At 40.5% G+C, this 288,358-nt stretch overlaps 2 protein-coding genes across 5 annotated transcripts; one reads left to right on the top strand and one right to left on the bottom strand.

Annotated features, from left to right (window-relative positions):
• The first annotated feature begins 18,493 nt into the window (after nt 1-18,493).
• Nucleotides 18,494-208,092, top strand: LOC126355420 (WD repeat-containing protein 35). 3 transcript variants are annotated; one of them, XM_050005727.1, is made up of 23 exons: nt 18,494-18,683; nt 18,841-18,952; nt 79,113-79,279; nt 87,424-87,526; nt 106,250-106,410; nt 109,114-109,279; nt 109,672-109,817; nt 119,156-119,374; nt 119,837-119,978; nt 126,110-126,238; nt 126,321-126,412; nt 129,691-129,872; nt 132,458-132,731; nt 143,663-143,841; nt 152,232-152,435; nt 154,000-154,143; nt 154,248-154,443; nt 154,529-154,741; nt 172,426-172,549; nt 179,522-179,659; nt 186,649-186,809; nt 203,936-204,060; nt 207,362-208,092. In XM_050005727.1, exons 1-23 carry the CDS (start codon nt 18,660-18,662, stop codon nt 207,534-207,536), a joined length of 3,576 nt encoding a protein of 1,191 aa, XP_049861684.1. In that variant the 5' UTR covers nt 18,494-18,659; the 3' UTR covers nt 207,537-208,092. The 3 variants fall into 3 exon arrangements, with proteins under 3 accessions (XP_049861684.1, XP_049861693.1, XP_049861699.1); XM_050005736.1 differs by having other exon boundaries at nt 18,647-18,735; XM_050005742.1 differs by lacking the exons at nt 18,494-18,683; nt 18,841-18,952; nt 106,250-106,410 and having other exon boundaries at nt 79,190-79,279.
• Nucleotides 208,093-215,279: 7,187 nt separating this feature from the next.
• Nucleotides 215,280-263,759, bottom strand: LOC126355441 (U7 snRNA-associated Sm-like protein LSm10). Of its 2 annotated transcripts, none has more exons than XM_050005753.1 (3): nt 263,479-263,759; nt 245,145-245,262; nt 215,280-215,569 (listed from the first exon to the last, which is right to left on the bottom strand). In XM_050005753.1, the coding sequence occupies exons 1-3, from the start codon at nt 263,616-263,618 to the stop codon at nt 215,483-215,485; spliced, it is 345 nt and encodes a 114-aa protein (XP_049861710.1). In that variant the 5' UTR covers nt 263,619-263,759; the 3' UTR covers nt 215,280-215,482. The 2 variants fall into 2 exon arrangements, with proteins under 2 accessions (XP_049861710.1, XP_049861719.1); XM_050005762.1 differs by lacking the exon at nt 263,479-263,759 and adding an exon at nt 259,343-259,645.
• Nucleotides 263,760-288,358: the final 24,599 nt, after the last annotated feature.

Raw genomic sequence — 288,358 nt, forward strand, 5'->3', positions numbered from 1 at the left:
TTTGAAGTGTTAAAATCTGCCTTGTGAGTGATTGTTTCAAATTTTTTTAAACTACTAGATAAATTTTTTAGGTAGGGGGACCTGTTGTCTGGATTTATTCTAAAAAATACCTGCTTTTCCTACCTATGACAGCAGGTACTTGACCACGTGTTGCCCAAGATCCTCCCTCTATACTTTCATGAAATAGCTGTACCAGCTTTCCCCTCCCAGTCCTGTTTAGCTGATGATAACGAAGTTCCCCTTCACCAACATCGACGTCAAAACTTTCTTACCGAGAAAACTTGGCTGTGACGACCTGTTGCGTTATGTCCAATTCCGTGCCGTTTACGACGTGTGTAAATGTTGCCATTTGAAATTGTGGAACGTTTTGGAGTCATGTTATGTTCCCTGAAGTTTGAATTTCATTTTCAACATTGCCTGAGACAAATGGTCGCGACTCAATATCCCACACCCCAAGCGGCACTTCTGAATACATAAGATGAAAGGGAATACTAACGTTTATAATAAGTTGTAACATAGTTTTTAGAGTAGGAAGTGAGTGTAGTGCCACAAAAATCGACAGGGAAAAAATGACACCACTCTTATCATTACTTAGTTTCTAAGATTTCTGGGACGCATGGAACTGTACTTCAAATACGATTCTCTTGAAAAGTGGAGTCGTTGTATGAACAATGTCGTTTTCCTTTAATAACAAAAAGCTGCTAGCAAATACCAGACGACCTGACCTTCTGCAGAAAGACGTCGTATATCTACCCGACAATGCAGAATTTGGTTCGCTAAACCTTCAGTCAAATTATTGAATGTAGAAATCGGATGGCAAATAATACCTACATTATTTAACATATGAAACAAGCCACCACAACTATAGCATAAGGAAAAAACGCACAGACGTGATAATAAATCATCAAAAGCAAAAAACTATTTCCCAACACAGAAGAAACCATTTCCACATTATTGCTGCTAAATCTGAGCCGAAACAGATCGCTTTTGAAGCAAAAGTAATTACATTTACAAAAAATATTTTCTATTAGAAAATATCATGAAGTGTAAAGGTCCCTGTAGCCAATGAAACATTTTGTCAAACTTAACTATGCTTACCAAATATCTGACAGTTTGCGAGTAGTTTGATGTGTTTGCCAGAAATTTTGATTGATGGGAAGCTTGATAAGTTGGTGGGCGTTATTTGTGACGATTTTTCACCGAATGTGTTTGGTAAAAATTGATTAATTACAATTTATCTCACTATATCGTGAGTTTCAACAGCCATCGTAACTGCAGTCGAATACAGAAACAAAATATTACTGACAATTACCAAAATGGTAGAGCTACAGCACGTTTCCCGGCGATATATTACACAAGAGATTATGAATGAAATGAAATTAAAGAAATCGAAGTTCTCCGGTTCTTCCACGGACGATGTGGACTATATGTTCCTATGCTGAGGTTCCTTAATAAACTGTCGTTAGAGGTATAAGAGAATAAATTTTTCTCATACTTGTCTCTTCTTTTTAAATATGAGGGCGAAGCAATGCTAAGCAAGTTATTGAACGTTTCACTGTCCATCCACAGAAAGTTGATGTAAATATCTGGTTCTGAAGTAACATTTCCATTAACAGGATTTCAGATGTATATTTCTTTCTCATTTTAAACAGTTCCCTGGGCCAGCATCTTGTTTTCTTCTTTATCACAGTGCCAGCGTCAGTGTCGTTGTTTCTGTGGTCTTCAGTTCGAATAATGGTTTGATGCAGTTCTCCATTCTACTACAAATGCTTAATCTACATTTTTATCCATTTTCTCTCGTGCCAAAATACAGCACACACGAAAAGCTTCTGCATCAAAAGTAACGTTTAATTGATGAATTTACTTGGTACATGTACAGGTTTGTTTGACACATCCATTGCTAGGTAAGAGTGAACTCAACAGATAACTTTTCTCCTTAACAAGTTTTAAAAACATGTCATTATCCATTCAAAGAAAGTTCTGTAATCATCAGGTTTCAGAGAATAATATTTCATTTTACAGATATTCGTGCGCAAATCTCTCGTTTTAAGTCATTCCCTGGACCAGAGACTTGTTTTGTTCTTCTTCTTCTTTAAACACACTGCGGCAAAATCAATGCCAGGATTGGTTTCTTTGCAGTTATGACTGTTCTCACTATTGTCAAAATACTTCCAAAAATGAACAGTGTCTGCTTGAAAATGAGGTTCAACTCATAAACTGACACATTTGTTTCAACATGTATGGGCTTGCTTGGCAAATCAGTGGCTATATAAGAGTGATTTTGATCGTTTATGGGAACCTTAAGGGGACTGGTCCGTGAATACCTGGGGAAACCTTGAAAAAATTGTCAGTTTTCTAAAGAGTGTAACTAAAAGAATAAGATTTATAAGCCCATATAATGCTTACCACCTTTTAGGACATCTTTTGGGTGCATTTTTATGCATGAACCACAGATTTTAGCACTCACACTTTTTAAAATTGTATTTCTTTGTTGCAAGAGAAATAAACCATGCTAATTCTTCATGTACATCGCAGATTACACATTACCCAAAATACAGACGAAGTAGAAGGTTTATTTTTTTCCTGTAAGTTTATTACACTATTATCTTTAAAGCAGACTACTGGAAAGATGGTACAGTTATTAATGTAGGTACAAAAAATTGTAACTATGATTATCAAAAATTTTGGAAATCAATTCAGGGTTTTTCTTAAAAAAAGCCTTTTATTTTCAAACTTAAGTCACAAGATTAGTCTTCTTTTTAGTTAAGCATGTTTTAAGACAGTATACAATATTTCAGCTCTCTACCTTTAATAGTTTTTAGCTACACAGTAAGAGAATATGAAATAAATCAACTTTCAGGAAATTTAAGTTAAAGTTAAAATTTGCTTTTTCTATTAAACTTGCATGTCGCTAATGCATCCCAGGTCCATATTAATTTTGTTTCCTGTATTGTTCTTCCTCCCCTCTCTTTTTCACACATCTTCTTCTTTGTATTCTTGTTGCTTTTGTGGCTTCCAATACTGATTTTTCTCCATCAGGTTACATTGCATTTAGAAAGCAGTTGCACTCAGCGACTGTTATATTCACTTGTAAATTATAGATTGAAGCAATCAGTTGTCTTTTTTAAATTTTATTGTGTAGATCTAGATTTCGGCTAGAAGCTAGCTATTCTCAATGTACTATTATTTTTGCTCAAAGCATCTGAGTTTTTGTTGATCAGGCTCCACCCACAGTTGAACTGTGAAGCCCAGTCAACAAGGACTTACATGCTTTGAGCGAAAATATTAGTGCATTGAAGATAATAGTGCAGCTTCTATCTGAAATCTAGATCTGCATAATAAAATTTAAAAAAGGACGACTGATTGCTGCAATCTATAATTTACAAAACTGATTTTTCTGATTTGAAGAGTCTTCTTCAGTCAGTGGCTATATGCATGTTTAGTCCACCAGGCACTCCCAACAAGTTCATAACATTATGCCTTGACACTGCACCATCATTGAAACATAGAAGAGCAACTAGCACACCTGTCTTCAAAGTAATTAGTCCTACTTATACAGCAACACTTTTTGGAGTCCATTCCCAAATACAGTTGTTGAAACTGTAATTAGGCTGTTTAGGTTTTCTTATTGGTAACACCACATAGTGCTCTGTATGAAAATCACTGGCTATGCTGTGTGCAGTCTGTGGCTAGTTTGCATTGTTGTCTGCCATTGTAGTGTTGGGCAGTTGGTTGTTAACAGCGCATAGCGTTGCGCATTTGGAGGTGAGCCGCCAGCAGTGGTGGATGTGGGGAGAGAGATGGCGGAGTTGTGAGAGCGGATGATCTGGACAGAGGCAGTAAAATTGTAAGACTGGATGTCATGAACTGATATATATAATATGACATTTGAACAATATTAAGGTAAATACATTGTTTGTTCTCTATCAAAATCTTTCATTTGCTAACTATGCCAATCAGTAGTTAGTGCATTCAGTAGTTTTAATCTTTTATTTAGCTAGCAGTATTGGTGCTCACTGTTTTGCAGTAGTTCGAGTAACGAAGATTTTTGTGAGGTAAGTGATTTGTGAAACGTATAGGTTAATTTAGTCAGGGCCATTCTCTTGTAGGGATTATTGAAAGTCAGATTCCGTTGCACTAAAAAATATTGTGTGTCAGTTTAAGCACAGTCATGTATAATTTATCTAAGGGCACGTTTCATATGGCGACCCTTAGCCGAGGATACCTCACTGGAATCTTCTGATTTTTTCTTGTAGTTTGTGTATTTATTGTAGCTTTTGTTTATTGCTAGCGTGTAATTGTAGAGAGAATCTCCTTTGTAGTTGCAGTCTTTCATTATTGTATAGTAAAACAGTTGTGGTATGCATGAAGATTTGCACCAAGTATTTCGCAGCTGCGTTTTCAATTAACTAGATATTATTTTCAGTGCTATGTTAATGTGTTCTCTTATTTTTGCTCTTCAAATTGTGCTTTTCTGTGTTATTGTGTGCAATATTGTGACAATAATGGCGTGTGAAAAACGTAACACTAGGCTCCAAAGTAAACTGAGAAATAATAGTGACGACAGGCGTAGCTTACCAGCACCACTGTGTAATGAATTAACAGACATTTAAAGTAGTAAATTGGTAACTGTGCAAGGGAAATGGAGTGGGCGGTAAATAATGGCGTAGACAGTGAAACAGGTAGTGAACAGGGAAGCATTATCGATCGATCAGTTGGCAAGAGCTCGCCTCAAGAATCGGTAATGACAGAACACAATATTGCAAATGCTGTAGACTCAGTTTTTGGGTTCTCACCATTTTCTCAAATGAGTCAAAACTCATTTTCAGCTTGTCATAATGTGAATGTTGCCGGTGAAAATGCACTGCCAAAAAGCATAGAGAATCAGATTCTAGACACTAATACATTATTATTGCGATTAATGCAACAAATGGAACAAAATCAGAGACAAACACAGTTAGAGCTTCGAAAGTTAGACACAATGGAACAAAATCAGAGACAAACACAGCAGAAGCTTCAAAAGTTAGACACAATCGAACAAAATCAGAAACAAACACAGCAAAAGCTTCAAAAGTTAGACACAATGTAATAAAATCAGAGACAAACACAGTAAAAGGTTCAAAAGTTAGACAGAAAGGAACAAAATCTTTTAAAGTTAGACACCACGCTTGAACAAACACGTGAAGATTTAACTACTGAGTTACATAACATTGAATCGAAATGTCAAAAAGTCTGTAATGATGCAAAAACGCAAATTTGTGAGCACTTTCAAACTATTTTTTCGCGGCATGAAAATGCATTACAGGATCACGAAGCAGCCATAAAAGAACTGCAAACTATTGTTCATGAAATTCAGGAGACATTGCAAGCTAAAACTGACTCAGTTTCATCTACCGATTCGGTTATGCAACTTGCTAAAATTCAGGAAAACTTAAAAGACACAGTAGATACTCTGAAATTTGGTTCAGAAAGACACATGGAGGAAATTAGTTCATCATCAGAGAAAGTAGCTGAACTTACGGATCAGCTAAATAATGTATCTACGAAGGTAGATGATAATCTGAATGATACAAAACCGGTAGTCTTTAATGTCACAGAAGAGTGTGAACAAATTAGGAAATTCAAACAAAATCAGAATCAAATTAATACGCAACACCAAAGAGAAATCCGGGAAGTACAAGATCAGCTGACACAGGTAATACAAGAATTACGTATTTTGGAGGACACTCGCGCTCCAATACGGGAAGAGGGACATAGAAATACGGAACAGCCACAAAATAATAACACGGGGTACTTCGGAAATTATGAAAGAAATTGGCAAGGTACACCGAATTTTGAGAAGGAACCGCCGAAACGAAGTAACAATGACCGATATGCGACTCGCCGACATGATGATTTTGACTATAAGCTGTTTATTACTACACGTATATTCAAAACATTAAGAATTCCGGCAACGACATCCATCCACAAGCGTAGCTTCATCAATTCGCTCATTGTTTTCCTCCCAACTGGTCATTAGAGCACAGATTCGAATCTATGTGTGGCTATTTAGAGAATGAACCAGCTGTAAGAATGTGATCGGTCATTCACGATTGCCACAGTGAAGGAGAATTTTATCATGCCTTCCTCTCAGCATATTGATCTCAAGCTACATAAGACCGAGTAAAACATAGCATCATAATGATGAAACATTTCGAACAATCTGAATTCTCCAGTCTTCTGAAATATTTTGAAGACATGTTGCACAAGAATCAGTACCTGCCAAACCCATACATCCCATCAGAACTCATCCGCATTTGCTTAATCAAATTACCTGAACATGACAAGGATATTCTCACAACACAAATCGTGACCAAAACAGACACCACTCGAATGACAACCGTTGGCAGAGTAGTAATAATTACAGGGAAAGATCACCTCTCCGCGGTAGTGACTATCACAGAGACAATCAGAGAAACAGACAATATGGGAACCAAAATAATTATTATCAAGGGAGACAGAATAACTTTAGTTGCAACGGTCCAGCGCGCAGTTACGGTTCAGGGAGAAATTCTCCACCACGTGACCGACAAGAAAGAAACTATGGAATCTACCGACATGACGACAGACGATATGATCGTAAGGACAGATCTGAACTGCATCAGAACTGGCGGGATTCAAACAGGGCAGGGCCCTCTCGACAAGGTGAATTTGTAGAAGTTAGGTCTCCAAAACCCAATAACGACGTGCGCCAACAAAGACACAATAGGCTCATACCGCTGGCAGCCACAAAACGTACTTATGAAACTGACGACGCAGCTGCCGTAGCTAGTAATTACGTAAAAATGGAAGACATTAGGGACATCTTACTCCAGGAACACGACGTACAACATAACAACGTTGCATATCCTGTAATTCACATTGCAGTAAATGACGTAAAATTTACGGCAGTACTTGATTCTGGCAGTCCCATTTCAGTAATTAGTGAAACAGCCGCACATTTTGGTCCACGAAAATGTTATCATATTCTTCGACAACTTGTTATTTTAACAACATGAAAAAGAGAATTCGAAGAGTCTTGTCTATTTGTAAACTTTGTCAAAGGGCGAAACCATCTACTATCTCACATCGTGCACCGGTGTTTCCTATCATTCCTTCTAAATTAAAAGCATTTGCTGCTGTCGATCTCTTGGGACCCCTTGTCAGAACTTCGAATGGATTTTCGTACGTTCTAGTCGCTGTTGAACTTACTTCAAAATTTGTTTCTTTCACTCCGTTACGTAAAGCCACTGGACGGTCTGTATCCAACGCCTTTGTTAAAAATTTCTTACGTGAAGCTGGCCACGTTGCTAAAGTCATTTCAGATAACGGACCGCAATTCAGATCTGCTGTTTGGTTACGTATGCTTCGGAATCATAAAATCAAACCTATTTTTATTTCATTGTACTCAACACATTGTAACCCATCTGAACGGATCATGAAAGAAATCAGTAAGCTTTGCAGACTTTATTGTCACAGAAAGCATCAGCATTGGGACAGATGTTTACACTTATTTCAAAATGTACTGAATGAAATGCCTCATGACTCCACTGCTTTACCATCTACTCTTGTACTGAAGAATGAAGAACCGCCGAACAGAATCAGAGAGCTTGTACCTTTCCCGAATACAGTGTTGGGCAGTTGTCTGTTAACAGCATGTAGCGTTGCGCAGTTGGAGGTGAGCCACCAGCAGTGGTGGATGTGGGGAGAGAGATGGCGGCGTTGTGAGAGCGGATGATCTGGACAGACAGTAAAGTTGTAAGACTGGATGTCATGAACTGATATATATAATATGACATTTGAACAATATTAAGGTAAATACATTGTTTGTTCTCTATCAAATTCTTTCATTTGCTAACTATGCCTATCAGTAGTTAGTGCGTTCAGTAGTTTGAATCTTTTATTTAGCTAGCAGTATTGGCGCTCTCTTTATTGCAGTAGTTTGAGTAACGAAGATTTTTGTGAGGTAAGTGATTTGTGAAACGTATAGGTTAATTTAGTCAGGGCCATTCTCTTGTAGAGATTATTGAAAGTCAGATTCCGTTGAGCTAAAAAATATTGTGTGTCAGTTTAAGCACAGTCATGTATAATTTTTCTGAGGGGACGTTTCAAAACTTTCATTTGACTTTTGGGTCCTACCATGTAAGCATTTCTCTAATGATCTTTTGTCACTTAGATCCCAATATATATAACTCTTATAACTTCCATTATAAGAAATGGCAATGATTTTTTATGGTTGTAGGTCTCATCTTGAGTAACAGCCCTCTGGTAGCTACACCATGAAACACTGCCATGTGGGCAGAGTGCATGATATGGGTTGTCATCTGTAGAAGATTTATGAAAGAATGTAGCCCATATTGTCTTTTTCATTCCCTCAAGGTAACTGCAACTGCAACATGTCTAATTTCTTGGCCTGTAATCTGACTATGTTCACTTTATGCACTTACCATCAGCTACTTTCTTTCCCTTCAAATTCCTCAATCTTGTGCCTAACCTTTACTGGACATGTACAACACATTCCATTTTTCAGTTCTTGTATCACCATAAAGTTTGGATTCACAAACTTTTTGGTGCCCTTTTGAGTTTCCATTTCCTAGGTAAGATGTATGCATCACACCACATTTCTCCACTGACATATCCTGTGAAATATCTTCACAACACCTTCAGATTCCATTTCTCCACTATAACCACTAAAATTAATCAAACATTTACGATTTTCCATTCCACTAGTACAGCCATAACAGAGCTTGTTAATACATTCCACATCAATGACTTTACCATTGTCCAAGAAAGCAGCTGTCACTACACCATTTAGGGAACTATGGCCTCTTTGTCTCCAGGATGCATTCAGGGCTGCAGACATACATGTATTGTTGTCTATATTTTCCTGAACAGCATTTTTATACTATCATTTGCTACTTCTTCTAATATTTGTAGAATAATTGTATTGTACCTACCAAAGCTTGTAGGGGGAGATAAGTCCACAAGAGCACAAAATTTGTGCACTACTGTACCCTTTGCCTATACACTGCATAGCATAGGCAAGTTTAATACTTGTATTATACACTCTCTGTTTTGTTATGCCACAAGTACAATCACATTTGCTTGAACCACAAAAAATACAAACAATTCTTAATTTCGATACACAACCTCTTCTAACATGTACCTCCTCAACTACCTCCATACAGCTATTGCCACATTCCTGCAAACTTTATTTACTAATTCAGATAGAGCAGACAGTTCAACAATAACATAACTTCAATCAATAGTTGGCGTCTCTGTATTATCAGCATTAATACTCTCAAGCCAATTGTGCAAATATTTCAGCTTTAGTTTCAAAGCACTTAGACTAGTTGAAGCTGATTCAAGTGTTGTATTTCAGTGTTAGCAGAATTAATTGTTTGGTGAACCGGTTTTCGTAAAATTTACATTGTTTAACACCAAACTTCTTAATTCTTCCAATTGCTTTCAAGTGGCATAAGAAACTAATGCACACAATTATTGGCTATAAGCAAAATATTCGAGCCAACAACAGCAAACAATGACTAAACTCTGAGTATAAACGAAAGATAAGCAACTGAAAAGCTTTTGCAGGTTAACCAAATTAAGAGACTACAAAGTCAAAAAGACGAAACAAATGAGAACAAAAACTTCATTTTTAACAGAGCTGAGTGTGTTCCATTAAGATGTCATGGCGTGTGAAGACAGTTTTAAACTCCTCTAATTTTGATACTTTCTGTGGCCCATTTTCCTGGGAGTAAACTCTTTCTTATTCAGAAAACTACAGATAATTTTTTAAGAGGAAAATTTAAAAGTCGATTTTTGGCAGTTAATCACGTACAAGTCTCCTTAAGGGGCCCATAAATGATCAAACATTATATCAAATTTAACCATACTTGCCAAATATTTAACTGTGTGTGTTGCAGTTTGAAGCATTTGTCAAGCAGATATCGTGTTTGTGGGAAATTTTGACTGACTGAAAGTTTAACAAAATAGTGAACGTTGTGTGAGTCGACGTTTCGCCGCATATGTTAAGTGAAATTTTTTATATTACTATTTATCTCACTCTATTGTGAATTTCCACTACTACGAAAAATACGATCAAGTATAAAAACAAAACAGTGCTGATAACTACCAAAATTGTACAGGTACCACATCTGTCCCAGCCATATATTAAGCATGAGGAAGCTATGGACAAAATCAACTATCTAACGAGTGTGTGCAAAAACTCACCCCTCTTGAAACCTGCAACTCACTTCCTCAGAAAGTCAATACTAAATGTGACAAACTGTGTATTTTCCATCAAAATATAAGGAGGCTAAGAGGTAAACTAGAACTGTTGACAATGAATATTAGTGACAGAAATACTATTGATAATCCCGATATCCTTTTTCTACCGAACACCATGTAAAGGAGGGTATCAATATACTGAATCTAGATGGCTATCATATTGCCTCTCAGTTTTGTGGACACAGTGTGCAGAAGGGTGATGTAATAATATGTGTAAAAAAGAATATATTGTATACAACTCTAGAGCTCACAAAATACTGTTTTGATCAGCATTTTGAATCTTGTTTCATGGAAATTAGCACCAAGACCCAGTCACTCATTGTAGTAACAGTGTATAGAGACCCATCAGGGAAGCAATGTATGTTCTTTAAGCAACTTGAATCTCTTCTATCTCGTATATATTCAAAAAATAAAAATACTGTAGTCTTAGGAGACTTTAACATTAACTTTCTAGATTATGATAGTAGTAAAGCTGACCTGCTACATATAATGAACACATATAACCTCACACCCATGATAGATTTCCCCACGAGGGTTACGAACTACTGTTCAAGTCTTATAGATAATATTTTCATTGATGAGAATAGAAAGACCAACGCAACAGTAAAACAAGTCCTAAATGGTCTTTCAGGCAATGATGGCCAATTTCTAACTATCAATGATATATGCCCACACAAGAAGGACAAAATAAAGAAAATAAGTAGCAGCAGGAAAAAGCAGTTTGATTTGCAAAACAAGTATTTAAGAAGGACAGCGACTGTAAAAGGTCATTTAGGGTAATTAATAATGAAAATCTCATGATCTTCAACAGTTATCTTTATCTCATTGACTGGAGTCCAATTTATAGAGCATTGAAAGTCAATGACAAATTCAACCTGTTTATAAATGAATTTATGGGCCACTTTGACGCTGCCTTCCCTCTAAGAACTGCAAAGAACAAGTACCAGAGCCATACCAGCAAACAGTGACTTACAAAAGGAATAGAAACATCATGTAGGATTAAAAGACTGCTTTATATTTCTCTCAGAAATACAAATGATCCCGAAATAAGAGCTCATTGAAAAAAAGGTACTGCTAGATGTTAAATGACGTTCTGATAAATGCAAAAAGTATCTTCATCAAATCACAAATAGATAATTCTGGCAACAAAATAAAAACCATCTGGGGTATTATTAAAAGAGAAACTGGTAGTTACTCAAACGATGCAGAAAATATTGAAGTTAGACATAATGGGAATATCACTGATAAAGGTGAAAATGTTGCAAAAATTTTCAACAAGCATTTTTTGACTGCAGCGGATAAAAGAGGGTGTAATGGTTCTATAAATGAGGCTCTGGATCTTTTACAAAGAAGTGGACTTAGTGCAACACCCCAGATTAGCATGCCTCCTGTCACTGTTGACGAAATTAAGAAGATATTAAAAGACCATGAAAAAAAAAACTCAGCTGGTATTCATGGTATTTCCATCAAAGTGTTGAAACACACACATATTTTCATTTTTGAAGTCCTGTGCTACATCTTTAATGAATCTACTTGTTAATAGCAATCTAAATTGCTCCTTACACATTCCTTACCTATATAAAAAAACTAAACTCAACAATTTACGCTATTCATGCAATTGCTTCCTTCAGTGACTTAAATACTTTGAAAGCTGCCTATTTTGGTTATTTTCATGGCCTATGGTATTATATTCTGGGGAAGCCAGCTAAAGGCAAACAAATCCTCATAGCCCAGAAAAGAATCATTAGGATTCTGTGTGGTGTCAATTACAGACATTCTTGCAGGAAACTCTTCCAAGAGCTGAGAATACTCACAACAGTATTTCAGTACATTTTCGCTCTCATGTGTTTCTTGTGTAAAAACCATTCCCTTTTTTAAATGAACACCTTGTATCATAACTATGACACTATGGTAGAAAATGGTTTACATCTTGAACAAAAGAATCTAAGTATGCTACAAAAATGAGTACACTACACTTGCATAAAAATATTTAATGTTCTCCCTCCGGCAGTAAAAATGTCAGTTACTGATCCACCTACTTTTAAAGATCAACTTAAACAATATCATCTAAGTAAAACAATTTACTCACTGGACGAATTTATGTATGAGAATATGAGAATTGATTTTGATCTATTGTAAGTCTGTTCAATGTTTACAAAAAACAATTCTTGTAAACATTTATTCTATGTAATACATTCTTCATTGTACAACCTATTATTATAAACAAATGTCTCAAATATATGTAAATGACATTTTATACACCCAAGCGATTTATCGCTAATGGTTCTACAGAACATGAATGTAGTAAATAAATAAATAAAATCAATATCTTATGCATACATTGACATACAAGCGGAGTGGAAATAAATAAAAGAAATCGAAGTTCTCTGCTTCTTCGACAAACGATATTTCCATGTTGCAGTATTGCCTGTCAATAGAGCACCCAGTAGAAGAAAATGAATTTTCGGATACCTGTCTTTTCTTATTCAGTGTGAGGGTTTTTGCAGATTTCAGTACTGTAATGGTGGTACTGTTATCTATGTTTCAAATGAAATAGAGTGTAGAGCACTAGATCTTAGTAGGACATGTGTAGAGAAACGATTTGAAATTACTGGGATCAAATGTGATATAATGAAACTTATCATAGTACGTATCTACCATTCCCCTGACTCAGACTTAACAACAGTCTAACATGGAAGTCTCACGTTGATCTCATAGTGGTTAGGTTGTCAAGAGTTATATATTTGTTGAAGAAACTGATGTGCTGTGTGATATTTGAGTATGTAAGGACTGTGTACTTTGCCTTTTTTAATCTGTTTTAAGGTATAGGTTAATGCTCTGGGGAACAGCAGAGAAATAAATGTAATTATGGTGATCCAGATGAAAGCAATCAGAGTAATGGCTAAGGTAGATAAAGGGACACATTGTAAACCATTGTTCATTAAGTATAGAATATAAACTGTTATTAATTTATATATTTGTGACAGCATTAATTACATACTTGCTGAACTACCTAATTTAAGAGTAACAAATCAAAGGCATGACTACCATACAGGAACCTGTACTTCTATGCTGTTGCCATTTAATAGATTAGATGAAACTAACAATACAAATGATTATGTATAACACATTGTCTAAGAATGTGTCAATCAAACCTGACAAATTATTTAAAGAAAATGTACATTACTTCTTGTTAACTAATCCATTCTAGTCACTAGAAGAATTTTTAGAAATGCCCAATATAAACTTAAATATGTAAAAATTTATTTTGTAAAATTAATAGGTTAAGTGAACTGACAAAGTCAATTGCATGTAATAATGCTGAATGACCATTAAAGAATCTGAATCTGAAGAATAATGCTAAACAAGTTATTAAATGATTCACTATGCATCCGCAAAAAAAATTGATGTAATCATCAGGTTCCGAGTGTAACTTTTTCATTAACAGGTTTCCAGTTCCCAGAATGAGATTTTCACTCTGCAGCGGAGTGTGCGCTGATATGAAACTTCCTGGCAGATTAAAACTGTGTGCCCGACCGAGACTCGAACTCGGGACCTTTGCCTTTCACGGGCAAGTGCTCTACCAACTGAGCTACCGGTTGCTCAGATGGTAGAGTACTTGCCCGCGAAAGGCATAGGTCCCGAGTTCGAGTCTCGGTCTGGCACACAGTTTTAATCTGCCAGGAAGTTTCATATCACCGCACACTCCACTGCAGAGTGAAAATCTCATTCTGGAAACATCCCCCAGGCCGTGGCTAAGCCATGTCTCCGCAATATCCTTTCTTTCAGGAGTGCTAGTTCTGCATGTCTCGCAGGAGAGCTTCTGTAAAGTTTGGAAGGTAGGAGACGAGGTACTGGCAGAAGTAAAGCTGTGAGTACCGGGCGTTAGTCGTGCTTGGGTAGCTCAGTTGGTAGAGCACTTGCCCGCGAAAGGCAAAGGTCCCGAGTTCGAGTCTCGGTCGGGCACACAGCTTTAATCTGCCAGGAAGTTTCATAGGTTTCCAGTTGTTTATTTCTCATTTTAAAGCATTCCCAGTTCCAGTGCTATGTTTTCTTCTTCTGTGAACACATTGCCACAGACAGCATTAGGAATGCTCCATCTGCATGAGTAGACATTTCCACTAGAGCCAAAATACAGCATACAAGAAAAGTGTCTGTTTCAAAAGTAAGGTTAAATTGACAAGCTTTCTTACAAGGGAATGCTCCAATAAGACATGTGAAAACCTACCCTGAAATTTTTTACACAGGAAGAAGACAACAAAAAAATGCACTGCCAAAATTTTAGCTGCTAATAGGCACTGCAAGTACTTTGTAAAAACTGTTGAAGTTAGACATTTTTGCCGCCATAAGAACGGCTTATAACAGCGTTTTGTACAACCCTGCCCTCCTAGCGCGCGACTAAGCGAATCACTTACGCAGCACCAATTTTAATGACTTAAAGCCTGGTTTACAATGGAGGGAATGGAAGCGATCACTTGTGAATGAGCATTAGCAGACAGCTTAGTACCATTCATTTGATATGTGTGGGATCGTTTATACTAGAGAAAACGGAAGAGAACGCGAAGTAGCGAACATTGCTGTGGACTCTGTATTATTATTAGTTTTTAGTTTTTGGAGCTAATATTTAGCATGCAGGATACAACTAAACCTTGTTACAGCCAAAATGAAAAACTTTGCTATTCAGAGGGAATTATTTTACATGGCGAGAGCACTGTTCTTGATGGAGTATGCAAAATGGCTCAGGCAAGGAAGAATTTAAGAGTCTCAATTTATATGGAAGTATGACATGTGTGGAGGCCATGCAGTTTACATGGAATTGCATCACTATCACTCCTTGCCACTGGTCCAACATTTTCCTTGTATGACAGCTGCCATTTTTCCCTGTCTTCTCACTACCATTGAGAAGAAATTTACAAACAGAACCCTAATTACCGACGTCGAGCATCATCTTAAGAGGTGACACAGCTTGTGTTTCCACTATGCGTGTTAGGTCTGATGGTCATATTCTTTTTTTTTCTAAAACAAAAATGGCCTAGTGGCAAAGCATGCGAATCGAGATCTAGACAGTGTGGGATCAAATCCCATTCAGAACACAACTTTTTCTCTATGATTTTTAACCGAGTATTCACTTCTCATAGCTGTTAGAGTGGCCATGAAAGAAGAATTCTCTTTTGCTCGTGTTTGGTAGGTTGTTCGCTCATGTGATAACCTGCCATAAATATACAAACTTTTTTTGAATATCTTCATATCGACTGTCCACACATGTTATTCTGATAAAAGTGGCTAGCAGAGAAAATAAAACCACAGCAGTGTTTGATGTCACAGGTGACTTCTGTCGATGAGGACTTGTAATTTGTTGAGAGATGATGTGTTTTCCAGTACTACATTTTATTACAATTCCTGTAGGCCATTCCTTATAATAATTTTTGAATGTTGTACATTTGACTATCAGTGAAACAGTTCTTGTTTATTCCCTGTGTTCGTCACAAAAATATGATGTCTATTGAAGGACAAGAACAAACATTTTTCTTGCACCGTGCACACCGGACAAAGGAAAAATTGATGCAGTCAAGGCACTTCGCAGTAACCACTATTTTTATTTAGACAGAGCTGGGATGGAGTCAGGAATGGTCATGGACGTTCTGCATACTATGCTGCATACCAGGCAAACTTGATCAAATTCGTAAAGCATGGTGAAGAATATTGGCAAGGCACAAATGACTGGAATTTAAGAACACTGTTCCACTGATAAACCTGACATGAGAGAGTGAGTGGTATTGGAAATTATGTTGTCCGATAATTTCCTGAAAAATGCTTTCCGCTGTCGAAAAAATTGTTTATCGAGAGGTTGAATGGCACTAGTAATTTCAGGAGAAATCCACGTTGCTTCTACATATTTTTCGCTGTAATACACAAAAGCAGAGGCGTCGTTATGCCCAGACAATGAATCCAACAATAGCAATGAATTAGTTTCTGCAACTGGTAGGAATACATTCTGAACTAAATGCTGAAAATTAGTATTTCCCATTTTTCCAGATTTTTGCAATTTAAAAGTCCATTTTTAAATTTTTTGTCCTAATTGTTCTTGCGGTTCTTGAAGACAGATGTACAGCTGCGGAAACAGTAAACCATTCATTCGTATCACTGTTATTATCGTATATGAATGTGTCATTGCAGTCATTGACTGGACAGCCGAGTCCGTCTTTTTCTTCACCCCAAAATGATAAAGTGCGGTGTGCACGCAGTTCTTTCACGAAACCTGACTGATCAGCGTTATAAACAGCAAGTTTCATCTTTACGTCACATATGAATTTTTCTATAGATTGTCTATCACTGGCAGTTGCACTAAACGTTTACGTCGCGTAAATGTGGTAATTTTGCGACTTCCCGTTGTGTGCTATTCCTTGAACCTGCGTAGCCAGGTCGACGAAGCCTTGAAATCAGTAATGTTCATGTCAGGTGCAATTCATAGTCCCAGCGTCGTAGATCTCCATCGGTAACGTTGCATAGCCTCTCACGAGCAGTTCTAAATCTTTTGAACACTTTTTTATTCAGATGGTTTCGGATTTCCGTTTGGCGCATATTTCTTACTTCATGTAATACATTCTTCCATTCGTACAGTTCATGCTCCTATTTTACGAAACGAAAACGCCTTTGCATACTACGTAACTCCAAGAGTTTTTTCCATCCTTCGTTTAACCAATATTTTACGCCTTTTCTTTGTTGCTGAAAGCTGTTGCGGTACGTGTTTTTTCTAGGCTTGGAAGGTATACTTCTTCAGAACTGTTACTTGCGCAACTGACCTCACCCAAACCACAATTCACGGGATCGTAACAGTTATTTCCTATTTCATCTAACGTATCCACAAATTCAAACGAAATATCGGTAACATTGGAATGAATTTAAGGAAATCAACCAACAAGTGGCACATATGTACGTCCTCAGCGGAAGCAGATGATTTTGGCTGGAAACCATGTTCTTCATATTTCATCACTGCTAAATTGAGAACGTTAATTGGATTCTACATTACTGTGAAACTGGAAGAAAAAGAAAGGTACTATTAGCAGGCTTGCCTTACGAAAGCACAATAAATATTAATGGACTTTATCTGTATTGTCAGTACTTATCAATACTGCAAATAGCAGTGGATAATTTATAGTAGATGTTACTTGAGTGACTAATTCGAGAGTACTGTAACGTCAGAGAAACTATCAAAGAACGGTAACCTGAAACGCCCTTTACAAATTATGATCGGGTAGTGTCGTGTTTTCTATTTACAAATGTACCGCCGACCTCGGCTGTGTGTGTGTGTGTGTGTGTGTGTGTGTGTCCAGTTACTACAGGACCCTTAGGGGAGTTCATTCCTACCGCCGGGCGTGCTATGAATTTGCAGTGCGTGTTAACCTCTAAAATCTTGACAGTGCATTTCTTGCGTGTCTTCTTCCCGTGTAAAAAAAAAAAAAAAATTCAGGGTAGATTTCGACATGTCTTATTGGACCATTCCCTTGTTAGTACGTGTACAGGCTTGTTTTACATATCTGTGCCTAGATATGAGCCAACTTGTCAGGCAAGACATTATTAAGTTTTACAAAGTTTCTTTGTCTGTTTGAAGAAAGTTGATGTAATCATCGGGTTCTGAGTGTAATACTTCCTTTATAGTATTTACATGCGTAACTCTCTCATTTTAAGCTATTTCCTGAGCCACATTGTATCTTTCTTCTTCTTCTTTAAACAAAGTGCCAAAATCAATTCTAGGATTGGCTTGTCTGCATTTGTGGCCTTTCTCATTGCTCTCAAAATACACACAAATACGAATAGCGTGTGATTCGGAGTGAGGTTAAACTGACAAACGCTGTCTGAATGTGGATACATAAAAGCCTTTTTTCCTCAAAGCTGTTTGCTCATTAAAGGGGGCCTTCAGAATGGGCGAATTATTAGACTCCATGAAAATATACATACATTTGTAAGTATTTCATCATGAATAACTTGCAGCTATGTCTTTGAATCAATGTGATTCGGCTGTTTATAAATGTATTTCACGATAATTCATGTGTCTTAGTAATTTACTAACGCATGGAAGGCAAAAATATAACAAATATTTCGTTAATTGACTAGAAAATAATTAAAAACAAACATTATCTTTCCGACACCTGTGGCTGTATGCTTCCTTACCGCTCCTGCTGTCAAACTGTAACAACTTCCGCACCAATGTATGTCATTTCTGGTCGTTCCTATATGTATGGCTAGACGATTGTCAGAATGTTATATCTTCCTCGTTTGTACTTTGCGTGGCGTCAGTTACTTTGTTTATTTTGAATCTGTTTGTCATCTGAAAGAAAATAATAATAAAAATGTTTATTTATTTAAGCAAAAAGGTCATTCCCCTGCTGCAATCTTTTAATATCTCACCCATGATTTCGTACCTTTGTAAATGTTATTTTTAGTCAAATATTACGTATTTCCACAACGTATTACCTTTTATTGTTCTCATATTTTACGCGTATGATTAACTTCAGATCTAATATCTTTCAGATTGCGATTCCCAACAATACTAAATTAAAATGTCTGGCTTGGAATAAAGAGCAAGGCTACATCGCTTGTGGGGGAGAAGATGGTTTGCTGAAAGTTTTAAAGCTGGAATCAGGTACTTACGCCTCTTTCTGCTTTGAGATGCCGCTTGTTCCGTTTGATTAACTAAGTAATCATTTCTTTAAGTTGTTATAAGCGTTTTTGACGTCGTCCTGTTATAGCGCTTCTCGCGACGTAGCCGTTTTTGGTGTGACATAGGTAACTAAAGCTGCCCGCAACCCGAGGGTAGTTTTGAACGTTACACTATGAGTATGACATTTCGTAATGATGTTGTGGGGGTATGTGGTGTTTTTTTTTCACACCTAATAATTCGTCCCTTGAGTGGAAGTAGTTGTCTTTCAGAAATTCCTTTCATTTGTTTTTAAATGTTAGTTGGCTGTCAGACTTTTAATGTTAGTTGAAAAATAACGAAAGATATCTGTTGAACAAAATAAATTGCGTGGATGTCGTCAAATGTTTGTACAATATTTCTTATTAAAATAAGCATACCCCGTACAATAGTTTACTTACTTATACTTTTCTAATCATGTCATAAAAAAATTTTACACAGTGCAATGTATGTCAACAAGAAGTTAAAATGAAGTTATTTTAAATATTCATTTACAGTGTAGTGGCTGTTATTAAGTAAATATTTTTTTAGGATTTGGCTAAAAGTGTGGGGATCATTTGCATCTTTTGTTTATTGTGGCTGTCTATTGTAAAATTATATTCCATAGTATAGTACACTATTTTGAGTTTTTGACTTGTTTCTTCTGTTTAGATGTGAGCACTGTCTGGATTTGGTTCCATGGTCATGTATTGTGCTATTTGTGGTGTATATATTAATATTTTTTCTTATATGCATGATGTTTTGGTAGATGTACTGACATGGAACTGTCACAGTTTTAAGCTTTTTGAATAAATCTTTACAGGGTATGGTTACAGCTCTTTGTTACTGTCATGCAGCTCTTCTCTGTATCTTGAAAATAGTTTATACATTCACAGCATTTATTCCATAACTGAGGATTGACTACAAAGTATTTTGAGGAATGAAATGCTCCAAATAGGTGCAAGAATTTGCAGGGCATAACATGCTGAGGATAGCTTCTTTGGCAAATTCTCACATGTTCTGTCCATTTCAACTGACAGACTACATTCATCCCCAAGAATGTGGTATAAGTTACACAATGTAGTACATCATTAGTATCATTGGTTTTTTTATTTAGTCCGTTTGTCTTTTTCACATTTAAAGTTACTTTATTTCTTAATGGCCAGTTGTGGATGCCTCTGAGTGTTTCATTGGATTTTTCTGCTAAATGTGTTGAATTTTTGTCTGTAATCCTCCCGGTACTGTCATCATCAAGTAATATTTTTCTCCATACCTGATATTCTGTGGGAAATCAGTTATATATATATATATATATATATATAAGAGAATTTGGCCCAATACATTTCTCTGGGGAACACCTGTATTAATATATTTTGGATGTGATAAGTGTTTTACTACTAGTCTTTTAGGAATATGTGGGATTTGAACGGTTTTCACCCGTCTCTCCAAATATGACTTAAACCAAATCAGTGCCATACCCCTTATTCCTAACATTTATAATTTGTGAAGCAAAATTCTGTGGGTCAGCTGTGTCAAATGCCTTTGATAGATCCAAAAAATGCATGTTGCATTCTTGCCTTCATCTAGTGCTTCTAGTACAATTTTAGTACGGTCAACAGAGGCATCTGATCCCACCTGTCGGCTTTGACCTGTGACGTAAGGGTGTTGTGGTGTGTAATGCCATGATGGCGCAGAGCTTAGTTTATCAGTTGGTTGTGTTTGTAGATGTCGCTTGTAACGGTTGGTGGTGTCCTTTTTTGGTGAGTTTTTGGTCTGAGTGTTATGTGGTGTATTGGGTTCATTTGAGCATTATTGGTTGCAGTGTGAATTAATTTGTATTGCCTGTGACTGAAGAACAGAAATTGCTTTCAGTGAGTTACCAATTAATTTTTTTTTGTGTGATTGCTTTGTCGATTGGTGTTATTGGTTTGCTGTTTGTCATGTGGTAAGGCATTACATTTATTTTGTGGATATGACAGTGAAATTTAACAGTTTGTGGTCGCATGCTAAGAGGGGTGAGGACATGATGTACCTCACAACATTTTTGCAGATATTTGTACTGCTGGCCGAAATAGTCAAGTGCAGTGTCTGTAAAGAGAATATGTGGTTGGTGAGAATTCTGGCGTCTTGGACCAGGGACTGTCACATGTGGCGGTGCCGAAGGGATGAAAGGATAACCCTAGGTACTGCATTAGATGCAGTACCTTGTTAAAGAAGTCTAGGTTGGCCATGAGAGAGGTTGTTTCAATTACTTATTATTTTTATTATAGATCTTCCATCAGTTTTTGTTCATACGAGACTGGTGTGAGTGAGAGGATGGTTTTAGATTGGTTTTAATTTTGTAAAGAAGTGTGTTCAGAATATGTGAAGTATAGGGGTAAGTTGGGTGGGCCGGGGATGGTGGTCAACATAGATGAGTTGCTGTTTGGGAAGAGAGAATATGGGAGGGGTACGTCTGCAGTTGGTTTATGGGTGTGGAGGGCCGTTTTTTCGGGGTTTGGATATGCAGATTGTGTTTCAGGATTTTAAAGGGGCATACGAAGAGGGAATTGGTGGTGTTAATTGAAGAGTATATAGAGGATGGGAGTATGGTAGTATCAGATGGTTTTTCATCTGATAGGAGGTTGAGGAAGAGTTCAAGAATCACAAAAGGGGTGTGTGTACTAATACAATAGAGGGGTTTTGGGAGGCAGTTAAATCAATCATGGGATGGGGGGTTGTTTATGATTATGTTGTGGAGGATCTGTTTTGATGCAGTTGTTTTTGTTTATTTCTGATTTTTATTAGTTGGCGGATTTTTTTTTTTTTTTTTTTTTTTTTTTTTTTTTTTTTTTTTTTTTGGGGGGGGGGGGATTTGGTTTGGTAGGCTGTGGTTGGGTTTGGAGGTTTTTTTCTGTTGTGTATGTGTGTGTGTGTGTGTGTGTCTTTGTTTCTCTGTTGGGGGGGGGGGGCGGTGTTTGGCTTTGTTTAATTGGGGTGGCTGTCTTAGTGTGTAGCACTGGAATTTTTTCATGGCAAGTTGTCATTTTTTTGGGTCTATTATTTGCGAGTTGTGATCTTTCGTGGTGTTTTTCATGTGTTGTTGGTTCGGTGCTATTTATTGCAGGTGTAGGTGTTTGATATTTTGGTATCATCACTTGTGGTGATGGTAACTAAAGAGAAGTATTGAATTCCAATTTTTTAGTTGTAGGTTCATTTTGGTATCGTGAGCTGTTGTTGACCTATATAGGTCAAGGGAAGTGTCTGATTCCAATGTGTTGTTGTTTGTGTGTTTTGGTATCATCAGTCGTAGTTGACCTATCTGGGTCAATTGTGATTCAGCTATGTAGGTGAAGGGAAGTGACCGATTCCTGTGGATATTGTGAGTGTAACGGAATGTGGGAATTTCATGTTGTTTTTATGTCATTGTGTCGTGTGGTTTGGGGCTGTGGTGTGTGTCTTTGTGTTTATATTTAGCTTGTCCCCACCCAAAAACCCCCAATTTCCTCTGCTGATCCCATTGATTTGATTATATTTTTGGAGGGAGATGTGTTTGTTGTCTTTATATGTATTTTCGTGCTTATTGTTGTGTTTGTGTAATGACATCATAGGCACCATATTGGAGACGTTGAGAATTGTCGCTTTTGCCATATTGGTGATGTCATGGGTCAAAGCAGACAGGTGGAATTGGACGCTCCTGGAATCCCCTTTTGTAACTAGCTGATTGTGTACTTTTTGTGGGTCTGAAACCAAATTGTTAACTGCATAGAGGGTTGTATTTGCTTAAGGTCTTTGTTAGTCTGTTTTTCATTATGGTTTCTATTGTTTTGGAAATACAAGATGATAAAGAAATTGGTCTGTGGTTGTCTACATTTTCTGGATCACCGTTTTTTAGTATTGGTATGACTTTTGCTTGTTTCAGGTATTCAGGAAAGCAGCCAATCTGAAAGATTTATTAATTATTGTTGTTAAGGGTTTTTTATGTTGTTTACTTGTTTCTTAAGGACACTGACTGGGATCTCATCTTACCCTGTGCACTTTTTATTGTCTAATTTGTGTGTTACCAGTGCCACCTCTTTCTCTGTTGTTGAAAAGAGCACCATTGATTGTGGTGGCTGGTCCTGGTAGTAGTGTTGTAATTTTTGGACTGAAGTGGGTTGTTAATAACAAATTTCACGAGTGAATATATGTATTGTGAAGATACTGTGAATATCCTTAAATAAATGTCTTCAAGGTGATCTTTTGTGGACTCCAGCAATTATTCTGGTTACATGCTTTTGTGCAATGAATACTTTTTCTCTTAATGATGAATTGAAAGCAGTGAATGAAAATAGGCATAGTAGGCTAATTTACTGAAATGTTTATCACTAAATTAGCCTACTATGCCTGTTTTCAGTCACAGCTTTCATATGGCATCATATTTTTGAGTAATTTACTATGCATGGTACAATCCCTGACGTACCCACCAGCTGTATAAAGAAGTAGAGCCTACAGTTAAACGTGGATCCCGAGCCACCATGAACTTTCCATTTTTCACATGCACAAATAATTGCCACATGTGAAATAAATGATAAGTCTCAGCAAAAATCTTGGTTACTTTGAGGACTGAACATTTAATTATCATAATTGCGGTTTTATTTTTAGCTATTTAGCCACATGTAAAACAAACATGCAATATATACTGTGAATATAAATAATGTGTGGAAAAAAGATAAACAGTTAAATTTTACACCAACACTTGTAACAGTGAACAATACATGATCAGGATTGTATGAGCACAAATTGTGACCTCAGAATCAACACATTTCTTAGTAATTAGATTTTAATCAGTAACCTAGAAATTCGTTTTAAGTGTAAGTCAACTGTTTTGTCACTCATTGCCAGATGATGGGACTGGCATTCGTCAAAACCTTGTTCCCCTTGTTGAGCTCATCTGGCTTTAAAAACTTTATTTTACTGGGAAAGTCAGTCAGAGCATATAAACAATTCCCCAACTTGCATACTTCCCACATCCTTATTGACATAAGAAGCAAAAAAATAAACTGTCATTTATAGAAGATAACAACCATTAGGATATAAAGTATTGTGTTCAAATTAATGATCTCCTGATGATTCATCAATTTTTATGGAGACACCAGTCTCTCTTAAAACGTAATGTAAAAATAAAAAAATCAAACGCGTAATGTTTCTCATGTATGTATATAAGGCAAAACCTAATTCCCCAGACTAATTTAGGACAGGAAATTTCATAGAAATAGTTATTTTTTCCAATGTGATCCTGACCAAATATTTAAATATTTATTTCAAAGCCAGTAATCACTCTTTACCCTAATTGTGACAAGAAACTGTTCACAGAGTGGTTTAGGATGGAATCTAGTGGAAATATAAATAATATTCAGGTGACGGATTAATCTGCTTCAGAATCAGTTACAAGAGATACACTGAACTGTAGCAACTTTGAATAATTTTAGTCTCTATGTTTTTTCTCCTCACATGTACAAACATGAGCAATAGCAATGGATTACTATCAACGAAGTAAACAAGTTGCCACAGAATTGAGGTGCAATAACAAATACTAGATAGAAACACTTTGACAAGTGTATGACTCTTCTCAGTTAGAAAATGGAACCCCAAAGAGTTGCATTATATGATAACCACACTGATGTAAATAATTTGAGAAACTTCGTGCAACTCAAACTATTTGATGATGGCAGTAGTAGTTTCAGAACCATGGTTGTTCACATTAGGGAAAATCCGCAGGTCAACCCCGAAAATTCATACTAGATGTAGAGTGCCTTCAGTTCAGTTTTACACTTAGTCCATGGAAGTCTAATCATACCAGCTAAGCACCATTTCTGATTTGCCTTTTGTGTGATGTGTGTTGCAGTGACATTTGTGTTTCAAACTGAACAGGATTCTTCTGCTATTAGACCTTCATGTTTTCAGCAAACAACAATGGGTAGAGTTTTGTACTCCAAAGTTGTACATACACGAATGCTTATAAAATCAGATGCTTCTTTTGCAAATAAAAACTCTGTCACCAGATGTGCAAGTTAAAATTAACCTATCGTTTCACGTGGGAGACATACTGTTGTGAAAGAAGATGATTTTTTTCAAAACACTCTATACATCTTTGGAAATGCCAGAGAAGTTGGGAGAGCAACGATCATTTGACAGTAATAACTAGACTCAGAAATGATGTATACATCCAGACTGTGTATATCTGTTTATATCCAGACTGAAGAGAAGAATAAAAATTTGTACCAAGGCCAGGATTTGAATCGGGGTATCCAGCTCACTAGGCAGATACACTAACCACTATGCCATCCTGCATGGTGTCTTGCACAACTGCATTGGCTACCCTAGCAAGCCTCCCTCTTCAGTCCAAATTTTCTTCATGCCGCTGCCCACTTGGTATTCCCCTTTAACTCGAAAAGCATTGCAATAGGTATCCAGTTGTGTTGGAGTAGCACACCAGCAGTGAACAAGAAGGGCTCTCCTGCCTGAAACCCAGGTGTAGGTCCTTTAATTAATTGAAATTATGTGGTTACAGAGACTTTTTCAAGTCTCAAACATCTGTGATGTGTTTACACAGACTGAAGCAACGAGTGAAAATTAGTATCAAAGCTGTTACTGGAACCCAGATTTCCTGCTTGCTGGGCATTCTAGGATAGTTGTGCAAAGCCACTGTTCCAGGAGGACATAGTGCTTAGCACATCTGCCTAGCGAGCAGTAGATCTGGCTTTGAATCCTGGCCTTGGTATAAATTTTCATTCGTTATTTCAATCTATGTACATACATCATAGATGTTTGAGACTTTAAAAGGTTTCTGGCACTTTATAGTTTCACTTGAGTAGTCTCAGAAAACTGCAGCAAAATCCAAAGTCCCCAATAATTATTAGAATTACATTACGTCGCAAAATATATTCCACAATACCCATAAATTTACAATATAATTACTTGCAACACAGTGCTACTCTTGTTTTAAATGAATATGTATACACAAGAATGATCTCATTGGTGAGAGAGCTAAAGGGGAAGACTTTTCCAATCACAGAATTTACCTCATACGCAAGTGAAACGTTTTGGCAATGCTTTGGGGTAACTCTCCATATTAATCTGACATTCTGCTCTCCCTACCTCACAGACAATGTTCAGTGTGGAACTGATGATCTCCTTATAAGAGATGAAGTTTTTGTCTGGGCCAGTCTAGTAGGCAGAGCTGTCCTTACAAAGAAGCCACCAAAATGGATGTGTTCAGCAGGGCTAACTGTACACCTACTGCAACTCACTATGTATTTTTTCCAGATCTGGAGCTTTGGTACAATTTCAGTTTGAGCCTTTTCACTTTCTTCATCTGAGTAGGAGATGTGTAAACTTCAGATTATTGGAATGAGGCTGACCGCCTAGTCTGTTGTCTTTGTCACATTCTTTTCTACTACAGTGTATTTTCAACTCATTTAGGTATAACCTACAAATTCCTACATAGACCAGAATAGGAATCTTTTGGAGTGGAGAAAATTTTTCTCTGTGAACATAAAGACTGGGAAGTTGCACATGTCACACCAACACACAAAAAAGGAAGTAAAAGTAAGCTGCTGAATTACAAAGTGATATCACTGTTGTCGATTTGCCATAAGGTTTTGGAATGAATACTGTGTTCAAACATTATGAATAACCTCAACAAAAATGATCCATTGGCACACCATCAGCATGGATTCAGAAAATATTGTTCTTGTGAATCACAGCTAGCTCTTTATTCATGTGACATAAAAGTGCTACTGACAGGGGATTTCAAATAATTTTCACATTTATAGATTTCCAGAAAGCTTTTGATACCATTCTTCACAAGCTGTGTCTAATCAGATTGCTTGACTGTGAACTATCGTCTCAGTTGTGTGACTGTCAGAAAGGTCATAATTCGTGGGAATTGATGGAAAGTCATTGAATAAAACAGAAATGATATCTGGCATTCTCCAAGAAAGTATTACGGACCCTCCAATGTTCCTAATTTATATAAACAATTTAGGAGAAAGTCTGAGCAGCCCTCTTAGATTCTTTTAAGAAGGTGGTGTCATTTATCATATAGTAAAGTCATCAGAAGATCAAAACCAATTGGAAAATGATTTAGACAAGATATATGTATGATGTGAAAAATGGCAGTTGATTCTAACAATAAACAATGTGTGATCATCAATATAAGTACTAAACGCAATCTACTAAATTTCATTTACACAATAATTCACACAAATCTAAAGGCTTTTAATTCAACTAAAACCTAGAGAATACAAGTATGAATAACTTAAATAGGAATGACTACATAGTAAATGTTGTGGGGAAGCCGAAGACTGTGTTTTACTGCTAGAACACTTAGAAAATGCAACAGGTGTATTAAAGAGAATGCTCACAATGCTTGTCCATCCTCTTTTTAGAGTACTGCCATGTGATATGAGATCTGTACCAGGTAGGATTGATGAAGGGCATTGAGAAAGTTCAAAGAAGGGCAGCTTGCTTTGCATTATTGGAAAATAGGGGAGAGTGTGTTAGGGAGATGATATGTGACCTGGGCGGCAATTTGATTTTTTGATGAGGCAAGATTTTTCACAAAATTTCAATCACAAACTTCCTTCTCTGAATGCAAAAATATTTTGTTGACACACATACGGAGGACTGACTGATCATCATCGTAAAATAAGAATTATTGGAGCTCGCACAGAAAAATTCAACTGTTTGTTTTTACTCTGTGCTGTTCAAGAATAGAATGGTAGAGAAATAGTTTGAAGGTGGTTTGATGAACCCAGTACTATGAATGTAAGTGTGAACTGCAGAGTAGACATGCATTTGTAGAGATAGATGAAATGTTCTGAGTGATATGGAAAGGCTTCTTGCCGTTGATGGTCACTTAATTTAAATTGACAACCACACAGTTTGGTTAAGTGTAGAGATAAGTAGAATGTGACCAAGAAGCAGAAGAGCAAATTAATGATTATTAATTGTGAAATGTATGGTTTTAGTGAAGAAGAAAAATATTGTACATATTGCTTCTGTGAACAGTGTGATTCAGTGTTTTGATACATAAACCCTGGATTGGTATTAGATGATAATAGCACCTCTCAAGAAAACCCTCTTGCTTATTTCATCATAATACAATGCAAACTCATCACTATACTGTACAAACACCCATTTTAGTCCCCTATGCTTCAGATACAGCTCTCATGCTTCGGTAAGGGACAGCAGCATCCTTAATTTACGCAAAATAAAATTAAGCAGCTTAATTAATGATACTGTTTTTATACGAGGAAATTTAACATAACCTGTGAATTTTTGAAGCATCTTCTGTGGTTGTTTTGGAATTGGATACATATGTCTGTACATTTTTTATTGTATTTGTGTTTTCTTTATAAAGTCCGCCTGCAATTTACTTATGGTGTTTCTTTACATATTCTGCTTCCTCTCTCCTTGCTAGCAGCGGTTGACATCGAAAGGCTTCATTTCCAATTTGCATTTGGCAGCTTTTGCCATTCTGTGGTATTTCCTGGACTGTATTATTCGTGCTTCACTTTCTTAAACTGTTTCTCATTCCACACCACCACATTGTTTATCTATTCATTTGTTTTTGTTCACATTGTGAGTGCTATAGGAGACAGAATCTGGGAGGGGAGCCTGTGGTTATATGTGTACGTTTAATGTTATATTAAGTGGTCAATCAGTTTGAACAGTGTGTGGTTTGCCAAGCTGGTCTGATCATTTGTGAGTTGTTTCTTTTCTGTTATGGTTTTTTGGACGTGGCAGTTTTCTTTTAAGGTGAGGATGTGCTTTTTGTTGTTGTTTATCCTTATGATTTCCATGTCTGTGTCTCTGGCTGTAATGTTATATTGGGGTTGGTATAAGTGTTTTGCAAAAGTTGAATGATTTGTCCTATACTTTCATGCTCTACATGTTTTTTGTATCTGGTGTCAAATGTCCTCCTGGTTTGACCTATGTCCCTTCCAACACAATTACTTGGTACATTCCTGATTTCTGATAAAGATCAGTTTTTCCTATTGTTTTTGGAAAGTATTTCTGAATTGAGTTGTTGGTTTGGTGAGAGAGCTAAAGGCACAAGATGTCATTCATATACCTAATCTAGTGCTGGATGTTGTACCTATTTGGCACAATTTTGTTAAATATAATCTGTTCTATATGGTTCATAAATATGTTTGCTATGGTTCCGTACACTGGGGATCCCATTGGCAATTCTTCACTTTGTAAATATAATTCATTATTGAACTGAAAATAGTTATGGTCTGTTATTAGGTCTAGGAGCCTGACTGTTTCTTTGATTATTCATGTGGAAGTGTACTGTGTGTGCCGGTTGGGATGGCCAAGTGATTCTAGGTGCTGCAGTCTGGAACCGCGCGACCGCTACGGTCGCAGGTTCGAATCCTGCCTCAGGCATGCATGTTTGTGGCGTCCTTAGGTTAGTTAGGTTTAAGTAGTTCTAAGTTCTAGGGGACTGATGACCTCAGAAGTTAAGTCCCATAGTGCTCAGAACCATTTGAGCCATTTGTACTGTGTGTTTTAAGATTTTGTTCTATAATGTTTATTGTTTCAGTTATTGGTATACTGAAATACATATTCTCTACATCAATTGACAGGAGGGTGGCTGTATCTGGAACTTGTGTGTCTTTTATGCACTGAATCAATTGTGTGGTGTTTCTGATAGTCGTGTCCTCTTTGTAATTTGTAGTTTTCCGATAAGATTTTCAACACATATCTTGCAAGTGGGAGAGATTTTTCTTGTGCAGCTTTGGTTGGCATCGGAGGGAATGTACACTGGGATATGTTTGTAGCAGGTTCCTTGATTCGTTGTTTTGTAGTGTGTGTTCAATGTCTTTCAGAGTGTTTCTCAACTTCATTTCAAATTTGTTAGTTGGATCTGATTTTAGTTTTATAATTTTATTTTTGTGATGAACTCTTGTGTCTTACTGATACACTGCTCTTTATCCATGAGCAGGGCAGGTAAAGGAAACACAGTGGTTCTCCTCCCATATTCTGTCGTATATTGCCGTACTGGCCCATCCCTACCGCCCTTGCTGCAAAAATAAGTCAGTCTACCCCCACTCGTCTCATGTCTCTACCTGCATCCAAGTCAATTTTACAAATTTTAGTAAAAAAACACACACAAATAATACAATAGTTTCACAGGTTGGCAACACTCACAACTTGAATGAAAGGAAGTGAACAGACATAAACACTGTGGCAGTGGGGAATGAGCAACGGTTTAAGAAAGTGAAGTGAAAATAATGTAGTGCAAGAAATACTGCAGAATGCAAAAACTGCCAAGTGCAAATGTGAATTAAGCCTTTAGACAACAACCACTGCTAGCAAGGAGGGAAGGAGCAGAATATGTAAAGAAACACCATAAGTAACTTTCAGACAAACTTTATAAAGAAAATGCTGTTTTTAACCTAAAACAATCAAGAATGTACAAACGTATGTATCTAATTTGCAGAATAACCATGGGAGATGCATTATAAATAAAAGCGAAATGCATCTGGTGTAATTATTTTTAACTAAATTGCTCTCTCTCAAGATCGATAAGCTATAGTAGCAGATTTTAACAGCTGCTGCGGAAGATGGCCATGCAAACAAACATGTTATTTTAACTTTTTAGAGTATATTGTTGCATTGATGCTAGATAACTACTCATCCAGTAGTGGTGGCCCTTGTCAGCAGACATCCATTAAGAAAAAGATTATACCTTGTTTCTTTAGAATATGTACTAAGCGCACATTAAGCATTTTAATTAGAGGAGGTTGACATGTCACATGTCAAGGATTTCATGTTATAAGTGAACAGCCATAACATCCAGAACTATTTCCTCATATGAGAAGTCACTACCCCACAATTTTTTTTTCTATTCAGCGCACATCGTGTGGCAGGAAAATTAGCATTTGCCTAAGAACACCACTGTTGCTCACTCAAATAATGGAAAATAGTTTACCTGAAATGATGGATCCTAGTTCACATTGGTACATGCAGGTTACAGGCAAGAATTACGTTGAAAACAATGTGAGGCTATGTAACTGGCTTGTCAACAGGACATCATGCAGGCAGATGATGGAACTATTCTCTTAATGGGTGATATTTACGTAAGATGATAAGAGCCCCTTATAAAGTTGCCATTGTCTCTCATTGATGAATGATGCAGGAACCTACTGTCCAGTCAAGTGGATCTATTTGTTTGCCTTTAGGATGCAACTTCTGACATGTCTGTACAACAACCCCTACCTCCCAAATTATTTCACAGTGGTTTAAGGAGCACTCCACAGGCATAATGGAAGCATGTGTTTGTATGACCTCCTTGGTCACCTAATCTCAACGCTATTGAGCATGTCTGGAACACCATCAAACAAGATAGCTCATTTTGGACCTAGCTATGTGCTATGTTCATGAACTGTGAGCGGTAATTGAATGATCATGCTTGCCAGCAGGTTTGATGTCTGTTGGGATCCATGCTTTAATGTGTTACAGCCATCAGCAGAGTAAAACATGTGCTACACACTACTAGTTAGGTTTTGTAATTCTGTTGCTCATGGTGTCTGTCCATCTTGAAGTGTTTCCAATGTAATGAGTATTCCACGATATTTTGGAATTATGCGGACTATGTGTCTTAATATTCCAGCTTACAACCAGGCAGCTACCTTTAGGTGAATTTTATAGCTGGAGACTTACTGGCCCAGGTCACTAAGTTTATATCAAAAATTGAATGGTGCTGCAAGGGCATAGAGCTTGGCTTCATGACTGCAAATTGTACTGTATTTGTGCTGCACTGTCAAATTGTGCTGTATCAGAGGTGTGCAGCTGGGTGCATAATGGTGTTATTGTGCGCATTGATAGTATTAATTGTTCCTGAGCATGGAACTAGGAATAGAATTTTGTCTTCAAGGGGGAAAAAAAAACTATGCCCCATGCCTCATGATTTGAAAGCCACTATGCATATTAGTGTCTTCCATCAAACGCATTTCCACAGATTCCTAAAAGGATTACATTGTAGCTAAGATTTTCATGACACAATAAACCATGGAATATCCAGTGAAGGTACAGTGTTCAGTTGCAACTCTGCCAAAATAGCAATACAAAAAGGCGGCATCATCTGGCTGTAATAGTGAAATCTTATGGAATGTCTAGTTTTTGTTTGTTAGCAGAATCGTACAAATTAAGAGTTTCACTACAGTGTAAATAATTCTGGAACTTTTTGTAACAGTGCCATAACACACTGCCCAACACTGCTTCAGCATGTTCTTTTTATTAAGTTCTGTAGCAGTCACCTAAAAAAAATATTACATAAAAATAAATGTTTCAGTCATTACATATGTGCCCTCACTGTAAGAAAAGTGCCCTATAAATTTTAGTATTATACATCAGTGGTCAGAGTCACAACTGAATTATAGAACCTAACAAGTAGTGTGTAGCACATGTTTTAACCCTGATAATGGCTGAAAACTTTATGGCGTGGAACCTAACAGACACTGAACCTACTGGCAAGCACGATCATGATCATTCAGGTGCTGCTCATTGTTCATAAAGATAACATCTTGTTTGTTGATGGTGTTCCAGACATGCTTAATGTTCAAGTGTTTCTTCCTACAACCGTGAAATCATCAACAATGCACCTCTTATTTATACAATATTTTCTTTTTAATGTATGTCTGGTTGGAACTTAACAGAAGGGAAATACAGTACTAATGTAATTTACCACCATGTGATTTATTTTATTTTATTTGTATTTTCTGCATCTACACCTACACTCTGCACACCACCATGAGGTGCCTGGCGGAGGGTACGTCCTATTGTACCAGTTATAAGAGTTTGTTCCTGTTCCATTCACTTATGTAGCACTGGAAGAATGAATGTCTGAATGCTTCTGTGTGTTAATCTTTTCCTAATCTTATTCTCATGATTCATACATGAGGGGATTGTAGTATATTCCTAGAGTAATCATTTGAAGCTGGTTTTTGAAACTTTGTTAATAGAATTTCTCAGGATAGTGTCTGTCTATCTTCAAGAGTTTTCTAGTTCCGTTCCTTCAGTATCTCTGTAACACTCTCCCACGGATTAAACAGGCCTGTGAACATTTGTGCTACCTTCCTATGTATATGTTCAATATTCCCTGTTAATCCTATTTGGTACAGATCCCACAAACTAGAGTAATATTTTAGAACAAGTGATTTGTTAGCAATCTCCTTTGTAGACTGATTGCACATCCACTGTATTCTATCTATAAATTAAAGTCTACCACCTGCTTTACCCACAAATGAACCTATGTGATCATCCCATTTCATATCCCTACAACATTTTACACCTAGGTATTTGTCTGTGTTGGCCAATTCCAACAGTGACTCATTGATATTGTAGACATAGGATACTATGTTTTTTTCTTTTTGTGAAGTGCAAAAATTTACATTTCTGAACTTTTAGAGTAAGTTGCCAATCTCTGAACCATGCTGAAAATTTATCAAGATCTGACAGAATATTTATGAAGCTTCTTTCAGGTAGTACTTCATTATAGATAACTGCATCATCTGCAAAAATCCTTATTTTACTATTAATATTTTCTGTTAATATACAGTATGAACATTAAGGGGCCCAACACACTTCCCCGGCAGAACATCTCCAGCCAAGATAACATGCTGTGTCGTCCCTATCAAAAAGTCCTCACTCCAGTCACAAATTTCACTTGATACTCCCTTATGATCGTACTTTTGACAATAAGCATAGGTGTAGTACTGAGACAAATGCTTTTTGGAAATCAAGAAATGCTGAATCTATGTGGTTGCCTTTATATGAAACTTTCAGTATGTCATGTGAGAACAGTGTGAGTTGTGTATCGCATGATGGATGTTTTCGAAATCCATGCTGGTTGGCATTGAGAAGGTTATTTTGTTGAAGATACGTCATTATGTTTGAGCTCAGAATATGTTCTAAGATTCTATGACAAATTGATGTCAAGGGTATTTGACAGTAGTTTTGTGAATCTCTTCTACCACCCTTGTTGTAGACAGGTGTGACCTCTGTCTTTTTCCAAGAACTGGACATGGATTTTTGTTCGAGAGATCTGTGATGGATTGTAGTTAGAAGAAGAGCTAACTCAGCTGCAAATTCAGTATAGAATTTGACAGTGATTCCTTCGGGCCTTGGAGCTTTGTTCAATTTTAACAATTTCTGCCATTTCTCTACACTGCTGACGCTAATACTTATTTCATTCATCTTTTCAGTGGTATGAGGTTTAAATTGGGGCAATACTCCTGTGTTTTCCTTTGTAAAGGAACATTTGAAAACAGAGTTAAGCATTTCAGCCTTTGCCATGCTACCATCAATTTCAGCTCCTTTCTCATTCACTAGAGACAGCGTTTACATATGACCAGTATTTCTTTGGGTTCTGTGAAAGGTCAGTTGACAATATTCTGCTACAGTAGTCATTGAAGCCTTCTCGCATTGCTCTCTTGATAGCCAATCGTGTTTCATTCAGCATCTCTCTATCTATAGCCTTACGCTTTTTTTTAAAAACAATTTATGCATCTGTTATGCAGTAATCTGTGTTTCTTTAGAAGTTTCTTTACAGTGACTGTTTATGATCAAGGTTCCCTACCATTATGAACTGTTCTAATGAGTATGTATCTATCTGGTGCACGGTCAACTATTCTTTTAAATATAAGAGCCATAGTTCCGCTACATGCTCCTGCCCTGTGCTGAAAATTTTAAGTTCCTCATTGAGATATGACACAACCAATTTTTTATCTAGTTTACTGAACATATATATGTGTGCTGGTTTTAGTTATCCCTTGTACTTTGGTAATCATTGTTGCCACAACCGTGTCATGGTTACTGATACCAGTTTCGATGTGGACACCCTCAAAGAGATCAGGTCTGTTTGTTGCCATTACATCCAATGCGTTTCCATTGTGAGTGGGGATCCTAACTGTCTGTTCTAGGTAGTTTTCAGAGAGGGTATTTAGTAAAGTTTCACAGAATGTCTTATCACACCCACCACTAACAAAACTGCAATTTTCCCAATTAATTGTCGGATAAGGCTCCATCAGTGACTTATTTTGTACACATTCATATCTAAATTTTTTGTGTGGGATAACTTTCATATGACTATAATATTCTTTGGGAAATTATTATGATTGTAATGCTTTAAAAATTTTAAAAATACGATTTTTGTATGTTTAAGAATATGTCAGAGCTAGTTGCTACCAAGTCCCCCATTCCTATGTACACTTGCACAAATAATTATTTCAATGCGTTACTTTCTATTGTACAGTCAGATGTGCATGAAGATTTATACCAAAAATGTAATGTATTTCTCTGAATTTAATGCATTCAACTAATCTAGTATAGTGTGCAGTACAACACTAGCAAATGTGTTAAATATTATTACAAAATTGAAAAATAATGTTGCCCTGTCAATGTAAAGATAATATTCAACACATTCACAGGTTTTTGCTTGTGCTATCTCAACAATACCAAAAGGTTGTGATAGTGATTATCGTGTTCCACTCACATCACTCAGTAAACAGAAGAGAGAACTGTTCATTTACTACTATTTTATAGGTTTCTTTTATAAGTTCCGGTTGACTTTATCATTGTTATAAGTTCTACCGACTGTTATTGTTCCTACAATACAATTTGTAGTCTTATTTTATCTATATTGTAATATTTTTTCTTTGTTGCTTTTCTTACAGTCTGGGAAACAGTTTACCCTAACACTTATCAAGATCATGATGAAGATTGACCAGTCATTAAAGATGATATATCTTACAATATAACGATTGTGCTTGGGTATTTGAATTTGACACATTAATTTTGTAATTTATATCACACAAAAATAAAAGTATGAAGCAGTAATGTAGCATCTGAGATTTGACATGTGCTTTTGGCTTTATAAAACCAATTTTTGTTCTTGATTGTGTTCATGGTACCTTATTTACTGCAGCAAGAGCTACTTGACTAGTAATTATTTTAGAAAGAGAATCATGGACACTTTCATGATTACAAAATGACAATATCCAAATAATAATTTTTCAATGAGCATATTTTTTGCTCATGATACAGCTCGGTGTGTCACATTTCAAGCATCATTCGATCAAACTGAATTAAATAACTATGAACTGCTGTATTAATTTGTAAACAGTTTAGACACAGTTTATCGAATGCAAATGTAAAATACATTACAACAGAGATGCGTGATATGACAAGCTCTTCACTTAACAGTATTATGAAAAGGATAAATTTGCTACTCACCATAAAGATGACATGCAGAGCTGCAGGGAGACACAATGAAAAGACTGTTACAAGTAAGCTTTCGGCCAAAGCCTTCTTCAGAAAAGAGAAACACACACACATATTCACACAAGTAAGCACATTTCACACACACCTGACCACTACCTCCAACCACTCTGGCCAGACTGCAATAGAAACATGTTGAACGGGAACAACAATCCGGAATGGGTCAGAGGAGGGGGAGGATAGCAGGAATCGGTGCTGTGTGGTAGAGTGTGCAGGGACAAGAGGTGCCAAGGCAAGGATGACAGCCACAGCATCAGGTGGCTGGGGGGGAGTGGAACATAGAGCAGCAGAGAAGGAGAAAAGACCAGTGAATACACTGGCAGAGAGCAGTGCACAGTGAAGGGGAGGGGAGGCAAATTGTGAGGAGGTGACAGGATTGGGGGGGTGGGGGTGGAAACAGTTGGATAGAGGGTATGAGAACAGTAGATCACTGTAGATTGCGGCCAGGATAATTTTGAGAGCAGAGACTTTATTGCAAGGATAACTCCCATCTGTGTTGTGTTGTGGTCTTCAGTCCTGAGACTGGTTTGATGCAGCTCTCCATGCTACTCTATCCTGTGCAAGCTTCTTCATCTCCCAGTACCCACTGCAACCTATATCCTTCTGAACCTGCTTAGTGTATTCATCTCTTGGTCTCCCTCTACGATTTTTACCCTCCACGCTGCCCTCCAATGCTAAATTTGTGATCCCTTGATGCCTCAGAACATGTCCTACCAACCGATCCCTTCTTCTGGTCAAGTTGTGCCACTAACTTCTCTTCTCCCCAGTCCTATTCAATACTTCCTCATTAGTTATGTGATCTACCCATCTAATCTTCATCATTCTTCTGTAGCACCACATTTTGAAAGCTTCTATTCTCTTCTTGTCCAAACTATTTATCGTCCATGTTTCACATCCATACATGGCTACACTCCATACAAATACTTTCAGAAATGACTTCCTGACACTTAAATCTGTACTTGATGTTAACAAATTTCTCTTCTTCAGAAACACTTTCCTTGCCATTGCCAGTCTACATTTTATATCCTCTCTACTTCGACCATCATCAGTTATTGTGCTCCCCAAATAGCAAAACTCCTTTATTACTTGAAGTGTCTCATTTCCTAATCTAATTCCCTCAGCATCACCCGACTTAATTCGACTACATTCCATTATCCTCATTTTCCTTTTGTTGATGTTCATTTTATATCCTCCTTTCAAGACACTGCCCATTCCATTCAACTGCTCTTCCAAGTCCTTTGCTGTCTCTGACAGAATTACAATGTCATTGGCGAACCTCAAAGTTTTTATTTCTTCTCCATTTTAATACCTACTCCAAATTTTTCTTTTGTTTCCTTTACTGCTTGCTCAATATACAGATTGAATAACATTGGGAAGAGGCTATAACCCTGTCTTACTCCCTTCCCAACCACTGCTTCCCTTTCATGTCCCTCGACTCTTATAACTGCCATCTTGTTTCTGTATAAATTGTAAATATTCTTTCACTCCCTTTATTTTACCCCTGCCACCTTCAGAATTTGAAAGAGAGTATTCAAGTCAACATTGTCAAAAACTTTCTCTAAGTCTACAAATGCTAGAAACGTAGGTTTGCCTTTCCTTAATCTAGCTTCTAAGATAAGTCGTAGGGTGAGTATTGCCTCACGTGTTCCAATGTTTCTATGGAACCCAAATTGATCTTCGCCGAGGTCCCTTTCTACCAATTTTTCCATTCATCTGTAAAGAATTCGCGTTAATATTTTGCATCCGTGACTTATTAAACTGATAGTTCGGTAATTTTCACATCTGTCAGCACCTGCTTTCTTTGGGATTGGAATTATTACATTCTTCTTGAAGTCTGAGGGTATTTCGTCTGTCTCATACATCTTGCTCACCAGATGGTAGAGTTTTGTCAGGACTGGTTCTCCCAAGGCCGTCAGTAGTTCCAATGGAACTACTCTGGGGGCCTTGTTTTGACTCAGGTCTTTCAGTGCTCTGTCAAACTCTTCACGCAGTATTGTGTCTCCCATTTCATCTTCATCTACATCCTCTTCCATTTCCATAATATTGTCCTCAAGTACATCACCCTTGTATAGACCCTCTATATACACCTTCCACCTTTCTGCTTTCCCTTCTTTGCTCAGAACTGGGTTTCCATCTGAGCTCTTAATATTCATACAAGTGGTTCTATCTCCAAAGGTCTCTTTAATTTTCCTGTAGGCAGTATCTATCTAACCCCTAGTGAGATAAGCCTCTAAATCCTTACATTTGTCCTCTAGCCATCCCTGCTTAGCCATTTTGCACTTCCTGTCAATCTTATTTTTGAGACGTTTGTATTCCTTTTTGCCTGCTTCATTTACTGCATTTTTATATTTTCTCCTTTCATCAATTAAATTCAATATTTCTTCTGTTACCCAAGGATTTCTACTAGCCCTCATCTTTTTACCTACTTGATCCTCTGCTGCCTTCATTACTTCATCCCTCAAAGCTACCCATTCCTCTTCTACTGTATTTCTTTCCCCCATTCCTGTCAATTGTGGCCTTATGCTCTCCCTGAAACTCTGTACAACCTCTGGTTCTTTCAGTTTATCCAGGTCCCATCTCCTTAAATTTCCACCTTTTTGCAGTTTCTTCAGTTTTAATCTACAGGTCATAATAGATTGTGGTCAGAGTCCACATCTGCCCCTTCTTTCATGATTCTTAAACCAAGTGTTAGCTATGATTAAGTTGTGCTCTGTGCAAATTTCTACCAGGCGGCTTCCTCTTTCATTTCTTAGCCCCAATCCATATTCACCTACTACGTTTCCTCCTCTCCCTTTTCCTACACTGAAATTCCAGTCACCCATGACTATTAAATTTTCGTCTCTCTTCACTATCTGAATAATTTCTTTTATTTCATCATACATTTCTTCAATTTCTTCGTCATCTGCAGAACTAGTTGGCATATAAACTTGTACTACTGTAGTAGATTCCTATTTTCCTATTCATTATTAAACCTACTCCTGCATTACCCCTATTTGATTTTGTGTTTATAACCCTGTAGTCACCTGACCAGAAGTCTTGTTCCTCCTGTCACTGAACTTCACCAATTCCCACTATATCTAACTTTAACATATCAATTTCCATTTTTAAATTTTCTAACCTACCCGTCCAATTATGGGATCTGACATTCCACGTTCCGATCCGTAGAACACCAGTTTTCTTTCTCCTGATAACGACATCCTCTTGAGTAGTCCCCGCCCGGAGATCCGAATGGGGGACTATTTTACCTCTGGAATATTTTACCCAAGAGGATGCCATCATCATTTAATCATACAGTAAAGCTGCATGCCATCGGGAAAAATTACGGCCGTAGTTTCCCCTTGCTTTCAGCTGTTCGCAGTACCAGCACAGCAAGGCCGTTTTGGTTATTGTTACAAGGCCAGATCAGTCAATAATCCAGACTGTTGCCCTTGCAACTACTGAAAAGGCTGCTGCCCCTCTTCAGGAACCACACGTTTGTATCGTTCAGAAAAGCTGGTGGTGGTGGGGGGAAGGATCCAGATGGCCCAGGTTGTGAAGGAGCCAGTGTAATAAAGTACCTTCTACACAGCTGAATGTTATGTCACAGGGTGGCCCACTTTGCCCTTTGCTCTAATTTGGTGGTGGCCATTCATCCAGGTAGACAATCCGATATAAAAACGCTGAACAATGATTGCAGCAGTGCTGGTGTATAACATGACTGCTTTCACCAGTGGCTTCTGATGGTGAAGGATAAGCCTGTGACAGGACTGGAATATTATATGCTGGTTGGGTGGATTGTGCAGGTCTTGTGCCTAAGTCTTCCACAGCAACATGTTCCCTGTGGGAATGGATTGGTATTGGAGGTGGGATAGGGATGGACTGGATTGGGGGTGGCTGGGATGGACTAGGATGTTAAGGAGATAGAATGGGCAACAGAACACCACTTTAGGAGGGGTGGGAAGGATTTTATGTAGGATGTCCCTCATATCAGGACACAGTTATAGATAATGAAATCCCTGATGAAGGAAGTTATTAAATTGTTCTAGTCTGGGGTGGCATTGTGTGATGAAGGTCCCTCTTTTTTGTAGCTTGTTTTTGGGGATTGGAGGTGTATGAGGAAATGGTACAAGAAACCTGTTTGTGGAGTAGGTCTGGGGGATAGTGTCTGTGAAGGCCTTTGTGAGAGCTTCATCGTACTGAACAAAGGAACTCCCATCACTGCAGATACGCCATCCCTGGTGAACAGACTGTATGGGAGGGACGTTTTGGTGTGGAAGGGATGACAGTTGTCAAAATGCAACTGCTGTTGGTGGTTGGCTGGTTTAATGGGGAGAGAGAGAGAGAGAGAGAGAGAGAGAGAGAGAGAGAGAGAGAGAGAGAGAGAGAGAGAGAGAGAGAGGGGGGGGGGGGGGGGGCGAGGAGGAGGAGGATGTCAATATCCAGGAAGGTGGCCTGCTGGGTTGAGGTGGACCAAGTGAAGTGAGTTGAGGCTGTGAGAGAATGAGGATAGGATGTCCTGGCCCTGCATCCATATCAAGAAGATATCGTCAATGACTCTGAACCAGACCAGGGGTTTGGGGTTCGGGAGGTTAAGGTTTCCTCTAGGTGGCCCATGGCTGTGATGTGGATTTATTACCCTATGAAGGAGAAGTAGTTGTGTGTTAGTGTATAGTTGGTAAGGTGTGTGAGGAATGATGTGGGTTTGGAGTCTGAAGGACATTGAGAGAGTTTATGTTCAGTAGTGACAAGACCTACTTCACAATAATTACATCACTTTTTGAAAGGAGAAATTTCATTTCTATTATTTTAACTCCTGGGGAACTGTATCTATCCTAATAGTCATAATATTGCCTTTACTGCTTCCAGAGAAGCACCATGGGCATATTATGAACTGCTGCCTATTTTGGGTTTTATAATCCAGCATTACACTTAGCGTCTCTTAGTTTGGGTTTCATTCATTCGTAGAATTATCTGACATGAGCATCACTTGAAAGGCCCTTAGAAAAAGACCTGCACTATAAATCTGTGAAATAATTTCCTTAGGCTACTCTTAAAATTTGATTTAATTGATGGAAGTCTTATAATTTTATACATTTCTTCTTTTCCCATACTTTTTTTGTAGCTATGAGGTCAGAAATAATGCAATCTGATCAGTTTGAAAAAGAAATACCATCCCACAGAATCAAGACTTAAGAGTGCATGTGCTTACTGTAACCATCTGTGATGCAACATCCATTGTGAGGAATTCTGCAAAGCTCTTTACTCATAGTTGACTACTCAGTACTGCTGGTTGTCTCCTTTCATCTCATTAGCTGCAAGTGAGAATTATGTGGAGCAGCAGAAAGGACAGTGGGGGCTGAAGAAGCAGAGAATATTGACTTTAAATCTTTGCCAGGCAGATTTCTCTTTGATTTTAGCTGAGAATGTTCAAACCTACCTGAACTGTGACTATGATTTTCTGTTAACTTGCTTCTTAAGTAATATTTCTGGGCCAAAAAACAATAGGCTCTCACACCAAAGGTAATGCAAGAATGCCTACATTACTTATTAGCTGCAAGCATCCTAGCAAAACTGTTTACATAGCAGATATAACATGTCATTTGGAATGCAGCATTTTCCGGGCGCCATCTTGTTTGTGAATCTTTTGTATTTGGCTCAAAATGATCCTTGTATCTGCTCACCATGATGGAATTATGTTACATATATTGTTGTTGTTGTGTTCTGCAGTATGAACACTGCTTTGGATGCAGCTCTCCATGCTAGTCTGTTCTCAACAAGCCTCTTAATCTCTGAAGAACTACTACAGTGTACACCCTTTTGAACCTGCTAACAGTATTTATCTCTTGGTCTCCCTTTACAATTTTTACCTCCAACACTTCTCCCCAATACTAAATTGGTGATCCCTTGATGTCTCGGAATGCATCCTGACAAATGGTTCTTTCTTTTAGTCAAGTTGTGCCACAAATTTCTTTTCTCCCCAATTCTGTTCAGTACCTTCTCATTAGTTACATCTTCTATCCATCTAATCTTTAGAATTCTTCTGTAACACCACATTTTGAACTCTTCTTTTCTTGTCTGAACTGTTTATCATTCACGTACCACTCCTGCACAAGATTACATTCCAGACGAATACCTTCAGAAAAGGCTTCCTAACACTTAATTCTTTATTTGCTGTTAACACATTTCACTTCTTTAGAAATGCTTTTCATGCCATTGAAAGTCCACATTTTACATTCTGTCTGCTTTGACCATCACCCGTTATTTTGCTGCCCAAACAGCAAAACTCATCCACTACTTTCAGTGTCTCATTTCCTAATCTACTTCTCCCAGCATCACCTGATTTAATTCAGTTACATTTCATTACCTGTATTTTACTTTTATTGGTGTGAATCCTTTGTCTTCCTTTCAGGTTACTATCCATTCTTTGTAACTGCTCTTCCAAATCCTTTGCTATCTCTGACAGAATTACAGTGCCATTGGTGCATTTCAGAGTTTTTCATTAACCCATCTTCTGAGATTAATTGTAGGGTCAATATTGTGCCACATGTTCCAAAATTTCTATGAAACCAAAACTGTTCTTCCTAGCACTTGGCTTCTCCCAGCTTTTCCATTCTTTTGAAAATAATTAATGTTAGTATTTTGCAGCCACAACTTACATAATTGATAGTTCAGTAATATTCACACCTGTCAGTACTTGCTCTCTTTGGAGTCAGAATTATAACATTCTTCTTGATGACTGATGATATTTCACATGTCTCATACATCTTGCACATCACACGGAATAATTTGTTATGCCTAGCTCTCCCAAGAATATAAGTAGCTCTGACAGACTTTAGTCACACCAGGGACCATGTTTTGACTTAGATCTATTAGTACTCTGTCAAATTCTTGCAGTATCATATCTCTCATATAATCTTCATATATGTCCTCTTTCCTTTCTGTAATATTGCCTTCATGTTCATTTCCCTTGTGTAGCCCTTCTATATACTCCTTCCACTTTTCACCTTTCCTTTCGTTGCTTAGTACTGGTTTTCCATTTGAGCTCTTGATATTCGTGCATCTGCTTCTCTTTTCCCCAAACATTTCTTTAATTTTGCTGTATCTTTCCTTTAGTTGTATATCCTTCTTTATCTTTACATTTGTCCTTCAGCCATTGGCACTTAGCCATTTTACACTTCCTGTAATATCTTTTTTTAGACATTTGTATTACCTTTCATCTGCTTCATGTACCACATTTTTATATCTTCTCCTTTCATCAGTTAAATTCAGTATCTCTTTTGATATCGAAGGATTACTACAAAGCCTTGTCTTTTTACCTATTTGATCCTGCACTGCCTTCACTATTTTGTCTCGCAAAGCTACCCATTCATCTTCTATTCTATTCCTTAGTACAACATTGCCTAATGCCTCTTCTGAAACTCTCAACAACCTCTGATTCCTTTAGTTTACCCAGGTGATCTCTATCTAATATCCTACTGTTTTGCAGTTTCTTCAGTTTTAGTCTGTAGTTCACAGCCATTAAATTATGGTGAAAGTCCAAATTTGCCCCTGGAAATGTCTTACAGTTTAAAATCTGGTCCTGAGATCTCTGTCTTACAGTTATATAATCAATCTAAAACCTTCCAGTGTCTCCAGGACACTTCCACATATATGGTTGTGTGCCATGATTCTTAAACCAAGAATCAGCAGTGATTAAATTATGTGCTGTGAAAAATTCTGTCGTGTGGCTTCCTCTTTCCTTCCTTCAGTCCATATTCACCTACTATTTTTCCTTCTCTTCCTATTGCTTCTATTGAATTCCAGTCCTCCATTACAATTAAATTTTCCTCTCCCTTAAGTATCTGAATAATTTCTTTTATCTCATCATACATTCATTCAATCTCTACATCATTTGTGATCCTAGTTGGCATATAAACTTGTATGGCTGTGGCAGGTGTAGGCTTCATGTCTGTCTAGGCTATAATGATGCATTCACTGTGCTGTTCTTAGTAGCTTACCTGCATTCCCAGTTTCTTATTCATTATTAGACATACTCCTGCATTCCCCCTATCTAACTTGGATTTTTTAACCCTGTACTCACCTAACCAGAAGTTCTGTGCCTTTTGTCACCAGACGTCACTAATTCACACTGTATCTAATGGCACCCTATTCATTTTCTTATTTAAATTTTGTAACTTACCTGCCTGATTAGAACATCTAATATTCCGCACTCTGACTCGTGGAATGCCAGTTCAGTTTTTTTTTTTATGATGATGACATCATCCTGTGTAGTTCCTATTATATTCAGCCTTGTCATCAAGTATGGGGTGTTTCAGAAGCCTGCGTATAACATTCAAACAAATTGTACTAATGAGTTTTATTACAAAATGAAAAGAGACAGTACTTAACTTTGACAATTACACATATGTGTCACAAGCAAAGGGCGACATATGAAATAATGAATCTTCTTCAGTACAAACAATCACAAGTCTGAGTTATATAGAATGTACAAGCAAAGTAACTAGTGTTGACACTTCTATACAAGAGCGTAGCCTTGAGGTTACTACCGAACTGGGCTTATGTCCTCTTCAAATAGTGGCTGCTGCTGGAGAGGGATCGGTCAGCGTGTGATTGGCTGATGTCTTCTCACAGCCATCTCTGCTCTATCATTCCTGACTGGCATGATGCCACTTGACTTTACGCCGTAACAGTTCTCACTTGGATATCCAAATGGGGGATTATTTTACCTCAGAAATATTGTACCTAAGAGGATGCTATCATTATTTAACCATACAGCAAAGTGGCATGCTCATGGGAAAAGTAACGGATGTAGTTCCCCCTTGCTTTCTGCCATTCATAGTACTGAGGCCATGTTGTTTAGGCCACATCAATCAATCCTCCAGACTGTTGCTTCTGCAACTACTGAAAAAGCTGCTGCCCCTCTTCAGGAATTATATATTTGTCTGGTCTCTCAACTGATTGCACCTACAATACAGCTACCTGTATTGTTGAGGCATGCAAGCCATCTCACCGAGGCAAGGTCGCCATGGTTCAAGGAAAGGGGGGGGGGGGGGGAGGTGCTACTTGCTGTCTGTGTAATGACAGCTCCTTCATATGTGACATGTATGGTTTCTGCAACCATAATCATTATTTGCTGGTGCAGCAATTGGTGTCATTGCAGCAGAATGTATGTCAGGCTTGGAGAAAATCATCTTGTAAAGAGTCTAGTTTCTTTTTGAGCCAAAAGACTGCAAGAAAGCCTGTAATATAGAACATGTTTTTAAAATATCTTTCTTACAGATTATTAATGGTACATATCATCATCATTCAACATTCGTATCCATTGATTAGTCTGAATAGAGGCTCTTCCTCAGTCACTGATAGTTTTTCCAGGTTTAGGGACACACAAGTTGCGGAAGTGGCATCCAGTTGAAAGACTTGAACCAGGCCTTTGAGCCAAACAAAATTATTATTATTATTATTATTATTATTGATATTATTATTATTATTATTATTATTATTATTATTATTATTATTATTATTATGTGATCTTAGATACCCTAGAGCTGGTTAGTATTATCGTCCCCTCTGCCTCTCCGATTACCTTAGTATCTAATGAACAAATATTCCTAATAGTGAAAATGTTTCAAATTGTCATCCTCTTACTGCAAAGGAGTTTGTTAACAACCTCAGTTTGCTGGGTACTATAGTCAGGAGACAGTGTAAGGAGTTCCCAGAGAGCTTGCAGTGCTGTTGCCAGCTTTCAGCTGCTAAGTACTAATGGCTGTAGGTGAAAATTGTAGCTGTCTGCAGATCTGTGACAACACTGAGGACACGTTTACAAAACCATGTTACATTGTTGGTTGAGGTAGGCTTATACAAATCCTCTGTTCAGCCCACTGCAACTGTAATGGATCAACTTAAGCAACCGCAACTCTAGAGTGTCTAGAATTCCAGGAATGACTTTCAGTAATGATTAAAAATAAAAATTATGAATTGTAATCCCATGGAGATAAAAGACTGTAGTGAATGGCCAAAACCGAGCAGGATTTGGTGCTTTCTAAATGAAAACACTGCGTGAATACTGACACATAATGTAAAATTTTTAGCTGTAGTCCACAAGAAACACCGGGTTAATAATATATGTTAGAAGTACAAATCATAATCATATCAGGTAGGAGATTTCATTTACAAAGTCTTAATGCTAGCCTTGCTGTATTATGCAGTTGGAAGAAATTAAGATATTGATTTAACAAAGACACCAGTTTCACTTATTAAAAATCTAGAACATATCACATGTGCTTGTAATTTTGTTTACGGTACATGAAAGGAGTGTTCACAACTGCAGAAGTTTGAAGGAAGGAAGTCAGATCTAGTTGCAACTTTCTTCCTTCACATACGTGGTGTTTCACAATCAGATAACTCTAGAAATTATGCTAGAATTGATCATCAGAATATAACTATTTTTTGAATAAGAATTACTTTCCTGTATTTTTCTCATTAAAAAAATCATGAGTTGTATCAGATGTTCTTATAACAGTTATCTAATATTTAATAAGAATTAATTGATCACATAATTGAATAAATGAGTCAGCCACAAAAGCTTTGTGTGTTTCACAGAAATGATGTTTGGTAAATGGGAGGTTTCATTTCAATGTAGTAAACATTCCAGACCATAATAAAATTTGATTCTCTCGCACAAAATCATTTGTTGAATTGAAGTCTTGTACTCTGGATTACAAGGAAATGTATTGTATTTCGGGGAAAATATATAAATTTGATTACATTGAATTGATATGCACATAGAAAATAGAGAACTTGCCGGTTTTGACTTCCAAAGCTACTACATGTATCAGAATGACCACCAACTCGGTCCTCACTGTCTCTTTTGCAAGCTGCTGCTTTTTGGGAGACATATGTATTTCAGTAGCTGCACAAGCCACCTTAGTTCCTGTCCAAAGTTCTGCCTATGTAGATTGTTTTCTGCACTACACGTCACTCTTTAGTATTGCTTACAGATGGAGCTGTGGTCTAGGGATAGTGTCTTTGAAAAGTAATCAGAATCCTGGGTCCTGGGTTCAAACCCAGCCACTGTTTAAATCTTGAATAAAAATCATCAGCTATGGCGACTGAGGAGTTCCAATATAAAGTTGCCCTCTTTTTGCCAACAGCCTTGTCAAAGAGGGCAAAAGAGCAGACACTGTTTCAGGGCAACCTCTTGTGCTTGGGTTGGGAAACTACCCCTAAAAGTTGGAAGAGTTAGCAATGATCAGCAGCATGACTGTACAGAAGCCAATAGTCTCATTTACATCAAGGTAACATCTGGCAACATGTGGTATGCAACAGTGCACTGGCTCCAGCGACACAAGTTGTCATATTATTCATGTAACAAAAGCAGCACAGTGTGTCATGGCACAAGCTGTTGCAGTGTGTCATGACTAGCTAGCACCTGAGCTCAGTGGATTCTTGCATGGCATTTTCTGTGTAGCAGCACTAAATTTTGAAAGATGGAGTGATTTCATGGAAAAGTATGCAGAATTTATTGAGGACAATAGACAACTCAAAGTGCTGTGGAATGCACAAGGAACACACTACAAAAATAACCATATAAAAAGAGATGTTATACAGAATCTTGGAATAAAATATGAAATTGATGCGAGCACTGTAAAGAAGAAGAGTGTTTCTTTTTTCATAAAGAACACTCCCATGTGACCAATAACAGAAGGTGGCTCAGTGCCTGATATGATTAACAGAAAATAGTTGACATATGAATAATTAAAATTCATTTCAATGTGATGGAACAACATTTAGAAATGGCCAGCTGAATTGTTAAGTTTCTTAATATTTCACTAAAACTAAATATTTTATAAATTTAGGGTACATGTGTAGTGGTCATAAAATTATAAATCAGTATATTTGTTAACATCAAACATTAATTTAAGTTTCAGGGAGTCTTTTCTCAAAGTATTTGTATGGAGTGTAGCCATGTATGGACATGAAATGTGGGTGATAAATAGTGTAGAAAAGAAGAGAATAGAAGCTTTCAAAATGTGCTGCAACAGAAGAATGTTGAAGATTAGATGGGTAGATCATGTAACTAATGAGGAGGTACTGGATAGAATTGTGGAGAAGAGGAATTTGTGGCACAACTTGTCTAGAAGAAGGGATCAGTTGGTAGGACATGTTCTGAGGGATCAAGGGATCACCAATTTAGTATTGGAGAGCAGCGTGGAGGATAAAAAATGTAGAGGGAGACCAAGAGATGAATACTCTTAGCAGATTCAGAAGGATATAGGGTGCAGTAGTTACTTGGAAATGAAGATGCTTGCACAAGATAGAGTAGCGTGGAGAGCTGCATCAAACCAATCTCTGGACTGAAGACCACAACAACAACACATATTTGTAAATTAGAAAGTTGTATTGTGATCATTGAACATAATTTGTTTTCATCAATAGGCTACACGTAGGACCTTCTACCAAATTCATTTGAATAAATACATTATTGGTAGGTGTAAAAAAATATAGTAGTTTCAAAATTTGTTCTGTTACAGTAGATTATACAAAAAAAACTTGTTGGAAGAAAGTACTAGATATTAAAAAGTTTGAGTTCATTTGTACAATTGCATTTTACATAAACTGATGTACATTATTATGATACTATGGTCGTAGGTCCTGCCATCAACCTTGTTTGTAATATCATGAAATATTCCTTGAACTCTTTTTCTGCTGGTGGTACACCACTGGAAGGTCTTCGAGGTACCTTTGCTAAATTGCTTAAAGCTCTATGACCGTGAGTAGTTTCTCTCCAATCTCCAAGAACAGTTGCACCATTGTCTGAGTAACTCATTAGAGGTGAATAAATTGTCCTGGAAGTTATACTCTGCTTTAGGAAGTCATGAAGAAATGTACAAGCTTTTGTCACTGTCTCAACATCCTCTATTTTAAGCAAAATAGGGTTCCTAAAAACTCTTAAAAACAGAGGACATTATCACAAAAAATCCATCTTCGACACTATGTCTTGCTCAGAAAAGTTGGTAATTCAGTATATTTTTTTGTAACTTTAGTAATTCCCCAGCATATGGTTTTGTGATATTAGTGGTCAATGGGACTGCATCATCAGCTACTAAAATATATAGGCTGAGTTTGCTCTTTCGGAAAGAGATACTGAGGGAAGAATTTTTAATTTATTTTCTGTTAATGCTTTCTGAAGAGAGGTGGTTTTGAAAACTCCTCCATCAGATATATGACCCTGGCATTCAAGATGTACATAATTTTTGAAAATAATATTTTGTATCTATAGTTGACATAAGCAAGATGCTAAATGTTTTTTGTAATTAACATTCACTGAAAGAAAAAAATCACACCAAAAAATAAGTAATGTAGAGTAATGAAATTTCGGGAATACATTTGTGTAGGTAACACATTTATGTGATTAACATTGCAAGATCAAAGGTTAATGTAATGTGCAAGATAAGCCTTTGCAAATTTGAAATGCTGATGCATTAATAACCAGTGTAACTGCCAGAATGTTGAATGAAAGCATGCTAGCATTGTGTTGTACAAGTGCTGGATGTCAGTTTGTTAGCTGGAGTTCCATGCCTGTCGCACTCAGTCAGTCAGTACAGGGATGGTTAATGCTGTTTGTGAATGACACTCTAGTTGTCATCTGATGGTGTCCTATATATGTTTGATTGGAGACAGCTCTGGTGATCGAGCAGGCCAAGACATGTCAACACTCTGTAGATCATGTTGGGTTACAACATTGGTATTTGGGCAAGCGTTATCCTGTTTGAAAGCACCTGCTGGGATGCTGTTCATGAATGGCAGCACAGCAGGATGAATCAGCAGTCCGACATACAAATTCGTAGTCAGGGCGCATAGGATAACCATGAGAGTGCCCCTTCTGTTATAAAAAATCCCCACCCCACTCCAAGTGTAGGTCCATTGCACCTAGCAGACAGACAGGTTGGTTGCAGGTCCTCAACTGGCCTCCCCCTAACTAAAACACAGCCATCACTGCACCGAGGCAAAACCAGATTTCATCAGAGAACTCAACAGACGAGCACCTTGCCCTGCAACAAGCTCTTGCTTGAAACCATGGAAGTCACAAATGGTAGTAATTTGAGGTCCGTGGAATGCACGCTACAGAGCATCTGGCTCAGAGCAGTCCTTGAAGTAACCAACTTGTAACAGTTCATTGTGTCACTGTAGTGCCAACTACAGCTGAGATTGCTGCTGCTGATGCAGTACGATATGCCAGAGTGATACGCTGAACATAACAGTCTTCCCACTTGGTAATGCCACATGGCCATACTGAACCTGGTCATCTTGCTACTGTACATTCTAGTGACCATTGCTGCCAGCTATCAAGTGTAGTGGCTACATTCCTGCCATGTCTTTCTGCAATATTGCGGAAAGAACATCCAGATTGTTGGAGCCCTATTACATGACCTGGTTCAAACCCAGTGAGGTGTTGAAAATTGCATCTTCGTCACCTTAGAGGCATTTTTGACTAACATCAACTCACCATATCTAATCTCAAAGGTAACTAACACTCCTGACTGTTACAACATGTTTTTAAAGATAATCTCATTTGCATCCTTGTGGTTGTTCTACTAGTGCCACTCTTACACGACTGGTGAAAAATTTTAATATAGACTTCATCTTTCAGGTGTAGTAACACGCCTGCCAACTTTCGTTTATGTCACCCAACTCCTTCTCGGTGTTTGCAAGTTTTTTTTCTGTCCTTCTATTCACTTTTAGTCTTGGCAGAACACACATTTTGTTTGATATCTATTGCTTCTATACAGAAAGGGAAGTTCTATTTCACTTCAGTATTTTTGGCAACAGTCTTCCATTCCTCAGTATCCTTTGGAATCTGAAAAGTAAAACATAACCATTAGTTTCCCTGTTCCCCCCTCCCCCCCCCCCCCCCCCCAGAATGAACGATCACACAGAATACATAGAACTGAATGATGATGACACAAGTCAGTGTATGGAAGAAAGCATGCGTCTAACCCCAAGTACATATACATGACTACTCTGCAATTCACATTTAAGTGCTTGGCAGACGGTTCATCGAACCACAATCATACTATCTCTCTACTATTCCACTCCCGAACAGCGAGCGGGAAAAACGAACACCTAAACCTTTCTGTTCGAGCTCTGATTTCTCTTATTTTATTTTGATGATCATTCCTACCTATGTAGGTTGGGCTCAACAAAATATTTTCGCATTCGGAAGAGAAAGTAGGTGACTGAAATTTCGTAAAAAGGTCTCGCCGCGACGAAAAACGTCTAGGCTATAATGACTTCCATCCCAACTCGTGTATCATATCTGCCACACTCTCTCCCCTATAACGCGATAATACAAAACGAGCTGCCCTTCTTTGCACCCTCTCGATGTCCTCCGTCAATCCCACCTGGTAAGGATCCCACACCGCGCAGCAATATTCTAACAGAGGACGAACAAGTGTAGTGTAAGCTGTCTCTTTAGTGGACTTGTTGCATCTTCTAAGTGTCCTGCCAATGAAATGCAACCTTTGGCTCGCCTTCCCGACAATATTATCTATGTGGTCCTTCCAACTGAAGTTGTTCGTAATTTTAACACCCAGGTACTTAGTTGAATTGACAGCCTTGAGAATTGTACTATTTATCGAGTAATCGAATTCCAACGGATTTCTTTTGGAACTCATGCGGATCATCTCACACTTTTCGTTATTTAGCGTCAACTGCCACCTGACACACCATAGAGCAATCTTTTCTAAATCGCTTTGCAGCTGATACTGGTCTTCGGATGACCTTACTAGATGGTAAATTACAGCATCATCTGCGAACAGTTTAAGAGAACTGCTCAGATTGTCACCCAGGTCATTTATATAGATCAGGAACAGTAGAGCTCCCAGGACGCTTCCCTGGGGAACACCTGATATCACTTCAGTTTTACTCGATGATTTGCCGTCTATTACTACGAACTGCGACCTTCCTGACAGGAAATCACGAATCCAGTCGCACAACTGAGACGATACCCCATAGCTCCGCAGCTTGATTAGAAGTCGCTTGTGAGGAACGGTGTCAAAAGCTTTCCAGAAATCTAGAAATACGGAATCAACTTGAGATCCCCTGTCGATAGCGGCCATTACTTCGTGCGAATAAAGAGCTAGCTGCGTTACACAAGAGCGATGTTTTCTGAAGCCATGCTGATTACGTGTCAATAGATCGTTCCCTTCGAGGTGATTCATAATGTTTGAATACAGTATATGCTCCAAAACCCTACTGCAAACCGACGTCAATGATATAGGTCTGTAGTTAAATGGATTACTCCTACTACCCTTCTTGAACACTGGTGCGACCTGCGCAATTTTCCAATCTGTAGGTACAGATCTATCGGTGAGCGAGCGGTTGTATATGAGTGCTAAGTAGGGAGCTATAGTATCAGCGTAATCTGAAAGGAACCTAATCGGTATACAATCTGGACCTGAAGACTTGCCCGTATCAAGCAATTTGAGTTGCTTCGCAACCCCTAAGGTATCTACTTCTAAGAAACTCATGCTAGCAGATGTTCGTGTTTCAAATTCTTGAATATTCCATTCGTCTTCCCTGGTGAAGGAATTTCGGAAAACTGCGTTCAATAACTCCGCTTTAGCGGCACAGTCGTCGATAACAGTACCATCGGCACTGCGCAGTGAAGGTATTGACTGCGTCTTGCCGCTTGTGTACTTTACATACGACCAGAATTTCTTTGGATTTTCTACCAAATTTCGAGACAATGTTTCGTTGTGGAACCTATTAAAGGCATCACGCATCGAAGTACGTGCCAAATTTCGCGCGTCTGTAAATTTTAGCCCATTTTCAGGATTTCGCGTTCTTCTGAACTTCGCATGCTTTTTCCGTTGCCTCTGCAACAGCGTTCGGATCTTTTTTGTGTACCACAGGGGATCCGTTCCATCTCTTACCAATTTATGAGGTATGAATATCTCAATTGCTGTTGCTACTATATCTTTGAATTTGAGCCACATCTCGTCTACATTCGCATAGTCAGTTCGGAAGGAATGGAAATTGTCTTTTAGGAAGGCTTCTAGTGGCACTTTATCCGCTTTTTTAAATAAAATTATTTTGCGTTTGTTTCTGATGGATTTGGAAGAAATGGTATTGAGCCTAGCTACAATGACGTTGTGATCACTAATCCCTGTATCAGTCATGATGCTCTCTATCAGCTCTGGATTGTTTGTGGCCAAGAGGTCAAGTGTGTTTTCGCAACCATTTACAATTCGCGTGGGTTCGTGGACTAACTGCTCGAAATAATTTTCGGAGAATGCATTTAGGACAATCTCGGAAGACGTTTTCTGTTTGAACAAGTATTTTTGCCAACATACCGAGGGTAGGTTGAAGTCCCCACCAACTATAACCGTATGAGTGGGGTATTTATTTGTTTCGAGACTCAAACTTTCTCTGAACTGTTCCGCAACTGTATCATCGGAGTCTGGGGGTCGGTAGAAGGAGCCAATTATTAACTTAATTCAGCTGTTAAGTATAACCTCCACCCACACCAATTCGCACGGAGTATCTACTTCGACTTCACTACAAGATAAACCACTACTGACAGACACAAACACTCCACCACCAATTCTGCCTAATCTATCTTTCCTGAACACCGTACGAGACTTCGTAAAAATTTCTGCAGAACTTATTTCAGGCTTTAGCCAGCTTTCTGTACCTATAACGATATCAGCTTCTGTGCTTTCTATTAGCGCTTGAAGCTCAGGGACTTTTCCCATGAAAAGACACTGTGGAACAAAATTAACAAAAATATTAAAAAAAATACAGAGCAAATGTAGAATGATGCTAGAGCTGAAAAAATGGAGGAGTTATTGAGAACTGCTACCACCAGAGACAAATGAGGTGTCTATGGCGAGTACATTGGGAATGAAATGAGGAAATTTCCCCTAACAATTTAAACATGTGTAAAGCACGTATTTGTGAATGGGCTGCTCAAAGCTGTGTTGTGGGAGTACAAAAAACAGATTCATAGCAACATGACCCTACTACTCGTATCAGAATCCAGTGATGAAATAAGCTGTCTTTCTGAAGGTAATTGTGAAATTGCTTATGTGGGTAATTAGACAGATGAATTCATTGAAATTCCAGCTACCACAGAAGAGCTCCAGCAATATTTGTAATTCAAACAATAATTTTTACACAGATAAATGGAACATTGTGCAGCAAGTATTTTTAATTTGGCTAATAAGTTTTATCATAAACATATCAAATTTAATAAAGGATATAACACTGATGAAAAGCTTTACATACTTCTAGCTTTATGGGGAAAATAGCAGAATGTGATAAATTGAATAAGTACATTAGTGACATTTATAAATCCCCCATGACTAGAAATCGTAATATGATAATGAGTCAAATTCTTGGTGAAATAATGTCTTTGTTGTTGGTACCTTTCTTTAGAACAATAGATGTAATTAACTGCAGTAAATAATTAAACCCTTTTTGGAAACTCCTGTAAAACGACTAAATAAGGCACAATTATCTTTCACTAGATCTCCTAGTATACTAGCCCGTGTGCCTTCTTTAAATATTCTTCTCTTTCACCATCATTCTCCCCTCCCCTAATTGATTTTTGCAGCATGATACAAGACGATACACATTTACGTACTATACCACAGTGTTTCCCTGGTATAAATGATGCATAAAACGCTGCATTAGAGATACATAATGTATATCCAAAGGACGTGTAATTGGAAAAGTGTCATGGTGATCACCCTATTGGCAAAAGATTCCAAATTAGCCCCCAGTCAGCACTCATAGAGACAACTGCCAATGGGCAGTAAGATCGAGCATGGAATATCAGAAGTTAAAATGTAGCAGGAATGCTAGAAAATCTGATGCGGGAAATACAAAGCATAGTCTGAATATTGTAGGTGTCAGTGAAGTGAAATGTAAAGAAGGCATGGATTTCTGGGCAAACAGATGGAGGGTAATTTCAACAGCAGCAAGAAATGCTATATCTGGAATATGATTCGTTATGAATAAGAAGATAGAGCAGAGAGTGAATTACAGTGAACAGTTCAATTATAAGGTTGTTCTCATCAGAATCGACAGTAAACCAATGCCATTAACAATAGGCAAGGTATAAATGCCCATTACAAGCAGAATGCGAAGAGATAGAGAAAGTATTTGAGGACTTTGAACAGGTAACTCAGGATGTAAAGGGAAATGATAATCTAATAATCATGGGGGTTGGAACATGTTACAATGGGAAGGAATAGAAGAAAGAGTTATAGGAGAATGAGAGAAAAGAAAGAGTAATTGAAGTCTGTAATAAATTTCAGCTAGATATACCAAATACACTATTCGGAAGTCACAAGAGAAGGATGTATACTTGGAAAAGACACAGATACATGAGAAGGCCAGCTGGAGTACACCATGATCAGACAGAGATTTAGAAATCAGATTCTGGACTGTAAGACAATCCAAGAGCATATACAGACTCGGATCACAATTTAGTACTGCTGCAAAGTAGATTGAAGTTTTCAGAGGATCATGTGAATGAATTAGTCTGAAAAGATTTGGGATACTGAAGTACTAACAAATGATGAGGTGTTTGAATTTCTCTAAGGCTTTAGAACAGCACTAATGAATATCACAGTAGGCAATACAGTTGAATAGGAATGGACATCTTTAAAAAGGGCAATCACAGAAGTTGAGTAGGCAAACACAGATACATGGAAGAAAAGGAGAAATGCACAGAAGGTGTAAAAGAAATTATCCTTGGAAGGACTGATTCAACATGTAGAGAAGTCAAAAAACTTCAGTGAAATTGAAAGCATGTCTGACAAAGCAAGAAGGATATAAAAGGCAGAATAGCACAGCCCAAGAGGGCATTCCTTGTCTTAATTTGAGGAAGACATTTCTGAGAATGTATGTTTGGAGCATAGCATTGTACATGGTGAGTAATACTCTATGGGAAAACTGGAAAAGAAGGAAATCAAAGTGTTCGATGTTTGGTGCTCTAGAAGGATGTTGAAATCGGGTGGCCTGTGGACTGGTAAGATTAGGAATGAGCAGGTTCACATTCTAGCAGATGAAACTGTGGGGGAAGACAGAAATGGGAATTCATCCAACAAACAATTAAGGGTGTTGGACACATAGATTCAAGTGCTACTTGAGGGTTGAAGAGACTGGAGGTCGGCACAAGAGGAAAATGAGAAGGGGAGGGGTGGATAGAGAGAGAGTGAGATAGAACTTGCTTAGCAGAGTTAAATGTGGAAAATGTGAAGTAATCTCAGTCATACTTGTTTTGTTACCCACCACCCTAAAAGACTATCATTGAGGTAAGTTCATATATATTATGCTGTGTGGTGATAGGTAATTGCATTGGAAGTAGAATTCCTCCATCCATTATAGTCTGTGAACAGTAAGGAAGACTAATGGATCAGTATTTTCAGACACACTTGACATACAGTAGCTCCAAAACAAAGTGATCCAGTGAGACACCTAGATTATAGTACACAACAGACTTCAGTTTCTGCTAAACTGATTTCTTCTTTCTTGAAACCATTGGAGTTGTCCATGTGCCTTTATGAATGATTACACCAGTTAATTGCTCCATTAGCTTTAATTGTTGCTCATTTGGTCAATCCAGTTTCTGCATCAAATCCTCACCATCTTGCATGATGTTCCAAAAACTACCCACATCAAGATTGTCTACATGTAATGCATCTAAAGGTCTTGTGATGTGCACACTGAACAAGTCATGCAATCCTTAAGATATGAGACTCATATTTTAGAAGAACAAGTTGAGCCACTGTGTTGTAGGTCTTCTTTACTTTCCTAAATAATTTGCGGTGAATGACAGGATTCATTTTTTTTTTTTTTTTCCAATTATGTCTCACTCAGTTTTCTGTCCCTTCTGTCCCCACCAAAGTTAGTAATCCATCTGTAATTGAAGAAATGAAATATGAACCTAACATTTTCCCCTCTTGTGAAGTACATCTTAAATTGTATTAAGAAAACTCTGGTAGAGTAAAGAAGACCACTCATGGAAAGTCAGAAATGTTGAGTCATTGAGAGGGACATACAGCAAGTGTGTGTGTGTGTGTCTGTTGATAAGACTTAATGCTTCTGGTTTTTGGAGACTGGTCTCCTTTACTCCTAAAATATTTACATCTTTAATTCTTTTTTAAAAATGTGATACACAGGCTCAGCTAATCTTGCACTGATTGTGTAAAAGTTTCAGCACCGTATCTGAGTAAGAAGGGCCTTTTGCTAAGCAAAGTCTTGCAGATTCTTCCACACAATACAAATAGTTTTAATCATATGCCAAGCATGAAATTGTTAGTTGGTGTCTCAGTTAAGCATTCAGATCTGAACTATCAATAAAGTTCAACAAGAATAAAATCTTCTCGCTTTTGAAAACTGGGAAGATTTTATTCAGACACGCCACTGTGAAAGACTCTGAGGACACAGTGTTCTACAAGTTTTCAAGTACCATTTTAAAATTGTTTTTCATTGTTTGAATGACAGTTACAGAGCCATGTCTATTGCTTATCTATCTGTCACTTGACAATGTTGCCTAGTAGTATTTAAATAAGTTTGAGAAGGGAAGATTATACTACAAAAATTTCCAAAGATATTTTATAGGTGTTGTTGATGTCATCTGTGCTCCAAATACTGGTCTGATGCAAATCTCACTACTAGTCTATACTGTGGAAGTATATTTGTATATTTACTGAAACTACATCTATTCGAACTTAGCTACTTTATTCACGTGTTTGTACTGCCCCCCCCCCCCCCCCCCCCCAATCTTAACACATCACACATCCCTTGGCTAGTAAGTAAACTATTCCTTGGTGCCTCAAGATACTATCTGTCAATCTATCCCATCTTTTCATCAAGTTATGCCATAAAACTCTCTTTCTCCCCCAACTCAGTGCAGTAACTTTTCATTAATTACCTGATCTATACATACAGTCATCATTAACAACATTTTTCAGAATCTTCTATATTCTTCTTTGCCATACTGTTTATTGTACTTGTTTCTCTTTTGTATAATGATACACTCCATAATAATATCCACTAAATTTGTCAATCTGTACATAGAGCAAACAGAAAAAGCAATGTAAAGATAAATTTAGAAAAAAAATGAAAGTTCAATGAGGAGGAATAAAAACTGTAAGGTTTTCTGGTGACACTGTCAGATATGTCAAGGATTTGGAAGTTAAACATTATTATTATTATCTGGAAAAGATATCCTACAATGAACAACAATAAAAATAAAACATGAACATCTCTAATGGAGTTAATCCGAATCATCCAGGTGAAGCTTAGGTAATTGGATAAGGAAATGGGACTCTGAAAGTGTTACACTAGTTTTGCTATTCGAGCAGCAAAATAAGATGACATTGACATCTATACTCTGCAAACTGTGTCGAGTGTATGACAGAGGATGCATCCCATTTGTACTACTTACCAATCTTTTCCCATGCTATTTGTGTATAGTGTACAGGAGGAATGATTGTGAACATGTGAGCTGTAATTAGTCTAATCTTGTCTTTGTGTCCCCTATGGGAGCGACACACAAGTGATTGTACTTATATTTCTCATGTAAAGCTGTTTCTTGAAACTTTGGAAGTAGGCATTCACGGGATAGTTTCTAGCTTCAGGCACCTTGAATTTTGTTCAGCATTTCCATGATGCTCTCTCTCCTATTGGGGCAGTTACCACACACTGGAGCACCATTCTAGGATGGGACATGCTAGTATTTTGTAAGCAACCACCTTTGTAAACTCATTGCATTTCTGTAATGTTCTGCCTGTGAACTTGTCCCTTGCTTTACCGCTGACTGAGGCTACATGTCCGTTCCATTTCATAAAGAATTTATGAAATGTAGACTGTCTATAAGAAGAAAAGCTTTTCTAAAAGTATGTGAATATCAACTATAAATTTAAGTGTTGTCTTCCTGGAAGTATTTTATAGGTATTTCACATTGAAGTTTTGTGTTACTTGTCATTCCAGTTTAATGGTCTCTTATTTGTGACCTAGTTTCACTGGACCTTCAAGCAGAACTTTTTGTTGGGATAATGAGGAAGATCATGAAGATAACATTAACTTTTGTTACTGAGAAAATCTTTCTTTGTGTACATACAGTGTACCCACCTATCAAGTTTAGAAGCTTACTTTTTTCAGTTGATGTACGTTTTCTTTCACTATACATTTTTTGTGTAAAAATACTTTATACTTTTTTAAAATCACTGTGACATAGTAAGAGAAAGACATTACTCAATATTAAATAGGACATAGTGAAATAAAACAGAAAAGGAGACCTCTTGACTTAGTATTCAACCACACAAATTTTTCTCACAGCTCTTTGCCGTTGGACCAGTAGTCTATTTCATTTATCTTGATTTGTAACCTGCCACATTTATTTTCCATAATTTACATATTTTGAGGAAACTAGTGGATGATACATAGTCTTTAGTTTCAAATGTCTTTATAGTATGTTGCTAATATACCTACTGCAAAAATGCCCATGGGTAGGAGCTGAGGATTCTCTCTCTACCAGTTGCGAACAACAACAGTTGGTGCAGAGAGGCTCAGGGCTAGGGATACAGCACAGAGGGATGGGGGAACTGGTCTTTCAAACCACAAAAGCTTTTAATGTGTGATTTGCTGTGTCGTACAAATATTAACTGTCTGTCTGGGTTTTGGTATCCAAGAGCCAATGTAAATTTTACTGTACATGGGCAGGGTCACTTCTAGACAGAAACTGGACATCAGGTGCCAGCCAATTACTATCAATGGGGCTAGTTCAAGATACATAGAGGTCAGGTTAAAATAGGCAGAGTTGCCCTTGTAGTATGGGGGTATGTCACTGTACTGGATAATCAGATCCTGTGAGAGCTTTGAGAAAGGAATCATGACATCATGTTTGTACAAACCACCCAGCATTACCCTCTAAATGCATAGCAAAAGTGATTGTATCTTCAATACTTCCCAAAGGTATTTTATTTTGTGTTGACAACACACAGGAGTACACTAATACAGTTGGCAAACAAGATATAAACAATTATAAAACATACAGTTGACAAGGACACTAAATCAAATACATGTAATCTGCAAAATTCTGGGTGGATCACTGAAGGAAAAATCATTGACTGCAGGCAAAATGATTTTATTAATCCCCAATATTATGAATTTTGACCATTTGCCATCATCAGATATCTGTTAAATAAAGTAAATCACATTACTGCATATGAAATAAAACTGGGTGCTTCGTAACTTTATATCATGGCTACATCATTTTATCACATGCTGGGCTATTCAGGAGGCCAAACTGCTTTACATTTTTAAAAGGAAATTAATGACTAATCAAATGAAAATTCTTTTCAGCAAGAAGTGTTTGAGTGATGTGATTCATAAATATGCTAGGTTCAAGGTTTGAATGCATGATTATCTAAGAAAACTATGAACGTTGCTATTGTTTGGTCTTTGGTCCAGAGACTGGTTTGATGCAGCTCTCCATGCTACTCTATCCTGTGCAAGCCTCTTCATCTCTGGATAACTACTTCAACCTACATCCTTCTGAATCTGCTTAGTGTCTCTTGGTCTCCCTCTACGATTTTTACCCTCCATGCTTCTCTCCAGTAAATAAACTGGTATCCCTTGATGCCCCAAAACATGCTCTACCAACTGATCCCTTCTTCTAGTCAAGTTGTGCCACAAATTCCTCTTCCTCCCCCTCCCCCCAAATATATTCAATACCTTCTCGTTAGTTACGTGATCTACCCATCTGATCTTCAGCATTCTTCTGCAGCACCACATTTTGAAAGGTTCTATTCTCTCCTTGGCTATCCTGTTTATCATCCATGTTTCACTACTATACATGTTTACACTTCATACTTTCAGAAAAGACTTACTGACACTTAATTCTACACTCAGTGTTAACTAATTTCTCTTCCTCACAAACACTTCCTTTGCCACACTCAGTCTACATTTTATATCCTCTCTACTCCGACTCTCTTTAATTTTCCTGTAAGCAGTATCTATCCTACCCCTAGCAATACATGCTTCTAGATCCTTACATTTGTCCTGTAGTCATCCCTGCATAGCCATTTTGCATTTCCTGTCGATCTCATTTTTGAGACGTTTGTATTCCTTTTAACCTGCTTCATTTACTGCTTATATTTTCTCCTTTCATCAATTAAATTCATTAACTCCTCTGTTACCCAAAGATTTCTACTGGCCCTCATCTTTTTACCTACTTGATCCTTTGCTGCCTTCACTATTTCATCTCTCAAGGCTACTCATTCTTCTGTCCGCCCCCGGTAGCTGAGTGGTCAGCGTGACAGACTGTCAGTCTTAAGAGCCCGGGTTTGATTCCCGACTGGATCGGAGATTTTCTCCACTCAGGGACTGAGTGTTGTGTTGTCCTAATCATCATCATTTCATCCCAATCGACGTGGAAGTTCCTGAAGTGGCGTCAAATCGAAAGACTTGCACCAGGCGAGCAGTCTAGCCGACGGGAGGCCCTCATCACATGCCATTATTATTATTATTATTATTATTATTATTATTATTATTATTATTACTCATTTTTCTTCTTCTTCTTCTGTATTTATTTCCCCTGTGCTTGTCAACTGTTCCCTAATACTCTGTCTGAAACACTCTACAACCTCTGGTTCTTTCAGTTTATCTAGGTCCCATCTCCTTAAATTCCAACCTTTTTGCAGTTTCTTCAATTTTAATCTACAGTTCATTACCAATTAATTGTGGTCAGAGTAGATTAGATCAGTACTTGTTCCATAGATCATGAATACGACACTTCGTAATGATGTGGAACGTGTCAGGTTAATAAAAGATGTCCGTACAAGATATTACATTACACAAAATATTACATGACACCTGATATTTTTTAATTATTTTATTTTACTTTATTTTTTTGGTGGGGGGGATTACCCACTACTATATCCAAAAAAAATCATCTAATGAGTAGAAGGAGTTGCCATTCAGAAATTCTTTTAATTTCCTTTTAAATGGTATATGGCTATCTGTCAGACTTTTGATGCTATTAGGTAAGTGACCAAAGACTTTTGTGGCAGCATAATTTACCCCCTTCTGAGCAAAGTTAGATTTAGCCTTGAGTAGTGAAGATTTTCCTTTCTGCTTGTGTTGTAGCCATGTACACTGCTATTACTTTTGAATTTGTTCGGCTTGTTAATAACAAATTTCATAAGTGAATATACATATTGTGAGGCTACAGTGAAGATCTGTAGCTCTTTAAATAAGTGTCTGCAGGGTGATCTTGGATGAGCTCCAGCAACTATTCTGATTACACACTTTTGTGCAATGAACACTCTTTTACTCAATTATGAGTTACCCCTGAATATGATGCCATACGAGAGCAGTGAATGAAAATAGGCATGGTAAGCTAATTCACTGAGATGTATATTGCCAAAATTTGCAATGACTCTAATAGTATAAGTTGCCGAACTCAAATGTTTCTGCAGATCTTCAGTGTGTTTTTTCCAGTTCAACCCCTCATCATTCTAAACACCTAGAAATTTTGATTATCCTACCTTAGCTACTGATTTCTAATTGAAGTCTATATTTATTAATGGTGTCATTCCATTTACTGTGTGGAACTGTATATACTGTGTTTTGTCAAAGTTTAATAAGAGCCCATTTGCAGAGAGCCACTTAATGATTTTCTGAAAAATATCATTTACAATTTCATCAGTTACTTCTTGTCTGTTGGGTGTGATAGCTATACTTGTATCATTGGCAAAAAGTACCAGCTTTGCATCTTCGTATGGCAAGTCATTAATATACCGCGTGATCAAAAAGTAAGTATAAATTTGAAAACTTAATAAACCACGGAATAATGTAGATAGAGAGGTAAAAATTGACACACATGCTTGGAATGACATGGGGTTTTATTAGAACAAAAAAAAAATTCGCAAAATATCTGACAGATGGCGCTGGAGAGCAAAAAGTCAGTGACTGCACATGACAATCGTGTATAAAAGGAGCTGTAACGAGAGAGAGAATCAGATGTGCTAGAAGTCGGAGCATGTTGACGTTATCTGAAAAGGCGCTTTTAGTGAAGCTGTATTATCAGAATGGGGAATGTGCTAGTTCAGCATTACGATACTATCACCGTAGGAAGGGGATTTGAATGTGTAAAGATCCATTGACAAATGCAGCTGTGGCAAGAATGATTTTGAAGTTCAAAGGCACGGGTTGTTTAGAAGATAGACCCTGTAGTGGCCGACCAAGCACAAGATGTAATGCTGCTGAGACAGTTCAGTAAGAAAAGGAGACTGTAGTGGGTTCGTCTATGCATGGGGAGGTTAGCGCTCATGCAGTCGCATGTCGCACCAGCATTCCATACATTACTGTTTGATTGGCGCTTAGGAGTACCCTCCGATGCTACCCGTACAAAATCCATTGGCGTCATGAACTGTAACCTGGCGATTTAGTGAAGCGGAGGGCATTTGCGGTGTGGGCGTTTCAAAAGATGGCGGAAGATGCCGATTGATTGAGTAACGTGTTGTGGATCGACGAAGCTCATTTCACGTTCCGAGCATCTGTCAATGCCCACAACTGCAGATTTTGGGCTACTGAAAATCGTAGAACTGTCGTGGAAACTCCATTGCATGACGAGAAAGTCACGGTATGGGTTGGATTTACCACATCTACCGTTATCGGGCCTTTTTTCTTCGAGGAAATGTGTGTTTCTGGTTTTGTAACTGCTAACGTGACGGGTGACAGGTACGCCGATATGTTACAGAATCGCATCGTCCCCAGCCTGGCTGATAAACACCTGCTGGAACGTACGATGTTTATGCAAGATGGCACTCCACCCCATATTGCTAGACACGTGAAAGATCTCTTGCGCGCGTCGTTTGGTGATGATTGTGTGCTCAGCCACTACTTTCGTCATGCTTGGCTTACCAGGTCCCCAGACCTCAGTCCTTGCGATTATTGGCTTTTGGGTTACCTGAAGTCGCAAGTGTATTGTGATCAACCGACATCTCTAGGGACACTGAAAGACAATATCCGATGACAATGCCTCACCATAACTCCGGACATGCTTTACAGTGCTGTTCACAACATTGTCCCTCGACTACAGCTATTGTGGAGGAATGATGGTGGACATATTGAGCATTTCCTGTAAAGAACATCATCTTTTCTTTGTCCTACTTTGTGATGCTAATTATTGCTATTCTGACCAGAGGAAGCACCATCTGTTGGACATTTTTTGAACTTTTGTATTTTTTTTGGCTCTAATAAAACCCTATGTCATTCCAAGCATATGTCAATTTGTACGTCTCTATCTATATTATTCCTTGATTTATTAAGTTTTCAAATTTATACTGACTTTTTGATCATCCGGAATATTAAGAACAGCAGAGGACCCAAGATCAAACCCTGCGGCACCCAATTCTTGATTGTTTCCCAGTTTGAGAAATCACCAGTTTTTTGCACATTATGTGAACTGTTTATTTAAACTTTCTGCACTCTTCCAGTTAGGTATGATTTAAACCATTTGAGCACTGTCCCATTCATACCACAGTACTTGAGTTTATCTAGAAGTATTCCATGATTTTCACAATGAAAAGCCTTTGAGAGATCACAAATATATATATAATGTAAGTATTAGCAGGTGCACTTAAATTTGTGGTATAATGCTAAATATGCATGTTAAAAAAATTAGGCCTAAACAGCCGAATGAAACCAATACAAACTTTTTGCGATTACCGGAAGAATACACAAATAAAAGAAAAACTTCTAATGGCAAGCTTGAAGAGCACACTAATGAACGTATTTAATCAGTTAATCTATAGCAAATGCACTTAAGATTGCAGTATAATGCTAAGTATGCACACTCGGAAAGTAAGGCATAGCCGCCAAATGTAAACAAAATGAACTTTTTGCGATTACTGGAACAATACGCAAATAAAAGAAAAACCTTTAATGGTGTGCTTGAAATGCACCCTAATGAACGTATTTAATCAATTAAACTATAGCAAATGCACTTACAGTTGTGGTATAATGCTAAACAAGCACACTTGAAAAATTAGACCTAAGTAGCAGTAAGTAAACAAATGAACTTTTTGCGATTACTGGAACACTATGCAAATAAAAGAAAAACTTTTAATGGTGAGCTTGAAGAGTACACTAAAGAATGTGTTTAATTAGTTAAAAGTGTTCAACTACAATCAATTACAACCTAAATTACTTATCTTTCACGAGAGCTCTGTCTCCATACATGCCGTCTTGTGCAGGGCTGCCAACACCTATGTGAGCCCACATCTGCCCCTGGATATGTCTTACAAATTAAAAACTGGTTCCTAAATCTCTGTCTTACATTATATAATCAATCTGAATTCTTCCAATGTCTCCCGATCTCTTCCACTTATACAACCTTTTTTCATGATTCTTAAACCAAGTGTCACTTATGATTAAGTTATATTCTATGTAAAATTCTACCAGTCAGCTTCCTCTTTCATTCCTTTCCCCCAGTCCACATTTTTTTTAATAATATCAAATCCATTACTGATAACATTCTTAACCATCGCAGATACGTTGATGATGTACTTGTCCTATTTCATGGTGATGACATGGTGTAATGAACTCAGCCAGTTGCTTGCAAATATACAATTTACTGAGGAAGCAGATAGTAATGGATGGTACAACTATCTTGACCTGAAGGTTAAAAGGGAAGGTACAGGTTTTGGTGTAGATATATTTAGTATCATACCAATACAAATATAATTATTGGTTCTGATTCATGCCACCCCTGCTCTCACAAATGAGCATTTTTTTCATGTAATGTTTTATAGGCTTGCAAAACTGAACATTGATAGGGATACTGATGTTATTGTGCAAATAGATATGACAGTTGGTATACAGAAGAGTTTATTTGTAACATAGGCAAAGCTGCTTTTGTTAAGCAGGCTTACAGTCTTGTTTCAGTTGATGACCACAATAAGTGTGCTTGCATTTCACATTCAGGTTAGTTTTGTAAATGAATCACTAACGCTTTTAGAAGAGCTATAGCACAGTTTGTCTTGTACACAGAATAAACTCAGTTCCGGCTTGTGCGCTTTATAGAGCTAACTGTAGATAAATTTTCAAACTCAGGCATTTACAAAATTACATGATGACCATGTTATTGTATATATGTGGTCATGGCTTTAAGACTAGATTTAGATAGCATAATTATAAAAATTCTGTCGGCCTTGGAAGTCATTTAGCTAGCAAGGATCATTCCCTAGGACCAACTGAAAGTGTGATGCTCACCTTGCTCTTTGAGTGAAAAGGGATAGGTTTAAATATACTTGAAGAACTTTAAATTACACACATTCCATGAACAATTCTCACAATGTCCTGAATGAGCAGATCAATTTGAATCATAAATGGTTCTTTGATGGTTAGTTGATTTTTGGATTTTTAGCCCAGACTTGCTCATCTTTTTATCAACATCTCGCTTCTCTCCTGTGTGTGCTTGTCAAAGTCTTTTTAACGAAACCATCCTTCAATTCCTCCCCCCCCCCCCCCCCAACCCCCCCCCCCCCCCCGCCCCACCCCTCGCTTCTCTTTTTGTTATGTTCCTTACCTTTACATGTGTACTTATAGCAGTTTGTTATATTTATGGCTTTCATTATTGGCCTCGACCAGTGCCCTCTGGTCATTTAAACATTGTTTTGCCTGTTATGAATTAAATGTTACACATAGTCTGCACTTATTATAATGCTGAATAGCACCATGGTGCTTATTCATTTCAACTATACATATTTCTATAAATGTTTTTGTTTGATTTTGTTATGCTGTGCTAGTATGTTAATTATGTTAACTATTCATGCAATGTAGTGCATGTAGCTGTATTACTGCTTACGTATGCTACTTTTCATTCAGCACAGGTTGAGATCTGTACTGAGTAGGTTAATTTTGCTTTTATCACCTGTAAGCCACACTTATTTTTTATGGTGTTTGCTGTTATTTTATTCATATATTATTTTTATATATACCAATGATTAAGACTACACTGATCAGCCAAAACATTATGAAGACTGCCCACTGTGATGATGGTGCCATCTGGTGGCTTTGCAGGCACATGACATGGTAACAAAACTTTGTAAGTGGAATGGATGGGGGATCACCCGAGCCAAGATATGAATCAAAAATGGGGAAATCTATTGAGATAAGTGTGCCTGACAAAGGGGAGATTATTATTACACTCCTGGAAATTGAAATAAGAACACCGTGAATTCATTGTCCCAGGAAGGAGAAACTTTATTGACACATTCCTGGGGTCAGATACATCACATGATCACACTGACAGAACCACAGGCACATAGACACAGGCAACAGAGCATGCACAATGTCGGCACTAGTACAGTGTATATCCACCTTTCGCAGCAATTCAGGCTGCTATTCTCCCATGGAGACGATCGTAGAGATGCTGGATGTAGTCCTGTGGAACGGTTTGCCATGCCATTTCCACCTGGCACCTCAGTTGGACCAGCGCTCGTGCTGGACGTGCAGACCGCGTGAGACGACGCTTCATCCAGTCCCAAACATGCTCAATGGGGGACAGATCCGGAGATCTTGCTGGCCAGGGTAGTTGACTTACACCTTCTAGAGCACGTTGGGTGGCACGGGATACATGCGGACGTGCATTTTCCTGTTGGATTAGCAAGTTCCCTTGCCGGTCTAGGAATGGTAGAACGATGGGTTCGATGACGGTTTGGATGTACCATGCACTATTCAGTGTCCCCTCGACGATCACCAGAGGTGTACGGCCAGTGTAGGAGATCGTTCCCTACACCATGATTCCGGGTGTTGGCCCTGTGTGCCTTAGTCGTATGCAGTCCTGATTGTGGCGCTCACCTGCACGGCGCAAAACACGCATACGACAATCATTGGCACCAAGGCAGAAGCGACACTCATCGCTGAAGACAACACGTCTCCATTCGTCCCTCCATTCACTCCTGTCGCGACACCACTGGAGGCGGGCTGCACGATGTTGGGGCGTGAGCGGAAGACGGCCTAACGGTGTGCGGGACCGTAGCCCAGCTTCATGGAGACGGTTGCGAATGGTCCTCGCCGATACCACAGGAGCAACAGTGTCCCTAATTTGCTGGGAAGTGGCGGTGCGGTCCCCTACGGCACTACGTAGGATCCTACGGTCTTGGCGTGCATCCGTGCGTCGCTGCGGTCCGGTCCCAGGTTGACGGGCACGTGCACCTTCCGCCGACCACTGGCGACAACATCGATGTACTGTGGAGACCTCACGCCCCACGTGTTGAGCAATTCGGCGGTACGTCCACCCGGCCTCCTGCATGCCCACTAAATGCCGTCGCTCAAAGTCCGTCAACTGCACATACGGTTCACGTCCACGCTGTCACGGCATGCTACCAGTGTTAAAGACTGCGATGGAGCTCCGTATGCCACGGCAAACTGGCTGACACTGACGGCGGCGGTGCACAAATGCTGCGCAGCTAGCGCCATTCGACGTCAACACCGCGGTTCCTGGTGTGTCCGCTGTGCCGTGCGTGTGATCATTGCTAGTGCAGCCCTCTCGCAGTGTCCGGAGCAAGTATGGTGGGTCTGACACACCGGTGTCAATGTGTTCTTTTTTCCATTTCCAGGAGTGTATGCAGAGACCATGAATGAGTATCACAAAAACATTGAAGCTAATCAAATGTTCATGTGCTACTGTTTTGAACATCTACAGAAAGAGGTAGAAGGACAGTGAAACTATCTGGATGTCCATGACTCTTCACAGAATGTGGGGTTCGGAGGCTTGTGCACTGTGTAAAGTAGGATCAGTGGTGATCCGTGGCATCTCTGCTGAAAGAGCACAGTGCTGGTGCATGCACAAGTGTTTTGAAACATTTCATACATCGTACATTGTTCAGCACAGATCTCCCCAGCAGACCACACCTTCGTGTTCACATGATGACACAGCCACATCATCAGTTACAATTGCAGTGGGCATTGTACCGTTGGGATTCAACATCAGTCAATGGAAACATGTTGGCTCATTGAGTGTATCACATTTTTTCTACATTAGGTTGCTGGTCGTCTCCCCGAATGCAACCTTCGAGCTGAACGACGAATTGAAACGTGCAGCACACCATGGATACAGACTGCCGGGAGCAGCGTTGTCTTAGGGGAGACATTTTCCTTCACATGCATGAGACCTGTGGTAGTAATTGAAGACATGATGACAGCTGCAAACTACCTGACTCCCTTTAGGATTGATGTCTTCCCCCTACAGCTATGTCATTTTTCACCATTGTAACTGGTAATGTCTCAGAGCCAGAAGCATGCTACAGTGGTCTGAGGAACTTTATAGTGAACTCACATTGATGTCTTGGTGACTACATTCACCTAATTTAAATCCTATGGAATCCATCTAGCTCTCTATTGGGTACCATTACCCCCCCCCCCCCCCCTACACACACACACACACACACACAAATGAATGACCTGTTATTTACATGCGTAACATGACCTGTGCGTAGACATCTAATGCCATATACCGCTACAAATGTACCAACAAACTGTCGGACCCCTGATTGCAGCATCAGTGATGTATTTCATTCCAAAGATGGACATCAAGCTGTTAAGTGGGTTGATATAATGTTTAGGCTCATCAGTGTGTTTCTATGCAGCATCACGTTTGTATGTGCCATTCCATCTGGCATTGAACACATGTATCCTTGTGAATAGTCACACTGAGAATGTTGTGAGTACTGTGAAAATAGTTTTAAATTATGTGTATCTTCTGTAAACTTTTCTCACTTTTATTGTAAATTGCTTTGTTTGTCTTCAGTTAATGCTGTTTGTAAGTCATACATAATCTGTATGATGACACTGCAGAGCATCATGCCCACTTTTGCTATGCCATCTGGTGCTCACAATTTGTGTGCTTGTAAAATGGTCAGTAATCTTTATCAATCTGCTCTTGTTTGTTACCATTAAAACATGGAACTATTATGTCCACTGGTTACTTGAAGTTCCAGCGTATGTTTCTTCTTATGACTGTATTGGTTTTATTTGTATGTCAACGTTGGTTTTGTAACCCATTTTTATTTCATATGTAGTTATATGATTTATTTTAAATGTTGATGGCAAGCACCGAAATGCATAATATTGGAAATAAATTCCATTTGCATTCAGTTAATGACTTTTGCGTCAGCGTCCCATCCAGCATTTTGCAGCTCGGCCATATATCTCCTTCATTATTTTGACATGGATCTGTTACTAAAACAAAAGTCTAAGACACAGAAAATTAAACAGTGTAAGCCCAGTATCAGGCCACATTATGCATATTTGCATTTCCAGCTATTAGGTCATTAGTTGAGCTCATAGTTTGAATTTGGCTTCAGTCACACACTTAGTAGTTGTCAGCTGGAAGGAATCCCTACTTTAATAATTGCGTTTGATTCTCCCCACTCTCACTTTGATTCAGTTGATAAATTTCCATGCTTACCTTCTCCACCCATCCTGGGAGCCTTTCTTGAGGTGGGATGTATCCCTGGGTGTTTTCCAAGTGTACAGCTCATTTTTACTCCCTTGCTGTTTTGAGGATGGTGGTGATTTCACTGGTGGTACTTGTAAAGCTCTTTTTTAGTTTTGAGTATTGCAGTTTGTTTCCTGTAGAGAAAATTATGTGAGAAGGTGCATGCTTCGTGTATTCCACATCTGCTGTGACCTCTCTACAGATATCTGTTGGTGTTATTTTGGCTGATATATATAAGCTATTTATGGGGTGGGTCATAGGCAGCCTCTTACATTATAGCAGCTGCAGTTCAAGCCCATGTCTACCTCCAGACCAGGATGCATATTCTGCCACTTAGTTGCTTAATAACAGACTAATAATGCCTACCATGTAAGGGTGTGTTTCTCATGTTCTGCTTTCCAGTATTTTTCAGAGGTTGTTACGTGTGACAACTTTTTCTTCTGTTCTGACAGTGTGATCTGCGAAATAGGAGTTGTCAATGATGACTCCATACTGCGAGGATTGTTGCATGGCTCCAGGCCTATTCCATTATGGTTGACCTTAAACTTTTGATATCCTTCTGTGTTTTAAGATGAAATACTCATGTTTGAGGTGTGGCTGGATTTGGTAGTATGAGTTGTTACATAATTAATTTTTTGTTTGTTTGCAAGGGCATACTTGCAATCCCAGTACACACTGAATTCCTCATGCCACAGTACCATAATAGACCATGAGAGAATCCAGAACAGAATGGCAGTGGCCAGTGATAAGGTGGAGATGGGCTGTGTCACTTTGGCATGTTAATAGTCATCCAAACAAACATTATTATTATTATTATTATTATTTATTTTTTGTTTGCCCTAATAACAACAATTTCAGTATGAAATTATGGGTTTCAGCTGTCAGTGACCGTTTTTAGATCATAAGACAGATGCCATGGTTCTCTCCCATCACTGAAGAAACCTTAATGCAGACAACCAGTGATATATGAAGCCAGTAATTTTGTGATTGTGCCACAGAATTAATTATTTTAAAAAATCAATCATTTTTTTCACGTTTTATTGAGGTGATACATTAAACGCTATTACTACTCCCCATAATTGTTTAGACTCACAGTATGTATCCAAAGTATTGAGAGCAGTGGCGACATTACTTTCATCCTCTTCATAAGATATTTCGACAACAATCACTATGGTGTTTGCATAAATGAAAGGCTGAATTGTAGTTTCAATGGAAAAATTATCATTGTGTATATCAAATAAAAGAAATGCTAATGCACTGTCCTGAGGAATACCATCCCACTATAGTATCCATCTATTGTTTCTTCACTGAAATTGGTGCACCGTTTCACATGGTGGCATAACAGCCATTCTGTCATGGGGCTTGTCAGTTCACTGAGGTGGCACAAATGAAGTGTGTTTGCTGTCCATCATCTACATCAGTGTGTCACCAACATCTGTGTCTGCGTCTAGTGTGCAATTCATGAATAAGTGCCTGGAAGAGGGTTCATCGAACCATCTTCAAGCTGTTTTTCTACAGTTCCACTCTCGAACAGTGTGCAGGAAAAACAAACGTTAAAATCTCTCCGTGTGAGCTCTGATTTGTCTTATTTTATAATGATGATTGTTCCTCCCTATGTAGTTGGGCACCAACAAAATATTTTCACACACTCAAGAGATAGTTGGTGATTGAAATTTCATGAGAAAATCCTGCCACAATGAAAAATGCCTTTTTTAAAAAGATTGTTACCCAGATTCGCATATCATAGCCATGGCACCCCCACCCCTATTTTTGTGATAGTACAAAATGAGCACCCAATTTATTCAATGTCTGTGTTATCCTGTAACCAAAATTTAACTGATTCCGTTTGGTACTCATGTGGATGACTTTTAATAATTTAGGACCTGTTGCCAATTTTTGCATCACACAGATATCTTGTCTAAATCATTTTTCAATTTTTTTTGATCATCTGATGACTAAATGACAGCATAATCTGCAAACAATATTAAGAGGGCCTCAGATTGTCTGCAAAATTGTTTATGTAGATCAGGAACAGCAGAGGGCCTATAACACTTCCGTGGAGAATGCCAGATATCATTTCTGTTTTACTCAACGGTTTTCTGTCAGTTACCTTTCTGACAGGATGTCACGAGTCCAGTTGTACAACTGAGATGATAGTCCATAGGCAAGTAGGTTGATTAGAAATTTCTTATGGAGAACAGTGTCAAAGGCCTTCCGGGAATCTAGAAATATGGAATTAATTTGACAGACCCTGTTGGTAGTACTCATTACTTCGTGACAATAAAGAGCTAGTTGTGTTTCACAAGAACAACATTTTTGAATCCATAGTGGTTGTTTGTCAATAAATTGATTTCTTTGTGGTAACTCATAATGTTGGAACACAATATATGTTTCAAAATTGTTCTAAAAATTGGTGTTAGCAATATGGGTCTGTAATTAAGCAGATTACTGCTATTTCCTTTCTTGGGTATTGGTGTGACTTGAGCAAATTTCCAGTCTTTAGGTATGGACCTTTCTATGAGTGAGAGATTGTACGTGATTGCTAAGTATGGAGCTATTGTATCAGCATACTCAGAAAGGAACCTGGCTGGCGTACAGTCTGGATCAGAGGTATTGCCTTTTTTAATTGATTTAAGCTTCTTTGCTACACTGAGGAAATCTAATTCTAAGTTATTTGTGTTGGCAATCCTTTTGGATCTGAATTCTGAAATAATTACTTCATCTTCTTTGTTGAAGGAATTTAGGAAAACTCTGTTTGATAACTCGGCGTTAGTGGCACTGTCATCCATGTCATCACCATTGTTATTGTACAGTGAAAATATTGATTGTGTCTTTCTGCTAGTGTAGTTTACATTTTTGGACTTTCTGCTAGATTGCAAGATAGAGTTTCATTATGGACACTAATAAAAGTATCTCACATTGAAGTTCTTACTAAATTTTGAATGCCTGTAAAACTTAACAAATCTCAGGGTTTTGTGTTCTTTGAAATTTGGCATCCTTTTTTCATTGCTTTTGCAACAGTGTTCTGACATGTTTTGAGTACCATGGGGGATCAGTACCCTCTCTTATTAGATTATCAATTGTCCTCAATACTATTTCTTTGAATTTAAACCACATCTGGTCTACACTTACACAGTCACAACCAGCTCAAGTTGCAGTTCTGCAAAATGACCAGCTTTGTTCCTGCAAGCATATTTGTCCATATTTAAAAGTACCTACTTTTACAATAGATATTTGCAGTTATGCTCCTGTCATTGTAGGCTATTCCTATGACCCTATTGTGAGGGAAATAAATGTGTAATGACACACTATCTGTTATCAGGCAACCTTAAATAAAATATTCAATCACATGTTGCCATATCACTGACACGTCGCAGGTGTGCTATCTCTCTACACCATTACGTTCTGCAAGCTCATTCTTTGTACAGTAATCAAGACATTTCTACATCTACACCTAGACTCTGTTTTCTGTCCTGTAGGTAGAACACAGTTTAGGATAACTTCCACTGGTGGTGGTGTAGAGACAAGCTGAATGAAACATTGTGAAAGTTCTGTGACAAGCTAGGCTGTGACTTCCTGGACTTGTGCCATAGGGTTGTGAAATGTAGGTTCCCCCTAAATGGGTCAGGAGTGCACTACACATCAGAGGCTGCTAATCAGATAATTGACTATGTGGGGTACCCACAAAGGTTATTTTAGATTGGGCGACTCTCCATCTAATCCAGATAACAAGAGCTGCAGGAAATCCAGAACTATCAGTATAAGATCAAAAGAAATGCCTCCCACATGTGAGAGTATTAAAATCCTAGTGGTAAATTGCCGAATCATTTGCAACAAAGTGCCAGAGTTTGAAGCATTCATGAAAAGCAGTGGAGCTCGCATAATACTAGGCGCAGAAAGCTGGTTGGAATCTGAAATTGATAGCAGTGAGATTTTTATGGAAAATTTAAGTGTATAGTGAAAGGATAGGCAAATAGGAAATGGAGGTTTTGTATTTGTTGCAGTAGACAAGTAACTCAAATTTACTGAAGTAGAAATTGAAGCAGCTTGTGAGATTGTTTGGGCAAGACTCAGTATCAGGGGTAGGCATAAAATGATAATTGGCTCCTATTGGCACCTTCTATCACCCACCAGACTCATCTCCTGATGCAATTGAAAACTTCAGAGAAAACCTCAGTTCAAATGTACATAAGCTCCCCAGTCATACTGCAACATTGGTGGAGACTTCAATCATCCAACAATTAATTGGGAAAATTACAGTTTTTTTAGCAGTGGGCATGATAAGACATCCTGTGAACCTTTACTAAATACCTTCTCTGAAAACTATCTAGAACAGATAGTTAGGAATCCCCCTCATGATGGAAATATATTGGCTCTAGTGGCAACAAATAGACCTGACGTCCTTGAGGATATCCACATTAAAACTGGTATCAGTGACCATGATGCCGTTGTGGCAACAGTGATTACTAAAGTACAAAGGGCAACTAAAACAATCAGAAAGATATATATGTACAATAAACTAGGTAAAAACGCAGTATGGACATATATCAATGAGAAACTTGAAACTTACAGCACAGGGCAGGAGCATGTAGCGGAACTGTGGCTCTTATGTTTAAAAGAATAGTTGACCATGCACCGGATAGATACATACTATGTAGAACAGTTCATAATGGTAGGGAACTTTAATTATATACAGTCACTGTAAAGAAACTGCCAGCCGCAGTGGTCTCACGGTTAAGGCGCTCAGTCCGGAACCGCGCGGCTGCTATGGTCGCAGGTTCGAATCCTGCCTCAGGCTTGGATTTGTGTGCTGTCCTTAGGTTAGTTAGGTTTAAGTAGTTCTAAGTTCTAGGGGACTGATGACCACAGATGTTAAGTCCCATAGTGCTCAGAGCCATTTTTTTTTGTAAAGAAACTTCTAAAGAAACAGAGATTACTGCATAATAGGTGTGAATCAAAGCATAGGGCTACAGATAGAGAGATGCTGAATGTAACACATTTGGCTGTCAAGCGAGCAATGTGAGAAGCTTTCAATGACTAGCATAGCAGAATATTATCAAGTGACCTTTCACAGAATCCAAAGATATTCTGGTCCTATGTAAAGGCTGTTAGTGTCACCAAAGTCAGTTTCCAGTTCCTAGCAAATGAGACAGGAACTAAAATTCAGGGTAGTAAGACAAAAGCTGAAATGCTGAACTCTGTTTTCCAGTGTTCCTTTGCAAAGGAAAACCCAGGAGATAGCCCCAATTTAATCTTTGTACCACTGAAAAGATAAATGAAATAAGTATTAGTGTCAGTGGTGTAGAAAAAGCTCCAGGGCCGGAAGGTATCTCTGTCAGATTCTATTCTGAATTTGCAGCTGAGTTACCCCTTCTTCTAACTACAATCCTTCACAGATCCCTCAAGCAAAATACCACACCCAGTTCTTGCAAAAAGACACAGGTCACAACTGTCTACAATAACAGTAGTAAAAGTGATCCACAAAATTACCATCCTATCTCCTTGACATAGATTTGTTGTAGAATCTGAGAACATATTCTGAGCTCAAACATAATGAAGTATCTCAAATAGAATAACCGCCTTAATGCCAGCCAGCATGTATTTCAAAAACATTGGTCATGTGATAGCCAATTCACAGTTTTCTCACATGACGTGCTGAAAACTTTGGATCAAGGCAGCCAGGTAGATGCAATGGTGTTTTTTTCCCCCCCCCTCCAAAAACGCATTTTACACTGTACCGCCCATACAATTATTGTCAAAAGTACATTCGTATGCAGTATCAAGTCAAATTTATGACTGGACTGAGGACTTTCTGATAGGGAGGATGCATCATGTTATCTGGAATGAAAAGTCATCAACAGATGTATAAGTAACTTTGGGTGTGCCCCAGAGAAGTGTGTTGGGACCTGTGCAGTTGTTAGTGTATATAAATGACCTTGCAGAGAATATTAATAGGAAAATCAGCCTTTTAGCTGATGATACAGTTATCTATGATGAAGTATTATCTGAAAGAAGCTGCATAAATATTCTGTCAGATCTTGATAAGATTTCAAACTGATGTAGAGATTGGCAACTTGCTTTAAATGTTCAGACATTTAAAATTTTGCGCTTCACAAAATGAAAAAAAGCATAATATTGTATGACTATAACATCAATGAGTGACTGTTGGAATCGGCCAACACATTTTAATACCTGGGTGTAACACTTTGTAGGGATAAGAAATGGAATGATCACATAGGTTCTGTCATGGGTAAAGCAGGTTCATTGGTAGAATACTTGGGAAGTGCAATTAATTTACAGAGGAGATTGCTTACAACAGAGACTGAAGGAACTGAACTGGAGGACTCTTGAAGGTAGACGTAAACTATTCCAAGAAAGTCTATTAACAAAGTTTCAAGAACTGACTTTAAATGATTACTCCAGGAATATACAACTCCATACCTATCGCTGACACAGGGATCGTGAAGATAAGATTGGAATAATTACTGCATACACAGAGGCATTCAAATTATCATTCTTCCCATGTTCCATTTGTGAATGGAACAGGAAGAAACTCTTAGTAACTGATGCTGTGGGGCATACCCTCTGCCATGCATCTCATGATGGTTTGCAGAGTTTAGTTGTAGATGCAGATGTAGAACGTGCAGTTCCAGAAGTAAATGTGAATGGATAACCAGATCCAGTCCAGAGTGTAGCAAAGTCATGTTAAGTGTATACAACAATCCAGGGACTAATCCAAGTCACAAACATAAACCAGGCAGTCAAGACTCTGCTGTTCAATGACGTATAACTAAAGGCTGCAGAGACTAGTGAGAGAATGACTATCTAGAAGCAAGCCATAGTTTTTCTTGGTAAGTGCTCATCATGGCCACACCAACTGGTGTGCTTACTATGGCTGTAACCTAGAGCCTGAGTATGTCTGATGTATTCCCCCTACCAGCTGTGTTGGATACTAAACTCTGCAAGCCATCGTATGATGTGTGTGGAGGGTACTATTAGTGTGTGGCAGAAGACACTTCTGGTACCACTATAATTTCCCTCTTTTCTTTGTTCCAATCATACATAGTGTTTTTAAGCTTTCATATGAGCTCCAATTTTTCCAGTTTTTCTTGTCATGCTCATTTTGTGAGGTGGCTGTGGGAGAAAGTAACTTATCTACTTCTTGTTGAAATGCACACTCTTTGAATTTTAAAATGCCTCTTTTTGCCCTTACTAAAGAAACCAGTGATGAAATATGCCACCCCACTTTGGATCTTGTCTCTCCCTCCTTTTAGTCCTAGCTGGTAACACCATCAGACTGATGAGCAGTACTCAAGACTCAGTTGAAGAAGTGTTTTGTAACCTACTTCTTTTATGGTTGAATCACATTTCCTTATATGATTCTTCCATTGAGTTTCAGCCAAGCAACTGATTTCCTACAACTACTTTTGTGTGGTCATTCCACTTTAGATCACACAGGACTATTACTCTTAAGTACTTTGCAGTTGCTACTGCCTTCAGTGATTTATCACCAATAGTGTGATTAAATAGCAATGGCTCTCTCTACCTTTTTATATTCAGTAAGGGGCATTTATTTCTATTCAGAGTTTACTGGCAGTCCCTACAGGTTGTTCTATATTTTACTACAGTATTCTCATTTTGAAACCTTGCTGTGATAATAGACTTGTCCATGAACAGTGTATGTAATATTTGTACAAAAATAAACAAACATTTGTGGAGCCGATAGTTTCCTAGTAACCAAGAAATAAAGGATCGACTGGTGATTTAACGAGTGCTACTTTTGATCACTGTAGTATAACAAAATTTTCATATATTTTGGGATGTATTTTAATTTACTTTGGCCCTTATTGTAAAAAAGACCCATGTTACTGAAATGAAATAAAAGTTTTAGTTTTTATCATGATCCTTGTTTACACATTTTAAAAGGAGAAGTACATCTACCTCTGTGTGTGTGTTGCTCTCTTTATTCACAAACTTTAGTACATTACATTGTAACATTTTTCCAATAATAGTTTGAGGCATATGGAGTAAATAATAATTTACATCACTGACATGCAGATTTTCACCAGTGATGAAAATGAATTTGTAGTCTTGTTTATGGTTTAAATCTGGTTATTTTTCTAAGAGAAATTACAGAATCCTACTCAAAACCAGTTTCATCCATTCTCCAGGTAATCATCTTACTTAGTTACACAGAGGTAAATAGTAGTTTTTGAGAAATGTATCAAACCTCAGTTTTTTTCTTGTGACACAAGAGGCTTTTTATGAGTATCATTTTATTTGAGAATTCATTTATAATGTTTTTAGGGAAGGATGGAAAACTGAAAGGGCTAGCAGCACCTTCAAACTTGTCTATGAATCAAACTCTGGAAGGCCATAGTGGACAAATACAAGTTATTACATGGAATGAGATTCATCAGAAGCTAACAACAAGTGATCAATATGGACTCATCATTGTGTGGACACTATACAAAGTAAGTTGTGTATGACACATCATCAATATGTGAACACTCTTCTAAATTTCACTACAAAATAGAGGTTGTATTTAATTGTAATATTTTGCTTTGTGAGAAACAGTTTTTATTCTCTGTCTTACTTAAGGGAAGATGTTCATTTTGCCTTTTACAATCATGAATACATTTTGTAATGAGGGTGAGGATGAGGATGATTCATTTTCTCTTCTGAAGATCATATACAGAAATGAGATAATGATTTGTGTGGGTTACAAGTAATGTGGGATAGGCAGTTCAAAAATTTAATATGCATTAGAACAATGTTAAAATGACTAATAATAGATAATTATTCAAGTTTGAGAAACTGGCTTGATTTTCAAACCAGTGTACAGCTTTTAAATTTTGATTCTGTGAGCAGAATCCACCATGGAAGCTAAAAGAATGCTGTACTTGGCACATGATAAAGACGCCTTTCCACTATCAACAAAGTTTCATTTGCTTCACAGACTGTGCTTTGACTTTTAAAAAATTGACCAGTTGCAAGCAGCAAGCAGAACTTGTACGCTGAGGGTTCCATACAAACTTAATTATGTATATAGATAGTTTATCTATCCCATTTATCTAGAATTTGGACCATTTTTGCCTGTTATTGACATTGATACTGGCAAGACATTGGTCCCAGGAGTCCCAAGACTTTTGAGAATGTTTTAATTTTTAAGGTGGATAACAAATTACAAAAGAAATTTTTTCATGTGGTACAATTGCAAATTAACAGTTTTCTGCTTTTTTTTCCCTTTACTTGTACTGCAAATCCATGCTTCTTGCCAAATTTCATTACTCTAGATCAACAGGAAGTACCCTACAGGTTGTAATTCCTGAGAAAATGGGTTTTTAACAGCTGGACAGACAGACAGACAGACTGACTGACTGACAGACAGATAGACAGAAAAAAGGACAGAAGGACAACAAAGTGATCCTGTAAGGGTTCCATTTTCACTGATTGAGTTATGGAATCCTAAAAATATATGTTTTGGTGCTCAGGCCACCACTAAATAAAACCTTGGTCAACATGTCTGTCACTACTGTGGGGGAAGATAGTACTGTGATACCAACATTATTCTGGGATATTTTAAGTGTGCTCAAGGCATGGATTGTTGCATGACCTTCAGCTGATCCACAGCAGCAAACTACCATTTCCTTTCAAAATTGTCAATTGGAAAAGAGGATAAAATACTGACAACAGCTTTATCTTCTCTTGGACCATAGCCAATTGTGAGAAACACACAGTCAAGCCAATTAGTCTCTAACAACAAATACAGACCAATCATAAAATGACAACATTGTGATGAAGCCAGAGTACATACCGTTTGAAATGAGCTTCAAAAAAGTGAATAAGAAACACTTCAGTGAGTACCTGCTAATAGAGATACCGAGGATACCAATAAATCACAAGGAATATAAAACTTAACTTACCTAATCAAGTGAGTTTTGAGGAAATAGATACCATGAGAGTGTAGGACAGAACGTATTAGAGGACTGGTTGAGACAACTGAACTACATTGTGGGTGAATCGGGGCAGTGAGGAGGTGTTGTATCCTATGTGACGAGCAAATTTTTGAGAACCTGATGGAGTGGAATTGGTGATTGTTGTCAGTAACTATGATTCAGGGCCAGGCCATCAATTGCAAAAATCTGTGATAGTGCACAGGTTGTAGAGTATGCTGTTGCTGACGTCACTGTACTGATAAACAAGAATTTTGAGAAAGCCTGCATTACTACGAGCCAAACAGAATTACTGTAGAGGCCAAAATTGATTTGTAACCACTCGATAGTTTGGTTGTTTTTGGCCAGGTAGAGAATATCTGCTTTTTGTCCGAACACCATTGGCACCCCTTGATGACATGCTCATTGCCCTTGTCAATAGCTGGCTCATACACATGATACTGTGTTACCACTTTTGTTCACCATATTCCCCAGGGTCCACTATGCAGAGCCCGGGGGAATGACCACATGGTGAGTGTCCTGTATTGCCTTGGACCAAGGTCCACAAACAAAAACATGGTAAGGTAATGATGCCCAAGCCATGTTTTAAAAGAAGCTATGTAATCCTGAAATTGAACAGGAACGAGATCAACCTCATGACTGGACTGATTACCATCCATGGGGACTTCAAAAAACACCTGCACACAATGGGTATAATGGAAGAGGACCCTAAATGTAGGATCTTTGATGGGGGTGAAGAAACTGCATCACACCTAATCTTCAAATGCATGACATTGGAGAGTAAAAGATACAGAATCTTCGGGACAACTAGACCTGAAGAAATCGTGTCTAACAGAAAACTAGTAGAGGGACTCCTTGTACTATTTAAGGGCACTGGTTGGCTTTACTAGATATACAATGAGCGATACCGCACAATAAACCTAGTTTCGATGCGGCCAGTGGTGGGTCAGACCTAAGCTGTTTTAGCTGTCCTGTTAAAATCAATCAATCAATCAAATCCTGTATTGCCAGGAGGATGGTGACAGATAATCTGTGCTTCAACAAAAAGTGACCCTTTACTGCCATTGTCATAGGAAAAGACACACACTGAGGGTAACCACATTGCACCCCTGTCTTGAGGCGTTGGACCAGATGCTGTTTCTGGCATCACTGCTGCTACGGAGAGTGGAAGATCTGTGAGGTCATGGCACACAGCCTGGTATAACTGAAAACACACATCATCTTCTTTATTGAAATCTTGGACACATGGGGGGGGATTCAATAGTGAGTGTGTGTTTAGATGTTTACTCATGGGCTTATGTAAAAAATGAGTATGAACTAAAGAGCAGTGTGCAGTGTTGAGGCTTTTTCATTGTTTGGTTTGACAGGGCTGATCTAAGTCCGAACAGTGCAAGTAATGGCTTATGATCTGGTACTAGATGAAATTTTGTTCCATACAAGTACCTTTGGTATAAGTAATCACTACTGCCTGCTTTTCAATTTGGTTATGGTTGATTTGGGCAGTCTTGTAAATGTATCTGATTGGTTGTTCTGAACCACCGTTATCTTTTATTTATATAAGAAAACTGCTCCCATACCATGCTGAGTTGCATCACAGTGCTAGAACTGGAAGTTTCCCCGAAGAGTAAGGAATGAGAAATGGTGCATAGTTGAGCTTCATTTTAAGCCATGGGAAAGTCCCCTCACATTGTGGGGACCACATAAAAGCTACCACTTTCTTCCACAAATGTTCAGTGGCTTGGCAATCTGAGGCACATTCTAGAGGAACTACTTACAATAATCAACTTTCCCAAGAATAGCATGCACTTCTTTTTGATTTTTGAGTCATGGCATCTCCTCATTGTCACTTGCATATGTCTCTTGCTGGGGTGGATTCCATGCTTTTCCATTATAAATCCGTAGTACTGAATGAATTTTTGGGAAAATTTACACTTTTTAAAATTCATGTCCAATCCAGTCTACTGCAATATCTGAAATATCTGCATTAAGTTGTCCATGCATTGTCACATATTTTCTCCTGCAGTGTCATATGCATGGTGATACACTGCTAATCAGCTGCTCTAGCAAACTCTGAGAAACTGATGGTGTGCAGACAGTGCCAAAAGACAGACGTAGGTATATATGTAGGCCAAATGGCATATTCAAGACCAGATATTCCTGAGAATCCTCATCTAGTGGCTACTGGAGGTACACATCAGCAAGGTCAGTTTTGGAGAAACATGTACTTTCGTTAAGACAGGAAAATAAATATTTCAGACGTGGTATAGGGAATACATCCGCAACAATTTGGGAATTATTAGCTTTCAAAAACCGACACAACTGGAACGAACAATTTGGTTTCTTAACTATGGTCCATACACTAGCCGAGATGGGAATGATGACATTTTGATCCTATCAGTCTTGATGGAATCACATAACATGTATGGAATCAGGCAAGCATTCGTGAGATGTGGTGCCATCTATGATGGCATGTTAATATGTTCTTCTTTGTTCATTGCACACCCTGATCCCGGGGAGAACACATCTGCAGAATGAGCACTGAGGTTTGCCAGGTCCTGATGACACATGTTTCGTGCAAATACACCCACGTTTTCCGGTGTAGAAAAACCTGAATTCTTTGAATTGATGGATTCTGAAAATGTTTTATACTTCAACATCCTTTATAACCAAGACAGATGTATCTGTGACAACCCCACTATAAGATGCTTGCATTCAAAACAGGCCTACAACCAGGATGCTGTGGCTGCCAAAGATGTTGCAGTTCTAGGATTTATTTCTAATGGAGGAGATCTGAGCAACCAATTGTACCAATTGATGATCAGTGACACTGAGACACATGTGTCCACATGGAATGTGACTTTGCTCTGACCTTTTGACAGCTCACTCATTAATTTGAGCAGATTACCCTAGCCTGATGACACTGTATTGCAAACTAGTAGACCTAGACATTCTCTCTCTCTCTCTCGTTTTCTTCGTCTTCTTTGCTGTTCAGACACTTCTAATATGACCTGATATGCCACCCTGAAAACACACAGCATTTAGAATTGCGCACTGCTGTTGCAGATGTTTAATAAAACACAGGGGGCATGACATATGGTAACCCTGCCACTTCCAGTGTGCAGGAGATGATGCTGAGGAGGAAGAAAAGAACTTGTAGGAAACTGAGACCACGCTGCCTTGTGTACTGTACTTTCTGCTTGTCATGAAAAACTTGTGATCAGAGAGGTTCTTTGATGAATGAGTCACTGCAGTCCTACACAACATCTCTGCGTCTACCAGTGTTGACTGGTGATATGCCTACTGTGATGCAACACTCGAGGCAGAACTTCATAGTCCTATAGAAAAAGCTTTTCTATAGCGTGCACATCTTCAAACTTAAGTGCTATTTAAAGGATGGTGTTGAGGAGGTGTCATTCATCCATAGTGTTGGTGTTTGCACCTTTTTATCTGTTGCTAATCTGATTGTTCCACCACATAACATAGAATCAGTGTAGATTTGTTTGCAGCTTGTTGTCATTGTGAATTTGCAACCATGGCTTATACCCTGCAATTCTGCCTCCCACTCCTTGTACAACTGATTGGATTCCTTGTGGCACTGCTTAAAAGCTAGTGTCGCCGGAACTACATGGATTTTCTAGATATGATATTCCATCAATACTTCACAGGTGCAATAAAATTGCAATTCTCAAGTTTCTTTAAGGGACATGACTTTTGAAGGAATTGAACCACCCCCCCCTTCAAAGCATTGAAATGTTGGTGCAATTGCTGAAGATACAAATTCCTCACTAAATGAAGGAAATGTCAGAATCACTGGCAAGGCATCTTTCAGAGCAGCCAGTTATTGTTGCAGGGCATCCAACTAGTCCCTTCTTTGCTGATGGAGTTCGAGGAGCTGATGCTCCAAGGTAGCTGCACTCAGGTTTGAAATTCTCATCAGCAATTGTTATGAACTGCGAAGTCCTCAGGAATAAATTAATTTACACTGAGCATACAAGCACAGGTACACAGAGCAGTTCATACCATATTCTTCCAAGCTGTCATACAATGCCAAACACAAGTTGTCATACGAAATCACAAGATACTGGTGGCCTTAAACTGAGAAGAGCTTCCATTGACACAGGAAATCTGAGGGGTGTATTTAAGGCCATAGCTCAGACAGTGATTGTCATTGAGATCTTGCAGACAAATGGGGTGATAGACATGCTGCTGGTGTTGAGGCAGCAAGTTTTCCTTCTTATCATTATGTCTTGTGGCTGCCTGCTCATGTTGTATCTTTGGCAAGTTCCACATTGGAACTAGAGTGGGACACAGTATTGAGCATGCTAGTCTGCCTCTCCATATCAGCATCATTGTCAGATATAGGAGCTATACAGCCATGCTTCACAACTTTGCTTAAGATTCAACCTCTGTTACTTATTAGCTCTTTTCCATACTTAACGGAGGCCTTATTGTGTATCATATTGGATTGTCAGCTACAGGAAAAAGAATACAGTCATGAAGGGATAAAGTTGTGGTTTGAGTTCTGCTCCAGCATGCAAGTTTGTTTTCTCAAGAAGTTTCAGTATTAGTACATTTTACTCAAAAAGCATATTAAATGTACACTTTATCCTATATATCCTACAAACGATCCACTGTGCAACTGTGATGACCAGACATTATTCTCTAATCAGTCAGAGAGCAGCATCAAAAGATGAGTACACCAAGTCTTTAAATATAGCAGTCACATGTGCCAAATTTATTTGCTCATTATAAGTACATACCAAGTTATGTAAACTGTGACATTAAGAAGAATTTACATTCATATGTTCTTAAATGCCAGGATCTAATATTAGTTATAATATTGCTGATTTCTGCATTGTGTTTATATGCATTTTTTTAAAATATGTTTTCCTGTGGACAAATAAGTCATCACTTAAAAGGGTTCTGTTTTTATAATTACTGTCTTCCATACCTACTGTAGTGAACTTCTAAATAGGCATGTTAGGGTAAGCAAATGACTGCAGTAAATAGAAAATTAAATCTTTTTTATCACTTATGTAGAATTATCCTGATGTGTGGGTTATACCAGAGATGAAGAATCATATGCTTATTACTACATTATGGAATGTGTTCTAGAGCTAAGCATTTCAGTTGTATAGATCATATTTACAACTAAATCTGCATATTGTCATCTGATTCATAGATTGGGATTTTCAAGTATGAGTTAAGTCCAGCTGATCAAACAAAACTGCTTACTAGTCATTTGGTTAACATGAGGATGAGAATTCAGAGATGGAGTACACTAAGCTTTATCTTTGTCTCTCTGATCACTAGTAGTGCAAACATATTGCTGTGTTTCCAAATGTTTCACCATTCTTGTTGTTCACTAATAAGGAATTACCTTTCTTTTCAGCCTGAGAGTCTGTATTATCTATTAACAAATCAATGATATCTACCCCATTTTGTCTCACTGTTGTTTTATGTTTATGCTTTATGTAACATTAATATGCAGACATTTACAGATGCAACTTTAAAAGTTAAATTTCTAGGAGAAGTTCCTGAACCTCTCAAAATTAACACACAAGCCCAGCAAGACAATGGTCAGTCACCAATTCTCTTCAGTCTGGTCTTAGACAAGGTCATGAGAAAGTGGGTTAAATGTAAAAAGGATCCATCTAGCACAAGGAAGAGGAAAATTCAAGGTGAAATGTCTCACTTTTGGTGACAATATTGTAATAATTTTGAAGGAAAAAAGGGATGCAAAGATAATGAAGGAAACACTTTGCAAAAATGCAGCTAAAACCGAATTACAAATATCATGTTAAGAAGTCAAAAGATTTGACGAGTTTAAGTATTTGGGAAGTTGGATACGATCAGATGGGTTAAATAACCCCGCAAGTAAAGAAAGATAAAAGAAAATGGAATTAGCATACAAACTCACCCAAAATCAATGTAATGAAAGATCAGAATTGTTCCAGGTGAAAAATAAACATATGAAACAGTAATTAAATCACAGGTGCTATACAGATCTGAATGCCTAACACTGAATGAAAGAGGTGAATAAGAACTGGAAAGCAAGAAAGAAAATACTCAGAAATATTTTAGGACCACAAAAGAACAAAGATAACAACTGGACGAGGAGAAGTGAAGATTGATAAAGAAACACAGACACTATAAGGAAGAGGAGGTTAAAGTTTTATGGTCATATTTATAGAATGAATGATAGTAGGCTAGTGAAGAAAATTTTTAATTTCATTTCCAGATTAAAAACAGCACAGGCTTGCTGTAAGAGACAAGAAGGGATTTGAGAAAATTTAACATTACAGAAGACACCATGCAGGACAGGGAAAATTTCAGGCTACTAATACATACTGCATAATTTTCAATCCAACAATAAAACCAACAACCTAGGAGTGTGATGGCAAATGAACAGAGGCAGGCCATCGGTCAATGCATGAAGAAGTTCTGGGAAGATAAAAAGAGAAAGATTGGACCATAGTCTTAGGTTCTAAGTGGTCTAGAATCAGCCAAATAAGTAATAGTAATAGTAATAATAATAATAATAATAATAATAATAATAATAATAAATGTAGCAAGTTAGAATTACAGACTTAAAACTTTTCTTGTACGAGTTCATTTTAATCAACTGTTTCCTAAATGCTTCACTGACTGTTTACTTCCAGGGTGCCTGGTATGAGGAAATGATAAACAATAGGAATAAGTCAGTTGTTAAAGGAATGGCATGGAATTCTGATGGTCAGAAGATCTGTATTGTGTATGAAGATGGTAAGATTTTTGCTTCTTCCTCCCGCCATAATTTACACTGTATTGTAATAAGAACAGAAAGAAGACAACAGTCAATCTTGTAACCATTATAAATTGTTATTTTCAAAAACTGCCAGTTTTGAAGTTGGTGTTGACCAAGGTAAAAGGTAAAACTTAGCAGATGAACTTAACTGTTAATTAGTATTGTTGTTCTGGTCTGTCTGCTCCGACACAGTTCTGCATGCTACTCTATCCTGTGCAAGACTCTTCATCTCTGAGTAACTACAGTAACCTACATCCTTCTGAACCTGCTTACTGTATACATCTCTTGGCATCTTTTTACAATTTTTGCCCCCCCCCCCCCCCCCCTCCACACACACACACACACACACACACACACACACACACACACACACACACACACACACACACACACACTCCTCTCCAGTATTAAATTGGTGATCCCTTGATGTCTCAGAATGTGCCCTTCCAGCTAATCTCTTATTCTAGTGAGGTTGTGCCAGAAATTTCTTTTCTCCCCATTTCCATTCACAACCTCCTTGTTAGTTACATGATGTACCCATCTAATCTTCAGAATTCTTCTGCAGTACCACATTCCAAAAGCTTCTATTCACTTCATGTTTAAACTATTTATCATCCACCTTTCACTTCCATGCGTGGCTACACTCCATACAAATACTTTCAGAAAAGTCTTCCTGATACTTAAATCTATACCTGATGTTAACAAATTTCTCTTCTTCAGAAACACTTTTCTTGCCATTGCCAGTCTACCTTTTATATCCTCTCTACTTGAGTTATCATCAGTTATTCTGCTACCAAATAGCAAAATTCGTACTATTTTAAGTGTCTCATTTCCTAATCTAATTCTCTCCGCATCACCTAATTTAATTTGACTATAGTCCATTATCCTCATTTTGCTTTTGTTGACGTTCATCTTGTATCCTCCTTTCTTATATCCATCTGTTCAATTGCTCTTCCAACTCCTTTGCTGTCTCTGACAGAATTACAATGTCATCGGCAAACCTGAAAGATTTTATTTGTTCTCTCTGGAATTTTAATTCCTACTCCAAATTTTTCTTTTGTTTCCTTTACTGCTTGCTTAAAATACAGATTGAGTAACATCAGGGATAGGTACAGTCCTGTCTCACTCCCTTCTCAACTGTTGCTTCCCTTTCATATGCCCCTCGACTCCTATAACTGCCATGTGGTATCTATACAAAACGTAAATAACCTTTTGCTCTCTATATTTTTACCCCTTCCACTTTTAGAATTTGAAAGAAAATATTTCAGTCAACACTGTCAATAGCTTTCTCTTAAGTCTACAAATGCTATAAACATAGGTTTGCCTTTCCTTAACCTATCTTTTATGAGAAGTCATAGAGTCAGTATTGCCTTGCTTGTTCCTATATTTCTCTGGAATCCAAAATGATCTTCCCCAAGGTTGGAGTTCACCAGTCCTTCCATTCTTCTGTAAAGAATTTGTGTTAACGTTTTGCAACAATGACTTATTAAACTGATTGCTAATTTTCACATCTGTCAGCAAGTGCTTTCTTTGGAACTGGAATTATTATGTTCTTCTTGAAGTCTGAGGGTATTTTGCCTGTCTCATACATCTTGTTTGCCAGATGGAAGAGTTTTGTCATGGCTGGTACTCCAAAGGCTATTAGTAATTCTAACAGAATATTGTGTACTCCTGGGGCCTTGTTTTGACTTAGGGCATTCTATATACTCCATCCACCTTTCTGCTTTCCCTTCTTTGCTTAGAACTTGTTTTCCAAGAGAGCTCTTGATATCTATACAGGTGGTTCACTTTTCTCCAAAGGTCTCTTTCAGTTTTCCTGTAGGTGGCATCTATCTTTCCCCTAGTGATATTTGCTTCTGACTCCTTATATTTGTTCTCTAGCCATTCCTGCTTAGCCATTTTGCACTTCCTGTCAGTCTCATTTTTTAGACATTTCTATTCCCTTTAACCTGATTTATTTACTGCATTTTTTTTATATTTTCTCCTTTCATCAATTAAATTCAGTGTCTCTTGTGTTGGCCAAAGATTTTTATTAGCCCCTGTCTTTTTACCTACTTGATCCTCTGCTGCCTTCACTATTTCATCTCTCAAAGCTATTATTATTATTATTATTATTATTATTATTATTATTATTATTGTTGAAACTTCCTGGCAGATTAAAACTGTGTGCCCGACCGAGACTCGAACTCGGGACCTTTGCCTTTCGCGGGCAAGTGCTCTACCAACTGAGCTACCGAAGCACGACTCACGTCCGGTACTCACAGCTTTACTTCTGCCAGTATCCGTCTCCTACCTTCCAAACTTTACAGAAGCTCTTCTGCGAACCTTGCAGAACTAGCACTCCTGAAAGAAAGGATATTGCGGAGACATGGCTTAGCCACAGCCTGGGGGATGTTTCCAGAATGAGATTTTCACTCTGCAGCGGAGTGTGCGCTGATATGAAACTTCCTGGCAGATTAAAACTGTGTGCCCGACCGAGACTCGAACTCGGGACCTTTGCCTTTCGCGGGCAAGTGCTCTACCAACTGAGCTACCGAAGCACGACTCACGTCCGGTACTCACAGCTTTACTTCTGCCAGTATCCGTCTCCTACCTTCCAAACTTTACAGAAGCTCTTCTGCGAACCTTGCAGAACTAGCACTCCTGAAAGAAAGGATATTGCGGAGACATGGCTTAGCCACAGCCTGGGGGATGTTTCCAGAATGAGATTTTCACTCTGCAGCGGAGTGTGCGCTGATATGAAACTTCCTGGCAGATTAAAACTGTGTGCCCGACCGAGACTCGAACTCGGGACCTTTGCCTTTCGCGGGCAAGTGCTCTACCAACTGAGCTACCGAAGCACGACTCACGTCCGGTACTCACAGCTTTACTTCTGCCAGTATCCGTCTCCTACCTTCCAAACTTTACAGAAGCTCTTCTGCGAACCTTGCAGAACTAGCACTCCTGAAAGAAAGGATATTGCGGAGACATGGCTTAGCCACAGCCTGGGGGATGTTTCCAGAATGAGATTTTCACTCTGCAGCGGAGTGTGCGCTGATATGAAACTTCCTGGCAGATTAAAACTGTGTGCCCGACCGAGACTCGAACTCGGGACCTTTGCCTTTCGCGGGCAAGTGCTCTACCAACTGAGCTACCGAAGCACGACTCACGTCCGGTACTCACAGCTTTACTTCTGCCAGTATCCGTCTCCTACCTTCCAAACTTTACAGAAGCTCTTCTGCGAACCTTGCAGAACTAGCACTCCTGAAAGAAAGGATATTGCGGAGACATGGCTTAGCCACAGCCTGGGGGATGTTTCCAGAATGAGATTTTCACTCTGCAGCGGAGTGTGCGCTGATATGAAACTTCCTGGCAGATTAAAACTGTGTGCCCGACCGAGACTCGAACTCGGGACCTTTGCCTTTCGCGGGCAAGTGCTCTACCAACTGAGCTACCGAAGCACGACTCACGTCCGGTACTCACAGCTTTACTTCTGCCAGTATCCGTCTCCTACCTTCCAAACTTTACAGAAGCTCTTCTGCGAACCTTGCAGAACTAGCACTCCTGAAAGAAAGGATATTGCGGAGACATGGCTTAGCCACAGCCTGGGGGATGTTTCCAGAGTTCGAGTTCGAGTCTCGGTCGGGCACACAGTTTTAATCTGCCAGGAAGTTTCATATCAGCGCACACTCCGCTGCAGAGTGAAAATCTCATTCTGGATTATTATTGTTGTTGTGAAATTGGTAATATATTAAGAATCACAATAAAGCCAAATGGAAATTGTTGAGTGTGGTCAGTACATTGTCGTAGGCCACAATCCTTCCTCTAATGTTACTGCTAACAACATTTTATTAAACCCTAACAAAAAAAAAAAAGAAAAGTGATTGTAAAATATGGGGAAGGAAAAAGATTACAAAAGCATAATGTTGTACTACATCTGGTTTGAAATATTGTGTGCTAATTTTTTGGCTGTAAAAATTAATAACGCTTCTCCTAATCTTTTATGCAGTTGTCCTTCTAATCTTTTATGCAGTTGTCCTTGAAAAACAATGAAGGTTATCATTTGACTGCCTCACATTTTTAAATTTGCAGGTAGCAGTTTGTATTTTGCAGACCCAGTGACAGGCCACATATTTGTTCCATACATTACTGCACTCCCCCCCTTTCTCCCCAACTCATACATGGCAAATGTTCATTTGCATAATGCATAGTTTCAGTAAGGAAAAATTTATGTTCCCTGACTATTTGCACTCAGTTAAGATTTCTGTGGTTTTCTTAAATCATTTCAGCAGCATTTCATGATCGTTGTTACAGTAATATCATGTCTGATTCTTCATCCCATTCTTATTCATTGCGGCAGAGTACATCTCTGTTGACCGAAATCCTGATGCAACATCAAATCCACATTCTCCTCCTCTCCATAATGCAGAGTAGATTTTGAAACACCTATATAGAGTATGAGTCATTATACAATAGTGGATGAAATTATACCATGTACTATTTTCGTGCAGTCCATACTGTTTACTTACGAACATTTTGCTCTCCTTCCTACCTAATATCCCTGAAGTTATACACACATAATACCTTTTGTTTTCTATTTAGTATAACCTGATTAAAATTACTTGTTAATTGACACTTCACTCCTTTGAATTGAGGTCATCCAATCACAGCCCACAGTGTCACACAAGACTCTAAAAGTTGTCATTTTTTATGTAAATGAGTGGGTCAGTTTAGAGACGTACCATGCCATGAGAACTAAAATTTAGTAGGTTTTTGTGCTATTTAGGAAAAGTGTGCAAAACAACAACTGCAGGATTGTTTTTTGGAATATTCCAGTCCCAGGTAACACCATAATTGGTGTCATTCAGGTGACTTCCCTAGATGCTTAGAACAAATATTTAATTCCTTGAAAATTATTAAGAAGCTTTTGATAGAGAGCAGGCTATTGTAACACGTTAGTTTAAATGCATTACCACAAACTCATAGTAAACACCTACAGTCATCATTTTTAATAATTACACCCTTCAATTTGACTCCATTTCTGAGTAGCACATTACTTAAAATTGGAAATAATGCAGTGAAATAAACACGCTTTCTATCACAATTCATGTAGTTCACAAATAATTCTCAACCATGGAAGAAAGGAACGCACCTTATTCCAGTGGCATAGAGAGATTAAGTACTTCTTATTTTTTTAGACATTCATCATAAAAGGAAAATAATTCTGAATTATTACTCATTTAATGTGCTTGATACAGAACAAGGCATATATGGGGTTGGAGCACCTCCACACCCACACCAGTATGATGGCCAACACAAAAGGTCTACTGCCATCTCTGCAGATTTATTAGTTTTCATTAAGTGAGTTCTTGCAGGATGTGGATACTGTGATGTTTGTGTACATCTGGTTATGATTGGCCATTAATACGCACTCACCTGGAGGTAGATAGATAGAGAATAGTTCACATGTGGGGAGATGACGTCAATTGCCACCTGTGTAATAGTTGATGTATTCATAATGGTTTCAGCCTCGCCCCCAACAGATAGCATAGTGGCATAGCTACCAGAGTGCCATCTGTGTCCACCCTTTAATAGGGAATGCTAACAGCTGGAAGCCACAGTGTGGTGCAAATGTATGAAGCAAGTGGGCAACCATGCCATGAGGGACACACTCGTGCTTCCTACAAGCAAGTGAGTAAGTTTGACAAGGGTCAAATTGTGGACTTCCCAGTGGTGTGATGGTCCTTTGGAAGAATTGCCATACTAGTTGGATGTGCTGTGTCAGTTGTGTAATAATGCTTGTATTAGTGGCCACATGAACATCCTCACACCCATAGATGAGATCCTGGGTGTCCATGTAGCACAGACATCCACCAGGATTGTCGTATTATAAGAGCAGCAGTGGCAGATCTTACAGCTACCACATCACAGATAAGAAGGCTTGTGAGCACAGTTGTGTCATCAGTAAGTGTAGCAAGCCAGCTATTAGCAGTGAGGTTACAGGCATGCACAGCTCTAGCCCATCTTCCACTTATGCCACAGCATTTATGTACATGGCTTGATTGGTGCCATCAGAGTATCACTTGGAAGATGAAATGGTGCACTATGGTCTTCAGCAATGAAAGCAGATTATGTGTGCACACAAGTGATTTTTGTTTGCACATTCAACATAGTCCTGGTGAGAGCTGTCTTGTAGAGTGCATTTGCCCAAGACCCACAGGCCACATCCCATGTTTTATGGTCTGGTTTGATAAGCTATAACTCCTTCACCTTTGACGTTCCTCTAGGGGATGCTACCCAGCACTGAGAGCATGCAAAATGTTGTTAGGCTTTTCCTTTTGCTGTTCTTGCAGTAGGAAGGTGATGGGATGTTCCAAATGGATAATGCTCATCCACAGACTGCCCGTGAAAGTCACTGTGCTCTGCAAGACATGCACCAACTTCCCTGTTCAGCATAATCTCTGGACTTATTTCTAATTGAGCATGTTTGGGATATGATAGGACAAGAAATGACTTGTGGGACTCATCAACAAACAACTCTTATGCAACTACATGAACAGGTCAACCAAGCATGGTATTTGCCATCTGTACAATTGACGTGATGCCGTAGTCAGCACCTGCATTGCCACCCATGGAGGCTACACTGTGTACTAAAGTGGGTGTTTCAGCACTCAGAGCAGAATGTTGTTAGACCTGTCCTTTTGCCGTGCTTGCAACAGGAAGGTGATGTGTTGTTCCACCTGGTACCACAAAACTGGTTGTACTGTTGCTCTGTAAATTAATCATGCACTCCATATGCATTGTTGCAACAATAAAACTTGAGAGAATTGCAAATATCTAAAAAGTTGTACCTATTTTTTTCCAGCAATGTATGAATATTCATATTATTTATTTTTACATACATGATTGTTTCAAGGACAGTTAATTTCTTTAGCCCTCTGAAAGATTTTTTGCAGGAGTGTCATGGTGGAAAATTACCTATGCACCTAATGATATATTCTTTAGTTTCGCCAGTTGTGATATCTGTATATAATGAGTGTAGCTCCATATTAAGATTCAATATGAAGATGAGGCCGTAATTGCATGATGATATCCAATATTAGCAAGACATGTATTCACAAAACTTACACATGCCTCAAGAGTTGCTCATTACTTTTCCAACAAACTTTGTATCAGAAATTCAGAGCAGTGGGTCTGCATGTCTGGCATTCAGTAGTGTGTGTCTTACTTATTAGAGTGCAGAGAGGAGGCCATTTATAATAGTAAGAAGCATAAAAATTGGACCATGAAAGAATGGAGAAATATACTCTTCACAGATAAATCTTGCATCAATTTACACAATGTATCTTACCACATATCCATTTGGAGAAAAGTGAATGACAGTACAGTTTGAGGAACATTATTCAAACACACAGTAGGGTTGAATCAAATTCTCCTTCCATCACATTTGTCCAGAATGCATTTAAAACTCTGTGAATTTGTCTTCTAGTGCTTTTTACAGTTCTCACATTAGTTTTCCATCATTTTTGTGCATATATATAATAGAGGGAAACATTCCACGTGGGAAAAATATATCTAAAAACAAAGATGATGTAACTTAACAAACGAAAGTGTTGGTATGTTGATAGAGACACTAACACACACACACAAAATTCAAGCCTTCGCAACCCACGGTTGCTTCATCAAGAAAGAGGGAAAGAGAGGGAAAGACAAAAGGATGTGGGTTAGAAAGAAACTTCCACAAGGGAAAAATATATTAAAAACAAAGATTCCAAGACTTACCAAGTGGGAAAGCGCTGGTAGATAGGCACAAAGAATAAAACACACAAACACACACACAGGATTTCTAGCTTTCGCAACCTATGGTTGCTTCTTCAGGAAAGAGGGAAGGAGAGGGAAAGACGAAAGGATGTGGGTTTTAAGGGAGAGGGTAAGGAGTCATTCCAATCCCGGGAGTGGAAAGACTGCTTGTGTCTGTGCATGTGCGGATGGATATGTGTGTGTGTGCGAGTGTACACCTGTCCTTTTTTCCCCCTAAGGGCAGTCTTTCCACTCCCGGGATTGGAATGACTCCTTACCCTCTCCCTTAAAACCCACATCCTTTCGTCTTTCCCTCTCCTTCCCTCTTTCCTGAAGAAGCAACCATCGGTTGCGAAAGCTAGAAATCCATATCTTACCAAACAAAAGAATCTTTGTTTTTAGATATATTTTTTCCCACGTTGAATGTTTCCCTAAAGTGACCCTTGTGCAACAGGTACAACTTGAACATAGAGATTCCTTTTTTTCTTTTTGACGACAGTATGTTTTAATTCTGCTTCTGGTGCATGAATTTCTCACAAGGACATTGAGGTCTTCAGAGCCTGATAATTTAGAGCAAGTGTGAGATGCTTAGGGGAGATGGACTGCAGTCTGCTGTCAGATACTGCTAAAATCCTTCCTTGCAGACCTCGACCCAGCTCTTTTTTACGAATGTAGTCAACTGTGCAACTCTTCAACCAAGATACGACAGATGGTTGCTAAACATGTCTTGCACACACACCCACGCGCACACATCTGTGCAGTTACATTGTGCCAGGACTGCAGTTTGATGAGTGTTCATCCAAAAGCTAGTGAAGTTTATCAAAAGTATTCTAATTACATGTTTTGAACACTGTTCCATGATAAATGTCTTATGAGTAAACTTTTTCTATTTTCTTCTGACACCCTGTTTGAAAAAAGTGTTCTCATTTGCTGATTATTCTTAAATTTTGAATGCTAGTTTAAATCCTAGTATGAGCGATATACTTTAGGAGGTGGCATATGAAAACCAAAAGACAAATAAGATATTTGAATTAAGAATTCAAAAAGCAAATAACATTTAGTTTTCAAATGTGTACTGCAAAAGGTATGCTTGCATAGAACATAATAAATATTTCAGCTTTGCTCAAGAGACACTTTGGTAATGATCAAAGGTATGTAACAACAGCTAAGTGCTGTTAATATTTCAGAATTGAAGACTCTGATTTTTTTGTTCTTTGGGAAACTTTAAAATGGTATTGAGCTCATTGGATTTTGAGCAGCAACTCAGTGGTATTTGTGTTGAAGACTCTGATATCATGATCAATTTTTATCATCACTCAACTGTCAATAAAGATACACTCTAATGTACAGGTGATAGATTTGATTCCAAAATGATGAGTCTCTTTGAATTGTGTCACATCCTGCTCCAACTTCAACATTCCTGTCATGTAATTTACAGATTTATGAGTAGCCTTCTGTTGCTAGTGGTAGCAAAGTTTGTAAGTGGAACATTGTGCAGAAATGGCAGTGAAGTTGGCTTCATGGAAACTTAGCTGATTCTGTCAGAGATTTTTGATGTTGTCTCATGCTATAGAGACATTGAATGTGTTTGTAGACAACCTTAACTTACTCTGTCCAAACATAAAATTCACTATGAGATTTTGACGGGAGGACCAGCTACCATTTTCAAATGTCCCAGACAAGTTGGAACCAGATGGTTCCCTTGAACATGGCATCTGCTGATAGCCTACTCCTGCTAACCACTGTCTGTAAGCTTCAAGCTGCCATAACACAGCCAGATGGGTAGTGCAAGAAAACCAGTTGACACACACACTATCAGGCCAAGACACTGACTGTACAGAGTTGAGTCACCTCAGGAAAAGTTTAAGGAGTAATAGATAGACCACTTAATACCCCTAGAACCTTTCTGAAGTGACCCAACTCTGCACTTTCGAAGTATCTTGGCCTGATAGAGTGTGTGCCAACTGGCCTAGGGTAATAGGTAGACCAACTCCCTGCACCCATAGTCTAGGGTAGCGTCGTTGATCAGTAATCAAAAGTCATCATTTCTGGGTTCAAAACCCAGCACAACTTAAATTTTGGCTAAGAACCAGCATTGACAGCTGAAGACTTCTGGCATAAGAAGCCACCCTCATTGTACCAATGACCTTGTCAAAGAGAGCGGACGAGCAAACAGAGGTTCAGGGCACTCTCCATTCCTTGGGGTGATCAATGGCATGAGGATGCAGAAGGCAGTGGAAACCACTGCATTAAAGAGACATAATATGGATCCACAGGACATGTGACCTGTAATTAAAAAAGTGTCATGATGATCTTTACATTGGCAAAAGATCCTGAAATAGTCCCCTGTTCAGATGTCTGGAAGGGGACTGTCAAAGAGGACATGACCATGAGAAAAAGATTCAATAATCAATGAAAGGATAACATTTTACAAGCTGGGGCGTGGAATATCAGAAGCTTGAACGTGATAGTGAAGCTAGAAAATCCTAAAAGGGAAATGCAAAGGCTCAATATAGATATAGTAGAGGTCAGCAAAGTGACATGAAAAGAAGATGAGGGTTTCTGGTTGGATGGGTATAGGGTGGTATCAACATCAGCAGAAAATGGTATAACGGGAGTAGGATTCGTTATCCATAGGAAGGTAGGGAAGAGAATGAGGTACTGTGAACAGTTTGGTGATAGGGTTGTTCTGATCAGAATCGACAGCAAATCAACACTGACAATGATTGTACAGGTATACATGCTGATGTTGCAAACTGAAGATAGGGAGATAGAGAAAGTACAGTACATAAAAGGAAATGAAAATCTAATAGTCTTTTGGGACTGGAAAGCAGTTGTAGGGCAAGGAGTAGAAGAAAAGGTTTACAGGAGAATATGGGCTTGAGATAAGGAATGAGAGAGGAGAAAGATTAATTGAGTTCTGTAATAAATTTCAGCTAGTAATAGCGAATACTCTGTTCAAGAATCACAATACTTGGAAAAGGCTGGGTGATACGGAAAGATTTCAGGCAGATTACATCATGGTCAGGCAGAGATTCCGAAATCTGATACTGTATTTTGAGGCATACCCAGGAACAGTTATAGACTTGGATCACAATTTAGTAGTCATGAACAGTAGATTGAAGTTTAAGAGGTTAGTCAGGAAGAGTCAATTTGCATAGAAGTGGGGTACAGAAGTACTATGGAATGACAGGACATGCTTGAAGCTCTCTAAGGCTATAGGTACAGTAATGAGGAACAGCTCAGTAAGCAGTACAGTGGAGTGGACATCTCTACAATGGGCAGTGGAGGAGTGGACATCTCTACAATTGGCAATCACAGAAATTGGAAAGAAAAATATAGGTACAAAGAAGGTAACTGTGAAGAAACCATGGGTAACAAGAAATACTTCAGTTGATCAATGAAAGAAGGAAGTACAAAAACGTTGGGGAAATTCAGGAATACAGAAATACAAGTCGCTGAAAAACAAAGTAAATGAGAAGTGCAGGAAAAACTAAGACAAAATGGCTGCATGAAAAATGTGAAGAAATCAAAAAAGAAATGATTATCGTAAGTACTGACTCAGCTTATAGGAAAGACAAAATGACCTTCAGTTAAATTAAAAGCAAATGTGGTAACATTAAGAGTGCAATAGGAATTCCACCATTAAATGCAGAGGAGAGAGTGGATAGATGGGAAGAGTATATTGAAGGCATCTATGAGAGGGGAAGATTTGTCTGATGTGATGGAAGAAGAAACAGGAGTCTGTTTAGAAGAGACAGGGGATACAGTATAAGAATCAGAATTTAAGAGAGCTTTGGAGGACTTAAAATCAAATAAGGCAAAAAGCATAGATAACACTCTCAGAATTTCTAAAATCATTGGGGGATTGGCAACTAAACGACTATTTATGTTGGTGTGTAGAATGTGTGAGTCTGGTGACATACCATCTGACGTTCAGAAAAATATCATCCACACAATACCAAAGACTGCAAGAGCTGACAAATGCGAGAATTATCGCACAATCAGCATAACAGCTCATACATCCAAGTTGCTGACAAGAATAATATACATAAGACTGGAAAAGAAAATTGAGGATGCACTACATGACGACCAGCTGGGATTTAGAAAAGGTAAAGGTGTCAGAAAGGCAATTCTGACATTGTGGTTGATAACGGAAGCAAGACTAAAGAAAAATCAAGACACGTTCATAAGATTTGGCTACCTGGAAAAAGTGTTCAACAATGTAAAATAGTGCAAGGTGTTTGAAATCCTAAGAAAAATAGGAGTAAGCTGTAGAGAGAGACGAATAATATACCAGGTGTACTGGTATGACATGAGCATTTTTTTTTTTTTTTTGTGGAAATGAAACACTAATTTTGAATTGAAAAGTAAAAACATTTTATTCAAAGTACTGACCATTGCTTTCTATACATTTTAACCGCCTTTCTGGCAATTTGTGGACACCACGCCAATAGAAAAGTTCGTCTTTTGAAGCAAACCAATCAGACACCCAATTTTCGACTTCTTCGTAGGAATCGAAGTGTTCCTCAGCCAATGCGTGTCCCATTGCTGAAAACAAATGGTAGTTGGAAGGGGCCAAGTCTGGTGAATATGGCAGGTGGGATAGCAGCTCCCAGCCAAGTGTTTTGATTGTATCCTGAACCAGTTTTGCTTTGTGTGCAGGTGTATTGTCATGTAAAAAAATTACTTTGCCATGTCTTATGGCCCATTCTGGTCTTTTTTCGATCAATGCATGGTTCAAATGGATCATTTGTTTTGATTTGTGCGATTAGTATTCACAGCTTCACTGGTTTTAGAAGCTCATGATACACCACACCTTTCTGATCCCACCAAACACAGAGCATTGTCTTCTTGCTGAATCGATCTGGTTTTACAGTCGATATGATAGTTGTCATGGATTAACCCCTGATTTTTCCCATTTAGGATTCTTAAAATAAATCCATTTTCCATCACCAATAACAATTCGATGAGAAACTGATTTTCTTTCATGTCTTTGAAGCAAAATTTGACAAATGGTTTTTCGGTTTTCCATCTGTCTTTCATTCAATTCATGTGGCACCCATTTTCCACACTTTTGGATCTTTCCCATAGCTTTCAAATGGTCAGAAACTGTCTGTTGTGCAACATTTAGCATTGCTGCCATTTGCTTCTGACTCAAAGTATCATCATCATCCAATATTGCTTGCAATTCGGCATCTTCGAACTTTTTTGGTGATCTTCCACATTCTTCATTTCTTACATCAAAATCATTATTTCTGAACCGTTGAAACCATCTTTTACGTGTTGCCTCTCATAGAGCATGATCACCGTATGCCTCAACAAGCATTCGATGCGACTCTGCAGCAATTTTTTTTCAAATGAAAACAAAAAATTAATGCTTTCTGCAAATCATCATTTTCTGGTACAAAATTCGACATTGTTAACACGATGAAAACATATGATGTTGTTTGTTCCATGACTTGATGTATACTAAATATCTTTGACAGATGTCATACAAACCCAACAAAAAAAAAATTAAGGCTCATTCACAACAAACGTTCCCTATCGACACATTTGTATCTTAACACTCATTTTATACCGGTATACCTGGTACAATATGTACAAGAGCCAAGAAGGAATAGTAAGAGTGGGTGAGAATGAAGTGCTCGAATTAAAAAGGATGTAAGACAGGGATGTAGTCTTTTGCCCCTATTGTTCATTCTGTACATCGAAGAAGCAGTGATGGAAATAAAAGAAAGGTTCAGGAGTGGAATTAAAATTCAATGTGAAAGGATATCAATGATACGATTTGCTGATGATGTTGCTGTCTTGAGTGAAAGTGAAGAAGAATTACATGATCTGCTGAATGCAACGAACGGTCATTGAGTACAGAGTAGGGATTGGGAGTAAACCGAAGATAGATGATGGTAATGAGAAGTAGTAGAAATGAGAACAGCAAGAAACTGAACATCAGGATTGGTGGTCACGAAGTAGATGAAGTTGAGGAATTCTGCTACCTAGGCAGCAAAATAACCAATGACGGACAGAGTAAAGAGGACATCAAAAGCCAACTAGCACTGGTAAAAATGGCATTCCTGGCCAAGAGAAGTTTACTAGTAATCGAAGCATTTGAGATGCGGTGCTACAATGAATGTTGAAATTTAAGTAGACTGATAAAGTAAGGAACGAAGAGTTTCTGCACAGAATTGGAGAAGAGAGGAATATTTGGAAAACACTGACAAGGAGAAGTAACAGGATGATAGAACATCTGTTAAGACATCAGGGAATGACTTCAATGGTACTAGAGAGAGCTGTAGAGGACAAAAATGGTAGAGGAAGCCAAAAAGGGAAATACATACAGCAAATAATTGAGGATGTAGGTTGCAAGTGCCACTCTGAGGTGAAGAGGTTAGTGCAGGAGAGGACTTCATGGCGGGTTTCACCAAAGCTGTCAGAAGACTGATGACTCAAAAAAACGGGTAGACCAACAATTAGATGCAATGTGCAGTTTACCGAGCCATGTCATAATGAACAAAGGAAGCAAGAGCACTGGAACCCAAAGCCATTGCATATTTGCCTAATGATGTTGCAGTGTCTACCGCCATCTACATGATATCGGAAGAAAAACGGGGTGAAATGTGTTTTGAGCCAACATACGAAGACTGTTCACTGCCCAGTGCAATATCATGGATGGCTTGTAATTATTAAATATATTGCATTATGTGTGAATATAATAAGGCAGACAACAAACAAGCACTACTGAGATGCTATATACTGAGCATATACATGAGGCTAATACAGCTGTGGGAGAACTCTACCTTCAGATGCGACATGAGTTTGAGGTATGATGAGATTTAACTTGTGATATGGACTACATATTTTTGGGTATGAGTAATAAACGAGTGCATATAAATTAAATTGTCAGGAAATGTCATTTACAGAAAGGCAAAATATGAACTCAGAAATGCTTGGGAGCTTACACAGTGACTAATGAAGGTTGAGACCAGGAGGGTTACGGTAAAGTAGGACGTATTGCAGAGTTCCCACACGCGCCATTCAGAAAAGCTGGTGTTGGTGGGAAGGATCCATATGGCACAGGCTGTGAAGCAGAAATTGACATGATGTCATCTTCGGCAGCGTGTTGAGCAACAAGGTGGTCCACTTGTTTCTAGGCCACAGTTTGTCGGTATCCATTCATGCGGACAGACAGCATGTTGGTTGTCATGCCCACATAGAATGCAGCACAGTGGTTGCAACTTAGCTTGTAGATTGCATGAGTGGTTTCAAAGGTAGCCCTGCCTTTCATGGGATACGTGATGTTTGTGACTGGACTGGAGTAGTTGGTGGGAGCAATGTGAGGATGGACGAGTATATTGTGTAGGTTCAGTGGACAGCGGAATACCACTTTGGGAGCTGTGGGAAGGATAGTGGGCAGGACATTTCTCATTTCAGGACATAACAAAAAGTAGTTGAAACCCTGCCAGAGAATGTAATTCAATTGCTCCAGTCCTGGGTGGTACTGAGTTATGAGGGGAGTGCTCTTTTGTGGCCAGACAGTGGGACTTTGTGAGGTGGTGGGAGACTAGAAAGATGAGGCACGGGAGATTTGTTTTTTTTTGCAATGTTGGGAGGATAATGATGGTCTGTGAAGGCTTCAGTGAGAACTTTGGTATATTTCAAGACAAACTGCTCCTTACTGCAGACGCAACAACTGCAGGTGGCTGGGCTGTATAGAAAGGCCATTTTGGTATGTAATAGGTGGCAGCAGTTGAAGTGGAGGTTTTGCTGATGGTTAGTAGGTTTGATGTGGACAGAGTTACTGATGTAGCCATCTTTGAGGTAAAGGTCAACATCTAGGAAGGTGGCTTGGTGGGTTGATTAGGACAATCTCCAAACATGCCTCACACCCCCTCACAACTGACAAACCCTGTCTCACAGACCTACTACACTTTTCCCCCACCAAACAGACTCGTAATGAAGTCATGAACCTTTCCTTGGCACCACAGAAGTATCAGTCCATTCCAAAGGCCTCACCTTTTGCCCCTCTCCCAAATTCAATCATGCAGGACTTGTTAAAGATCCTCTCTCCTTTTCCCGATCCCTACAGTGGAAACGCTTTTAGGTCACTATCCCTACTAATCAGACTCAACCAAAGACCAGTATTGTACCCTGCCTAACTCAGTTCACTCCTCCATCCAACCATGATCCACCCCCACTGCCCCTCAATCACCCTACGTTAACTTTCCAGAATTTATCAACATCAAACCTTGCCTCATCATCATTTCCCAAATCCCTCAACATGCAAATAATCCCTACATCCAAAGAAAGCGCCACAGTTCAGCGTCTAAAAGCTGATCCCGACCTTATAATTCTGCCTGTGGAGAAAGGCTCCGCCATTGTTGTTTTGAACCACAAGGATTATGTGGCAGAAGGACTCCACAGGCTGTCAGATACTTCTACCTACAAACCTTGCCACAGTGACCCCATTCCAGAAATCCAGCAGGATCTCCAGTTGCTTAGGCCCATCCCAGAATCTCTCCCTGGAGTACATCTCTCTGCTCACACCTATCACTCCCTGTACTCCTACCTTCTACATGCTTCCTAAAGTCCATAAACATAACAACCCAGGATGCCCCATTGTGGCTGGGTACTGTGCCCCCGCTGAGAGAATCTCTGCTCTCATAGACAAACACCTTCAACATATCACCTGGAACCTACCCTCCTATATGAAAGATACCAACTATTTCCTCCATCGAGTCTCCACAGTTTCTGTCCCTTTACTACTTGGTGCCCTGCTCATTACTATTGATGCCACCTCCATTTACACTAACATTACTAATGCCCATGGTCTTACTGTTATTGAATACTACCTTTCCCAACACCTGATGGATTCCAATCCAACAACCTCCTTCCTAGTCACCTCAACCAACTATATACTCACACACAATTACTTCTTCTTTGAAAGCATTCCTACAAACAAATCTGAGGTACAGCTATGGGCACCATTCTATGCCAACCTGTTCATGGGTGATCTAGAGGAATACTTCCAAACAACTCAGTATCGTAAACCCCTCACCTGGTTCTGATTCATTGATGACTTCTTTGTGAACTGGATTGATGGAGAGGACACCCTATCCACATTCCTCTAGAACCTCAACAACTTCTCCCTCATTTGTTTCACCTGGTCCTACTCAATGGAAGAAGTCACCTTCCTAGATGTTGACCTCCACCTCAAAGATGGCTACATCAGTATATCTGTCCATATCAAACCTACTAACCACCAGCAATACCTCCACTTCAACAAGTGCCACCCGTTCCATACCAACAAGTCCCTTCTATACAGACTAGCCAGCTCGTCACATCTGCAGCCACGAATGGTCCCTCTTGAAATATGCTGAAGATCTCACTCAAGCCTTCACAGACCACAATTGTCCTCCCAACCTTGTAAAAAAACAAAACTCCCATGCCTTATCTTTCCAGTCTCCCACCACCTCCCAAAGTCCCTCTGTCTGGCCACAAAGGAGCTTTCCTGTCATAGCTTAGTACCACCCAGGACTGGAGCAACTAACTTGCATTCTCTGCCAGGGTTTCATTGTGCCCTGAAATGAGAAATGTCCTGCCGAGTATCCTTCCCACTCCTCCCACAGTGGTATTCCACTGTCCACCGAACCTACACAATATACTCGTCCATCCTTACACAACCCCTGCTCCCAACCCTTATTCATGGCTTATACCCCTGTAATAGACCTAGATGAAAGACTTGTCCTATAGATCCTCCCATCACCACCTACTGTAGTCCCAGTCACAAACATCACCTATCCCATCAAAGGCAGGACTACCTGTGAAATCAGTCATGTGATCTACAAGCTAAGCTGCGACCACTGTGCTGCATTCAATGTGGGCATGACAACCAACAAGCTGGCTGCCTGCATGAATGGCCACCTACAAACTGTGGCCAAGAAACAAGTGGACCACCCTGTTGCTGAACACGCTGCCAAACAGGACATTCTTCATTTCAATGGCTGCTTCACAGCCTGTGCCATATGGATCCTTCCCACCAACACCAGCTTTTTTGAACTGCGCAGGTGGGAACTCCCCCTGCAATACATCTTATGTTCCCATAACCCTCGTGGCCTCAACCTTTGTTAGTCGCTGTCCTCACCCATCCAGCCCCTTCCCTGTTCCCATTCCAGCACAACACAGCTGTCATTCCATCACCACACTCAGTGTTTTTACGTCTCTCCTTATCCCCTTCTGCCTCCTGTGCCCTCTATCTAACCTGCAGCACTTCACTGTCCGCCACCCCCACTGTACTATCCCTCCCCCTCCCCGCCCAGCCTCCTCGTTACCCCCACCTAGTTGCCACTCAGTCATACAGTGGTGCTGCTGCTGCTTGCAGTGTGGTTTCATTTGGCTGAGACTTCGGTCATGTGTGTGAGTTGCATTTGTGTGTGTTTACATCTATTGTTGATGAAGGCCTTAATGGCCAAAAGCTTTATTTATTTGTGACAGTCTTTTGTTTGCGCCTATCTGTGACTCAGCATCTTTGCTATGTGGTGAGTAGCAAATTTTCTTTTCAGAGTATTTTCTTAATATTTTTGAAGCACAGTGGCACCTGATAATGGTGACAAGTTATATTACCAGAATAAGCAGCTATAAAGGCAACTAAATACCCTAGAACTGGTTTTACAACAAGAATGGTAGGAAAACCTGAGAGTTTTGTGAAGAGTTCTCTCTTCACATTTTAATTCACTATGATGTAAATTTATATTGTGTATATTTAATTCCTGGAAAGGGAAATAAAATTAGCTGTTTTTGTCATAAAGTAACAGAGGTATAATGAGAAAATTAATTATTCAGTTGTAGTTTTCTTTTCTGTATTGGTTTTAAAATTATATGGCTGACATTGTGATTGACGGCTCATTTTTCCAAAATGACAGGAGCTGTAATTGTTGGATCTGTTGATGGCAATCGTATCTGGGGGAAAGAACTGAAGGGAATTGCACTCACTGGTGTCGAGTGGTCTCCTGATGGAAAGATGTTGCTATTTAGCCTCAGAAATGGCGAGATACATGTTTATGACAATCAAGGAAGCTTTACGGTATGAAATCTTCGAAACAACTTAAATAGAAAATTCTCGAGATAAAATATTGTTCATTCTTAACAGAATACACTTAGTAAATTATGGCAGTAATTCTGATTTTGATAAGTAAATGAGTACAGTGTGGAGGTGGATCAGTGAGATTGTAAATTCTGGTTTGAAATAACTTCCAGTTTTATGTCACTACATTGATCTCTGTTCATTTTTCTTCCAAATGGATGGATTTGTGAAGATTCTAGGCATCCAGATGCATAATAAACTTAGGCGGCACCAGTGTGTTGAAGAGTGAACCGAGAAGTTAGTTCTCTTTGTTTTGCACATAGAAGTCTCTTTCAGTGATACTTTCACTCATTTCTGTCCTGTGGAATAATATTTTTGGACATTGCAATTAATTTGGAAAAAGTATTTGTGCTACATTAACTTTCAGGAAGAATATTGTGGGAAACTGGTAACTGAACATCTTGCTGAAGCCTCTTCAGTGCTGTAGGGATTCTTACATTGACATTCCAGTATATGTACTTCCTACTGGTATTTTAGGTTAATAAAGAGAGTGAACTGAGTATGGACTAAGAAATTCACAGCCACAGTACTGGAAACAAAAATATGAGGGCTGTTCAATAAAGAATGATGATAAGTTTTTGCTGTCATATTTTCTCATGTTAGAATTTAATATTATGATATTCTGTTAGTTTAATGTCTAACAAATGTGTTTTACTAGTTTCATTGTTGGCACTTCTGATTCCCATCTGTGAAAGACAGGCAGGCTGTGACATGTTCAGTGTTACCTACTGTAATAATGGAGGTGTTGCGCAACAAACAATATGCGACTTTGGAAGTCTGCTTCCTTTTCAACAAATCTTCAGCTGAGGCCTATGCATTGTTACAGGAGGCCTGTTTTTTCCTGAGGCACAGCTTGAAGATGGTTTAAAGAGTGGAGACAATCAGTTTCAAAGAAAGGTGGACTTGTTACTGCTCTTACCAAAGATAACATTATCACTGCTGCTGTTATTGTGAGAGAAGCTCAATGAATAACCATATGAACACTTTCTAAAACACTTAAAATTTCACTGGGTACCACCAAAAGTTGGTGACAGAAAATTTGCACACCAGGAGTGTTTGGGCCTGGTGGGTTCCAATAGTACTGATTCCCATACAAAAGAACATTGCATATAGATCTGCATGCAGTAGAACTTGATGTAAGTGAAAATATGGAGTTTCAGCAAAGGTAGTTACTGTTGATAAAACTTGGCTGTATCATTTTGATCCTGAAAGCAAACAGCAAAGCTCAGTGAGGAAATCTCCTTCATCATTCCCCCCACCCACCCACCCACCAAAGAAGCAGAACGGGTTGCTTCTCTGCCGAGAATGTTACGGTCACTCCAATTTTTGATATTCATGGAATGGTTTAGCAGCGTATTGTATCTGCGCATGCATCAATAACTGGACAATACTGTAGGCATGTCCTGGAAACTTTGCAAATCCATATCAGGCAAAAAACACCACATACCTGCAAAACAGGCTGGATGCTGCACTACAGTAATGCAAAGCCTCATATTGCAAGTGCTGCTACTGAATATGTTGCAAAAATCAAAGTGAAGTGCATCCTTCCCCCCATAATCCATCCGGATTTTCTATTCTGAAGAAATATCTTCGAGGGAGGCATTTCCATCACTGGTGAAAGGTGCAAGGCAGTTCCGAAAGAGTTCTGAAAAGTCTTTCAGAAAATTGTTTCCAGCATGTCTTTGCAGAATGACGTAAATGCTGGAACAATTGCATCAAATCCAAATGAGACAATTTTGAAAAGTATCATCAAAATTATCTGGATGAATAATGGTGTTTTTTTTCAAAAACAAGTATAATCATTCTGTACTGAACAGGCCTCATGCTTTCCATATAGACTATCAATTGCTGCATAATGTTCTGAATGGTGTTTTACATTCTGGAGGAGAAGTGTATAACAGGTTGCCAGCGAACCTCAGTCTGGATAATAAACATCCCTAAGTATTTGAAAACCAAATGAAAGAAATACCTAATTAGCCACTCCTTCAATAATGTGTTAGAATACTTGGACTCAAGACCCTAACTTCACTGTAATTCTATTTGTGTTAGATAGATCCTGACTTTTCCATTATGTAGACTGCTGAAGTTATGTAAATGCTTTATTTGAAGTATTGGACAATGACATTAGCTGATTAGTACAGGAGGAGGAGGAGTAAATTCTCTCTTTTTTTTAAGTAGCCGTTTTTCTCCTATTTTACATGTCTAAAGTAATCTAGAAATAATTACCATACTTATCAGTTTGGGCAGATTTGCACTAGTCATAATTTCTTCTTAGTGTGCTTTACAGAAAAGTAGCCAGCACTCTTCATCATGGGGTTTGTGGAACATGGTGTGTGAATGAATGAGTTTTGTGTTTCAGTATTGAGGATGAGTGGGTCTTGCAGTGTTCTTAATGTGCCACATACACAGTATGATTGTGACAGAATGATTTGACTTTTCTGACCCCCCCCTCCCCATTTTTCTCACTCTCTGTTCTTTCAAGGACATCAAAGTTCTGATATTTTAACAGAAAATAACAGTTGGTTTGATAAAAATGTAGAGTTAGCAACATGAGTTCTTTTGCTTTAAAGATTTCATTAATTTGTTGAGATTCATTCCTGAAGTCACCCAGACAGTGAACAATTTCTGGTTTTAATTTCATAGATGAAACTAACAGTCCACTGCCTTCCAGCAATACCAGGACCTTTGCAGGTTGTGGGCATGGATTGGTATGATGGTCGTTATGGCTATGTTGATCAAGATTGCCCTGTTCTGGCTATTTGTTATCAGAATGGCTGCATGCAAATCATGAGAGGAGAAAACGATGACAGTAAGTTAAAGCTCTTATTTTGTTTCCCTTTGTTTTTCATGTGAAATTGTCATTATCAACTGTTGTTGTTTTTAACGTATTCTGGGAAGTCAGTGAAGAGTTGGTCAAAGCATTATAAACAACACCATTAGTGCTGAAGCAGTCATGACTGAAGCAAAAAATTGTATTATTGATAAAATTTGTAAGACAATTGTAGATGTCATCCAAATATGTGTAACATTGAAACATTTAACTTGATCATTTCTCATCATTTGTTATGACGTTTCTGAATAAAATGAACAGCATAAAGCGATACAACAGATTATGTGAATATTTATTTATTGAATTGATAATACAGTCAATGAGAGCAGAATCAAATATCTCCTCTGTATTTTCTTTTTTAATTTCTATAGTGCCTGTGCTTATTGACACTGGTATGGCAGCTGTGTGTTGTCGCTGGAATCACAATGGCAGCATTATTGCAGTTACAGGAATCATGCAACTGCAGAATGAACCAAAAGACTGCAATGTAATTCAGTTTTTTACTCCATTTGGAGAGGTGAGCATGAATTATTTTTACAGTTCCTTGTTATTGTATTACTGAAAGCAATGTCTGTGTTTTCTGTTCTAATGTCTGTTTATTTTTATTTTAAAAACATTTATAACTTTCTGAAGCTTTTGTAACTTCAACAGTATTCATAACAATGGGAAATCTTGAGCAGATTAACTGTGAATCAGGAAGGAATATATCACCATTCATCTTATAGAGAAATTTAGATTCACAAATAGGACACAGAGAGCAGAGTTCAAGATTGTAAACATCCGTCACCACTATCAAATGCATGTTAGTCCACCTAGTTCACCTCCATCAATCACCCTTTACCCATCTCTAACCCTTTGCCCTGTCTCACATTTTAAAAAAATGCGAATGTACAGCCACATATAGGAGTAATGGACTTAGTAAACACAAGCATGTGTTTGACTGTTACATATTGTGCCACTATAAATTACAATGAATAATCAAACATCAAGAATAAAGAAAGAACACATAGGTAAGGCTGACAGTTTTCCATCCTATTGATGGTTCTATATTTATTAGGCTTACCATATTTTTTTGGGTGCACCCTAGATCATACTTTTGAAATTACTTTGAGGTCATAATAGTTTACTGACAGTAAACTTTATTTATTCAGTTGTATGTTTCAACAGACAACTTTTTTTCAGAAATGGTTTGTTTGTTTTAGTTACATCATGAAATTGCCAACACAATAGTCATCTCAGTATTGGTTGTAACAGATGAAAATTTGAGGGCATAGCTTTTTAACCAGTTTAGATGTGAAGTCTGATGTTTTGGAACTGAGTTTGTGTCAAGCAGTGCAGTATGAAAAACTAGACTCTTTAGCAGCACTGTTATTTCCATCTTTGGCTTTAAAAAAACTATTATGTTTGTTGAAACAGCAGGATTAATAGCATTTCTATGTTTAACTGTTTTCAGATGGCCATTAATAACACACTTTCATGTGTGTGCAAGAGAAGAATTCTCTAGTGCATAGCGCACAACAAACATGTTCATTGTTACTCTCCTTACACAGTTAAAAATATTTGTATTCCTGTTGCAAATTGACATTAAGCACTTATTTGCTTTTGTACATTTCTAAATGATGAGACAAAAAATGACTAGAGATAAAATGATCAAAAACTTATAGATGAGGTATGTCGTATACAAAAACAACATAGAAACATTGTTCCTCTTTTGTGTCCAAATGACTAAGTGAAAAACTGTGGTTTAAAAATGCAATGTTGAACATATAGGTCAAAATTTTTTTAAAAATTCTCACCAAACATAAAATCCTTAAACCTTGGACATTTTTGCAACCCAAAACATTATCCTACAGAGTCCTAAAATACCAAGACTGTCTGGGATAACCCCATATGTATGGTAGGCTTAGCCGTTATCATCTACATCAATGGTTCTCAAACTTTTTCAGACTGCTGCTCACTTAGCTAAATGCACTCATCATCGTGCCCCACTTAATCATCCTAGATCATCAGTGCCACCCTAAATTATCAATTACTAATTTTTAAAATCTAAATACAAAAAAATGGCTCATGTTACTTTAAAACAAATGTTGACATTTATTTTAAATTAAGTAATGAGATTAGCTTTATAACTGAACAATAACTTTGCATTGAAATGTTCTGAACTGACTTTCATAAAAAGCATAATGGGATGGATGGACTTGATGAAGAGATATCGGTTAATAAGAGCCTCAGATCTGCCCATTGAGTTATCTGAACGCTATTTCTTTGCATTGAAAATAGTCACACCACCACACTAAAACCATGTTCTATCTGATATGATGAGGGAATGAATGAAGGAGGTTCTTAATCTTTCTCCATACTGTAGGATACTTACAAGGGATGGGTTTCTTCAACCAAAAATCCTGATAAGACTTCTGAAATTTTAGTTTTAAGTTAATATCAGTTTCTAACTCCATTATTTCTTTCCTCCAAAACTCCCACTTTTCTAATATCTGAAAATGGATTTATCACCCAGACTGGAATTTCCATCAAAATCAGATAATTAAATTGTTCTGTGATCCAGAACTTTCATATAATACAGTAAACATGCAGATCATTTGCATGAATTCTAGTCTTTTCGCCTAAGCCTTAGAAGCTTGGAAATCAGTATAACTCTCCACAGCCTAGGTTCCTCTTGAACAAACCAGCTCTGAAACAAATGTTGAACTCACAGATTTGGCTTTGATAAAGTTACCTTGCAAACGGACATTAATTTCATCAAGTTTTGGAAACAGATCTGACAGGTAAGCAACATCATGTCCGATCATTTTTAGTTCTTCACTGTGCAAAAAACACAATCTTTCAGAAAAGCTCCACAGCAATATCAAAGAGGTCATGAAACCTTTTAACACAGCTGCCTTTTGACAGCCATTAAACTTGCGTATGAAAAGCTTACATTCAAAATTTTCCTCATCCATGGAACATCTGAAAAGGTCCATTATTGACAGCTAGGGATTTAATTTTACCATCGCAGTGATGACAGTTGGAAGCAAGTTGTGTAAACAGCCCCTTAGATTTTTTCTAGTTGATGAATGACACAGTAAATTGTAAACATACCTCTGACATCTTTCATCAAGTAGGCAATAAACTCATTGTAGAGACCTACCAATGATGATGCATTGTCGGATACACAAGAAAGTATATTCCTATGTGGGATTTACTTCTTTCTGAAGGGTTGTTCAACAACACCATTTATTGATTCTCTCTTAGTAGGTGTGTTTAGTAGCCGTGCAAATAATACCTCTGAACCAATCTTTCATCTTTATGAAGCATATGTAAAACTAACAGTAAAGATTCACTCTCTGGTACAATTGACTCATCAAGTTGTTATGCAAAATCTATCATTCTAAGGACAGAGCATATTGTGTCTTCCACATTGTCACCCACTTCATCTATTTGCTTTTGCATAGAACTGTTACTCAGCGGAATAGTCTCACTTATGCCGTGTGGTGAGTTATGTAAAACAGTTCGCAGAACCTAACTAACAGCTGGTAGGATCAGTCCCTCACCTGTTGTATGTTTTTGTCCATATTTAGCTAGCAACAATGAAATGTTGTATAGTGCAAGAGAGTGCCAGTACTTTGTTGTGGGCCATTGCGAAACTTGTTTGCTTCTCAAATTTATTTTGCAGGGACTAAAAAGCTTAAATCCTTGTTCACCTTGCTAGGATCTGCCTTTCACAGATGTTCAGCTATTCTGCAAGTCCTCATGGCCTGATTAGAGAAGACTCTTTCACCTATTAGGCACATTCATAGCTGCTGGTTTGCAGGCATTGGTATACACCCATATTTCAGGTACTAGACATTACATTGTCTACATTTTTTCTTTGGACCTGCCATTTCTTTTCTGAAATATTTTGAAATAAGTGTCATTAAGAAATAAACTCCATCAAATATCTATCTCTATAGTCCTACAATTATGACTTATGATTATTAACATTTGTCAGCATTTACATTTGACTCCCACTTCTTAATAACTTTAAAAATATATCCTGCACACTCAGCAGGCTACAAGAAGCTGCATGTTAAATGAGATTGATAGAAAAGTTAATGAAACATTATTTTTCTGCAATTTGACTTCAGTATAAAATTTAGGCTAAATATACTACCAATTCAACTGAGTCTGCATAAGCAACATAATTTTCTTTTAAGATCCAAATAGTGTATCAAGTCAACAGTGGATGCTATTCATTCTTTTGACAATACACAGTGGATTTCAGCACCAACCAGTGGCACAAACTTGAAGCAATGCAGATTTTTGGGTCATCTCCATAGGACTTGGTCAGACAGAGCTATGTCTCTCACAGTAGCTCAAAATACTGAGACCACCCATTGGATCCCGCTTACTACCCGGAGAGCAGTACCGACTACTTTGAGAACCACTGATCTACATCTACATACATATTCTGCAAGCCACTATATTGTACATGTTGAAGGTTATTTTGTAAATTGGTAGTCATTCCCTTTCCTGTTCCAATCACAAGTGCAGCAAATGAAACCTGATTTTCTATATCCATCTGAATGATCCCTGATTTCTCTTATCTTGTCTTCAAGTTCTTTTTGTGAGATGTCTGTTGGTGGTGGTAGAATAACACTGCAAAAGGCAATTCTCAAAACTTTCTTAATTGTGTTTTGCAAAAGAAATGTCATCTTTTCTTCAGGAATTTTCATTTGAGTTCGTGAAGCATTTCTGTAATACTCACTTGTTGATCAATCCTATCAGTAATAGTCTACCAGAATTCCTATGAATTTCTTTGATGTCTTCCTTGATTTTCACCTGGTGGAATCCCAAATACTCATGAAATATCCAAGAATAGACTGCACAATTTTTCTTAGGGTCCTGAGGTCTCTGTCACCCCTATGATCTTACAGCATCTTGTATGTTCCATACTTGTAGAGTTCCAGGGCGTCACCATCTTCTAAACTGATGGTTATAAGATGATAGATAAGGCAGGCTATGCTTTCACATCTCCTGCTGGCTTATAACACCATTTATTGCCAGGGTCATATAGTGTGTCCATTGCAGAGCTGCTAGCCATTGACAGGGGCCTCCTTTTTGTTACTCAGGCCTCCCTCCACAGTGTTTTAATACATACCAACTCATGAGTAGCCTGCAAGCTATCGACTGATGCTACTCTTGTCACCCTTTGGTCTCTGCTATCCATGATCTTCTCTCCGCCCTTGGCTGCCCTCTGGGTGCCAAGTCACGTGGGCAACCCAGGGAATGAACTGCCTAGAGCAACAGATACTTACCCCCCCCCCCCCCCTCCTCCAATTCCCTTTCATGGTTTCAGCTGTGGATATGCAAATCTATGTCAAATCTCTCTTTGCCCAAAAGTGGAATGAAATCTGATGTGCTACTGCTCTCAGTAATAAACTACGCACAATCAAGGATACTTCTGCAATTTGGCGCTCTCCCTTCTTCTCATCTCAGAAGGAGTCCACTGCCTTATGCTGTCTACACATTGGTCATACCAGACTCACTCAGTGCTTTGCCTTGTGCACCAAACCACACCCACAATGTATTTGTGGAGCCAGACTGATGGTATCCCATATATTGGTGGAATGTTTCCTTCTTTTGGCTCCTCTTACTATGTATAGTTTTCTAGATTCCTTAATTTTAATACTAGCAGATGATTCATGGACAGTTGAACTGGTCCTAATTTCCTCCGTGGAAGTGGTTTTTATTTTCAGATATAAGGTTTTGCTTTACTCTTGGAGCAAGGGCAGGGTGGTTCTGATTGGAGCCCCCTCTTCATGTTTTCTTGGTCTGAGACCCACAATCACTCCCCCTTGCAAATACCTCTCTTTTATCCTTTGTTTTCCCAGTTTTTAGTTTTGGGTTACCCTTTTATGCCTTATGCTGGTGTATTTTAACTTCCTTGTTTTATAATTTGACTCCTCTGGCTGGATCCGTCCACTTTTAGTGAACCCTCTCTGTCTTCTGCAAATAACTTTGGAATCGTGGGACTGATAACGTCACCGTTTAGCCCCATAACCCTTCTTAATTATTGAATCAATCACAATTTTTCTCTTTGTCATCTCCTTAATAAATCAGCTACATATTACTAGAATTCTCCCACCAAATTGAAGTTGACGATTCGCCTTCCCCATAAATGACCTTCTGTGCTTGCTCCGTTTTATGTCATTTTGAAATATTGTGCCTAGATATTTAATTGACTTGACTGTTCCAAGCAGCACACCTCTAGTACTGTATTTGAACATTACAGGATTGTTTTTCCTACTCATCTGCATTAACTTATATTCATCCACAGTTAGAGCAAAGTGTCAGTCATTACACCAAAAAGAAACTTTGTCCAAGTCATATGGTATTCTCCTACAGTCACCACATTAGTTGTATAAAGAAGATTTTGGATGGCCTCAGCACGCTTCAGCATACGTCAGATATCTGCAGCACTAAAAATTGTGCCTAAGTATTCCACTGGTAGGGAAAAAAATTTCCCTTGGTAAACTTTAACTTAGTCCTTTCAAGGACCTGAAAGAGCTTCTCCAAACTGTACAACAGATCTGTTTGGACTGTCTGCATCGTAATAATTCATCCAGATAATTAGCCATTCCTGGGATGCTGTTTGTCAATTGCTCCAATTAGTGTTGGAAGGTGCCCAGGGCACTAGAAATCCTGAAGGACAAATGATGTTCTAAACTAAGCCAAAGGGTGTATTAATCATTGGGATGTGTTTTGCCAGTCATCAAAGGGTAACTGAAGATAAGCTGCCCAAACATCTATCTTTGCAGAAATCTTGCCCCAGCCAGCTTTGCCATGACATCCTCCACCCTGGATATCAGGTATTGATCTGCAACTGTTTGGGCATTTATCATGGGTTTAAGATCACTGCCAATGCAAAGGAGCTGCCCAGTTTTCTGACCTGCACAATGGATGTGGCCAACAAACAGTTGGTGATTGGTGTGAGGGCAATTTCATCCTGAAACTTTTGTAGTTTCAAATATAATTTGTCCCTCAAGGCAAAAGGGAACAAAATTTTGGAACATAATATGGGCTTCATAGTCTTGGACATAAGTTGTCTGCCCATCAAAGATGGTGATGTACTTCCGTACAGGACCCGAAAAGTGCATGTGTTGTAGGGGGCACATACCTGGATGGTCAAATCGTATGCCTCCAAACCTAACTTGGAGAAGAGTTCAAGAGCCAAAACATCATACCTGTGACTGGACCACCAGCAACTGTACCATGAGAATAGGATTCTTATGCCAGGTGGTTGGAAAGAATTATTGGCCACAGACTGTAATTTCATCTTTACTATACAGGATAAAAAGTATTTAAACCGACAAACTATGGGAGGTTGTAGGGGACATCAAAACAGATACTTTTCCCTAATGTCATTTTTTCCTATGAGGATTATTTAAACCAGTGGAGGCCATATTATGCTCTTCAGTTGTTAGAGGCTGTATTACGATATTCAGTTGGTAGAGGGCGTATTACGCTCTTCAGTTGTAGAGAACTGCTGTCCACCAGTGTAGTAGTGCATTGTCTCTGTTTACTAATGGATCGATACTCCTGGAGTTAGTACACTGATATGGTTGGTGCATACTACGTAGCACACCACAATGGACGAGCTGCACAGTGGGTTTATCAACAACAATATCCTAATCACCATATCCCGCATCATACGACCTTTTCTGTTGTGTACCAACCTCTGCTTGAGACCGGGTCATTTAGCAGATTACCTTTACAGGGACGCTGTTGCATGGTAAGAACACTGCAATTGAGGAAGCTGTCTTGCAGCATGTGGAGTGGGATCCTTCAATCAGCACTTGTACAATTGTACGTAACATGGGGACGAATCAGACGAATGTAATAATAGTCCTTCGAGAGCAATTGTTACGTCCATTTCACTTACAGCATGTCCACAACCTGGAACCAGTTGATTATCCACCCAGAGCACAGTTTTCACAGTATTACCTGGAACTGTGTGAAATGCATCCTACGTTTCCATCCCTTGTGTTGTTTACTGATGAAGCAATGTTCGGGTATGATTGAGACTTCAACATGCACAATTAGCGTGTTTGGAGTGAGGATAACCCAAGTGCCGCAGTTACTAGTGCTCATCAAGTGCGGTTCTTCGTTAATGTGTGGGTCAGTGTTATTGGGGACTATTCAATTGGGCAGTACCTGCTACCTAGGCCATTAAATGGCAGCCACTGTTACAATTTTCTCGCCAGAACATTGCCAGAATTGCTGGAAGACGTCCCACTCCCTACAAGACAACACATATTGTTCCAACATGATGGGGTGCCGGCACATTTCAGTCGTCATGTGCGTCAATTCCTGGACCGACGGTTCCCAGAAACGTGGATTGGCAGAGGTGGTCCAGTACCATGGCCTGCTCAATTCTCAGATATGTCCCCTCTGGACTTTTTTGTGTGGGGAGAGATGCGCAACCTTGTTTACGCAACTACTGCTGCATCAGGAGAGGATCTGGTAGCCCGGATAGTAGCAGCAGCAGGAACAATTCAGGATACTCCTGGGGTTTTTGCAAGTGTCAGACAGAACATGATCCGACGGTGTAGCCTTTGTTTACATGTCAATGGAGGCATTTTTGAAAATCTATTGTAATTGAAATTGGGTTGTGTTAATGTGTTGTGCCTTGGTCATAAAAAAATGGAAAAGTGTTTGTTGGTTTAATTGATTTGCCGCCAGATGAATCTTCCTCTACCAGTTTACATATTCCTCATAGGAAAAAATGAGATTAGGGAAAAATATTTGTTTTGATGCCCCCTACAACCTCCCAGAGTTTGTTGGTTTAAATACTTTTCACCCTGTAGATGTTCAGTGTTTTATGAAGTGGTCATAGTTGCGGTGACCCTTACCACTTGTATGTTTGCAGACTGAAAAAAGATCCAAAGTCTATCTGGATGGTGACTGGAGTGCCGTTCACAGATACTGCCAATTTAAGGAGGGTATAGTGCATGGAAGAAATGCATTTACCTGAGGCACGTCGGGACCCAAACCCATCACTTCGAGCTCACTGGCAGAACCTTTATCAGGAAGGACATGACATCTATTTTCATCTACTGGGCAGAGTTACAAACTTCCACCTTCTGGACTGACTTGCAGCCACTTGGATTTAGATCAGAGAATAACCAAACTGAGAAATAAGACTGGATGTAGAAGGGGAGAAGAAGATGCCATATGGGAAGAAAAATAGAATGAAATGTGTAGAGTAGAAAGGAAACAGTAACTACAAAATAAAAATTTTGAGAAACCCCAGTGGAGGAACGAAAACAGATGAAGAGATAGGCTAGCTTATGCTGAGTTGAAGATGGTGATAGAATTAGAGGTTCTGTTGGGCAGTAAGTTTGCAGCTGCAGATTTGTGGAACTTGGAAACTGGGTGGATTCCAGATGTCTCATTCTGGGAATTATGCTGTTGAACTTTTACTATAACTGGTTGTGGACAACCCTAATGGGATATTTGTCTTCTGCACCACTCAGGTATTCTACTTGTTTGTTGGTTCTCATCTCTATGTGCGAAGGCGCACAGTAAACACACATCTGTAACACACATCTGTGTGCCATACATTGCACAAGAATGTGTCAGCATGCACCACAACCTGCATTTCAAGCTAGAAATTATTTGGTTCATATGGTTTTCAGTGACATTAGTGCACATTTCCATGAATTTTATAATTATCTTATTTTTAGAAAACAGTGCTAGTCCTTTTTAAAATTCTGTAGTACACTTTATGCAAAAACATTTAACTGTAGTATTTATATATACTTTTCTATGCTAATTATTGACTGCCATTCAATTAAACTATCTTTTCCCCATTTCTAGCTTCTTCGTACGCTTAAAATTCCTGGCCATGAGGTGAATAGTTGTGTATGGGAAGGTGGCTCTCTCAGAGTTGCCTTAGCTGTTGACTCCTTCATATATTTTGCTAACATACGACCTGACTATAAGTGGACATACTTCCAGAATACAGTTGTTTATTGCTACAATCGACCTGATCGACCTGGAACCATTGTAACATTTTGGGATACAAAGAACAATGAGGTAAACTGTCACATTTTTTATATATGTCTCAGAAGCATACAGAATTAAATACTCTAATTCTTTTAAAGTCAGACATTTATTTATGCAGTAAATGGTATTATATTTCTGATAAAAAGTGTATGTATTGCTTTTAAGTTTCCTACAAAGATGAATTATATTGTGGGAAATGAAATACATATTGACTGTCATAAGAGTATTTATCTAATATCTGCAACCAAAATTATGATAGATTACTGCAGCATACAAAAAGGGGGAAGATAGAAGTGCAACCTACACAAAAGTTCTGAAGCTGATAGCTTTTGAACAGTTATTTGAAAGATATTTACACGGGATCATGTACGAAGCTATCTTTTTTAATTATAATTATGTCATAGTAGTTTATAAAACCAATGTATAGGTTTTTTCTGTTTATTTCAACCTTTATGGCAGTTTTAATTATTTACATGGTGTCTGTGTTCACAGTGCTATAACAAAAATGTGCGGCTGCTCCTCGGAGTGGCTTCCTCAGGTGAACATTGTGTGCTTGCTACAAGAGCTGATGACATAGACAATGGAGGACAATACGGGCTTATTTTATGCAATGCTATAAGTACACCTGTTGACAGTAAGTGATTCAGTTGCTGAACAAACTGAATAAAAACTAGGCAGGTCACATAAACAATTAAAATTGTTTCAATGTAATTTCTCAATTGTAACAGAGAGATGATAAAATTAAAAAATATCAATCAGTGGAAAATCGAGGATGGAATGTATCAACATTATGAAAATGATAGTTGCTACTCACTTATGGCAGAGATGCTGAGTTGAAGATAGGTACAACAAAAAGACTGTCACAAAATAAGCTTTTGGCCAACAAGGCATTTGTCAAAAATAGATCACTATGAGCAGCAGCAGCAGCAGCAGCAGCAGCGGTGCATGATGGCAGAGGCAACTGGGTACAGGTAAGGAGAAGGTTGGAGCAGGGAGGGGGAGGGATAGCAGGGTGGGAGTGGAGGAGGAGGATTGTGAAGTGCTGCTGGGGAGCGTGCAGGGACGACGTGAAGAGAGGGAAGGGCAGCTAGGCCTATGTGCTATTGGGAGGTTAGACAGAGGGGAGTGGAGAGATTTGGGGGGGGGGGGGGGGGGTAGTGGAACAGGAGGGAAATTAAAAGACTGAATGCATTGGTGGAATAGAGGTTTGTGTAGTACTGGAGTGGGAACAGGGAAGGAGCTAAATGGGTGAGGACAATGACTAACGGACGGTGAAGCCAGGAGAGTTACAGGGACGTAGGATATATTGCAGGGAGGGTCCCCACCTGCACAGTTCAGAAAAGCTAGTGTTGGTGGGAAGGATCCATATGGTACAGGCTGTAAAGCAGTCATTGAAGTGAAGAATGTCATGTTGGGCAATGTGCTCAGCAACAGGGTGGTCTAGTTGTTTCTTGACCACTGTTTGTCAGTGGCCATTCATGCAGACAAACAGCTTGTTGGTTCCAGAATGAAATTTTCACTCAGCAACTGAGTGTGTGCTGATATGAAACTTCCTGGCAGATTAAAACTGTGTGCCAGACGGAGACTGTTGACTTTCGCAGGCAAGTGCTTCAGTAGCTCAGTCGGTACAGCACTTGCCCCCAAAAGGTGAAGGTCCCAAGTTTGGGTCTCAATCCGGCACACAGTTTTAATCTGCCAGGAAGTTTCAGCTTGCTGGTTGTCATGCCCACATAGAATGTACCACAGTGGTTGCAGCTTAATTTGTAGACCACATGACTAGTTTCACAGGTAGCCCTGCCTGTGATGGGATAGGTGATGTTTGTGATTGAGTGGAAGAGGTGGTGGTGGGAGGATGTATGACAGGTCTTGCATCTAGGTCTATTACTAGGTCTATGCAGTGACGAGCAGTCCCTCTCGAAACACACTGAGAGTCTCTCTGGGGCCTTTATATTATACTCCCAACCTTGTGCAAAAACGAATCGTCCATTCCTTCTCTTTCCAGTCACCCACCACCTCCCAAAGGCTCACTGTTTAGACACAGAGGTACCTCTGTCCACGTCAAACCTACTAACCGCCAGCAATACCTCCACTTCGATGGCTGCCACTTGTTCCATACCAAGAAGTCCCTTCCATACAGCCTAGCCACTCATGATCATCACATCTGCAATGAAAAGTGTTCCATCTCAAAATATAGTAAGGGTTTCACTGAGGCCTTTACAGATCTTTATTATCATAACAACCTTGTACAAAAACAAATCTCACGTGTCTTATCATTCCAGTCACCCACCATCTCCCAAAGTCTCACTGCCTCAACACAGAGGAGCATTCCCCTCATAACTCTGTACCATCCAGGACTGGAGCAACTGAATTACATTCTCTGCCAGGGTTTCGACTGCCTTTCGTCATGTCCTGAAATGAGAAATGTTCTGCCCACTATCCTTCCAACCCTCCCGCAGCGGTATTCCACAATCCACCAAACCTACACAATATACTAGTCCATCCCTACACAACGCCTGTTTCCAGCCTCTTACCTTGTGGCTCATATCCCTGTAATAGACTTAGATGCAAGATCTGTTCATACATCCTCCCACCACTACCTACTCCAGTCCGGTCAGAAACATGACGTATCCCATCAAAGGCAGGCCTACCTGTGAAACCAATCGTGTGATCTAGAAGCTAAGCTGCAACCAATGTGCTTCATTCTATGTGGGCATGACAACCAACAAGCTGGTCGGTCCGCATGAATGGCCACTGACAAACTGTGGACAAGAAACTACTAGATCACTCTGTTGCTGAGCATGCTGCTCAACATGACATTTTTCATTTCAATGAGTGCTTCACAGCCTGTGCCATATTGCCATATGAATCCTTTCCTCCCATACCAACTTCTGTGAACTGCGCAGGTGGGAACCCTCCCTGTGATATATACTACGTTCTCATAACCCCCTAGCCTGAACCTTTGTTAGCCATTGTCCTCACTCATCTAGCTCCTTCCCTGTTCCCACTCCAGCACTACACAGCCCTCTATTGCACCAACGCATCCAGTCTTTTTAATTCTCTCCTTTCACACACACCCTCCCCCACTCTCCAAAAAATAAATAAATAAATAAATAATAATTCTCTCCCACCCTCCGTCTAACCCCCCAACTGCACTGAGACCTAGATGCCCTTCCCTCTCTCCACCTTGGCCCTGCAGGCTCCTCAGCAGCACTTCACCATCCCCCACACCTATCCTGCAATCCCTCCCCCTTCCTGTCCCAACCTCCTCCTTACCCCTACCCCTACCCAGTTGCTTATCCCATCATGCTCTGCTGCCGCTTTTAGTGTGGCCTCATCCTCTAGAGACTGTGTGTGTGTGTGTGTGTGTGTGTGTGTGTGTGTGTGTGTGTGTGGGTGGGTGGGTGGGTGGGTGGGTAGGCACGCGTGTGTATGGGCACATCTGTTGTCTATTTTTGGCAAAGGCCTTTTTTGCCAAACGCTTATTTTGTGACAGTCTTTTTGTTGTGCCTATCTCTGATTGAGCATCTCCGCTATATGGGGAGTAGCAGTTATCCTTTTCATAAAATTAAAAATATGATACAGAACAGCTGGGCATTATGTGTGTGCCTTCTGTAGGTGAAATTTCAGTACTGCCAACTGACACGTACAACAGTACATTCACTTGTTAGCTTTTGGAACTAATAGTTCCATCTTCAAGGAGGAGAGAGGGATAGGTTGGGGAAGGCTAAAAAGAAAAGGTGGCGCATCACTTGAACCCCAGGATGGAAGTGACCCACTTTGCTGTGAGCAACAGAGGAAATCACAATTCTTGACACTGAAATCCCTGCTAATTCCTGTCCTCAGCTGCACTCTTACCCCTCTCTTGCACTCACCCTACATTCTCCTATCATTTTCTGCCCAGTTCTTTCGCTATCGCTTTTGTTTTGGCAATGACACGAACTTTATTTCACAGTTATATGAGGACTTCTGTTAGGATATGAAAAAAAAGACTGGAATTGTCAAAGCAAATTTATTGGAAAAATCTTAAACTGCATTTCATATTACTTTTCTGCATGATCACCATTCAGATTTAAGTATTTATGTTGTGTCTTAATGAGGTGATAAGTTTCCTCTTTATAAATTCTGCCACCTGAGATTGCAGCCAGCCAGTGACAGTATCCTGAAGATCTTTGTTGGAGGCAGAAGACTAGGCATTGAGCCACTTTTTCATGTGCTTGAAGAGTTATCTAGGGCTAAGTCTAAGCTGTTGGAAGATTGTTCAAAAATTTTCCTTTTGAGCAGACACATCAATTCTTGTGTTTGCTATGTATCAAAGACACAGTACCAGCAGTCAGAGGAGTTCATGTCACTTGTTTTGATTGGCTTTTCTCAATTTTCTTGATATCCCATCGTGGAATTCAGAATTGACAGTCCTTTCACATTCCATAAAATCAGTAAACAAGATTTATTTAACATACTAAAAGTTACTAGATGTAGGCATCCAGCTGTCTGTGTTCTTTGTTATAGAATGGATTTCTCGTTTGATGAAACCGTCAAGCACAACATGTATTTTGAATGGCTCCTGTGGGCAACATAAAAGGAATGTGGTTTTCTTGCTATACCTTCTCTAAGCACTGTGACCGCCGACCTACTGCATGAGACAGTGTGACGATTGCCTCCCTCCCCAACCCCTCCCCTGTCTTTTCTCCTTCTCTTGCAACATGAAAATGGAGGTTGTTTTCTGGATAGCACTCATGTAGGCACCAGATCAGGTGGCTGCCATATAACACTTGTGCCTTCCAACCATATGGGCTTTGCATCCATTTTGATAGTTGGGGATGATATTAAAACCTTGAAACCTAAGTATTTTACTTCCTGTTCACCCCACCCACCCCACCTACTCTCTCTCTCTCTCTCTCTCTCTCTCTCTCTCTCTCTCTCTCTCTTTCTGTTTTTCATGTTCCACTTACTGAGTTTTGTGATTTTTTCCCCCTCATTTTTTCACTACCTGACAGAGCCACCTTTCACTCTTTATGTCACACATCACTTACCTGCTCCCTCTTTGCCACCCATATCTCTCCCTGCCCCTCCCAGCTGCCTCTGCCCTTTCTTCTCTCACACCTCAGCCATCTCCACTGGCAGTCTCTCATGAGCAGTCAGTCTCACTGTTGCTTTGGAATTATGAATTTGTGAGGGAAACGTTCCAAGAGGGAAAAGTATATCTAAAAACAAAAATGACGTGACTTACAAAACGAAAGCGCTGGCATGTTGATAGACACACAAACAAAACACAAACATACACACAAAAAGGACAGGTATACACTCGCACACACATACATATCCATCCGCACGTACACAGACACAAGCAGACATTTGTAATGGCCTTTACAAATGTCTGCTTGTGTCTGTGTATGTGCGGATGGATATGTGTGTGTGTGCAAGTGTATACCTGTCCTTTTTTCCCCCTAAGGCAAGTCTTTCCACTCCTGGGATTAGAATGACTCCTTACCCTCTCCCTTAAAACCCACATCCTTTCGTCTTTCCCTCTCCTTCCCTCTTTCCTGACGAAGCAGCTGCCGGTTGCGAAAGCTCGAAATTCTTTGTGTGTGTTTGTGTGTTTTATTCATTGTGCCTATCTACCAGCACTTTCCCGCTTGGTAAGTCTTGGAATCTTTGTTTTATACGTATTACTGTTGGAAAAAGCTTGTGAAAGATTTCATAGTTAGTCTCATGAAAACACATTAATTCCCTTTTTTATTATGTATGAAATTCAAAATCATATCTATTTGTGTTACACAAAAAATCAGGTTTTCAGGCAGACATGAAATATGGCCTTATGACAAATGGTCTAGTTCTAAAAGATTGGCATAATTTTCAGCATTTTTCAATATCAAGTTAGGAAACTATACATGGTGTGGACAATCATCCTACTGAAGGATATGCACCAGTTTCAATTTGTAACTGTGTAGGTGTTAGTTTTTATGTATGACATCAAGCACTATGGCTTTCAGCATGTGCAGTTGTTGTCCCAGGGCATGAATTGATATCCTCAGACTTCTCACAAATGACCCCAGTTCATGTTCAGTGGTCATCTGAGTAATCCATGATATCACAGATTTTCCCTGTAGTGAATCAATATTTCCTGTCTGTCAGAATTGCTGGTCCCAGTGCAGGATACTGTTTTGAGGGGTGAGGGGTTGGCGACACTCGCCCACACTCTGCCTGAAGTACTGTAGCTGGCATTTTGATTTTGGCCAGCCACAAGACAGACTGCCTTCTCTTGCACAAAAAACATCCTCTTACCCTGGCAGTTGCAATTCAACTGTTGTTCACAGCTACATTTGTTCCATCTTTTTCGTGAGTGCATCTGAGTTATTTGACTTCTTGTGCTGATATTTTGACTGAAAACCTTTCAGCAATTCTCAAGACTAATAATATTTTGGATGCACTCTGAAAAAATGATGAAATATTCAATCCATCAGGCAAACTTCAAGAAACACAGTTACAATTGCATTTGGTATGTACATTTGCACAAGCACATTACATATGGCCCACCACCTCACAAAACTTTTGGTGTTCCTTCATGTCCTTATGTTACCCTTGTGCTGTCCAAGCCACTAGTGTCCATGATATATGGCATTTCTTTTTCTAGGGTTCATCCCTGGAACCCAGTAAAGTAGACGGGATTCAGTTTTTAAATTGAGAAAAAACCTTTATGGTCTGAACGTAGTTATTTCTAGAAGTCTGACTGGCTTCTTCACACTAATCATTACTTTGTGGTTTCAGCAAAATACACAGATATTGAACCTCTTTGGACGGCTATGAACTCATCCCATGTGTTTGCAGCATCACACAGCAACTTTTTACTTTGGCATTATCGAACACCTAAATCTCGTTCAACATTTGCAGCACTAAGTAAGTCACAGAATCACCATTTTACATTATGTATAATTGGCTGAAAATATACTGTAGACTGACAATGAAAAAAACTGTTTAGGTTCCCGACAGCGCAAGGAGAGATTGTACCATATTGATGACACTCCATCTGGTGTTGCCGAAGTTATTCAAGATCTCGATAGGTCTTATGAGGTAGTATTTCATAATCAACTTGTACAAGCAAAACTTGAACATGAATAATTATATTATAAAATTTTACATCATTCAGTAACAGTATATTCCATCATCAAGTACATGTTATCTACATCTGGGATAGGCAATCTTATGGCAGGACACACTGGTTCCCGTTCCTTGATGATTCCAGTGAAAAAAAAAAAAGAAAGGAAAGATAGGGTTGTATGACATTGTTGACTGGAAAACCCTGGAGGATTGTTCACATGCCTAATCACACAGTGCAATGGCCCATATATGTATGGTGTGTTAAGAGTTACGTCTTAAGTATATTTGTTGACTGCAAGTTACTGTAAGTAAGTGTGTTGTGTTGTCATGTTTGTGTTGTCTGATGATGAGAGAAGGGAGAAAGTGAAACCCAATACTGACATGTAGCCTACTTCTCTGGAGTAGCATGAAGGGTCAGGCTGGGCTTGATATCCCTGTACAATGGTCGGATCACCATCAACAGTATCAGTTTCACTTAATGAGACACTGGAGAGATTTGGAATTTAATCCAGACAGTGGTGTTATGTCAGGTGACCAGGAACTTTATGTCACTGTCTCTCCTCCCTTACCAGCTAAATTTCTTCCGCCATCTGTTCACTAAGCTGTGGATACTAGCATGTCCAGTCAATAATGATGTAATAACATTACCCTGACGAATACCTATCCAGATGTAAAAATATGGGCCAAAGACATGTTAAGCCTCAAAACACAAAGTACAATATTAATAAATAATGACTATGGTGTTCAAGCTGTTGTTTTTAAAACTGTTGTTCCATACATTCATAGCAGGTCTACTGCTTTCAAAGTTTGATAATATATCTACTAGTCTGTTGTTTAAATGACAGTTATTGCTGTTTCATGTGGAAATTATAATTCAGTTAGTTGCTGTTCCAGTTTCAATAAGAACACTTCATATATAATCTCTTACATAATATTCAGTGCTTTCATTAAACTTTATACATCATTCAGAAAAAATAGCTGCATCACAGTTAAATTTTTATAAAGCATCAGTTATGGTAACTGAAAATATTCATCTGATATTTATTTTACCCCTGGGTTTAGGATTGAAAATATTCAAATGTGGGAGAAACTAATCCTAAAGTGTGTAGTAGAACCCATGAGCAATAGATTGAAACACTAAATAGTATTTACAATGGTGAGTCAGTAAATAAGATGTAAACACCATATTACATTTTGTAACCAAAATTCTTAGGGTCACAGCATATGTCAGGTGTAAGATAGTCGATATATTATGATATTCCACAGTAGGTGATTAGGGAACAGTTGCCAGCGAGGTTACAAGTACTGTACAGAGCAATGTGTGACTAGAACAGCGCATTTGGAACATTTTTGGGCCATGGGACTTGTGGAGGAAGAACATCATGATATATGTCCTCTGTCTGGTGAGGACTGTATTTTGCAGAAAACTGTTCTCAGTTAGATACAGGTATTCATCAAACTATGAATTACCACAAGCAAGAAGCATCCTAGTCCCCTCTGGAATTTTTCAATGACACCAAATTGCAGTGTGTGGAATAAATGATTTGCAAGGATCTTGCTGCATATCCAGGTTTATTTCAAGACCTGTGTACAATATTATGTGTTAGCAGTTGAATTTTGGTAAAGTTTGTGTACATTAGACATTCTGCTGGTTCACCTCAGAAAAAAAATGGAGCAATGGCACCTCATGTGTTACAGTTAAGAAGGAGATAGCTTCTTAATACAGATCATTATAGGGGACTAGTCATAGGCTCACTACTGGAAACCTGGGTAAAAGTGATCATCCATGGAATGGAAACGTCCCTTCTCCCCATCTAAAAAAAAGGGTTCAAGGCAATTCCATTGGCAGGTAAGGTTACTTGAGACATGCAGTAGGTCATATTGCTGAAATTCCAGCCTCATGGTGATACTCTTAATTCTGGATCCTACTCTACCAATCTGCGGAAATTATTTCAAGCTACACACCACTGGTAACCCAGACTCTTGACAGTGGGTATGATTCCATAAGACGACAATATGTGCCCTCACACAGCAAGACTAACATTGGAGTGATTTCAAATGTCCCATTTGGGATACATGGAACATTCTCTGTACAACTGCTATGTAGCTCCCATTGGCTTTGTTTGGGTCTCTCAAAAATCATTTGGTGGTGCAGCACTTAGAAGACACTGAGGCCATGAACTGAGAGGTTACTCATTGGGTACAACAGCTACCACATGAATTCTTTGCTGCAGTCTTTCACGATCTTGTCAAGTGAGGGGATAAGTGTTTAAATTTACAGATGGAATATGTTGAAAAGTACTGCTGTCACTTCCTTATGTTGTGACTTACTTACCGACTCACTGTTGTATTCATCTTCTGAATTCTGAGAAAGAACAAGAATGGCTGAATAATGTTATCTTCACCATATATTTATTGATCACTTAATATAGTATAAGAGACTCTTTCTTTCTTAAAGGTGCTTGTTTTCTCTGTGAAAGAAAAACTCGCAATAATAGTTCAAAATCTAGTTAATCTTGTGCCTTGTGCACCTCTTTTAATCTCTCATTCTGTCTTGATCTATTTGAATAATATATCACATAACTTTAAGTGGAGTGTTCTTAAAGCATCTGTAAATATTTAAGTTTTCTGCAATGCACCAGAAAGATTTGACCATCGTGGCAGGATGCAGCCAACATAAACTAACAACATGCTGTCAACAACTAAATTTAAAGACAGTATATAAAACACATACTGGCATCTGAAGAGCAACCTTTCAGGTTCAGAACCATTAATTACTCTGTTTTAAATAAATATAATTGTTAGTAGCTGGCAGCTTTTTCCAATAAGAAATTACCTGAATTTTATAAGACATGTAAGTCTCATATTTTCACTTTTTGACGCAATTGTAAATGCAAGTTTTCAGACCTATCGGGAGGCTTCTGAAACCATCCTAGATTACTTAGATTAACACAGAGTACAGTTTTCTACATCTGTGTTAAAGTATTACTTTTCTCACATTTTTAATCATTATAAACCATATTTTATTTAATTTTCTTCATTTTATTTTTCTAACTTAACTCTAATGTCTCCCAAACACATAACATTTTAAGATCAGTGTCAAAAGTTATTTTTCTCTTAAAGTTTTGCACACCTCTTATCTCATTTACCTTTACTTCCTGTGCTTCTGAAGAAAGAAGAAACTTTACTAAAAGTTGCTGTCATCAGATTTAGTATAACATATTTTTAATCCTTTAATATTTTTGTTCCAGCCTACCACAAACATGCAAGAAACAGGTGATCCAATTTGTTGTATGTGTGCCACTGACAAAATGCTTGTGATTGGTAGAGAGTCAGGCATGTTGCAGCGCTATTCACTACCACAAGTAGCACTTACCAACCGGTATTCGCTGAGTACCAGACCATACAAATTGTCTATCAACTGCAATTCAACGTAAGATGCTTTTATGTTTATATTTAATGAATAGTTTGTAGCTATATCTTAACTTATTTTGTAAGCCATCCCTCATTGTAACAAGGACACCTCCACCCTTCTTCATTTTATAGAATTTGGTCATTATTTCATTTGTTAATTTTTTTTAGTAGAAAGAATATGTCTTTTCTAATGTAAATGCTCAATACATACTGGTCAAGTTTGCCAGTTACTCTCGATAGAACAAGTTCCTAATGGAAAGCAGGTCTGTCTCTCATTTGGTGCCTTGCTGATCATGCTCTTCAGATCTCTTATCTCATAATGAAGGAGAATATTCAGGAATGGGGTGCAAGTCAAGGTATTGTGTAAAGATACACATTTGATTAACCCAGTTTCTATTTTAGACCAAATATCAGTTCTCTGTGTGATATCACTGCCTTCCTCATTGAGTTGCACCATTGTAATGTTCTTATGTGTCCAGCTGTGTGAATTTTTCAAAATGGTGTGACATTTTGATAAGTGTCACTCCCATCATCTTCTTGTGAGTCCCTTATTAGAAGGTGATAAGAATGACATTGATCAAAATGGTGTGTCATTTTGAGAAACTCATCTGACTGTAAACTCAACAAATTGATATTAATATATTCTCTACATTGGCAAATCACTGAACATGAGGCAGAAGCCAATATGTCTTATTTATATATAAAGTTGACATTAAGGCTACATACCTTCATTATATATCCTTCAGATTAATTTGTGTTTAGGATATTTATTCTTGTGCTCCAACTTTTACTAAATGTTATTGTATGCAATTTCCATTTGTTTATATATATTTTATTCTTTTTTACTGAAAAAGTAAATTAATGAGCAACAGTGTGCATCTTAAAGAGACTTGTTAACAGACTGTTGCTGTTAAAATTTGTTATGGAGGAAACATTGTAAGACTACGCTTGTAACAATCTCTGCTTATTTCATGGCATAATCTTTAATTAAAATGGTAGCACTTACTATAGTTAACAAAGCAGCATGCTTCTACTTTTAGTTCTTATTTCAGCGATTTGTACAAAAGTATATTTCCTTGTACTTATATTTTCTTTTGAAGATGCTGCAACTACACTCCTGGAAATTGAAATAAGAACACCGTGAATTCATTGTCCCAGGAAGGGGAAACTTTATTGACACATTCCTGGGGTCAGATACATCACATGATCACACTGACAGAACCACAGGCACATAGACACAGGCAACAGAGCATGCAAAATGTCGGCACTAGTACAGTGTATATCCACCTTTCGCAGCAATGCAGGCTGCTATTCTCCCATGGAGACGATCGTAGAGATGCTGGATGTAGTCCTGTGGAACGGCTTGCCATGCCATTTCCACCTGGCACCTCAGTTGGACCAGCGTTCGTGCTGGACGTGCAGACCGCGTGAGACGATGCTTCATCCAGTCCCAAACATGCTCAATGGGGGACAGATCCGGAGATCTTGCTGGCCAGGGTAGTTGACTTACACCTTCTAGAGCACGTTGGGTGGCACGGGATACATGCGGACGTGCATTGTCCTGTTGGAACAGCAAGTTCCCTTGCCGGTCTAGGAATGGTAGAATGATAGGTTCGATGACGGTTTGGATGTACCGTGCACTATTCAGTGTCCCCTCGACGATCACCAGAGGTGTACGGCCAGTGTAGGAGATCACTCCCCACACCATGATGCCGGGTGTGGCCCTGTGTGCCTCGGTCGTATGCAGTCCTGATTGTGGCGCTCACCTGCACGGCGCCAAACACGCATACGACCATCATTGGCACCAAGGCAGAAGCGACTCTCATCGCTGAAGACGACACGTCTCCATTCGTCCCTCCATTCACGCCTGTCGCGACACCACTGGAGGCGGGCTGCACGAAGTTGGGGCGTGAGCGGAAGACGGCCTAACGGTGTGTGGGACCGTAGCCCAGCTTCATGGAGACGGTTGCGAATGGTCCTCGCCGATACCCCAGGAGCAACAGTGTCCCTAATTTGCTGGGAAGTGGCGGTGCGGTCCCCTACGGCACTGCGTAGGATCCTACGGTCTTCACGTGCATCCGTGCGTCGCTGTGGTCCGGTCCCAGGTCGACGGGCACGTGCACCTTCCGCCAACCACTGGCGACAACATCGATGTACTGTGGAGACCTCACGCCCCACGTGTTGAGCAATTCAGCGGTACGTCCACCCGGCCTCCCGCATGCCCACTAAACGCCGTCGCTCAAAGTCCGTCAACTGCACATACGGTTCACGTCCACGCTGTCGCGGCATGCTACCAGTGTTAAAGACTGTGATGGAGCTCCGTATGCCACGGCAAACTGGCTGACACTGACGGCGGCAGTGCACAAATGCTGCGCAGCTAGCACCATTCGACGGCCAACACCGCGGTTCGTGGTGTGTCCGCTGTGCCGTGCGTGTGATCATTGCTTGTACAGCCCTCTCGCAGTGTCCGGATCAAGTATGGTGGGTCTGACACACCGGTGTTAATGTGTTCTTTTTTCCATTTCCAGGAGTGTATTAAAACTTATTTCTTTTACACACCTACCTTTTTATCTTATAATTTTAATACATCTTTCTGTTGTGCAGGAGACTAGCAGTAATTGATGTAACTGGTGTTCTCACATTTTTGGACTTGGAATCATATCCAATTTTTGGTAGCCCGAGAGATTCAGTGAATAATTCAGGCAGCCCAGGTTACAAGGAGCTTAGTAAATTTGAGAGAAAAGATGTGTGGGCTGTGCAGTGGGCCAGTGACAATCCGGAATTATTGGCTATAATGGAGAAGACACGTATGTATGTGTTACGTGGACTTGAACCAGAAGAACCTATACTCAGCTCTGGATATATTTGTTCATTTCAGGTGATGATTTTTTCCTTATATTGTGTCAAAATATAAAAATCCAGCAATGGAAACTCTAGGATAGAAAAACAACCACGTGGAAAGGATATATTTCTACTCACCATATGGAGCAGGCATTGAGTCATAGACAGGCACTATGAAAAAGGTTGCTGAAATATTAAAGCTTTTAGACAAAGTCATTCTTCCACAGTAAAACACACACACACACACACACACACACATATATATATATATATATATATATATATATATATATATTATTCACTACAGCGCAACTCACACACATGGCCACTGTCTTGTGGCACTAGTGTCTGGCTGTAGTGCCCTGAGACAGTGACCATTTGTACTTGTGTGAATGTGTGTGTGTGTGTGTGTGTGTGTGTGTGTGTGTGTGTGTGTGTGTGTGTGTGTGTGTGTGTGTGTGTGTGTGTGTGTGTGTGTTACTGCATTTTATCTGAAAGCTTTAATATTTTAGCACTCCTTTTCATTGAGCCTGTCTGCTAGTTATCTCGTCTTCTTCGTATGGCAAGTAGCAGTCTATCATTTCCTTATTGTTATTATAAAAATCCTGATGTATATAAATGCAGTTATTATAGTTTAACAATTTAAATGCTCAGTTGAAGTTTAATTTTGGTTTATTTTTATTATTTATATCCTAAATTACAGGCAAGTGAAATTTAAAATAAAATAAATCTCTAAATATTGGGGGACTAAAGGTCACCACTCACCATATTGTTGACACACTGAGTGATTGATAGGCTCATAGTGAGACTGAAATTGTTGTTGAGCTTTCAGAGAATGGACTTTAGAGCCAACTAATACCACACACACACACACACACACACACACACACACACACACACACACACACACACACAGAGACAGAGAGAGAGAGAGAGAGAGAGAGAGAGAGAGAGAGAGAGAGGAGAGAGAGAGAGAGAGAGATTGTGTTGGGTGGAGTGAACAAGAAGATAAAGGAGCCCTGAGCATGACTTCAACATCTATTACCATGCTCGAAAACGAAAAAGAAGATACTACCTACAATCCTACCCACCCTCTCCCAAAGGGCTGTTCCACCATCCACCCAATTTGTGAATTATTCTGGTCCACCCTTAAGTCACACCTCCTCCTAACCTCCTGCCACATTGGTGATATCTCTGTAGAAAACTCGGATTCAATACCTGTACTAAAACCCAACCAGCTCATTCTGTTCCAGGAATGTCATAATGTCCTGCCTTATTAGGATCTAGGCCACCTGTGAAAGTAGTTATGTGAGATACCTCCTGTGCTGTAACTTTTGCATTGTCATTAATATGGGCATGACCACCCAGTGGCAAAACATGCTGCTGAGCAAAACATACTTTACTTCAGTGGCTACTTCACAGCTGTGCCTGCTTCCAGGTTCTCCGAATTGCATATACATGGGGATTGTCCTTACAACAGGTCCTTCCTGGTGTTCTTCGTAGCTTCAGTCTCTAGTAGCCCATGTTTCATTCTTATCTTCACCCACTTGTCTCAGCCTCTTACTTCACTTCATCAACCAACACTCACACTTTCCTTTTGCTAATGTCCCTCTTCCTCTGTTCTGCCCCCCCCCCCCCTCTTTCCCTCTCCCTACCCATTCCTTCAATTCGTTATATGCCACATAACTCCTCCTGTGTGCCCAGAGTGAGTTCCTCAGTACCAAATTTCTTTATTGTGTTCTTAGTGCCTCTCCCTCCCAGACATTAGCCACCCTTCCCTTCATCCCTCATTCCTCCCCCTTACCTCTTTTCTCACTCAGCCATGCCATCAGACACAATCATTCATCCCTACTGGGTTGTAGTCCCAGGAGAATTTAACCAACAAGGACAATGTAGCCAGGAGTGAGTTTGTTTGTTTAGCTAGCTCTGAAGGAGAATGTTCCATGAAAGCTCAAGAATGTTTTCAATATTATTCATCTGTCTGCCAACCCTCAGCACCACAACTATACAGTATTCCACCAAAGACTTCAGTAATATAAAATTTTTACTCATTGTCATTATTCCGCATGAAGAATTTCTTACTGTCAATTATGAAAAGAAGCAAGAAATGTCATCAGTGCAGTTGTTGATTTTTTGCCTCACACATCATACCTTGCCACTGACTATCATATGTGTCTGCTGGGTTACTGTGCATGGGCTGCCAGTGACAACATGCCCTTCAGTATCAATAGTCCTTACATTAAGCTAGCAGCCACTTCACAATGGTGAGGGCGTCTTCTCAACGAACCTACACAGGCTGGATTTGATACATACACATACTGTTGACACTGCTGTTTCAACCACATAAGACAGTAAACTGAATTTTAACCCTGAAAACTTGCCAAATGCCATTAAATTTGTGCCAAGGTAGACACTTTTGTCTGCAGCTGCTTTGATTTTTATGTTATTGGTTGTTGGACAAACAATAACATTTTTCTTGAATAAGTCAGGAATCATGGTCTCGAGGTAAAACATATCCCAGTACAAAATTTATAATTGCATTACATTTCCTACAGAATAGGTTCTGGTCATTTTTTCTGTAGTAAACATAGTTTGCATGTAGCAAATGAGAGAATATGAAAATGTCGCTTGTGGTTTATGAAGGCCAGTTATAACACTGCAATATGCATAAAACAACAGCAGTCAGAGCAGCTGAATCCTCCTGTACATGCTACATGTTTTCATGGCTGTACTTCATAGTACAATCGTGTCAAATACATTGAGTCAGAAAATTTGCTTGTGTGCAGCAAGAGAGGTGTGCACATAGACAGTATGACAAAGTCTGGAGCATTACAGACTGCCACCATGGTGACCATTATTGCAGTTTCCCTTCACATGACAATAGGTGGGTACTGGACACAGGAGCGAGAACACATTATCTTTTCCGACTAGTTCCAGTTCTACTTAAAGCATCACAAGTGACTATTCATGTTCAGAGGCTTTAAGGAGAAGGAATGTTTCCATGTTACATTTGCCATCATCACAAAGGGTCAGCACCTAATGTAATGCTATGGGGTGCGCGCAGAGTGGCCACATTGCGTGGCCACTCCCGCCGGAGGTTCGAGTCCTCCCTCAGGCATGGGTGTATGTGTTGTTCTTAGTATAAGTTAAATAGTGCTTAAGTCTAGGGACCAATGACCTCAGCAGTTTGGTCCCTTAGGAATTCACACACATTTTAAACCTTTGCTATGGGGTGCCATTGGATACACAACATGATCGCCACTAGTTTGTGTAGTCAACAATATGGATAGGAATCAATACATTTATGACGTGTTAAGGCCTGTGATTGTGCCCTATCTTCAAGGTCTCAATAACATTAACTTTTCACCAGATAATGCATATTGTCTGTGCATCCATGACCTACTTTAGTACAGAGGGTGTTCGACTATTACCCTTGCTAGAGTGTTCTCCAGATCTTTCACCCACTAACATCTGTTCAAGTGTTACCAATACAGATCTTTCACCCATTGATATCTGTTCATGTGTTACCAAGATACTGGCACGCCACCACTTGCCATCCACTGCAATGATGTTCTTGTATATGTCATTCAAGCTCAGTTTAACTCACTGCCCAGCCAGTTAGAGCCATTGTTGCTGTCAGAGATACAACTTTGTACTAAATTTCACTCCTTTTATCTCCCCAAAACACCTACAAAATTAATCATGTGTTCTTTCTACTACATTGTATACAAAATGAGTAAAGCATGGGCATGTGACAGTTATGTACAACTTTGCATCAAGAAGGAGTTCTGCTGTACTGTTCCAAAATTACCCTTCTGACAGATGAATGTCTTTAGTTTTCTTCCATGTGCTGCTAGTCTCTTACATGAAATATAAGTGGCAGTCTAATGTTTATGAAGCGAATGAAGAAAAGTGACTTAACTGTTTATTATTTCAAAAGCAATTGTCATAACTGTATATCTATCCCACTGTGAGACAAGCCAGTCAATGCCTTCATGGAAATATGTTCGAAGGTTGCCTACAGAACAGTTATCGTACCTAGGTGTGTTCCTCTTCATCTGAAATAAACTGATGGCCACAACTGTCTTTCTTCAGGACTCCAGAAACATGGAAATTGAGGGGAGAGATCAGAACAAGGTTGTTTTAACTACACTGCAGAAGTTTTGCTGGGAATCCCTTACACATCCTTGATACAGTCGTGATCTCTTCCCATTCGATTTCCATATTTTTGGAGCCCCTAAGAAAAACATTCATATCTGTCAATTTGCTTCTGACAAAGAGGTGTACGCTTGGGTACAATCAGGGTTGCATAGGCAACCGTAAACACTTCTCCATGAAGGCATTGCTAAATGTACTAACAGTTACAATTATTACTTTTGAAATAATAAACAGTTTACTTACTTTTTTTTCCAAATGTCTCATATTTATTTGCCAGTCCCTTATGTAATCTCAAGTCGCTGCACATTGTAAAATCCTCCAAATAGTGAAAGCGCTGTGAGCATGGCGCTGTTAACTTTGCAAGTGATCACATGCACGAGCATGTGAACACGAACGCACGCACACACACACACACACACACACACACACACATATTTTTGCAGCTAGATTGTGCCAGGCAAACACACAGTGCCAGGATGGTGACTTGGCAGGTGACTAAGCTTAGGAATTGTGTCAGATGGGGTGGGTAGAGAGAGAGGGAGGGAGAGAGAGAGAGAGAGAGAGAGAGAGAGAGAGAGAGAGAGAGAGAGAGAGAGAGAGGCAGAAAGTGGGAGCAGGGGCTGAGGAGGGTAGTTGATGGCTTGGAGGGAGGCAACAACTGCGCGGGATAGGAATGTGGGAAGGAGAGGCGGAAGGTGCATGGGATAGGAATGTGAAACATGGCCCCCAGAGCCAGTGTGTTCTTGCGCACAAGATGGGAGTGGATTGGGAGAGCTTGACATGACCGAGGAAGCGGGTAACTTTAGGGTAGAGGGTGGAGATTGGTGGAGATTGAGGCCAGGAGGATTACAGGAGCAGAGGATGTGTGAAGTTTTGGAAAAAGCCATCACTGACAGGCACCATCCCCCAGACCTATTTTTCAACCAGATATCCCACACCATATCCTCGCACATCTCTAGTCCTCCCACCAACCCCAAGAACCAATTACAAAGGAGCATCCTACTCATCACGAATCATCATCCCAGACTGGAGCAACTCAACCATGTCCTTCACCAAGGCTTCAGTTGTCTACCATCAAGCTTGGAAATGGGGGACATCCTATCCAAGATCCTTCCCATCCCTCTAAAAGTGGTATTCTGATGGCCACATAGTCCATCCATATGCTACTCCCACTCCAAATCTCCCACAGGGGTCATATCGCTTTGGAAGACCGAAATGGCACAGTGTAAAGTAATTTAGGAGTACCTCCATGGTTCACCCATCCAGTACATATTACTCTAGTCGCGTCACAGTCTTTCCCTATCCCATTGGAGGCAGGGCACTTGTTGTGAAAGGAGCCACATCATACACAGCTCTGCTGAAATTTCTGCAGAATATTTTATGTTGGCATGACCACCAACCAGCTCTCCATCAGAATGAATGGCCACCGCCAAACTGTGACAAAGAGCAGAGTTGACCAGCCAGGGGTGGAACATGATTCTGAGCACAACATACTCAAGTTTAATAGCTGCTTCACAACCATTATCATTCTTGTACCAGCTTTTCTGAACCACGCAGATGGGTGTTATCCTTACAACACATCCTCTGCTACCATACTCCTCCTGGCCTCACTGTCCACTGACCCACTACACCCGCACGCTCTACGCAACAGTCTTCCCTTCCTCTGTTCATGTCATCCTCTCCAAATCTACTGCTCCACAACATTGTCATCGGTCGCTGCACAAACTCACTAGCTCTGTTGCCCCATTCCTATCCTGTACATCTGCTTGTATTCTTATCATGCATATCTGCTGCCTCTCTCCAAGCCATCAGCTACGCTTCACCAGCCCTTCCTTTGACTTCTGTCTCTTTTTCCTTCTACCCACTCCACCTGACACAACCTACAACCCCAGTCTAGCTGCCAAACTGCAATACTGGCCTTGTTTGTTCAACCAGCACAATGTAGCTGCAAAGAGGTGTGTGTGAGTGTGTGTGTGTGTGTGTGTGCATGTGTGTGACTTGTGAAGGAAAATAAATGACAGAAGTTAGATAACCATAATATTTAATAGTCACTTCTTTGAAGTAGTGCAAAAGTTTAGCATGTGCAATTCAAGGGTTAAAACAGTAGAATATATGCAAGGAGCAATGCCACATGCATACAGGCAATTTGCAGTTACTCCATGCTCTGCAAAAGAAATAAGAATGTAATTAATCTCTCAAAAGCAAAAACTCTCACAGAGTTGATAGTTTTTCAAGTAAAGTACTAAAATTGTGTTCTTCATAGATATGCGATGTGTTCAGTAATATATGCAATAGATCATCATCACAAAATATGTTTCATTGCAGACAGAAATATGCTGTTGTCAGACCCCTTTACAAGAAAGTTAGCAAGACAGATGTCAATAATTACCAACTAATCTTACTACTTACATATGTTTCAGATGCACTGGTGAAGAATTATATCCATGCAAGAACTATAACACATGTCTCTCAAATTAACGATGTTAGGAAAAGGGTAAATTCTGATCACCGTAAAGGTGACTCAGTGAGTTGTTGACAGGCCAACTAAAAGATTATTACACATTAGAGCTTTTGGCCAAAGCCTTCTATAGCAAAGAAAACATGCACACATTCACACAAGCAGACACACCTCATGCACACTTGACCACTACCACCAGCAGCTCTGATCAGATACTTAGTCAGTATCAGTTTTGATTTTAAAAGATCTCCCCACCGAACGTGTTCGTCTTTTTTTCACTAATCAGGTTATACAATATTTAAATGACTAAATATTACTAACTGGTATTTTTTACCAAATTTCATCTGACTGAACAGTTCACAGTATTCAACTCAAGAATTTACAGTATTTCATTATCGGATATCTTTCTGTAACTGGTTTTCATCCTATCCAACCAAAAATCATTAAACCCCAATCTTTCTTCCTTCATTTCAACTAAAAGGTGGCAGAATATTGCATAAAGAAACCCTGGAAGTGAAAACAAATGTAACAGTGTCTTCAGAATGGGGAACATTTATTACAAGTCTACTACAGGGAAGAATATTGGGTCCACTCTTGTTCTTGTTGCTATGTAATATCATATATCCAAGAAGTTCTCTTTGCTGTATAGTTCTCTTTGCTGATGATACAGCTACTATAATGATGCCTAATGGCTGAACTTCAACTCTTGAAAATGTAAATTAATTTTCTTGAAAGCTAATAACTGATTCTTTGTGAAAATGGACTGTTATTGAACTTAGATAAAACACAATACACACAATTGTGTACTGCAAAAGGCCTAACCACACTCAGTCCTCATGATTCCCTTCTGCAAAATAATAATAAAAACACCCTTTTCATGTTAGTCTGACTCAACCCTTAGCGTTTTGGTATTTGGGTAAATAGGTAATATTTTTGATGTACCAAGTGGTCTGCATCATGAATGGGAATTTGAATTGAGAAGTGAGTCATTCTAGGGTAGTCCATCCAATTGTGCAAAGCCACTGTGCGAGGGTGGTAGTGGTTAGCACATCTGCCTAGTGAGCAGGAGACTCAGGTTTGAATCTGAACCTTGGTACAAATTTTCACTCATCGGCTCAGTCTGGATTGATGTTTGAAACTTTAAGAGGTCTCTGGAACCACATAGTTTCATAGGTAATATTCTAATGGATATACGCTTTTATGAGAATCTGTCTTCTATGCAAACTCACAAACATCACATACAGAGAAAGGTGAGACAACAATATCTTCATTCTGGTGCCCTGGATTTAAAGTATACAACATTTGTTTAGCCCACATTAACTCTGAAATTAATTAATTTAAGGAATAAGGTCCACAACTTCTTTAGAGCTAGAGCACCCCTCCCCCCCCCCCCCCCTCTCTCTCTCTCTCTCTCTCTCTCTCTCTCTCTCTCTCTCTCTCTCTCTCACTCACTCACACACACACACACACACACACACACACACAAACCTGTGTGCCTGTGCATTACCCCTGCTGTTATTGTGCTCACTGGAGTGAGCAGTTGCATTAGCTGGAGTGGGTGAGGAGGAGAGGATGTGCAGAGTGCAGGAATGCTGGCATCCTGTATAAGCCAAGGCTAGTGCACAGGTGTGTGTGTGTGTGTGTGTGTGTGTGTGTGTGTGTGTGTGTGTGTGTGTGTGTACTCTAGCTCTGAAAAAGCATTTATCTGAAAGCTCATGAAGTTCTCAGTCTTATGTACATCTACATAACTATAGTGACTTCATACTTAAGTGACTGGCAGAGGGTTGATTGAACCACCTTTAGACTCTCTCTCCACCATTCCACTCTCGAATAGTGCACAGGAAAAGTAAACACTTAACTCTTTCCATGTGAGCTCTGAACTTTCTCCCTTTGTAGCTGGGCATCAGCAAATTATTTTTGCATCCAGAGGAGAAAATTAGTGATTGAAATTTGCAAAAAGGTCTCACCACAACAAAAAATGATATTGTTTTAATGATTGCCACCACAACTCATATATCGAATCAATGACACTGTCTCCTCTATTTTGCTACAATACAAAATGAGCTGCCTTTCTTTGAACTTTTTCTATGTCTTCCGTAAATCCTTTCTAGTAATGGTCCCAAACATGCAGCAGTACTGCAGAAGAGGATCGACAATCGTAGTTTACGCAATCTCTCAAGTAGAACTGTTGCATCTTGTAAGTGTTCTGCCAGTAAAACTCGGGCTTTGGCTCACCTTACCCACAACATTTTGTACTTGACAACTCAAATTTCAGTTGCTTGTAATTGTAATCCATGGGTACTTAGCTGAATTGCCAATCTTTAAATTTGTGTTATTTATCATCTAACTGAAATTTAATGGATTCTGTTTAGTAATCATATACTTACACTTTTTATAGTTCAGGGTCAATTACCACTTTTCACAGCATATGGATGGCTTGTCTAAATCATTTTATAATTTGTATTGATCTTCTGATGATTTTGCTAGAGGGCAAATGATAGCATCATCTGCAGTCAACGAAAAAGAGCTGGTCACATTGCCTCCCGAATCGTTTATGCAGATTAAAAACAGCAGAGAGCCTATAACACTTCCTGTGGAAAACCAATTATCACTTCTGTTTTACTCAATGACTTTCCATCAGTTACTATGAACTGTGACCTTTCTGACAGAAAATCAGAAATCCAGTAGCACCACCATTAAGATGATACTATGTAGGCACGCAGTTTGATTAGAGGTCTCTTATAAGGTGCAGTATCAAAAACGTAGAAATCAAGAAATATGAAATCAATTTGAGATCCCTTGTTGATAGCACTCATCACTTCATGAGAATAAAGAGGTAATTTGTAATGTTTGAACACAGTTCCAAAATACTGGTGTAAATCAACATCATGTTGTAATTCAGTGGACTACTCTTATTTCCCTTCTAACATTTACATGCCTATCAGTCGCTCGCTCAGAATCTCAACTATTTGGTTACTTGTTACATTTACTCCTTGTATTAGAGAACCTTCCACTGTGATATTTAACTGTTTTATGGCCTTCTCAAAATAAGTTCTTACAATTGCTATAAAGTTCTGCAACTATCAAGATAGAGTACCTGTAGTATCTGCCCAGCAGATGCCAGATGTAACATCAACATAAATTGTAATGGTGGGATTATTGTTGAGTGTAACTGGGAAATCATCAACATAACATATAAGTAGGAATGGACCAAGGTGGACTGCAGAGTTAGAATTTTCCTTCATAGTAGAAACAGTTAAGTGAACAAAATTCATCCCAGAGTGTGGAGTCATAGTGGACATTATTATTCTTTGTCAGTGGAAGAAGTTAATCTACGGAATGTCTTGGTGAATAAAAGAAGCACTTAGTACAATTTTTTCAGCAGAAAAGTATGTATTTAACTTGACTGGACCATATTCATATTTGCTCCATCACCCATCAATCAATAAATTCTAATATGTCTTTCTTATTTGTATCCCTTCTTGAATGTGCTGAAGCAGTTGCAGCTTGAATTACTTAACCATATATGGAAAATGATTATATTGGATAGTTTAGTAATGTAGTCACATTTTTAAACTTACTATATCATTAACAAAAACAGTGCAAAGATATGAGCATATCTTCTTCTTGCACCCACTCGACTCCACGACTACCAGTTGCCTCTCTTTACTTACTTATTTTGCAACAGAGGTGTCACTGCAGAGATGAAAATTGCTTGAGTGAGCGCCTATCAATGATAAAAAAATACTTTACTAGTAAAAAATAGAGACTAAAACAATACCTAACATCACAAAGCTAACCAGAAAGAGTTATGTTGCAACGAAGGGAGCTTTTCATCTTATGATGCCACAAGCCACAAAAAGAAAGCACCCTCTACTCGTAGAGATGCAATGCTCTTTAAAAAATTTTATGTCTTTTAGTAAAAACTTGGTGATAATGTTCTTGCTCACTCATTGTGTTGCTGATGACAGTTGTGCTCCACTGTAAAATGTCTAGCAAAGTACCCTATCACCAGTATTCATTCACCAAGTGTGTGTTAGTCAAGAATTCCATTTTATGTTCATCTTATCCTCATGCTGTGGAAAGTGCAGCAGAAACAGGAAAGACTTTAATAATCAACATATCTCGTGTGAAATGATTATGTGCATTACATAGTTGTAAGTTACGAATATGAGTCATCAGTGCATGTTCAGTTGAAACTAAATTGCTGGATGCTCTGTCGGTCTTATGGTTGCAATTAACAAATAATGCCTCTTTTGTAATCCATGAAATTTCCAGTTTGTGTGAGTAATTGCCCAGAACAGAAGATGTTTGTGTGTTTTAATTATTCTCAATGAATTATTTGATTCCAGGAGTTAGAGATTCGAGCAGTGTTGTTAGATGAAATCATGCAGAATCCTGAAAGGCCAACTTCAGAAAACATTCTTGACATGGAAGTGAAATCGCTTCGCGATACCAGAGACCTTTTGGATAAGGTTGGAATAGCAGAAGCAACAACATTCATTGAAGAGAATCCACATCCTCGTTTGTGGTAACAATATTTTGTAGAATTATCACAGATTTCTTTATTCCTTTCAACACTTTGCATTGGTTATGAAGCTATCTGAAGGAAGTGGAAGAAACCATGGTGTGCAAATTAGCAGTTTGTTAGGAGTTCACATGCACTATATGCACTACTGTCAGCATTCTCAAAAATAATTGAACCTATCCTGAAAGACAGTTACATGAATAATTGAATGGGTGAGTTGAAAAAGGTAGACATTCCAAAACGTAAACTTTCAGCAAACAAAAAAAAAAGAACTGTTTTGTGAGAAAACTGGTTGTTATACAGAAAAATTTACTATTGTGAATGTGTGCAATTAAGTGTAGAAAACACATTGTACGTGGTACCTATGTATAAATATTTGTTATATACCATATAACTGCGTAAATATGTTCAGACATATGTACCTTTTTCAGCTCAAAGTTTTTAAATGCACAAACTTTATCCGAATTTGTGGATTATGCTAAAAAGGTTTCAGAAATAAGCAAGTAAAATTATTCAATATTTGTAAAAAGGCAAAAAAATATATTTCAAAACTGTTGGCTACGTATATTTATAAAAAAATAATGTTTTCTGATTAAACATTTTTCATTGTTGGACTTTTCATAGTAGACAGTCATCAGTCTTCTTATTCTAGTCAATCAGCAGCTGAAAAAAAGCCTTGTTTGAAAAACATTAAAAAAGAACATTTTTTATATTTTTACTATCATTATTACTTTTAGTTTTATTTAGTAGTATGTGATACATAGCCCATAAATGTTACTTTAAAATATGTTTTTATTACTCTTACCTTGTAAGTGGATCAGTTAGTCTTCAACATCATCTTCATTAACATCTCTTGTATCGAAGAGACTCTTTCACCAAAAAAAGATCGATGCTCATCTGGGATGTAGTGTTTAACTTTCTGGAGATCCTGTAGTTTCTCTTTCTTTATGGGAATCTTTCCCATTGGATATGCCTTGCTGTCAGGAATTTCAACAGTGTTTGTTTTCTTCAGCTTGAAGGTCCATTTTACGGGGTTGTCAGTATTAGGCGGGCATTTCAACAAACCCTTTTGCATCACTTTTGAAGATGAAGTGTCTGTATGTGCTTATTTTGAGAGAAACTGCTCTGCTTTCTACACTTCTAGGCTGTTTCACAAAGTACTGTGGCCACCAGTTCTTGAATTCCAAAAATAAATCACATTGCTTAGTAGTCACTTCGAAAGTAGGCTGTGTGTTCTTCGCACTACCAATCATTTAGTTGCACTGTTCAGGTGAGTAGACACGATCATGTCACCGGACTTCACACTTCACTGTGTCAAACATTCAATCACATAGCATAAAGCTATGCCCTCTAATGGGGTAATACTGATGTATAGCCTTGAACCTACTGTTCATGGTCAAGGAGCACAAAGGTTGCACAGAGCATGATTTCTGTTTTGGCCTCCACATGCATGGAGGTACTGCTCTTCTTCGGTAATGTGATGTGTGATAAAATCCAAAACCATTGAAAATACATCATTTGGCCCTTTGTTTCCCTCACCTTCTGGGTAGGTATAAAAATGGGCCTTGCCATTTTTTATGTCATAAACATTGAAGACATAGAACCATAGTTTTCTAAGGTAAAATACTTCTTATACAGACAGCAGTGGTAGTGGCAGGTTTTGCATGTAATCGAAAGAAATTCCCATGACATCAGGCCTGGATTTTGATAGTTCTTTTATTTCCTGTATCTTTTTATAAAATTGCTTAGCATGTCTGTTATGCACCATTAATTCAGCAGATGCTACACATTTTGCATATCAATTAAGAGTGTTTGACTTAATTTTGATCTTCAGGTCTTCACGAGTACTGCAGACATCGACCTGAGGTCTGCCAAATTGGCAACTAAAGTTTTTCTTGAAATAATCTAAGTAAAACTCATACTTAATTACATTCTTCATGTCAGTAAATTTGTATATGAAAAGTTCATGCATTTTTGCCACATTAAGTTGAGCATCGAGATGTGACTGGTGTAGACACATAGTGAGCAACATATTTTGGAAATGAATCAGTATGTTCAAGTACTTTAGATGTGTGGCTGGAACAGCATTAGAACGGTTTTCTATTTACCTCTTATGTCAATAGGGGATTTCCCAGAGGCCAAAATATGTGTCAACCTAATGATAACTTTGTGTGATACCGCATGTAGGCTTATGTAAGCATTATGACGTACTTCAACTCTGCTTGACCCTTTCATGGCAAAGTACTTGATAGAGGACTCATGTGGTTTGGAGTTTTCATTTGATGGCCTGTGCCTTGCATCCTAATACCTCTCAATTAGGTTCATTAACAATGTATCCTGCTCATTCTTAGGTCTGCCACTATATAGAGTTTTAATAATGTTCTTTTCCTCAATGCAGAAACTATCCATGCATTCCTTCCTACACTTACAGTTAGGGCCAGTTGTTTTGGCTGGAACATTAATGCTTGCTGAAGTTACAAACTCCTTACCACGGTGCCTTGCTAACTTTTCCATCTCCCGTACATGTTTTTCTTTGTAATGTCTTCCCTTTTAACATCTTGGTTCACCACTGTCACTGTCTGTTGCTGACATTGTTACTTGGTTAAAGTAAACCAAAAACTAATAAACTTCACTATCTGATTTTATCACTTTTCACTGTAAACATAACCAACATAACCTTAAACAGCTCGCTCATCTGCTACATTACACGCCAAACACATGACTGAGCAGCGAGCACTAGTGCTGTGGTGGGTGTCTACAACACTAGTGCAGCTTTGAGTTGAAGAAGGAACATATTCCAGGAATATGTCCCTTCTTAAACTCACTCATATCTAACTATTGTTGGCAAGCGCATTTGAAGTAGAGGAAGATGTTCTTTTTTATGCTCAATGGATGTCGATACGGCCAAAGAAGAAAATGGCTATCTTAGTTTAATTTGTGAAATTTGTGGAATGTGCACCTTTTTCAACTCCCCCATTCAATTAAAACCTTTTCAATGAAGCATAGTTTCGTTTCTGAAATGGAAAAAAGTGCAATGTCAGCCATTACAGAGTTCACAAAAAAGAAACTTGGAGCTCTTGACAAGGATGACAGTCTGTTGACCATAAAATACTACTAAACAAACTAGAAGAAATAGGTGTAAGAGGAATAGAAAACAAGTGGTTCCAGTCTTATTTGGAAAATACAGAGTGTAAGGTAGTACACATATCTAATGATGATATATTGTTAGTAAAACTATTGTCATACAAGAAACACATAGATATAGGTGTACCTCAGGATAGTTCATTGGGTTCAGTTCTGTTCTTGATATATATCAGTGACTATCCACCCAGCATAAGACATGAAGAAAAAGTTATTTTTGCCGATGATGGCAACATCAAAGTCATTTATGAAATACCAGAACTCCTAATAGAGAAAGCAAATAAAACCCTTAAGGATGGTTACAATTTGGAAGTATGTAATAAATTAACTTAGAACATAAAGAAAACAAACAGCATACACTTCAGCATAAAGAGAGAAAACAAAAGAATGTGTTGTGTATCAGCCAATGTCTTATGATGACACGCTATTCCTGTGTACATGTAATTCATAGCTATGGGGTTCTTTCCTGGAGATCAGAGGCACAAAACATAGACACTATTTTCAAACTGTAGAAAAGGGTCTTGGATTTTATTGTATTGTATTTATTGCTCTTAATGTCTACTAAAGCATCTTTTGCATAAGACATTGGACAAATCAGGTTATAATTACACTTCTGAAAGTGTACTAAAAGTTGTATTTAGACTCATTGTAAAGAACTATTTAAAAACTGTCTATCCTTGCTGCACCAAGTGAATACATTTACCAATCTGTTGTGCATGTCAGGAAATATATTAATAAGTATTTCACAAATATTTACGTACATAATCATGGAACAAGAACCAGTTTGGACTTAACATTTATCAAGGAAAAACAAATAAAAAACTCAGAACCGCATTTTTTATCAGGGAATAAAGTGGTGTAATAAATTACCCAAGGAGATGAAAAAGGTCAATAAAATATATTTATTTAAAGAAACAGCAGGGATGTGACTATTCTCTGGCCTCCCAGAAGTCGTGATTGTAACGCTTTGTTCTTCTTTTTCTGGAGCTATGTCAAAAACATTGTCTAAGCAGAAGAAATTCTATATTTGAGGCATCTGAAAGAGCAAATTTTGACAGCCTTCATGAATGTAACACCAGAGATGCTACGTGGCATGAAATAGAGTATCATTTTTACGTCTACGGAGTGACAAATGGAGCTAACATCAAAACTTAAGGTTTTTTACTCTCAATTTGGCATTAAATCCTTTCATTATCTTGAACAGTTTTTTTCTGTAGCACTTATTCAAAATCCTGGCACTTTTTTTGGAACACCCTGTACATAATCACAGTGTATTGTGTTTACAATAAAGTCATGGGCCAAGATCTATAGTGCATGATTGCATTATTTCATCATCCTCCTGAGCTCAACATCTCACTACTCACTCTCGTCACTGATTCAGTCTTTCAGACGGACTGAAGGGAGAATTTGGAGATGTGCTTTGGGCGTAGTAGCTTGGGTAGCTCAGTTGGTCGAGCGCTTGCTGCAAAAGGCAAAGGTCTCGAGTTTGAGTCTCAGTCCGGCACACAGTTTTAATCTACCAGAAGTTTCATATCAGCACACAGTCCACTGCAGAGTGAAAATTTCATTCTGAAAATATCCCCAAGGCAATAGCTAAGTCATGTCTGCACAATATCCTTTCTTCCGGAGTGTTAGTGCCACAAGTTTCTCAGGAGAACTTCTGTGAAGTTTGGAAAGGGGGTACAAGGTACAGCTGGAAGTAGAGCTGTGAGGATGGATCATGAGTCATGCTTGGGTAGCTCAGTTCGTAAAGCACTTGCCTGGGAAGAGCAAAGGTCCTGAGTTCGAGTCTTGGTCTGGCACACACTTTTAATCTTCCAGGAAGTCTCACTGACCTCATATTTGAGAGGATGGTGCTCTATTTGGTAATCCTGATTTAGGCTTTCTGTGGTTTTTCCGAACAATTTCAGGTAAATGCTGGTATGGTTCCTTCAGCAAGGCCAAGGCCAACCACCTACAAGTACATAAATACTCCCCAGGAGGGTACATCATACTGATTATTATCAGTTTTCTTCCATATTTCATTTATGTTTTGAGCAAGGGGAAAAGACTATCCATAAGCCTCTGTACATGCCCTGCTCTCTCTTACATAATTCTCATTATTCCTGGATGGAGTGTAACAATATTATGCAAAGGAAAGTTGCTACTCATCATATAGCAGAGCTGCTAAGTCGCAGATAGGCACAAGAAGAAGACTGTCACAAATAAAGCTTTCGGCCATTAAGGCCATTGTCAACAATAGACACACACACACACACACACACACACACACACACACACACACAAGTTGTGTGTGTGTGTGTGTGTGTGTGTGTGTGTGTGTGTGTGTGTGTGTGTGTGCGCGCGTGTGTGTGTGTACGTCTATTGTTGATGAAGGCCTTAATGACCAAAAGCTTTATTTGTGACATTCTTTTTGTTGTGCCTATCTGCAACTCAGCAGCATCTCTGCTATATGGTGAATAGCAACTTTCCTTTTCATAATATTGTCTCATTATTCCTACATGAGATATGTGATGATGGCAGCAGAATAGTCTACATTCTTTTCCAAATACATGTTCCCTAAATTCACCCACAAAGTTTCACAAGAACTATGTTGCCTTTCTCCCAGGGATTACATTTAAGTTCCCCAAGTACTTCTGTTAAACTTTTTTATGTGTTATATTGACCTGTTTTGATCCTGGTAATCCATCTCTGAATTCATTGTCAACAGGATATTTATATAATATGACATGCTCAAATGTTCACCAATAATCTTGTAATCTGATACTATATGTTTCATTCTCTTTGCTAAAGATGTTACCTGACACTTAACTTCAAGTGTATTCTCTTGGAATTTGAAGATTAAACCTTGACAAAATTAGTATAACTTCTACCAAGGACATTGTGCAGCATTTCCCTGACACTATCATGCCTACTAAACAAATCTTTGAAGAACCAAACACTGAGTTTTTCATCTGCCCTCCTTCCAATGAGATTTGTACTGAATGAGGAGGTGATATGACTAAGGCACTGGAATCACTTTCAGTAGGATTGGCATTCAAATACTCTTCTGGCTGTCAGGAGTTAGACTTTCCATGTTTTTCACCAAATTACTTAAAGCAAATGAAGGGATGGCTCCTTTGAAAAGACATGGGCAATTTCTTTCCTCATCCCTGTACATCATTAGTATCCCATCTCTAGTGAGCTTGTAGTAAATGACACTTTACACACTAATCTTCATACCTTTCTTCTGCACTGCAAGTCTTGCCATCATGAGTGAATACATTTCATCAGGACTCCACCAACAGACTGAAGGCCACCTACCTCCTCACACATAAAGCTGTACAGACATAAAAACACATATCTGTATATTCTATGCATATGGGTGTTTGATTGCATTATGTTGACAAACCATGTATCATTGTGAGACTATCTGTGGATGAATAAATAAATTTAAAAGTGTCTCTGGAAGCATTGATCACATAATATTGTGGAACTATTGAATTGAATAGTTAGTGATTACTCAGAAAATTTTTACAAGAGAACAAATACTGACTTGTAGATGAACTAACAAAAGATAGTTTGCATAGAAGCTACCAGTATTCTGTTTGATACTGCCATTATTAAGTTGCAGCGTGTACATGTATTGGGATAAAATGAAAATTTTATTCGGTATCTTGTGCAGCTGAAGATGTTACTTCTGGAAAGAACATTGCATTTCTCTTTCTGGAAAACATTAGCATATTGTGGACCACTTTATGAACATCACTTTATTTTTCAAAGGTGAATGCTGTGAGAGACATATTTATATGATATATATTAAAACAAAGATTCCAAGACTTACCAAGCGGGAAAGCGCCGGTAGACAGGCACAATAAAATAACACACAAACACACATGCAAAATTTCTAGCTTTTGCAACCAACGGTTGCTTCTTCAGGAAAGAGGGAAGGAGAGGGAAAGACGAAAGGATGTGGGTTTTAAGGGAGAGTGTAAGAAGTCATTCCAATCCAGGGAGCGGAAAGACTTACCTTAGGGGAAAAAAAGGATAGGTATATACTCGCACGCGCGCGCCCACACACACACACACACACACACACACACACACACACACACATATCCATCCATACATATACAGACACAAGCATGTGTGTGCATGCCAGGTAAGTCTTTTCGCTCCCGGGATTGGAATGACTCCTTACCCTCTCCCTTAAAACCCACATCCTTTTGTCTTTCCCTCTCCTTCCCTCTTTCCTGAAGAAGCAACCGTTGGTTGCAAAAGCTAGAAATTTTGTGTGTGTGTTTGTGTGTTATTTTATTGTGCCTGTCTACCGGCGCTTTCCCGCTTGGTAAGTCTTGGAATCTTTGTTTTAATATATTTTTCCCATGTGGAAGTTTCTTTCTATTTTATTTATATGATATATTATAGATGAGAGTGATCTGAAGGAAGAAGAAACCTAATATTTGATTAACTTCAGTGCAGAATATTAGAATTTCAAATGTTCCATAGACACTGAAATATCTGAAGACAAGTGCAGATACACTGAATTGAGACTTAGTAGATATTTAGTGATGCAAAACAAAGAGAGAACAAAAGAATATAACAAATGATTTTTAATGAAAACCATGTCAGTGCTGCAGTTGAATTGGTTTTCACAACTGAAAAGACGTCAGTGCCAACTCCTGTTTTGTGGATTTACACGACACATCACAAGCCAATGACTGTGAATTAAAGAGAAGCTGCAAGACAAATGAGTGATCAAATCTATAGGTGAGGGTAAAAATCTGTTAGTGTTAAGAGACTAAATGATATGGGAGGGGAAGGAAAGAAAAGCAGAACTGCTAGACAAAGTGGGGTGTGGGAAATAAGTGAGAGAGTAGTAGGGCTTTGAGAGTTCTGCAGTGTTTCAAATGAATGCTCTTTCTCAAATTTACAAGCGAAGACTTGCATAAGGTGTAAGAGAGCAATCCCCCCCCCCCCCTCTCTCTCTCTCTCTCTCTCTCTCTCTCTCTCTCTCTCTCTCTCTCTCTCTCTCTCCCTCTCTCTCTCTCTCTCCCTCTCCCACCCCTCTCTCACCTCTTTCATGCACTTTCCATTTCTCTTGTCTTGTGACAAAGGAAACATTACAAATATACCATTTACATCACTCATCTGTGCTTGTTTTACTGTGAGGAGGGTATATGTAGTAGGAAGCAGATACCTTTTTATTTATTTTATGGTTTTTATTATTACTGTTATTTGTATACTACACTGAAATATGATTTTACTTTCAGGCGGCTTCTAGCAGAGGCTGCTGTCCAACAGCTTGACTTGTCCACTGCAGAAGCTGCATTTGTTCGGTGCAGTGATTACCCTGGAATTCAGTTTGTTAAAAGACTGCAGAATATACAAAATGATACGTTAAAGAAAGCTGAAGTCGCAGCATATTTCCAGAATTTTAATGATGCTGAGAAGTATTATCTTGAAGTGGATCGTAGGTATTATAATCTTTGAATAGTTCTCACTCTTTAAACACACTTTTTTTTTATCTGTTCTCAAAACAAAACAAAATCATGTGCTAGCAGTTTGAAATTTGTAGAAAACTTAAGTTAAAGTAATACATGTTTGTGCTGAAAGCTATGTAACAATGCCTACAGCTTTTAAATAGTCACCAAAACAAGTAATGGTTTGATCTGTTTTTCCTTTGTACCAACTTATGTTCATGACTAATTGATAAATTTCTTTGTTTATGTAGTATGTATTATGTAATTATATTGATATCTGGAATATTTTATATACTAAAGGAATGAGCAGTAGTGAACACTTCTGAATCTAAATTTCCTTTGGAAACTTAAGGAAATATGATACATTAGTATCTTTGTGGAGGTAATAATAATAATAATGTCGTGTGAGGAGGGCCTCCCGTCGGGTAGACCGCTCGCCTGGTGCAAGTCTTTCGAATTGACGCCACTTCGGCGACTTGAGCATCGATGGGGATGAAATGATGATGATTAGTACAACACAACACCCAGTCCCTGAGCAGATAAAATCTCCGACCCAGCCAGGAATCGAACCTGGGCCCATAGGATTGACAGTCTGTCATGCTGACCACTCAGCTACCGGGGGCGGACTTTGTGGAGGTTGGCAGGTGAGAGACTAAGTAAAAAGAAAGTCACAAATGATAATATACAAAGAGGAAGCAACACCCTGATTATTAATGAATATTTATAGAGAAGGTAATCACTGGGACAGGTTGCAAATATCACCACAAATGAGGAAACCGTACACATGCACATATGATTAATCAAAGGCCATGATTGGCTTCTCTCTCTCTCTCTCTTTCTCTCTCTCTCTCTCTCTCTCTCTCTCACTCTCGTGGGGGGGGGGGGGGGGGGCGATGTGGGCACACACTCATGCGTTACGGGGAAGGGGTGGGGGGGGGGGGGGGTGGAGGTCGTATACGTGTGGCATGTGATCACTAACATATGCAGAAGGGTGCCTCAGTGTGTGTATGTGAAGCTAGTTAAATCTCTGTGCTGATACATGTTTATCTACCCTGATCAGTCAGCTATAGATAAGTGGTTGCCATTCTTGATCCTTATCTACTGACTCAGCAGAGGGTTACAATATAATATTTTTGCCACTGTGGAATCCTCCTCCTGAAATGGTATAATGAAGTCACATTGTTGCCATATAAATTTGTGTAAACACACTAAAAATAAATTACATTCACACAAAGTTTTTTATGTTTGTGAGGTAGATTAGGATAGGCTCATAATCATTTCAATGTAGGATGGCGTAGTCGATGCATGAAGTAAATGATAGTCTTTTAACATAAATACACAAGAGTATGTGTATTCTCTGCAATGATTTGATTATTCTGGCATAGAAGTCCTGCAATTGATCCATAAGTTAAGGCTGTATAGAACTGTTTTATAAATAAATTCTGTAGTAATGCTATAATATTTAACTGTACACATATTTAGAATATTTAGAATTTCTTGCTGGTACACGCAACAATATATTTCTGTCTGTAAAGTAATTTTGTATAATTTATTTTAGAGATCTAGCGATATCCCTTCGTGAGAAACTTGGTGACTGGTTTAGAGTAGTGCAGCTAATGAAAATGGGTGCTGGTGGCTCAGATGTTCAGATGGAACAGGCATGGAATTCAATTGGCAACTACTTTGCAGATAGACAGAATTGGTATGTTATTACACACTAAACAAAATGACAATATGTGTTTGCTGTTTCAGTTCATTGTATTACCTTTTTATTTATTTTAATGGTTGGTCTGATATAATTTGAAGGGAAGGTGCCAGGGAATACTATGAAAAAGGTCGCAATCAAGAACGTTTGGTCCACTGTTATTACATGCTAGAAGATTACGCTGCTCTAGAATCGTGTGTTGCAAATCTCCCTGACAAACATTCACTCCTGCCTGTTATCGGTGAAATGTTTGCATCAGTAGGGATGTGTGCACAAGCTGTCATGGCATACACTAAGGTAGCAAAATTTACTATTAGTTCATTCAAAATATTATTTGACAGTTATTTACCTACTCATTAAATGTTGTTTTTGTTTGTTGCAGTATGGTCAAATAAAACCAGCAGTTGATGCATGTGTTGGTTTAAATCAGTGGGACCAAGCAGTTGAATTAGCCAAACAGTACAAACTCCCAGAGATAAATGATTTACTTTCCAAATACGCTAGCCATTTGCTGGCTAAGAATAAACTACTCGAAGCTGTAGAACTCTATCGCAAGGCAAACCACTTCTTGGACGCAGCAAAACTGCTTTTCCAGGTGTGCATTCTTACTAAATAATAAACAAATTTCTTATGTTACAGTGCAACAATGCCATTATTTACAAGTATGAATATACCATTAGAAAGTTCTAGAGAGCTTGATTGTAGTGACATGTAGGCTTGAGTTTAATCATTATTAAAAAGAAAGGGATGCATCGTATGTAATGTGGATCACAAATCAGCAACTTCTTTAATAAGAATGCAATGAAACCAGAGTTAAGGCTTTCATAATGTCAGAGCTTGCAGTTAGTGAAGTATTGGAAATTTTTCAAGCATTTTAAGGAACATTGTAAATACAGGAAGCCTTTGATGACAAAGTGAAAGTAGCAAACATTTTTGCTAATCAGTGTTGTTATCAGCATTCATTGATTGACAGTATTTTGTCATCATTTTCCTCCAACTCACTGTTGCATTACAGTAAAGTGATATGGCAGAGTAAAGAAAAAAGAAAAGTAGCTAGCAGACGCACCTCTGTAATATCTTTAAAAACTCCAGAAAATGAATATGTAATGTAACATTGGCTCTGGTGGCATATGTGAAAGCAGAGAAATACCACTTCAACACAGCATTTTTGCAAATAATGCCCATAGTTGTAAGTCTCATAAATCTTGCTGTACTTGCTGTAACAGACATATTAAGTACTGTTGCCCTCATAAAGCACAATATGTTATGCCTGCAAGAATAAAGAATACCTGGTACAGTGTGAATAATGGGAAGCACATGACTTCACTGTGAAATACTATATTGCTTCACAGCATAGAGCTGGGGTCCATAGTAATAACCGAATTTCCAAAAAGAAAGTTAATTATCATACTGTTGGCCAGCACCATTGAGTTAAAGCTCCAGGTTGACAAAGAGCCTTAACTTGTCGTGGCAACATTGGTTCACTGCCACTTCACAGGATAGAGTGGCAAGTGGTTAATTAAGGTAAAAAAGGAAATACACTGAGAGGCTAGATGACAGAACAAGTTGCATGTCAAATGTACTTATAAAAGTATAATTTTTAATAGTGAACTGATTGGTAGCTTCTAAAATATTCAGTCTTGATGCATTTTCCTTATTTGGGTTTCTCATACCTAATAAGTGAACCTAATATTTCAAAAAACTCATTTATAGATTTATATAAGCTGCACAAGGAATACCATGTTTGGTAACCCATGCATCGCTTAAGGTGAGGGGACAACCATCTTTGTTAATCGTGCTCTGCTCCATTTGTAATGCACCACCTAGTTAAAACAACCAGACAGGTGCGAAGACTCCTGGTCTGAGGGTTCTGTACAAACTTAATTTTATACATATATACAGTTCATCATCCTGGGAGTCAATAATTTTGACAGTTGTTGCCTATTATCAATATCAATACTGGCAAGACATCAGTTCTTGGAATTCCAAGACTTTTGAGACTTTTGAGACTTTTTAAGTTTTAAGTCAGATAACAGATGACCTTTTGTGTGTGTGTATGTGTGGGTGTGTGTGTGAACACTTTATGGTACTTTTTCTTTTACTTGTATGTGAAACCTTCCTTATTGCTAAATTTCAAGGTTCTAGGCCAATTGGGAAGTATGCTACAGATTTTCATGAGTGATTGACTTTTCTCATTTTGAGATTCTACATTTACATGGATATTGTGCAAATCACATTTAAGTGCCTGGCAGAGGGATTACTGAAGGTGTGATCTGTTTCACTTCCTAAAAGATATTCTACAGCCTAGATCACATAAAATATTTCTTTATTTAAGACAACCGGTTTCAGCAGACTTTGTTGTCATTTCCTTAGAATGTGCCCATCTCATGTAAACATCCACTTGACACCTTGGCGTAGAGTCCAACACAAAATGAATACATTTTACAATAACAAAAAATTTATGATGTGAAGGTGACAGCACAGTCTGTCAGAACCAATCGTCTTAAATAAAGAAATATTTTATGTGATCTGGGCTGTTGAATGTATTTTCATGAGTTTCCAAGTATTGATATAAATGACAGTATCTTTTGATTGAATTCACTTAGAAGCTTACATTTGTTACAAGCCAAGGAACTGTAGCCCTTAGTATGTGACATAAATTTCAACTTTAATTGTATATCCGTTCCTGAGAAAAATGGTCGTATCAGATGAATCGACAGACAAACAGTTGGATAACAAATAACAATTTTTTTTTTCATGTGATATAATTACAAATTCACAATAGTCAGATTGTTCCCTTTTACTTTTACTGTGAAATCTTACTTCTTGCCAAATTTCGTGATTCCAGGCCAATGGGAAGCTTTGATGAGCGAGTTTTTTAGTATCAAAATATGTGACATAAATGGCCGTATCTTTTGACTGCAGTGAGTTAGAAGCTTACACATGTCAATCTATTCCTGAGGAAAAGAGGTTTCATGCGATATAACTACAAACTCACAATGTACCAAATTTTCTTTTTGTTGTACTGTGAATTTCATGGTTCTAGGCAAACAGAAAGTGCCCTATAGGTTTCGATGAGTGTGTTTTCTAGTACCAAAATCTGTGATGTTAATGGCCATATCTTTTGATTGCATTGACTTAGGCACTTAAGTTTTTTACACCGGCAAGGGACAAAGACCTTAGAGTGCGACATAAATTTCAACTTGAAGCAAATACCCATTCCTGAGAAAAAGGGTTGTTAACAATCGCACTGACAGACAGACAACAAAGTGATCCTATAAGGTTCCCCTTATTACTGACTGTAGCACAGAATCCAAAAAGGATATAGAATCTTCAAGAGGCCTTTGAGTGATCTCTCCTATATTGCTTGTAGTTTCTGGCTACCCCAGGTAGTTGTCATAAAAAAGCCAAACAGTTTGGTGGGCCTTTGCAGAAACTTCAACCCACATCAAGTCCCTAGTCATTTCTCAGTAATATATAGACATATGAGGTGCTATCCTAAATTTTCGGGACTGGTGCTGCCATCTGTTGGAAACTGTATCTATGGACTAATGGTCTCCATCATCCTCTAAGTAGTTCCCATCCGCACGTACACACCTGTCAAACTTTTTCCGGAAGTCCTGTTCTTTGAGGGTGATTATCACTGCCAGCGATGCTTCTTGAATCCTCTTTTCAACTTGAGTTTCAGTTTTGGGAATGGCATGAAGTTGCAAGTGCCAAATCTGGCAAGTACGGTGGGTGGGGGACAACCGCCATGTTGTTTTTTGCCAAAACGTTCCTGGTGAGCGAGGACGTGTGATAGGGCACATTGTCATGATGCAGCAGCCAGTATCCTTGACACCAAAGTTTGGGTCGTTGTCGCCGCCTCATGTTTTCACGAATCCGCCGCAAAACGTCACAGTAGTATGCGGAATTCATCGTTTTGTTGGATGGGACAAATTCTTTGTGCACAATTCCCTTGGTACCAAAGAAAACGATGATCATGCTCTTCACTTTGCCCCTCACCTGTCTCACATTTTTGGGTCTTGGAGAGCCCTGGCTCTTCCAGTGGGACAATTGTTGCTTTTTCTCTGGGTCATGCTCTGTCCCCTAAACACTTGTTGAATCATTGCAAGGGTCTCCATAGCACTTTTCCCAAGATTCACACAGAATTTGATACACAAGCACTGTTCTGTTCGCGGATCCATCGTAAAATTGCCACACACCAAACACAGAATATTACGGAAATCACTGTGGACATGCAACACGTCCTCCCAGCTGAAAGTCACTCTGCACTCTGACTGATCAGATATGCAGCTCTCACCACCTAGCGGTGCAAAGATCTACTACTCCTACTTTCCAGATAGCAGCACCAGTCCCGAAAATTTTGGATTCCACCTTGGTATTCTTTGTTTGGAATAACTGTTAACAAATTTAGCCAGAGATCAGATCTTTTCAGAAGTATACCTAGTGCATGCATATTTACAATTGCCTGTGTATGTGGAAAAACAGCACATCTTAGTGTTAGACATTCCATTTGACGTGTAAATATTGAGTACAGAAAATTTAGAAAACATGGCAGAACATGCAATTGCAAAAAAGCCGATTACAATCCAAAAGAACCTCAAGGAACTGAAGTAATTCAAGTATAAAATAGATTATATGCTCACTTTATGCCTAAGGTGGCTTGAATTTCATATCATTTGGACCAGTTACATATGAATGGTGTCAGGTTTATACATTTAGAGGCATGTGAGAAGAAGTTTACACAATTAAAGAAGTATGTCGGATCTCTGCCCTGCCTTGCAAAATTTTTGCCTGGCAAATACCTTGTATTAAATGGCAGAGGGAGCATCACTATAAAGTGTAAGTTCAGCTTTTTCCCATGAAAATGCAAATGTCAGTGGATAGCCTATTACTTTTATGTCTAAAGATTATCAGCACCTCAGTTTAATTACTCTTGTGTGAACAAAGAGATCCTAGTATAGTGAGTGATTGAGAAATCAAGAAGTTTCATATCTTTCAATACAGCATGCAATTTCATCTAATAATAGACTATAAACTGCTGATAATGTGTTCAATCCCTGGTGACAGGTATCTGACAAAACTGCACTGTGACTGCAGTGTGCTGCTTATTCCTGAGTAGCTACAATTACAATTAAATTTGCTTAAAACGGAACCACATGGGACTAAAATATTTTTCCAAATTGGACAAGTTAACAGATAACATAAAACACACTAGGCTTCATAAAATTTGTCAAGTACCGTGCACAAAAGTATAAATTTGTAATTAGGCACTTATTTACCAACCTTTAATTCTGTACAGTAGATGTTCACTTAAAGTATAACGTACAATAAAATGCTAAACTATTTCACTAATTGATACATAATATATCATGCCTGACTTTTTACTCTAACTTTGAATTAGTGTATTGTTGTACATATATATATTTTTGTCACATATGAAAGAGGGAAATGTGTCTGAATTTCCTGTACAAAATTATTTTTTCTACACAATTTTTTGCATTATGCAATAATTTCAACAGCTTGGGAGAATTTGAGCATGCTGCAAATTGGATAACATTGTTTATGTGTGCAGTACCTTCTTTTTATAGCTGAGAAGTTGAGTTGCAGATAGGCACAACAATAAGACTGGCAGAAAGTGAACTTTCGGCCAGCAAAGCCTTCATCAGTAATAGACAACATACACACATAAACTAAACAATGGAAAATCCAGGATGGAATTTAACAATATTAGAGAAGGAAAGTTGCTACTCACCAGATAGCGGAGCGGAGATGCTGAATCGTGATAGGCACAACAAAAAGATTCACACAATTATCGCTTTTGGCCATTAAGGCCTTTTTCAGCAACAGACACATATACACATACACACACACACACACACACACACAAATATGCCAGTTTATACTAGTAACTTCTTCGTTCACAAATGGCCAATTTGGAAGGTCATGTCCAAATGGGACATCACATAAAACCATTTTGACACAATGCAAGTTAGTTTGTTTCTTGATGTGTTTATTAGATCTTAGCTATTTTTCTAGGCCATATCTTTGCCCCTGTTGCAATTACCACAACATTAGAAGTGCATGTCAGCTGTGTTAGCTGTTGCACATAATAGGCTGCAATTACATTTGCAGAGCTCCAATCACTACAGTTTCATACAGCATCCTCAAATGACAATAACCATCTAATTTGCAAGTATCAGAAGTTGAAGATTAAGTTGTCATGACCCAAAGTAGGTAGTCCAAAACACAATCAATGAAACACCAAGGGCTGTATTTTCAGTACTGATGTGGAGCAAGGTGTGAAGCTTTATACAGTAATTGGTAAACTATTGAGTTTACTAATTAATGTATGTCAGTCACTCTCCATGATCTTTTTCTCTGTCTTCAGCAGAAAAGAGAAACACAGTATCCAGTCACATTAATGTGACCACGTGTCCAAAGCCTGAATACCCATCTTTTATAACATCTGCAGTGTCAGTGAGGTTCTGAACAGTATTGACAGGGATATGGAGCTGTGCCAACTCCAGTGCTGTGGCCAGTTGTAGTAGATCTCTCGGTTTAGGATCCATTGCGTGAACAGCCCATTTGAGGTGGTCTCACAGATTCGACTGGGTTAAACCCAATCCTGGGAATTTAGTGGTCAGGGGAATATACTAAACTCATCATGGTGCTCTTCGAACCACACATGTACATTGCAAGCTGTGTGCCACTTTTATTGTCTTGCTGGTAAATGTCATCATGTCAAGGAAAAACAAACTGCATGTAGGGACACGGTCCCTAGGGGCAGATGCAGACTTGTGTTGATCCATTGTGCCTTCAGAAATGATGAGGTCACACAGGGAATGCCATGGAAACATTTCCCAGACCATAATGCTCCCTTGTCTGACGATTGGTGCAGGATGTTTGCTTTCAGATGCTTCATGTTGTACATGCCAATGGCCACTGTCCAATGGAGCCTAAAACATGATTTATCTAAACAGGGCACCTGTCATCATTCAGTGAACGCCCAGTTTGTGATATTGGTATGCAAATTTCAGCCTTCGTTACCAATGAACAGCAGTGAGCTTGAGTGCGTGAACCAGGCGGTTGCTGTGGAGGCCCATAAGCAGCAACACTCGCCGAACAGTTGTTGAGGAGTCACTGTTGGTAGCCTCTTCGCTTGTGTGGGTGATCAGTTGCTCAACATTTGCATGTCTATTTGCCCCTACACATCTGCGCAGCTGTCTTTCACACCTGTCATATATGGCCCATGGTGCACCACTATTGCCTCGGGGCTGATTTTTTATATTGCATATACTTTAACCATGATGGCACACGAACAGTTTACAAACTTAGCCATTTTGGTAATGCTTCCAGCCTTGACCCGAAAGCTAATAATCATGGCCTTTTTTGGTGTCAGATAAATTACTCTGTTGCCACACTTCGACAATTAGTGCGCTGTTTTCTGTATCCCCTCAGAAATTCGTTTGTTGCCTCCACTGCTAGTGCTGAAAGCTGCTGTCTATGAGTGTTTATTGTACATTGGCACTGGGCATAGGTGGTGGTCATATTAGTATGAGTGGACCATGTATGTAGCCATGATGTTAAGAAACTCAAGTAACACTGTCATAGCTGTTTGGAAAGTTGTAAGTAGCTTTGTAGATTGTAAGAACAAATCAGCTAGTAATCTTACCATCAACTATAAAGGCAGTTCCATCAGTTACCACTATCTGATACCAGAAGCTTGTGACAAGTACTTTTCTTCTGTTGGAAAATGCCAGAGTCACATCTTCAGCCATCACCAGTGTAGATATAAGAAAATTCTGGTTTTAAAAAAAGCATATACTTGGCCACAACTAACAGTTAGGAGATAAAATAGTCAGTTTAATTGAGAACTATCATTGAAGTAATGCGTGCACACTTGAAAGCCGCTCACATTAGCAGTGTGTTGTCATCTGTGAGAGTTCAGTACTGTAAACTTCCGATACACCCCGCCACCGACAAATGCCTATTTAAACCTTGCAGCACTACACTCGCAGTCGTTTATCATGTTATTTCTGCTTGCATACATTTAGCTTATCTTATTGTGTTTGGTATATGTTATGGTGATTGGTGTACATGCCAAGTCTAAGAAAGGTGTACTAATATTGTTAACTGTGCTGTATGTCCAAGTTACAACACAAATGACGAGTGTGGGATTGTTCTCCATGTGGTTTTCAGTCTCTGGTTGGTCTTCTGATGTGTCTACAATCTCTGATGGTGCTACTAATGAGTTTTTATGCCAGCTGGTTGATCAGCAAGGGGTTCTTACTGCAGCATTGCAGCATCTCAGTCAACAGCAGGAAGTGTTTGCCACCAGGTATTGCAAACACTTGCCTCTCTTTAGGCCAGTTTGGATCCATTTCAATCTACATTGCCTGCTGTGTTGCCCCTTGCACATCCTACCCCAATCATTTATTCTCCACCATTTGCAGCTTACGATGAGTCTGTTGAAGAATGGGAAGCCTATGAAAAATGGTTGTGGCAGCATTTTCGTGCATTTGGGTTTACGATGTTACTTTATGCCGGGCTTTCTTTCTGCCTTGGTTATCGCCTCACATGTATCAAATCCTTTGCCAGCTGGCCCCCTGCAGGATCCATCTTCATTCTATTTTGATAACATGTGTGAACTTGCTTTGAAATACTACTGTAAACAGACACATCTTTGCCGCTTGGGTTGAATTCTATCAGTGTCGCAAGAAACTGAAACAATCCTCTAAGACTTTGGCAGCTGAACTTCATGGTTTAAGCCGCCATTGTCACTTTGTCACTGATGTAGATAAAGATTAATATGCCGACCAAATGGTTCATGATGCAATCACTCGGTTGGCCCCTGATCTTGAGGTTCATGAGCTGGCCATTCAATGTGAAAACCCCTCCCTCTCCAACATTCTGTCTTGAGCACAATCATTTGAGTTTTGAGGGCTGCGGGTACCCAAACTGAATCATGTTGTGATGTTGCAGGTGTTCAACCCACTTTCGACCACCGTTTTTTAGACAGTTCACAGGAGAATGATATCTGGCAGTGGTTCGCGCACAATAAAAAGATCATGGTGGCCGGCACAACTCACTGCAGAAGCCATGGCCGCAGCAGCACAGCAAGCCAAGAAAACAGGCCACATTGCTCCTGTTTGTAATGCAAAATTCCAACAGCCTATTGCAGATGCTTACATTTACGTCAGTTGTGTATCGGCAATCCCCATTGCACCGAATAAGCTTCTTATCAACATCAAGATTTATCAGAAGGTTTTTCAGACAGTTCATAGGGGAATGATATGGTGGCAGCAATCTGCAAGCAAGCAAAACACCACAGCAGCTGGCAAAACTTTTTGCATCAGCTACAGCCACAGCAGCAGCACAGCAAGCCAAGAAAATGGGCCACATTGCTCCTGTTTGTAACGCAAAATTCCAACAACCTATTGCAGATGCTGGCATGGATATCAGTAGTGTATTGGCAATCTCTGTTGCTCCCAATAAACTTCTTATTGATGTCAAGGTTTATCAGAAGGTTTTGCCCCTGAATGTTGCCACTGTTGCTGCCGTGTCATTACTCAGTTTGCAAACATAAGTTGACTTGGGTTCTCCCCCTCTAGTGCCAGTGTCACCTACATTAGCCACCTACAATAAACAGGGCCTTCCGATATTGGGTATTTTCTTGACCTTAGTCACATATAAATCTGTGGTTCATCTACTGCCTTTTGTGGTGGTGAACTATACATGCACCGAAAATTTGTTTGGTATGAATGCCTTTAACCTTTCCAGGTTTACTAACTCTGATGAAGTTAATCTCATTCTGATCAAGTGCTTTACATTCAACTCGACTCTCTACACTCTGAATTTTCTGCCCTGTTTTCTGTGGGCTTGGGTTGTGCCAATAATTTCAAAGCCCACATCACCAAAAACCTTCTGCTAGACCTGTTCCTTCTGAGCTCACCCAGTGCCAATGGTACTCCATGACCAAGTCAAGGCGGGACTCAACCAGCTCACGGCCTCTGGGGTTGTCCAACCAATCGCATCCAGGAAATGGGCTACCCCCTTAGTCATTGTCAAGAAGCCATCGGGATGGTTATGCCTTTGCGGCAATTTCAGAGTTTGTGGCAATACACAGTCTATCATTAACACGTATCCCTTGCTGTATACTGACAAAATTTTTGCTAAGCTTATTGGTGGTCAGTATTTTCCAAGATCGACCCATCCAATTCACATTTGCAGCTTCCCGTTCAGGCTGCCTCTCAATGGCTCGTGATCGTTAACACGCCTTTTGGCTTATATCAATACTTGCGGTTACCATTTGGTGTGGCCAGCACCCTGGCGATTTTTCTGTGGTTTCATGAACAACTCATGAGGTCTGTGCGTGGCTGTGGCAGCTATCTTGATATTGTGGTCTCTTCTCCACTGCTGAACATCTCCTAAATTTACATACACTCTTCTCAGTGTCACAGGTTCAAGTGCAATTTGGAAAAGTGGTGCCACTTCTTTCAGTGTTCTATTGTTTATCTTGTGTTCAGTGTGTCTAGTGCTGGTATCAGACCCCTTTGTCAGAATGTCTCTGTCATTGTGGTTCCTCTGCATCATGTGTAGTTCAAGGAACTCCATGTTTTTTTTAGGCAAGATTGCTTATGTCATCAGTTTTTGCCTGGGGCTGTGTCAGTTGCACAACCGTTATATGCCTTCCTGCATAAGGGGATGTCTTTCCATTGGTTGCCAGCATGTGAAATGCCATTTTTCAAACTGAAGTCCATGTTGGTACAATCTGTACCTTGCCTTGTAACCTACCAACCGGGTCAACATGTAGTGTTAGCAACAGATGCTTTCCAGCCTGGGCTGGGGGCAGCGTTAGCACATAAATATTCTGATTGCTCTGAATGGCCTATTGCATACACATCGAAGATGCTTAATTTGTCTCATACTAGATATTCACAAATAGAGAAACAAGCCCTCGCCATTGTTTATGCCTTACAGAAGTTTCATGGTTTCCTGTACAGTGAAACAGACCCTTTTTCTTTCGGGCTTGCTCGGTGCTGATGGTACTCCGTGACCAAGTCAGGGAGGAGCTCGACCAGGTTCTTCCAACCAATCGCATCCAGCAAATGGGCTACCCCCTAAGTCATTGTCATGAAGCCATCGGGATGGTTACACCTTTGCGGCAATTTAGTTTTGCTGCCTAACCTAGTTAGGACATTCAAAATGCAAATGAAAAAGTACATGACTTGGTACCATCTGACGTGGTGTTGGATCAATTTCTGTCTCCCTATTGGTTCATGCCGTTCAGCTGTTCAATAGGCATCAACCCTAGACGGTCCTGCACCTCCTGTGGACCAACAACGGACACCTACCTGAGCAAACATCATCCCGTTTCTGGCCCAGGGTGACTATCCAAGCACGGGGTTTGGTTATTGCCTGAAATGGATTCCTACCATTGTCTCCCAAAGCTGCGGCCACTGTCTCCACAATGTCTGTATGGAAGAGGGCCTCTGTGCGCGGAGTCATTTCAACCGGTTATGCCTGTCCAGGACACCAATGTTGCCACACCAGTCTGCATTGACTGATGGATCACCTGATGTGTCTGGGTCTCTGCCACGGCATACAAGAGATCCCCCATCTCTGGTGTATGAACCTGGTGCAGCTCCTCCAATACCGCTACCTGTACCGATGCAGGCATCCTCAACTGTGCAGTATCGTTTTCTACACTGACAATGATAATGGACTTGTTTGCTTGGTTGCACCTCATATCCAGCACGGTAGCCAGTCCGTTGTGGTAGGACTGCCATGTACCCTGTTGGTTGTAGCCCCCTGACCACACAGGGATCACTCTGCTGGTGCCTGCACCATTAACTACCCACGTATGCTGAGAGGTAGATGCCCATCCCCCTGGGGCATCGGGACTCCTGGCATTGGCCATCCTGCCAGGTGGCCTTTACTGCAGCTGAGTGGTGCCTGTGGGGAAGGCCCGCTGCTGGTGGCCAAACACCAGCAGCCTCTAAGCGATCCAAGGCACAATTCAGTGTACACAAGTATGACCCAAAATTGTTCCCCACCTTGGCCACACCATGGGAGGAACGTCAGGCAAAGGATGGCAGCAGATCTTATTTGTTCCGGTATCGTATATGTTCGGGAGCTGATGGGGAATCTTTCATGATGATAAAGCCTCAGTTTTTAGTCGAGCATTTAGAGGGCAAGCTCGAGGAGGTGGAGGGATTGTCCAAAATGAGATCTGGGTCAGTCTTGATCAAAACAGCATCCTCTGACCAGTCACAAGAGTTACTCGCTTGTGACATGATGGGGGATGTTTCTGTAACCATCACATTCCATAAGAGCTTAAGTATGGTTAAGGTATCATACTTCACAGGCACTTTCTTTTGCAGTCTGACAATGAGCTGTGTGCCAATTTATAGTGTCGAGGTGTAAATTTTGTCCAGCATGTCCACCGGGATCCAAGCGATAATCAGGTTACCACCACTACCTTCATCTTGGCCTTCAAGGGTGATACATTGCCCGAGAAGGTCAAGATGATGGTCTACTGCTGTGATGGCAAGCCATATACCCCCCCCCCCCCCCCACCCCCACCACCCTGATGCGGTGCTTTAAGTGCTGGAAGTTCTCCCATATGTCTTCCAGCTGTACCTCCAGCATCACGTGTTGAGATTGTGGACACCCGTCACATCCCAATTCTCCATGTGCCCCGCCTCCCATCTGTGTCAACTGTGAAGAGCACCATTCACATTGCTTGCCAGACTGCAGGATTCTCCAGAAAGAAAGGAAAATCATGGAGTACAAGACCCTGGGTCGACTGACCTCCACTGAGGCTAAGAGGAAACTTGAACACCTACATCCTGTACCCATGACATCATCTTACACCGCCACTACAACAGTTCTAGCCCTATCAGCTCCACCAACCCCAGTCACCTCTCAGAGCCAGAAGACTACACCTGTCCCCTTGATGGTGAGGGGTACTTCCCTCCCTGTTGCTCCTGCACCACCTACTTCTGGAGCTATGGCTGTGGCTGTGGCACATGAAGACCTGTGTGGTAGTAACCGCTTCCCCATCTCCCTGTCACTGCCCCAGCATCAATCCCATGGACACCTGCCCAGTTGGGCTTTAAACAAGGTGGACTGGGAAACTTTCACCTAAACTGTCACCATTTAATCGCCTCCGCACGGGAATATCGATGTGATGGTTGAGGAGGTGACTACAGCAATCATTTATGTGGCAGAAAACATGATCCCTCGCTCTTTAGGGTGCCCCCGGCAAAAGGCAGTCCCTTGGTGGTTGCCGGAAGTCACTGAAGCAATTAAGGAGCGCCCACGAGCTCTACAGCGGCATAAGCGGCACCCTTCCCTGGAGCACCAAATAGCTTTTAAATGGCTCCGTGCTCACATTTGCTAGCTAATCAAATGACAGAAGCAGGAGTGTTGAGAGAGATATGTCTTAACCATTGGGTGCCATACGTCACCTTCCCAGGTCTGGGCAAAGATCAAACATGTTTTTGGGTACCGGACCCCAATGGCTGTTCCCACTGTTAACACAAATGGCGTGTTATCTACTGATGCAAACACAATTGCCAAGCACTTTGCTGAGCACTATGCTTGAGCCTCCACATTGGAGAACTACCCCCCAGCCTTTCACTCTTTCAGACGGTGGCAGGAAGGGGAAGTCCCCTTGTTTACTACACGCCACAGTGAATCCTATAACGCCCCATTTACAGAGTAGGAGCTCCTCAGTTCCCTTGCACATTGCCCCGACACAGCTCCTGGACCAGATCAGATCCACAGTCCTCTTTATGTGTATGTTCTCCTGCTGCCACTTGGTGAGTAGATTTTTTATCTCTCCTTTTACATTACATTGTTAGAGTGGCCAGCATGAAAGTAGAGTCCTTTAGGTCCTGGCCACTGCCTGCTGCCAGCAGGGACTGCGGGCTGTGATTCGTCCGCCGCTCGGCTTTGTTGCCATGTCGGTGCCATTAGCGGTGCCATAGATCAGAGCAGCAGGAAGCTCACGTTTGATCTCAGTATCTTTCTGTCTTTGGAAAGGTGCTTTGACGTGTGTTCGGTGGTGAACAACAATGTAGGAGCAACGGCCTCCTTGTAGTACTACTCCGGTCAGTGTGCTTAAAGGGTGTAAAGACATTCATAAACAATCAAAAATTATCATATCCATTGTACTCAAGTTTTTTACTGATCTGGCTGACAATGAAGAAGTGAGGAATAACTTAAATTTTGCACGAATTCATAAACTTAATGCTAAAGCATGTTGTGTCTCGAAGTCAACTGTAGGCCGTATTTGCAAACTTGTGTCATTGGCAGAATCTCCAGACATGTATGAGTTTCAATTCTCCAAGAAAGAGATACGAACATGAATGGAAATCAACTGACTTTGGCGATTTTAAGAAAGAACTCGTGCATAGAACTGTACTTGGATATTATGTCAGAGGAGAGTATCCAATGGCTAAAAAAATACAGGCTGACCTCCATTAAAAAAATTAATTACTCAGGCTCAGAGACCCCTGTTCTTTGATTTCTCTCCTCTCTTGGTTTCCGATTCAAGAAGTTAATGACAGACAGAAATTTGTAATGTATCAGAGATATTGCAGCAGCAAGAGGAAGTTTTTGCGTACAATGCACTTCTTGCATGCTGAAGGCAGCAGGCCTGTAGTTTACTTGGATTTCACAGAACCACACCAATAAGTATACATGGCATGACTCCAAAGGAAACAGCAGTTTGAAAGTACCTACTGGTAAGGTGGCTGATTAATCATCTCCTAATCTGGTTCGTTAACCACAGGCTTCATACCAGAGGCCAAACTTGTTTTTCGCAGTGGGAAAAGTTTTTGCCAATCTGATTACCATTCAGAAATGAATGGAGAAATTTTTAAGAATTGGTTTATTCGACTGTTGTCTGCGCTGGAAGAAGGGTCAATTATCGTGATGGATAACGCCAGCTACCACTCCATTCGGATAGAAAAGCTGCCATGTTCCAATTGGCACAAGGCAGATATTATAGAGTGGTTAAAGAGAAAGAATGTTTCATTTTCTGTCAATGAAGCGAACGCTGAACTCCTCTCTAAGGAAAAAATCGTAGGTGCCAAAAAGACTTATGAATTAGATCAACTGGCAAACAAAATGGGACACCAAGTTGTACGCCTACCACCATATCACTGCCAGTACAATCCCATTGAATTGATATGGGCCCAAGTAAAGCGAGAAGTAGTTAAAAGAAGAACAACATTCAAACTTGCTGATGTCGAGAAGCTAACACACAAAGCTCTTGACAGTGTTACTCAGCAGGACTGATAGAGGTGCGTAAAACACTCAAAAATGTTGCAAGAAACTGATTTCTTGAACCAGAGTTTAAGAGACACCATAGCGAAATCTGTGATGATACATCTGGCTGAAACAAGCGACAGTGAATCTGAAGGCACGGAGCTAGAAGATCCTTCGGTTTACATAAGTGCTGTCTATGTAAAAAGCTGACTTGATTTAAATGTTTGTCTATTCATTTCAGTTATAGAGGTCATAATGCGAATGTTTTTCCCTTACAGAAGACATCTGATAAATTTATCACAAGTGGTGGCAATTAGTTTACTCAACAGTGACTGTTAATTAAAATAGGATTGTCAATTCTGCATTAATTAACAACAGTTTTCCCTAAAAACCTGTATCAAATGTCTTTTCATTCAGATATAATCTTACTGCATTCATTTTACTTCTACATTCGAAATTTAACTCCTTTTTTTTCATAGAACGATTTACTGGTTGTTTTGTAGTAAGGGTAATGTAGTTCATAAAATGACAAAACGTTGTGGTGCTTCTGTATTGACTGCATATATAAACAGTGCAGTTGCATCAGAACAGTCCCAGCACCTATTCTGAATCTCCGAGAATTGCATAGAAATCTATGATATTTGATGACTTTTACAAAAAGCTAGAATGTAGAATTCTATTACTTCAGTATGTCAGAGGATAGTATCTTATGGCTAGAGAAATACAGGGCAATGTCTGTGATAAAATTGATTACTCCGGCCAGTCACTTCAATGCACTATCATCTCCACCCACTTGGTTTTTAATTCAGAAACTATAATGATGGATGAAATTTGTAACAGAAGACAGGGACATTGCAGTAGTAAGAACAAGGTTTTTGTGTACTATGCACTTGTTGCCTGCTGAGAATAACAGGCTTACAGCAAATTTAGATAAAACTTGGGTTTCACAAAACCTTTTGAACTAATACTTTGCTCAACTTCAGTTGAAATATTGGCTTCAAAATAATTACAATTACTTTTGGGTAGTGTATATTGATGGTTTGAGTGATGGATGCAACGACGAAGGATATGTATTAGCAGCCAGTAAAATATTTTCGGGAAGTAGGGAATATTCTCGGTCATATTAAAGCCAGCCGTTCGAACAAAACTCTTGGCGACGGCCTACAATGACCCACGGGCTGCTGCGCACGGAATATCGCGGAAGTAATTTTCCTCTGTACGTGATACGATATGATAATGATGTCTGAAATGCTACCAAAAATAATTTTGTAGTTTTCTTAACAACTTTCTCATGGGAAGTTTCTTCGCAGTCCTACAGAACGAAAATTCATCAGCGACAACATTTTTCATTATGCAGTCGGCGCAATTGCATTCCTCCTATAAGATTTTATTTTTTTATCTCAGAATACTTTTATGTTTCCAAAATAAAAGACGCATCATGTGCATCTGTAAACTTTGAGAATGTTATTTTTTTTTTTTTTTTTTCAGTCCAATTACATTAGTGACTCTGTTACTACCACAGGTTGAAGTAAAAAATTATTTTCCTCCAAAATTTCTTGTAACATTAGTTTTCATTTTTTCCCCTAGCAGCTAGTGAGAATTTTCTTTTGGAATGTATTCCATCATATTCTAGACTAAAAATAGAGTTGTTCAATATTTCTTTTTGAATTTTTATGAACCTTTGAAATTATCACTATAAACAAAAAAAAGCTGGCAATGCTGTAAGAAGATGAGAAGACTTTGAAGCCCTATTTTTGTGCCAGCCACTACAGTAATTTATTATTTTCGGTGTTAATATTTCCTCCAAATGGGATGCAAGAAACATCAAATAATATGTCAACAGAATTTTGTATTTCATAATTGGGAGACTGAAAGTAAGATATGTCATCCCCAGCAACGTGCCTGACAAGGAAATATCACCAACTTGATCTCATATTTTAAGTAAGAAAAAAGCACACTTACAAGATATCAGCATTATGAGTCAATCCCATCTAATCAGTTCCATAATTCTTATAGCACACAATTATGATGATCTGAATGTACAGCATTTAAAATTCACTCGCACCAGTTGGCACTTGCTCTTTGTCACAACAGCCACCTGTTGTCTGAGTTTGAAGTACTGTACAAGAGGGTGAGTAAGAGCTTTGTCTGCATAATGTCAGTGAACCAACAAGTGCTAGTGCTTTGCTCAGTGTGTGAAAGTATGTGATTTCTACCCTGTAGGTGCTACCAGAAATCTCTTTGTTTGAATATTTTAATGTTTTGTGTTGGAATCCACAAATGTAGTGTAAATTAATGATTTGTCATTAAAAGAATAGTGTAGTGCATTTTAATTATAACTTCATTCTTGTGTATTATTTTCTTTGGATTGAAAAAGTGACACTGTTGAAGTGAAGTACATTTGCAGGCATTGTGCTGTTCTTTGAGATGATTGGCATGAGTGAAATGTAAATCATATATCATTAACTCAATTTCATATTAATTCTTCAATTGATTATGCTTATTCATTTTAATTTCGAGGTGTAATATTGAACATAGTCTATATATGTGTGAGGTTGACATATTAGGTACTCTTTTCGTGTAAAAAGTGTTCTTGTACAAGATTTCAAAATATGTGCAGCAGACATGATCCCCTCCCCTCTGATTTTCCCTCTCTTTAGACATCCTATCAATAGGAGGATGCTGCTTGTCACTCCACTGTACATTATCTTTGTACTTAGGCACTAGGCAGCTGCAGTAGGGTGGAGCGAATAAAAACTGTGTATTCAGAAAGTCATACTTGTATACTATCAAAATTTTGGCTCATATGTCTGGGATTGATTGCTGGGGCTGACCTTCAGCCAGTGTACCTCTTTCTCCTAAAAATTTGAGGTTAAGTTGGTAATGTTCCCTTGTGAGTCCAACACTTAATGAGGCAGGATTAATAATTATTTCAGCTTTGATGCAACAAAATATGTATTTTAAATATAATTTATTTTGTTTTTCTGCTTGCAGATGGCTGAGAAAGAGGGGAGGAAACACTCACAGCCACAGCGAATAAAAAAGTTGTATGTTCTGGCTGCCTTGTTAGTTGAAGAACATCAGCAGTTATTAAAGCAAAAAGCTATTGGATCCACAGGTACATTTCCTGGTTTTTAGAAGCCCTTTAAAATATGATGTGCAGTTTTTTGTAAGTTTTTCTTTATTGTATTTCAGTGTGAGAAAGTTTGATTATTTACATATTAGTTTTAATTTTTTATTATTGGGATCAGTCCCTAGCAATGGAACCATGTCGGTTGGACATAACTAGCAAATGATACTAGTGAAAAAAGTTGGAATGCTACCTTGCTTGACACAAATAAAATGTTCCATAGTGTAGGCGTATGGACAGGACTGGAATGATTTTTTATCTAATGGGTGTACTGTCCATCACTTTGGCAAATTAGAACTGAAGATCTCCAAGATCAGAGAAAAATTGTGCAAAATGGGGAAATTAAGATGAAAAAATTATTTTTTAAAAGAAAAGTTAGCCATTTGGCTTAACTGTTCATCCATTTTGCGCAATCATGGTTTCGGCTCTAAACACATTCTCAGGAGTGTGTTGAACTCAAAATTAATAAAGTATACATAACATGCTGGTCATAGGAACAAGCAGTTATGTACACTCCTGGAAATTGAAATAAGAACACCGTGAATTCATTGTCCCAGGAAGGGGAAACTTTATTGACACATTCCTGGGGTCAGATAAATCACATGATCACACTGACAGAACCACAGGCACATAGACACAGGCAACAGAGCATGCACAATGTCGGCACTAGTACAGTGTATATCCACCTTTCTCAGCAATGCAGGCTGCTATTCTCCCATGGAGACGATCGTAGAGATGCTGGATGTAGTCCTATGGAACGGCTTGCCATGCCATTTCCACCTGGCGCCTCAGTTGGACCAGCGTTCGTGCTTGACGTGCAGACCGCGTGAGACGACGCTTCATCCAGTCCCAAACATGCTCAATGGGGGACAGATCCGGAGATCTTGCTGGCCAGGGTAGTTGACTTACACCTTCTAGAGCACGTTGGGTGGCACGGGATACATGCGGATGTGCATTGTCCTGTTGGAACAGCAAGTTCCCTTGCCGGTCTAGGAATGGTAGAACGATGGGTTCGATGACTGTTTGGATGTACCGTGCACTATTCAGTGTCCCCTCAACGATCACCAGAGGTGTACGGCCAGTGTAGGAGATCGCTCCCCACACCATGATGCCGGGTGTTGGCCCTGTGTGCCTCGGTCGTATGCAGTCCTGATTGTGGCGCTCACCTGCACTGTGCCAAACACGAATACGACCATCATTGGCACCAAGGCAGAAGCGACTCTCATCGCTGAAGACGACACGTCTCCATTCGTCCCTCCATTCTCGCCTGTCGCGACACCACTGGAGGCGGGCTGCACGATGTTGGGGCATGAGCGGAAGACGGCCTAACGGTGTGCGGGACCGTAGCCCAGCTTCATGGAGACGGTTGCGAATGGTCCTCGCCGATACCCCAGGAGCAACAGTGTCCCTAATTTGCTGGGAAGTGGCAGTGCGGTCCCCTACGGCACTGCGTAGGATCCTACGGTCTTGGCGTGCATCCGTGCATTGCTGCGGTCCGGTCCCAGGTCGGCGGGCACGTGCACCTTCCGCCGACCACTGGCGACAACATCGATGTACTGTGGAGACCTCACGCCCCACGTGTTGAGCAATCCGGTGGTACGTCCACCCGGCCTCCCGCATGCCCACTATACGCCCTCGGTCAAAGTCACATAGGGTTCACATCCACGCTGTCGCGGCATGCTACCAGTGTTAAAGACTGCGATGGAGCTCCGTATGCCACGGCAAACTGGCTGACACTGATGGCGGCGGTGCACAAATGCTGCGCAGCTAGCGCCATTTGACGGCCAACACCGCGGTTCCTGGTGTGTCCGCTGTGCCGTGCGTGTGATCATTGCTTGTACAGCCCTCTCGCAGTGTCCGGAGCAAGTATGGTGGGTCTGACACACCGGTGTCAATGTGTTCTTTTTTCCATTTCCAGGAGTGTATTTGAAAACATTACTTATGTGTCTGATCTGTGTGTGAGATGCTGTCATTGAAACAACATATATTTCTGTTTTTATAGACCAGTTGTTATATTACAGGATATGACCACATATTGAAGATACATAATATAGCTGACATTTTGCACAGTGAAAAACCATTAACACACACTATGGCATATTTAATAGCCGCTGTAGTCCTATGACCTGCATTAGTCACTACTGTTCTTCAGCTGACGTTAACATACCTGTAAGTCACTTCAGTGGCAGAGATCATAACAAAGTGGCACAACTGTGTGAGCCACATGATCTTCGCTTAAGCAGAGATATTACTAGGAAAGAGAAAGTGGATATATATATTTAGATAATGCTTAACATGTCCTTGTAACACACACTTATAACAGCTTCTTGCTGGTGTACATTGTAATATTCTAAACTCAGAGTGTAAATATAATTATTTTAGATGCACGGTAAAATTTTCATCTTCAACCATTGCATGGTTGCAATATTATAAAATTGTAATTCACTGATTTATGGAGACTTACATAATAGATGATGTACCTGTGCAACAACTTCCATGATCCATGTGAAGTGTTGGGTCTGCCACAGAACTCAGAAACTGAAAGATCCTGAGTCAGAACTATTCACGGACATTCTCTACACATTACTGAAGTATGGAAGTCCCCACTACAATATATGATTATTCAGTAGAGTGAGAACAAAGGTAGCTGGGGGTGGCAAGGGGAGGGACAGGTAATAGAGTGTGGAGAGAGCGGAGAAGAGGACAGGTGAAGGTAAGTGGGACATGTTGGGGTGGCTGAGAGATGGAATAGATTTGGGGGTGTACATAGGGGAGTTAGGGTGCGGGGTAAGCAGAGCATGGTACGTCTGTGAGCTATATTATGTACCTTACCATACACTTCAGTATCACATGAATGTCCATTAACTTCATATTGATGTACTTCCGTTACTTATAGCATGTAAAGTCCTGAACCAAATGTAATAGGTTCTGTATACATTTCTAACGTAGTACATCAATATGCTATATTATGAACCCAGACCATACACTGCAATATTACATGAATATTATTAAGTACATATTTATGTAGCCATACTACTTAAAGCATGTGAATATCTCAACCAAACATAATGGGTTCTATACACTTTTTTCAAGGTGACATACCTATACATTCCTTTTACAGATAATAATCAAAAATTATTGGGAGTTGTTAAAATTCTAAAATTACCATCTGTTGTTGAAAAGTCATGTAAGACATAGGTGGTGGAAGTAGTGCATGAAGACTAACTTAAGCTACAGTGCAAAACTAAAAGAAAATCACAATTCAGTGATGTCACTATAAGGTAATATGGTCCTGGAATTACATCTATATGGGGTACGTAAGCCAGCAGCCTAAGAAAGTACTTTGGGGTTTAGAGAAGGGGGAGGGGTAATTGGAGTTGGAGGAGAGGACAGGGTGGGTAGAGGAGGGGGGGATCGTACATTAGCATACTACCCCACGTACTTGAGCATCGCTAGATAAGTACCCACTGCCCCCTTCCTCCTAATACCTTTGATAAAGCAAAGATCATTTGGCTCACACAGTGGTGCTACTTTGTTATTATCTCTGCCGCTGTATCGACAGATGTTTACGTCAGTTGGTGAACAGAAGTGACTAATCCAGGTCGCAGGAATATATATTGCCTGTGAAATACACCATACTTTGTGTTAAATGTTTTGACTGTGCACAATATCAGCCATATTATGTGCCTACGGTATGTACACATATCCTGTAATACAGTAAGACAACTGGTGTGTAAATCTAGAAACATATTCTTTTGGTGATGCCATGTCAAAAACAGGTCATACAAATTTTAATATGTAAGGAATGTTTTTAAATATGTAATAAACACTTGTTCCTATGCCCAGCAGTGTATGATATGTACACATTAATATTTTCAGTTTATTGTGTACTTGAGGGTGGCTATAAAGCCAAAATCATGATTGTGTTAAGTAAATGAACAATTGACAGTCAAATCACAGAAATTTCTTTTAAAAAATTCTGTATGACTGTGGTGCTCTATTAAGTAAAGGTCATTAGTTGAAAAAAATTAATTTAGTATGCAGATGTCCACATTGATATATTATCTTTCATTGAAAGATAAAACACGTTTTAGCAAGAAAGAAAAATCTTAAAGAAAAAGAGTGTTGATTGGGTAAACAGAGAGGAAAGAAAGGGAATGTGTGTTGTTCCAGCTTAATACTTTAATTTTCCAGGCTTGTTACTAAAGTCAGAAAGAAGCTTTTGGTTGTATAAAATGAGTGTGGGAATTACTCAATGACAAAAATGTGCCATGGTCATACTGATGCCTACTTTGTCTTTTACTGTTTTCTCTATAAATTATGTCTTTATGTCCTACAAATGATTCTTCATTTTATAAAACAGATCAGAATTTTGTGAAATATATGTGTGCACACTTCGTGTATCTTTTGGGACAGGGTGGGTGTATCTGTAATAATAAATGTGCCCTATCACAGTGCAGTGTTTGCATATAGACTGAGCCCAGATGCTTTATCCACAGGAAAAAAATTGAACATACACTGACTGTTTATACGAGGGTCAGTCAAAAAGTAATGCCTCCTATTTTTTTTTTTTCTACGTTTAATTGTCAGGAAATTTAAATGCAATTACATAGGTTGAAAACCACAACATTGAGGATCATTTTGTCATTTTTCAATGTAATCTCCGCCCATCTCTACAGTTTTGGTCCATCTTTGAACAAGGGCATGTATCCCAGCACGGTAAAAATCACAGCTCTGCTTCCTAAGCCATTGACGCACGGATGTTTTGACAGCCTCCTCATCTTCGAAATGAATCCCACAATGAGCTTCTTTTAGTGGCCCGAACAGATGGAAGTCTGATGGTGCCAGGTCAGGGCTGTATGGGGGATGAGGCAAAACTTCCCATCCAATTTTGACAATCTCGTCAGAGGTGTGACGACTGGTGTGTGGTCTTGCATTGTCATGCAAAAGAAGAACATCTGCCATTGATTTTGTTGGGCGAACTCGCTGAAGACGTGCTTTAAGTTTTTTGAGGGTTGTGACGTATTGAACAGAATTTATTGTGCATCCCTGCTCCAAAAAATCAACCAGAATCACACCCTCTGTATCCCAGAAAACTGTTGCCATAACTTTCCCTGCCGATCGCACAGTTTTGAATTTTTTCTTCCTCGGCGAGCTTGTGTGACGCCACTCCATTGACTGCCTCTTTGATTCGGGTTCAAAAAAATGCACCCATGTTTCGTCCCCGGTCACAATTTTTTTCAGAAACTCATCTCCCTCCAAACGGAAGCGCTGCAAGTGTTGGGAGGCTATTGTTTTCCTTGCCTCTTTATTCTGATCGGTTAACATTCTTGGAACCCACCGTGCACAAACTTTTGAGTACCCCAATTGTTTAATAATCGTGATCACACTGCCTTTACTAAGAGAAATAATGCGACACACTTCATCTGCAGTCACCCGACGGTCACCACGAATGATGTCATCAACTTGCTGAATGTTGTGTGGAGTCACTGCACTCACCGGCCTGCCGCTCCGCTTTTCGTCAGTCAACGGTGTTTGCCCTTCAGCTTCCTTACAACGACGAACCCATCGTCTAACAGTGCTGACATCCACTGTCACAACACCATACACCTTCTTCAGTCTTTCATGAATGCTTATGGGCGTTTCACCTTCTCCATTCAAGAATTCAATCACAGAACGCTGTCTCAAACGAACATCGATGTCGGCCATCTTACAAACTTCTGCTGTGCTGCCACCTGTTGACACAGAAAGTTACTACTGCAGTGGATTGCAGAAGGTGGTTTGAGGAATGGCGCCAAATTCAAATTTTTCACTTAACTTAATTTTTTTAAGTAGAAAAAAAAAATGGGAGGCATTACTTTTTGACCGACCCTCGTATGTGTGTATAGGAGAGAAGAAAGTAAAATGGCAGTTTGGTAGGGGTAAGGATGTAGGGCGATGGAATAAGAGGATAAAATGAAGCAGAATTGTGCAAGACTGATTAATCTCAGTGGTAGTAGCAAATTGTAGACTGGGAATGGTGACACTCAAAAACCAAAACAGAGCAAGGAGGGCAGCAATCACAGCATTTCAGAGTATGCACATCATATCATCAGTATCACATATGTATATCATTAGTAGCAGATGATTTAACAATTTTCACATGAATAGCATAGTTTAAAACAGACTTGTACTTCATCAATTTGCAGACACAATTTACCCAATGTTACCCAGATAGTCAGGTGGGCAATGGGAACATGAGGCAGTCACTGCAACTCTGAGACAGCTCCTCCCTCCACTTCACAGAACACGTATGTGGCTACTGCACATGCTGATATCATGGGTCACACTACATCTCACAGACTATAAATAATAATAAATCACCATTATGCAGCTGCATCTTTTCTCATAATATGAACTTGATTTATTTGATTTGTTCATGCATCATGTCTTTGAAATTGATTGTTTCTGAGACTTGTGTTAACATAACCTGTAACCTGTATGAGAACATCATTGAGGAAGGTTGATGTTTGCATAAACTTTGTTTGCAATGTTGTTTTTTTTTCTTCTAAAATTTTTTTTGTGTGTTCTGTACTTGAGGTAGGAAGAGAACGACTGCTAGTGACCAGTTAAATCAGTGGTGCCTGTCAAAAAGTTCCATGCAGAGTGACTGATGTTCCAAACTGCCTGCTGATTTGATTACAGCCCACATTGATTCAACTTACAATTGCTTGAAATACAATGTTTGAACTTTTCAGGGAAATATTTTTATTTTGTGTCTGTTACTGAAATGATTTTGTTATTTTTAAATAGTAACTTACAGACTGAACAAGATGTGAAAGACAGTGACAGCTGAGATTACCAGGAAACCACCTATGTATAGTTAATGTTCATTGCCTTGCTGTTGCAACTATTCCTACAGTGTACAATATGTAAATTAAATTATAAATTAGATACTGATATTTTCTTATCACCGTTTAGGTGGCCGAAGCACAGCATTGATGGGCTTGCTCAATAGTGATACAGATTCTGATCTAGATACCAAACATGTTGACAATGCATGGAAAGGTGCAGAAGCTTATCACTTTTTTATGCTTGCTCAGAAACAGTTGTATGAAGGTAAGAAACTTTCTACAGTGAAGGATTTGAAATTTAATATGAATATGAGAATTTTATTTATTATAAGCTAATGATGAAATCTAATTATTTGATATTTTACTGTATTTCCATAATCTTAAAACATTAATCAGAAGTAGATTTGTGTGTTAACTCAGTTAGAACTAGTAATTACAACTTCTTCTCTTTCTTCCTCCTCCTCCTTGAACATTTACATTACAGAGGGTCAACTTTCCTAATTTTCAAGGCCTTTTTAGTCCATCAGTATGCACCTTGTTTTATCAGACATGTATTATTAATGTCATTTCCTCTCTTACCTGTGATGATGGAAAGACTTTTCTTCACAACATATACATCAGGTCTGAGTAAGATGTGGTCATTCCATCGTGGTGATCTTATCTGTATTATATGCTACTTTCATTTCCATTACAAACCTTACCCTTAAGAGTGACTTCAACAAGACCACTGCAACCCTAGAAAATGGCAAGCCAAACTCTGTCAGTCAGAAATGAAATTGCTACAAAAAATTTATGGAATGTTGAAGGAGTCTTGTTTGTGAATTTAGTGAAATATGGAATGATAATTGGTTGTGAATCATACTATGAGGCATTAACAGTTCTAAACAAATGATGTGCTGTCATTTTTTGTCTCACAATCTTTGGCCCCAATCTGCTTAACAAACACAAGAATTGTGGCATCAGTAAAAATTGGATGTTTTGAACAATCACCTTGCAGCCAAAACTTTGCTCCAAATGATTTTCACCTCTTCAAACTCAAAGAAAGGGGCTTGGCTCCTATCACTTGACTCTGATGAAGAATTTCAAGATACCATTTTAAGGAGGTCATTGCAATCTCTGGTGGCAGAATTTTATGTAGAGAAGACTTTGTCACAACTTTTTCATTTATTACATTGTATTTGTTTCATACAGAAATGTACATAATATTTGCTGTTGCATTGTCTTGTATAATCTTCCATTGTGCATACTACTGGCTACTGATACACGAGATAAACACTTATATGCTGTTTAAAATATTTTTCATAAATAAAGCAGCTGGTAGCAATTAGATGGCATGACTTGTTTCATGTCTACATTGCGGCAGCTTCAGCATGGGAGCCTCTTAGTCTGATATCACCTCCAGTGACTGTTTCCTACAGCAGCCCTTAGCAATGTGTACTGTGCTACATGATGTAGCTATAATTTTACTGGCACTTAGCAGCTTATGTCAGTTCCAGTGACTTTAATTTTATGTGATTTTAAAATTAACTTCTTAAGAAGTATTGTTATGTGACAAGTATTATTGCTTTTAAATTTGTCTGTTAGGTGCAACAGTGAGTACAACTTTCTTATAAATCTGTTCAGAATAAAAACTGTTCATTCCTATTTTTATGTATATTGCTATTTATTTATGATCTTTCTAGGTAATTATGGATGAAGTCACCAATAGTCAGTATCGAAACATGGTAAAAGTAAAATCTCATTACAAACAGTCAACTGTTTTATATTTATCATATCCTTACAAGATGATAATCTTCTGACAAATTTGCTTTGACTGTTCCAGTATTATTTTCCAGATGGCCTTTGTTTGTTACAATTGTAGGTGTGTTTTTACCATTATGTCATGGAAGGTTCAGCTCAGTGGGTATGAACAGAGCTACTATTTCAAATGTAATTTCAATCACAGGCAACTTCACATCACTCATGACATTTGGAATGCGGATTTACTGCAAACTTTGTACACTCGTAGTACTCCGTGAGGACAACAAAATGTGTAAGGAGTAGCGCATACTTCTCAAGCGTTATTGAGAAAATTGCAAGATAATATCAGTCATCAAATATGAACCTGTGCGTGGCCTTTATTATCATAAAGCGGTGGCAGCTGAGTGGTTAGTGTCCAAGCCCCGTAATCCTAGGTAATTGGATCGAGTCCCATTCGTCACTTCTTCTTCTTCTCCTCCTCCTCCTCCTCCTCTCTCTCTCTCTTTCTTTTTACAGTCATATTCTTTAGTATTTATATTATAATGGGAAAAATACATGTAATCAGATGAACTTTTATTAAATTTACAATGTTATTTGGCAGTCTACAAATTTTTGTTATCAAAAATAATATAATATTCATAACTAGCAACTAGTAAACGACCAGACGCATAAGTAGTAGTAGTAGTAGTAGTATGGTATTCTGCCTTACTGTGGGTCTTGTCATGAGTTAAGCCTCTTCCCCTTTCCCCGCCACCATTCCTTCTATTCCTTCCTTCAATAAACAGTCCCTCCTCAAACAATGTCCAATCCAGTTCTGTTTTCTCTTTCTGATGACTTTCAGCATGTTTCTTTCTCCTCCAACCTTTCTTAATACTTCTTCATTCCTTACTCAGTCTTCCCATTTCACTTTTTCCAGTCTTCTCCATATCCACATCTCTAGTGCCTCCAATCTTCTTTCATCTTCCTTCCTCAGTGTCCAGGTCTCCACACCATATAAACCATATAAACGCATAAAGTGATATTGAAAATGTTTGCTTATCCATGATTTGAGAAATCCCTTATACCTGGAAGGAGCCCAAAACTACTTGTTACCTGCAAGTTTTGACTGCCACAGACAGCTTTCAAAAGATGTACAACTAATGGTCGCTTTCAACATTACGAGTACAAGTTTCAGGATGGTATTTCTCGTAAAAACATAGAAAACATTAAGTTAAACGGCACCAGCTGCATGGAATAAATACTATGTTTCCACACAAGGTCTTTTGAGGTTTTCCATGGAAAAACAAACCTCACAAACATTTTTAAAAACCTCTCTTTCATCTGATAATTTGGGAGCAAACCTTGTATAACACAGCATTTCCTTGAATATCGGAACTGATAATAATTGGTCATGCAGTATCGAAGTATTTTAATAGTGTCTACATGAGAAGCAATTTCTCGTTCTCTTTCGATTAAATAAGAAGAATTTTGAAGATGTATAATGAAATATTTACCTTGCCTGTAGAAATAAACATTACACGGTTGGCAAATTGGCACGTATTTCGGAGGTATGACTAACCGTACATGTTCCAAGTCCTTCGTCATCGGTGAAAATTTCGTTGTACAAACCCCAAGAATCTATTATTAATAAGAAATTTTTTTTCTTGACGTAGGGAAGCATGATACTAGATAAAAATTAACAATATAATTGCATGGTAAGTTTCCCAGATTCTGAACTCTTTTATGAAAACATTTGGAAGACCTTTCATTAATTTGTCAATGGTGGTCTGAACCTTTGGTTGAAAGTTCCCTGTGGCTTCTAGCAAACAAAGAAACATGTGGCAATAATTCGCCACACAATTTTATCACATATTTTGCCTTGTACGAATGCGTCACCTTATTCTATCGCGCCTTCTGACAAACACGGTCTTCGAATTTCTTTCGGTGAGAGTTCTTATGTATATGAACTGGTACTGACAACCTGTCTGGTCTGTATTGATAACAATCTGCCCTCGTCTGCAATTGAAACTTTCTCACAGCTTCAAGTATTTCTTCCGCAGATACACATTCCCTCAAACTCACATAGTGCATGATCTTCCTCTGCCGAATTCTGTGCTGTAGTTTGAATTTTTTTATCCATGAAATCGATGCTTTGAAGAAGTAGTCCTCTGATTGGAATTGGCCTGCAGCAGCCACAGCCCACTGCTGTAGGTTTCTGGTTGTTACCTTAAAAGTAAAATCAAAGTTTCATTTTATTAATATAATTATTTCTTAGAATGAGGTTGTTGAAGATATAGAAAATTAGATGTAGAGTGATGAAAATGAGCACTTATTTGCTGATAATTTTGGCGAGACTCCACGAAACGGTCATAGGTCCACAAATCAATTACCGAATATTTATCGATCGTTGATCATCCAGGTTTCACATTTTCTTCCCATCTCTTCAAATCATCTTTTCTTGTCAAACTTCTAGACCGCAGATATCTGGAGAGTTCGAAGACTCCATCGGGGGTGTTCTTTTGCCAGTTTAACAACTTTTATTTTGGTCTCCAACAGAACATAATCACCCTTTGATGCCTTTTCTGCGGGCTCATAATCTTCATCGTCGGACGAATTTTCTTCAACTTCACGGAATTGATCATCTTTGTCTACTTCATCAAAATGACTAAGGTCCTCATCAGTGATGAGTATTTTTTTCTCCTAACATTTCCATGGTAGCCCGATACAGTTGTTCTCCAATCAATCACCGTTGCATCGGCAGAAATCGTTGATGATGCTTCTGTATCAATGACGTCCGCTTCTTGAAGAAGACTCTCACAATATACAAACGCATCTTCCAAACAACGTTTCACATTTACACTATGGATTGAATATTCATGACATTCCTCACCACAGTTCTCGAAGAACTGGGTGTCACTTCCATTTTTCTAGTCACGATGTAAGGTTTTATACTTCACAAACAATTCGCATGTAAGGTATTTCTTCGTGCTACATAAGCAAGACCTCACTGCTATGCGAGTTAACCATTGAATGATCCCCATTCTACCCCATTTTGAGCCTGGTCCTCCCCTCATTGATCGGTTACTAGTCTGTAGTTATGAATATTATATTATTTGTGATAATAAAAATTTGTAGACTGCCAAATAACATTGTAAATATAATAAAAGTTCATCTGATTACACGTATTTTTTCCATTATATTAATTGTAACATAAATGCTAAAGAATATGACTGAGTTGGGAGGGGGAGTGATGAACAGGACTCGATCTAGTGACCAACGACCTTCGATTACAGGGCTTGGTTGCTAACCACTCAGATGCCGCTGCTTCGTGATAACAACGGCCACGCACATGTACATATTTGATGACTGAAATTATCTTGTGATTTTCTCAATAATGCTTGAGAAGTACGTGCTACTGCTTACACATTTTGTTGTCCTCATGGAGTACTACAAGTGTACGAAGTTTGCAGTAAATCTGCGTTCCAAACGTCATGGCCTCCCCTTGTCAGATACAAAAATCATTGTGAAAGTGTGTGATAGATAATCAATGTCTATCGATTTGTCTTGTCAAAGGTCTCAGATACTAATAGAGTATGTATCACCTTTTTGTGATTACCAGTTTCCAGTGCATATTACCAAACACTTTCCACAAATCTCATTGATATTTTTTTTTTTTTTGTAGCAGTTTCCTCTGTATACTTACATATATTGTAACCTGTATTATGGCACCCATGCCTGTATGTATGTTTTACCTATTTGTTTCTTGCGTATAAGAGGTGGACATTAGGAACCAGCCTGATACTTGCCATGACTGTGTCGGTACATTAAAATGATCCGCAAAATTAATGAGACATGTTAAATTATCATCCAATTAATTGCCTCCACAGTGTAATTAATTAATCACTATTATTATTGACCCCAAAAAGATGTGAATTTAAGTTTGAGTAGTGGAACTAAAGCTGTACTTGGACAGATTCACACTTACCACCAATCTTCAAACATCTCCCACTTGCTAGATGCAAGACAGTGCCACATTTGCTATCCAGTAGCATCCAGGGCTACAAAAATTTAACCACGTCTTTTGCCAAAGCTTCTGCAACTATCATCATGCCCAGAAATGAGGAAGATCTTAACCACAATTCTTGTCACTTCTCTCAGTGGTATTCTGCTATAAAAACAATATCCTTATGCCACATATGTCACATGGATCACATGAAAGACCCAGGTGCTAGAGCTACCTAGTGCTCCCACCCAGCTCATCTTACTCCATTCCAGTCACAGGCATATCTTTCAATATTAGAGGCAGGGCCGTAGGTGGAAACAGTCATTTCATATACCAGTTTCACTTTAACTTTTGCCCAACCTTAATGTGGGTATGAGCACAAACCAAGGGTTCACCAAAATGAAAGACCACTGCCAAAAACCATGGTCAAGAACACCGTTGCCCACCTGGTGGCAGAACAGGGTGCTGAGCAAAACTGCTTGACATTAATGGGTGCTTTGCTGCTTTGTAACCCGAGTCCTATAGACCCTTCTCCTGGGACCAGCTCCTAGCTTCTCCGAATTACGTAAACAGGAATTATCCTTACACCATATCTCTTGATCCCACAGTCCTCATGACCTCAGTCTCTTCTAGCACTTGTCCCATACCCAACTCCACATTATTCATCGCACACACACATCATCTCTGCAGTTCTCTTCTTCTTCTATTCCAGCTCACCCTCCCAATCTACTCTCTACTGCATGCCACACACAACTCCTCATCTCTTCTTCAGGGTGAGCTAATGAGTGCTGCATTCATTTCCCATTCCCTTGCTGGCTCTCCCTCCCAGTTCTTAGCCAGCATACCTTCCATCCTTACCTTCTCCCCTCTACCCCTCCTGTCCCCTCGCAGTGAATTCACCCCAGACAAGGTAAGCTGCTACACCAGTATGATGTAGTCAGGTTGGGCAGATTGTGTTCAGTTGCACTATAGGGTGAAAAAAGGCTTTATTAGTAACCAATACCCTGTAAACAAAAACTGCACAAGGAAAAAGAGAGACTGCAGTATTTTAATTACCACAACAGCTATCATTTATTTACATAATGGGCACAGCTCACCTCCTCAACAGTTCTTTGGTTTAGGTGAAATTTTGCATTCTGCCTCTGGTAGATGGTAGATGTTGCCTTGTGATATAAGAATAAGGGAAACATTTACAATATTTCACAGTAATTTCATACACAAAAGAATATCATGTATGAAATTACTGCGAAATCTTGCAAATGGCTTTCTTATTCTAGTACAAAATAATGTCATTACTTGAATATTATGGAGTATCAAATGATGTTCCGAATACTTTTGCAGTATAGCTTTTACTAGTTTATGTTTCAGTTATATTTAATCTTGTAGTTGTTGTGTGATAAATAATGTAATAAATCAATGTTATTTAGATCTCACTATGCAGTAGATGTATGAGGTAATTTCTATGCCATATTTCTGCTTGAGAATCCAAATATTTTGGGAGCTATTAAGATTTGATACCTCTAATTTTACAGGCAATTTTGAAGCTGCAATGAAAACTGCCCTCCATCTACGTGAATATGAAGATATACTTGAATCTGAGGATGTATATTGCATACTTGCATTAGCCAGCAGTGCAAATAAGGCATTTGGAGTTTGTTCTAAAGCATTTATCAAACTTGAATCTCTTGAAACGGTAAGCTTCCAGTACTCAGCAGTTGTATTGTTAAACTGTTTTACGGAGAGTATCAGCTGAGTTGTATACAGAGAGAATTCACAAAGTTATTCACTTAGCTGCAGCTACCTCACTTATTAGTCATCCACAAAAGCACCATATTCCCAGTTGTATTGGAGCCTGTAAACACCATCTCCATAAGTGTGACAGAGTAGTTGCAAGAGTACTGCAGATGTACCATTGTTATTCATTAGACACATACCCTGAAAAGAAAGTATTTGTAGGTCTTTCAAAAGCAGTGTTGATGTGTCTGTAATAATTAATTATGAGTGTGGCTCCAGTTGCCAGAGACTGCTGTTGTGTGTTTGTGTGGTTGGGCAGTTGGGGCCTTGCTGGCTGAAAGGTTATTAGTGACAGTAGCAACTGTATTTAGAATTTTTAAAAAAAATTTGCCTCACTTACTCAGTTTTTACCCTGATTGAATCCAGCTTGACTTGTGTGTTAGCTTTCTACCCAACCATTGAACTTTGATTCAGCACTCTTTATAGTTCACAAGAAAAATATGGAACCTGTTGATCAATTCTAAAACACTCCAAGTGATTCTGTTGGACCTAGTGATCTCTGAAGAGAAACCAAGAGGGTAGCCGGTAAGTTGAACTAAAGTAACAAGACATGCCCACTGTGTTAAAAGATTTTTGTATCTAATAAAACAGGTAACTCAAGAGCTTTTCTTCAGGTCAGTAATCTTCTTAAAAGTAATGCTCTTAGAAAACATTTGATAATAACTCATGTGATAGGGTGTGTAGCTGAAGCCATGAAAACTTCTGAACTCCTAAAGAAGTCAAAATGAGGTATACAAAGGGTGTTCAAAAAGTTTTGCACAGTCATCTCTAATTTTTTTATTTATTTATTTTTTTTTCTTTTGCAGGAGGAGAATGAAATTTTTTGTGATCATACTTATAGCTAAATGTTCCAAGTTGGTATATAAAAGTATTCTCTTTTATTTACAAGTGAGCCATAATGGACCGTGAAGTAGATGTCAGATTGCGACAACGGGTGGTGAGGAAGTTCCTCTTCAAGACTGGCGATGACTCTGCTCTTTGATTCACAGGAAGTTGCTCCCTGTTTGTGGAGAGGACACAGTGAATCACAGCAGCATCCAATGGTGGTTGCAGAGGTTTAAAGAAGGTGATTTCTCTCTACTGGACAATCCACGATACGATAGACCATCAATGGCAGTGGGTGATGTGAATAAGGAGACCATTGATCAAATCATACAAAATGACGTGTGATGACACAACAGCTTGCTGAAATGAATCATTTGTCACTGGGTAGTGTGGTATCACTGGTACAGTCACTAGGGTACAGAAAAATCTGTTCAGATTGGGTGCCTAGATTATTGACAAGAGAAATGAAAATGATGAGGAAGAATGTGTGCGAGGGTCTCATGAAGACCTTTAATGAAGACTGGAAACAGTGTTTTCACGGTGTCATTATCCAGGATGAAACATGGTTGTTTTTGTCCAAACTGAGAGCAAAACCCAATACATGGACTGGCCCTTGGAAGAAGAAACTGAGACTTTCACGAACAGCAGACCGAAAGATGGTGGCCTCTTTCTTCTGGGAGCAGTGTAGTTTCATTTTCATTGACTTTTTGGAACCTGACTCCACGATTAACCAGCACCATTACTGTTTGTCATTGGACAAGCTGTGATGCGTCATCAAGACCCACAGACCACAGCTTCAGGGTCAGCTTGTCAGATTACACCATGACAATGCCAAACCCTATACTGCCCATATGACGCAAGAGAAAATCAGGAAAATGGGTTGGAAAATTGTTCCTCATCCTCCCTACAGTCCGGACTTGACTTGACTTCGTCTGATTTTTACCTCTTTGGTCGTCTGAAGGCCCACCTACACGATAAAACATTTCATTGTGAAAAAGACCTTATTTTCTGTGTCAAGTGATGGTGTAAAAGTCAATCCCTAGAATTTTACCAAAGTGGATTTACATCATGGAAAGAACATTGGTCCAGCTGATGGAGGCTACATTGAGTAGGCTCAATGTATAGCTAAATGTTACAAGTATATTCACAAAAAATTTCATTCTCCTCCTGCAAAAAATAAAAAAATTATATACGACTGTGCAAAAGTTTTTGAACGCCCTTTATATTTATCGATGAGAAAGACAAACGGTAAACTGAAAAAGACATTACTTTTGCTTTTGATTTCTTGTGTTACCTGAATATATGAAATTATGTTTTCTGTGCCTCAAGATACACCCATACATTATAAATACCAAGAAATGTAACAAGTTCCAGCAGTTTGGGCACACTCCTTTTGTATTATGTGGGCAGAGCGACTTGCATGAAGTGTGGCATGGCTTTCATGGGCATGGTACCACTTTTATGTACCTGATAAATGTGTCAGCATAATCATCCATATTAGAGCAGGCAATTACTCAATATTTGCTAAAGAAGAAAAAGTTCAAGGAATCTAGGAGGAACAAAGTTAGAACAGGTGGACGGTTTCAAGTACTTAGAATGCATATTCTCACAGGATGGCAACATAGTGAAAGAACTGGAAGCAAGGTGTAGCAAAGCCAATGCAGTGAGCGCTCAGCTACGATCTACTCTCTTCTGCAAGAAGGAAGTCAGTACCAAGACTAAGTTATCTGTGCACCGTTCAATCTTTCGACCAACTTTGTTGTATGGGAGCGAAAGCTGGGTGGATTCAGGTTACCTTATCAACAAGGTTGAGGTTATGGATATGAAAGTATCTAGGATGATTGCAGGTACTAGTAGATGGGAACAATGGCAAGAGGGTGTCCACAATGAGGAAATTAAAGAAAAACTGGGAATGAACTATATAGATGTAGCAGTCAGGGCGAACAGGCTTAGATGGTGAGGTCATGTTACACGCATGGGAGAAGCAAGGTTACCCAAGAGACGCATGGGTTCAGAGCAGTAGAGGGTAGGAGGATTCAGATACCAAGGAGAAGGTACCTGGATTCGGTTAAGTGATTTTGAAGTAATAGGTTTAACATCAGAAGAGGCACCAATGTTAGCACTGAATAGGGGAACATGGAGGAATTTTATAAGGGGTCTATGCTCCAGACTGAACACTGAAAGGCATAATCAGTCTTAAATGATGATGATGATGATGATCTAGGTGATGAAATACACACCCTACCTTGGGGCAGTGGAGCAGCTGATGGCGATACGAGCTACATCATTGAAAACATCCTAACAGTTATCTTAAATTTTAGAATTTTCAATGATGTAGAAAAGAATGTTTCAAATAATGTAGCTTGTAGGAAATAGGTCCCACTTGTACCTGAGTATGTATTTGTAAAACCTGTACAGGACAGCCACTGAATCTGCGATCATGGCCAAGGTAAAACCTGAAGATGCAGACGAGGTGAGCGTGCAATACAACACAAAATCTATAACAGCAGTGTCTGCAGTGAGATTCAGTATATAATTTCCTCCAAAACAAAGAAAACAGAAACAGAACACCACTAACCCTTTTGCACCAGTGAACTTCTGTAGAAATCAGGAGAGACTGTGCTAATCGGCCGGTGAACTGCTGCAGAACTCGAGAGGGATCTGTGCCACTCAGCTGTAGCAGTTCTCTCTCTCCTGGTATTTATGTGCTTCACTAACTCTACTTCTGTGGACATTTTGACCTATCCAACATCTAGCAGCTGTGTTGGAGGACTGTAGAGTTAGCAGTAGACTCACTAGATAACAATTGCAATCAGTTTTAAAGTGTAGTTTCAGCTTCTGTTGCACTACTGATTTCCTGCCTTGTTTCAGTTCTTTACTGATGTGGTGAGCTCCTCACTTAGATGTTTTGTAAGGAATGCAATACAACACTGTGCGTCTCTCCGTGCTTCACAATTTATCATAAACTGAAGAATTTTTTTAATGTAACACTCTGTGAGATGAAATTGACATAATATAATGTAAACCAAATGTAAATGAACATTAATGTATATGTGTAAACAAAAATAACTTTAAACAATGGAAATCCAGGATGGAAGAATGGCAATATTATGTAAAGGATAGTTGCTACTCACCATATAATGGAGATGCAAGCCTGGCCTTGGCAGCCACAGACAGTGGTCATGTGTGAGAGTTGTATTTGTGCACATGTGTGTGTGTACTTATGTGTGTTGTCTAATTCTGATGAAGGGCTGTTTAGCTAAAAGCTTTGTTGTGCCTATGTGCAACTCAGCATCTCTGCTATATGGTGAGTAGCGACTACCTTTGTCATAATAGTGTCAGAAATAATGTTACACATGTTTCAAATAATGAATCATCCACCCCACCATTGCTGTGTCCAAAACTGTGAATCTAATAGAAGATCCAAAAAAATTACACGAATTGTCTAAAAGATCCAGAACAACCTTTTTATTCAAAATGAAGATTGAAACATTTGAATATATAGAAATATTTTCCCAAATAAGCATTTAAAATAATGTCTTACTATTGTAATTAAACTGTGAGTGTGAAAGCAGGGACAGAGAAAGCCCATGGCAGGGGATAGGGGGGAGTTTACTGTACAGTGTGCATGTGCGCGACTCGACTATCAGAATGCCAGAGTGAAAGGGTTAATGGAAGAATCAAGCTCTTTGTTCTTCATTACATCATTACACTTCCTGTCGTAACTCATCTTGTCACATTAGTACCCAATGCTGAAGTCATTGGCTTCCAGCATCGATTCTTCTTTTCCTGTTGACATGGAATGTTAAAAGAATGAAAAACATACAGTGAAGTATAAATTACTTCAGAATTTACATGAAAGAACTGAAGCTCCTATTGCAGGTGAAGAGACTGATTTTAAACCAATCTAAAAACTCCACTCCAAGGTTACAGTCTTCACTTAAAAAACTAACCTAGTATTGTTGTCAACGAGATTGTAAGTGGAGTACAAGGTAAGATTGGGTAGGAATGTCAAAGAAAATCATCCTTGTTCATTTAAAAGGGACTGTCCTGTCTTTCACCTAAATTAGTTTAATAAAATATAAATTTGGATGGCCAGATGAAGATTTTAACCCCATGACTCCTGGAATGGTAGTCTTGTCCCTTAGCTGTTCTATCACGCTGCTCAGCCCCCGTGGAAAAAGCACAAAAAAACTAAGTTACACTTTTAGTCAGCAGCTTGTAGTACTGCTCATCAGCAGTCCCATTAACCACATATGTCCAAGCTGTTATGCTGCCATACATGCATCACTGCTACTACTGCTGTTATGCCCCAGCTCAGTGTACTTGGCACTGCAAGAATGCTTCAGTAGAAAGGCTCTGAGAGAGCATGTTATTCATCTTCCCTCTTAATGTCTGGTACTGGTGTTGATACTAAAACATCAGAAACATTCACGAGGTTTGGGGATGATCACTCACCAGGGGGATGTTGCATTGCAGACATGTGACCACAGCAGCATAAGCCTTGCACTGTGTGGTGGGTATGTCCAATTGCAGTGTGCTGCAAAGTATAGAAACACTTTGCCAAACTGTTTGTCACTAGTATTAACTTTAACTATGTGCTTCCTGGATGTCACCTATGGATCTTCATCATCTTTTTTTTTCCTTTAATGACTGCTGTTAACGACTTTTGTCTGAGAATTTGTTTCCTCACATAATGGAGACTCTGCAAGTGATATTCTTTCTACTGTTTCCCAACTTTTGATTTGTGTTCCTTGTGTATTCACTTATTTTATGAATATAAAGCTTAATGTCAATACTTAATGCTTGATGATGTCATCACCTTCTACAGTGGATATCTTTTTGTAGGGAGGGATCAGGCTTTTGGGGTACAAGACACCAATAGATGCTGCAGAAGACCTGGTTTTCTGTTTTGGCTGAAGCTTAAGCCATTATTTGTGAAATATCTTGCTGTTTTGAGCTTGTTAGATAATCATTAGCATGCAGATGCCAGTTGTGCATATACGCAAATGAACGGCATTTTCAGCGACATATCTAAAACAATATTAATCACACAACACTGTGAACACCATCTCTGATCGCCACTAATATCAAAACCTTGATGTACTCACTAACAGGGGAATATTCCACCTGTGACACTTTTCCGGTTCCATACCTCAATCGGTAAAAACAGAACTCTTATAGGACCACTTTGTTGTCTGTTTGCCTGTCTCTCCAACTGTAAAAACCCCTTTTTCTTAGTAATGGGTAGATGTATCAAGTTGAAATTTATGCCACATAGTAAGGTCTATGGTCCCTTGGCAATGCAATCAAAAGATATGGCTATTTATGTTGCATATTTTGACGCTTGAAAATTTGCTCATTAAAACTATAGAGTACTTCTCCAATTTGGCAGCAAGCAAGATTTCACAGTACAACAAAAAGGCAACATCAGAAAATTGTTAATTTGTAATTATATCACATAAAGTAATTTTATTTGTTATCAAACTGAATGTCTGTCCATTTGCCTGTTAAGACACAGGTAGAGTTATTGGGTTGAAATTTATGTCACATGCTAAGGTCTATGGTCCCTTGGTGGTGCAAAAACTTGATGCTTCTAAGTCAATGCAATTCAAAGATATGGCCATTTGTATCACATATTTTGATGCTTGATACCTGTAGGGTACATAAGTTGACATAGAATCATGAAATTTCTCTGGAATCATGGTTCACAGTACAATTAAAGGGAAAAAAATTGAAGAATTGGTAATTTGTAGTTGTATTACACAAAAAATATTTATTTTGCCATTTGTTACCGACATAGAATCCTGGGGCCGATATCTTGCCAGTAAGAGTGTCAATAACAGGCAAAAGTTGGAAAGAATCTCAATTCCCGGGATGGACGAACTGTCTATTTACACATTTTACTTTGTATGGAATACTTAAGAGTGTGAGTCCTACTCATAACTGGTCAGTTTTTTTTATCTCCTCCAAACACACTAAAATTTTGTCATGTTCACCACCCAAATTTCATACTCAACTGACCAACTAATAACTTGGCAAAGAAAAAAGAAATCGGTCCACCTTTCATACAGAGTGATTTAAGGTGGAATTATCACATAACACTAGTTGCTGGAAATGCAAGTGCCAGACTAAAGTTCATTGGAATAATTCTAAGGAAACTTAATTCACCCATGAAGAAAGTATTTTACAGAATCTCTGTTCATGTGATTCTCGAGCATTGCTCATCAGTCTTAGAGGGTAGGATTAAAAGAGTGGATAGAAAGGATTCTAAAAGACTTGTGTATTTTGTCACCAATTTGTTTAGTTAGCACAGGAGAATTGTGGAGTTGCTCAGTAACTCCAGCGGTGGATGTTAGAAGAGAAGTTTTGGTCATTGTGTAGAGTTTTACTGTTAAGAGTATAAAATTCCAAGAAGATTATAGGAATAAAATAAATTTGACCCACGTATGTCTCACATAATAGCCATGATGATAAAGATCAAATAAATTGGAGCATTTTACAGCTTACCAGCAGCCATTCTTATTCACTGCTATAATAGAAACACAACGTACATCTGCCACACACTGCAAGATGACTTGGAAAACGTATATGTAGATGTATATAATTTTAAATGTTGAGCAAGTAAGAACCTCGAGGTTCATTGATATGATCGAATACGGCACTTGATGACAGAAGATGATGGGTACAAAACATTGTGACAATGCCACCACTTGGCTGATGAATTCATCTCAGGTTATCATTGAAAAAACATATCTCATGCTACATATCTACTGTCTCCTGGCTCCTTTCTTCACTGAAATTTGTATTTTATCGGCATTTGATTTTTATTTTTTTTTGGGGGGGGGGGGGGGATCTAAAGTTTAAAAAAACCTCTCTCACACCGGCCTGATTTAGCTTCACTGATCAGGATAGTAAAAACATGTGTATATTAAGGGAATTTTCATTCACAAAGTAGGCTTATCACATTCACACAGTTCAATACTGTTCTATCCTGATTAAATTGAGCTTAACTTAAATTCCATAAGGCAGCGAAGCAATTTCGAAGTCTCAGTGCGACAAAAATTGTCAGGCGATCTCCTGAAAACATTTGTAATAATTATTAACTTTTGGTGATCACATGGGGAAGACCAGAGATCTGCTGGTAAGACCATGTTAGCCTATTTATTTATACTGGATATCTTGAGCATGCAAAACGGCAGGTTCGTCCAGTGTAAATCAGATGTTCCCCACTGATCCCGTACAACACAGCATAGTAAGCAGACACTGTCAATAATAATCAGTTAAATAATACGCGAACACACTTACTTTAGTTTAGTTCATGTATTAAATTCCTTCTCATACAGAATCTCATCAAGATGGCAACTAGCTCAACAATACATACATATACATCCTCCTCCTTTCATGGGTAATCGGCAAGAATTCCTTCATTCTTTTCATAAGAGAAAACATGGATAGCAGAGAAGCTATTACATGGAGTAAATGGACGCTCCAAGGAATAATAGGGCTTGAAACCACTTTGCATTGATAATCATCATATATTAAAGTTTAGGAATCAGTACTATAAGAAGAGATATTTCGAGATATGTACCGAGTTATAGAATTTATAAAATTTCTGAAAAAATCTGGAGAGACCGTTGCAAGAGACATTACATCGCCCCTCGCAGCGAGCAAAGTTGATATGTATCCACTTTGCGAGCTAACTATTGGCTTAGCTAACTCGTTAGAATTTGTGGAACATACGTTCCTATAAATTTTAAGAAGTTAGTAAGACTTTTTGATTACAAGAACTGAAAGAGATTTGGTATAGGTAACACCGATCTTCGTTACCTAGATACCTAGTTGTTGCTTTCACGTGTACTGGGGCATACCCACATCCCACGTACACAACCAGGGAAGATGGACTTATATAGTTGTTAATCAGGTCTACCTATTCAGGAACTGGCCTTCACAGGGAAACCCCGGAAAACTTGGAGGCTTAGACCCCAACTAGGTATCATAGATGATAGGAGAGACAGAATAATTTAGAAATTTGAGAGATATTGTAGAATTCATAGGAAAGAAAAAATCTGCCTCGTAGCCAAAAAAAATCTTTACACATGCAAATTTTTACAATCTTCTGAAAAATTTTCTTCATCAATGTCTTGCTGAACTGCGGTGAAACTGTTCGAACAGGAACATGAGACACGGCTTAGAGGACAGGCATCTCATTGGTGTACCGGACAGGAATCGAAACGGATTTGAGAGATCAGAAGGAACCTCAGAAACAGGTACTCAGGATTGTGGCATGAAACAATCAAAATTCGTCTAAGGAATGCTCAATTATTAAAGATTCCTGGAAGAGAAGGGTTAGTCAAATTTCTCCAGATTCATTTTGAACTCAAATATGGACTTGATCCATCCAATCTTCCATCTGAGGAATGGGAAAGTCCATTCGTCTTATACTTTCCACACCTAGGTGTCTTAATCGATACTGTAGTTGCATAATATCACAACTCCAGATCGGAAAACAAATTTTGAAAACATGGATAATTTCATCCATCTTCTCGAGTAAGCCGAAAGGTTCTAATCCCGGTTTTAATTTTTTTTTTTTTTTTCCCAGGTGGAAGTAGATCTGAATCTTTCCTAATTTGGTTTCTAGTACGAATGTGGATAGCATGTCAGAATATTAAAAACTTTATTATTTGAGACAATTTCAAAAAAAATATATCTTATTCATACATGATACAATGAAACTTTGATGAAAGAGAACGTTTAATTAAGAAGCGTGACCTCTCCAGCTGAAATTAATCTTTGTTAGTAGTGACTAACGATCAAATTTTTCTCTTTTATACTCTGATTGCCGCATTTTCTCATGAACATATATGAATGCAATATAACAACAAACAAATCCAATTGGAAAATGGCACATTATTATAAATTCAATGAAGAACTTTCTTATTAACTCTAATTTTATAAACACACACTAAGCTAGTTAATTAAATTCTCTTGAATAGAATTTAGCTCGCGCGAAGAAAACCAGCGAGTCTTTATGTCTGTGGACAGTTGCAATCGATTCTAATTTCTTAACGCGGTTCATTTGTTCTCCTGTGAGCTGTCAGTTTACAAACACTAACTTCACCCGCAAGCACCGTATTCGATCATATAGTTTCAGTAAACTTACTATCACTGGAGATTAACACTCCCTGAATGTGTATTATTTCACATGCACAAGCTGCTTTGGTGATCATCGTGTAGATAGATAGCCCGTAAGTCTTTACAGCAGCAACATCTACAGTTCCACTTACTTTTCTAAATATTCCTATACTGTCACAGAAGCAATCACTTACTGTTCATTAAACTATCACAGATGCTTGGCATGCTGTCATTTAGCCTATCACAGTAGCTGAGGCATACTGCCCTTCGCACTTCAAATTTTTTTTTTTTTTTCAACACCCAAATACTTCATACAGACTTTTCATTTAATTTGAAACACATTCCTTAAAAGTACCCCTTTAGGTCTACATGGGGAAATAATCCTTTTATTTTTCCAGAATCCGGATATGTTAATAAATACGCACCAGGATTCGGTATATCAACTATTATATATGGACCTGTATAAATTAGATTCCATTTATTTGATGGTCTTCTTCAACCTTGATGAGTCTTCTTAAAAGAATTTTCTGTCCGATATTGAAAGTCTGAACCCGTTTGATGTTTCTATCATGGATCTCCTTTTGCTGTCTTGCTTTCTCCGTAATATTGATGAGAGCATTGCGAATTTTTTCTTCCCATGACATTTTTGTGTCCTCGAGTTTAGGCAAGTTATCTACCCAAAAGTTTCTTTTGTTATCTCTGAACATCAGTTCATTCGGGGTAAAGTTTTTAGAACTATGTGGTAAATTATTATAAATCTGCTCAAACTTGGTCACATAGTTTATCCAGGTAGTTTGTTTATCATGACAGTACGTTCTCATGAATCTGTTTAGTTCTCGAAAACCTGTTCAATTAAATTCCCTTATGGATGGTAGCAAGATGTAAATATCTGTTTTACTCCTAGTTGTGATACTAATTTTCTCCATAAATATCCAGTAAATATCTTCGTATTGTGAGAGATTATAGATTTTGGAATCCCTGCATGAGGAATGTAGTCATTTACAAATTTTACTACGGCAGCTCTTGCAGTTGCTGATTTTATGGGATATAGTTTAACATATTTTGTAAACACATCACAGAATCCAATAATGTACTTAACACCACCATCTCTGGCTCTAGGAATTGGTCCTCAAATATCACATGATATAAGTGATCTTGGTGCTTCAGGTATTATTGAGTAAAGCGCAACTTTATTTTCCTTGTTATCCGGCTTAGCCTTTTGACAGAGAACACATTTCTGTATGACTTTGTGCACTTATCGCCTTATATTTGGGAAGTAACAATAATATCTAATCTTATTAGCACACTTTACAACACCAGCATGACCCCAGGTCAAATGTGTAAACCAAATTAATCGTTCTTCATATTCTTATGGTATGCAGACACACCACTTTGGATTCTCAGTCTTCCCAGATTTAAAAAATAAAATATTATTCACAAGCCGGTTGTATCCCAAATTGACCGTAGGATTTAGTTGATTGAATTGTCGTATTATAGCGTTCCATCGCCGATCCTCCTCCTGAAGCTGAGCCATTGTCATACATAAATGAATATAATATAACTTGTAATTATTTTCTTGAAGAAGCAGCACTGGAAATTCTGCCTTATTATTTACATCCATTTCAGGTGTTATTCCTTCTGGAGATCTTGACAATGCGTTAGCTATAATATTTTCTTTTCCGGCTACAAGAATAATTTGAAACTGATATTCTTGCAGCGCCAGCGTCTACCTTGACAAGCGAGGATGCAGCAACTTACAAGTTTGTAAAAAGGCTAGTGATTGGTGGTCACAATAAACGGTTATCGTTGAGCCATATACATAATAATTAAACCTTTTCAAAGACCAAATAACTGCTAAAGCTTCCAATTCCATAGTGGTATATGCTCTTTCACAGGTGGATAAAACTCTGCTAACAAATGCAACTGGACAAAAGGTTTTTACACCATCGATGTACCTAATTTGAAATAAACAAGATCCTAATCCCACATCTGATGAATCAGTGGCTAAACAGAATCCGACATTCATATCAGGGTGGTATAATAACTGAGCATTTATCAGTTGATCCTTAATTTCACAAAAAGCCTTTTCACAATCATTAGACCATTGCCATGGTACATCTTTCCTCAGGAGCCGGTTTGTGCTTCAGAGTTCATTGCTTGAGTTTTAATAAATCGATGAAAAACTGAAACCAAGCCTATAAAGCCTTTCAGTTGTCTTCTGTTTCTTGGAGTTGGAAAATTTTTTATCGCGCTAATCTTTGCTTCTGTTGGAAGAATGCCTTTTGCATTAATCATATGTCCTAAGAATTTAATTCTCTGTAGAGAAAATTGGGATTTTTTTTTTAGATTTGCAGTTATACCAGTTTGTTTGAACACAGCAAAAATCCTCATAATAAGTTGTACATGTTCCTCCCAAGTTTTAGAGGCAATTAATAGATCATCCACAAAAATTGTTATTTGACTATGTAGTTCTTGTCCAAGGGCATAGTCCAACGCAGAAATAAAAACTCCAGAGCTGATATTGAGACCAAACGGAACGACCTTGAACTGATAGCTTCTCCCTCCATATATAAAAGCAGTATATTTTCTAGAGTCCTTGTCTAACTGGACTTGCCAGAACGAACTTCTCAAATCAATACTGGTTAAATAGGATACGTCTTGAAATTTCTGTATTAATTCATAGATCTTCTCCGGATGTGTGCGCACAGGTACTATAATTTTGTTAATTTCCCTTGCATCTAATACCAATCGAACGTTTCCTCCTGGCTTTGGTACAACAAGCAACGGAGAACAATACGGGCTGTTCGACGGTTCAATAGGATTCCAGTTTAACATTTTTTGTATCGCTTCCTGAACTGGATGTCTTAATCGCCAGGGAATAGTGTGTGCAGCAAAATGTCTTATGGGGCTTAATCTGTAATGTACAAACATATCCTCTAATAATTCTGGGCTTTTCATCGAAAACTGACTCATATTCTGTTAATATATTGAATAATTGTTCCCTCTGACTATCTGTTAGGCAATCTGACTCAGCAATCTTCTGTTTGACTGTTTGTCTGAAATCCTCTACTTGAATTGACTTGATCAGTAGTCGGTACATATTATTATTTTTAGCACAAATCAACTGCATTAGCAGCACCACGGAAATATCGCTCGTACACTGTCCCCTTTCTCAGTAAGATCAGTGTAACAAATTGATCTTCGATTTTAAAATGCACCTTTCCTTCTACCAAGTCCAACTTGCAATTGCAGGCTTGCAAAGTTCCAATGCCAAGAATACAATCTACTAACAACTTTTCCACGACAAAGAATGTGCATTGTTTAGCTACATTTCCTAATTTTATCTCTATAAGCGTTTGTATCTTGACGTTCCGGGATTTTGCTCCCACTGCACCTATAACTTAGAAATTTTGTACTGGTAGGACAGGGATTTTCTTAATTTTACTAATTCTGCAAAACAAAGTTCCGTATGCTACGTCTGTAGATGAAGCTGTGTCCAATAGAACATTGGTTAAAATTCCTCCCACTTCTGTGATGATCTCAAACACAGGAACCCTTTTATGTTTGAATACACAGGCCTCTAAGTCTCTCATCAATTCATCTGTCATTAATTCGCCCTCATTATATCTCAACATTGCCATGGAATTAATTTTGTTTAAAACAGGTTTGCCTCTTTTGTATTCCCTGGCCGACTTTACGGAGCATAAAGCAGCCCCCTTCAGTTTAAATGTCGATTATTATTTCCTTTTGAATCATCTACTACTTCTGTTATGATTGGTGGTTGTTGATGACTGGTTGTGTTATTTGCTTCAAATCGAGGGTCAGAATTTCTGTACGCATTATTATTGTTTGAAAACTGCTGGTTCTGATAATCTCTTGCATTTCCAAACATTGGGTTGTATCTGCGACCTGTTTGATTGTCTCTGAATCTGCCCCTCGCAGCACTGTTATTGAAATTTCCATTTCCGTTGCAATTGTTTCCATTGAATCTCTGACTATTCCTAGTATAATAATTATTAAATCCGTTTCCGTTCCGTTTTGCGTTTGGCACCTCAATTGCTCTCCTCTGCGTAACTGGTTGTCTTGGCCGATGTTCATCTTCCTCGATCATATCTATAGTGTCAAGCATAGTCATGAAAGAGTCAAGGTCATGCTCATTAATATACAGCATTCTATTTCTAATGCTGGCTGGAAGTCGAGATTTTAATATGCCAATCACGTCTTGTAGAGGCATAGGCTTATCTCAATACCGTGATTTGTTTATATATTTCTCAAAGTATTTATTTAAAGACCCATGTAAAAAGGAAAAAGGTTCCAGGAATAATACCTCCTGCCTTAAACGTTTTTGTACTCCTTCGGACCAGTATTTGGATAAAAATGCTTGTTCAAAATCTTCATGTGTGTCCCAAGTTGATATCATATCAGATGCCCATATAGCTCCTGACCCCTGAATATAACCGGTCACAAAACTAACCTTTTGCCATTCACTCCAATTTTTTGGCAATACTCCCCTAAAACTTCTTATAAACACTACGGGATGAACATTTTTCTTGTCTGGGCTGTAGACCTGGAAACGACGTTGTTTCAGCATTTTCTCCTCAGTATTTCTTTTACAATTACAGTCATTTTGACTACCCTCATAGTGTTGTGAGTGATGTCCCTTTCTGTACTTGATCGGTTAAATAATGTAGCTTCATTGATAGATCTTCTTATGGGTTCATTTCCTTGTGTAAAACGCAAATCTTCTCGAGATAGGTTTAAAGATCTCTCAGTGTTTTCTTTCCATTGTTTAAGTTCTCGCCTAGTTGTTCTCTGGCTTCTCGCAAACCTTTATTAAATAAATTTTGTTCAGAACTCTCGGTCATAGATTGTATAGCTGCTCTGACCGTTTGTTCAATATTGTCCGAAGAAATGCTTTCCCTTTCCAAACTTAACTGCGAGAATTTTCCCGCGAGAATGTTTACATTATGATCAACCACATCTTGTCTTTCCTTATTGTTCTTTATGAATTTATCCAAATTTTGGATGTCCTTCGGAATCTTGTCTTGTGATTGTATCAAATCCTGCATATCTGCTGACATCTCATTTAATGTTGCTTTAATTCATCTTGAACTTCAACTAATACCGGAATTAACGCCATAGAACACTGCATCTGTTCTTGTGCTTCAACTATCTGTGGGATTGACTCAACCTGCTCTTTAATAGTATCAAGCTTAGTAGCAACATACTCTGTTAGCTCTAGGCGTAGCTTCTTCGCATTTTCATTACACTGCTGAGTGACTTGCTCAATTTGAGCAGCTAATTTTAATTCTGTCTTTTCATTATGAATTTTCAATTCTTCCACAGTTTTATTTAATTTATCATCAAGTTTCTGAAAACTCTCTACTAATTTATTATTTAATTCCACTTGATTAGCTTCTAATTGCTCATTCAACTTTGTTTGATTAGCTAGTAAGTGCTCCTGGACTTTCACTTGATTGGCTGCTAATTGTTCCACTTTCACTTGATTGGTTGCTAATTGTTCATTCATTTCCCTTTTAGTCTCTATTTGCGCTTTAGTTAAGTTTGTTACATTTTTGGCTACTAGTGTTAACTGCTGTATGATTACAGTCAATGGGTTTATTTCATGCTGCTCAGATGACATCAAAACACTTTGCTTTGTTGTGGGGCCTGATTAATGCTGCCGCTAGGCACTACTTCAGTTAAGCTAGTGTCTAATGTTTCACTAACCTCAGAAACAGCTGACGCCTGGTGTGATTCGCTCTGCTGTTGCATTGCCATTTTATAAGCCGCCCTAGTAAGAACCATTAATACACAGAACAACAAATATATAAAGTCATTCGCATCTGAGTTAATAATGTCACTGACCTAAACTTTGCATAATACTCACTTATAATAAACACTTCCTATCTAAAGTTCAACCCAACAGTCACTCAATCAATCTGATTCAAACTAATAGACATTTAAAAAGTTCCTCTAAATTTCTATCTACAAAAATTTAATTGTATATTGTCTGGCCTGAACGACATTCTCGTAAGTTGTGGCGAAATTGTGACTTTTGGAACAGGCCTCGTCTTCTTTTCTCTCGTGCACATGCAACATAAAATTCACACAATGTTTAAGTAATGCTCAAACATGTTGTCCTGTCACAGTGAAGCCAAATTTAATATTTTTTTGTGGGATCTAAAATTTAAAAACCTCACTCACACCGGCCTGATTTAGCTTCACTGATCAGGATAGTAAAAACATACATATATTAAGGGAATTTTCATTCACAAAGCAGGCTTATCACATTCACACAGTTCTATCCTGATTAAATTGAGCTTAACTTAAATTCCATAAGGCAGTGAAGCAATTTCAAAGTCTCAGTGCGACAAAAATTGTCAGTCGATCTCCTGAAAACATTTGTAATAATTATTAACAGACGGAGATCTGCTGATAAGACCATGTTAGCCTATTTATTTATACTGGATACCTTGAGCATACAAAACGGCAGGTTTGTCCAGTGTAAATCAGACGTTTCCCACTGATCCGGTGCAACACAGCATAGTAAGCAGACACTGTCAATAATAATCAGTTAAATAATACGCGAACACACTTACTTTAGTTTAGTTCATGTATTAAATTCCTTCTCATACAGAATCTCATCAAGATGGCGACTAGCTCAACAATACATACATACATATACATCCTCCTCCTTTCATGGGTAATTGGCAAGAATTCCTTCATTCTTTTCATAAGAGAAAACATAGATAGCAGAGAAGCTATTCCATGGAGTAAATGGACGCTCCAAGGAATAATAGGGCTTGAAACTATTTTGCATTGATAATCATTGTATATTAAAGTTTAGGAATCAGTAAGATAAGAAGAGATATTTCGAGATATGTACTGAGTTATATAATTTATAAAATTTCTGAAAATATCACGGAGAGACCACTGCAAGAGACATTACAGGCAGAACCGCTGTCATACCAGATTAAATTAAATTGTTTCCTACTTGATGTCTGCTTGTATATCACAAGAAGCATTTGAAATAATTTAGATTTTTTTATCATTGAATTTCAGATTTCTGAAGCAAAGAGACAAGAATATGAAGACCTAGCAATGGATATTTTCACCAAATATACACCAAAAGACTCCCGACTCAACCGATCAGAATGTACTGCCTGTGAGACTATGGTGCCAGATGAGTGAGTAAAATATTTACGTTATCGTATGTCTCCTTCCATGTACATTCTGATTGCAAAGATATGGACCCAGTATGTATGTTTCTAATAAATTAGTGATACCATGGTTTCTGTAATTTTTGCAATAGAAAGATAAGAAGGTCAAAACAATCAAAAAGAGGAAACTTAGTTGAGAGAGAGAGAGAGAGAGAGAGAGAGAGAGAGAGAGAGAGAGAGAGAGAGAGAGAGGGGGGGGGGGTGACATAGTTAACTGTATGTAGAAATATCGAGATTATGAGGTGTGGTTAGTTTAGCAGTTGATAGTGTTGCAGAAAACCCTGCAAACATTGCCTGTCTCTAATGACCCTAATCTAACTTCCTGTAGTAATGTGGACACATCTGTCCATGAGGTACATGTACAAAATAATGATTTTTAAAGTGCATCCCACAATGAAAAATTCTCACTGTCATACACTCATGTTTCATAGAGGTGTTACACAGAACTCTACATTAAGTATATCATGTCATTCTAAAATTAATACAAATGTTGCTTAGGATTTGACTAATAATGTGGCTGGATCATACTGCTATTTATTTTACATGGTGTGGGTCAAAGTCACAGAATGAACCATTTTTGGATAAGAGAGAGATTTCTGTACAGTATTTGAATGTCATACAAAATTCAGTTTTTGTATTGTTTTGTCAACAGTGAGGTCATTTGCAGCTTATCCAATATACCAATATAACTTATTTCACAGTACATTTTTAAGGGTATTTGAAAATTGTTTTCCCAAGAAAATAGTTAAACATAATTCCAAGAAAACATATAAAAAACCTTGGCTAACTAAAGGAATAAGAATATCTTGCGACCGTAAAAGAGAACTGTATCTAACAGCAAGAGGGAGTACTGACCCTGAAATTGTTCAATATTATAAAAACTATTGTGCGGTACTAAGAAAAGTTATTAAAAAGTCCAGAAGCATGTGTATCATGTCTGAGATCAGTAACTCTGATAATAAAATTAAAGCAATTTGGAATATTATTGAAAGGGAAACAGGGCAACCAAGAGCACAGGAAGACTTTAGTGCAATAAAACTGAATGACAAGTGCACTAACAAACAATCAGAAATTGAAAATATTTTGAATAATCATTTTTTAAATGTTGTGGAGAAAATAGGATCTAGATCTTCACTAGAAGAGGCAAGGCTATTACTAGAAGAGGCCATACCTGCGCAGTTTGAAACAACTGTAATTCCACCAACCTCTCCCTCTGAAATCAGTAAAATAATAAACTCACTGAAAAGTAAAAGCTCTTATGGAATTGATGGCATTTCCAGCAAAGTACTTAAAGCTTGTTCCCCACAGATAAGTAGGATTCTCAGCCACGTATGTAATAGCTCTTTGGAGCAGGGTGTTTTCCCTGATAGACTGAAATATGCCATTGTAAAACCATTGCATAAAAAGGGGGATACGTCAGATGTCAACAACTACCGCCCAATCTCTCTTCTGACAGCTCTATCAAAAATTTTTGAGAAAGTAATGTATTCAAGAGTAGCCTCCCATATTTGTAAAAAATAAAGTACTAACAAAATGTCAGTTTGGTTTTCAGAAAGGCTTTTCAACAGAAAATGCAATATATGCTTTCACTGATCAAATATTAAATGCTCTGAATAACCGGACATCACCCATTGGTATTTTTTGTGATCTCTCAAAGGCCTTTGATTGTGTAAATCATGGAATTCTTTTAGATAAGCTAAATCATTATGGTTTGAGTGGGGCAGTGCACAAATGGTTTAATTCATATTTAACTGGAAGAATGCAGAAAGTTGAAATAAGTGGTTCGTGTAATGTTAAAACAACAGCTGATTCCTCAAACTGGGGTGCTATCAAGCACGGGGTCCCACAGGGTTCGGTCTTAGGTCCTTTACTGTTCTTGATATACATTAATGACTTACCATTCCACATTGATGAAGATGCAAAGTTAGTTCTTTTTGCTGATGATACAAGTATAGTAATAACATCCAAAAACGAAGAACTAAGTGATGTAATTGTAAATGATGTTTTTCACAAAATTATTAAGTGGTTCTCAGCAAACGGACTCTCTTTAAATTTTGATAAAACACAGTATATACAGTTCCGTACAGTAAATGGCACAACTCCAGTAATAAATATAGAATTTGAACAGAAGTCTGTAGCTAAGGTAGAATTTTCAAAATTTTTAGGTGTGTCCATTGATGAGAGGTTAAACTGGAAGCAACACATTGATGGTCTGCTGAAACGTCTGAGTTCAGCTACGTATGCTATTAGGGTTATTGCAAATTTTGGTGATAAGAATCTCAGTAAATTAGCTTACTATGCCTACTTTCATTCACTGCTTTCGTATGGCATCATATTCTGGGGTAATTCATCGTTGAGTAGAAAAGTATTCATTGCACAAAAACGTGTAATCAGAATAATTGCTGGAGCCCACCCACGGTCATCCTGCAGTCATCTATTTAAGGATCTAGGGATCCTCACAGTAACCTCACAGTATATATATTCCCTTATGAAATTTGTTGATAATAATCCAACACAATTCAAAAGTAATAGCAGTGTGCATACCTATAACACCAGGAGAAAGGATGATCTTCACTATGCAGGGTTAAATCTGACTTTGGCACAAAAAGGGGTAAATTATGCTGCCACAAAAGTCTTTGGGCACCTACCAAACAGCATCAAAAGCCTGACAGATAGCCAACTAACATTTAAAAATAAATTAAAAGAATTTCTAGATGACAACTCCTTCTACTCATTGGCTGAATTTTTAGATATAAACTAAGTAAAAAAAAAAAAAAAAACTTAATCATTAGTGTCATGCAATATTTTGTGTAATGTCATTTCTTGTACAGACATCTTTTATTAACCTGACACGTTCCACATCATTACGAAGTGTCGTATTCATGATCTATGGAACAAGTATTAATCTAATCTAATCTAATCTAATCTAATCCAGCACTTTTGCTTAAAAATAGTTGAAGGCTGCAAATAACAGACACTGTCTGCTGGGATGGAACAGCAGTGCTAGTTATCTCACAACATTCACCTTTATCATTGATTATTTACAATCTGAGGACTGATTAGTATGGCAGTCACTTACTAATGAGTGTTCTAATAAATACATTTTCTACTGATCTGTAGTCTGCCATAGACTAGACTCTCTTGTCTAGCATGAACAAATATCTCAAGTGTAAAAATTCCTTTATACTGTTATTATTATTATTATTATTATTATTATTACTAGTATTATTATTCAGTAACACAGTTAAAGTAAATTTTTCTATTACAGGTTTAGAATGTGCCCAAGTTGTGGGACAAAGTTTCCTAGTTGTATTGCTACTGGGAGACCACTTTTGGACATGTCTTCAGTATGGACCTGTGGTGTATGCAAACATTGTGCTTCAGAACAAGATATGATTGTGCGACAGAGCTGCCCTTTGTGTCATGCATCTGTACAGCTGTAATGCAGATGCAACCAGAATAATTTTTCTGTTTCAAACTTAATCCGTCCAACACATCAACACATTCCTCAGAGGGTGGGTTGGGGGAGGAGGGGAGGGGGTATGCAAGTTGTTGTTATTTGAGAATGTGTATACTTGACTTACATGAATTCATGTGTTTAGCAGAGAACATGCTATATTGTGAAGCTTATTTTGTCTGCATATTTATGTTGCCATCATATGGTATTTAAAACTTTTATTGTGATATTATGAATTCCGTCCTTAAATTTTAGTTGGTGAGAAAACAACTTTTACAGTTGCTCTCTGGATATATGTACATTATAATGTAATTTATTAATTGCTAAGGCCTTTGTGTTGTCATTAGTGTCATGCAATATTGTTCAAAGAGTACAAAAGATGAGCTAAAACTAATTCCGTCCATAAACACAAATAAACAAGAAACATCAGTATGAAAAATCATTAATATAGTTAAAAGTACATTTTAGGGAAATAATTGCACTTTAGTCTTGTAATCTTATTTTTATTGGCATTACTAATAATAAACCAACTTTTTTTGTAACACTATTTATTTACTTCCAGCATCAAACATAAATGCTTGTCTGAAAAGTATAATAGGGTGTTAAACAGGTGTATCTGTATGAGGATACATCAGATAAAACAAGGCATTGAGTAGCAAATGTAGGAAGTGGTATGACTAATTGAGACCCAGGACAAAGTTCTCCTCTGGAATGTGCACACTTCTGCTCATCGTGGGGCCTGAGTGAATTGCCCCCTATTTCCAGCCTTTCCCAAAATATCCCTCTTTTTCTTTCTAAGAAAGGAACTAACATATCTGAAAACTAGATATAGTTTTGTCTACTATTAAATGTGTTTATTGGCAAAACTTGGGATTTTTTAGAGCTTTCCTGAGTCAATTTTCCTTTTGTGGATAATACACTAATTTTTGTGGAACCTGCAAGACATAAAAGGTACCTGTCTGAAATCAACATTATATCATAGGCTAGATACATGATAATAGACTAATGATAAAAGAGTACAAAACTGCAACTGCTCTGAGAATACAATATGATGTGAAATCCACACATGCTACTATCAGAGCCTCTAAACCATGTAGCATAGTCTAAAACAAGAACAGGTGGGTATTTTCCTATCGAATGTGCATCCACGGAGTTGTAACACAGAGGGGGTAAATAATGGACTACAATGAACAGTTACAAACCCATAACACCCCAAACACGTCTGATGTGTGACATGTCAGAACATAAGACTGGAAAGCAATGCTACAGGCAATTCTCTGAAGCAGGCTCTCACATTCCTCACCATATGTGACCTGGTTTAAGGGCAGCTGACCTTGCACATGTAGCTGTCTGATGAAGGTACAGTACCTCAAGCTCTGAAAGGCATTCCCATATTGATACATTCCTCTGCTGGAGCAACAACATAGTGACTAACTGAAGTCATGCAGCACCGGTAATCCAATCCTCTGCAATTGTTACTTCAATGTACATTATCTCATGGATGTAGCTCATGTTACATACATCAAAACTTGCCTTCAGTTCTCACATATCAGTAATTTCTTGCTTAACTTCTGGTTTATATGGTCAACTAAACTGTTGCTGATGTAATTCTCCAAAAGGTGAGTAGCTGTGAACAAAAATCATGGCAAGGTTTGACATCAGATTACAGACGTCTTGTTGCGAGGGAATAGTAACTCACCTACGTCATTTTATTAAAATTTGTAGTAAGGTTCTTACTATAATTTTTGAATTTTGTACACTTTACTTGCAATGAAACAGTTCCTTCTTCATAACTTATAATCAACACAAAAATGCATGGTGTCTATTGAGTAACAAAAACATTTTCCTTATACCATGTTAAACCCTACACCTAATGAAAGGAAAGATAATGCACTTGGACACATCACAGTAATTACTAGCTTTACTTAGACAAAATTTGTATTTTTTTCTGCACATTGAGCTGCCTACCAGGCATACTTGATCAAGTTCACAAAACTTGGTGGCAAACTGGTAAAATACAAATGGCTTCTGTTTTGGAATGCCTGAAATGGCATTGAGCAATCAGAAATTGTGCTGTCTAATTATGTTAGTTGTACTGAAAACTGAAGTGTCTGTTAGCTGAAGTGGTTAATGCAACTGCTAACAATGATTGGGAAATCTGGTGCCACCCCTCCTTCCACAATGATCTCCACCTGTTCAGATTCCGCCCATCCTTAGCCCTCGCAAACATAGTCCTGCAAAACCATATCAACCAAGCCCAATAATCCTTGCAGTACCTTCTCTTCATCCGCAAAATTCTCCTGCTATGCAATCCCAAATTCCTGCAACCCATAACACACATTGAAACCCTTCCCTGCAGGAACTTGAGCAACATGCACAACGTCACCTCAAAAAGCTCTCCATCCTACTCCCACCTCGGAGCTACTTACTTCCTACTCCCGCCTCAGAGTACCACTGCCCACCCCTTCTACAATCACCTCCAAACCTCCCCCATGCCTCCTCATTTAAGCTGACAAACCCTGTCTTGCAGACCTACTACATTTACCCCACCCTCAAAAACTCCCACCCACCACTACACAGAACCCAGAACCTAAACAGAGCCGCAACACAGTTATGAATCTTTCCTCGAGAAGCCTTAGTCCCACATAAATATTAGTCCTTTCCAAAGGCCTCACCTTGTGCCCCACTCCCAAATTCAACCATGCTGGATTAGTTAAAGACCTTCTCTCCTTCTCCCGGTCCTTACAGCAGAAACACTTTTTCGCTACCAACCCAACCAATCAGTCTCAACCAAAGACCAATATTGAACCTTGCCTAACTCAGTTCACTCCTTCATCTAACCGGATCCACCCCCACTGCCTCCAAACCACCCCCATTAACTTTCCAGAATTTCTTAACCTCGAACCTTGCCTCAACGTCATTCCACAAATCCCTCAACATGCAAACTAACCTTACATACGCAGAAAGAACCGCAGTCCACCATCTAAAAACTGATCCCGACCTTATTAGCCTACCTGCTGACAAAGGCTCCACCATCTTTGTTTTGAACCGCAAGGATTTCATGGCAGAAGGACTCTGTCAGCTATCAGATTCTTCCACCTACAAACCATGCCACAGTGATCCCATTACAGTAATCCAGCAGGATCTCCAGTCACTATTCAAATCCTTAGGCCCATCTCAGAACCTCTCCACAGAGTCCATCTCTCTACTTACCCCTACCACTCCCCACACTCCCACCTTCTACATGCTTCCTAAAGTCCATAAATCCAACCACCCAGAACACCCTATTGTGGCCGGATTCTGTGCCCCCACTGAGAGAATCTCTGCTCTCTTAGACCAACACCTTCAACCTATTACCCGGAACTTATCCTCCTATATAAAAGATATCAACCATTTCTTCGACCAACTCTACACTGTTCCTTTACCACAAGGCGCCCTGCTCCTCACTATTGATGCCACCTCCCTGTACACCAACATTCCTAATGCCCATGGCCTTACTACTGTCGAACACTACCTTTACAGATGCCCTATTGATTCCAAACCAACAACATCCTTCCTAGTCTCCATGACCAACTATATCCTCACCCACAATTACCTCTCCTTTGAAGGCATTACCTACAAATAAATCCGCAGTATGGCTATGGGCATCCGCATGGCACCATCCTATTCTAACCTATTCATGGGCCATCTAGAGGAGTCCTTCTGAAATACCCAGAATCCTAAACCCCTCACCTGGTTCAGATTCACTGGTGACATCTTTGCTATCTGGATTGAAGGTGAGACTCCATAATCTCAACTACTTCTCCCCCATTTGCTTCACCTGGTCCTACTTAACCCAACAAGCCACCTTCCTAGATGTTGACCTGCACCTCAGAGATGGCTACATCAATACCTACTAACCATCAGCAATACCTCCACTTCGACAGCTGCCACCCATTCCATACAAAGAAGTCCCTTCTGTACAGCCTAGCCACCCATGGTCATCGCATCTGCAGTGACGAGCAGTCCCTCTCAAAATATACCGAGGGTCTCACTGAAGCCTTCACTGACCGTAATTATCCTCCCATCCTTGTACAAAAACAAATCTCCCATGTCGTTATCTTTCCAGTCTCCCACCACCTCCCCAAGTCCCACTGAGGAGCATTCCCCAAAACTCAGTACCATCCGGGACTGGAGCAACTGAATTACATTCTCTGCTAGGGTTTCGATTACCTCTCGTCATGCCCTGAGATGAGAAATGTCCTGCCCACTATCCTTCCCATCCTTCCTACCATGGTATTCCACCCTCCACCGAACCTACACAATATACTCGTCCATCCTTACACAACCCCTGCTCCCAATCCCTTGCCTCATAGCTCATACCCCTGTAATAGACCTAGATGCAAGACCTGTCCCATGCATCCTCCTACCACCACCACCACCATCCGGTCACTAACATCACCTATCCCATCAAAAGCAGGGCTACCTGTGAAACCAGTCATGTGGTTTACAAGCTAAGCTGCAACCTCTGTGCTGCATTCTATGAAGGCATGACAACCAACAAGCTGTCTGTCCACATGAATGGCCACCAACAAACTGTGGCCAAGAAACAAGTGGACCACCCTATTGCTGATCACGCTGCCAAGCATGATATCCGTCATCTTAATGACTGTTTCACAGCCTGTGCCATATGGTTCCTTCCCACCAACACCAGCTTTTCTGAATTGGTGGGAACTTTCCCTGCAATACATCCTATGTTCCCGTAACCCTCCTGGCTTCAACCTTCATTAGTCACTGTGCTCACCCATCTGCCCCCCCCCCCTTCCCCTTTCTCATTCCAGCACTACACAGCTGTCATTTCACCGCCATACCCAGTCTTTTAATTTCTTATATTTCTCTCATTTCCGCTACTTACCCCCCCTCCCCCGTCCGTACCTTCTCTCCTGCCCTCCGTTTAATCTGCAACACTTGACTGTCTGCCACTCCCACCATACTATCCCTCACCCTCCCTGCCCCAGGCTGCTCCTTACCCCCACCCAGTTGCTACTCCCATCGTGCACTGGTGCTGCTGATCGCAGTGTCGTCTCAGCTCTCTGAGACTACATATATGTGTGTGCAAGTTGTGTTTATATGTGTGTGTATGTGTGTCTACTGCTGACAAGGGCCTTAATGACTGAAAGCTTTAATTGTGTGAATCTTTTTATTGTGACTATCCTGACTCAGCATCTCTGCTATATGGTGAGTAGCAACTTTCCTTCTCTGGTATTTAGAACAAACAGGTAGGGAAAAGCAATAATAAAGAGAGATGAAACTAAATAAGAGATCGATGTTGCAAAAGATAAAAATGTTTGGGTGCAACACAAGTGTAAAAGTGGCGCAATATTTCAATGTCAAACTGAGATGCAATTCATTTAGTGATATAAGTGCTCCATTACTTTATGGTTAATACACAGGGTGTATGAAAAAGAATCTTCTGATTTGGCACGTCTATATTTCTGAAACTAATAAACATATACAATGAATTTTGTTTTTTGGCAAATGGGAAACTCAAAAAGTTTTTTTTTTTTTTTTTTTTTTTTTTTTTTTCTACATCTTGTCATAGGGGTTCAGTATGCCTCCCTTGAGATTCACTGAAGCGCAGTGGCTAGCACAGTGGACTCACATTCAGGAGGATAACTGTTCAATCCCACGTCCGGCCACCCTGATTTAGGATTTTCCGTGATTTCCTTAAATTTCTCCAGGCAGATGCCAGGATGATTCCTTCGAAAGGGCATGGCAGACTTCCTTCCCTGTCCTTCCCTAACCCAGTGAAACCGATGACCTAGCTGTCTGGTCTCCTCTCCCAAAACAACCCAACCCAACCATTGAGATTCATGGCATATGTCAAGGCGATATTCAAATTGTTCCCACACTGCTGCGAGCATCTTTTGAGTTACAGCTTCCACAGCTGCTGTTATGTACATGCACAACTTCATATGGTTGTTACATACCACAGATCCTCAATTACAATGGTTCACCTTCCCATTTAAATGGAATGTTTCCTCATCACTAATCACTAAGTGTGGAAGAAAACTGTCATCCTCCAGCTTGCCAAGAACAAAATTACAGAACTCCATACGTTGTTGTTTGTCACCTTCACTAAGAGCTTGCAGTAGCTGAATTTTGTGTAGTTTCCTGTGTAAACATCGACGCAACATATGTCAGATGTACATAGGGGATATGTTGAGCTGTCAAGCTGCACAACAAATGGGTTTCTGCAGACCCCTTGTGAAACTGTGGCAGATGTGTTCAACATCTGTGTCAGACACTCGGGTGGCCCAGTGATTTGCCTTTACACAAATGACTTGTTTCTCAGAATTTTTCATGCCATCATGTAGCACTCTGTAGTGTAGGAGGATCCACACCATACCTAGTACAAAAGTCACACTGAACAGTTATTACTGAACTGCAATGTGCAAAACATAGAACACAAAATGCTTTATGTTGTCCTGGCACCATTTTTACTACAACTAAAGTGGGCACACGCTGTTGCTATCTAGCAGCAACCATGTAAGACTTGAGTGTTTGCTCTTTCCAACAGTTCGTTGTTCACGCACATCTCAAATAATATAAGTTATGATTTTTTTTAAATCGAATGATTCTTTTTGATAGTTTTAACAGCCTCCATTCCAAACCTTGGCATAAACATCCCACAATAAAGACCAACTCCAGAACCATCACTGGTAAGACACACTTCATAAGTAAGACAAGGTATTATTTACGATCTGATATGCAGTCACAGTTCAGCTTTGCATGACAGTGCCAATGACAGTAGCAATAAATGAATTGTACTACACATTTATAGTGATAATTTACAACGGATCTTTTGACACTGTTGTTCAAAGCTTTGCAAGTGAGAATTTACTCTAAAAGTATGCAGAAGTCATGCGGAAGGGGGTAGTTGGGGAGAGGATGGAAAAAAAAATATTACAAGAGAGTCATTAGCTAGTTGACTGGATATGAAATAATGGAAAATTTACAGAGAACAATTAAATTCCAAATTAAATCAAATTATTACAAATACTTTGCATTAGTTTATTCTTAAAATTGAAGATTAATCTTCTTGACAGATAAAAACCTTTGTGCTTTAATGATTTGGGTTGTGTATGTTCAGGTAGCACAATTCACAGTGATACAGATTTAGGCACTTTGTGAGCACAGATTCTTAACTTCCAAGGTTTTTCAAAGCCGTGACAATTTAGTTTTACAAAAAGTCTATTAACGTAGTTTTGGGTATTTCTTGAACTTACAGTTTTGTCCAGAATGTTGTGAAATTACCAGAAACTTCAAAGAATCATCCCCTTCTATAAAACTATTCTCCAATGTGTCTGTGGACTCCACTAAGTATTGAATGGCAATTAGGAAGGAATTCGACAATGAACAATGTCAATGAATGAGTTTGTATTCATATATTATTGGCATGGATAGAAAAAAAAACATTATTTTACAAGAAATGAGTAATCTTGTGGCTCTTCTTCATATTCCTTTTCACATATTTTTTCAAAAATCATTCATCTGAGAATAGACTCATCTGAAATGTAAAATACTGAGAACATGGGCTTCCAAAAATATATGTTGTTATTTGGGAAAACAGGAATGAAATCACAATGTGTGCTGTACATTTTTTTTTAATTGTTGTTCTTCCAAATCATTCAATACTCATATTCATCACAAATATATACAACACATAATGGTAACCAAGACAAAACAGATATTCATATATCAGTTTCTATATGCAAAGGCACAGTAAAATGAAGAACCAGTGAAAAAAATATCTGCACCAATATATTGTTGATTTCACACAATGCTTTCATTGTACTATTATACATGCACATGAGGTGGTGAAATGTCAATCATATTAATGGAAAGTTTATAATGAACAGGATACACATGTTTAAATGACTTATGTCTCTGTTATTTCTTCCGCTGAACTCTGCGATATGTATCATCCTTTTTGCCAAGCTTTTCTATTTGCTTCTTAATAGCTGGAATGATATCCATCTGTAAACAAAAAACAATATTACTTAACATAACAGCAAATATTCTTGTTACTTTATACAGTAATCAACAGAGTCACAATTATTGAATTATATGAAATAAAACTGTCATAACTTCTGAACGGTTGGCATTAGGACATTCAAACAGCACAATTGTCTGCAGGGCGTGATGGGACTTAGTACGCGCATGATGGTTTGGTTTAGCAACGAAGCCCAGTTTCATTTGGTTGGATTCATCAATAAAAAATTGGCGCATTTCGAAACTTAGAATCTGCATTTCGTGTTCGAGAAGTCTTTTCACTCTCAACCAGAATAATCGGTGTGATATTCGTTGACATCACAGTGACTACCGAACAATACATGAAGGTTTTGGATGATAATGGAGATGAAATTATCTAAAGTGGATGCAAGACAAAACTCGACCTCATCGAAGCAGAACTGCTTTCTGGTTCTGGGGTACCCAGAGGCCACTGATATGGGCCTCAATTGGCCGCCATTTTCTCCAGATCTGAACACATGCGACTCCTTTTTGGGGGGCTTTATTATAGACAAGGTGAACAGCAATAACCCCCAAAACCATTGCTGAGCTGTAAACAGCCATTCAGGAGGTCATCACAGCATCAATGTTCCAACACTTCAAAGGATCATGCAGAATTTTACCCTTCATCTGCACCTCATCATCACATCGAACATGTCATAACCAAAATCCAAATATCTATAATGATATTTAAATGTTGAATAAAGTGTGTACACACCATAGTTTGTAAGTAATTTAGGTTTGCTTTTTTCATGTGGTTTAATAATTGTCACCCTGTAAAAGGTGTGACAGAGATGAAATAATAATGTTGATTTTGGGACACTCAATATCATGGTTATAAGCAAATGAATGTAAGAATTCAATAAAACAAACAAAATCACTATTCGCAAGCAATTTTACAGTGATGATTTTCTATGGACATGATAGCATCTTTTTAGAGAACAATTGGCTGTATCAATACTTAAACATTTAGGAAAGCAAGGAAGTCTGCCCTCAGAGGAAGATCTGTGGGTACAACCACTCCCAGCCCCCATCAATGGCAACACTGCCTGTTCTAATCATATCACAAGTTGGCATCACTCAAATGTTCAGACCTTTTAGTTAGCCTTGCAGAAAGGAGGGAGGGGGACAGTACCTGCTCCAACCTCTATTCACAAACTCAATGTTCCAGCAAAAGGCATTTTCGTACTTAGATCCTCAATGGTTTTTCTGTTTGTTTCCCATTTAAAACAGCCACTAAAAAGAAGGATTAGCGACTTTACTTCTGGTACTGGCAGGACCTTCGGAGCAACTCTCAGCAAGAGAGAACACCATATTATTAAAATAGGTGGCTTGCCAGGCTCACTACCAGTTGCATAACTTAGGTAACAGGTGGCCTAAGCATACTTCAACTTTGCTATCATATCGCCACTCCCATTCCCTCCCAGCTTGTTGGTTGTCATGCCCACAGGGAAAGCAGCACAGTAAATGCAGCTTAGTTTGTAGATTACATGACTGCTTCCACAGGTATCCGTGCCATTGTAGAATAAGAGATAGCTGTGACAGGACTGGAGTAGGAAGTGGAGGTGGTGCTGATGGGGTGGAAGGATGTATGGGGCAGTTCTTGCATCTAGGTCTATTTCAGAGACATGAGGCAAGAAGCTGGAAGCAGGGATGGACAAGAATATTGCACAGGTTCGTGGGTGATGGAATACCACTGCGGGAGATGTGGGAAGGATAGTGGGTATGATATTGCTCATTTCACAGTACGAATAGAGGTAGTGAAAACCCTTGTGGAGATTGTGATTTAATTGCTCTGGTCCTGGGTGGTACTGAGTCAAGAGGGGATTGTTCCTTCATGGCCTGATGCGGGTATGTGGGAGGTGGGTCTGTGAAGGCCTCAGTGGTTGATTGACTGATTGATTAACTGAGAGGGGTTCAGGACCAAACAGCAAGGTCATCAGTCCTGCGATTCTGAAGCGAGTCAAAGAAGTAAGAGTGTCTGCAAAAAGTGGACGGATGCAGTCATGGAAGTCAAATTATAAAATACTGAACATTAAACACACACAGTAAAGGCATAAAAGGGGAGACCAATTCCAAAAACTGGAAAAAGGTGGGGTCACAGACTGAGAAGGCTGTAAAAGAAGTCCCAACCACTACCAATCTGCCCCTGCTCCAAGATTAAAGTAGAACCTTACATCTGGCAATAAAAACCACTTTCATGGATGAAACTGAGGACCAGTTCAACCATCCGTGGATCGTCTGCTAATATTAAATTTAAGGAATCGGGAAGACTATACTTAACAATAAGGCCGAAAGAAGGGGACATTTCACCAATATGTGAGGTATCGTCAGTCTGGCTCCACAACCACACTGTGAGGTTGGGTCGTTACATAGGAGGAAACAATGAAAGATGGGTATGACCAAAGCATAAATGGCATAAAACAGTGGATTCCTTCTGAGAGGAGCAGAAGGAAGAGTGCCAAACTGCAGTAGACTCCTTGATTGTGCGGAAATTATTACTATGAGCTGTAGCACTCCAGATGGCATTCCACTTTTGGACAAAGAGAGATCTGATGTAGATCTGCATATCTGCAGCTGGAATCATGAAAGGAAATGGAGGGGAGGGGGGGGGGGGGGTAGTAAGTATCTGCTTCTCTAGCCAAACTGTCAGCCAGTTCATTACCTGGGATGCCCTCATGACTTGGAACCCAGAGAAAGATGACTGAACAGGTGGAACGCTCAAGGGCAGAGAGGTAGTCATGGACAGCAGAGACCAAAGGGTGACGAGAGTAGCATCAGTCGATAGCTTGCACCCTGCTCATGGAGTCTGAACAAATTGAAACACTTTAGAGGGAGACCTGAGAAACAAAAAGGAGAACTCTATGAATGGCTAGAAGCTCTTCTGTGAAGACGCTACATGATCCTGGCAATAAAAGGTGTTCGAAGCCAGTAGGAAACATAAAAGCGTATCCCACCTGCTCGATTGTCTTAGAACCATCAGTGTAAAAGATGGTGGCACCCTGGAACTCTGCAAGGATGGCACAAACAGTATTGTAACGTGCTTAGAAACAATGTTAGGAATGCAAAGAGTATGTGGTAATGCAAATAGAATAGCAAATTTACAGAATAAAATTAAAACCATATGGTCAATTGTGAAGGAAGTGTCTGGTCAGCAGCAAAAGGTCGACGATATAAACTCAGTTCGTAGTAAAAATATGTCTGTTACTGATAAATCAGATATATGTACAGCATGTAACAATCATTTTCTGAACAATGCTGGTGAATTAAATAAAAATTTAGTTTCTACAAGGAATCATAACTTTCTTGGCAAATGCCTTTCCGAAATTGATGTCTGAAATATTCCTCTGTGATACACACAAGGGGGAGATTGAGTCAATAATTAAATCACTGAAGACTAAGGACTCTCATGGTTATGATGGAGTGCCTAGCAGAATGTTAAAGTATTCTGCTGCACATGTTAGACCTGTATTTAGCCATATTTGTAATTTTTCCTTTAGGAATTGTCAGTTTCCTGAACTATTAAAGTGCTCAGTAGTACAGCCACTTTATAAAGGGGAGAAAGGGATAATGTAGACAATTTTAGACCAATTTCTATGCCATCAGTATTTGCTATAGTTATTGAACAGGCTTTGTTTGTAAGGATAATTGATCATTTTATATCATACAATTTGCTATCAAATGTACAGTTTGGGTTTAGTAGTCATTTAACAACGGAAAATGCTATATTCTCTTTTTTCTGTGAGGAGTTGGATGGGTTAAACAAAAGGTTTCGAATGCTAGGTGTATTTTTTGATTTAACTAAGGTGTTTGTTTGTGTTGTTCACAAAATATTGCTCCAGAAGTTGGACTATTAGGAATACGAGTAGCACTTCACAATTGGTTCACCTCTTACTTTAGCAACAGACAGCAAAAGGCCATTATTCACAATGGGAATTTTCATGCTATTGATTGCATATGAAATAATAGGCAGAGTCCATTTAAAAATACACAAGTTTTTGTTGAAAATAGTATTTGCTTATGTTTTAAAATTTCGCATAGTATTTGGTTTCCTAAGCCCCTGCCGTATGCTCATGCTGGTGAAAACCGTTTTTGAATATCTATTGTTGTTCCAAAGATATTTGAGGTGGCAGAGTTAGACACACTGTTAAATGATATGCCCTCTAGTATTATGGGTAACTATAAAATATTTCTGTTTGCTGATGACACTAGCTTGGTAGTAAAGGATGTTATGTGCAACATTGGCTCGGTTTCAAATAGTGCAGTTCATGACCTAAGTTCATGGCTGGTAGAAAATAAACTAACACTAAATCACAGTAAGGCTCAGTTTTTACAGTTTATAACACATAATTCAACAAAACCAGACTTTTAATTTCACAGAATGGGCATACGATCAGTGAAACTGAACAGTTCAAATTTCTAAGTGTTCAGATAGTAAACTGTCATGGAAACCCCGCATTCAGGATCTTGTTCAAAGACTTATATGCTGCCATTTTTAACATTCGAGCAGTACCTGAAGTGTATGATAGTTCAATATGAGAATTAGTCTACTTTGCTTATTTTCATTCGCTTATGTTGTATGGTATTACATTTTGGGGTAGCTCTTCCCATTCTAAAATGATATTTTTGGTTTAGAAACAGGAGGTTTGGGCAATGAGTGGTGTAAGTTGACGAATCTCTTGTCGACCTCTGTTCATGAGTCTGGTGTTTTGACATTGGCCTCTCAATATGTACATTCCTAACTGTTATTTCTTGTTAACAATATTAACTTATTCCCAAGAATAAGCAACTTTCACTCAGTTAATACTCAGCAGAAATCAAACCTGCATTTGGATCAGACTTCCCTAACTCCTGTGCAGATAGGTGTGCGGTATACTGCTGTATCAAGTTTCAATAAGCTACCATTCAAATTCAAAAATCTTAGCAGTAATCCACATGCTTTCAAATTGAAAATAAAGAGTTTCCTCATGGGTCACTCCTATTCCGTCGAGGAGTTCCTCGAAAAATTAAGCTGATTCTTGTTGTATTGTTGATTGCATTTACTTAAACTTATGGACTGACCTTTTTCGGGTTCATAAACATTTTATTTTTATATAATATTACTTTTATGTTGTAATTTCATGTGCTGACATGTTCCATGACCTTGGAGACTTGCTTCTCAATTGAGTCCTACGGAACTTTAAGTGTAAATACATAAAAATAAAGATACCTGAAAACCATTGGAGCAACAGAGACCTTAGGACCCTGCAATAGATTGGTACTAATCCGTGATCTAGGCACCATCCAATTGGGGGAGGGAGGGGGGGTATGGGAGGAAAGACACAGGGTGCAGTCCAGAGAGTGGAGATGGAGATCCTGAAAGAGGGAAGTGAGACACATGCCAACCGACAATCCCATGCGTTGGCAGGTGTTAGGAGCGATACATCCCTCATTGGCGAGGAGCACAGGGTACATAGGATGATCAGGGTATCAGCAAATGGTGATTGCGTAAGAAACAAGGAGCTGGCTCCATCGGATGTATAGAGGGGGAATCCCCACTTCCGTGAGGAGACTATCAACAAGACTAGTGCAGAACCAATAGCCAGATGCACCACACAATGTTGGACAGGGTCAAGGAGTTTCAAAGTTGCAGGACAAGATAGTAAAGATGGAGATGAGTGGAATGGTCTGCACCCCAAGATGTGTAGGCCAGAAGGCAGATAGCATTAAGCTTCCGCACGCATGTAGTCTTTAGGTGGCGAATGTGGGGAAGCCATGTCAGCTTGTTATCAAAAATAAGGCCCAAGAAATGGCACTGTGCTACAACACAGAAGAGCTGGTTGCCTAAATAAAGTTCTGGAGCTGGGGTGTACTGTGGGTCGACGACAAAAATGCATAACCCGCATTTTGGAGGGAGAAAACGAAGCCATGAGGGATGGCGCATGCAGAGGCCCACTGGATGTAACCTTGGAGCTGGCATTCAGTAGATGCTACAGAGTGGGAGCTGCACCAGATGCAAAAATCATCGACATACAATGCTGGGGTAACCAGAGGCCCAACAGAGGTCACAAGCCCATTGACGGCAATGAGGAAGAGTGTGACACTTACCACAGAACCCTGTGGGATACCATTCTCCTGAATTTGAAGGGTGCTGAGTGAAGTGCCAAGTCAAACCTGGAAGAGCTGGTGAGATAAAAACTTGTGGATAAAAATCAGAAAGGGGGCCACAGAAGCCCCAGTCATGGAGGGTAACTAAAATTTGATTGTGTCAAGCCATGTCATATGCCTTATAAGAACGTGAAAAGGTGCCGGTGGTGAGTGAAACCCTGTCGGAAGGCCGATTTCGACTGGAGTAAATGGTCATTTGGAGATCGCCCTGCCCGGAAGCCACTCTGATATGGGGACGAAAGGCCTCGAGATTCGAGTACCCAACATAATCTGAAGCTGACTATCCTTTTGAGCAGTTTACAAATAAATTCATCAGGCTAATAGGGCAGTAGCTGTCTAGAGACATTGGGTTTTTCCTGAGCTTAAGGACGGGGTAACAATACTGTCATCATTGTAATGGAAAAGCATCTGTGAGCGAAATGTGGTTGGAGACCCTGAGGAGCTGTTGCCTCTGGGGAACATCCAAGTGTTGGATGGAATTCAGACCTGAGGCTGTGTCTTGTGGTGAGCTACGAGCCTGCACCAATTCCCATTCAAAGAAGATTGCATTATAGGGCTCAACATGGTGCAGGATGAAACGGAGGGAGGTCTGTTCAACTCTGCGTCTCTGCCACAGAAAGGCAGTAGGGTAGGAAGAGGATGACTATGCCATCGCAAAGTGTGTCGCGAGGTGTTACTCAAGGACAAATGGATCAGTGCACAGAGCATCTTGGAGGTTCAGACCCTGGACAGTTGATTGTCACTGGCGGCTCAGAAGGCTATGGAGCTTGGACCAAACCTGCAATGAAGAGGCATACGTCTGCAGGGAGGAAGCATAGCACTCCCAGCATTCATTTTTACTCCGCTTAATAAGGTAATGAGCCTTAGCATGGAGACGCTTAAAAGAGAGGAGGTTGGACTGTGAAGGGTGTCGATTAAATTGCTGCAACGCCCGTCAGTAGTCCTGGACAGTGACTGCAACATCCTTGGTCCACCACAGTACTGGTCGACGATGAGGGGTACCTGTATATAGGGGAACAGCAGTGCCAGGAGCATTCAGAATAGTGGCAAAGATGCCTTGCACGACTACATCAATGGAATTCAAGAGGGAGGTGTCAAAGTTCACAAAAGATGTGTTTAAGGGCCAATTGGCCCTGCAGAATGCCCAATGTGAGGGCCCATCTGCCTGGTGGCAGCAGGAGAATGATAGAATCACCAGAAAGTGGTCACTGTCACAAAGATCATCATAGGATGACCAATGTAGGGAAGCCACAAGGGCAGGGGAAGAGATCGTGAGATTGATAGCAGAGAAGGTGCCATGAGCAGCACTGAAGTGGGTAGGAGAACCACTATTGAGGTGGCACAAATCGAGGTCCGTGATAAGTTGGTCAATTAGGATACCCCTACCCGTTGAAGTGACACTCCCCCATTGTGGATGGTGGGCACGGAAGTCCCCAAGGAGGAGAAACGGGAGTGGAAGTTGCTGGATTAAGGTAGACAGTGCAACGTAAGGAAGTCTCCTACCTGGAGGGAGGTAGACATTGCAAATTGTGATTGCCGGAGTCATTTGCACTCAAACCTTTATTGCTCCCACATTGGTATGCAGGGGGATCCAATCACTAATGACATTGGAGCGAACCAGAGTGCAGACCCCACCAGATGCTACCCTGGAGCCAGCATGATTACAACAGAATGCCCGATAACCACAAAATGTTGGAGAGTGGAGAATCTTGAAGAACAAGACAGAACGCAGAATAGGACTAGACAAGATGTTGCATTTCTGGCACGTGACTATAGTATCCACTGCAATTCTCCTGGATGATCGTGTGGCAAGACTCCAAGATAGACATAAAGAAGCTGAGTTGGTCAGGTCAATCGGTCTGTAGTCATCACTGACAAGTATGTGGTGCCATCCAAAAATAAGATGTCAGACTCACGTAGCGAGGGGGAAGATGGCACCTCCAGGGGCACTGGGGGCACATTGTCTTGCGATTTAAGTTTCTTCTTCTCTTTCTGAGGTGGAGGAGGGCAGGGCAAGGGGGGCGTACAGGCTTCTACAAGATCAGGAACTGAAAGAGAGGGAGTGACCTTGGGGCGCATAGATGGTGCGCCTTGTAGCCGAGTGGTGATAAGAGTCTTTTGGCCTGAGAGACGCCAGGGAGAGAGGTCCCAGGAGTGAGGAACTTCTTCAACCAGGGAGGGTGAGTGGCTCTATGATGGGAGCTCATGGGAACTGCAGAGAAGGGGAAGGGGGGAGAGGGATAGTACCGGGGTAAGGCTGAGGAGAAGGAGGAGGAAATGAAGTAACAGAGGTGAAAGTTGATAGTGACACTGGATAGAGTCTCTAATTCTTTTGGCGGGCGTCAGAGTAAGATAGGTTATCCAGGGACTTGTAGTCTTGGATCTTCTTTTCTCTATTGTGCACCAGGCAATCCAGCGAGCAAGGGGAGTGGTGGTCAGCGCAAATGACACACAGGTGGTGGAACACAGGGCTCACCTCATGGAGTGGATGGCCACAATCACCACACAAGGTGTCTGCTGTACAGCAGGAGGACATATGCCCAAAACACAAGCACCAAAAGCACCGCATAGGTGGAGGGATGTACGGCTTCATGTCACATCTGTAGCGCGTAACCTTGACCTTCTCTGGGAGGGTATCCCCTTCAAAATGCAGAATGAAGGCACCAGTATCAGTGCAATTGTCTTTTCGACCCTTCTGCTCAATGAAGTGAGTGCCATGCCACTCCAGATTAGCCTGGAGGTCATCATCAGTTTGCAGGATAAGGTCCCTATGAAAAATTATTCAGAGATTGGTGAGGAGCGATAGATGTTGTTGTTGTTGTTGGGATGTTTAAGGGGGGCTAAACAGCTAAGGTCATCAGTCCCCCATTCCAAAAAAAACCAGCGAAACAAAATTTACGGAACAGGTAAAACCCCAAGGGGGGAGGAGACGCCCCTCCCCCCAGTCACTGAAAGAACACCAGTGTGTCAGCGAACACTAGAGACAAGAAGAGTACAGACGAACACTGGACAGAAAGAAACGGAAGAAAATAAGAGGGTCGGAGACTGGTTGACTGACCATGGGTACAAAAATTGGGAAAGAGTCAACCATCCGAATACACACATTAAAATCTGGAACCAATGAGACACTCGAGGACAAGATACACAGAAAGGGAAAGGGACAGGTCCCCCCTAAATGGAACCATAAAAAGGACTACCACGGATAAAATTTAAAACGTCGTCAGCCATGGAGGCATCGTCGCATAAAACCAAAGGCAACGTGCCCGGGAGATTAAAAGTCTGCCGGAGGATGCGCAGGCGGGGACACTCCAACAAAATGTGGGCGACCGTCAACCGGGACCCACACTGACACAGGGGGGGATCCTCCTGACGCAAAAGATGTCCGTGCGTCAGGTAGGTATGGCCGATGCGGAGCCGACACAGGATGACAGAGTCCCTGCGAGAAGCCCGCAGGGAGGACTGCCACACATCGGTCGTCTCCTTGACAGCCCGCAGTTTATTCGGAGAAGTCAGGCTACGCCACTCGTCACGCCACATCTGAAGCACCTTACGGCGCAACGCCAGCTGCAAATCACGAGCCGGGAGGCCGATCGCCAAAGTGGGGGCGTCGACCGCCCCTTTGGCCAGCCTGTCGACACGTTCATTCCCCGGGATGCCAACGTGACCTGGCGTCCAAACAAAGACCACCGAACGACCAGAGCGGGTAATGGCAAAAACAGACTCCTGAATAAAGGATACCAGAGGACAAGAGGTATAGCAGCGGTCGATAGCCTGGAGGCTGCTCAGGGAGTCACTGCAGATGACGATGGACGTACCTGAGCAGGAATGCATATGCTCAAGAGTGCGCAATATGGCCACCAGCTCTGCTCACAGCCTGAAAACGAGGCGACGAGCGCAAGAAAACGGTGACAGAGGGCCACATGCGGAACCGAGTCCTTGGGTTCCCGTGCCAAGTCCAGGCGGACGGACGGACGGGTCATACACCAGGGAGGCGTGGGTGCACAGGCCCGGAAGGGCGGCAGAAGAGGGAACAACCCCAGTTCCGACAGCAGGGACTGGACACGGACAGCAATGGAAAGCCCAGACCTAGGTCGCCGGTCGGGCAGAGGGAGGACCCTGGCAGGGAAAAGCAGGCGATGATTGGGATGGCCCGGTGAGCAATGCACATGGACAGCATAGTCGGCGAGCAGTCGGTGGCGGCGAATCCGCAGCAGGGGAACCCCGGCCTCCACCAGCAGACTATCCACGGGGCTCGTACGGAAAGCACCAGTTGCAAGCCGAACCCCACAGTGGTGTATGGGGTCCAACAACGTCAACACTGAGGGCGATGCAGACCCATAGGCCAGGCTCCCATAATCAAGCCTGGACTGCACAAGGGCTCTGTATAATCGCAACAGCGTGCTACGATCTGCACCCCAAGACGCATGGCTCAGGCAGCGGAGGGCGTTGAGGTGCTGCCAGCACTTTTGCTTCAGCTGAGTAATATGAGGAACCCATGTGAGCCGGGCATCAAAGACGAGTCCTAAGAAGCGGCTAGTGTCCACCACTTCAAGTAGGTGACCGTCGAGGTAAAGTTCCGGATGAGGGTGGACCGTCCGACGCCTGCAGAAGTGCATAACTCGAGTCTTGGCCGCAGAGAACTGAAATCCATGAGTCAGAGCCCATGATGCCGCCTTGCGAACGGCTGCTTGCAGCCTGCGTTCGGCGACTCCCGTAGTCGTTGAGCTAAATGAGATGCAGAAGTCGTCGGCATACAAAGAAGGAGACACCGACGACCCCACAGCTGCAGCCAGACCATTAATGGCCACTAGAAATAAGGAAACGCTCAACACCGAGCCCTGCGGGACCCCATTTTCCTGTATATAAGATGAACTAGAGGCGGCACCGACTTGCACCCGGAAAGAGCGGCGCAATAAAAAGTTTTGAAGAAAAGCTGGAAGCTGACCACGAAGACCCCACTCGCGCAACGTAGCAAGGATGTGATGCCTCCATGTTGTGTCATATGCCTTCCGCAGATCAAAAAATACAGCAACGAGATGCTGACGGCGGGAAAAGGCCGTACGGATAGCAGATTCCAGCCGCACCAAATTGTCCGCAGCAGACCGGCCCTGACGGAAGCCACCCTGGGATGGAGCGAGGAGACCGCGCGACTCAAGGACCCAACACAAACGCCGCCCCACCATACGTTCGAGCAATTTGCACAAAACGTTGGTTAGTGTAATGGGGCGATAGCCGTCCACCGCCAGAGGGTCCGCACCGGGCTTCAAGATGGGAACGATAACACCCTCTCGCCATTGCGACGGGAACACGCCCTCGCTCCAAATGCGGTTAAAGATGGTGAGGATGTGTCTCTGGCAGTCCCTGGAGAGATGCTTCAGCATCTGCGCGTGGATGCAGTCCGGTCCTGGCGCTGTATCAGGGCAATTGGCGAGGGCAGCGAGGAATTCCCTCTCGCTGAAAGGAGCATTGTATTTTTCAGAACGACGTGTGTGGAACGATAACGGCGTCCGCTCGGCGCGCTCCTTTAGAGAGCGAAAGGCAGGAGGGTAAGTTGCAGTCGCAGAGCTCGTAGCAAAGTGCGTGGCAAGGTGGTCAGCAATGGTGGCGGCGTCCGTGCAGACAGCGCCGTCCAGGGAGATTCCAGGGACACCCATAGGGGTCTGGTATCCATAAATCCGCCGGATGCGGGACCACACGAGCGACAGGGAGACACGGGAGCCCAAGGATGAAATGTACCTCTCCCAGCATTCCTGCTTACGCCGTGCAATAAGACGACGGGCCAAGGCACGGAGCTTCTTAAAGGCGATGAGGGTCTCCAGAGACGGGTGCCGCTTATGACGCTGGAGAGCCCGCCTACGGTCGCGAATAGCCTCAGCAATCTCCGGCGACCACCAGGGGACAGACTTCCTCCGAGGGAGTCCAGAAGAGCGAGGGATGGCAATCTCGGCCGCAGAAATAATTGACGAGGTCAAGACACGGACCACCTCGTCAATGTCACCCTGTGGGAGAGAAGTAATGGTGGCAGCGGAAGTAAAAGCCGGCCAGTCAGCCCTGTTGAGAGCCCAGCGGGGCAGGCGCCCAGAAGAATGACACTGGGGCAGTGACAAATAGATGGGAAAATGGTCACTACCACACAGGTCAGGATGCACTCTCCAGTGAAGGGATGGGAGAAGTCCGGGGCTGCAAAGAGAGAGATCGATGGCCGAGAACGAGCCATGGGCCACACTGAAATGCGTGGGAGCACCGGTGTTCAAGAGGCTAAGGTCGAGCTGAGCCAACACATGCTCCACAGCGCGACCACGGTCATCGGAGACAGTCCCACCCCATAGAGGGTTGTGGGCATTGAAATCGCCCAGAAGCAGCAATGGCGGCGGGAGTTGAGCCAGCAGCGCAGCCAAGACATGTCGGGGGAGTTGTCCATACGGAGGAATGTAAACAGAGCAAACAGTAATAGCCGGCGAGAGCTCAATCCTGACAGCGACTGCCTCTAAAGGCGTCAGAAGGGGTACTGGTGAGCTACAGACAGAGTGGTGAACAAAGAGGCAAACTCCACCTGAAGCTCGTTGACAGTCAGCGCGGTTCTTATAGTATCCCCGATAACCGCGAAGGGCAGGGGTCCGCATTGCTGGAAACCAAGTTTCCTGAAGAGCAATGCACAGAACAGGGGAAACACTCAAAAGCATCCGGAGCTCAGGCAGGTGGCGGAAATAACCGCCGCAATTCCACTGGAGAATGGAAGCAGGAAGGGACTGGGAGGGCGTTAAGTCCACTAAGAGACAGACGGCGCCGCAGAGTCAACGGCCGCCACCGAGCGAGAGTCAGCTGTGTCCATAGGAGAGGTCCCCGAGGGTTCCGTGAGGGCGAGATCCGCGGCAGAGGCGAGGATCTCCACCGCATCCCCAGAGCCAGAGCTATTGACAGCAGGCGATACTGAAACTGCCGGAGCGTCCTTCTTCTTGGACACGTTCCGGTCCTTCTTCTCGCGTCTGTCCTTTGGCTTAGAGGGCTGGGAGAGTTTCTCTAAAGGAGCGTCGGAGGCTGACGACGACGCAGAAGCCCTACGACCAGCAGGTGGATGAACCTTCAGCCACTGGCTGACATCCGGCGGGGTAGCAGAAGAACCGGAAGAAGGGAGGGCCCCGAGGGACCCCTTCCGCGAGAGAGGAGCCGGCAGAGACGACGCCGGCAGAGAAGGGGGAGGGGGAGGGGGAGGTATCGAGCCCCCTGGTTTTGGAGCAGATGTCACTCCTGAAGCATGTGCGGGGGGAGTGACAGAAGGGGGTTTGCCCCCAACTGCTAAGGGGGCAACAGAGGAAGGCTTGCCCCCAGACAAAAGGGGGGCAGACAGAGATGGACGGCCCCGAGGGCCAACTGAAGGCGGCACAGAGGAGGCGACAACTGCCGCCCGCGAGGGCGACGATAACGTAGCTGCAGCATAAGAAGTTTGAAGAGGGACAGGATGCAACCTTTCAAATTTCAGTTTTGCCTCGCGATAAGTAAGCCGGTCCAGGGTCTTAAATTCCATAATCTTCCGCTCCTTATGAAGAACGGGGCAGTCCGGCGAGCATGGAGAGTGGTGTTCCCCACAGTTGACACAGACAGGCGGAGGCGCACATGGAGAATCGGGATGGGAGGGGCGTCCGCAATCTCGACATGTGGCACTGGATGGGCAACGGGAGGACATATGCCCAAACTTCCAGCACTGGAAGCACCGCATCGGGGGAGGGATGTATGGCTTGACGTCACAACGGTAAACCATTACCTTGACCTTCTCAGGCAATACAGCACCCTCGAAGGCCAAGATAAAGGCACCGGTGGCCACCCTGTTGGTCTTGGGTCCTCTGTGCACACGACGGACAAAATGCACACCACGTCGTTCCAAGTCAGCTCTCAGCTCGTCATCGGACTGTAACAAGAGGTCGCGATGGTAAATAATCCCCCGGACCATATTTAAGCTACTGTGGGGAGTGACGGTAACAGGGACGTCTCCCAGCTTATCACACAAGAGCAACGCCCGTGACTGGGCTGGGGAGGCCGTCTTGAGGAGGATGGACCCATTCCTCATTTTAGACAAACCCGCCACTTCCCCAAACTTATCCTCCAGGTGTTCCACAAAAAACATAGGCTTTGTCGAAAGAAAGGAGTCACCATCACTTCTGCTGCAGACAAGGTATTGTGGTACATAAGGCTCCTGCTTGGCACTAGATCTGCGTCCCTCCCATGGCGCAGCCAACGAGGGGAACGACTGAGGATCATATTGTGCAGCATCGAATTCAATTTTGCCTCGCTTAGAGACGCTGGTGGCAGTGCGACCACCAGCTTGCTGAGATTTATTGCGCTTCATTGCGCCACATCCGCCCAGATGCCACCTACTCCGAACGAGGGCTCTCCCCAAGGGCGCCACCCAGCCAAAGCAACGGGTACCTGGCCGATATCCCATTGCCCGGAGTCCCCGTGCCCCAGACAAGATGGGCACATACTCCTTGGCATGCATGGGGAGGAAACAGCTCTGGCATCTGTAGTGCGATCCCTGCGTGGTCAGGGGGCTACCACCAAGAGGGTACATGACGACCCCACCACAACGGACTGGCTACCGTGCTGGATTTTAGGTGTTGAAAGGGTCCACAATTGCCGTGGGCGCTAAGAAGGGGATTGCGCACAAGACGAGGAGGCAACCCAGAAGACATGGGGTGTAAATCCCTCCACACGACAATAGATAGCATGCAATATGGAGGTGCACGATGGACCAATAGAAAAACACCACGTAAGGCGTCCTTCCCCAAATGGCACGCACTAACAACGGAAATTTTGAAAATGGCAGGTCAAACCCAAGTGGGGACCATCACATAAGGCCGAAACTTTGAAGACTCCTTTTAGTCGCCTCTTACGACAGGCAGGAATACCGCGGGCCTATTCGTACCCCCGAACCCGCAGGGGGAGAGGAGCGATAGACACTGGGACATTGCCAAAATGATCAAAGGCACAAAGGGCTGTGGATTGGGTGGCAGAAGAAGCTTTGATCAACAGGGAGCCCGACCCCATCTTATTAAGAGACGTCACTTCACGAAACTTGTCCTCAATATTTTCCAAAAAAACAATGGCTTTGTGGCAATGAATGTGTCCCCATATGTCCTAGTACAGACGAGATAATGGGGACAGGGTTTCATCTCAAGATGGGGAGCCTGGCCCTCCTCCCATGGTGTAGTCAGGGAAGGGAAGGTTGCCACGCCATACAAAGAGGCATTCAATGATTCTTCACCATTCGAAGAGACAGCCGTTTGTGAACAGCCAGATTTTTGCAGCTTGATATGCTCCCTGCACCAAGCATCCGCCCTTATACCACCCACTCTGACAAGGGGGTCTCTCAATAGGCGCCACCCAGCCACAGCAAGGGGCATCTGACACGGCGGTTGCAGCCAGGATATACATGGGGAGGGAACAGCTTGGGTATCAGCAGTGTGATCCCTGTGTTATCAGGGGGCTCAGCCATATGGGTACATAACAGCCCCACCACATGGACTGGCTACACATGCTGGTGACCTAGCAGGGTGGCAGGGGGCTACACTGAGGAAGGGAGAGGGGAAGGAAGGGGGGAGAGGAAACCACACCACAGATGCTAGAGAGGGAGCTCTTCGAGAGAGGGGAAGGAGGTGGCAATGGGGAAGGAGCGAGTTTAGGAAGGGAGGGCAGGGTGAAGGAAACACAGCCAGGGTAGGAAGAGTTGGCTGCGATAGCTCGGGGCCCCGTGTGCGCCACGCACAAACTCTCATAAGAACTGTGAGCCCCCTGGGGGGAAGGCCTCAGTGAGACCCTTGGTATATTTGCAGGCAGTCTGCTATTCTCTACAGACGCAGGGGCCATGGGTTGTTAGTCTGCATGGTTGGGACTTCTTAGTATGAAGTGGATGGAAGGATTGATGAGTTTCAAAGGACCAAACTACATGGCCATCGATCTCTTAAGCCTGTTTGTGTCAAGCCAGGAATGTGTGTGTGTGTGTGGGGGGGGGGGGGGGGGGGGGGGGCAAAACCAGTTAATCCACCAATCGTAGGGCTGTCAGTGTATACCATATCTGAGCCTGGAAATGGGTCAAGGGCATCAGGAACAGACTGGGAAAAGTCACAGGGTCTACTGAGAGTTTTGGTTCAAAGGAGAGATGAGGAGAGCCAAGGATGAGGTGAAAAACACCCCAAGAACCAAGAAATCAACACAGCCGTTGGCTTACTGTTCATTCAAGCAACATGCAGAGAACATTTATGAAGCCAAGTGGGCCATAACTGTCCATCTAAAGGGGGTGTTTACCTGGTTTCAGTGCTGGGACAACCACGCATTCTCGTCATTGAGACAGGAACTCATCCTCTTTCCAGATACAGTTGAAAATGGCAAGGATGTGAAAATTCCAATCCACTGATGTGTGTTTGAGTGTTTCTCTGGGGATGCAGTCTGGTCATGGAGCCTTGTCAGGGCAAAGGGCTAGACACTAAGGAATTCCCACTCACTGCATGGAGCATTATAAGGTTCCAGGTGATGCACAGTAAATGGTAAAGGAAGTCTCTCTTTCTATGTGAGAGGGCACAAAATGCAGGCTGAAAATTCTCCAGTGCAGAGGCTTAAGTGTAACGAAAAGCAAAATATTCAGCAACAATGTCTGGATCAGTATAGACATCACCCTTCACACAGATATCAGGCATATATGTGGGTTACTGGTGTCCACAGAGGAGTTACATCTTTGCTCAAACCTGCTGAAGAGGAGTATGTGGACCGATGGTAGCATCATATTACTCCCAGAATTCTTGTTTCTCCCATATTATGAGGTAACAGACCTGGGCATGGAACCATTTAAAGGCAATCAGGTACTTCATCAACAGATGTTGCTTATGGTATTGAAGAGCCTGCCTGCGATCTCTAATAACCAAAGCGATTTCAGGGGTCCACCAAGGTACAGTCTTCTGACTGGAGGATCCCAAGGAAGAGGAGATCGCTGAATCAGCTGCCAACAGAATGTCTGGAGTTGTGCTCTAACAAACAGTATCAATACCTCAATGCCGCGAGATGCAAAGGCCAATGGCAGTGGTGAAAGCATCCCAATCAGCTTTGGAAAGAGCCCATGCAGGTCGATGCCCAGCTAAGCAATGCCAAACGAGAGTCAAAATGATCAGAAAATGATCACTGTTACACATGGACTCTCCAATGGATGGACAGAAGAGCTGGACTGTAAATGGAAATATCAATGGGCAAATTAGACCAATATGCTACATTGAAGTGTGAGGGAACTATCAGTATTCAAGAGGCAGAGGTCAAGCTCTGCAAGCAAGTTTTTGACAGCTTTACCATAGCCAGAAGTCATAGGTTGGTTTGTGGGATTATAGGGACCAGATTACTACGGTCATCGGTCCCTTGTTCCAAGAAAAAAAAAACTAAAACCTCCTAAAGAGAAGAAAAATGAACAACAGGAAAGACAGCAGACAACACAGGACAAGAAATACTCAGACAAAGAACAGACAAAACAAAGTAAAACCACACAGAGTGTGGCGGTGGTTGGCCGATCATAGGGATAAAAAAGGAAAAGCCAACCACCGAGAACACATTAAAAACTCAGTTTAAAATCGTAGGCCAAAGGCCAGAATCAACACAATACAATAAAATGAAACAGAAACACTCAGATTAAATGATAAAAAACCCCTGACCGAATAAAACGTAAAACTAAGTCAGTCATAGCAGAGTCATCTATTAAAATAGCAGGGAGCATGTCAGGCAGTGCGAACGACTGCCTGAGCACAGCTAAAAGTGGACAGTCCAATAAAATGTGGACCACTGTCAAAACGGAGCCGCAGCGACATAAAGGTGGGTCCTCACGTCGCAATAGGTGGCCGTGCGTCAGCCATGTGTGCCCAATGCGCAGCCGGCAGAGGACAACAGACTTCTTGCGAGAGGCCCACAAGGAGGAGCGCCACACACCGGTAGCCTCCTTGATGGCCCGAAGTTTGTTTCGTGAAGGCAGGGCGCACCATTCAGTGTCCCAAAGGTACAGAATTTTGCTGCATAGGAACACTCGCAAATCTGTCTCCGGGAGGCCAATGTCCAGAGATGGTATACTGGTGGCCTCTTTCGCCAGGCGGTCAACATTCTCATTGCCGGGTATCCCAACATGGCCTGGGGTCCACACGAAGACCACAGACTGGCCGCAACGTGCAAGAGTACACAGGGAATCCTGGATAGCCATCACCAGACGAGAACGAGGGAATCACTGGTCACGAGCTCGTAAACCGCTCAGGGAATCACTACAGATAATGAAGGACTCACCTGAGCAGGAGCGGATATACGCTAGGGCTCAAAAGATGGTGACCAGCTCAGCAGTGTAAACGCTGCAGCCATCTGGCAAGGAGCGTTGTTCGAAATGGTCCCCTAGAGTTAGTGCATACTCAACACGACCAGCAACCATCGAACCGACAGTGTATACAACGCCAGAGCCCTGATACGTGGCCAGGATGGAATAAAAGCGGCGGCGGAAGGCCTCTGTAGGGACTAGGTCCTTCGAGCCCTGTGCCAAGTCGAGCCGAAGACAAGGGCGAGGAACACACCATGGGGGTGTACGCAATGTGGCCCGGGAAGGAGGTGGAAAAGTGAGAACCCTAAGCCCGGAAAGAAGCTCTTTGACTCGGACTGCGATCGTACAACCTGACCGAGGCCGACGTTCTGGCAGATGGACGACCGATTGCGGGAACAGGAGATGATAGTTGGGATGCCCAGGCAAGCTAAAAACGTGGGCAGCATAAGCGGCCAGCAAACGTTGGCGTCGTAACCGCACGGGAGGGACACCTGCCTCCACTAGTATGCTGTCCACAGGGCTGGTCTGGAAGGCACCAGTGGCAAGTCGTATCCCGCTGTGTAGTATTGGGTCCAGCACCAGCAACGCAGATGGGGATGCTGAGCCATAAGCCAGACTCCCATAGTCCAGACGGGACTGGATTAACGCCTGGTAAAGCCGTAGGAGAGTAGATTGGTCGGCACCCCACCTGGTGTGGCTCAGGCATCGCATAGCATTTAGATGCCGCCAATACACCTGTTTAAGCTGCCAAATATGAGGCAGCCAAGTCAACCGGGCATCAAAAACCACCCCCAAAAACCTATGTGACTCTACCACTGGAAGAAGCTCGCCATCAAGATAAAGCCGCGGCTCCGGGTGAACTGTGCGTCGCCGGCAGAAATACATAACGCAGGTCTTGGCTGCCGAGAACTGAAAACCATGCACTACAGCCCAAGACTATGCCTTGCGGATTGCGCCCTGTAGCTGTCGTTCAGCAGCTGCAATGCCAATAGAGCTGTAGTAAAGGCAGAAGTCGCCAGCATACAGGGAAGCGGAGACAGAATTTCCCCACGGACGCAGCGAGCCCATTAATGGCTATTAAAAACAGGCAGACACTTAGAACAGAACCATGTGGCACACTGTTCTCCTGGACTTGGGAGGAACTATATGAGGCCGCGACGTGCATGCGGAAGGTACGATACGACAGAAAATTGCGGATATAGATCGGCAGAGGGTCCCGAAGACCCCATCCATGAAGCGTAGAAAGGATGTGATGACGCTATGTCGTATCATATGCTTTCCGCATGTCGAAAAAGACAGCGACCAGATGCTGACGGCGGGCAAAGGCAGTACGGATGGCCGACTCCAGGCTCACCAGATTGTCGGCGACGGAGCGGCCTTTACGGAACCCACCCTGAGACAGAGCCAGAAGGCCCCGAGACTCCAGTACCCAATTCAAGCGCCGGCTTGCAAAGAACATTGGTGAGGCTAATGGGACGGTAGCTCACCACCTCCAAAGGATTCTTCCCTGGTTTCAGAATGGGGACAACAAGACTTTCCCGCCATTGCGACGGAAACTCACCCTCAACCCAAATACGGTTGTAAAGGTCGAGGAGGCGTCGCTGGCAGTCCACTGAAAGGTGTTTCAGCATCTGAGAGGGGATGCTATCTGGCCCAGGAGCGGTATCAGAACAAGCAGCAAGGGCACTGCGAAATTCCCACTCACTGAATGGAACATTGTACAATTCAGGATGGTGGGTGCGAAAAGAAAGACTCCGACATTCTATCCGCTCTTTAATGGAGCGGAGGCCCAAGGGGTAGTTGGCAGAAGCGGAATTCAGAGCAAAGTACTCTGCCAAGTGGTTTGCTATGACGTCGGATTCAGTACAAACTGCTCCATTCAGTGAGAGCGCAGGGACACTGACAGGGGTCCAATGGCCATAGAGGCGTCAAATCTCGGCCCAGACCTGCGATGGAGTGACATGGAGGCCAATGGTGGACACATACCGCTCCCAGCACTCCTGCTTGCGTTGGCGGATAATGCGGCGGGCTCGTGCACGCAGCCGTTTGAAGGCGATAAGGTGGTCGATTGAGGGATGTCGCTTGCAACGCTGGAGCGCCTGCTGGTGAGCTTTAATCGCTTCAACGATCTCAGGTGACCACCAAGGCACAGTCCGCCGCCGAGGGGACCCAGAAGAACGGGCAATGGCAGATTCGGTGGCAGTAACGATGCCGGTGGTGACCGATTGAACCACTGCATCAATGTCATTGTTAGAGAGAGGCTCAATAGCGGCAGTGGAGGAGAACAAGTCCCAGTCAGCCAGATTCATAGCCCATCTGCCAGGGCGCCCAGAAGACTGACGCTGTGGCAGTGACAGAAAGATCAGAAAGTGGTCACTACCACACAGGTCGTCATGCACTCTCCATTGGACAGACGGTAAGAGGCTAGGGCTACAGATGGAAAGGTCAATGGCGGAGTATGTGCCATGCGCCACACTGAAGTGTGTGAAGGCACCATCATTTAATATCGAGAGATCGAGCTGCGCCAATAAATGCTCAACGATGGCACCTTGACCTGTTGCCACTGACCCACCCCACACACGTTTATGGGCGTTAAAGTCGCCCAGAAGTCATAGTTCCACCCTACAAAACATTGCAGGCATTGAAGTTACCCAATGTTAGGGAGGGTGAAGGGAGCTGAGAAAACACTACAGACAAAGTGTTCTGGGACATTTCATTGTTGGGAGGGAGATACACATTACACACAGTACCTTCAGAGCTGTCTTCACACAAACAGTCACAGCCTTCAAAGTCGTATTGAGTGGCACATGTTTGGTGTGAACAGAGTCCAGAACATATGTGCAAAAATCACACGATGCTCTTTCATAGTCAGTGATTTTTCAAGTAGCCCCAATAGCTGTGGAGGGTAGGGGTCTACAAGTTTCCTGGAAGGCAATACAAAGCAGGAGAAATGCACAAAAGCCTTAATAGCTCAGCCAAATGGCAGAAAAAAACTGCTACAGTTCCTCAGGAGGATCATGCTATCAGTATCTTGTGGGAAACAAAGGGACTAAGGAGGCATGTCATGCTTCGAGGCCACCTTCTGCCACTGGTTGTGAAGATAAGCCATCAATACACATTTGTTCTGAATCATGGTGTGTGGGGAGGGGGGGGGGGGGGTCATCTGGGCTATAGGGGCCACCAGAAACATTGTCTCAGGTACAGTTAGTTTCAGTGCAGGGGCCACTATAAACTCCCTCTTTTTGGAAAACTACTTGGATGGTTTAGATTTCTGTGAGGGCTTGTCTGCTCCAGATTCCGGTACAGAGGAGGAATGTGAAGTTCTACAACCTGCAACCAGTGGCTCCTTCAACCACTGGCTGGCATCTGATTGCAGGTCAGCTGAGTCCTGGGACGGCAGTGTCACATGGGACCCCTTCCTGGTAAGGGGAGCTGGAGAGCATTGATTGGGGGTTTGGGACTAATATTCCCCAGTGGACAGGGAGGCGATGTTCCCAAAAGGGGGAAAGGACATAAAAGGCATAAAAGGAAATTTACTTTGAAAGTAACACTTATTAAACATCATTTGCTCCATTTTCTCATGACCTGTTAGAAATGTCAACAGTTACAATGACACACTTATCAAAAGTTGTTTGTTGATACGAAGTATTGTACAGTCTTCGTCCTAAAACCTTTGATACAATTTGCTGTCAGCAGACACTTGTGTTTGCATTTTAAATCGTACATTTTATTTGCAAGTAAATTTTTATTTTGGCAATATCCTCTTGTTTATGTTTTATTGCCACAATATTATTCTGCAGTAGTGGGCTACAGTAAAATTCATTGTTAAGAATATCAGTTCTTACCAGTCAAAATTACAAAAATTTAGTTGAAAACAAAAACAATCAAAAAATCCAAGAATTCTAAAAAAAATCCTGTTTTTTCACTGAAAAATTTCTGAATTTTACCTTGCTTCCCCAGTTTTTCCAGGGTATATACGCCCTGGAGTATTTCTCGCTTTGTGTCCGAGTCCTATGTTCCTCCCACAGTGTGGTCACAGAAGGGAACATTTTAGCATCTTACCTCTCTACTTTGTAATATGTCTTCGTTTTAGAAGAGACTGCTGGGGCCAGTGGAAGAAGGTTTATTTCACTTCATGTGCAAATCTTCCACCATGGTACCACCCACTCAGAATGGGGGGCTCTCTCCACAGGTGCCACCCACACACAGCAACTGTTACCTGGCCAGTAAATCATTTCCCAGAGTCCATATGTCCCAGCCATGATGGGCATATACTCCCTCACTTGCACGAGGAGTTTCCAGCTCAGGCACCAACCATGCAATCCCTGCATGGTCAGGAGGGGGGGGGTGGGGGGGGTTATCACCATGAAGGTACTTGATGACCTAGCTCCCCCTCCCTTACAACAGAATGGCTATTGTTCTGGGGTATGGCCACAGTGCCATTGCAAAAAAGGAAGGTGCAGAGAGAGAAAGACACAAAGGTGGAATATATGTAATGATAGGCAATCTTCCCCTGCATGATCTGAACTTTAGAAAAGAAGTATCAAGTCAAAGCCAACAAGTGAACCATATAACTAATAACAAGAAAGTGTAGAAAGCCAGAAGGTAATAAAACAAGTATCCAAAATAAAAACCAGATCCTAGCCCAATCAACATCAAGAAGACCATCCAATGGTAAGGTAGAGAGGAAAAAATAGTAGTAGAAAGATAGACCTATAGCACAGAAAGGAATGTACTGCTGCACAGGCTGGGGCCCTGTGGTGTCCAGGTACGTATTCAGAAGAGACATGAGTTCCTTGGAGGGGGGGGAGGAGGGGGGGGGGGGGGAGGAGGTGTTTAGAAAGCTAGCTGTCAAAGTGGAGGTACTGCTTGTGGTTGGTAGGTTTGATATGGATGGAGGTACGGAGGTGGATGTCAGCATCAGAGAAAGTGACTTGTTAGTTTGAGGAGCAACAGGTGAAGCAAATGGGAGTGAAAGTGTTGGGGTTCTAGAGAAATGTAGATAAGGTATCCTCTCCCTCAGTCCAGATTACAAAGATGACTGCTTCACACACTGCACCGTCCAGCTCCTTCCTGCCAACACCAGCTTTTCGGAATAGCACAGCTGGGGACCCTCCCTGCAATATCTTCTATAATGCTGCTACTTCCCTAACCTCAACTTTCACTAGACCCTGACTTTCACCTCACTCTATCCCCTTCCACACTCCCACCCCAGCACTACACAGCCTTCTATTCCACTAACACACCCACCAATCTCCCCCCCCCCCCCCCCCCCCCAAACCACCTGACTGCACCTAGCAGCCCTACACTGTCCTTGCATGTCCCTACAAGCTCCCACAAGCAGCACTACACTTCCCCCACACCACTATCCCTCCCCTTCACTCTCCCACCCTCCTCCTTACCACTCCCTCCACAAACTGCTTCTCTCATCAGGCCCTGTTGCTATACACAGTCTGGCCTCAGTGGCCAGAGACAGTGGTTGTGTGTATGCAAGTTGTGATTGTATGAATGTGTGTTTGTTTTCTCCTTTATATGAAGATCTTTTGGCCAAAAGCTCGAATGTATAGCAGTCTTTTCGTTGTGTGTGTCTGCATTGCAAAGTTCCTCTATACAGTAAGTAGCAATCTATCCTTTTCATAATACTGTGTACTTATGACATGAATATAATAGAGGGAAACATTCCACATGGGAAAAATATACCTAAAAACAAAGATGATGTAACTTGCAAACGAAAGCATTGGTACGTTGATAGAAACAATAACAAACATACACACAAAATTCAAGCTTTCATAACCCACGGTTCCTTCATCAGGAAAGAGAGAAGGAGAGGGAAAGACGAAAGGATGTGGGTTTCAAGGGAGAAGATAAGGCGACATTCCAATCCCAGGAGCGGAAAGACTTACCCTAGGGAGAAAAAGGGACAGGTATACACTCGCACATGCACATGCACGCACGCGCGCACACACACACACACACACACACACACACACACACACACACACACACACACACACACAGACAAGCAGACATGTGTAAAGGCACAGAGTTTTTGTTTGTGTGTGTGTGTGTGTGTGTGTGTGTGTGTGTGTGTGTGTGTGTGTGTGTGTGCGCGCGTGCATGTGCATGTGCGAGTGTATACCTGCCCCTTTTTCCCCTAGGGTAAGTCTTTCCGCTCCCGGGATTGGAATGCCGCCTTACCTTCTCCCTTGAAACCCACATCCTTTCGTCTTTCCCTCTCCTTCTCTCTTTCCTGATGAAGGAACCGTGGGTTATGAAAGCTTGAATTTTGTATGTGTGTTTGTTATTGTTTCTATCAACGTACCAACGCTTTCGTTTGGCAAGTTACATCATCTTTGTTTTTAGATATATGTGTACTTCATGAATTAGGCAAGGAATCTGTCAGTATATACATGACAACCTTTTACATAAATTAGAATTTTATGGTGTCACAGGAAATTCTGTGAATCTGTTTAAGTTATATCTCAGTAACAAGAAATAACATGTATCAACAGGGAAGTCATGTAAAAACCTGGAAACTAATTACTGGTGGTGTACCACAAAGTTTGACCTTTCATCAGTAACATTACCTCATGCAAAGTTTGTGATTTTTGAAGATGAAGTAAACATAGCAATAAATAGAAAATTAAGTACAGTTCCAGAAAGTGTTATTAATTAAACTTTCAAGGACATTAATAAATTATTTACAGCCAATTCATTGATGTTAAACTCTGAAAATTCACTCTCTCATTGTGCAGTTCAGAATACGCAGGAGACTTCCACCCAGCATATATAAAGTATGAGGACATGCATATTTAAGACAGACATTGCCAAAGTTAAATTCTTAGGATTGCAACTTAATAAGTTTCATACATCATTGTATTTTAGAGTAGAACAAGCTTAAGTATTTTAAATCCAAAATCATGTAATATGCTATGTTTGTGATATTAAATAAAAATCATCCTGCAGAAGTCTGTTTAAAGAATACTAATTAGTGCTCCACAATGTATTTATTCTTTAATAAAATTTCTCATAATTAACATATCTTTCTTCAAAATCAACAGTTTTGTTCATAGGCTTAATACTGTGAAGAACAATTTAGTATCTCTTACTTTGGTGCAGAAAGTTGGCCGTTTTTCTGACACTTTCTCAGTAATTTGATAGCAACCATAAAAAGCTTGGTTACTAATGATGTTCAGTTTATAACGTGCATACAGGATTTATTAATTGCTAAGTTGGTTAGCTCCAATTATGAATTTCTTAGTAAACCCAATTGGTGTGCTTATATTATCAACACTATCACATAATATGAATGCTATTTTGTAATTTGATTAACGCTCACCTTCAGTTCTGCAATGTTAACTGTGCAAATAAGACTTGTAAACAGCTTCCTTCTGATAGTTCTTGACTGGAGTAGCATAGTGGAGCAAATGAAATTGGTCCAGACAGGTGATATGATCAGACATGAATTTGTGGCAGTATTGATGGAGGAGGGAAAAACCTACAGTTATTTCCAACAGGATGGAGCAACAGCTGACCAAACGTGGAGCACATTCACACAGTCTCTACACTGGACAAAGCTGTTAGCTGATGTCAGATGGTCGCAGCCCTGGCTGGCCACCCAGATCACCTGATCTATCAGTGTGCAAATACTTTGTGTGGAGAGCCCTCAAGGCTAAGGTATATTGCAAAAACCCTCATAGTCTTCAAGAACTGCAGCAAAACATTTCAAATAAGGCTGAAGCAATTTCAGCAGTCTAGCTCTGATCTGCCTTCAACAACTTGCTGGCCAGGGCCAACTAGAGCCAAGAGATGATTGGTGATCACTTTCAACATCTGCTATAGTCAGGTTAGTACTGTATTTCCTTTGATGTGTTTCTTTGAACCTTGAACACTATCGTCTAGGCCACTTCTCCTCCCTCTGCTCTCTTTGTCTACCACCAGCACCCCCTCTCTTTGTCCACCTCCTCCTGCACCACTCTCTGTCAATCTATTCCTCTCCTCCCCTCCTCTTTCTCTGCCGCCCATCTTCTCCTCTTCCCCCTCTCTAATTCCACCTTCCCCCCTGTCTGTTCATCTCCTCCTCCTCCTCCATCTCTCTGCCTCTCTCTGCCTCTCTCTGCCTCCCCCAGTCTCTGTCCATCTTCCCCTCTTTCCTGTCTCTGTCCATATCCTCCAGTCCCCTCTCCCTATCCACTTTCCCCTCCCCTATATCTGCCTCTCCCCTCCTCAAGCTCATCATCCTATCTGTGCTTGTCTCTTACTTCTCCCTCGCTGCCTGCTCATCTCCTCATCCTCCCTTCTCTGTCCATGTTATTACACTCATCCCAATACGAGGCTGGTGGTTCTTACTCCTAAAGTATCACTGTCTAGGTTGTAACTAATGTGTGTACCAAAGCTGACTGAAGTCATTCCGGGAGTTTATAATGAGCTTCTTACCAGTGGCTTAGCTTGCGTGCACACACATCAAATATATTTTACACATATATAACATATTTCACACGTATTTGTTCATGCATTTCACCTGTAAATCTAACAAATATCACCTTGCAGTTTCATTTTCATGCAGCTTAATGTTTCGGACATCATATCTCCTGAACTGTGCTGTACAATGATATAATTTTGCACATACATCCAGTAGCATATGTGCCTACTGCCTGTGAAATGTGTTGCGAACAGAGTTACTCATAAAAAAGTAATAGGCCTAAATTAAAACATAATTCTTCATGTGACTGATTTACTGCTGAATAGCCATAGTGTAGTAAGTGACAGGCTTTTTTCCCTTTCATCATTTTGTGGGGGTTGTCAGTGAGAAATAGTTTCATAAAGATTTGAAAAGTTTAAAGTTGGTTTCAAGTCACTAAGTGCTCTCATTCTCAAATACTGGATAACTAAAGTTTGGGTATTCTCACGTCGTGGGCTACATTGCATTTTCACACCCAAACTCACCCCCACCCCTTTGATGGTGGTTCTTACCCCCACAGTGATTCTTTTCAGAGAGTAAATGATATGTGTAGCAAGTTTGGTTGAAATCGACATACATACATACATACATTTTTATAATATGTTTGGATGTTTATGAATGTTCTTGCAGAATGTAAATACATTGGATTAAAGGAAACCATTCACTGAACATCAGAAGCACTGAGTTGTTGATAGGCACACACAAAAGAAAGAAAACTTGCTAGCTTTCTGAGTTACCATTTGACAATTGAGTAAACACACACACACACACACACACACACACACACACACACACACACACACACACACACACACACACACACCTATTCCCCTACATGGTGCCAGCTGAACTAACAGTGATGATACTATTTTTTGGCAGATGGGCTGCTTGTGTTGGAAGTAGTCTTGGGTGGAGAGGATAGAGGGAGGCAGGGAAAGAGACCAGGAACAGGTGTCTAATGGCCTTGAGGAAGGCAGTTGGTTTGTCAGGTAGGAATGTGGGAGGGAAGGGTGGCACATATGTGGGCTAGCATGATAGTAGTGGCCAGTGGGAAACAACACACACTAAAGGTGATGTGGGGACATGAATTGGCAGGGGGTGACAAGAAAGATGAAGCAGAAACTGTTTGGTACAGGGTGCAGGTACAGTGGATTACCTGAGATTGAGGACAAAATGATTACAGCAGCAGAGGTGTGCTGTAAAGAGAAATCCCATCTGCAAATTTCAGAAAAGCTGGTGGTGGAGGTGGAGGGAAGGTTACACATAGCTCAAGTGGTGAAGCAGCCATTGAACTCTGGCATGTTGTGCTCATCTGCATGTCATCACACTGGGTGGACAACTGTGTTTTTGACAACAGTTTGGCGGTGGACATTTATCCTGGTGGACAGATGGTTGGGAGACATACCAACATAAAAAGCTGTGCAGTGTTTGCAGAAGAGTTGATATATGACACAGCTGCTTTCACGGATGGATAGGATAAGACTGTGACAGGACTGGACTGAGGGGTGCTGCATGTGTGGATTGAGCAGGTCTTGCACCTGGCACAGCGATATTCCTGTGACAAGGGGTTGGGATTGGAAATGGCATAGGGATGCACTAGGATGTTGTGTTGGTTGGATGAGCGACAGAATGCCACTTCAGGAGCATGTGAAGGATCTTTTATGATGTCGCTCATTTAAGAGGATGATGAGTGATAACCAGAGCCCTGGGCAAAGGATATGGTTCAATTATTCACATGCAGGGTGATATTGGGTGATTAAAGGAGTACTGCTTTGTAGCTGATTCCTGGGGGTGGTGGGAAGATTAGGATGTATGAGGCTATGGCATGGGAAACATGTTTTTGGACTAGATTTGTAGGGAACTGTCAGTGTATGATGGCCTTTATAAGACCTTCAGCATACTGGACAAGAGAGTTCTCGTCACTGCAGATATGCCATACATTGGTGGCTAGGCTGTGTAGGAGGGATTTTTTCCTTCACAACTTGAGCCATCTGGATCCTTCCCTCCACCACCACCTTATCTGAACTAAAGAGATGTGAGTTATCATTAAAACACATTCTCTGCTTCCATAATCGCCCTGGCTCAATCTGAGGTAACCTGATGTCCCCCCAACCTCCACCCAAAAGTTTCCCCTTCTTCCATCCTATTACCTGCTCTCAATTCATGTCCCCAAGGCGCCTTTAGCATGTGCCGCTTCCCACTAGCCATTATAATTGTGCCAGTCTGCATACCCACCACCCTTCCATCCCACATTCTTAGCCAGCAAACTGCCGCCTCCCACCAAAATGCTAGCTACCCACCACCAGTCCCTTTCCCTGCCTCACCCACCACAATCTCTCCACCTGCCAAAAAATAGCAAACAGCATTGGTAGAATTAGTTCAGCTGGCACCATGTAGGGGCACAAGTGCAGGTATGCAGATGCGCGCGCGCGTGTGTTTGTTTCACTTTAGCTCATCGAAGGATAACTTCTGAAAAACTCCAAAACTTAACAAGTTTTATTTCCTTTGTGTGTGCCTATTGATAATTGTGATTATATATAGGCCTAGTTTTCAGAAAATACAATTATCGTGAACACCAGAAAAACTAAATAATATATTAGTTATCTCACCTCTTCTGGTATATGGAAGTATCGTATCTGCCTATTCATTAGGAAAAATGACTCAAACAAATAATGTTGTCCTCTTGGATTTGTAAATATAGCATCCGACATTGTAACATTCATATACCTGGAATCAAAACCAAATTATAAAAATGTTTTAGTCCAATGTCCAAATAAATAATCATTCTTACAGCAAGATATGCTCCTAAATTCAATAGGTATTTGGCCACCTACATGGTGGTGATTACAGCTTATGTTCATTCAATGGAAATTTGAGAAGCTACTAACAGTTTTTAATATTAAGGAAGAGTGGGTGAAGCAATTAAAAGTAAAAGAAAATTACAACTACGATACTAACATCAACTGTACTTCAATAAGTATGCATAAGCAGGAATGTATGCTCACACATGGTGCTTATGATAAAAGTCATGTCTCAGCTGGGAGAAATGTGAGTTCATTCAACAAGATAACAAACACCACATTGGTCTCTCAACCATTTTAACATCAAAATTTAATCCACAGGTACACCAAGAGTTATTGAAAAAAAAGAGCAAGGAATCTCTCTTCCATGAAATGAAACATAATCAATTAAAATTTAGTTTGTTGGTTTAAAATAGGGGGAAGGGATCAAACAGCTAGGTAATCAGTCTCTTGTTCTGAATAAAACAATGCCACAAGGGTGAGAATAACACAAGCAAGACTAACAACACAAAACGGAGACAAAGGAAAAACCACAAGAACAACAAAAGGGCAACAAATAAATTGCAAAGAGGGGAGAAGAAAACCACAGAAACACAAGAAACAGGTAGAAGAGATTAAAATTACAAAATAGATTACTATGGCTGATAACCATGAGAATAAAAAGGAAAAGCCAGCCACTCTGCAACACATTAAAACCTCCACCCTAAAGGCGCTAGGGTGAAGGACACAGAGAGACAAATCACATGTGCTAAAACCCACCCTCATGAAAAAAAACGTAAAACTAGGAGTTGTCAGATAAAATGAGTGGCAACAAGTCCGGTAACCAAAGATTTTGTCGCAGGGCAGTCAAAGTGGGACAGTGCGCCAGAATGTGGGCCACTGTCTACTGGGTGCTGCATCAACACTGAGGCAGGTCTTCACGGCACACGAGGTAGCGGTGGGTCACCCAAGCATGGCAAATGCGGAGCCGGCAGAGAACAACAGAGTCCCTGCGAGAGGCCCGCATGGAGGACTGCCACACATTTGTAGACTCCTTAATGGCAAGCAGTTTTTTGTGCATACTGATACTGTGCCATTCCGTCTCCCAAAGCCGAATAAACTGGTGATGTAAAAAGAAACACAGGTCAGTTATTGGAATGCTGATCTCCATAAACTGTTTCCGTGTAGCCTGTTTGGCCAGCCTGTCAGCAAGTTCATTTCCTGGGATTCCGAAGTGTCCTGGGGTCCACACAAACACCAATGAATGACCAGACCATTCCAGGGCACAGATGGACTCCTGGACAGTCGCTACAAAAGGACGATGAAGGTAGCACTGGTCGATAGCTTGTACGCTGCTCAACGAGTCAGTACACAGAAGATCGGATGTTCTCAAGAGCACGAGATATAGCCACCAGCTCTGCAGTGAAAACACTGCAGCCATCGGGCAAGGAATGCTGTTCAACATGTCCTCCATGCACCTACGCAAAGCCGACGTGACCATCAGCCATTGAGCCGTCAGTGTAAATCACTTCATGTCCTCAGTACATGTCAAGAATCGAGATGACGTGACAGTGGAGAGCCACGGGGTTAACCGAGTCCTTTGGACCTTGTGAAAGGTCCAGGCAAAGCCGCGGCCTAAGTGTACACCACGGAGGTTTATGCGACTGGACCTTGAGTATAGGTAGTAAAGGCAAAGACTCCAGTTCAGATAGAATGGACCAGATGCGAACTGCAATTGTAAGCCCTGACCTGGGCTGCCGATGTGGGAGATGAACCGCCTTGGGTGGGAAAAGGAGATGGTAATTCGGATGCGCAGGAGAACTACCAACATGTACAACATAGCTCATGAGCAATTGTGCACGTCTGACCTGCAATGAAGGAACTCCAGCCTCCGCAAGGACGCTGGTCAATGGACTCGTCCTAAAAGCTCCAGTCGCTAGTCTAACGCCACAGTGGTGCACTAGATCAAGTAAACACAATGCTGAGGGCGCCGCTGAACCACAAACCAGACTCCCATGGTCAAGGCAGGATTGAACGAGTGTTCTGTAGAGCTGCAGCAGTGTAGAGCGATCTGCGCCCCAGTTGGTGTTGCTCAGGCCTTGGAGGGCACTGAGGTGCTGCCAGCACTTCCCCTTAAGCTGACAAAATACGTCTCCACTACAGTGAGGGGATCATCAGTAAGGTAAGGTTCTGGTTCCAGATGAACGGTATGATGTCAACAGAAGTGCACAACTTTGCAACCCAAAACTGGAAACTCTGGGCTAAATCCCATGACTGTGCCTTGTGGATGGCTCCCTGTAGGCACCACTCAGCAACACCAGCACTGGTGGAGCAGTACCAAACGCATAAGTCATCTGCATACAGAGAGGGTGACATGGACGGCCCTACAGGTGCTGCTAGACCGTTAATGGCCACTAAAAATAGAGAGAGACTAAATACAGAGCCCTGCGGAACCCCATTCTCCTGGATATTGCGGGGGGGGGGGGGGGGGGGGGGGCACTATGGGAGGCACCAACTTGGACACAGAATGTATGAAGCGACAGGAAATTCTCGATAAAAATCGGGAGCGGGCCTCAGATACGCCACTCATATAATGTGCCATGGATATGATGTCGCCAGGTGGTGTCATACGCTTTTCGTAAATCAAAAAGATGGTAACAGGATGTTGGCATCTGGAAAAGGCTGTTCAGATGGCAGACTCGAGGGACACAAGATTATCAGTGGTAGACCGATACAGGTGGAAGCCGCCCTGCAAGGAGCCAGTAGGCCACGTGTCTCCAGGACCCAACCCTGCCGACACATCATATGTTACAGCAGTTTCCAAAGAGTGATGGCGAGGCTGATTGGGCCAATAGCTATTCTCATCAAGTGGGTTTTTGCACAGAGGTGCTAACATAGTGCTCAGCAAAGTGGTCTGCAATCATGTTTGTGTTGGCAGATAACACACCATTTATGTTAACACCAGGAACAACTGTTGGGGTCTGGTACCCAAAAACTTGTTTGATCTTTGCCCAGACTTGGGAAGGTGGTGTCATTAAAATTTGGTGACACCCAAGACAGACAACATAACCTCCTCACAGTGTTGAGAGTGCCCTCAAAATAAGAAAGTCTTGGCTTTGTGAACAATGTCCTATGTGACACCAGGTTCACCTTATCACACACTATGCTATGAAGGGGAAGTTAACAATGGAAAATTGTGGATGGAATATCAACAATGGAAGGGATAGATTGCTACTCACCACAGAAAGAAAGCATCGAGTCCCAGACAGTCACAATGAAAAAAAGACTGCTAAAATATTTAAGCTTTTGGACAAAGTTATTCTTTGAAAGTAGGAAAGACACACATTCACACAAGCACTACTCTCAGACACAGGGCCACTGTCTTCGGGTGCTGAGGCCAGATCGTGACTGCACTGCTGTGAGCAACAATCTTTTGGGGTAGGTGATGGGGGAAGGAGGCATCTTGAGATGAGGAATGAGAAATTGCAGGATAATGGTCAGGGGTGCTACTCCTGCTTGTGGCAGCATGTAGGAATGTGGCTAGAACAGGATAGCGCAGCCAGACACAGTGTCAGGAGGCTGTGATAGGTGGTGGGGAAGAGGAGGGGGAGTAGAGAAGGGGAAATTATTTAGGTGCATAGAACCCTTGTGTAGAACTGGAGTGGGAGCAGGGAAGGGGCTGAGTAGACAAAGGACTGGACTAGCATAGGTTGAGGCCACGGGGTTTGCGGGAACAATCCAGATGGCACAGGCTGTGAAGCAATCATTATAGTTAAGTACTTCATGTTGGACACCACGTTCAACAACTACGTAGTCCAGATATCAATTGACCACAGTTTGATGGTGGTCATTTACGCAGACAGACAACTTGTTAGTTGTCATGCCCACAGAGTTTTTAGCTTAGTCGCTAGATCATATGGCTGCTTTCAGACATGGCCTTCCTTTGATGGGGCTGGAAATGCCTGTTTGATGATGATTGTTTTATGGGGTGCTCAACTGCGATCATCAGTACCTGCACATAGTTCCAATTTTTACACAGTCCAAGTTTTACATAGTCCAAGCTAGCCACTGGGACTAATGATGATGATGATGATGACGATGACGACGATGAAGCTAACACAAACACCCAGTCCTCTTACAGAGAAAATCCACAACTCGGCCGGGACTCGAACCCGGGACCCCATGTCTAGAGGTAGCAATGCTAGCCACTAGACCATGAGCTGTGGACGTTGGAGAGGCCTGTGACAGGACTGGAGTAGGTGGTGGTAGGTGGATGTATGCGACACGCCTTGCCTCTAGGTTGATTGCAGGAATGAGCCATAAGGCATGGGATTGGGGTCAGGGGTGAAGTACGGATGAACAAGGGTATTATGTAAGTTTGGTGGACAGTAGAATATTATTGTGGAAGGAGTTTGGAGGATATTCCTCACACCATAGAAGAGCTAGAAGAAAGGCACAGGGAAATATGACTGGCTGACTACTTAACGAAAAACATAGGTAAGCCGGTCACCCTGTTAACACATTTAGGAGACAAGTCTGACAGATTACAAAACTTTAGAACTCTAACCACATTCACTTCAATGCCACTTAAAATAGAGGCCAGATCTGCCACTGCCTTCTGGTCTGGAAATAAAACACAGTCTAGGAAAATGAGGCTCACAGTTATCTGCATGCCACAAGCACCACACATTGGAAGATCATTGCCCCCCCCCCCCCAAGTGAGAAGCCATGCATCAGAGGACTGTGGCCTACATGAAGACGAATGAGGAGGACCACATCCCATTTTCATGGCTGGAAGGAGGCATGCCATGGCTGCATAGTGAGCTTCACTACACTCAGATTCTTATCTGTCTCTTCCATCCACTTGTCTTCCCATCAACACATGAGTCTGAACCTCAGCAGCAAGGAGACACCATGCAGGGGGATGGCGCACTGAAAATAACTGTGCATCACAACACATTTCCTTGGCTGTAACATGAGCCCTTCCATTCGCTGCGATACCCATGTGACCTGGTATCCAGCAGAAAAACAGCTGTTGTAGCTGGAGGAGGGTGTTCTGGATATCCTGGACTGCTTTCTCTGCTGGGTATAAGTGTTGTAGAGTGTGAAGGGCACTCAGAACCAGATCAGATAAGGAATTTAGCACTTGATGCACATCTTATCTACTCCAGTGCCCACAAGATCAGATATAATTCTTTGTCAAAGACAGTGAAATCTCAAGGCAGTCGGGCTTCAAGGACATGATAAGGGAAAACAATAGAGTAACCAATGGAGTCCTCCCATTTTGATCCATCTGTAAAGACAGTTATAATGTCATAAAGTACTGTGTTAAAAACATATGTAGGAATACAATCTTTCCTACACTGCACTAAATCTAAAAGTACTTTGGGCCTCTGCAGTAACCATGGTAGCAGGCAGTTAAAACCCTGGATTTGTGGTTGTATGTGCTCCATACCAAGTGACTCTAGCACATGACACACGCAGATTCCATACGGCCTTGTTACTTGACAATGATTGGAGAAAAGGCATTCCAGAGGCGGATGAGCAACAGCATATTATGCAGATCATGTCAGAGCTGTGAGGAACTTACACACCTGACACTCCATGAGGAGCTGCCGCTGGATGGTGAGTGGCGGTTCCCTATCCTCAGCAATGAGACTGGATACTGGCTGGTCTTGTAAGCACACGTGGCCAGCCTAATGCCCACCACAGTGGATGGTATCGATAATCTTCAAGTAGGAAGGCCTTGCAGACCTCTACACAGTGCACTCACAGTCCAGTCGTGAACACACAAAAGCCCTACAAAACTGGAGCAGCCACATCCCGCCTACACCCCTAAAATCTGTGGCTATGGCACTTAAAGATATTCAGTGCCTCCTGGGTCGTGGCTTTCAGGTCTCTCAGGTGTATAAACCATGACAATTTTGGATATAAAATTAGGACGAGAAATCTCACTGTGGAATAGTATCCCTCATTTGCAAGTCAGGTAAATTAAAAATAGGGTGAGAATGATACACACACACACACACACACACACACACACACACACACACACACACACACACCCTTACCTGCAGAAAACTGAAAACCCATCACTGCAGCCCACACCTCTAACCTCTGCACCGGAGTTGCAACTGATGAGTTGCTGTTGCAACACTGGAGGAGGAACAGACAACAGAAAAATCATCCACAAATGAGAAACACTGTCCAGGTGGTGGTGGTTAGTGTTTAACGTCCCGTCGACAACGAGGTCATTAGAGACGGAGCGCAAGCTCGGGTTAGGGAAGGATTGGGAAGGAAATCGGCCGTGCCCTTTCAAAGGAACCATCCCGGCATTTGCCTGAAATGATTTAGGGAAATCACGGAAAACCTAAATCAGGATGGCCGGAGACGGGATTGAACCGTCGTCCTCCCGAATGTGAGTCCAGTGTGCTAACCACTGCGCCACCTCGCTTGGTCACTGTCCAGGACTCCATACAGTAGACATGATGCGGTTTATGGCTATGGCAAAGAGGGTAACACTTTAAACATTGCGATGAGGGACACCAATCTCATACTCAAAATGACCGGACAGTGTGTCACTAACTCTGGACCTAAAAAGTTGCCAAGACAGGAAAGACCATATGAAGGAGGGGAGGTGGCCACAAAAACCCCATTTATGCAGTTGTGGAAGAATACTGCGTCACCACGTAGTATTGTAGACTTCACTGATATCAAAAAATATGCCTACACAGTGATTTTTATGTAGGAAAGTCTGCTGAAAAGCCGCCTCCAGTAGGGTCAGGTTGTCGGCAGTGGACCGAAATCTACTGAATCAACAATGAGTGTTGCTGAGGAATAGCCCGGTCTCTAATCACCAGACCAGACAGTTAACCATTCACTCTGAGGTCTTTCCTACACAGCTCATTACGGCGATACTCCAGTAACTACTGGGCATGTGTGGCCCTTTACTGGTTTGAGGTGAGGTATCAAAATTGCCTCTCTCCATGAGTTGAGGAAATGACCTGTGTGCCATATCAAATTAAAATATTCGAGGAGTATTTCCTTTGACATTGCTGACCAGGTGCAGTATCACGAGCCTCAGACAGTGCCAATTCCAGCTCCCACATGGAGAAAGTGTAGTTGTAAGATGGTGTTTGGAGACATCCCTGTTTCAGCACTGCTGCTACTGGTAAAGAAGTTTGTTTACCAGGAATCCTCTTGGTGGCTTCCCGTTCTTTTGTAGAACAAGTGGAATGGTTGATGGAGTCCAGGAATGCTTGCCATGAACTTTTTGTGCTCGCCTTAAATAAGCATTGAGCTTTGGCTCTCGCGACCTGAAATGCTTTTAGGTTCTCTGCTGTTTGGCGGTACTTAAACAGTTGAAGAGCCACACACCTGACCTGTATTGCTGAGTAGCACTCATTGGTCCACCAATGAACAGGTTGCCTCCTAAGATGACCCAAGGACTTCGGGATGGATACGTCTGCAGCATGATAGATCTATCATGTAATATGGTCCATCCATTCCTGGACACTGTCGCAGTGTTCAAAAAGAGCCACCTTGGTAAAAAGTGTCTAGTTATGTGAGGTGAGAAATGGTCACTGGAATGAAGGTTGTCAATGCCTTACCATTAAACAGAGTCTGCAATGCCTAGAGAGCTTAAAGAGAAGTTGGTGGCTGAGAACAACCCAGTAGGAGCACAGAAATGAGTGGGAGTACTTGTGTTGAGGATGCACAGCTCATGAAATCAGACCTCGAGGACATGTAAAGGTCAAGCCCCCCAAGACATGATGGGCATTGAAGTCTCCAAGTAGGAGAAATGGTCAGGGGATTTGTTCCACACAATCTGTAAGAGCCTCAGAGTCTACTGTATCTTGCTGAAGTAGATACAGTGAGCAAACAGTGATCCTCTGACACACATCAATTTCAATGGCAACTGCTTGCAGGTCAGTGCGGAGCTGCCTACAGGTGCAGCAGAGGTGTGGTGTGCATTACTGACAAACACAGCAACTCCTCCCTTGGCTCTGTTCCCAGTCAGGTCATGCTTCTAGTGAAGGGTATAGCCCATAGCATTCTCAGGATGAGGCTGCATGGTTGCCATTGCAATTGACACAGCAGGGAGAAGGAGGTGGCCAATCGCCCTCTTGAGCACAAGTAACATATTTAAACAACTGGGGTCATACACGCCCACGTCAAAACAATAGAACATGTAAACAGAGAGGAGTTAAAAAATGACTAAACATCAATCCCAATTGACATTCGAGAGGACAGCTAAAAACAGGGACATGGAGAAAGGACTACTAAATATACCATATGGAAATGGAGGTCCAAAACTAAAAATTTAATGGCCTTTGCCATATTACTTTGATGGATAAAAAGTAAAATATGGTTGACAGCCCACCCATCATTTGCTCAATTGGCCAATAACTCAGATGGAAAACCCAAGCAGGAACGTAAATGGTTAAAAAATGGACATTCCGCCAGGAAGTGATGGGCAGTTAAAACTTGGTCACTATGGGTACAATGTGGTGGGGGAGCACCACTTATCAAATGATGATGGCTAACAAGGCAGTGCCCAATACACGATCTAGTTAAAATGACCTCCTCCCAGTGGGAGGGCCAAGAGGTGGTCATCCAAGCCGCTGGCAGAGACCTGCTAAACCTGAGCTTAGTCCCATGAAGGGAGGACCAATGGCTATGCCAAAGGGACACCACCTCCTGACAGACGGCAGCACAGAGATCATTGGAGGGAATATAAGAACTATTGGGCTGAGGTACAAAGACTGCAGCCTTGGCAGCAGCGTCAGCAGCCTCATTTCCTGGCACACTGACATGACCAGGAACCCACATAAATTGCACAGTGGCTCCACCAAGAGTGAGCAAGAGACAATTTTCCTGGTCCTGTTGCACTAAGGGATGGGCAGTGTACAGTGCACATAGACTTTGAAGGGCGCTGAGAGAGTCTGAGCAGAGGACACAATTGAAAAGTCAGTGTCGCCGGATGTACTTCGTGGCCTGATCCAGGGCGAAGAGCTCAGCTGTAAATACTGAGCAGTATGCCAGAAGCTGATGTGCAAATGACAAAGGCACACCCAACACCAGTCAGTCCAAGAGCCATCAGTGTACACAAAGGTACCATCATGAAATCCCATGCAAAGGTTGTGAAACAAGGCTATAGAGCGAGGATGGTGTAATGCCCTTAGGATGTGAATGAAGGCCCAGGTTAACAAGGGCTACTTCATGAAGCCAAGGTGGTAAAGGTTTCACACTCACTGGGAAAGTTGCAGGTAGTGTGAAGTTAAGCTGCCGAAGCAAGTGCCTAACACAGACTCCAGGAGGTAACAGAGAAGAGGGACGCACCCCATACTGGTAATCAACAGAATCATCGAAGGTGGAGATATAGGATGGGTGGCCACACATGGCAGGCAAAACAGCATGTATACTTGCTGAGGAGGAAGTCACAGCAGGAGGACAGTGGTAGTTCAGCAGCTTCAGCAAACAGACTCGCACCTTTGCTAGTGTAAAAGGAACCAGTGGCCAAACGGATGCCACGATGGTGGATATTGTTGAGATGTTGTAAGAGGGATGGATGTGCAGATGCATAAACAAAGCACCCATAGTCGAGTTTCGAACAGACAAGGGACCGGTACAAATGGAGGAGGGTGGTTTGATCAGCACCTCAGGAAATACCATTGAGGACACGTAGGACATTGAGGGACAGCGTACAGCGAGCTGCCAGGTAAGACATGGGAGGACCAAGAGAGTTTCCTATCATTCACGAGCCCCAGGAATTTTGTAGTTTCAATGAATGAATGGCAATGGGTCCAATATGTAAAGATGGTGGGAGAAATCATTTGCACTGCCAGATATTCAGACAGACAGTTTTGTTAGTGTAATACGAAAGCCATTGTCTATGATCGAGCAGTAAAGATGATCAAGACGTAGCTGAAGATGCCACTCAGTGAGACAGGTCCATGCAGAGCTGCAATAGATGGCAAAATCACCAACAAAAAGGGAGCTAGAGATGCCCAATGGGAGAGAGGCCATTGTAGGGTTGATGGCGATAGCAAAGAGGACGACACTCAGGATGGAACCCTGAGGCACACCATTTTCCTGGGTAAAGGTATTCAGCAAGGCGGAACCCACATGCACCTTGAAAACTCAGTCTCTTACTAATTCCTGAAGGGAACAGGGCAGGCACCCACAGAAGCCCCATGTGTAAACTGTATGGAGGATACCAGTTCTCCAGCAGATGTCTTAGGCTTTCTCCAAATCAAAAAACATGGCCACAATCTGGGATTTCTGTAGAAGACCATTCATGAAATGGGTGGACAAAATATTGAGATGGGCAACTGCAGAATGCCGTGCTCGAAAACCACACTGTGCAGTCGTTAGTAAATTGCGAGACTCAAGCCACTACACCAGACGAGTATGACTCGTACATTGCATCACCTTGCAAACACAGCTGGTGAGAGAGATGGAGCAGTACTAGAAGGAAGGTGGTGGTGGTGGTGGTGGTGGTGGTGGTGGTGGTGGTGGTGGTGGTTAGTGTTTAACGTCCCGTCGACAACGAGGTCATTAGAGACGGATCGCAAGCTCGGGTTAGGGAAGGATTGGGAAGGAAATCGGCCGTGCCCTTTCAAAGGAACCATCCCGGCATTTGCCTCAAGCGATTTAGGGAAATCACGGAAAACCTAAATCAGGATGGCCGGAGACAGGATTGAATCGCCATCCTCCCGAATGCGAGTCCAGTGTGCTAACCACTGCGCCACCTCACTAGAAGGAAGGTTTTTGTCTTTACTAGGCCTAGGTATGGGTATGGATATGAAGGTGACTTCAAGCCAATATCCGGAAAATGTGCCCTCTGCCCAGATGCAGTTATTTGTGTTAAGCAGAAAGTACTTTCCCACAAGAGAAAGGTACTGCAACATCTGAATGTGGACAGTGTCTGGCCCTGGGCAGAGGATTGGGATGAGCTGAGAATACGATATAGCTCACTCATAGTAAAGGCGGCATTGTGCCACTCAAGATTCTGAGAAGAGAAGGGTATCGCTCGAGCCTCCTCCGCTCGTTTCTGATGGAGGAAGGTGGAGTGACAGTTGGAAGAGCTCAGAATTCCTGCAAAATGGTGGCCCAAGCTGTTCGAGGCAGCAATAGTGTCCCGATAACATCATCTGCTCCTGTCAGGCCAGAAATTGGTGAATGTATCTTGGTCCCAGGAAGCCATCAGAAGCTGGCCCACATGACAGAGGAAGGGGTGGAACTGTTAAAAGAACTGGTGAATGAAATAAAGCTAGCTTTTTTTGCCATCTTGAAGAACACGACGACACTCTGCATGCATCTGTTTATAATGAATGCAGTTTGACATCGTACAATGATGATTAAAAATGCGGAGAGCACATCTCCATTCGCAAATTGCATCGTGGCATGCCACCGTCGACCCAGGGACTGGGAAACGGCATGTTAAAGAGAAAGTGCGAGGAATGAAAGGTTCTGCAGCAGTAAGGATAAAGTTTACATCTAAATCTTCATCTACATCTATGTGCTTAGTCTGTTAGTCACAATAAAGTGCCTGGAAGACTGTTCAATGAACCACCTTCAAGCTGTCTCTCTACTGTTCCACACTCGAATGGTACACAGGAAAAATGAGCATTAAAATTTTTCTGTGTGAGCCTTGATTTCTCTTATTTTACCATGATGATCATTTCTCCATATGTAGGTGGGTGTCTTTTGCTGTGTGCCAGATTTTGGAACGATCTCCCACTCGACCACGGGGGAATGGTCAACCTCAGTGCAGGCAGTACCTGGGGCGATCACAGCAGTGAACTGATCAGGGGACACGTGGGACATGCTCGACATTCCTTGCATCCCCATGCTCATAAAAATGTATAACAAATGAACGGTGTACACACCTTATTAGGAACAAGAGGTGCTGTGTCTGTGACAGTCTATCAGACACTGTCTGTGAGATATTCCACCTGGTCATCACAACTGTAGAAATCTTGTTCTCTGAAGGTCGCCAGGGAGCAGTAAAGCAGCTAGTCAGTCTTAGTAAGCTGCCATTTGGGTGTGCACACAGGTGGGGTAGGAGTCAGCAAACGGATAGCACATGAGAAATGGCCACTCGAGTAAGTGTCAGAAAGAACAGACCACTCAAGACTATGGGCAAGCTGGGCAGTGCAGAAAGATAGGTCCAAATGGAAATAGGTATGCAAGGAATTGGAAAGGAAAATGTGTGCTCCAGTGGTAAGGCAGAAGAGGTTAAGTTGGTTAAGAATGTCAGCTAAGCTGGCACGTCTCTGACAGGTTCTGGGAGAACCCCAAAGGGAATAATGCACATTAAAGTCACCGAGTAGCAGAAATGGGAAAGGTAGCTGCCCAATAAACTGAAGAAAGTCTGGCCTGGAGACAGTGAATGACGGAGGGATATAAATGGTACAGAGGGAAAATGTCAGAGGGAGGGGGGGCGGGGGGGAGGCCAACTGCAACAGCTTGAAGATGGGTAGTCAGGGAGATGGGCTGACTACGAAAGTCATCCTGTATGAGCAGCATAATGTCTCAATGAGATGGAATGCTGAATGCTGACCTCAGGGGGAAGAAATGTCAAAGTTCAAAGCGGTCATGAGGACGCAATTTCGTTTCCTGAAGGCATAGTACAAGGGGGCACTGCGATGCTAAAAGTAGCTGTAAATCCTCTTTGTGGGACCAAAGGCCATGAACGTTCCACTAGAGGAGAGTCATGATGAGGAAGAGATGAAGGCCTGACAGCCTGCAAAGAGTTGCTGCCAGAGGGCACAGAAGCATGAGGATCCTTCTCCATGGGGTCCACAGAAGCATCGGTTAGCTTGTGCTGTCGGTCTGTGTAGTCCAATGCAGAAAAATGCTTGGTGGTGCACACCTGTGACATGGAGGGTGGCTGGGCTAAGAATCACATAGTAACACCATCGAAGAAGATCTTTGAATTGGTGAAGGAGAAGACCATTTGCCTCTGGTGGACTTCCTCGAGTCTTTTTGGTTAGCAGAGGAAGACTCGGGTGTTGTTTGGCTGGAGGGACATAGGAAGACTTTACGGGACTACTCCTTCTGTCCTACCACTTGTGTAGCTGGTGGCTTTGCCCTTCGAGGCGAGAGTTTGATGGCTTATTGCACAGCTGGACGGGAGGTTGGCGATGCTGTCTTAACACTGGGCAATTTCGCAACCTCAGAGCTGAATTTGAGGTCACATGTCTGCGCAGCCACGTCCTTCATGGAGCGAAGGGTAACAAAAACAGAACTATAGGTGATAGAAGGGAGAACACAGGGTCTGTAACTAGCCAATAACTTGTGAGGAACTGGGTAAGGCACTTTTTTCCTTTACTCGGATTCTTGAACAGCCCACTTACGAAGAGACATGAGACAATCCTGAGAGGAGACAGCAAGGCCACTGTTGCACTTGATACAGCGGGGAGAAGGAGGCGGGCAATCACCCCTATGCGCATCCCTACCACAGGTTACACATTTGGCTGGGTGGCAGCAAGTCGTTCTAGTGTGGTTGAAACGATGACACTGGTAGCAGCACATCAGGTTTGGAATGTACAGTCAGACTGTGATAATTCCATAGGCTGATTTGATCTTGGATGGAAGCACTACTCTATCAAAGTGAGAAAAAGAGTGCGGGTGGGCACTAAGGAGGAATCTACCTTTTTTATCATCTGATGGATGGCAATGACACCCTGATCAGAGAGGTACGACTGGATTTCAGCCCTGGTCATACCATCAAGCAGCCTATTGTAAATAACACCACATGAAGAATTCAGAGTTTGGTGGGCCTTGATATGAACCGGGCAGCCATGGAGAAGCAACGTGGCAAGAAGTAGTCTCCAAAAGCAAACTGCCATTCTGTAAATGAGAGCAAGATTTCATAGGGCTGGCAATTGCATCAACACTTTCCTGAATAATAAACCAATCTACTGTTGTGAAGGACTGACTGTCTTAAGTACGTTAGACAACAAGGAACTGTGGTGCAGCTGAAAGGGTCTTTGAATCATTACCCTCATTACATTTACGTTTTGTAGACGTTGACTGAAGATGACTGGTTCATTGTGAGAAAATCCCCCATGATTTCCAGCGTTTCCAATGGCATGCTCCTTCCAACCGGGTGCCCCCTTCACAAGGGGGTGCACTCGCATTAGGTGATTGTTCACGCCTCAGGTCACATCTCCCGGTCACCTGACAGGGGGACCAGTCAACAATTTGGAAAGGTTGCAGCTCAGGCAGTTACCCCTCACTGGGCCTGGCCTGTACCAGGGTGTATGCGCGAACTCTACCTGTCGAACCAGGGCTGAGAATTACGCGTTACCCAGTCCCTGTTACACTGTAACACACAAGATTATATCAGTCATAAATTGTTTAAGTTACTCACATATTTGAAAATCTACTTTGTATAGCAGTATCTCAGTTATTAGTTAATAGCACAGTGTGGCAGTGGATACCTATCAGAAATCGAGGGCAGCAAAATAAACATGTTCCCATTATTTGTAAAATATTGTTTGTACAACATGTGAAGCACATTTTGCACAAGACATGTTTACACCAATTATGGTGATGATTTGTGTTCTGTCATCTCACTGAGTAATATCAAATTACACCTCTCAAAAATGTTACAGGGTCCTGCAGACAGATGTAATTAACTCAGTCTGTATTTATATGCATCCATTCTTTTAAAACAGAGTAAAAAGTCTTGTTTTGCAGTCACATGGTACTGTTTGCTGTGTGAGAAATTCTCAATACACACGAGCTATGAAAATACCTAGTTTCAGATTACGTTCTGTGTAAAGTCAAATAGGAGCTAAGCGAAGTAAGCCAAGGTCTGGTACCTACCTCAATTATTAGTTTAAATTATTGTCCAGTACCATAGATGCTTATTTTAATACCAATTGTTTGACATTTCACTTCAAATTAACTACAATCTCATTTCCTTGTATAAATACATTGTACATACACAGTGAGACCAATCTGATTTAAATTCGAGAAAAAAAAAAAAGAAACAGGAAAAGAACCAAAGTTGTTGGTGCAGTAGTTGAGCAACTCGTCTCGTGTTCAGAACGACTGTAGTTAAAACACCTGTTGAAACACGCACATTTAAATTTTCCTTTGTTTCCCTAAATCACTCAAGGCAACACCAATACAATGCCTTTGGGAAGGACACTGCTTAATGTCATGTCAAATCTGAGTTTCTACATATACATCTAAACTCCACTGACAACTGCATGATTTAGGTTACCTCCCATGTACCAGGCTGGCTGGTCCCTCTCCCAGACCCATTCACATATGGAGGATGGGAAGATTGACTGCCTTCTTGTCTCTGTGCATGCTGTAATTAATCTAACCTTGTCTCCAAAGTCCCTGCAGGATTAATACGTACAAGATGGTTAAGTACATTCCTAATTTAAAGCTGATTCTTGAAACTTTGTAAGTAGGGCTCTCAAGGGCTAGTTTGTGTCTATATTTCTGCAACTTCAGGTTTTTCAACATCTCCGTGATGATCTACTGCAGGTCAAATAAGCCTGTGACTGTTCACACCGCCCTTCTTCGTACACATCCGGGATCCAGGTTTACTGGTCCCATCTGTTATATGTCCCACACACTTGAGCAATATTGTCTGACAAGTTGCACAAGATTTTGTAAGCAAACTTAGACGCATTACTTTTTCAATTCAAAATACCCTACTAGCAAACTGATATCTGTCATGCACGTCAAAGCTTTTGCTTTGCTAATCCAACTTCAGTTCATGTATCATCCATCAGCATCTAGACCAACTTTAGTGCCAGCAACAGCTTTCACACACAAGAATATCTTTGGGTTGTGTAAAATTCTTTTCAGCCAGATTCCACTATGGAAGTCATTGAAGGCTTCTCACAATTCTCTTGACAGTGAAACAAGTTTCATTCAGCATTTTTCTATCTGTAACCCTAAGCTTTGTGTGACACTTACTATGCAAAAGTCACTGTTTCTTGTGCTCAGCCTCTAATAATCTTATCACAAACAGGATATTGAACACTGCTCTTTTTTTCTCCTTTTGTATGAAAGTTATCACGACTTGAGACAGACTGGTTTATTTGGAGAAGATGTTTCAGTACCTGGTGTCAGAAAACTTAACTTAATAACAGTGGTCATGTGTGTGTGAAGTGTGCTTGCGTGTGTGTACGTTTTCTTTTTTAAGGAAGGCTTTGACAAAGCTAAATGTGAAATAGTCTTTTCACTGTGCCTCTCTGCAACTCAGCATGTAATCTTCATGGTATGTAGCATTTATCTTTTCATAATACTGAAAATACAATATGCTTTTGGTAAAGGCTGATGACTGATAAGTGACAATAGAAGAAATTACGGAGGCAATGAATACATGAACACAGGGAATGAGTACATAAATTAGAAGTATTTGAAATACACTGAGCAAACATGCCCGATCATGAAGGAAAAACATATGAAAGGTAAGCAGAATTTGTTTCAGAATTAAAACTGTGTAATAATTTGCCCTAGGAGATGATTGGATTGGATTGTTTGGGGGAAGAGACCAAACAGCGAGGTCATCGGTCTCATCGGATTAGGGAAGGAAGTCAGCCGTGCCCTTTCAAAGGAACCATCCCGCCATTTGCCTGAAGTGATTTAGGGAAATCACGGAAAACCTAAATCATGATGGTCGGACGCGGGATTGAACCGTTGTCCTAGGAGATGAATGAGACAGCTAAAATACATTTACTTATAAAAGGCAGTCATTGTATATCTACAACTAACGAATAAGACAAGAACAAGCTATTTAGAAAACTCAAGAGCATGGGTCAGTAATAACAAAAAAATCATGAGTGGACATTCATTCAGTTTTTTAGTTCGGCAGGGAGGGAGTAGAAACAGGTGTGTGTGTCAGGATGGTGAAGGACTTGACATCTCCAACGGCATGTTGTGGTGCAGTAGGAAGTGTTGAGCAACTAAATGAACAGCGTATAGGTTCCCCCTCCCCACTTCTTTATTAAAGTAACTTGTTCCACACATGTACAACCATAAAGAGAATCGTGTTAGGTATAACCAAATGACACAGTGCATTTGTTAAGATATTGGCCTTATATTTGGGAGTATGAAATGTTACGCTCTGGCCAACCATTTTGATTTAAGTTTTCTGTAGTTTTCGTTAATCACTTAAAGCAAAAGCTGGGACGATTTCAACACAAAGCCCTCTCCTTATTAAAATGTGTGTATATTCACATGCCTGTGCGTAACAGGGCATATATTTTTCCTTACACTAACCCAAAGAAACCTATAATGTTGCGAAATGATCCTTGGATGTGCAAACCACTTCCATCGACACATGTGACTGGGGATCTCGAGACAATGCCTTGCGGAAAGCAGAGGACTATGTCTGGTAAAGCATGTAGAATTTAAACCACCTTATGGGTTCATGATATGGATCAATTGAATCAGCCAATGCTGTAACGTAATGATGTGGCGTCTGACATCACACATGCGCGAAGAGAAAAGGAACAGGATGCTGATTTTTTGTTTTGCTTTTCTCTATATTATCTTTTGGAATGTTGGTTGAGGTGATAGTGCTTTTTAGCACACCCCAAGGTCTAGGTTAGGTTGAAAAGACAGTTTGGTTGTTAGCTAGCAAGGTGGTATCAAAGGCTTCAATTAAGCCAAAGGCAGCATTACATTTTACAGGACTAGATGTATGTCATATCAGTCAATTCAACCGACCTTCTGTTTGTGACTTTGCACGGGCATGTGGAACAGAAAGGGGTCATCTACAGGGCAACATAAACACTGCACAATTGTCTGTGGATATCTAGAACATTATAAGACGTACGAAAAACTTTATGTGTGTGACTGCCTCATTTATGAACAAATAAATCTTACAAATCTACTTATCTCTAACACCACCACGTGACTTCCTTCCATTTCCGAAGCCCTACACGTAGTTGGGTAGAAAATCAATTAGACCACGAACGATAATTCAGTATCGCAGTGAAACTTTCCCAAGATCATTTCGAACGAATACTCATACATATTGACCCACGTCTAGTAAATGACGACGGTTAGTAAAAATAACGAGGCGAAATGCATTTCTCACTCCGATACTTCTCCAACAGCCTCAATAACATAGTGCACAGACGACGTGCAGTGCACTAAAGTAAAAAAAGACACTCACCCGTCGACAGTATTTACTTTTCCATACACACAACACTCATTTCTCAGATCTATGGTAACCCATTTGCCTTGCAAAGCAAATGCAAGACATGCTAAATCGTTGTACAAGAAATATCTCTCCCGTTTAAATGCTACTGCCATTGTGAAAGCATGTCGAGATTTACGTAAATAAGAGTACTAATGTCTGGAGCAAAGTTTTCCTTCTTCGAAAAGTAGACATCAGCTGATATCTGCCGGCAACGGGCACAGTTTGACAATTGACACAAGGAACAAATGACTATAAGCGTCACAGATAAATATTAACTCCGCTTGCTTTGGTCTAACCTCCTAGATGTTTATAAACAAATAACACTCAAACTTCAGTGGAATTAATGTCATGTGAACTTTTTAACCACCTAGTAAACTTTACGGAAGAAAATAATAATTACAACTTATCCTCATTGTAAATGCGTCCCTTTTATTTTTCTACAGCCTTTGTATTAGTCGACCACAATATTATTGCACCTGGGAGTAAAGGCACTTCGGTAAGTGTATCATGTGTTTTTATCGCGATATTTTACGAGCACACGCTGAACGACTCCATAGTATATACAGAACTGTCTTGAAATCATTCAGCTCCAACACTAAAATCCGTCACGTCAATCCTGTTTCCAACCACAGTCACAACGCTATAGCTCACGCCATCCGTCTCTTTTCAAGACCCCGATCAACCCTCCCCCTTTCTTCCCATTTGCTAATAAACGTTGCGACAGACTTAGGCTACGTATTTTTTCATGTAGACAGCATATAAATATATATGTGGCCATATCGACCACCAGTATCACGCCGGCTAACTTGTTGATCGCAGTAACTACGGACATGGCTTTTCTGTAGCTTAAGAAGATGGTCTTTAATCACCAGTTCCCGCTTGTCTCTCGAACTGTGCGTATCTCGCGAATGTATCTTGTATGTGTTCCGTTTATGTTCACGGGAATAAAGTGTGGAATACGTCGCCGAGGTGTCTGTACATCATTCTACTAGACTCAGGTCCCCTATTATTCCCACAGTAATGACCCCAGACGATAGCATATTCAGAACGTACTTAACAGACAGGCAAACCGTCGACAGGACAAATGATACCAGTAACCAACAGGGAATTTTCGGACCTTTCGTTGGGCTCAGCAGCGTTCTTCATAGATAACATGGTACAACGAGCGATCCAGGACGAGTCAAATAAGAAGGTGTGAGCGAAAGTGACCTCTTCCACTCTCTCACATCCACACCCGAAATCCTCGTCCAGACGTGGCACAACCTGCCCCCTCAACCCTCAGCAAAGGAGATCAACCCACTTCTTGCAGAACACTGCGTGGTCCGAATGCGTTTAAGCCACCTCACCATCCCATGGGATGCCAGTGTCTGTATACAACGACATTTTTTCAGACCCCCACTGAGCACTGCACTATCGCGTTGGGCTCTCAGGCGACGAATCCGTCCCCACCGAGTGACAAACCTCAGCCAACCGAGTCATGCCAGAACATTCCCAGCCGTCCTACCGCACTGCATACGAGAAATTGGGTGCCGTGTGCTGCTACCACCGGATCTAATCAAACAGCAGCCTATGGACACCTTCCCTGCAACACCTCAACAGTGCCGCATACACCACCTAACCCCCTCTGTTCTTAGTGGATCAGTCTCATGTCTAGTTCCTATGGCTGAATCAATATCCACTGAATACAACAAGTTTGATGATGCACCGAAGTACTCAACTTTATTGTGTCATTTAGGCAAACACACCACCATGATCACCATGACTCTCTCCACCTATTTTAAACAAGTTTGAGTCAGTTAAAATAGAGTTGCTCCTATGACTGTGCAAGATCTCCACCAACAAGTGCTTCAAGCCATCCATTAAATGAATGACCACCTTCACTGTCATGGCTTGTTTTACACACCATGGAGGATCCCTCACTAGTGCCCAACATTTGACTGTGGACCACATGGTCGAGCAAATTGCAACACGAAATGCAAGCTGGGATAATATGCAACAAATGACATCCACTGGGCCTTAAATTACAGTTAGCAGACCACATACATGCTCTGCAAAATTGCAATCCACATTATCCAGCAGCCAATGGCACTACATATTGCAGGCAGCCTTGTTGCACACCGAGTTTCCAGACAGCTTCTGAGTGACACAGACCCCTTCCAAGGTTACCAGGAGTGCTGAGCATGAAGCGAGAGCAGCCATCTTGTCCTCTCCAGGACGCCGCCACTGAACAGTACAGAGCTCACCCAAATACTCTGACACGTCATGTGCAGAGCTGTGGCGTCCATCTTACCTTCCTACCCAGCTGGACATGACCCTTCAAACAGTGCCTGATATGGACAACAAATGACAGACTGTTCTGTGTTGCTGGTCTCACACCCACTTCAGCACCACTGCACGCAAGTGTTCCCAGCCCTGCCAACACCCAATAGTCTCCTGCAATCTTTACTTGGCGTCAGTGGCCATGGCATAAACAAAATTCGCCACACGACACCTGGTGAACCAAACCAGTTTGTATCACCCACCCGTTGGTATCAACTCCAGGCTCTAAGTGCAAGGTCATCACACCTGGCTCTTTTTGGTGGACTCGGGTCTGAAATCAGTACAATCTCGAATACCACCCTACCCCCTTATGCCCCTTACTCAGCACTTACACTACAAGCAGCAAATGCTTGCCTCATTGCCACTTACAGAATGGTCACCTGAGACACTGACCTCAGTAGCAGCTAACACTTCACATGAAAATTTCTTCATACTGATGTCAACAAACTGCTGACTGGTAGCAATTTCCTATGGCATTCCATCTCTGCCTGAATTTACGAGATGAAGTACCACCCTGCAGATCAAGTAATTTCACCATCAACGGTATAGTCTGTCGGTAAACTGAAGAGCGAGCGAGTCAGTCCCCACTCTGCTTACCCAGCTACGTCACAAGGCGCTACTACACACTGTTTCACAACGTAGTACCGGTCCTGCCCGGCGCGCACTTTAAATCTGTGGCGACACCGTGTACAGATAAGTTCCGGCTGCCTTCATTTTTAGACAAATGCGTTAAGACTATAAGGAATACAAAAGACGATAGCTTCTTCCGAAACGCAACATTATAGAGTAACTAATATTAACATAAGAATGTAACTCAGAATTCTACTACAAACATAGAACTGAATGCCTGTTCATGCCATTGTATGTTCCTCTAATGCTATTCGTATAACGAATCCCATATAGTGCAGTCAATCTGTAGAATTTGAGGTTTGTTCCTACTTTGTGATTCTACTAAAAGTTAGAAGTTTGCTTAGAAGGGCTGCGTTGAGACTTAACAATTATTCGCATTCCTTCCTTATGTATCCTATTATGGCAAGACCGACGTTTCCATAAATTGCAGCCCTTTGGTTAGGACTAGTAAAATTAGCAAACAGTTCTTTTTGTGTCACCTCCTTACAAACGCTGTTACAGCATTAGAGACGACTGAACGCTCGTTACTCTGCAGAATCCTCCTCTTCGTATTCTGCACATTTCCTTGCAATGCAGGGCGATTATCCATCACTTCTGGATACCTAAGTATATCAGTGAGTATACAGAATTAACTGACTGACACTGGAAACTACGATCCCCTGACAGAAACAACGTAAGTCACTGCACGTCGATCTACACAGCTGAACAGGTAATGGGTAACTGATTTTGGGGGCCCCTGTAGGCCAGTGACAGTGTTCTTCCGGGAAGGGCCACTTCCCCCACCAAAAGCGCTGCTCGCTCTTCAGTTTACAGACTATACCATTGGATGACCACCGGCCTGAGCCCTACCATAATATGAGGACTCCTATCTTTCAATGGTACATAGGCTGCCACTGCTGTGCTCCATCATCAAGAATAAACTGACAACAATCAACCAACAATACATCAACACAAGGAAAGAATGCCTTGTGCTGAAAGAAGAAAACTCTTCGCTTCAAAGGGTGCTGTATGGGTATCAAAGTCAGCTAGTGGAAGCAGAATCACAACTTACAGCCCTTCAGTCCTCACAGACTACCATCTCAGGAAACACCATCTCAGGAAACACCATCTCAGGAAACACCATCTCAGGAAACACCATCTCAGGAAACACCATCTCAGGAAACAAAAGCCGGTGGATTTATGAAACACAGTGAAGGATCTCTACACCAGAGTGCAGAAATTCTCCTCCAACCCTGGTTAAGACAACGAATATTGTCACCTCAACAAATCATTTATCAAAATGCTGCTGCCCCTGGACACCACAGATGCTACCAGCGACTAGCACACACGCCGCTGCACCCAACAAGGACTGGGTTCCATTCTACATTGCATAAATCTGCTTGATTCTTTGCAGATGTTGTCTCTCACAATGGCAAACAACCATCTTCAACAAACACTATGAACAAACATATCAGTGCCTGTGAAACAAGTGACAGTTCAGTAAATGTTTGTAGAAAAGCAAATACGACAGTCACATTTGCTCCAATGGTAACCCCCAATCTCCTCCCCACTAAGACATTAATAATGGCATGGTGCACAGAATCATAACAAGGACCACCCATCTACATCTACATCTACATTTATACTCCGCAAGCCACCCGACGGTGTGTGGCGGAGGGCATTTTCGTGCCACTGCCATTACCTCCGTTTCCTGCTCCAGTCGCATATGGTTCGCGGGAAGAACGACTGCTGGAAAGCCTCTGTGCCCGCTCGAATCTCTCTAATTTTACATTCGTGATTTCTCGGGAGATATAAGTAGGGGGAAGCAATATATTCGATACCTTATCCAGAAACGCACCCTCTCGAAACCTGGACAGCAAGCTACACCGCGATGCAGAGCGCCTCTCTTGCAGAGTCTGCCACTTGAGTTTGCTAAACATCTCCGTAACGCTATCACGCTTACCAATAACCCTGTGACGAAGCGCGCAGCTCTTCTTTGGATCTTCTCTATCTCCTCTGTCAACATGACCTGGTACGGATCCCACACTGATGAGCAATACTCAAGTATAGGTTGAACTAGTGTTTTGTAAGCTATCTCCTTTGTTGATGGACTACATTTTCTAAGGACTCTCCCAATCAATCTCAACCTGGCACCCATCTTACCAACAATTAATTTTATATGATCATTCCACTTCAAATCATTCCGTACGCATACTCCCAGATATTTTACAGAAGTGACTGTTACCAGTGTTTGTTCCCCTATCATATAATCATACAATAAAGGATCTTTCTTTCTATGTATTCGCAATACATTACATTTATCTATGTTAAGGGTCAGTTGCCACTCCATGCACCAATGCTGCAACTTCTCTGTATACTACAGCATCATCCACGAAAAGTCGCATGAAACTTCCTACACTATCTACTAGGTCATTTAATACATTGTGAAAAGCAATGGTCCCATAACACTCCCCTGTGGCTCGCCAGAGGTTACTTTAACGTCTGTAGACGTCTCTCCATTGAGAACAATATGCTGTTTTCTGTTTGATAAAATCTCTTCAATCCAGCCACACAGGTAGTCTGATATTCTGTAGGCTCTTACTTTGTTTATCAGTCGACAGTGTGGAACTGTATCGAAGCCTTCCAGAAGTCGAGGAAAATTGCATCTACCTGGGAGCCTGTATCTAATATTTTCTGGGTCTCATGAACAAATAAAGCGAGTTGGGTCTCAAACGATCACTGTTTCCGGAATCCATGTTGATTCCTAGAGACTAGAGTCTGGGTTTCCAGAAAAAACATGTTCTAAAATTCTACTTCAGATCGATGTCAGAGATATAGGCCTACAGTTTTGCGCATCTGCTCGACGACCCTTCTTGAAAACGGGAACTATCTGTGCTCTTTTCCAATCATTTGGAACCTTCCGTTCCTCTAGAGACTTGTGGTACATGGCTGTTAGAAGGGGGGCAAGTTCTTTCGCGTACTCTCCGTAGAATCAAATTGGTATCCCGTCAGGTCCAGTGGACTTTCCTCTGTTTTTGTATTCCTTGGACACTTATTTCGATGTCAGCCATTTGTTCGTCCGTGCGAGGACTTAGAGAAGGAACTGCTGTGCGGTATTTCTCTGCAAAACAGCTTTGGAAAAAGGTGTTTAGTATTTCAGCTTTGCGAGTGTCATACTCTGTTTCAATGTCATTATCATCCCAAAGTGTCTGGATATGCTGTTTCGATCCACTTACTGATTTAACGTAAGACCAGAACTTCCTAGGATTTTCTGTCAAGTCGGTACATAGAATTTTACTTTCGAATTCACAGAACGCTTCAAGTATAGCACTCCTTGCTTTAACTTTGACATCATTTAGCTTCTGTTTGTCTGAGAGGTTTTGGCTGCGTTTAAACTTGCAGTGAAGCTCTCTTTGCTTTCACAGTAGTTTCCTAACGTTGCTGTTGAACCACGTGGGTTTTTCCCGTCCCTCACAGTTTTGCTCGTCACATACCTGTCTAAAACACATTTTAGATTGCATTGAACTTTTTCCATAAACATTCAACATTGTCAGTGTTGGAACAGAAATATTCGTTTTGACCTGTTAGGTAGTCTGAAATCTACCTCCTATTACTCTTACTAAACAGATAAAACTTCCTCCCTTTTTTTATAATCCTATTTACTTCCATATTCAGGGAAGCTGCAACAGCCTTATGATCACTGATTCCCTGTTCTGCGCTTACAGAGTCGAAAAATTTGGGTCTGTTTGTTATCAGTAGGTCCAAGATGTTATCTCCACGAGTCGGTTCTCTGTTTAATTGCTTGAGGTAATTTTCGGATAGTGCACTCAGTTTAATGTCACTCAATGCTCTTTCCCCACCACCCATCCTAAACATCTGAGTGTCCCAGTCTATATCTGGTAAATTGAAATCTCCACCTAAGACTATAACATGCTGAGGAAATTTATGTGAAATGCATTCCAGATTTTCTCTCAGTTGTTCTGCCACTAATGCTGCTGAATCAGGAGGTCGGTTGTTGAGTGTAACCTCCACACATAATAATTCATAGGAACTATCCACTTCTATTTCACTACAGGATAAACTACTACTAACAGCGACAAACACACCACCACTGGTTGCATGCAATGTATCCTTTCCAAACACCGTCTGTGCCTTTGTAGAAATTCGTGCATAATTTATCTCTGGCTTCAGCCAGCTTTTCGTACCTATAACGATTTCAGCTTCGGTGTTTTCTATCAGCGCTTGAAGTTCTGCTACTTTACCAATGCAGCTTCAAAAGTTTACAATTACAATACCGACTGCTGCTTGGTCCCCGCATGTCCTGTCTTTGCCCCACACCCTTTGAGGCTGTTGCCCTTTTCTGTACTTGCCCGAGACCATCTAACCTAAATAACTGCCCAGTCCATGCCACACAACCCCTGCTACCCATATAGCTGCTTGCTGCGTGTAGTGGACTCCTGACCTATCCAGCGAAACCTGAAACCCCACAACCCTATGGCGCGAGTCAAGGAATCTGCAGCCCACACGGTCGCAGAATCGTCTCAGCCTCTGATTCAGACCCTCCACTCGGCTCTGTACCAAAGGTCCGCAGTCAGTCCTGTCGACGATGCTGCAGATGGTGAGCTCTCCTTCATCCCACTAGAAAGACTGACAGTCTTCACCAAATGAGATAGCTGCCGGAAGCCAGAGAGGATTTTCTCTGATCCATAGTGACACACATCATTGGTGCCGACATGAGCGACCACCTGCAGATGTGTGCACCCTGTACCCTTCATGGCATCTGGAAGGATCCTTTCCACATCTGGAATGACTCCCCCTGGTATGCACACGGAGTGCACATTGAATTTCTTCCCCTCCCTTGCAACCATATCCCTAAGGGGCCCCATTACACACCTGACATTGGAGCTCCCAACTATCAGTAAGCCCACCCTCTGCCACCGCACGGATCTTGCAGACTGTAGGGCACCTCTGGAACAGCCATATCTGGCTGAAGATCAGTATCAGCTGGAGACAGAGCCTGAAACCAGTTCGTGAGACAAACTGGAGAGGCCTTCCATTCAGCCCTCCGGAATATCTTCCCCCCCCCTGCCACACCTTGAGTCCCCACTCTACCACAGGTGAGGGGTCAGCCTCAATGTGGGCAGTATCCCGGGCAGCCACAGCCAAACCCGGTCGGAGGATGTGTGGGATGAGCTGGCCATCCCCAACAAACCCCCGTCCAGACCCCCACAGTGATGCACATTGGCAACAGCCTCAAGCTATGTGACCGAAGCCAACACTGCCTGAAGCTGGGAGCAAAGGGATGCCAACTCAGCCCACATCCGAACACAGCAGTCGCAATCCCTTTCCATACTAAATACTGTTGTGCAAAGAACGTTTGAACTAATCTACAGAGAGCACAAACAATTCGACACAAAATTTAAATGGTTATTAAAATACATGATTGCCTAGTAAGTGCAGTAATGCTGCTACTTGCGCACTGCTGACACACTGCTTGGCGGCACAAGGCTAACTGTACTGTCAGTAACGTACAAAGACAATTTGAAAGAAAGAAATCTCTCGCAAAGAGCATCGCCTTTCCCCTGTGAAATGGCAAATCGCCAAAGACACTGTAGATGAGTTGCTTAACTTCAGCATTATCTGCCTTTCAGACAGCCCTTGGGCTCCACCTCTAAATATGGCCCCAAAAAAAGATGGTACTTTTCGAATGTGTTGAGACTACAGAATCCTCAATACTCTCATAATTCTCAATCATTACCTGGTATCTGACATCCATTATCAGGTGCTAAGATCTTCAGCATCAATGACTGCCAAAAGGCATATTTGCAAATACAAATGACGACTGAAGACATTGCTAAAGCTCCCATTATCACCCCTTCCTGTTATTTGAATACTTATTCATTCCATTCGGACTACAAAAGGTGGACCAAACATGGCAGAATTCATCGACTCTGCCCTATGCAAAGTCTTGTTCTGTTTCCCTTATGTGGTCTACATATTGGTATACTCTGCTACACCTTCAAAGCATGAAGACTACAGACAATAGGTTCTTTATGCCCTAGATCAGCTGAGTGCAGTCGTCAACAACGAACTGAGCCTAACATTCCTAGGATATTCTGTGGCATCAGCAGGGATCAGGACAACAGAAAGAAGAAGGAACTTATACTATTCACTCCCAGCCTCCCAACCTACAAGGAGCTACACGTTTCTAGAAATGATAACTTTCTATTGGTGCCACATTATGCAGGCAGCTGAAATTCAGGCACTCCTCACCAAAGGTGTTTCCAGAGCCAACACCAGAGGTAACCGAACTGTTCTGTGGTCAGAAGAATGTCACAGGCTTTCGAGACAATCAAACAATGACTACAGAGGGCCGTGACCCTGGCTCACCCCCTACCAACAACTCGTCTGTCAGTCACTGTTGACGCTAGCAACACTGCCGTCGGCACTGTTCTACAGCAAAAAGTTAACGGCATACACCAGCCATCACATTTCTTCTCACGCAAATTAAATAAATCATAAAAGTTGTGGTCTGCATATAACCTTGAACTGTTCACTCTCTAGAAGGCAGTGAACTATTTCAGAGAGGATGTAGTGTATCCATCTATAACCTATCAATGTGTTTGTTTTATTATTTTATTTTATTAAATTTAAGTTGTATTTTTATTTCTTAGATTTTACTGACATAACATTGTAGCATGGAATCCTGAATAATTATTGAAACTGCTTAGATGAATCCATGCTCAAAACCAGTTAATCATTATAGGCTATATATACATACAAAAAGTATTTCAACATTTTCATTATGTAAGGACCTACATGTGATATAATTACGTCTTAGTGCAGGCCAAGTATGTTTACTATTGCACGTAACATAAATCGTCTGAGTCTATCGTTAAGTACTTTGAAAATGTCAGTTTCCTATATATCACGAATGAAAGAAATAAAATCGCCGATATCCAGTGTCGCCTATGGAAAGAACGGGATAATAATTACGATAATTTGAAATTGCCACTTAATGGCGGCCAATTGTCGCTGTCCACCGATGTGCAGCTTGCTGCCAGAGCTGAGTCTGAAATTCTTTTAAAAATGATGGAACAAGCAAACGGGATATGTGATGCAGGTTACAGTTAAAATTAATAACAGCAATACTTTAGAAAAATATTTGAGCTCACTGCTCAAATAATAAAACGTGTACACACCTTATTCTGTAGATGGCGCACAATGGCGTCCTATCCAAACAAGAACAAGCAAGAGAGTGTCTGGCGGGGTTTTGTTTCACGCCGACACCAAAAAGCACAATGGTAATAATACTTATTTAAAGAATATAGTTTTTCTTTGTAATCACATTATTCCTTGACTTTCAGGAGAGTTTCTTTTAGATATGACTAACAAAATTGCTCAATATTGTGGAAAAAATATTTAAGAATTTATAGTTTGCCTAATCTGGGCAATGGGACGTCATAAGGCCTCCTGGAATGCCATGGTCACATGTTGTAATATTCAGGCATGGCATTCCACATTATGTCACATGAAGCACTTTCACTAGAGTTTTCACTTCACATCACAATATTTATCATAATTCCAGTCATAGATTTCTATGAATGTCTGATACTTTGAGTTCACATCAATACACTTTACATCATTCAACAAGGTTGCAAAATTTCGGCATCATTGGCACACATATTTAAGCAGTATATAAGTATGAGAATGGAGATATAAACGAAGGAATGACCGAAAGTATAAGTATGGAAGAAATCGAACATGCAAGGAAGAAAATGAAAAATGGGAAGGCCCTAGGCGCAGACCAAATCCCAATAGAAGCATGGAAAAGTCTGGGAGAACAGGGAACTGATGTTCTCTGGGATCTAATGCAGAAGATCTGGAAAGGAAAAAGAATGCTGCATGTGTGGAGGAGCAGTATACTGGCTCCCATATATAAAGGGAAAGGGGATATGCAAAACTGTGGCAATTATAGAGGGATAAAAATTATGTCCCACACAATGAAGATCTGGGAAAGGATAATCGAGAAGAGGTTGCGTCTAGAAACTGGAGTATGTGAAGAACAGTTTGGGTTTATGCCGGGAAGAGGAACAACCGACGCAATATTTGCACTAAGGCAACTGATGGCGAGGCACAGAGAAGAACAAGCCGAACTTCATATGGGCTTTATCGATCTTGAGAAGGCATATGACAGTGCTGAGGCAAGAGATATGGAGATGTCTGAGAAGTAAATGCCTGCCAGAAAAATATATCAGGGTGTTAGAAGATATGTATGAAGGTGCAATGACGCAAGTCAGGAGCAGTGCAGGTGCAACAAAGGCATTTATAGTGAGATTAGGGCTACATCAGGGATCTGCTCTCAGTCCATATCTCTTTGACCATGTCATGAATGTACTAGTCAAAGATGTGTAAAAAGGGGCACCTTGGAGCATGATGTTTGCCAATGATGTTGTAATCTGTGAACCTACCCAGGAGGCACTTCCAGATAAGCTTGAACAGTAGAGAAAAGCTCTAGAGGAAACGGGTATGAGAATTAGCAGGGTGAAAACAGAGCATAAGTGTACAAAGGATGCCAAAGACCTATATATTAACCTACAAGGAGAACAACTGACACTGGTCAAGAAATTTAAATACCTAGGCTCTTACATACAAAGTGATGGAGGACTGGAGGCTGAAATACAGCACAGGATAAATAGTGGATGGATGAACTGGAGGAACCTGAGTGGAGTAAAGTGTGATAAGAAGGTTAGCTGCAGAATAAAAGGAAAGCTGTACAAGTCTGCGGTGAGGCCTGTGATGCTGTATAGCACAGAAACTTGGCCAATTACCAAAGGCCAACAGGAAATGATGGAAGTGACAGAAATGATAATGTTAAGGTGGATGAGTGGGGTGACACTAAAGGATAGACTAAGGAATGAGTACATCAAGGGAACAGTGAAAGTGGGGCCCATAGGGAAGAAGATCCAAGAAAATAGTCTAAGATGGTATGGACATGTGCAGAGAAGAGGGGAGTACTACATGGTGAGAAGAATTGAAGACCTAGATATCGAAGGACCAAGGAGAAGAGGTAGACCGAAATTGAGTTGGAAGGACAAGGTAGCAGGTGACCGACAGGAGAAAGGATGGCTCAGAGAAGAAGCAGTGGATAGACATTTATGGAAGAGATGGATCCAACAAGGCAACGCCGACCCCACATGATGTGGGAAAAGTCTGTTATTAACTGAAGCTGCGGACGTTTAGTTATTATCGTTCTCCATTCGGATGAGGGTCCTAAGGGAAACCGTAGAAAACGTGGGTGGAGCGAAACAGACTATCCTTCATCTCAGTCTGTTATCAATATTTCAAATATTTTCAGGTATTGCATTCTTGATTTGCAAAGTTTCCATTAGATCGATTAGATAACTTGACAGTTGTATGACGATGCCGTCGGTCGACGGTATCGCCACTTGGTAGGCGCCGTCGTCGGCCGTCGGATGTTCGTGGGACGTTGCAGGTAAGGCGTTGCGTAGTCGATGCTGCGTCATCATGGATACGCCCGGCGGGAACGTACGTAGCGTCGGCGTGGAGGCAGGCACCTCCACCCACACTGACGTTTAACCACACTACCGCTCCACCAAGGCTGCATCGACGTCGCCTCCTGCGTTGTCGTCTCCCCAAACCGCTCGTAATGCAAAGAAGTGACGATGAAACAAGTTCGATTAAACTGTCTTATTTGTTTAACACACAGATGGTAATTCGCTATGGGAAACTATGCACACATTGTTAGTCACTGATACTGTATAGTAGAGTGCCAGCCTGTAATACACTCCTGGAAATTGAAATAAGAACACCGTGAATTCATTGTCCCAGGAAGGGGAAACTTTATTGACACATTCCTGGGGTCAGATAAATCACATGATCACACTGACAGAACCACAGGCACATAGACACAGGCAACAGAGCATGCACAATGTCGGCACTAGTACAGTGTATATCCACCTTTCGCAGCAATGCAGGCTGCTATTCTCCCATGGAGACGATCGTAGAGATGCTGGATGTAGTCCTGTGGAACGGCTTGCCATGCCATTTCCACCTGGCGCCTCAGTTGGACCAGCGTTCGTGCTGGACGTGCAGACCGCGTGAGACGACGCTTCATCCAGTCCCAAACATGCTCAATGGGGGACAGATCCGGAGATCTTGCTGGCCAGGGTAGTTGACTTACACCTTCTAGAGCACGTTGGGTGGCACGGGATACATGCGGACGTGCATTGTCCTGTTGGAACAGCAAGTTCCCTTGCCGGTCTAGGAATGGTAGAACGATGGGTTCGATGACGGTTTGGATGTACCATGCACTATTCAGTGTCCCCTCGACGATCACCAGAGGTGTACGGCCAGTGTAGGAGATCGCTCCCCACACCATGATGCCGGGTGTTGGCCCTGTGTGCCTCGGTCACATGCAGTCCTGATTGTGGCGTTCACCTGCACGGTGCCAAACACGCATACGACCATCATTGGCACCAAGGCAGAAGCGACTCTCATCGCTGAAGATGACACGTCTCCATTCGTCCCTCCATTCACGCCTGTCGCGACACCACTGGAGGCGGGCTGCACGATGTTGGGGCGTGAGCGGAAGACGGCCTAACGGTGTGCGGGACCGTAGCCCAGCTTCATGGAGACGGTTGCGAATGGTCCTCGCCGATACCCCTGGAGCAACAGTGTCCCTAATTTGCTGGGAAGTGGCGGTGCGGTCCCCTACGGCACTGCGTAGGATCCTACGGTCTTGGCGTGCATCCGTGCGTTGCTGCGGTCCGGTCCCAGGTCGATGGGCACATGCACCTTCCGCCGACCACTGGCGACAACATCGATGTACTGTGGAAACCTCACGCCCCACGTGTTGAGCAATTCGGCGGTACGTCCACCCGGCCTCCCGCATGCCCACTATACGCCCTCGCTCGAAGTCCGTCAACTGCACATACGGTTCACGTCCACACTGTCGCGGCATGCTACCAGTGTTAAAGACTGCGATGGAGCTCCGTATGCCACGGCAAACTGGCTGACACTGACGGCGGCGGTGCACAAATGCTGCGCAGCTAGCGCCATTCGACGGCCAACACCGCGGTTCGTGGTGAGTCCGCTGTGCCGTGCGTGTGATCATTGCTTGTACAGCCCTCTCGCAGTGTCCGGAGCAAGTATGATGGGTCTGACACACCGGTGTCAATGTGTTCTTTTTTCCATTGCCAGGAGTGTATAATAAAAATATATATAATAATAAAAAATAAAGCGTGTGGCTTTTTAGATATATTGAATTAATGTTATTATTTTTTTGGCACTCGGATAAGCACAAGAAACTGGACTATTTCTGTAAATGGGTATAGAAACCTTTCATATTACTTACATCATAAGAGAAATAGCCCTCTTGTTGTGGGTTAATGCTTACCAGTTAATAATACTCGTGCGATCGCCGTATCCACTTACAAAATCTTGATCGTGCCCGTGTTGCGTCAATCGGATCTTTGTGAATTTTCCGAAGTACACAGGTGGGCTTCAGTTCTAATTATTACAGTACTACTTGAAATAATAACCTGAGACAATCTTTCAGTTGATAAAATAATACTATATTCTTCTGTCCTATGCGCATTGAAAATACATACTCCTCACGTATTCACATCGCCCAAAATGGCGGCCTGTAACTGTGCGCTAAGATAATGTGCGTCTACTATCATTCACTAACAGAGAGCACGTCCTTCCTTCTACTGAGGAACAGAAAAAACATCTTATGTTTTTTAACATTTGAAAATCAAAAATACATTACGGTAGGCACAGGCTCTACGTTGGGCTACCACTTCACCTTTTCTCTTTGCCCTTAAAGAAAACTGTTTATCACACCTCACATGCATAATTCCAGTAATCACAGTCCTACAAACATGGTTGCTTTCTTCACTTTTTTATGATATTCTTAATGTTTCGCGCTATATAAGCGTCCTAAAGTCGTCACACGCTTTACACTTCACAGTGTCAGAACGATGGCTATTCACTGATTATAAGCTATTCTAAAAACCTCACTCCGAACGCAATACGTCACTCGCCGACTAAGTGTCCGCTACGCGTTGGAATGTTGATTGTTGTTGGGCATGAAACGCTGTCTATTCCAAATACATCATTCGCACAGTTTACACGAGATGAAATTATACAGTTTTTCCATACTCTTAGCACTGTGTGCAGTTAACAACATCTGTTCATTGAGGATAACCGCCAAAGTTTGTACAAAGTACGGCGATCGTCCACTTAATACTTCCTCATACTACAGATTGTGAATAACACATTTCCATATAGTTCAAGTCACGGTTTTTATTGTTTCTGTGACTACACAAATTTTCTCCACAGAACAAGTTAATCATAGATTCTGTCACTTACATTATCTGTCTTTTGCTTAGAAGCAGGCGTTACAATTTGTGAATTACACAATTCATTGCTTACCCATATCACGTTTGGCTGACCAATAGATCTTCAGGACCTGTACTCAGAGTCTGGTCCAAAAATGGTTTAAATGGCTCTGAGCACTATGGGACTTAACTTGTGAGGTCATCAGTCCCCTAGAAGTTAGAACTACTTAAACCTAATTAACCTAAGGACATACATACATCCATGTCCGAGGCAGGATTCGAACCTACGACCGTAGCGGCCGCGCAGTTCCAGACTATAGCGCCTAGAACCGCTCGGCCACCCCGGCCGGCTCAGACTCTGCCCTGACTTTACATTAATAATGGCTTTACCATATTACGCTCAACAAATTACCTATATTTTTATATTTTATGAGAACTGCCATACATGTTCCTATGTTTCCAGTGTCTAATACGCGTTTCTCCAGCCGAAACTGAGTTTAGCCATGGATCCAAAAATCTAGCAAACTCATGCGGTAAAATGGCATGACATAGCCTTGCACAATTGATTCTAAAATTGTTTCATCGAAATCTGCTGATGACCAATGGTATTTTCCTTTATGATGGGTTTTACTCATGGTCATCTTTCTTCTTACTGTAGTAGTCGAAATATTACCAAATACTTACATCTCTATTAAATCTTTCACAAGCTGAACCTTCCAATGAAATAATAGTCCTAACTTTACCTTACAGTATGGAATTAAATCAAATGTTCTCATTAAAAACAGATATACCTCTATCTTCATTATTCTACTTCAATTTCACGAACTAGTGTTCCCTCGTTACACAGTCTTTCCCCATGCATATTTGAAAAGCAAGTAATATTGTCATTTTGTCGAGTACACTCACATGGATGACACTTTCTGTTTTCTAAATACAGAAAAATATATCATGGAAAACATTTCTATACTACTATATACATGAAAAATACATCAGAATCAGAATCAGAATTTTTATTATCCCATAACGTACAAAGTCAAATCACAGATCTGATGTACTGAGGACTCGTCAACATTACATTTACATTACAATTTCAGTTTCTATATACAGTTTTACAAAACAACATATCAACACTCCAGTTTACATGTATCACAAAGTAATATAGAACAGCAGTGTTTAGGTAGTAAACATATTTTTAAAATCATTTATTTTACACAAAACTGCTAAGCTTAATTTACAGGTGATGTTTCCTTGCTCAGACTTCCACATCATCATTCATAAATTCTTCTATGGAGTAATAACATTTCTCCACTAGTAACTTGTGCAGGTTTGGTTTCAGTTGCCCTAGCTCCATGCTGTTTATTTGTTTCTTTTTTAGCATGTTGTAGATTTTCATGCCCATATATTCTGGGGTTTGTGCATATAACTTTAATCTATGAGTAGGAAGCATGAAGTTTGTCTTATTTCTAGTGCTGTATTGATGCTTAAATTTGTTGTCTGTGAATAACGTAGGGTTACTGTACACAAAAATAATCAGTTCATAGATGTACAAACAGGGGGCACTTAATATTTTTAGATTTCTTAATAGTGGGCGGCAAGATTCTTTTGGTCTTGCATTACACATATTTCTAACAATTGATTTTTGTAATTTTAATATTCTAATGATTTTGCTTGTATTACCCCAAAAGATAATGCCATACCTTATAACAGCTTCAAAATAGCTGTGATAAACTACTTTTCTTATCTCCATGCTAGTTGAGTATGACAAAATCTTCATAGCAAAGGTCAGGCTGTTTAACTTGTTTGCCAAGTATTCTATATGTGAAGACCAGGATAAATTTTGGTCCAAATGTATTCCTAAGAATTTAACACAATCTGATTCTTTCAGTTCCTGGTTTCTGCAGGCAATATGAATTTCATTTATTTTACAGTTTTTAGTTTTAAACTGTAGTAAATGTGTTTTTCCAATATTCAATTTTAACCCATTTAGTTGGAACCAGTTTTCTAAACTGTCTAGTACATTTGTGACAGTTGAGGGAATTTGTTCTGAGTGATTGCTTTCGATGAGGGCAGACGTATCATCAGCGAATAAAACTGAGTGTGAATTTATGGTTAGTGGCAAGTCATTTATGTAAAGTAAGAATAAAATTGGACCCAGAATAGAGCCTTGTGGAACGCCTTGTGAAATAATCATCCATTCAGAGAAGAAATTTCCCTTGCTTGATGATATAACTACTCTTTGTTTTCTCTTTGTGAGATATGACCTGAACCACTCTAAAACATGACCTCCAATTCCGTATTTTTCCATTTTATACAGGAGCAATTGATGGTTTACACAATCAAATGCTTTTGTGAGGTCACAGAACAGTCCTGCAACTTTGCTAGACTTGTCTAAGGCAGAACAAATTTTTTTCACAAACTCAGTTATGGCGTCTACTGTGTTTTTGCCTTTCTGAAAGCCGTATTGATTATCTGACAGTATGTTTGATTTTTCTATAAATTTTTTTATTTGTATTACTACCACTTCTTCAAATATTTTTGAGAAAATTGGGAGAATAGAAATTGGGCGGTAGTTCCCCGTATCTTCTCTTGAGCCTTTTTTGAACAAAGGTTTTACCTCTGCATGCTTCAGGGCGTCTGGAAAGTGGCCTTCTTCGAGTGATTTATTGATTATTGAGGAAAGGGGGTGAGCTATTATATTGGCAGCTGATTTAACTACTTTAGTAGGTATGCCATCCCACCCTGCGGAATTTTTGTTTTTGAGCTGCAATATAGTGTTCTCTACATCTTTGGCTGAAATTTTTTTAAATTTGTTAAAGCATTCTTCTGCCTTCTGACCTAGTTTTACTTTTTTGGTATAACCATCCACATCTGCAACTGATTTTGATACATTTATAAAAAAAATGTTAAATGATTCTGAAATCAGAGCAGGATTTGTTATAGTTTTATTTCCCACCTTAATTTTGGAGATAACTTTGCTGTTAGTTCTCATCCCCAGTTCTGATTTTACGACAGACCAGACTGCCTTTGATTTGTTTTCATGAGCCAAGATGTATGTATTATTTACCATTTTTTTGCAGCTTTCACTACCCTTTTAAATAAGCCTTTATACCGTTTGACATAATTTATGAAAACAGGGTCTTTGTTATATTTCAACTCCTTGTGCAGTTGTCTTTTCTTCCAACTGGATATTTTTATTCCAGTGGTGATCCAATTTAGCTTATTTGACACCTTTGTGTGGAATACTCTAAGTGGAAATATTTCATTAAATACATGTAGAAAACTTTCTAGAAACCTGTTAAAATGTACAGAGGTTGGAGTTTCATCTTCAACTTGCCACTCCACCTCTTCTAATTTAGAGCAGAACTGTTTTAAATTTCCGGCAGTAAAATGTCTTTTGCTATAAGTATTTTTAGTACTTGGTTCATTTGCATTTGCTATTTCAATAAACAGAGCAGAGTGGTCTGAGAGTCCTAATTCCACACATAACTTCTTTGCATCATCAAATTTATAATTTGTTAAAATGTTATCAATACAACTTCCTGTATTTCCGTTTTCCCTTGTGATTTCCAGGAAGTTTACCTTGAAACCAAATTTTTGGATTAAGTCCATAAACTTTATTGAGTCATTTGTCTGATTGAATAAATTTATATTGAAATCAGCTGCTATTAATACCTTTTTCTTTTTCTCATTGATGACTTTCTGTAAAAGATTTTTTAATTTTGGTAAAAATAATTTTGTTATCTCTACAACTGGGATTCTATGTATAGAAACAATAATAATATTTTGTGTTTCTAATTCAATTGAGCAGCTTTCAAATACTCCTTCTTCATTTAGAAAATTGAAATCATCTTTTACTTTATATTCTACAGTTATTTACAAGTATGCACGAGCCCCCATGAGTTCTATTTTTTATACAAAAACTTGATGCTACATTGAAATTTTTTAACTTATTTAATATTATGATATTATCTTTTGTAAGCCAATGCTCGTTTAAACAAACAATTTTAACATTTTTACATTCAGAGAGTAAAATTTGTATTTCATCAATTTTATTCATTCTTTCATTTTGATGGTTTGTAACCATGCCATTTACGTTCAAGTGCATTAGAAAAGTGCTGTTTTTTTTGCCTAAGGTTTCAAGAATAGTTTTCTTTATAGGATTATTACACTTCCTATTCTCATTTTCCTTCTTTACAGTTTTTGTTCGAAATGTTTGGGAACCAGTACAATCAGTACATCAAAAACTGAAAGAAAATCTTATATCTACATTGTCATTATGAATTATTTTATATATAGTTTGATGTCCTTACAACGGTACAGAATATGTTGGGCAACACCTCTACATTATATTTGTAAACGTTTCTCCAAGAAAACCTTTAAATGTTTTGACAGCAAACGAGTAGGCTCATGTTGCTGGCTACTGTTCAAATAATCCAATTCCTTAACCTTGTTGTAGGCCATTTCCTGTATTTCCATACAGTTCTCTATTCCCTTTTCAGGATAATAGAACCCCTTCCCTTTTAAAACACAGTTAAATTGTAAAATTTTTAAACTGTGGAATTTGATTTGAATGCTCTGGCAATACTTGCCACGAACTTCTTTCGTTCGGACCATATCCAGTACAATTCTCCTCCTACCATTCATTAAACTAATTTCTGATCGTCAGGAAATCACAACACGGGATACAAGCTACTGATAAACCTTTTACTATCAGGAAAGTGCATTTGATCGCTCCTTCCCTAAATTTCAAGTCAACCAGTACCTGGAATTTAACTATTTGTGCCTGTGCTCTGACAGCTCCAGGGACCCAACAGTTTAATACTGGTTAAGACGCTATTTTATTTGTCTTACATGAAGGACTCATTACAATAGTGTTACAAGTCCACTTTACAAAAAAAATGGAGTTATCCTCACGTACGTACTCACACAAGTCGTTTTTAATTTATTTGTATTGTGGAACAGTTCCAGCTTCGTCCTACTGTCAACAGAGAGCACCTCAATGCTGACGCATTAGAGAAAGCAAGCAGCAATTTCTTTCAGTAGTGGTACAAGTCCGTGTGCTTTTGTGCATTGCAGCGTATTGTTATTTCTTGCGAAGATGATAGATTCAGGAGCATTATCAAGTGACTGTGATACAACTGATGATCCAGATTTTCAAACGATTGCAGGTAAAGAGAATTTACTTACTTTTCTCTCAGCATTATAGAGATTTTGTTCAAAAACAGGATATGCGAGAACGAAGATCATGTTGACAATAAAAACGGAAAATGAGGGTTTCCATTTAATGTATTTCACATATACATATCTTTTCAATAATCTGGATAAATCATAACTTGTGTTACTTTCAATCTAGATACCAGTACCGCTGACGATGAAACTTCCAATGAAAGCGGAAAAAATGACGAAACAGGAGACACAGTTACTGATGCCTGTGCGGACGGCGCAGGAAGAGCAAGAAGGGTACAAGGAAAACGGACACGTATGAAAAGCGTATTCGAAAGAAAAAAAAGGAACACTGGAGAGTTACACGTCATAGCAATCGGTAAAATAAATCCTCCACAAAACATTTCGCAATGTGAACTGCAGGTGTGCACGTAAATGTTTCAATAAAATTTCAGAGTATGAGGAAGACGTTATTTGACAATTTCTGGGCTATGGGTGATATTAATCGCCAAAATAGTTATCTGAATGGTTTATGCACGTATCATTCAGTTAACCGCCGACCGCCAAGAGATGGCTCTGATTGTATTTATGAATATCGATTGCACGTGAACGGAAACTGTGCAATGTTATGAAAGAAGTTTTTCTTGAATACTTTAGACATTTCTAATGGACGACTCTCTAGGCTTTTAACAAAAAGCAAGGAAGAAGGTACACCTCACCTTAATGGAAGGGGCAAAAATCAGAACAAAATCTCTGTACCGGAAGGTCTGATCAACGATGTAAAAGAACAGATCAAAAGCTTTCCAGTGTCTGAGAGCCATTATGCAAGGAAGGATAATCCCCACGAAAGGTTTTTAAATCCTGAGCTGTGTGTGGCCAAAATGTACGATTTGTACAAAGATAAATGCATATCTCAGAATAAAGAAATTGTGGAGAGCACACCTACCGAAAAATCTTTAACGAAGACTTCAACCAGTCATTTCGTCCACCAAGCAAAGATACTTGTTCTTTTTGAGACAAACAGAGCTATGAAAAATGTACGCTGCTTCCAATGCAAAAGAAAAAAAGAAAGCTTCAAACTGAAAAGGAGCTTCACCTTAGGAGGGCTGAAGCTGCAAGAGCAGCAGTGGGTTCAGACACAGCATGTAGTGAAGAGGCAAATTCCCAAGTGTTCATGTTTACCTTTGACCTGCAAAAAGCACTTGCATTTCCTAAACTGACAACATCGATATCGTACTACAAAAGAAAGACGTAAGTGTATAATTTTGGTTGCCACAATTTAACTGACGGCAAAATCCATATGTATTTTTGAGGGAAACATCTGGATCAAGGGGTTCACAGGAAATTGGTACCTGTTTATTGAAACATACTGAAAAGTGTGTCACTTTTCAAAAACAGTTAGTTGCGTACAGTGACACGTGTGGTGGACAAAACAGGAACATAAACGTTGCCATAGCAACAATGAGAGTGACACATTAACAGGTTTATACAGGGTGTTACAAAACGGTACGGCCAAACTTTCAGGAAACATTCCTCACACACAAATAAAGAAAATATGTTATATGGACATGTGTCCGGAAACGCTTAATTTCCATGTTAGAGCTCATTTTAGTTTCGTCGTCCACCTACGCTCAATGGAACACGTTATCATGATTTCATACGGGATACTCTACCTGTGCTGATAGGACATGTGCCATTGCAAGTACGACACTACGACACAACGTGTGGTTCATGCACGATGGAGCTCCTGCACATTTCGGTCGAAGTGTTCGTACACTTCTCAACAACAGATTCGGTGACCGATGGATTGGTATAGGCGGACCAATTCCATGTCCTCCACGCTCTCCTGACCTCAACCCTCTTGACTTTCAGTTATGGGGGCATTTGAAAGTTCCTGTCTACGCAACCCCGGTACCAAATGTAGAGACTTCGTGCTCGTATTGTGAACGGCTGTGATACAATACGCCATTCTCCAGGGCTGCATCAGCGCATCAGGGATTCCATGAGACGGAGGGTGGAAGCATGTATACTCGCTAACGGAGGATATTTTGAACATTTACTGTAACAAAGTGTTTGAAGTACAGCTCCATTACCTCCACATTTCTGCCTATAATACTGCTGAAATTAATGATTCAAACAAATAGAAAGGAAGGTTCATATCGAGTAACAAGCCATATACTAGAATATTTCTGGTATCTCAACTGCAGATTTTTCAGCGCTCAAATAACTTTAGGACTCTGTATCTCAGAATGAAGAAAACTGGACTTGTATCACTATTGAAATAAGCCCTTCACGTAATGCCTTATACAGTTCCAAACTCAGAACACTTCAGTAGTGGGACACAGAGAGCGTCGCCCCACTCCACATTATTGCCAAATTTATTCAAGATGGCGGATCCAAGACGGCGGCGATAGATATGGCAATATCAGAATGATGTCATTGCAGGAAGTTCAAATTTTGGCGGAAAAATAGGTCAATTGGGTTACCTCCACTAACCTAATGTCTTCCCCTCCCCCCTCTCCCTTCCCCCATAAAATGGCGGGTAGTTAAAATTCCAACAGGATAATGCAACACACCATGACTACCTCCACTAACCTAATAAAATGGCTACCTCCACTAACCTAAGTCATCCAACCACCACCACCAGCCTGTGCTGAGTAGGATGGACATAAGTCTTTTATTTTGCATGCAGTGTTCATTTAAACAATTTGAGGTAGTAGCTCAAAAATGGTTCAAATGGCTTTGAGCACTATGGGACTTAACATCTGAGATCATGAGTCCCCTGGAACTTAGAACTATTAAACCTAACCTAAGGACATCACACACATACATGCCCAAGGCAGGATTGGAACCTGCGACCACAGCGGTCGCGCAGCTCCAGACTGAAGCGCCTAGAACCGCTCGACCACAGCGGCCGGCCGGTAGTAGTTCCATCCAGTGTGCTCACCATGAGGTCTGGAGTCCAACTGATGTAGTACACAATACTGCCACCAGAGGGCACTGTCGTCCCTCCTGTGATGCAATCCAAGATCCGGTCTGGGGAGGGAAAATGGTGGGAACCAACAGGAGCCCTTAATCCAGTCATGTGTTAGATTTCAGCCAGTAGGATGGCAGTATCTGTTAATGTCATTGGAGGGGATATAGGGCAGGCTAAGCAGGTCTGAGACCTCAGTCTTGGTCAGTCAGCCAGCAGTAGCAGAATAAGAAGAACCATGAAGTGTCAACAGCAGTTGCAATCCAGCACAGCCCTGCAGAACAGAAAGAAGCAGAAAAGTAAGTACCCCATATCACATCTTTCTCTATGGTTAGCATTATTATTATTGGTTGTATTCGCATCTTGGTCCATATGTAATGCTTCCTCGTCTTTATTCAGCAGTAGTCCTCAACGCGTCCAAGCCCACAGAATAGAAATTGAAAATGCATCGAAGGGTGTTAAAGTGCCAATTTCTGAGTTCGACTGGGACGAAATATGTCGTGCAGAGCGCTACATCAATCAGTAGGTGACTACAGAGTATTATCCAACTCGTTTTCCCCCAGATATTCTTCTTACTGGTGTGACATTAACTATTACAACAGTGTATGATGACTGTGCACTATGTGTGAAATCTGGTGACAACTGTGTTTATCTAAGGCGTGCTTCAGTTATGAATTTATACGATCTGGATACTGCACTACGCCTTGCCTTGGAAAGATTGAACCATTGGTAGCCAAGCATAGACTCTGCATACAATGATGTTATAATCTTCCTACGTGCATGTAATGTACATGTTGATGTTTTGAAGCAGTATCTTTGTTTGCACGTGAATGCTGAACCAAAAGAGAAACAGATTAAATGTGTGTGTGAAAAACCCAAATACTGTGGGGCATTCACTAGTTTTGAGGGAGATATGCGCGGAATTTGTTGCTTATCAAAAAGCATTGTTTGGGAAATACTGTACAGGTGCGAAGAACAAGAAGATACAGAAAGAGTCTGATGATTTTCTTGAAATACTGCATTCTATGTATGATATATAAATAAATAATGTACGTCTATATATCTCAAACTGTGTTTGCGTTTTATTTCATACCTCTCTCATTATAGTCAACGTATTACGCTTATTAATATCATTATTTTTCAGTGCTACGCCAGTTGTTCGCAAAAGAATGATAGAGTTACTCTTCATGGGTAAAATATATAAATAGCTGATTTCTCCGTGTAGAAAATATCGCTCAGTCGGTTAAGTGATGGAGCTAAAGTGGCTATACATACTATTACCACCCCTTCAAGTGTATCTTTCTATATATGCCAACTACTTGTCAGTACCTCGTGTAGTTAGTATCGTGGCAGGGTGGGTGAAAAATCCTCATCACAAGTACTTTGTTCTCAGTGACTGGTCCTGTGAAGATGCAAAAGAAGA

Source organism: Schistocerca gregaria, chromosome 1, assembly GCF_023897955.1.
Source record: "Schistocerca gregaria isolate iqSchGreg1 chromosome 1, iqSchGreg1.2, whole genome shotgun sequence".
Taxonomy (NCBI): Eukaryota; Metazoa; Arthropoda; class Insecta; order Orthoptera; family Acrididae; genus Schistocerca; species Schistocerca gregaria.

Coding starts and splice junctions, on each gene's coding strand:
- LOC126355420 (XM_050005727.1), top strand. CDS start 18,660: ATGTTTATTTATTTAAGCAAAAAG. Junction 126,239..126,320: donor TTCAACATTTGCAGCACTAA/GTAAGTCACAGA, acceptor AAAACTGTTTAG/GTTCCCGACAGCGCAAGGAG. Junction 172,550..179,521: donor AAAAGCTATTGGATCCACAG/GTACATTTCCTG, acceptor ATCACCGTTTAG/GTGGCCGAAGCACAGCATTG.
- LOC126355441 (XM_050005753.1), bottom strand. CDS start 263,618: ATGGCAGTAGCATTTAAACGGGAGAGATATTTCTTGTACAACGATTTA. Junction 245,263..263,478: donor AAAGTAAATACTGTCGACGG/GTGAGTGTCTTT, acceptor TTTTGATTCCAG/GTATATGAATGTTACAATGT. Junction 215,570..245,144: donor ACTTCCATATACCAGAAGAG/GTGAGATAACTA, acceptor TTTTGTTTACAG/ATGGATATCATTCCAGCTAT.